Source organism: Anolis carolinensis, chromosome 6 (genome assembly GCF_035594765.1).
Source record: "Anolis carolinensis isolate JA03-04 chromosome 6, rAnoCar3.1.pri, whole genome shotgun sequence".
NCBI lineage: Eukaryota > Metazoa > Chordata > Lepidosauria > Squamata > Dactyloidae > Anolis > Anolis carolinensis.
In genome coordinates, this window is record NC_085846.1 from 86,878,060 (window position 1) to 87,166,417 (window position 288,358).

The 288,358-nt window shown below is 39.3% G+C and overlaps 6 protein-coding genes across 14 annotated transcripts; 3 read left to right on the forward strand and 3 right to left on the reverse strand.

The window, feature by feature from the left end:
* Positions 1 to 23,109: 23,109 nt before the first annotated feature.
* agr3 (anterior gradient 3, protein disulphide isomerase family member) lies at positions 23,110 to 103,218 on the forward strand. 4 transcript variants are annotated; one of them, XM_062983676.1, is made up of 8 exons: positions 23,110 to 23,596; positions 92,549 to 92,671; positions 94,181 to 94,244; positions 95,800 to 95,852; positions 99,197 to 99,273; positions 99,384 to 99,447; positions 101,246 to 101,329; positions 102,016 to 103,218. In XM_062983676.1, exons 1-8 carry the CDS (start codon positions 23,575 to 23,577, stop codon positions 102,063 to 102,065), a joined length of 537 nt encoding a protein of 178 aa, XP_062839746.1. In that variant the 5' UTR covers positions 23,110 to 23,574; the 3' UTR covers positions 102,066 to 103,218. The 4 variants fall into 4 exon arrangements, with proteins under 4 accessions (XP_062839746.1, XP_062839747.1, XP_003222064.1 ...); XM_062983677.1 differs by lacking the exon at positions 23,110 to 23,596 and adding an exon at positions 85,003 to 85,076; XM_003222016.4 differs by lacking the exon at positions 23,110 to 23,596 and adding an exon at positions 89,357 to 90,067.
* A 7,173-nt stretch (positions 103,219 to 110,391) lies between these two features.
* agr2 (anterior gradient 2, protein disulphide isomerase family member) lies at positions 110,392 to 130,936 on the forward strand. Of its 3 annotated transcripts, none has more exons than XM_008112616.2 (8): positions 110,392 to 110,479; positions 119,940 to 120,074; positions 121,113 to 121,176; positions 121,391 to 121,443; positions 122,449 to 122,522; positions 124,675 to 124,738; positions 128,304 to 128,387; positions 130,638 to 130,936. In XM_008112616.2, the coding sequence occupies exons 2-8, from the start codon at positions 119,945 to 119,947 to the stop codon at positions 130,685 to 130,687; spliced, it is 519 nt and encodes a 172-aa protein (XP_008110823.1). In that variant the 5' UTR covers positions 110,392 to 110,479; positions 119,940 to 119,944; the 3' UTR covers positions 130,688 to 130,936. The 3 variants fall into 3 exon arrangements, with proteins under 3 accessions (XP_008110823.1, XP_003222063.1, NP_001280045.1); XM_003222015.4 differs by lacking the exon at positions 110,392 to 110,479 and adding an exon at positions 117,535 to 117,654; NM_001293116.1 differs by lacking the exon at positions 110,392 to 110,479 and having other exon boundaries at positions 119,945 to 120,074; positions 130,638 to 130,687.
* Positions 130,937 to 134,588: 3,652 nt separating this feature from the next.
* tspan13 (tetraspanin 13) lies at positions 134,589 to 155,449 on the reverse strand. Its single transcript, XM_003222137.4, has 6 exons — positions 155,185 to 155,449; positions 144,160 to 144,327; positions 139,910 to 139,990; positions 138,334 to 138,447; positions 137,507 to 137,617; positions 134,589 to 135,785 (listed from the first exon to the last, which is right to left on the reverse strand). Exons 1-6 carry the CDS (start codon positions 155,245 to 155,247, stop codon positions 135,711 to 135,713), a joined length of 612 nt encoding a protein of 203 aa, XP_003222185.1. The 5' UTR covers positions 155,248 to 155,449; the 3' UTR covers positions 134,589 to 135,710.
* Positions 155,450 to 177,734: 22,285 nt separating this feature from the next.
* Positions 177,735 to 226,174, reverse strand: bzw2 (basic leucine zipper and W2 domains 2). Of its 2 annotated transcripts, XM_062958065.1 has the most exons (12): positions 226,024 to 226,174; positions 204,466 to 204,530; positions 202,437 to 202,613; positions 201,526 to 201,629; positions 200,969 to 201,034; positions 196,089 to 196,224; positions 193,040 to 193,149; positions 191,000 to 191,170; positions 188,726 to 188,872; positions 187,050 to 187,188; positions 180,350 to 180,472; positions 177,735 to 178,724 (listed from the first exon to the last, which is right to left on the reverse strand). In XM_062958065.1, exons 1-12 carry the CDS (start codon positions 226,140 to 226,142, stop codon positions 178,687 to 178,689), a joined length of 1,395 nt encoding a protein of 464 aa, XP_062814135.1. In that variant the 5' UTR covers positions 226,143 to 226,174; the 3' UTR covers positions 177,735 to 178,686. The 2 variants fall into 2 exon arrangements, with proteins under 2 accessions (XP_062814135.1, XP_062814136.1); XM_062958066.1 differs by lacking the exons at positions 196,089 to 196,224; positions 201,526 to 201,629; positions 202,437 to 202,613; positions 204,466 to 204,530; positions 226,024 to 226,174 and having other exon boundaries at positions 200,969 to 201,022.
* Positions 226,175 to 226,368: 194 nt separating this feature from the next.
* ankmy2 (ankyrin repeat and MYND domain containing 2) lies at positions 226,369 to 250,728 on the forward strand. Its single transcript, XM_003222012.4, has 10 exons — positions 226,369 to 226,576; positions 232,514 to 232,578; positions 240,984 to 241,122; positions 244,162 to 244,260; positions 244,778 to 244,938; positions 246,255 to 246,469; positions 246,995 to 247,130; positions 248,261 to 248,389; positions 248,939 to 249,080; positions 250,035 to 250,728. Exons 1-10 carry the CDS (start codon positions 226,510 to 226,512, stop codon positions 250,256 to 250,258), a joined length of 1,377 nt encoding a protein of 458 aa, XP_003222060.1. The 5' UTR covers positions 226,369 to 226,509; the 3' UTR covers positions 250,259 to 250,728.
* A 3,795-nt stretch (positions 250,729 to 254,523) lies between these two features.
* Positions 254,524 to 274,299, reverse strand: lrrc72 (leucine rich repeat containing 72). Of its 3 annotated transcripts, none has more exons than XM_062958068.1 (9): positions 274,068 to 274,299; positions 271,860 to 271,933; positions 270,078 to 270,147; positions 267,800 to 267,881; positions 265,490 to 265,588; positions 260,062 to 260,151; positions 257,814 to 257,972; positions 256,404 to 256,431; positions 254,524 to 254,778 (listed from the first exon to the last, which is right to left on the reverse strand). In XM_062958068.1, the coding sequence occupies exons 1-9, from the start codon at positions 274,110 to 274,112 to the stop codon at positions 254,613 to 254,615; spliced, it is 813 nt and encodes a 270-aa protein (XP_062814138.1). In that variant the 5' UTR covers positions 274,113 to 274,299; the 3' UTR covers positions 254,524 to 254,612. The 3 variants fall into 3 exon arrangements, with proteins under 3 accessions (XP_062814138.1, XP_062814137.1, XP_062814139.1); XM_062958067.1 differs by having other exon boundaries at positions 265,475 to 265,588; XM_062958069.1 differs by lacking the exon at positions 265,490 to 265,588.
* Between the last annotated feature and the right edge of the window lie 14,059 nt (positions 274,300 to 288,358).

The window sequence follows — 288,358 nt, forward strand, 5'->3', positions numbered from 1 at the left end:
TATTTATTTAGCACTAGTTATTATTCATTTTCACTCACTTGGAAGTTCCCGATTTTAGTTATCTGTCTCCTAGTGATTCTGCATAGACTTACAACAGCTTGTACATGTAGCTCATGTTGAAGACAGTTGAGAAGTTATGGCTATTCTAGACTATGACTTGTAGCATCCTAGGGACTGGATGAAAAGAGTGTGCCTTGGCACTGAAAGACCTGCACTGCACCTAGTTCATTTCCAAGAATAACTCAAAGGACTTAATCACAAGAGGCTGCTAAACTGCAATTACAGCAGGGTAATGGTGTATTTGACTTGTACTTATTAGACAACATTATGTCTCTCCTATTCATTTCAATTGTTAGTGGAATGCTTCTTGTCATCACTGAGAAAAAAACTCATCAATGATGACCAATAGCACTGCTGTTCCAAAACTGTTTCTGGTTTGAAGCACCCATTTTGCTGCAATTGTAATGAACAAGCAGTCACGTGTCATCAGTGAGCATGACTCTTTCCATTTCCCCCTCATTATTCCCAAGTATGGTGAAATTGCTTTTACTCATTTTTTTCTTTTCTATATATTTTACTTTTAAAAACTGTATCATTTCCCCATAATTATGCAATTATGGTAAAAATAAAATGGACGCAGAGAAGTGTGATAGTAATTGTTTAAATGCTTCAACAATATGATTGCTGTGAAACAACAGGCTGATGTGTTACCTTTTAATGTTGTGCATGGGCTAAGGCCAGACATTAACCAGAACAAAATCTTCATGCAAGTGTGCTCTTGTATGGTGATCTGATTTGGAGGGTTTCTAGAGAAACATTCCTTCTATAGCCACATAATGAGAAGACAGGAAAACTTTCAGGTTGTTTCTAACTTATAACAGGGTTTCCTTAGAACAATTTGCGCAGTGGTTGCCATTCTCTTAATTTTCTTAATCTGAGACTGAGAGAAAGAGTGGCTTGCTCAAGGTTATCTAGAAGTTTCCCATGGTCAGGTGGGGATCTGAACCCTGGTCTCTGATGTTCTAATCCATAACAGGAAGTTTTTAAAGCTCAATTTTTTAGCTAACCTTAATGGTGAGTAAGCACTTGAAGGATGGGCGACACATGTTTTTGCATTTATGGGATACTTGAATCTGGAATACATTAAATGTTATTTACTTTGCTTTTATCAGAAATGCTGATGATAGATACATACATACTGAATTCATAAAACTGACAACAAATTGCACAATTTCCTCTTGTGTTGAGTATGTGAACTCACCATTACTCACACTTATCAGGAGTTGTCGAGTTTCCTTGTGTGGGGGTAAGGGGAGACTGAGTATAGTTTATCTTTAATATTCCTCTTTTCTGGATTTTGTTTTTAAGTTCACTGAGTAACATATTTCAATTGTAGTGACTCAGTCCATAAGCCAAGGACTCTATTTGCTTTTTCTAAAACATTTAGAGGAACAAAAACCAATTACTTCAGACCACACACAGCCTCCAAAACTCTCTGTTGCATACCTGGCATCGAATACAACTCCAGTCTTAGCTGAACCCATTGGCACTGCATTTGAAGTTTGTTTTCAAAAGTAATTAAAACAGTCATGCTGAGAAACCATAGTATGCATGCTCTTTATCTTCTGTAAAAAAAATTATACCCAAAGACATCTGCATACAACTTCATGTGTGTGTATTTAATTCTGATACACAATCCTGCTCCGATTGCTTTGTGTAAACTACTAGTGGACAGCCCTCACAGTGAGGAAGTTCTTCCTGATGTCCAGGTGGAATCTTCTTTCCTGTAGTTTGAAGCCATTGTTCCGTGTCCTAGTCTGCAGAGCAGCAGAAAACAAGCTTGCTCCCTCCTCCCTATGACTTCCCTTCACGTATTTGTACATGGCTTTCATGTCTCCTCTCAGCCTTCTCTTCTGCAGGCTAAACATGCCCAGCTCTTTAAGCTGCTCCTCATAGGGCTTGTTCTCCAGACCCTTAATCATTTTAGTCGCCCTCCTCTGGACACTTTCCAGCTTGTCAACATCTCCCTTCAACTGTGGTGCCCAGAATTGGACACAGTATTCCAGGTGTGGTCTGACCAAGGCAGAATAGAGGGGGAGCATGACTTCCCTGGATCTAGACGCTATTCCCCTATTGATGCAGGCCAGAATCCCGTTGGCTTTTTAAGCTGCTGCATCACATTGTTGGCTCATGTTTAACTTGTTGTCCACGAGGACTCCAAGGTCTTTTTCGCACACACTGCTGTCAAGCCAGGCGTCCCCCATTCTGTATCTTTGCATTCCATTTTTTCTGCCAAAGTGAAGTATCTTGCATTTGTCCCTGTTGAACTTCATTTTGTTAGTTTCGGCCCATCTCTCTAGTCTGTCAAGATCGTTTTGAATTCTGCTCCTGTCTTCTGGAGTGTTAGCTATCCCCCCCCAGTTTGGTGTCGTCTGCAAACTTGATGATCGTGCCTTCTAACCCTTCATCTAAGTTGTTAATAAAGATGTTGAACAGAACCGGGCCCAGGACGGAGCCCTGCGGCACTCCACTTGTCACTTCTTTCCATGATGAAGACGACGCATTGGTGAGCACCCTTTGGGTTCGTTCGCTTAGCCAATTACAGATCCACCTAACCGTAGTTTTGTCTAGCCCACATTTTACTAGTTTGTTTGCCAGAAGGTCGTGGGGGACTTTGTCGAAGGCCTTACTGAAATCCAGGTACGCTATATCCACAGCATTCCCTGTATCGACCCAACTCGTAACTCTATCTAACTCTACCTGTGGGATTATAGGTAAGAAACAAATGATACGAATAATGGATGTATATGTGTGTATGGGCTTATGTCCCAATTTGGCAGGGACAATTCCAAATAATAGTTTGTATTCCCATTGTTTCAGAGATTTTGAAAATATCCCAGTTTCTCCCCCCCTTCCCCTTGGCTAACTTCAGTTGCTGCAAGTTTAAAAGGCAAATATAATCTGCAATTAAGTAAATCAATGTATGTGCATGTGTGGTTGGGAGAGGACAAGAGAGGAAAAATGTTGTGGTCCCTTGTAGAACTAGATAAAAGCAAACTACTGTAGATTCTCCTAACTGGTGTGTTTTCTCCTGCATTCATGCCATCTTAACCACACTCTGATGTTGCATTTATTAAATTCTGGATAATATGTTGTAGCATTAGGTGATGGGGCACTATCAACAATAATATGAAATAGCTAAAGCAGGGGTGGGAATCGTTCCCTCCAGAATGGTGGAGGTTGTGAGCCAGCCACAACCAGAAAGCTGCATGATTCCCACCTCTATCTTAATGGATGGGAGAGAGTTATAGCTTGAGGCATGCCAAGCTTTCTCCACATTTTTGAGAAGAGTTGTGGTGTCGAAGTAAGAGTGATGGATCCAGGTTCTGTTTCCCACTGAGCCATGAAACTCTTTTTATTTTGATCTCCTTATCAAGGTTGGTAGGAGACTAAAGTAGGAAAAGATACAGTTATATGTGTTTCCTTAACTTAATTTGACAAAATGTGGAATATAAATGTAATGAATAAATAGGAATAAAAAAGTCAGTAAAATAGGAATAAAAAACGTCAGTCCCCTGACGTTAAGTCCAGTCATGTCTGACTCTGGGGGTTAGTGCTCATCTCCATTTCTAAGCCGAAGAGCCGGCGTTGTCCGTAGACACCTCCAAGGTCATGTGGCCGGCATGACTGCATGGAGCGCCGTTACCTTCCCGCCGGAGTGGTACCTATTGATCTACTCACATTAGCATGCTTTCGAACTGCTAGGTTGGCATAAGCTGGAGCTAACAGTGGGCGCTCACTCTGCTCCTGGGATTTGAACCTGCGGCCTTTTGGTCTGCAAGTTCAGCAGCTCAGTGCTTTAACACACTTCGCCACCGAGGCTCAGTAAATGAACTTTAAAAAAAACAAGTATAAACCTCATCCAGATGGGCCTCATGAGTCATGAAGCAAAGTTGTAATATTGGTTGCTTTAGTTCTTGAGATTTTTTAAAATGTGTACTGTCTTTCTTGTTCAACACTATTTTTTGGCAATTTGTGGTAGCAACTGTAATATTTTATTTTTACCCTCCACTTTTGTTTAAAATAATCTGAGGCACAAAAAAAAAAGCTTCAAAGGAGCAGAAGTACATCAAGAGTTATGATTCATGCTTTGTTTTGTTTGACACTTTCCCAATTGTGCGTATGTTGACATCAGTTGTGGTATTTGTGTGCCACTTGAACTTTTTTTCTCTTCCCCACCTTTTTCTCCTTTCATTTTTTAGTTACAGTAACCACAGTGCTTCAGCTATAGGTCTAATAAAACACATTACATTACAATACTATAAATGTAAGTAAAAACCCATAAAATTAAAATATTCAGAAAATTTGCCCTCCAGACCACACTTCAATCTCAGGAAACCTCAGCAAACCATGTCCTTCATATGATTCATCCATATACCTTTAGCACAGATCCAGGAAACTGCTACATCCAGTGACAGACAGCCCACACATTATACGGGCCCCAAAAACATAAATGGATGGAGGCAATAACAACAAGCAAAAATTCAGCAAAACCCAATGATTTACAGTAAGTCTTATGGATGTATGATTTCTACTGATAACTGATTTTTATGTCCTCTGACTAAAATGGCAGGGACAGAAAATCATTCATGCTGATGTATCTACATATATATTGTCCCCATTTAATAATCCGAGGTACAATCATCTGCTATTTTGGGCATTTACAGGGATCTTGAAACAAAAACAGAAAGCCCGCTGTATATTGTGACAGTTCATTTTTTTTTTTAATATTAGGACTTCATCTCACAGTCCAAAAGCTAACTTGGTTGACCTGGTTAGCTTTTAGAAGGAAATGGACTCTGGTGCCTTTTGGGTATTTAGATATTAGTTTATTTAAAAATGTTTGTTCAGAATGTGATAGGAAATGAAAGGCATAAAAAGAACCTGTGAGAACATAGTCCTTCCCTACTCAGCCCCAGTATTAAGTTCTCCCAAATATTCTCCCCTTTGTTTTCTTGGAAACAGGGATAAAAAACAAAGTTTGCAGTGGTCAGGCTTGTACATAATATTAAAAAGGATTTCTTCATAAAGATTTAAAAAATAAAATAAGAAAACAGTGTTTTGCCCTTCAGTTGTGTCTTTAAGGAAACAAATTGAATTTCCTGATTGCAAATGGCAAACTCTGCTATTACATATTTTGTGATTTCAAAAAGCATCTGTCATCACACAAAGACAAATACATTTCTCAAAGAAACATCTGGTGCTTTTTAAAGCAAGCCCCAGGCCAGGTCGGCGCAATGAATGAAATATGTACTATAGATAGAGTGCTATTTAGTGCTGCCTCTCATTTAATCATCTGTACATGGAATGTTTGTACTGAGCTAACTACCTCTAAATATTGGCTCTCAAAATGTTCTTGATTCCACCACTCTTTAGAAAGAGATGACACTTTGGAGATGACAACAAAGAGCAGTAAGCAAGCATCACTTCATTTCCCAAGTCTCTGAAGGATGCAAAAAAACTCACTTTCACTATAGTGCCACAATAGGAATGGGAAGTCCAGCCAAGCATTTAAATTCTGGCTAATTCAATATTCTCAGTATCAAGTCCAAAACACAAGGCCATTAGGTCGCTCTAGCATGAGATGGAACTGTTCCATTCTTGCAGCTGCCCTCCTCCCCTGTTATAAAAATAATTCAATTTGACAGCATATGTGTCTCATTTACCATCCTCTCATCAGTGTAAGAGCTTTATATCTCTCTTTCTCTGTGTGCCTTCATGTCGACAGAGGACTTATGGCAATTCCATGAACTTTTATAGAGTTTTCTTAGGCAAGGAATACTTAGAGGTGGTTTTTCTAGTTTCTTCTTCTGGAATGTAGACTACAGCACATGGTGGCCTCCCATCTAAGAACATATTAAAACTGACCCTGCTTAACCCCCAAGATCAGAGAGAGCCTGGTGCTTTATGTTCACTGATTTTCAAAGGCCATTCTTTTATTTGCTCTTTTTTTCTTGTCTTTGTGATTTTAATGATTATATGTTTTTGTTGTCATCCCCCCCCGCCCAAAAAAAAAGTGGAACCCCAATTGGGACTTGGATGGATGAACTAAGGAGGTCCCTTGGCCACCACTCTGAAATTCCCCGAAAATCAGGCAGGGCCATTTTCCAAAGTCACCCACTAAATATGCAGAAACACTACCCAGCTCCTTGACTTGCACCTTTGTCATGAATAATTTTTCAATATCTTTAAAGCATTTACACTTACTCTTTAAACATTTACACTTCTACACAAGGAACAACATTAGGCATACAGACATACAGATTCTATGTAACTACCTTGAATTCCACAACCAGCTACAGTTATATTAGCTAGCAAACAAACAAAGTAGAATTACATTTTTACTCAGCATTCACACACATGTATTCATCCTCATGTATCCAAATATTACCATATCCTTTTCTCCCTCCTTGGAGGCCAGACCCTGCTTCCCTTACAGATCTGTCATAGTATAGTTCCAAAACTTCTAAAATGGCAAAATGCAAAAACTCCAAAATCCCTAAGGACATGGCTCCAAATCCTCATTCCTTCCTCTTCCCATGAGAAAAGTGTACAGAATCCTGATTTCCCATAGCAGATCTGACACTTCTAAAGGTACGTTATCTCTGTCCTTCCCAATGGAGCACAGCATAGCGGGTGAACAACTTGTTTGTCTGTCACACTTTTTGAATTGCCATAAGGTCATTTATATAGCAATATTTTGCTGATGTCCCAAAAAGCTGTAAATGAATGATAGATGTCTTCCACCCTGGAATAGATGTTGGTCTTCAGGTAACGAATCATTGTATAGTGGTTTGACTTGAAAGAACATTGCCTTTGACTAATGTAAACAGAGATCATTTCCTTTAGAGTTAATTCAGTTTCTGGTCAGCAAATGTTGACAGATGTAAACAGATGTAAACATTTCTCTTATCACTGTCACAGTTCTTATCACAGTTCACCAGGCAGGTCAATTGTTTCTGTTCTCATAAGCAACTTTTAATTACAGTCCGGCAAGCAGGTAGTTAGTCATTGCAGGCCTCAATCTTCAAAATGGTGTCTCTAAAATTTATTAACTCTCATTCATTCATCTTTCATTTAGTTCATTCATACCCACACCTATCAAATCCACATGTATCAAATCGGCACATCATATTTTTGTGACACATTCACAATAAATAGTGAGCAGCCATTAACCGGTTTCCCTCTCACAAATGGTCATGCTTGGCAGAAACCATAAGCCTATCAACCCACCTTCTCACCCTTTTATTCTAATCTCTGAACCTGTCAGGACACCTGACCATCCATTGATCCAAATCTGGGAACACTGTGAAACCTATATCTCCAGGGATAAAACAATTAAGCATCCACTGTCCCAAGATCCAACTGTATTTCATTCTCAAACCCTCCCAGTTTCAGAGTGGGTGAACACACCAGATAGCAAACACTTTCAAGTTTAACCAAGAACAGTGTATTCTACACCATGCACAAGAGACAAACTATAAATGAATGCCTTTTTGAACCAATGAGATTACAGATCGTAATTTGCACATGGCAACTCCTTGCAATGACTATAAATGTCTATAAAATATCTATGCTTGTTACTGAGAGGGATGTTAGATTTGGGATTTCACTCTTTCTCCTGGCATCCACCTAGGGCATTGCTGAATAAATGATTTCTGTTTCTGCCTTCATCCTTGCATATTTTCATTAGATCAATCAGATCTCAGGCACGCTAGAAGGACCTGAGATTTCGGACATTTTGAATGAATCAGAGGCTAAATTGGCTGAAACATGCTTTTGCACGAGGAGTGACACATTGGACTTTAAAAAGTAACTTACAGGCATTGAGATGGATAACTGGATTAGACCTGTGGCATGATTTTAGGGACACTGGATTTCAGACTTATTTTTATTTAACACTGGCTGATGCTGGAAGTATTATAAAAGAAGAAAAATGCAAAACAGGGAGGTAAACCAAGACACGCTAACCAAGGAGCCTGATGTGGTCAAAACAGGAAGTCTCTGAAATTGTTCAGGCTAATGGTGATGCTGCTAGTAAAGATAAGAAGCCAGTAAGAAAGGCAATGTTTTCAAGAAAGCAATACGATCAAAGTCATGCAAGCTATCACTAAGAGCAGGAATGGGCTTAAAACATGTGCAACTGGCCTCAATTCATGCTGCAGTGCACTTTGGGAGTGTGGATTTAGTAGCCATGACAGTTTGTAGCTAGCTTTCAACCAGATTATATGGTCAGTTTAAGTGTGTCCTCCATGACGCAGAGCTTGGGAAAAGAACTACTGAACCTGACAGACTGAAACACAAACATTAGAATGCTGACCAGAATGAGACTCACAAATGCTAGCTAATACTAAATCTGTGCATGTATAGATTTATTGAGAGCCAGTGTGGTGTAGTGGTTTGACTATGACTCTGGAAACCCGGGTTTGAATCCTCGCTTGGCCATGAAATCCACTGGATGAACTTGGAGAAGTCTTAGTCTTGCAGTCTCAGAAGAAGGCAAATGTAAATCCCCTCTGAATAAATTTTGCTAAGAAAACCTCATGATAAGTTCAGTTTAGATTGTGATAAATCAGAAATAACTTGAAGGCACACATCAATAAATAAACAAAATAAGAAAAAAATCATTTTTTTCAAAAATATTAAAAATTGTTGTGACACAAATCAGACTATCATCCAGTTATGAATATCTGAACCAACCTGAAGGGCACATTTAAAAGCTTTGATACATTATGGAGTTTGTCCAACCAATGCAAGCAAATTCTTGGTTCTGATTCTTAGGACTTCATCAGACACAGTCATCTCCCCGTTTCAACACACTTCTCATCCATTTTGAGGATGAAGCGCCACAGAGCCCATCACATACTGTTTCTTGACTTCCGAGTGTCATCCATACTGTTTTGTCCTTGAAATGTGGCTGAAGTGTGTAAAAATGGGAAGAGGAAATGGGGAGAAATTGTGTTCTGAGCCCCTGGAACACTTGAAAATGAGAGAATCTGTCAGATTCACCAGTATATTTCATTTCAGTGATGTGGAGCAATGGACGTTCCTATGAGCAGTCTTCCGGTAAACATTAATTCTCTAATTCTTGTCCCAAGTCATTCTGTTTGAGCCTGGTTCCTTTTTTTAAATTTCACGGGCAGAAATTGCACAATGGAAAGATATCACTACTGTGATTGTTTTCTATCATCCATCTACAGTATGCTGTGCTTTCACAATACTGCTGTTTGAAACTTGTTATTTTAAAAAACCTATTGCTATTAAACTGGTGACTCTAGAGATTAGAAATTCCTTCTTTGAAGTACTGCGAGGTTTCAGCATTTTGAGATTCTGAAGATTTTCCCCCTTTAAAGAAAACGGAGTATGGAGTCTGCGGGGACAGAACTTGCCTGTGTGATACAAGGGAAAGGCTGGGGAAGCCTTGAAATGTAACTATCCGTTTCATGATGGAATGCTACGATTTCAGATTATTCTCTCTGCTTTCCACAGCTCATGTGATGAGGTCCTAGGTGAGCTTTTTTTCAGTACAGGTCAGGGGTAAACAATTTTTGTGGGTTTGGGGCTAATTTCCATGCCTTGGGCCTTGGAAGGTCAGTGGCAGATTGAAAAAAAAACTTTTAAAATAAACAGGAAATGCTTGCTTTGAAGCTTTTTAAAAAAGAAATTCAGCTGGTTTGCCACATTCCAGCAACAAGGCTGAAAAGGGCCATTTAAAGTCAGTATTTCATGCTGGTTTTAAAGAGGAATTCCCAGTTTCCTACCCAAATTTGGAAGCACTTTTTGTCACTAAACTGTAGAGGTGTGATTTGTGGGGCTGAACCTCCCAACCCAATATCCTTTGTGGCTGCGTCTGGGATGTGCTGAGTAAGAAACACTTCTCTTTGCAGAAAAGGTCAAACTTAAGAACTTTTTTATTCTGAAGGGTGAACAGTTTCTTTGCAAAAGTCAAGTGTCTGTGAACAGGAGGAACACATCTAATATCCTGAGTAACACAGTGGACTGAAAGTAAGGTCCTTGGTTGCTTCTCTCAGTGTCTGGAGAATGTCCATGGTAGAAAACATTAAATGTACAGATTGGCATTGTGAAAGATAACAAGGCAATGTAGTACAAAGCCACCATGTGGATATCTGATAGAACAGTTATGCATCTACAAACTAGATGGTAAAATGTTTTTAAATGTCTTGTTTATTGTATTTGAATGGGAAGATTAGAATTTTTTAAAAATCATATTCTTGCAAGAAAATCTCTCTGAAGTAAAGCAGTCTGTGAAATTCATTTTACTAGTTTGAATTCTGGTTTCCTTCTCCATATGCAATGGATGCCTGGTAAAATAGTTTTGGCAGGAGTTATACAGTTATGGCAATAATGTCACCATCATGATGATAACGAATATTAAACAATTACCTAGATTTACTGATTCATGTGCTTAAGTAAGTGGTGATCTAAGTTACCAGCCACTGTTATTAAGTGGTGAATAATGAAGTATGAAAGAGCATTGAGGGTCACCTGCTTGCATGCTTTGCCATTCAAAGATTATAGGCTCCTTCAAACAATTCCAGTGAGCAAACATTGCAAAATGAAGGGGAAAAAAGAATCTTCTATCATTTTGAGGAACTATATACAGGCAGTCCCTGAGTTACAAACATCTGGCTTACAAGCAATTCATAGTTAAGAACGGGGGTGAGACAACAGGAGGTGAGATAAATCTATCCCTCAGATAGGAAATTCACTCCTAAAAGAGTTATCATGGGAAAAATGTGTCTCCACTGAAGTTTTATCACCAATCCTTGTTTCCACAACAAGCCAAATTTTTCCAAAATTCAAGTCTCACAGGGACAGGAAGTGAGGTAAAATCTTCTGAACAGGGGAAAAACAAACACCACAGGTGTGTTAACCCTTACCTCTGCTATCCAAAGATTATTTGTATACTGGTTTTGACCTATAAAGCCCTATATGGCTCTGGTCCAGGTTATCTGAAGGATAACACCTGCATTAGAACATGCCCATTCTGGATCTCAGATTACGGGAGTTACAATCTCCAAAGTTTTCTGAGCTTGCTACATACTTCTCTCACCAGACATCAGTAGCTTTCTCATGGAGACATACAGTTTTAGACCTTTCTGAGTTTTTTTCCACAGCCCATCCGATAGCAATCCCTAGATTTTTCCTTGGAGACTGAAAGGCTGAAGACATACAAAGTGTCAGTTCAAACTCAGCTTTATTTATGCTTCTTGTCAATTACATGAATGGAAATAATCTGTCACATCAACAATGATTTTTTTTTGAGATGTGTCATGTGTTTACAGTTAAATATGTTGAACATCACATAAAAGCTGACAAAATCATGGCTTAAGGGGAGAGTTCTGTCAAACTGCCTTCAATTCAGAGGCACGTCATCAAACTGATTGTTTCTGTTTCATTCCAGTTTGTGGGATCTTGAGATTTCACATTAAGTTATTTCTTGAGAACAATTTTGAAGAAAATAATGTATTACAGGGGACAAATAATCTATTTCTGGAGTGTTATATAAGATTTGAATATGTAAGTGTGGTGTTCACATCCATAATCTTTTCTCATATGGCACAGAAAGAAAAATGTCGCACACAAATCATTGTTAGCCCACGGTGTCATTGATATTTGTGAACATCCTTCTGCTCCTCCATGATGACATGATGGCAACAGTCTTGGACAGCAACGGCTCCCAAAGTGACCCATTTAAGGTGTCAAGCAGGGATGTATTACCTTATTTTCCATCTTCATCGCTATGATACTTCACCTTGTTGATGGGAAGTTTCCCACCAGAGTGGAAATCATCTATCGGACAGATGGCAAGCTATTTAACCTCAGCAGACTGAAAGCCAAAACCAAGGTCACCACAACATCTGTTATAGAACTCCAATATACCGATGACAACGTAGTCTGTGCGCATTCAGAAGAAGACCTACAAGCCACTCTAAACACCTTAGCAGAAGCATACGAGAAGCTCGGCCTCTCACTGAACATCGAGAAAACCAAAGTGTTCTTCCAATAGGCACCAGCAAACCCCTCTGCAATGCCGGGAATACAGCTTAATGGTGTAACATTAGAAAACATTGACCATTTCTGCTACCTTGGCAGCCACCTCTCCAAAAAAGTCAACATCGACACTGAAATACACCTCTTGTGCTCTGCGAGTGCAGCATTTTTCCAAATGAAGCAGAGAGTGTTTGATGATCGGGACATCCGTAGAGATACCAAGATGCTTGTTTATAAAGCCATTGTCCTCCCAACCCTGCTATACACCTGCGAAACGTGGACGGTCTACAGACATCACACTCTACTCCTGGAGCGTTTCCATCAGCGTTGCCTCAGAAAAATCCTGCAAATCGCTTGGGAAGACAGGCGGACAAATGCCAGCATGCTGGAAGAAGCAAAAACCACCAGCATTGAAGCGATGCTCCTATGCCATCAACTCTGCTAGACTGGCCACGTTGTCCGAATGCCCGATCACTGTCTCCCAAAGCAGTTACTCTACTCCCAACTCAGGAATGGAAAACGTAATGTTGGTGGGCAGGAAAAGAGATTTATAGATGGGCTTAAAGCCAACCTTAAAAACTGTGACATAGACACTGAGAACTGGGAGGCCCTGGCTCTTGAGCACTCTAATTGGAGGTCAGCTGTGACCAGCAGTGCTGTGGAGTTCAAAGAGGCACGAATAGAGGGCTTAAGGGAGAAACGTGCCAAGAGGAAGGAGCGTCAAGCCAACCCTGACCGGGACCACCTTCCACCTGGAAACTGATGTCCTCATTGCGGGAGAACATGTGGATCAAGAATAGGTCTCTTCAGCCACCTACGGACCCACCCCTGAGACCCCACAAATGGAGGACAATCATCCTCGGCCTACGAGGGATCGCCTAAGTAAGTCATTGATATGTACAGGTGAAAACCCTTTTTAATGTATCCAGCAAACAGTTGCCATTCACTGATGATTTCCTTTACTAATATAGGTTGGACATCCCTTATCTGGAATTCCAGAAATATTCCAAAATCCACAAGTCTCTGCACAGGTGATAGAACCTTTCCTTTCTGAAAGTTCTGAACACATAAACTTTGCAAAATTATTACTGTATAATATTACAATCAGGCTATGTGTGTAAGATGTATATGAAACATACGGTAAATGAATTTTGTGTTTAGAATTGGGCCCCATCTCCAGAACATCCCATTATGTACATATATGCAAACACAGATGTTCTAAACCCCCCCCCCCCATAAAACCCAAAATCCCAAACTTTGGGATTCAAAGTGCTGGTTTTGACCTACAAAGCCCTAAATTGTTCTGGCCCATCTTACCTGTCCGAACGTATCTCCCCCTATGAGCCTTCTAGAACTCTTAGATCATCAGGGGAGGCCCTGCTCTCGGTCCCACCAGCCTTGCAGGTAAGGCTGGTGGGAACGAGGGACAGGGCCTTCTCAGTGGTGGCTCCTCAGCTGTGGAACACCCTCCCCAGCAACATACGGCAGATACCAACTCTCCTAGACTTCAGGAAAGCCTTAAAGACATGGTTATGCACGCAAGCTTTTAATGAATGAGAACATGGACTTTACATGACCTGTACGAAGACTTGAGGATTCTGGATGAATGGATTTTAATCTTGGACATTCTTAAAATTTTATGTAATGTGATTTTATTTTGTAATGGTATCTGTTTTATATGAACTGTTGTTTTGTAGATAGTTTTATATGAATTGTTTTACATTGTTTTTAAGCATTGAATTTTTGCCTATTTACTGTAAGCTGCTTTGAGTCTCCTCGGAGAGAAAGGCGGGGTAAAACTGATGTAAATAAATAAATAAATAAATAATTTTCATGTGGCAGGAGAGTAATATTGTTAATTTAATATTGACTATTAGCTATTGATTTTGAGTATGTTTTAATGTATTATATGTTTTATGATTTTATGTTTGTATGGTTTAAATGTATTTATGTGATTGTATTGTATTGTGTATTGCTGGGCTTGGTCCCCAGTGAGCCACACCGAGTCCCTCCTGGAAGATTGGGCGGGATATAAAAACAACATTATTATTATTATTATTATTATTATTATTATTATTATTATTATTATTATTATTACTATTATTGACACAAAGGCAGAGTATGGCACAGCAAATGAGATGTATATACTGGATTTCACATCATCATCTTCATCATCATCAACATTATTATTATTTACAATCAAAGCTTAGAAATTGGCATTTGTTAATTCCAGAGAATAACATTCAAAACAATTAAGCTCAGCATGCTTCTTAAACATGTTCTGGTATCTCTTTAGATCAAAATGCTACTAAGGTGACAATAAAATGTTATTCTCACCAAAGTAGCATTGTTTCATCTTCATTCGTTATGTTTAGATTGTAACTTTGTTACACCCCAGTTATTAAAAAACACATTACGGGCTACATTGAGAGTTTCTGTTTTATTTCTTCCAAGCTCTGGGTTACAATAGAGGACAGTCATTTGTCTATTAGGCCATATCTTTCATGCTGCTATCTGAATCTTTCATCACTGGCATCCTTCTAGCATCCTGCTCTTGCGGCCTTTCCCAGAACAAATATGTACTTTAATGAACCTACTAAGATAATGTCTAAAAAACCGTAAGTCTCAAATATATATAAAACATTTTTGCTAGAGACCTGACGGCCCAGAAAAAATTCTGCCCCCCCCCCCAAAAAAAATAACCTAGAAAAAAATTATTTTCCCTGGTTTTTTCAGAAGTTTTAAAAAGTTTCCCCTTGTTTTTTTGTTTTTCTAATTGCACCTGAACCTTCCTATACTATCATATACTACATAACATAGCTAGCCATGCTGGTTAGAGAGTTCTAGGAATGGAAATTAAAAAAAATCATCCCCTGGCGGTCACCCATGGGTGCTAACCATTTCCTCTTGGTCTCTTTCACTGTCTCTATTATTGTTTCCAGCCATGCTGGATGTGGAAATATGGGAATTATAGCCCCAAACCCTCATGTTTCCAAACTCTGGCTAGAATAGACCCTGCTGTTGCTTATCCTTTTAGAAGTAATCCCTGTGAAATTGACACATTTGAAAAAAATGTTTTTTCATATTAAGTCCCCTGTGGTTTTTTCACAAACTGGCCAACTTAGTAGCAGTTGACTCAAAGGATTATCACTGCTGCAAACCATTTTCCATGGTGATTTATAATATTTTAATTATGTTTAATACAAGGATTTCTGACACAGCTGGAGCAGGATTGCAAGCACACTAGAACCCAGTATGCACTGGCAGCGAATTTGTAACTTTCAGCCAGAAAGATTTTTATCAGTTCAGTCCTTTTCTTATTAAATTGGATAATATTATAATACCTTCTGTATGCATGTACCTTTCTAATCATAGTTGATTCACACTGAAAGCATCTAGAAATCAATGAAGCATGTAATACTGTGAATATTTGAGGAAGATTTTTTCATTGCCTCCTAAAAATGTAAAGAATATTAAGGATAAAAGAAAATAACGTTTTAGACTTTGCAGAAGACTGCTGGCAATGCTCATACATTATAATCTGTTCTGATATGACAGAGCTATTTAAGATTCTTAGATAGTATATTTTAAGTGCTACTAGACCAAGGGAAAATGCTCTTGAAAACAGTGACAAAAATACTTTTAGAAATGGAAATGTTCATTCATGACATCTCTGTGTTGAAAACAAGATGTCCCAGAAATATTTTCTCAAGATGGTTGATGGAAAGCATTTACATTCAGCCCTCCACATTCATTGGGGTTGGGGCACAGGAACCCCCCCCCCCCCGGAAAGTGTATAATTACAAATAAAGAAATTAATATTTTTAACTCTTGAATTTTTTAGGTATTTCAGCACAACTCTGAAACTGAACACAGAATCACATTGGAGGACCTATTGCATCCTTCTCTCTAGAAACCTCTAGGGTTTTCAACATGACTGTAGGAGGATGACCATACATGGGAGGACCTAGTGATCCCTAGAGAGAACATTTGAAACCAAACCTGTGAATAATTAAATCCACAAATGTCAAAAGAACAAATGTGGAAGAGTTGAGCGATTTCAGCTACCACTGCAATTGTGGGTTTAGGGCAGTGGTTCTCAAGATGTTTTGCCCTTCAACTCCCAGAAATCCTAACAGCTGGTAAACTGGCTGAGATTTCTGGGAATTGTAGGCCAAAACACCTGGGGACCCACAGGTTTGGGGCCTGACAAGCCAACCTTCAAAGATCAAATAAGTCACAGACAGGGTGAAAGCAAAAAGAATGGGGGCATTTATTCACCTTGGCCTAAGTGGATGACAGCAGAGTCTGCACTCTAAAGACTTAACATAACTCAGTGCAAACATATAGATATATTTATAGCTCTCTGACAGCAGTTTGAAACAAAGGTCTTTGCCTTCCTGGATGCTGCCTGGTCCAGACTGGTACTGGCTAGGATACACATGCTGATTGGCTGAGACGTGCTGTCCATCATCATTGCTGGCAGGAACTTTAATATACTGTCCTTGCACAATTTGAAGTCTTGTGACTGTTTTCTTGCTCTGCCCATGGTGAGTGAGGGAGGAATGGAATGTGGAGAGGGTCTGAGTTAATGGGGTTGAATAGCTTTGTCCCTGTCCCTGTCCCTGGGTGAGACAATGAGTTTCAGCTGGCCAAACAGTGAGTGGTAAGGGTGTTGGCATGGCCTGGGTGGGCTCCCAGGGAGGGGTCTGATTGGGTTCTTGGGATTAGAATGAGATCCCAGGGACAAGGTTCGGTGGTGTTTTGGAAATTCCCCATGGCTCTTCCCTGGGTCCATTATGAAACTCCAGGAGTATTGGTGAGGGGGTTACGTCCCTTCCTGGATGACATGATGGGATTTGTCTTAAGGTGTGTATATGTGCTTGGTGCATCTGTCGAGTTCACATTGGAAGTCACCTGCAACTGGATTTCTGGGAGAAAGGTCATTTGTAGGCTCTGTGACTGGGCGCCTTCAGGGTATCAGTTTTGGGGTTCTGGTATTTCAATAACATAAAAACGACTATGTAGAAGAACTGTACAGCATTTAGAGACATACTTATAGAGTTGGGAGAGACTACAAGGGTCATCCAGTCCAAGTCCCAACAATCAAATAAATGACAGATTAGATTTGACATGCTCCATTGTGTAGAATGGGGGGATTTCTACATTAGTGAAAGACTTAGGGCTCATCTACAAGTGCCAAAAAAACCCCTATGACCACCATGAATGGACTGCTGACAGTTTTCTCAATGCACAACTTTTGGTGAGTTCATGTGTTCCGGGAGCATCAGGATTAAGGTAAGGATGGATTTTTATGCAGGTTTGAATTCAGCCTTAATATTCCTCTGTGTCCAGTTCTACTGATCTTTCTCTCGGTGCCTAAATACAGTATTCTTCAAAGTAGACAAAAAGCACAGCAGACATGCTGCTTCATTAGAAAAATTCCATACAGGGATAGTAAAAGAAGCATCAAAAGACTTTAGCCTTTAATCTTTGATCTGTTGGGGTCTAAGCCAAAGACTATAAATGCAGAAAGCTGCTGAACTGCTTAATTGCTAGTTTACAGGGTTATCTCTCATTTATCTTTTCTTTCCACATTACTGCAGCTCTGGGCATTCAAAATTACATATCCTATAACTGAAAAATTCACATCTTTAGAACATATAAAACCTTTAGGCAAATGTTAGATATGCCAGGATGAATGCTACGCACAATATATCCCAATTGTATCGTTTATTTCACAACCCCTCATGGATTATACTCTGATGAAACATGCCCCATGCACAACTGACAGTTCAAGATTAGTTCACATGTTAGGCCTTTTTTTAAAAAATTACTGTATGGAAGTTCCTTCTCTGGGGAGGGTGAGGATGTAAAAGAATTGTTGGCAACATGTAGCTTACTGTTTCACGTCTTTCTCATTCCCATGTGCCCTACATGCCCCCCCCCCCCCCAAATTCACTTATTTGTAAACTGTACTCTCCAGGTAAGGAGGCAGTAAAAACATAACATAAATCAAAAAGCATTCAAACAAAAAGATCAAAGCAGTCTTCAAATGAAAAAGTAACACTGCTTTAATATTACAGGCCCTCTAGAACTTTTCACCTACTGTATACACTTCTGTTGGAGCCCCCGGTGGCGCAGTGGATTAAACCCTTGTGCCAGCAGGACTGATGACTTGAAGGTTGGGTTGCTGACCTGAAGATTGCCGGTTCGAATCCAACACAGGAAGAATGCAGATGAGCTCCCTCTATCAGCTCCAGCTCCATGCAGGGAGATGAAAGAAGCCTCCCAGAAGGATGGTAAAATCATCAAAACATCCAGGTGTCCCCTGGGTAATGTCCTAGCAGACAGCCAATTCTCTCACACCAGAAGTGACTTGCAGTTCCTCAAGTCACTTCTGACATGAAAAAAACTTGTGTATAAATCAATCTAAATTGAGGGCAGTTTGTGGGGCGAAAAATAGGGATTTTGATATGCCTTGTGGATAAGTTGAGGGCCATTCCACATAAAGGGGAAAGCATCAGCTACCCCTGGTCAGCATTATTTTTCCACTCAGGCATTTAAAAGGATCAGAAGGGTTAGTGTTTCTTTTAGGTTCACCTGGGATGAACTAAGCCCTTACCTTCCATCACTTTACTCAGAGAAAGGGATGCCTACTTTTTTGATGAGTCAAGGTACAGTACTATTTACTATGACTGTGGATAAGTTGATCCAGTTTTTTGGGATCAGTTTTTTTGACTGAAATAATTATTTATTTCTCGATAAATAATTATTATGAATGAGCAACATTCTCCTAACTATAATCATAAATAAAAGAAAAAATGGAAGCAAGAGTTCTAGCTGAAACTGGCACATATTCTCTGAAATAAACATGTGTATTACCAGAAAGTACACATTACTCCATAAAATAGGCGCCCTATGTGTCAACAACTACCATATGGAATATTGTCTTTTCTGGAAGATTAAATCTCAATTCTGCCATATTTTAGACATTCATTGAAAATGTTTCTTTTTATATTTTCTCATTCCCATCTATGTGTTGTATGGAAATATCTCATCTGCTGTGTGATTTTTCTTGTATTTGATTGTGTCTTTCTATTATATGGCATTGAATATTTGCCTTTGTACTTGGAAGCTGCCCTGAGTCCCTTCGGGGAGAGAGAACAGGTTAGAAATATATGTATTATTATTATTATTATTATTATTGACACAACAACATAGTATGACACATCAAACAAGACAGATATGCTGGATTTCGTATCACAAAATCACAAGTCGAACACTTCCCAAGCGTTTAGGACTGTGTGATTTATTTTCGGATGATGTGAGCAAATCCCAGTAAGGTGGCCTTTTGCAGTTGACAGATCATAATTTTGTCAATGTTTATTGTTTCCAAATGCCGGCTGAGAACTTTTGGCACCGGCATCATCATCATCATCATCATCAGAAAGTGTTGTAGGAAATGTACAAATAACAATAAGAAGCAGTACATCAACGGCATTATTATTTATATATAGCACTTTCCATATTTCACAATGCAGAAAAAAATATTATGAGAAATATTAGATATTTCGCTAAATGATCGTTCAGTGCTTGTAAAACCTCTGTAAAATATCCCATTCCGATTGATATAGGTCAGATGTATCACGGTCACATGTTGCCACATGATATTTACTTTACAGTCCTCTGAAAAGAGCTAAAGAAGCCATGACCAAATGCATACAAAACGTGTGACAATAGATAATCCTAGCGAAATGTTAAGACAAAGTTGGTGATGTATATATGATAACTAGTAGGAAACACAGAAACAGGAGAGGACTTGTTCAAGATGATACAAAGAGGGATAATTAAATGTTAAGAGATGCAGAGAACAATTTAGGTGAATTTCAGAGAAAATATTTAGACTACAAAATGTTCTTTCAGGGCATGTTGTTGCAATCTCATCCTTTTTATCACTTAAAAACTGGAATTAGAACACATGCTGCAGGAAACAATCCCGGATGACCTGGAAAAGGGAATTCTAATACCACTTCCCTGAGAACACACTATCCTTTGTTTCTGTTGTGAAATATGCATTGAATTTAAAATATTTTTTCATCACCTCTAAATAGTTTTTAAAAGTTTAAAACACACATAGCACCACAAAGTTATTATACTGGAGCCAGAAAAGACATATATAGGTTTTAGAAAGTACTGAAATAACTCAGTTTGAACAGACAGAGTTTTTTCTTGAAAAATCTCTCTGGACCACTTTTCTTTCTTTATACTGCCTGATGTGAGAACTGATTTTTTTTTTTAAAAAATCTATATAGAGCCTGTGTGGTATAGTAGTTTGAGCATTTGGCTATGACTCTGGAGTCTAGGGTTTTAACCTTTGCTCGGCCATGGAAACACATTGGGTCACACTTTCTCAGCCTTGGGGGGACGCAATGGCTAACTCCCCTCTTAATAAATCTTGCCAAGAAGACCCTATGATAGACATTATTAGGGCCAATATAAGTTGGAAATGATCTGAGAGCATCCAAGAAATTAGACTTAATAATAGTAGTGTCAGTATAGTAGTAGGATACCTGAATCCTATTGTTAGTTTCACCTAGAGTAGATCCATTCAGTCAAATAGACTTTAGCTATGTATTGACTACGTATTCAACAATTGGTTCGACAGGGCCACTCTTGTTAGGACAAACTGAAAGACACAGGCCTACTATGTTCTGTAACACAGTTTTGGTACATTTTGAAGTAATACAATGCAATATAATAGAATTCTAAGGTATCTGACTCAGAGAACAGATCCTATGGGTTGGAGAATAGGGGCAAAATGGTATAGGACTGGTTTGCAGATGCCACATGGTTTGCACTGTACCACTGAAGCTAGGCTATAGTCCTGAGCGGTGGTGGAAGACACAGTTTTCTCATAAGAATAATTCATATCTAAGTTCAAATTGGCTTTTGTCCATGGCATGGTGGAGGAATCATCTTGTCCTTTACCTAAAGCAGCAGAATGCCTTCCATTGACCTGGTTGAGATGCCCATCAAGAAATTTAGAAAAGCTACTTTTTCAGTCTGTAGTTCTCAAATATCCCCAGCTCAGCATATTCAAAGGCTATGCTGGCTCAGACATGTTGTCTGAAAAACTGACTTTTCCAAGCTCTTCACATAGTCCATACATAGGTAAGCACAAAAATTAGAAATATGTTGACATCAGTGAAAAGAGAACTAACAATAGCAGGGTCAGATGCTGGGTATGCTGCTAGGAAGCATGGAAAATATCTTGGGTGATTTCAAGTTTGTTGCATGAATTATCCTAAATTCAGCATGATACAACAACGTTCACCTTTTCTCTGAAAGTTACACATTTGTGAAACTTGCAGTATGTTTCAAACTCATGAAATCTTGCATACTGCTTTTTGAAAAAATGCCAAAAGTTATACTTTAAAAAAAGAACAAACAAATTGTTAGTTTCTTTTCTCCCTCCCGTATTATACAATTGTCACAGGTTTTCTTTCTAGCACACAAACACTTCATGGAACATAACCTGAGTCTGCTGGGGCCACTGACAGCATTGTTAATGCCACCTTTCTCATGTTTGAACTACTACGCTTAAATCCTGGTCCCAATTTGCTCAGGTATCCTATCCATGGCTTAAGAAATAATAACCCCCAATGCTTTTGTTTATCTGCTCTCTGTCATGCCTCTGCCTCCATAACCCCACTGACTCACACCATGTGTCTTCAGTAAACTCTTCTGGCAAGATGTGGGCAAGGAGGGATCTATTTGCCCTGGACTTTTGTATAGTAACTTCACCATCCACCCACTCACCTCCTGCTTTCCACCTTGCCAGCTGTTTAATACACAGGGTTTAGAGTTCTCTGTCCTTGGTAGATGATCCAAAACAGAACCCAAGTATATAACTATGTTTGCTAGACAATTCTCCAACTCCTTTTAGAGTATATGTGTTTATGTGGAATCAAGGGGAACATGGCCTAAAGGTGCAATGTGTTTGTATTTCCCTTCTGATTGCTTGTCAACCCTATGAATTTCATAGGGTTTTCTTAGGCAAGGAATATTCAGATTGCTTCTATGCTGTCACTATAATCCAGTTTGGGATTGGTTCAAAAGGAACCAGTTTTGTTGCAGGGTGATTAGCTTGACAGGCTTGGAATCAGTTTGAGGCCAGGTGGGTGATTACTTGAAAACAGAATCTGGCCTCAAAGTGTTTTGTAGGTCCATCCCCATTTTTAGGAGAGAAGGATATGGGGTGAAAAAAAGAGTGAAAGCCACAGTTAATCAATTACCTTTCCAAGGGGTCAATTAATCTTCTGCTGCCCATCCCTTGTTCGAGCTTCTTTTCTGCGCTTCAGCAAGGGTGGATTATCTACAATGTGGTCCGCATTTTAACTGGGATACTGGCATCTGCTAGAGTGCATTTTTAATAGACTATAGACTTTCCTGGCACTTTTTAAAAGGTGCTGTATCACCCTAGATCAGGCATGGGCAAACTAAGGCTTGGGGCCGGATGTAGCCCCTTGGGTGCTTACCTCAGGCCCTCCTCATTTTCCCTGTCCTCTTGGCAGAAGGACAAAGCCCACCATGTCCGTAAGGCAAAAAGAAGGGGGAGGAAGGCACATAGCAGCTGAGAGCCCTCTGTAGCACTCTCAGCCACCATGTGTCTCATCCTCCTCCCGGTATAATAACGGTGCATTCAGCCCCATCCTTATGCCGGGAGGATGACTCAAGGAAGGCACACAGCAGCTGAAAGCCCCCCAGAGCACTCCCATCCGCCGCCTATCTTGCCCTCCTTCCAGCATAATGCCAAGAGGACAGTCTGAGGATTAGGAGAGGAGGATTGGTGCAGTCACTGTGTGCCCTGCCTTCTTCCTGGCATAAGGATGGAGTGAGCAGCCCTACCCTGCCTCCTCCTGACCCCACCCTCTCCTGGGCCCTCGTAACCCAGTGTGTACCCGACCCCCTCCCTCCTGGCCTGGTCCTTCCGACTGGGCCCGCAATGCAGCCCCAAGGCAAAAAAAGTTTGTTCATGCCTGCCTAGATGCATGGTGCAGCCTTCATTGGTGGTGTGTATTTTGTGGCCAATGCAGCCTCAAGTTGGCTTCAAACTGCATTATAAGGTTAGTGCAGAAGTGCCCTCTGTTGGGTTATCTAGCAATCATGCATGCATTTTCAATGTGGGGTGGTTTATGTAGTTAGTTTTGTTTGTTGCTTAGTAACCTGAAGCCCAAGCTACATTCCAAAGTTGATGGCACCATTTAAGGGCTATGCATGTGAAATGAAAAAGGGGTGTATCCTTTCTGGAGACACACGGGAAGTGATGTACACCTTTAGAATTTGGGGCATAAAAAGGGGGAGACTCTCTTCCTGTTCTCTCTCTGCTCTTCCTGTTTTCTTGATCCAGCCATGCCATGCTGATGTTACTTCTTTGTTAAGAGATATGTAGTATCCTGAACTGTATTCTTTTGGAACTAAGATGTTTTTACCTGTATGACCATCATCATACAAGACTGTGAGTAAACGTATTTTTTACTATTTTACTTTTGATGTCTCTGATGCTTATGCGCATGACTCTTTAAAGGGAAAGGGAGGCTGGCTATTTTTGCTTTTTCTCAGCTCTGCTCACATAAACCCCTAGTCTTCTGCGTTTTTGCTACTCTGCACCAATATCTAACCATATTGGTATCATAATCCTAGCAGGTTATGAATATATTCCTAATACCCTCAGAGATAGCTTTACTGACACTTTCATCTGAAATACAGCCTACATGATCTGGTATTAGTTGGCGATGACCCTTTCAAGTACTGGCCAGAGTTGACCCTGCCTTCTGGGAGTGTAGTGGGCATTTTGCTACATGGGTAGGGGACTCTGGGAGGACCCAGGAGACCATTTTTTACAAAAACATTAAGAAATATTTCTTGTTTTTAAGAAAGTCCTTAAAATGTCAGAGGCAAGAGGGTAGGTGGGATGTGATTAAAATGTCCTCATGCCCCTAGAAGGCATTCAGGGAAAACAATTTTGAGACAAAAAGGAGGATTTAGTGCTTAAAAGCTGTAGATTTCATGTAATGTGTGCCCAAAGAGCTGACCTGGTTACAGGAGCAAAAGACTACAAGTGAAGAAAAAAAAAGAAACAAAAAAGAGTCTTTTTGGCAAAGCCATCCTATTGCAACACCATTTCCAAACAGTGACTTCAGAAAACTATTTTTCTCCTTTTCAAAATGGCATGAACAGGCATCAACTCCTACACATTTTCTTTTCAAAGAACATCTTAGCATTCATCATTGTTTTTGTTTTTGTTTTAAAAAAGATCTTGGCTTTCACAAATGCAGGGGAAAAAAAGGTCAGTTTACATTACCATTTCCCCCAAATAAAAGACAATAATGTTCAGTCTGGTCTTTGTAACTTGAACACATTAAACACATCTCTTTTTTATTTCTTAACAAAGTGAGCAAGAAGGGAAAATACTTCAAAATGTTAATTTTGCAGATGTGTTTGTTTAGGTTATTGACTACTTGGTCTCTCCATAAAGAGCTTGCTAACATAGAAACATCTTGGTAGTGTCAAGTGAAATAGGTGAATCTCGGCTCAGGCATAAGTTAACACAAACATGAAATTCTGAACCAATAGGGGACATGTAAATAGCAATTCAAAAGTATTATGTTGTGTGCTTTTCATTTGTTATCAAGTCTATCATAGTCTATCATAGGGTTTTTTCTTGGCACGATATGTTTAGTAGAGGTTTGCCATTGTCTCCTTCTGCAGTGTGTAACAACTGAGAGTATGTAACTTGTCCAAGGTTCTCCCGGTGGGTTTCAAAACTGACTGGGAATTTGAACCCTGGCTTTAAAAATAGAACTTGAGTTTGTCCTAGGGTGTATCTGCACGAGGCCTGTGCAATCAATGAAAAAAATGTTTCAATACTCATTACTATTTGGGGGGGGGGGGAGAATTGCTTCTAAAGTGTTTCTAAAATAACTATAACTGTAACTGTAACAATGTAACATTTTTTGTTTACTTTTTGTTAAATAATTGTGCCAATGGGGAAACTTCAGAGGTTCCTTTCTCCGTCATTGTTAGAGCAATTGGCATGAAACTTGCTACAACTATAGAATACATTTACCACTGATACCACCCCCCAGGTTTCAGAACATTTCACTCAAAGTTTTTACAAACAACATTTTTTTAATGTACAAGAGCTATCTGACTGATTTTATATAGAATGACACAAGATACTCAGGGCATCATTCCTCCCAAATTTCAGAAAGATTCCACATCTACTCAATTTTGGGGAATTTTTAAAATTTTGACAAAAACTATTTAAAGAAAGCCACAACAGCTATCCTATCTTTATGACACACAACACATGTGATAGAACTTCAACTTAGGGCTTTCCCCCCCAGTACAACACAGATTTACTTACTCGGTCTTCTTTGCAGATTCAATATTTTATTGGAACTCTGCTGCTGCAACAGATAGACATTGGGGATATGAGCAGAATTCTGGGAAATGTAATTTGGGGCAGGGCCTTTTGAATTCTCTACCACAAGGGTCCTTGCATTCCCAAACTACAATTTCCAAAATTCTCCTTCTCTCTCCCAGCTAGCTTGCCCTTCCAATGGTGACAGGCAACCTTCATTTAAAAAGGAATGGCCTCTTTGGCTTTGCACCAACAGACTTTGGGTTCACAAGGTTTATTGAACTGTAACAAAAGTCATAGGTGAGTGTTTTGATTCCTAAGTTTTTTATGTGGCCACCCCTCGTGTTTTTAAATACAAGAATCTTATGAAATAGATATGACAAACGAATCACAAATGAAGGTTTGCACAGCCCTAATCTGCACTGTAGCATTAATGGAATTTGACACAACTTTAATAATAATAATAATAATAATAATCATCATCATCATCATCATCATCATCATCATCATCATCTTTATTTATAGGCTGCCCTATCTCCCCAGCGGGACTAAGGGTGGCTTCCAGACAAAAAGGCAAACATTCAATGCCTTGGTGATAAACAAACACATAAGTCAAAAACAGTGCAAAGTAACAGCATGAGAAACTAATAAATTGCTAAACAAAAAAACCCCTAATAATTAAATAAGCGTAATTATTTACACAAACACATAAGCTCCATAAAAACCAACAACAACTTTAGCTTACATGATGTAATGGTATCGAATCCTGGATTTGTAGTTTGATAAGTCACCAGCACTCTTTGGTAGAGAAGGCCTTGTAACACTACAACTTAATTTACCTCTGATTTATGGCAGCCCTAAGGTCAGGATTTTCTTAACAAAAAATGTTCATAGTTTTACCATTGCCTGGGTTTGAGGAAATATGACTTTTCCACAGCCTCTCAGTGAATTTCCGTGGTTGAGTGGAGTTTTGAACCATGATCTCCAGAGTTTACTATTATTACGGTCTCAGATCAGGAATGTAAAACTTTAAAACATTAAAAACAAGTTTGTTTGTTTTTTTTTAAAAAAAAAATAGCATTAACATTAAGACCAGAAATGTACAACATTAAAAGCAGAAAGTCCATAGTATTGAGTCAATCTACACGGCTTCATATATGACACTTATAAAATCTGTGGGTATTGATAATAAAATAAGTTACAATTTTAGCCACTAAAATCATCCAGAAACTGCATCCTTATTTTTATAGCTTCCACATAAAACTTAGCCACTCTGTAAGTGATCGATGGATCCCTATCCTCTTCTCATCCTGTGGGTCCCCAGATAGATTGGCCTTCAACTCCCAGAAATCCTAACAGCTGGTAAACTGGCTGGGGTTTCTGGGTGTTGTAGGCCAAAACAACTGGGGACCTACACATTGAGAACTACTGCACTATAAGACATTTTAGATAATAGTCTTCATTTCTGCCAGGAATCTGTACAATGAGAGAAATAAAAAAATGGATTGAATATCCTTATAGATGTGACATTGTAAAAGGACATGCCTGGCAGTTTTCACTATCTCATACCACATGAGCATACACACTCATGGTAAGGGATACTTATAAACATACCCTGCAGTAATGCTGATGCCAACACATTGAATATGGCCAGGATGAAGGATCTCCTAAATTAGGGGATGTCTATCTTTAATAAGTAACTCGATGGAGTGTACAACATTGTATTGTTTTTAATTTGGGGGTATCTGCCCATACATTGAAGCATGATTCACCTTCAAAACAAGGCTTCTCTCATTCCTCAGGCTCATTTTTCAGTTAGATTGCATTCATTGAGTCTTTTGGCACTGGAAGATCTAAGAAGAAGAAAAATACTCTTGGTGATGTGGGATGAAGCAAAAATGTTAAGTATTTTTATCAGGAACTTTATTGGTGGCTCCAACTAGAATAAACCCATTGATTCAATAGGGTTTACATAAGTGCTTAATTCAGCATTCAACAGTTGATTCAATGAGTCTGTTGGAGTTGAGACTATTCCGGGTTTGCTCAAGACTCATCTTTTCTAATGAAAGCTACCACCCTTTTGATGACAATAATTTTGATATATTATTTTTTCTCTCATTCAAACCTTAATCATGGCTGGTTGTCTCCTCCCCCCTTTTGGGAATGAATGATAACTCAGATGTTTCACCAGTGATGAATGAAGAATGAGTAGCAGAGTGGCTCCATTAAACTTCTTGCCTTTGGCCAGATTAGAATAACTTGCTCCAAGGGATGGCTAATGCAATTTTCCCTGCTGAAATACAAAACAAGTGACTATTCTTCGTTGTAACTGGACCCTTGAAGCAAGCATGCAAAAGTAAGTTTCATGGAGCCTTCTAAATTGTTTTTCTGGTGAACATGAGTGCTTTTTGCTTTCCTTCTTGCTGATTAAATCTGAAGTTGAATCGCACGTAGACAAACACTATCAGGATTGCCACCATAGATCTATTGCAATCTAACCACAAAGGAAGTGAAATAGGATCCAAGTGAGGACACAAGTAAGCCTAAAAATACTTCTCAGTTCCTCCCGAGGCAAAAGAGAACTTGTCCATTGCTGCCTGTTCTCGTTATTTTCTTGCTTTCTTTTGAACCAAACATGTGGCACATTCAAATGCTTAGATAATGAGGATAATGATGGTTCCATTTAGTTTAGCTAGGAGCCAAACTCCAGCAAGAATATAGAAATGAGAAAAACTTTCTACATTCTGAAATGCTTAATATATTCTCAGATTTTAGTTTTAGTTTTGCAGCCTTGAAGTTACAGCATTTGTCACCTTAGAATTAAAACTTTTGTCTGGACTTTATCCCATAGTGCCCCCCTCCCCATTTCTAAACATTTCGAATCACTTCCCATGATGCAAGGGAACTTCCTTTTTTTAAAAAAAAAATGTTTTTTGTTTGGGACAAACAAGTAGAGTATCACATACTCCCTTTTCCTCATGAGGATAACATGGGTGATTTATAAGGTACCCTGTTTCCCCTAAAATAAGACATCCCCAGAAAATAAGACCTAGTAGAGGTTTTGCTGAATTGCTAAATATAAGGCCTCCCCCGAAAGTAAGACCTAGCAAAGTTTTGGTTTGGAAGCATGCCCGCCGAACACAACACCAGAGCATACAGGATCAGTAAATGTGCCTACCATAGCGTGTTGTACATGGAAATAATGGTAGTGACAAGAAATTATTGATAGGATTCACAGTTTGTCTGGTTATGCTAGTTTGTGATGACAACTACTGTACAGTATATAATAAATGTTCATTTTTTGTTCAACAATAAATGTGAATTCTTCTTCATGGAAAAATAAGACATCCCCTGAAAATAAGACCTGGAGCATCTTTGGGAGCAAAAATTAATATAAGACACTGTCTTATTTTTGGGGAAACACGGTACATATATTTTAACAATTTAACAACAAAGATATAAAAAAATTCATATGCAATCGCCCTCGCTCCCTACTTGTATCCATCCTTTCCTACTATTTTCCCCTCCCCCCTCCTTCTCCTGTTCAGCTAACATATATTTAATTGCCTTGCCCCTTCCAACTTCAGGGTAACTGTTTCTTATTCAACTCTATTTTTGCTTGAATAATTATTTTATTTCCCTGTTTATTTTTCAGTGGATTTTTTTTATCTTGTCACAGTCCCACCACATATGGATAAATGTTCCATTTTCAGCACATTTATGCCAACAGTTTTTAGATATTCTTTTTTATGGTATGGAATATTTGTTGGGGGGTTATATACCATTTTGTCAGTATTTTCCATTGTATTTCTTTAATCTTTAAATGTTTACATTTTGTGATTGAATGTATTCACAGTTCTAAGTCCTTCTGATTATAGTTTATTTGTTCTTTCAATTCTTCTAACAGGGTGAGTTTAAAATTATATTGGTTGTCTATTAGTTTGCTATATGAATCCCATAATTCCTTTCCCTTTCTCAGTTTCTCATTGTAATATTTGATCTAAATCCATCTCAGGAACTTCCTTCTTTTTCCACTTTGTGATCTTTTGCAACATTCCATTCCATAACAACCAATTGATTGATCCTCATTTGTCTCTTAACTTCTCCCAGTCTTTTATTGTTCCCTCCAAATGTATAACCTTTGTTATACCATTTTTATTTAAATTTATTATCACTTTCCCATATATCTGATAATTTTATTATCTAATATTCTTATTGAAAGTCAGTCTATTTCGTTCAATGGAAGTTTGTTTTGCCATTTTTTCCAAGCAATCCCCAAGTTACAAACACGATAGGTTCTGTAGATTTGTTCATAAGTTGAATCTGTATGTTAGTCATAATAAGTACATTTTAAAGTGTAATTCCAGCTACTTATTTCCCCCCCCCCTCTCTCTCTATACACACACACACACACATATATACACAGACACATATATACATATACACACACATGCACATACATGCTTTGGATAGCATAGGGAAGGGTTAATACCCCCCATGGTGTTTGTTTAGTTGTCTGTGCCCCTGTTCAGAAGATTTCACCTCACTTTCTGTCCCTGTGATAATTGGATTTTGAAAAATGTGGCTTGTTGTGGAAACAAGAATTGGTGTTAAAGCTTCTGCTGAAATGCCTTTTCCCCATGATAACTCTTTCAGGAATGAATTTCCCTTCATGGGGGTAGATTTCTCTTACTTCCTATTGTCTCACTTCTGGTCTTAACTATGAATTGTTTGTGAGTCAGATTTTTGTAACTCGGGGGCTGCCTATACTCACATAAGTCAATCTCGTGTATAGATCAAGGGCCGGTTTTGGGGCCAAAATTATGGATTTCGATATGACGTGTGGATAAATTTAGAGTCAGTCCACAGGAGAGGGAAAAATACCAATGCTGCCCTGACAGCTGCCTCCATTTCCTTGACCAGGCAATCTAAAAGGCCAGAATCAATGCCACACCAGAGAGAGTAGATGGGTTCAGTGATTTTCTTAGATTCTTCCAGGATGGACTAAGATCTTGCCTTTTGCTCCTCCACTCAGAGAAGGGGGTGCTTTTTTTTTTTTTTGATAAGAGTTAAGGTACTCACATGGATCCATGGGTAAGTTGACCAAGATTTGGAATTGATTTTTTTCACTAAAATTTCTAGACTTATGCATGAGTATGTAGGATAAGTTCTAGAAAGACAAAGGTCAATCTGAGAAACAAGTAATGTGCTCCATATTTGTGAAGTTCTTAATGATAATTTGATCCGTTTTACCACAGAATCTGGCCACTTATAATAGAACTATGCTTCCAGAGTCAGATCATTACCATTAGAGCATATGATCTAAGCATTTATATTCTGTCACGTAACTCAAGAGGTTGCTGGAAACATATTTATAGTAATGACATACCAGAATGTGACCAGAAATGCAATGTTTCCAGCAAGCCTCTGGCATGCAGCTGCTTACTGGCAGTAATGCAGCTGTGGTTAGATTTGTTCTTGGCCCAACTGACCATGTGGACATCCATCCACAACTCTCCAGGGATGCTCTTAGGCTAAATCAGAGCAGCTCCAGTGTGTCTTAAACCAGATTAATCTGATAGGTAGGACCTACCAGAGCTTAGGTAGCAAATAGACAAATAAATCCAATGAAACAATATTACAGATGACTATAGGGGCACTTGAAAGAAGAATGAATAGGAAGGAGTATAGTGAAGTACCCCTTTTCTATGCATAGATTATACCAAGCCTCATGACGGAATTCCTTCATTTTCTGTGGCATCTACTTCCACCCAGATAAGGACGACTACATTAGATTGATCTCGAGCCAAATCTGGCAATTTTTGACATGTGAAAATATGATTACCTCTCTTGCTCAATTCTAATTTTATTTCCCCACTTAAGTTTGGGAAAGGATAAAGCAAAACAGGAGTGCAGTATCTGCAGATTACTCACACTAATCACTCTAGGATAATAGGTCAAGATGTCTGACTAGAGAGAAGCTAATGGAGAATAGGATGTCATATGTTTACAAACATTTCCGTCAACATGCCGAAATGGCAAGCTTATTCATCCCCAGCCAGAGCTCCCAGAGGTCAATTTGAGGAGAAAAAGAAATAGCGATGATAGTAATCATACTGACGCCTGATTGTCTGATACATTTTGACATATTCTGGAAACTAGCTGCAGTGAATTTTGGCAGGGAGTTCAAGCTTGTTAATGAAATTATTTTTAAGCATTATTTTTTAGCTACAGTTTTAGCATATACTTTTTCTTACACATTACAATGTCAATTTCAACGTGCCCTTTAAAAAGAAAAGTATATGCCAAAATTGGTACATACAATAGACAGACAGACAGAGGTATGTACATATAGATATCTACGTATATTTGGGTGTATTTTGAACAAGCAGCACTTGCTGAAGTTTTCTCTATACAATTAAGGATATAGGAGCCTTGTTCCTTATTTCATATGGTAATTCTAATTACAGTTGCTTTAGAATGTTACAGAGGACCAATTAGTCCTTCAAAGGCTACAAACTGTGACTCATGTGCCAATAAATGGCTGACCTACTGTGATGTCACAGTGGGTTTATGTAGGTGAAAGAGGCATATCCCCCATGGCTCATTGCTCATTGTGGATCATTGCTCTCAGAGGTTAATGAACCTGGGGTTCAAATCTTGTTGGTTAAATTAAATCACACAGGTCTCATCTTTTGAATGACAGCTTTGAGGTATGAGTCATTGGAAGGGTTTTGGAAAATTTTGACATTCCAGAAAGAGACATCTTGCTGTTTGTAATACAAATGGATCTGGATAACAGTGTTTGAGTCCTGTCATCCAAAGATTACTGCAAAATAAAATACAATAAAATAAAAACAGCAAGAAGAAGAAAGCAAAAGACAAGACCAGAAGACAAGGCAAAGAGTAAGATGATGAATTCAGCAGACCTATATTTAGAAAACTCAAGATAGCTCCTAAAACTAGTTTGATGAGAACTGTCTCTGATACATGCCTTTCGCTGTCTTCTGCTGACATTAAGTTTTGAAGCCGCCTCTGATGTCAGCTTTGAATTATTTGTTTCATGATTGTTGAGTGCTGACTCAAAAGTTAAATGACGGGAGAGGGGACTTTGTGTGTATCTGTGTGTCTCTGCGTGTATTTTTTTTAAAAAAAGAAATCATTCATCTCTCTCCCTCACCAGAAACGTTTCGGAAACAATGGCACTATTATAAATATTTCATGACAGTGTGTACCACATGGTTTGCTGTTATGTTGCTGAACGCTCATAGCAATTCCTTACACTATGTTCAATTCCCTCATTCCCTGTGGCAAGAAATAGGTTATCTTTATTTATTTATTTAAAAAAATGCAAGCTTACAAGGGTGAAGTGTAAGCATTGTGAAAAAGGGAAACAAAAGACTCGCAGAAATGTTACATATGCTAATTCATATACATAAACATGGATTCAGAAGCAATGATTGTAATTTAAATGGAAATACAAAATAACAGTAAGGACAATTTTGGCCATGTGTTTTTATGTGCACTGACTGCAGTCCTGTTCTGTTGTGGTTCAGATATTGTTGGTAGGCCACTTCAAAGCCCTGCTCCCTCTTCCCCGCCCCCCCTCTCTCTGTATATGTGTGTGTTGGTTATTTTTATTTAAATCCCCACCACCAAAACAACACTTGACCTAGGCCCAACTACATTGCTATATAAAATCCAAATTATCTGCTTTGAACTGAATTATATAGAAGTATAGGTCCAGCACTAGATAGTGCTTCCATGGGTTCAACCCAACAGCCCTTCAGAAAACTGTTTTCTGCATAGTAGTATACCTGGCCATTGAAGAGCTTACAATTATTCATGTGTTAATCCATGTATTATCCTATTGCAAATGTTAGAAGAAATAGGAGACAACATCTCAAGATGTTCCGAACTATTGTTGCTGTAGTAATAGGGAGAAGTTGGTGGTCGTAGTAGTAGTATAGCCTGCATGAAATCCAATGAATGGTGTGCAAGATCCTACTCCTGAAAAATTCTGAAATTCAAGTCTAATGGATTTTCCAGTTACTCTGGATTAATTAGACACCTGGAAAGATCTAAACCTTAATGTAAGGTCCAGATGTTTCCATGTGTGGGCCCTGTGGGGGTTGACTCAAAGAACTGCTTCTGTGATCCTGGGGATCAACCCCCACTGCAATCCCAGTTCTTTGGGTACTCCCTCCCTCCCAGCCCCCCCCCCCCATTTAGCCCCTAAACTTACGTGAAGGGGCTCGCTGAATACTCAGACCACACTATAGAAAGCTCCTGGTGCAAAATGACACACCAGGAGATTGGGAGGGGGAGGGAAAGTAAGTTTAGGGGCTTAATGGGGGTCTGGGCATTGACCCCATGCCTTCCTGAGCCAACCTCTGATGGACCCAGGAGGGCATGAAGCTACTTTCCCAAGGAAAGCCCGGAATTTGAGGGAGGTGTGGGATCTCAATCCTGGGAGGAACTGACATATAATATCCTAGTTCCTCCCTGGATTAAGGCATGTGTGGAAGGGTCCTAAAGACCTCTCAAAAAAGGCTATAAGGCCAACATGCTTTTTTAAAAAAAAAATACTATAACAACTATACTTTGAACATCTTGAGATGTGTCTTCAGTTTCTTTTGGGAATTCCATTGGAAGCCTACCAGTTAAAATGAACGAATCAGTTGTTAGTTGCCTCCAGGGAACCCAAGACTTTCCTCCTCTCAACTTCATAGTCACAATAGGTCCACTGTAAAACATTGACTGGTTCAAAGTCAGCCAGTGAATCTAATCAAACAAACAATTATTTTATTACTTTTTAATCACAGAACCAAAGAAAAACACAAGTATTCTAACAATAGCATAATGTACAAGCTGCATTGAAATAGGTTACAAAACACAGAAAAATTGAAATATCTAAAATCCCTGCCATTGAAAATTGATGCATATGAGCTACAAGAGTGAACTGGTTTAACTTCTCAGTACTAAGCATTATTTATTCTGTTTTGCTCAGCGGTTTATATGCATTCCCATTCATGTTAGGCATGATACAGTTAACTTTCTAAAGGTGACAGCTCTGGAGTGAACCCCATCTATTCTTTTTTTATGGATCAGAAAAGCAGTGAAGGAATATGCTAAGCCTCCATTTTAAGATGCATGCAGGCACCGCTTTTGAACATTTACACATGTCTCTGTTTTATTGCAAAGATACACATTAAGCAATGCAACATGTGGAATCTTGCTGAACATATGTTTGCTGTACAATAGACTTGTGTAATCCTTCTTAAGCGATGTCTGAACTTTATATTTGCCAGCAAAGATTATGATGCCAAAAATAAAGAATGGGTAGGAAGACAGTTAAAATGGGCGCTTTTGTGTTTAGAATGCAACACATTCAAAGACTGCAAAATAAATTATATAACAATACCAGAACGATAAAAAAATGATTACAAGACCAGGGCATGAAAAAAACCCACTGATGCAAGCTTTTGGAAAAGGATGGCTTAAAATTACAAAAACAAAGCTCAATAACATGTAGAACATGGCTTTTCAGCCTACTTATCTACTCCTTTTCTTCCTTCTCCAAAAAAGGAATGCTATTAAATTGAGAATGAATGTCTCTTGATTCCTGACAGAATAAGCAGTGAGAACAAGAGTGCCAAAGACAACAGTAAAGTGGGTGTTATCTTAACTAGTGAGAAAATAGTCATAAATATGGAAAAAAGAAAATTACACTAGTTAAATTTTGCTCCCCGAGTTTTTCAAGATATAGAAGTTTGTTCTTTTACAATTTCTTAGTCCACTAGGTGTTTTTTTTAACCCTCCATTTGTGCTGTGTATTAAACTTCAATAAGGATTTGTGTCTAGCATAATCGACCTTCCATGTTACTACTACAGAAAAGGAAAAGGCTGGTATACCCCAAGCAGTGTTTCCCAAACTTTGGTCTTCCAGGTGTTTTGGACTTCAACTCCCAGAATCCTTGAACATTGGCCAAGGCAGCTAGGATTCTGGGAGCTGAAGTCCAAAACTTCTAGAGGACAGGAGTTTGGGAATCACTTTAGGACCTAAAGGCATCAGATCCCATCTGATTTTGGAAGCTAAGCCACATGACTTTTTGAAGAATGGTAGAGGAACCACCTCTTTCAAAGCTCTTAAAAACAATATAGAAAATTGAGAGTAAATATCCCTCTTCTGCTCCAGTGTTTTCTTATTAATGTTCTTCCCTCTGATAGTAATGTTGTCTATTATTGACTGCCACTAACCCATGCTGAGCTCTTAGGAATCCGCCAAAGGACATTTGCTTACACTGTTTCCTTAACTGTGTTTTGTGCTCTATATGCTACCTCTGTAGCCCCGTCGACACTGTCAGATAACATCCAGATCATCTACTTTGAATTGAGTCTACACTGTCATATAATCCAGCTCAAAGCAGACTATCTTGATTTTTTCTGAATGTGTACATGGGGCCTAGGTTTCATATCAGTATGGTTCTGAATTGCCAGTTTCTAGGGGAAAAAATCATGGGATAAGTAATGTGTTGACCACTATGTGAGACTAGATGGACCTTTGGTATGACCCTAAAGGTTTCACCCAGTGTTTTTACGATATTCAACCCAAGAAGTACATATCTACAAAAGTGACAAAATGTATTCTGCTTGGATGTATATCCTATTTAAATCCATGCGATTGAATTACATCAATGTGATAGGTTTCAATTTAACATTCTTTTGGCTGATATTTACAAAGAGACATCTGCCATTGGTTTTCATGCAGCTTACTCCCAAATAGATGCCCTCTGAATGACATCTTCATAGGCCATGCAACAAGTCATTTTGATACTGAAAGTAGGAAAGCAACTCTGTTGAGCAGAATTCTCTGTGTAGGGTGACACAAAGTTTAAGGATTTTAATCAGTTTCTATACATACACACATACATACACAGACAGAAAGTCAGCCTGGGATCACTGAAGATAATAAGAGCTGCATGACTATGACTTGGACTAAACTGTGACCAGCTTTATTTTATAATGGGATGTATTAAAGGGGAGAAATGGAAGAAAATAAGCACTTGAAATAGGACATTTGTCTGCTGACCAATGTCCCAGGAAACCCATCAAGCAACAAACTTGCTGAAGCTAAGCAGATCACAGATAGATAACCTTCGTGGAAACCCATGGAACTCTAGTTTTGCTGTTTTATGGACAAAAAGATGGATGTTACAAATACAAATGTTATCACTAGGCTTCTGCATCATCATCATCATCATCATCACTACTACTATTATTTCTTCTTTGGGAATTTTGTATCCAAAGTGCAAACTAAAATCTGCTTCGTCTTAAATGAACCCAGAGACCATATGTCTATGTTTGTTGTTTGTTTGAGAGCTAGAATCCTCTGCGTTCCCATGACTGCATTATTCTCATAAATGACACTCTGTCTTCTCATAAAAGTTCGTGTCAGACTACATTCATGCCAAACAAAGTGAAACTAGACTCACAACAGTAGCTATACTGTTCTCTTCAGATTTTTTGTCATGGCTCTGAATCTGATTCTGGTAACTTTCACATTAGAGACCAGGGAAACTATGGGCATCAAGGAAAGTGTGAATACATGTAATTGTTTGGGGAGAGGCCAACTTACTGCTAGTGTCTGTATTTTCTCAGTAATTGTAGAAGAGGTATCCACTCCAGTGTGCTTTAGCACAGCTGTTTCCCCATTCTTTCCAACTGTACAGTACGACTCCTGTAACCATGGGGAGTTCTGAACTTACTGTGGACGACAGTGGACTCTGTTGAATCACACCTGCTGGAAGTTACCAAAATCTCTCTGCAGGACTAAAAAATTCCTAGAGAGGACATATTTTGTCAGATTTGGATCAACATTCCACTCACTGCTCTTACTGCAGTACCAGTCCTAAGGGTACAAGGTACACTGTATTGATTTGGCAGGAACAGTTCCAATTAATTCTCTGTCATGTCATGTTTTCAGCTGCTATTAAGACTTCTGGTTTCTCTCGTCCCTTTCCTCCTTTGTCCTCAGCTTAAATAAATTGCTGAAAACTGAGTTCATGATGCAAAAGTAGTTGGTACTCTATTAAGTCAGATAGAGGAGAGAATATAATCTAGCTGTTCTCTATAAGCTCAGGCAAAAGCAAACTGCTGCAAGACTTTCCTGTGAAACATGGCTCTTCCGTTGCTCTTTTGGAGAGTAACTGTCATATACTTCTTTTGTTACTCCCCCCAACATCTATCCTCTAGATTGTTCCACTATCTTATGTCTCTGTTCCCTGTGGTTTTTATTCTTATCCCTTTCCCACCACGAGTTTTAACTTAGTGTTATTGCGGCCCACCCATGTTATATTGCTTTTCTGATCTCGTGTTGTACTGTACATTATTATTTATTGTATTTTAATTGTGTTATGATATGTTGTTTTTATATTTTGTTACATTGTATTACATTGTATTGTTCTGGGCATGGCCCCATGTAAGCCGCCCCGAGTCCCCGTTGGGGAGATGGTGGCGGGATATAAATAAAGTTTTATTTATTATTATTATTATTATTATTGACACAACGACGTTGTATGACACAGCAAACAAGATAGATATGCTGGGTTTCGTTTCACAAAATCACAAGTCGAACACTTCCCAAGTGTCTAGGACTGTGTGATGTATTTTCGGATGATGCGTGCAGATCCCAGCAGGGTGGCTTTTTGCAGTTGGCAGATCGTAATTTTGTCAATGCCTATTGTTTCCAAATGCCGGCTGAGATCTTTCAGCACGGCACCCAGTGTGCCCATCACCACTGGGACCACCTGCACTGGTTTCTGCCAGAGTCTTTGCAGTTCAATCTTGAGGTCCTGATGGCGGCTGAGTTTTTCCTGTTGTTTTTCGTCAATGCGACTGTCGCCTGGGATGGCAACATCAATGATCCAAACCTTGTTCTTTTCCACAACTGTGATGTCTGGTGTGTTGTGTTCCAGAACTTTGTCAGTCTGGATTCGGAAGTCCCACAGTATCTTTGCGTGCTCATTTTCCAATACTTTTGCAGGTTTGTGATCCCACCAGTTCTTTGCTGCTGGCAGGTGGTACTTGAGGCATAAGTTCCAATGAATCATTTGGGCCACATAGTTGTGCCTCTGTTTGTAAGGGTTATTATTATTATTATTATTATTATTATTATTATTATTATTATTATTATGCTCTTTCTCATGAAGAACTTTTCACTTCTTGATCACCCTGTGATGTTACTTAACCACACATGTCCCAGTTTTCATATGTGAAATGTTGGAGGATATGATTTCCTGACCTGCAACCTCGTTTTATAGTGTCAGAACTTCCCTCCATGGCCAATCAAAGGTTGAAGTGTTCCAAGTTACATCTGGATACAGTTGCCCAGTTGGGAACAACTCTCATCCTCTTGGACGTTCAGTGATCATTGGATGGTGCCTGAGACCTTATCACACAGGGCAATTGAAGTGTCCTAGGATGCTTCTGTCCTGGTTCACCTATGGAGCCCCATGTAACTCATCAAGCAATGTAGGGTGACTTTTGGTGGGGTTCCATGGACAAACTAGGATGGTGGCATGGTGGGATGCTGCAGCCTCCAACATGGAAGCCGGCCCGTGTTCCATAAGCAACAACGGGGCTTTGGCATAGTGGCGACGCTTCCCCACATGGGATGGGGAAATGTCAGCTGGGCACCGAGATTGCACTGCTGCCGCCCGCTGCCACTATGATTAGCCACAGAGGGTGGCGAATCACAGCATTGGACCTCATTCATGTGATGAGTCCCTAGATTCTCTCCTCCCAGCCACGAATAGGCTGTGTGAGTGAGTTTGGCACCATACTATTACTCGGCACAGTAGAAGCCCAGCACAAGTATGTTGGAAGAGATTTCCATTTACCAGATACTACAACCAGAGTGTTCCTGGATCCTCTTAGGTAGCTGTCATGGCAGAAATATTGATTCAAGGCATCTCCATGGATGGGTAGCAAGATGTGAATGTGTGTGTGTATGTGTGTGTGTTTATGTGCTTTCAAGTTTCCCATTCATTTATGGAGACCCTGTGAATTTTATAGTTTTTTTTTTAAAAGACAAGCCTTTACTCAGAGATGGTATTGCAAATTCCTTCATCTAAAATATAACACAGCACCTGGTATTCATTAGTGGTCTCTCATCCTAGTACTAACCAGGAATGACCCTGCGTAGCTTTCAAAATCAGATGGGATCTGATGCCTTTAGGATATTTTATTTCTCTTGAAATGGAAACAGAGGCTGTTGCAATAGTTGGGGCCATGGCAGAAAGATAAAGAGTTGAATTTATTTATCACTTACACACACACAGGCTGCTGGCCTAAGCACCATTGATATCTACATATTAAAAAGCATGCACATGTGTATCTAACTGGCCCTCTGATGTCTTGCAAATTTGGAAACGAATATCTCTTGCTGTTTTTCTCCCATGGAACATTACTTTGTTTACTATCTGAAAGATGTAGTTAAATTGTACCCATGTGATATTTTTTTTTCCTTTTTATAAAAAGCCCATTTCTGTCCTAATTGTCCCTTGTTGTTTATATTGGCTTCTATTTCAATAGTTTCTCTGGTTTCTGTAAGTTTTTTTCTCCTTGATGAGAATTATGCAGTTCCTGTTACTTCTTTCTTAAGAAAAGGCCACATCACTTTGATATTTCGTTCAGAAAAGTCATGGGATGCTTACTTTGGGATTTCCTGTACTTAGTGCTATAAGGCGTCTCCACCATAAAGTGGTTTTATAGAAATAGGCTCATTTTGCAAGTATCAAAGATGACATCTCAACCAATGCAGGAAAACAAGTAGAAAAGTACCTTACAGAGACTTTTGCATATGAGGAACTTAGACAGAGATGAAACAAACAGAGTTACATAGCTATATAAACTTTTGATGATAGCAATTTGGCATCCTTTTATCTTGTTTCATTGTTCAAGCGTGAGTGTTGTTGCCTGGATAGTCAAAAATAACACTACACACTCACACATACATACACAAGGAACTCGATGCTGCATGAATGTGAGACAACTCAGAACAGCCCAGTGAAGACTATGGATTGAATCTTCTTAGGGAGCTTTTATTTATTATTTATTTACTACATTTATATCCCGCTCTTCTCACCCTGAAGGGGACTCAGAGCGGCTTACAAATCAAATGTACATACAATATATTATTAGCATAGCACAATATAAGCATTAAATTGCTATATTGTACTTTTCTGCCATAGGCAAGGGTTGCACCAATACCTATGAGACCCTTGTATAAGAAGGTATCCAGGCCCTTCCTTGCACAATATTTTTTTTCTCAGCTGTACAACTACAGCCAGATGGTGCTTAGGCCTAGCTTTGCCCTTCAACCTGAACTCATCAATGTGTTTGCTAAGATAGGTCTTGGCTACCACAATTTAAAAACTCTAAAATCAGGACAGTAAATAAAGAGCAACACTAAAAAGGGGGGAATTTCAGACAGGAAACAATCAGGGCCAGTTAACACCTCCAAACAAAGGATTCCCTCAGGCAGGAAGCAGCCAAGTTTTGAAGCTGCAAGGCCATTCAATGCTAATCAAGATGGCCAATTGCAACATTCACACTTGCCTCAAGCAGACAAGAGTCTTTTCTCCCACCCTGGACATGCCACAGATATATAAACCCTACTTGCCTAGTTTCCAACAGACCTCACAACCTCTGAGGGTGCGTGATATAGATGTGAGTGGACCATCAGGAGGGAATGCTTCCGGAACATGGTCATAGAGCTCAGAGAACTCACATCAGCCAATAACTGAAACCACTATTTTCTAGGACTCCCAGTGTAAGTACTGCATAGTTGATCTCACATACAAATCGAGAGTGGATTATTGAAAAATGTCAGTAGTGGTGACCCTATTACTGACATTTTCCCACACAGACATTCAAAAAGGCCTTTCAATAGATTTCTCAAAGAAGAGGATATTTGAGGGAGTGCCAAGTAGGTATTTTCACCATCTCTGACCCTTTTTTTGTGAGCATGTATATGTTTTAATTTGTCCTCCCATTTCTTCCAACAGGGATAAAACAGGTCTGGGTTGGTGTTGATCAGGAGGGCCATCCTGAGATTTCTTGGAGAAATGAATAGATCTTCGACACACTAGGAGGACTCTGACATCAATTTCTAAAATGTGTCACCTTGAGACTTATTATTGGTGGAATCCATAGCTGGCAAAGGGTTTATAGTCAGAGAGCTTTTGGTGGGTGTATATGGAGCTGTTGGGTTCCCAAGTCAAGCACACAGGCATCTGATTTTCAGTGAGTCTGGAGATTCTTTTAATCTTAAAATATGTCAATGACAGATTCAGTCAATAATGGATTCATCCCTTCAGATATCTGGACTTAGAGTAGTGTAACAGTGGGGTAGTGAATTCCCTTCAGATTTTACTCTGAATACAAAAACCCAAACCCTGTTGCACAAAGTAGGTTCATCATCTTTAGTTGCTACTTTGGTTTTGACTAAACCCACCTCAGATTCACTATCATCATCCTTCACTATACAAGACAGTAAAAGAAATTCAGCCTAAGACATTAAAGTTTGGTTCTTTAACTCCTCTGTACCTCTTCTTTATGGAATTCTTGGCAGTATTGAGAGCTGAATGCTCCAATCATCCATTCTCCACTTTCACTTGCAAATTAGGTCACAGCACTCCTTATGCTACCTACTTTGCTGCAATGGAAGTTTACAGAAAGAAAAAAAAACTCTGCTATGTTGTTCTGGCTGAAGTCTGTGAGAATATGCACCTTTCTCTTTCATAATAAAATCAGTTAATGCTTGCTCTCCTTAGTAAAAGCCATATGATGAAATACTGCAGAATATAACACCAACTGGTTTGCATCTTAAGGACTTCATCATACACAATAAAATCAGCATTGCTACACATTTAAGAAATTGCTACCTACGGAGCCCATCACATGATGCAAGTTCGTACCATGGGTTCCAGGTATTTCGCTATTTCTAAAGTATGTTTTTTCTTACACTTCCTAAGTCAATTGGCAATCGACTTTAAAAAATTCCTCATGTTGAGATGTGTAAAAATGTGAAAATTAATGAGTGATTTGAATTTACCATTGTCTGCTTGTAAAGATAACAATGATGTCGTTCTGGTGGAAGTAGCCGAGATGGGCAGTATAGAATCCTTTCTTCCACAATAATCTTTAGAACCGAGGAGGAAAGAACAGTAATTTATATCTTTTTTTTAAACAATGTAAATTCAACAGAGTTACCTTTTGAATTGAGACATATTTTTCTTATAAATTGTAATATAGAATAATATATGAGGGCTATCCAGAAAGTAGATTACATTTTGGAATTAAAAATGAGCAGAGTATAGGAGAAAACATTTACCATATGCAGTTGAAAGCCAGACCCAAATACCACTTCTCAACATAGTCCCAGTTTAAATCTAGGCACTTCTCATAGCGATAAAAGAGTTTGGAAAGTCCTTCCCTACCAAACTTTGCCGCTTGGCTTGCATCCTCAACCAGGCAGGCGTCCCTTCCCACAGCTGCGCATGTGCATGTGCTCAACTTTCCCCCATGCTCATCCTGGATCGCTCTTGTGTTTTGCAAATGCTTGCAAGAAAGGTTATGGCGACCATTTTTTTTGGACAGGAAAGGTGTGCTTCTTGCAATACCTTAGAAGAGCAATCCAGGACGAGCATGGGGGAAAGCTGAGTGCATGCACATGCGCAGCTGTGGGAAGGGATGCCTGCCTGGTTGAGGATGCAAGCCAAACAGCAAAGTTTGGTAGGGAAGGACTTTCCAAACTCTTTTATCACTATGAGAAGTGCCTAGATTTCAATGGGGACTATGTTGAGAAGTGGTATTTGGGTCTGGCTTTCAACTGCATATGGTAAATGTTTTCTCCTATACTTTGTTCATTTTTAATTACAAAACATAATCTACTTTCTGGATAGCCCTCATAGTATAGAAGAAATCCCATTTAATGATCTTGCGTTAAAAAGTACTTCTGCAGGAACAAACCAATTGATTTCTTAAAGTAAAAGAAAATGGGGGTGGAGACAGTGGGAGGAGAATGTATCCCGTGTGATGGGACAGCAAACAGATAATTTGAAAAGAAAGCTGAACGAAGGAAAACATGTGATGGGGTAGGAAAATCATTAGTTTAATTTCCAAATGGAGCATTTCAAAGCTAAGGGAGAAACAACTATTCCCAATGCTTTACTTATTGCGTGGGATGAAGTCCTCAGTTTAGAATAAATTCCATTGTGGCCTGTAACATGAAACTGAAACTATACAACACGGCATCAGGATTCAGATGGTAAAACCACTTATTGTGGTCAGAATGGCAAGATTCAGGGTTTCTCTACTTTTAATAGTTTTGTGGAAGAGGAAATTAAAGGAGGCAGAGGCTGTGCTCAAACTCCTTCTTCCACAAAATTTTTAAAGGGGGAGAAACCCTGTCCACTTTTTGATGTGGCCATCATAGCTGGGAGTCATCCAAGACTGCATAATACAGTTTGGAGGACCTTTTGCCCTCTAGACATTTGGGGCAGTAACACTCATATCACAACTCTTTATCACTGACTTTTCACAATGGGGTTATGTAAGTTGGAGACCAAAGTATCTGGAAGGCAGAAGGTTCTTCATCCTTGATACAGGTGGCTGCATCCTGCATGGAACTGGTGGACATCTCCTTGGAATATCAGCTACTGGAGGGGATGTTACTAATATATCAATCCTAACTTTGAGCATACACTGGCCAGAAACCCAGAATTGGGCCAGAAATTGCTGCTGGATGTCCACATGGCAGGTTAGCAGAAGTCAGGGAATGGATAGCTGGACTAGTTCAATTAGAACCAGTCCAGCTGTCCACACTAACCCCAAAGTGCTGCTACAAATTAGTGAGTGGGAGGATGTATGTTATTCCAGAGATTTTATTTCCATGTGGAATTGACAGTTCATGTAGAATGATATTTTCTGAGATTTTCAGTGCAAAACTAAGGGACAAATACTTGTGATATCACAGAATTGGGCCCTCGTGATATCATAAAATCAGGGTAGGGAAGGTTTGGGAGGCAAGATGTGTTAACTGCATGCCTGTCAACAGTTCACAGATGAAAACCAAACACAGCAACCTCAGAGCGTAGTGAAGATGGCAAATATAATTAATTAGGAAGAACAGATTACTTTGGAGAAAGTACAGCAGTTTGTTTCTGCCTCATCCTTCCTCACCCCTGCTGGGCCAACTGAGTGCAAAAATTGTTTGCATTTTGAACTCAGTTTGCACTAATTGAAGTAAACATTGTATAAAAGAGGAAAAGTGGAAGACGAAGGGAGAAAACAGGACATTTTAAAAGCAGCTAAAAAAGGTAAAGGTTTCCCCTGACGTTAAGTCCAGTCGTGACCAACTCTGGGGGTTGGTGCTCATCTCCATTTCTAAGCCAAAGAGCCGCCGTTGTCCATAGACACCTCCAAGGTCATGTGGCTGGCATGACTGCATGGAGCGCCATTACCTTCCCGCCGGAGCGGTACCTATTGATCTACTCACATTTGCATGTTTTCGAACTGCTAGGTTGGCAGGAGCTGGGGCTAACAGCGGGCGCTCATTCTGCTCCTGGAATTTGAACCTTTCGGTCCGCAAGTTCAGCAGCTCAGCGCTTTAACACACTGTGCCACTAGGGGCCTCTAAAGCAGCTACAAACACGAAATAACAATGGATTAATGAGAATGCCCTGCTGAGACAGGACAGTTGGAAGATATGCAGTTACTTCTGGGTCAGCTAACTGTGGAAATAAACACGAAGGTTATTTTGGTAAATGTAATAGATTTTGAAGAAAATCTACCTAATCAAGCAATACAGCTTTCTAGGGTCAGGAAAAATTAAGGTTTTCTTTAGTGCAGAGCTTTCCAAACATTTCATGTTGGAGACACACTTTTTAGACATACATCATTTTGTGACCCAGTAATTCAGTTTTACTAGCAAACTGGAGGTTAAACCAATCCCTTATAAGAGATTCAGACACATACGTAAATTGTAATAACAAAATGTATGGGGAAACATAGTAACTGTGACTTAGTCAGTGCCGTGAGACCTGGAAAATTTGCTATATATATATATATATATATATATATATATATATGCGTGAGTGTGTGTGAGAGAGAGATGGACTTTGGCTTTATAATGTCTCTTCTATGGTTTGCAAGGGGACAAAAACAAGCTCATCAAAAAACATATTTTGGAAGCAATATCCCCATCAGTGAGTCAATTTTCCCTGGATGCTTATGTTTCTAAAAAACCCCACAGACATTTGACCTTTCATTGAAAACCTGATAGTTTGAAAAATGTGTCTGTGTGTGGGAGGCAGGAGTTTGCCAGTCTGCACCACACAATGACATTTATTAAACCAAAGTGAAGGAGACATGAGTGGCAATGCACCTACATCAGGACCCTGCAATTGTCTCCTAAACCCCAGGAGCCAGACCGTGCTGAAATCTCTAATGAAATGCTCTCATTAGTACAGGCCACAGCCTATCATTAAATTGCTTTAATCCTTTCTTACAGCAAAGCAACTCCAACATTTGTGTTTAAGGTCAATTACTATTGTGATTCATCAGACGGTAATTTGCGTTGAGGAAATAAACCACATAGATCTGTTAATATGAGCTGTTCCCATTTCTGATTATGAATAGTGTATGCTGCCCATGAGCCAGTGTGGTGTAGTGGTTTGAGCACTAGTCTTTGACTGAGGATATACTACTTATGTATGTATGTATTTGCATATGTGGGCATAAAAATGAAAGAGGGTTTATTTGGCCGATATGAAGGAATCTAAACAATTTGTGATCATTCAATTGAAGGGACCTCAAATGCCATCTACTCCAGTCCTTTAATGCAGGAGATCCACAATTACACTCCAAGGTAGATAGTTGTACAGCATTAAAAGGATATTGTTCAGAGCAGTGTTTCTCAAACTCTGCTCCTCTAGGTGTTTTGAACTTCAGCTCCTAGAAATCCCAGACAGCTGACCAACTGTTAAGAATTATGGGAGTTGAAGTTCAAAACACCTGAAGGAGCAGAATTTGAGAAACACTGCTTTAGAGCAACAATTTGTTGACCCTATGAATGAGAGAACTATAGGTTATTCTATCTTCATAGCCCTTTCAATAAGGTCCGGATCTGTTGAGGTGTTTCATTAATCTGAAGTAAACTGGGAAAACCAAGTTTCCTTTGGATTAATCTGGGTTTACCTGAGCCATTGTTTGGATGCCTCAGGTTAACCCGTTAACTATCATGGGTTGTGGGCCTGTGTCGAAGGTCCCTGAGTTGATTTTCTATGAAATTTCTTTACTATCCAGCTCTCACAACTATACATATAAATTATAAATATTTCATATGTACAATAGCATGGACACCTTTAATTTTAATATTCAATATCTTTGAACTTCTAGAGCTTAGTTAATTCCATCATAGCTGCCTTTTCAACCTCTAGTCTTCTGATTTTATGACTGTAATTTCCATTCTTATTTATAATTGAGTCAAGATATGCAAAATCTTGAACTATTTCAATGCCTTTGCTGTCTACTTTAAAGTTATATAAATAATCTGTGATCTTTAAGTCTTTCAGTTCAAGGTAGGCACAGATAATAACCAAATTATACACATCATTATGAATTCTTACTGATAGAAGGATGGCTGTATTTTCAGTGTTGAATATTTACTTCCCTTCGCTCTCCTTACTTTGATTAGTTTTTTTATTACATAGTAGGAATGCTTCAGTTTTAACTCACCACGGTGAGTAATTCTGGCATGCTCATCTTGACAAATCCCTATAGCAAAAGGGCAAAATGGATCCCAGAGGAAAAATGTCATGTTGGGAAATCTCTCTCAGACCTATGAATCAGTATGACAGGGTCACGGGAGACAAGGCCACAGCAGAACAGGAAAACCAGAAGAGCTATGGAAACAGCTGTAGGCTGCAATTGTATACACTCTTACCTGGAAGCAAACACTATTGGACTCAACAGGATGTACTGCTGAGCAGACACATATAGGAATGTGTTGTTAGAAATGCAACAAAGAAGGCATCCAGTAAGGGAAGGATGAAGCAAAACTGACACACAAAAATGCACAAAGGGGAGATATGTCGACGTTTTGTGTGAGTGGATCTGTTTTAAATTCATACAACATTGATCATATTTTAGATTTATATAGTCGGACTTCCATATTTGCAAGTTTATGAGTATTTGATTATTCATAGAACTAAAGATTTTCAGGGTGACTCAACATCCTCCAGTAACTGACCATAGAATTATGCTGGAATACCCAAAGATTCCTAGGATATCATCATATACTACTAGAATAGGTTTGGGAATGATGTAGACTTAGGTCATTTCCAGACAGAGCCGGAACCCAGGAGGAAGTGTGTTATTTTTAACCATCATGGGTTTCTGTCTCCACCCCCAACTCAAACCCTGGGCTTTCCCTTAAGGGGTGGCTAGATGCCATCCTGGGTCAACCAAAGGTTGGCTCGGGATAGCATCAAGCCCCCCACCCAACCCCCATTTTCCCCAAAAGAACTTACCAGAGGGGTCTGCTGGCAGCACAGCACCCTCTGCGAGTGCATGAAAATGACACTTATGGAGGTGGGAGGAGCATGTTGGGATGCCGCTGCCAATATGGAAACCTCCCCGTATTCCATTAGGAACAATGGAGCTTTGGCAGACTCAAGCCACACAGTGACACTTTCCAACATGGGATGGAGAAACATTAGCACCGGGATTGCCCTGCTGCTGCCCAGATTCTCCATGGAGGTTGGCAACTCTCAACGTTTGACCTCACCGGTGGACCTCATCTCTCAGGTTAAAAAAATAGTGGGGTTTTTATTCTCTTTGCTTCCACTTTCATGTGGGTACTTCACACCTAATCCCAGCTAGAGAGCCTATTGTAGTACCCAATAATGTCTGCTTCTTCATGCATTTGGACACAGCACACAAACAGATATTATTTCCTGATCACCACCTGCATAGAAGTTGGTAGAATGGGCATTGCTAAGAGAGTTGCTGCAAAATAAAGAAGTCTTAACAATTTGCTAAACTTTCATGGCATCCAATGTTGTCCACCTGAGATGACCCTCAGAACCAGCTCTGAAAATCATAGTGAAGCAAACTGAATCTTCCATCATCTCAAAGGAGGAAGGTTGTCATAAAGTAATGTAACTCAATGTCAAAAACAACACTGAGGAAAATTCAATCACAACTGAGGATAATAGATAATAGAGCATATAAAATGACACTTATTCAATATGAATAAAGGAGGCAAAGGAAGAGGCCGATACAATTCACCCCAAGCATCCTGAAAGAATCAGATGGGCAAAATATGTCATGAACAAATGAAATAATAGAAAAACTGGAATGATTGGCACTGGCAAAAGAATGGATTCTAAAAAGGTCTCTCTGTGGGGAGGAATGCGAATCATAGAAGTGTGTTTTTCCAGTTCTTTCAGGATAACTTTACTGCAGATGATTTAAAACAGCATTTAAGAGAAATGGAGCCATGACTCTTAGCATTTAAAAAGGAAGAAATCATGCCACAAAATCTAGTTTCCTTTAGGAAAATTACTAGTTGTGGTTATATTGTGTTGTTTGGGTTTATGGCAAGGTTTTGAAGTCTCCACATCCAAGGTCCTATTCTACTTTATTTCAGATAGAAATAAACATAGTTGGGAATATATCTCCCAGTGACTTTGTGCGATGAACAAAGGGTATATCTACACTATAAAATTAATGCAATTTGACACCACTTTAATTGCCATGGCTCAATACTATGGCATCATAGGAGTTGTAGCTTTTCAAAGTCCAGCTTTCTTCCAAAGAATACTGGTGCCTCAGCAACATACAACTCCCAGGAGTGGCTTGGGACTATAAATATAAATAATTTAAAATTAACATACAGTAGAGTCTCACTAATCCAAGCTAAACGGGCCGGCAGAAGCTTGGATAAGCGAATATCTTGGATTATAAGGACTGATCAAGGAAAAGCCTATTAAACATCAAATTAGGTTATGATTTTACAAATTAAGCACCAAAACTTCATGTTATACAACAAATTTGACAGAAAAAGTAGTTCAATACGCAGTAATGTTATGTTGTAATTACTGTATTTACGAATTTAGCACCAAAATATCACGATATATTGGAAACATTGACTACAAAAATGGCTTGGATTATCCAGAGGCTTGGATAAGCGAGGCTTGGATTAGTGAGACTCTACTATACCATGTTTTGGAACACTGCACCATGTAGTAGATTGCCTATGCCACTCATTTGGGCAAAAAAATTTATATGATTTAAAAGTACTTATTTACTATTGAGCTTATTAATTAATGTTGGTAATTCATTTGTTTAAAATACACTTCTAAAACACTTCTAAAGCAGCTCACAACATACAACAGAAACAACAGCAACCACAGATTTCAATTAACAGTAAAGGCCAATTAAAACTGGTGAGGTAAAGCATATTCCATAATAACATATTAATAAAAACCTATTCCCATAAACACAACAATAAAAAGAACGGTACAAGGATAATTAAGAAACTGCAACAGAACAGGGTGGAGACAGCCAGTAAAATTGAATGGTGGGAAATTCAGTACTGATGGAAGAACATTCCTCTTCACACAGTAAACATAGTCAAACTATCAAACGCACTACCACAAGATTTAATGGTAACCACTAACTTCAGTGGCTAATGAGATTTGGGAGTTTTGTGAAGATTACTATGTGCAAGTCATGGCAACATGGCATAATGTTTGAGTGTTGAACTACACTTCTGGAGACCAGGGTTCAAATCCCAATGTGCTCATGAAACCTCACTGGGTAACCCAGGGCAAAGCATATATTGTCACAGAAAACCCTGTGATAAATTCACCTAAGGTTTACATAAGTTGGAAACTACTTGAAGACCTGCAGTAATAACAAGTCATAGCACCTCTCCTTATACTGTATGTACCTGCTCAAGAACTAAAACCTATGATGGGAGAATCATCCATTCCCACAAGTGGGTGTAATACAAGATGGAATGATATGGGAGAAAAGGTGTCTCAATTGTTATCCCCAGCTGTGAAATGTACTCCTCTTGGAATTCCAACTGATGTCACCATTCATTTCATTCTGGTGCTGTATAATAGTTTGGGCAAGAGGCAAATTTACATTGAACTGTTCATGTACATATTTTAAATGTTGGCAGCTTTTAATGACTTGAGTAGTGTATTTTTCTGTTATTTAATAAATCATTGTTTCAATCTGCAAGGGTTTTAAATTCTATGTGATCCCAAGGTTCAATAATAAAGAGCAGGGGGGGAAAACTATTTTAAATAAATAAATGAATATTAACCAATATAAAAGAGGCTTTATGCATCTGTATAGCCAGTGTGAGGGTTATGAGGGGTGCTGTTGAACTTGTCTCCTCCTTGTGAACTTCCCATGACCAACTGGTTTGCTGTGTGGTCATGGAATGCTCTATTAGATTAATCTTTGGTTCGGCCTAGCTTGGGTTTCACTATGTTAATGTGGTTTACTTGAAGGGCTTACTTCATTTTTTTTTTTTTGTTAAAGAAGAAGTTATTTCTGTAGAAGGAAGAATGAATTATAGAGCTTAGACATAAATACTGAGAAAGCCTTATCTTTATCCAGACAAAATAGACTGTCAGGATTAATGGAACACTTCATTATGAGTTCATAACGGAGAAGGTGATCCCTCAGCCAACTGGGTGCTGATCCATAGAAGACTTTACAATCACACATTTGAACTGAACCAGCAGGCCCGTAGCCAGGATTTTGTTTCAGGAGGGGCTGGGATTTTGGTTTAGGGGGGAGGGGCTGAGTCTGAGCGGGAGAGGGTCTACCCTAGCAAACCTTTTGTATTGTTATCCCAATACCCCCATGCATATGGGATATATTGAGCATGGTGATCAGATCATGATATGAATAAACATAACAGTTTAAATAATAAATGTAAGGCCTTCTCGCGGACCACCCTGAGAATTTCGGGAGGGGGGCTGAAGCCCCTCAAGCCCCCCCTCCCCCCCGGCTACATGCCTGTGAACCAGGAAACAAACTAGAAACCAACTCAGCTATTTCAACAGGGGAGTTACAAGCTATCAACAGACAGGCCAATTAAATGTTCTACCAACATATTCTTGATGTTACTAACTACTGTCAAGTCAGTTTCAATATGAGGTGACCCTGTGAATGGCTGTCATTTTGTTTCACCTTCCTAGCTAAATAACCATAGTTATATAGTTAGCTAAGTAGTCTCATCGTCCTCCACACACCGAACAACAGCCATCACACCAGAGGTCGTTAGCAAGAGGAGGAGTCGAAATGTCAGTCAGATGCTTCTTGGTTGACAGAGGAACAGACTCCTGTTGCTCACAATAGCTACTGCATAGTAAGTGAGACTGGGAGACTTTCATGGTTCCTACATGGAAAAGCCAGCCATGTAACTTGATTCCAGAAAACTATTTTTTCTCCAAGGTATAAGATAGTGGTCTTTAAAAAACTCCAGTTGTATCAGGATGACCCATTAAGTCCCCCTCAAACTTTCCCCCAATCTCATAACCCTCCCAGTTTCTTTCTTTTTATTTCCCAAGCAAATTATTTGACCTCCAATCATTGCTCTTACCTAACCCAACCACCCCCGAATACCATCACTGCCATTCCCATTGCACAAAATATATTCAGAAATGATGCCATGTCCTTTCACAGTGGTGGTACATTACGCTGGGAGTCCAGTTAGTACCTCAGTGGGGTGTAAAATGCCCACCCCCAGTACTGTGGCCCACTCTGAACTATGCAATAACTTTTTGGGATTATTGTACATATCATTACTATTTCACACTGCAACTTTCACTCACCCTTTATAACAAACTACAGCTCTGTTTATGGAAAATTCTTCTCAAAGCATGCTTTTCATGTTGAAACGTATTCATGGTAATCCATTGCAGGAAAACATTTAATATATAAATCTGTGCCACTTGGAACATTAGACCATCACTGGATCGTCCCATATATTACGTAAACTTCTCCGATGTATTTTCTAGCTAATTAACAAAGCAAGGTCTTTGGTGCTGAAATCACATCTTCCTTTAATAAGCATAAACCATTTTAAAAGAACTCTTTTAAAGGAAACCTTACGTTTTAAGTTACTCTGGTGGTTTGATGCCAAAACTGAAAGGCCTTAGGAAATACTGGATTTGGGTGGGAGGGAGGGATGAGTGAGCGCCAAGAATTCTTGGCTTTACTTGGGAACTTAACAACTGAATCATCAGAATTTAGAAGAGCACTATGATGAAGTTATGAAGACTGGATCTAAAATGATAGCGCTATTTATAAAAGAGGTGTGCATGTAAATGTAACTTGAAAGCAAGGCTGGTTTCTGTCATTGAACGTACTTTGATATGTTTAATTTATAATGGCCAATGCATATGTATACACTTCTCATCTGATTCAGTGGAGACCAACAAACACTTTGAAACATGTTTGGCTGCAGTTTAACAAAGTTATATGTGATATTACTGAATTCTTTTTCTCCTTTTAGCACTAAAAAGATTTCCCCAGTTGCCCCAGAACACAAATACCTAGTGTATGTGTTCATCTTGCGGCTCTTTCCTGGAATTGCAGTTTGCATCAAGTTCATGAAGTCACTGTAAATTCTTCCAGTTTTAAGATGGTATGTTAGATTTGTATTGCTGTGAGTATTGCTATTCCTATATCATTTCTTGTTTGAGAAATCTATTTCACACTCACCTGAGATATTAATGGAAGGAAAATACTTCTGTGGAGGTACACATCTACAGGGTGTCCCAAAAGTCATCATAGATAAGGAAAATGGGAAATTGTAGCTAGATGTACTTTTGTTTACAAAACAATCAATGCAAATTTTTGCAAAATATTATCTATATATTATGTATATTAAATCTATAAAAGATAATATACATTTCCTATTGTATGGCAAATTTTGGGACACCCTGTACTATTCACTTTGGATATTGACTTTCCTCATAACTAACAATTATGCTACAACCGTTAGAAAAATGTGTGTAAAATCTCACAAGATTGCATTAGGTGGAAAGATGCAGTCCCAGTCCTTCTTCATTTCTCTATCAAATTTCATCCCTACATTATCAAGTAAAATTGAGGAGGATATTTATATTAAAAGATACTGTTTTATTTTAAAGTTTATGGGCCTAGTGGTTAAAAGCTAGTTGTGAGTGGATCTGCCATCACCATAAAACATACACACTCAAAATTGGAGGAAGACTGGCCAAAACTGTAATGTCATCACAGCTATACAAGCAATAAAATAACCCAGTGTATCTGAAAATCCCAGTCTCCTAATCTAAAGCAGCCATGTAAATAAGCCCGAGGTCCAATCTAATAAATATAATTTATCCCCACCCCAACACAAAATACAATTTATTTAATCCATACATAGATCAGTGAACATTGATCAATGATGTTCAGATAGCATCTCCCTCTTTCTCTGTCACGTGTACATGCTTGTCCACATGTACACATGTAATACACTAGTAACACAAAGTTAATGGACTTTGGGGAGAAAGACTATCAGGTGCCATCTTGTTCTCCTTTGTATGTCTAATGAATGTAGGAGTTTTATGAATGCTCTTTGTTTCCTTGCTCTAACATATGAGCAGGTACATTCCCTATTCCCTCTTCCTTCAGAAACCATATTTTCCTTAAGGAGCATTATAATTCTGGCCTCATTCTAAATCTAAGCCCTTGTGAAATGGAAGTTGTTTGCATTCTTCCTCCCTTTCATTCATTTCCCCTTTGCACAACTTTAATCCGGATGAGGTGAACACTCTATTTTTACCTATGTATTTCTATAAACACTGTGCACATTGATGATAGCAGAACATAAATAGTCCAAGGACAATGTAATAGGAAATCTCTCTTTGTCCCTTTCTCTCATGCAGTCACTGCAATTAAAGAGAGGTGATTCATTACAGTCAAGGACAAATTTACTCATCTCTTTGCTCGTTCTCTGGCTAACCTTCTCCAGATACAGCTGTGGTCTTCTCATTCTTTGCGGACAGAAAAATAAACTTTGTGAGCCTATAGTGAAGAATGGAAATTTTCTGCAGTTCTGCAATGGTTCAGTGGGAAAACAACTACACTAAGTGATGCGCTAAGGCACTGTTATGTTAAGAAAAATGGTAAACTTACACTTAAATATGTTTAAATAATTTCAAATTGTCCTACCCGCACATGACCTTTAATATCTTAAATACATCCCAGTATCATCAATTTGTTCAGTTTGCATTGACAGAAAATATATGCCATGGTTTGAGATCCTGCTTAAGGCTTGGGGAAACAAACTACAGGCTTAATAATAGGAACTAAATTCTAGCATAGGAAAATTACTCAGGGCTGTGATCTAACCTAGCTTCATTCCAGGGAAGAGCTGAGAGGCTGGCAAGGAACAAAGAGATGGAGAAAAATCCATAAGAGTATGAATTTACATGACAGAGGGCTCCAGATAAGTAATCAAAAGGGGAGGGCATTTTAAGTCACTCAAATTACCTAGCAATATTCCTATGTTCTAAGGCATTCTCAATGCTAAATATTGTTGAACTTCTAATCATAGAACCATAGAATCATAGCGTTGGAAGAGACCACGTGGACCATCTAGTCCAATGGTTCTCAATGTATGGATCCCCAGATGTGTTGGCCTTCAACTCTCAGAAATCTTAACAGCTGGTAAACTGGCTAGGATTTCTGGGAGTTGTAGGCCAAAACACCTGGGGACTCACAGGTTGAGAACCACTGATCTAGTCCAACCCCCTGCCATGCAGGAAAAACACAATAAAATACCCATGGGATTGTAAAATTAGAAGTTTAGAAAAAGCAAGCTATTTCTTCCCCATACACATACCACAGTCAGCAATAAAGATCAAACATCTAATCCAAACAGGAAGCTAAGAAACTGGTATACAAGGAAGGTACTGGAACAAAACTGCAGCTGATATGAAAGGCCAACTGTATTTTAAATAGGTATTATAGTTTAAAAAAATAGTAATACAATCGAAGATAGTTACTTGTTAAAACCAGCACTACTAGTTTTTCATTCTCCTTCCAAAAAGGCAATATACTAATCTTTTACATTTTAGTTCTAAGCATGGAAGAAGATGGTTTTGAAACTCTTACTGCAGCAATTGAAATATCTTAGTTGGAAATTTTGGCAATGCCAATTATCAGTTTGCTAATTTTTAAGAATTGCACTAACTTTTCAAAACAGGATCCGGAAAGATAATCCATCTGCACAATGTAAATGTTTTGCAGACTAAACTGCTTTTTACTGACTCCAATACCTATTACAGTTTTACACTGATTTTAAAGCCTATTGTTTAAGATTTTCAGGAGATGAAAAGATAGGAGATGTGACTCAGATTTGAATGGAAAAGAAGCAAGTTTTTATGGAGATCTTTATGCAGTTTGTTGAAATAAACATATGAGACAATAGAAATTCATTGAAAGATTTCAAATGGAGCAGGAATGTTTATGTAACTCTCCCAGAATCTATACCAGGAAAAAGTCCAGTCATTAGCACTTCTCAGAAGAGGTGGGGAAAATGTTTATATTACTCCAAATAAATATGTAATTTGAGTCAGCATTCCTGAGCTCTTGTAACAAGTTATGCTGACAACTTCAGAGATCATAAAGCCGAATAGCAAGTCCTGACAGGAATCCATGAAAAAGCTGATTTTGTAGAAAGGAGCAATAATAATGGTTTTCCATAATGGCACTTTTAAACAAAACATCAAACATGCTGTTTTAACAGAAGGAAAGTAGAAAATTACTTCACCTGTACCAACAGCAAAGACCAGATCACATTTACAGAAACAAATTTCAATTATGAACATAGAACTCCCCTCTACCGAAGTCTAGTGGACCATCTCCACAGCTAACACATCCATGAAATGAAACCAAATTAGGCACCTCTCTGCTTGGTCATCTTCTCTCTACTGATTTGCCAAAGAGTAAGTAGAAGCCCCACCAAGTAAAACATGGACACATGCATTGAAACTAAATGTACCACACATAACATCCATCATTTTGCCAGTTCTTGGGGTCTGTAAAAGTAAACAAATCTGCAATCTCCACGGGATTTGATATAAGTATAGATGCTGCTTTTAGGAATATTGTGAGTGACAGCTGCATTGCACAATGCCAGCATGAACGTGGGGGGAATCTTCACACACTATAAATGTCACATGTCTCTGTAAAAACATTTTGGCATATTGTAAAGGTCTTTTTGTTTGTTTGAAGGAGACTCAGGAGAAGCTAGCTGCATTTGAAAGGACAATGTCAAGTTTTTTAAAATTGTTCACAACAAGATCAACAAATGAAATATAAAATCTTGGGGGGATTTGGTTCTAAGCAGAATCTTAAGAACAATCTCATTCCCAAATGGAAATATTTCAGTTTAGTTTTTAAAAGACTGCTAACAGCAATCTCAGTCCCCAAGAGATAGTTCAATGGTGCAGAAGTTCATATTCATGGACCATGAGCTGTGTCAGGTCACCTGCAAACTTTCTGCATGAACAATGAATACGTGGCTATCTTACATTGTCACTAAGGAATGTGATGAAACGGTGAAGAAAATCTCCCCATTCTTCTGATCCAGAAAGAGAAAATGTAAGCTCTCTAAGCTGTAACACGAAAATGGAAATAAAATCACCAAGACAGAAATGATTTCTTAGTCATTTCCAGAATGAACAAAACTTTTTATTGCTCTACTTCTGATGAAGGCAATATAGATTTTTTTGGAAATTCTCTCTCTGTGTCTCTTCCTTCAAGTCACCTTTCTACTTATGGTGATCCCATGACTTTCATAATGTTTTTGTAGACAAGGAAGTATTAAGGGGTAATTTGCTATAGCCAGTTACTTCTTAGCAGTTCCCTATCCAAGTACCAGCCAGGCTTTACCCCAATTCATTTCCAAGCTCTGATAGTATTTAAGCATTTGCTGTGGACTTAAGACCAGGTTCTAACTATGGTAGAACATTCTTTACATTCTTTATCTGGAAACATCATCCACTGAACTCAGTGGGACTTTACCTCTGAATAGGCATATGTGAGAAGATTGAGCTGTTTCTAAAAATTACTATTTTAGCATTAAAACACTGTGAATTACAATTTGGTTCTTTCTCAGAATTCCTAGGGGTCATTTGGTGGCCATGTGGAACAATTGGGTACTGGTTTGCTTCCTCCCTCCATCCTGCACCATATAGTCGTGCAATGCAGATTTTGACAGGATCAAAATAAACATATTAAAGTAATAAAACCATTAAAAGATTAAATCTAAATTCTAGCCCATATTGCTCATGCACTACATGTATTGATCAATGCAAAGGTTGCTTGGGTGAGAGGCTTGTGGAAATGGTCTCAAAAAGCCTTAAAACCCACAGGAAACCAAACCAAAATAGGGCACATGGCAGCCACAATATTTACAATACAAATGTTACCGTCTCTATTAGCTATCAAGTTTTCCTTAACAAATTAACATTTGAAAGGCCGCATAATTCCCTTTAAAAGGTCTGTTGTGGGGAAAACAACCCCCTACGAACGACTGAATTCCTCACGCTCACTGTGGCCATAATTGTTTGATGTAAGGTACAGATTAGCTTTGTGTTTTCCTAAATGAAATTAATGTTTGGAGAAATCAGTTGAGCCTCATTAACAAGGGGGGAAAAAACCACTGAGCACAAATGACTTCCAATTAATGACTTTGGTGATATTAAGAGTGTGCCAAGGAAACATATACCCTAAATGACTACACAATTGCTTTCAACTTGCCCTTTAGTCTGGCCTCAGATTTGAGAGGGTGAGCAAGCATAATTGCAAAACATTTTCTTATTACCTCAACCAAAATTTCTGTGTAGGCTCAGCAGAACAGACTAAATTCTAATGCTATTTCCTGTCCCTGAAAATACAAGCTGTAAATATACATTAGGAACTATTACAAAAGAAGTCTTTTACATGTCAGCATACCAAATGGGCTGTGTTCCTCTATAGGGCACCACACATTAAAAGGAGTACAGAATATCCATTTAATTGGATTTGTTTTGTCTTCAAAATTTTGAGAACTTTTAGAAATGTGGGTGCCTGATAGAGCATGTACACTAAAGTGTTGAATTAACGCAGTTTGACACCACTTTGACTGCCATGGGTCAATACTATTGAACCATGGGAGCCTCTAGTACAGAGAAGGAGAAATACTTTGTAAAACTACAACACTCATGATTCCATAGCATTGAGCCTTGGCAGATAAAATGGTATCAAACTGCATTAATTCTAGATGAACTCTCCAATGAGGAACAGTTCAGGATTTGAAATCTATTTGTATATTTGCTCCAAGGCAGATTGTATTTACAAAATTTAAAAAAGTATGGGTTGCATCTAAATTAGGTTAGTCATATAAAGAATACAGTGAAATGCATTTCAATATAAACAAATATGATTATGTTGTGTTGGGCCCAATCTAATTGGTTTACAACAGAAATAAAATTAGCTCCAGGGTGAATCTACACAGTGAGCAAGAAAAAACATCTAAACGCACTAATGGCACCAGAACCTATTTGATCTCGGAAGCTAAGCAGGTTCAGCACTGGATACATGTATAGGAGACCACCAATGAATCCCAAGTGCTGCCAGCTACATTTCAGAGGAAGAAATTGGCAAACAACCATTGAGTATCCCTTGCCTAAGGGCCCTTCCACACATGCATTATAACCCAAAGCCCTCCTCTGGCTTTTCCAAAGGAATGGGGAGGGGGGCTTCACACCTTGTCGAAGTCTTCTTCAGATAAGTGCAGTGGTGAATGGAGGGCAGGAAGGGGGAATCTGGTAGTGCCAATGTCCATCCCTGTTGATCTTGGATCAGCAGGGGTGAGTATCTGGACACCCCCACTGCAAAATCCAGGGTTTTAGGCCAGCTGTGTGGCCTCCATCCTAAGAGGAAGTGGGATTTAAAATGCCTATTCCTCTTGGATTTTTTGCCTGTCTAGAAAGGCCCAAAGGAAGCCCTATGAAATTCATGGGGCAACTTGAGCGTGTTCACACATACACACAAACAGTAGAAGTGTCAGGTCTAGAGAGACATGTTCTGATCAATGGCAGGTCATAAGGAGGCACTGAGAAATCACTGTGGAATTCTTTTACTGTAGCTACATCAGCAAGCTTGTTATGAGTAGCCTCCGGCCATAAAACAAGAAGAACAGTAGCATGTATTTTTAAAAACTCATTAAAATGTGGTTGGTGAACTACGCAATGTGGGAAACAATCATTTTCACTACAAATTATGAAAGGTAGAAAGTTTTAAGGACAAGCAACTTGCTGAAGAAAGTTGAAGTATCTCTTATCTCCTATTTCTTTTTCTTTTAAAAAAATTACCCCCCTCTTAAACCTCTGCTGTGCTTTTCTAAGTAAGGACACATTCCAGGACAGCATATTCGTGTGGCTATGGTTTCCTTTGAAAGGAAAAGTCACAAAAGACTGAAGATGTTGGTGTAATACCTGCAGCCCCATCTGCACTTCCATGTAATGCAATTTGAAACTGCACAAGATCTACCCACCCTTGGTACAATGTTGTTTGAAGGACCTTCTCTAGGCTCCCTGTCTATAGGGGTGCAAATCTGGCCACCCAAAGAGAGTGTTTTCACTGAGGACACCTGACTTCTGAAGGTCCTGGCACTAGTTTCTCATACTGGTGTCATAGAAGGCCCTTTAGATTTGTTCAGGTTTTCCAAGAGCAATTTTAAAAACCTTTTTGAGCTTTCCTCTTCTTGCTTATCTGTTTTTTACAACGGTCTGTTCTTCTACGCTGCAGCTTTAAAATGTTACCATTTTTTCTGATTTTAATTGCTTGTTTTAAGACATTAAACAAGCAAAGAAGCAGTGATTTGCTCTCTAGATCTGGGGTGGGAAGCATATAGCCCTTACAATGTTATTATACCCAAACTCCCAGTATTCCTTACCACTGGATTTGTTGGTTAGGAATTCTGGGAGTTGTAACAGCCTGTAGAAAGCTTTCTACTTTTGCCCTTAATTTTCTCGTTTGTGGGAAAGTATTGATGGTTTTACATTTAGAGCTACTAAGGCCCCTTCCACACTGCCCCTATATCCCAGGATCTGCTCCCAGATTATCTGTTTATCCCAGATTATCTGGCAGTGGAGACTCATCTAGTCCAGTTTAAAGCAGATAATCTGGGATCAGATCCTGGAATGTAGGGCAGTGTAAAAGGGGTCCAAATGAATAAATTAGTGCACCTATCCAGGCATGTGCACACACATGGAGTTGATCATGAAAATTAGCTTCAGATATAAGTTATGTGGCATAATCACAAGTCTGTGACAAAATACACAGAAAGGGAGGTTCTCTGCAGTGATTATTGGGAAATCTCACCTGAAGTGCATTAAGTTGGCATACATTTTCTTTTAACTGTCCTCCAACTATCTGTCTATGCACTTGGTAAATTATCCAGATATACATAGTAGTATTCCATATTCTTCAATGCAATAATCTTTTAAGTAACTCTTTTGACATTCTGAGCTTCTTGAATCTTATGTTCAAATTGCTCTGTTGAAATATATGACTCCATCGCATAAAGGAGAGCATCTGGCCACTGGTCTATGCATGCAAAAGGATCCCATCTAGGGCTACCAGAACATCCGCTAATCAACATGGCTGTTTCCTAATGGTTTATTTGTACACAAAACACTGGCCTTAATACCTAATGGCACAAGAAAACCAGAAGCTTATTAGAAGAATTAAGTAGAGTGCAGAGTTTGCTATGTTTGCGTGAGAGAATAGTGACTTCAATGTGATGTCAACAGGAGATGCGTTTTGCTAAATGGCAGATCTGCTTCTATGCTCAGCCTTGGGGGAAAACACACAGAAATCTTTGCAATATCCAGATGCCCCTTCAGTGATTGAAGTGAGGGCAAATTCAGAATTCTCTGACAGGAAGAGACTGATAGCTATCCAAGAACTGGACAAAGAGATCTTTTTGTGCCCCAGCAGAAGATCTCTTTGAAGAATGTCCAGTCGAACAGGCACTGGTTTGTCATCTGGTCAATTTTATGTTTGGAACAATATAAAGTGGGAAAGAGGGAAGAGGCATGTGGGTGGTCACAATGTCTGACTAACAGCGAAGTATATGCACTATCATGAGAAGTCATCAGCCACTCCCACTCAAAAAAATACATTGAAAGAAAGCTCAGGATATTTTCAATTAGAAGTCAGCGATGAAACATTTATCCAAAAGATAATACCAGTGTTTATAAGTAGTTAAAATACATATGTTAACACACCTACAACGATACACTGAATATTATATAAATTATATCTAATAAGATGAACATCTTGTTTCAGATACCATTTTGACTCACTTCTTCAAAGGCATTGACACCATTAATTGTGATTCACACAAGCAAGACAAGTCCTAATGTTAGGTAGATACCTAAGGGCATCAATGTCAACATCCCAGCTGCTCATCTTGAACTTACAAGCTGTTGTCATCTGTGTATGTCACACAACTATGCATCTAACTAGCTTTTTGCCTCAAGTGTAGCAGAGCAGAGTGTCCCATGACCAGAGTGTCCCATGACCAGTATGAAGTAAGAATCACCTGTCATAGCAGATGGCTTCTGTACACTAAATGGGGGAAAGGTGTCATCATGCCCTTTGTCTCAGCAAAATGCTTTGGGTTGACCCTTCACATAGGTAGGTGGCTCTGTATCTATGGATTCTGCAAGAAACAGTGTCCAACTGAGTGAGTTAGGACAATAGGAGATTTATTAGAAGTATCTTAATTTGAGATGGACACAGAACCTATGTTTTTGCTACTTCAGATGAAAGATATTGCTGATTTTTATGAAGTTTGAGGAACACAGGAAGCTGCCTCATACTGAATTAGAAATCTGATCCATCCAATCCAATACTAGCCACTCAAACTGGAGTGATTCTAAGGATTCAAGCTGAATTTCAGAGGCTCCACTAGGGTTTAGTTCCAGGATCCTCTGTCAATATCAAAACCCATGAATGCTCAAAGCCCATTATATTAGATTCCATAGTAAATTGGCAAAATCAAGGTACCTCACAAATCATACCTCACAACCTCTGAGGATGCCTGCCATAGATGTGGGTGAAACGTCAGGAGAGAATGCTTCTGGAACATGGCCACACAGCCCGAAAGACATACAACAACCCCAAAATCAAGGTAGTTTTTGCCTTTGGTAGTTTAAAAATTTTTTTTCAAAATGTTGATGGTTGAATCCGTGGGTGTAGAACCTATGGATATGGAGGATCCACTGTATTTCCTAGTCCTAGCTAGAGATCCCTGGTAAGCCCTAGTAATCTCCTGTCCAGTTAATTAAATTTAAAAAATGCAGCTAGACGTTGTGCAAGTTTTAACTGCATTTGGAAACCTGGATGCTGGACTTTTTGAAAAAATTCCTGCCTATACTTCATGAATGACACTATGAATAACATCATTTCTAGGAGCATTTGCAGCTAGATTTTTCCAAGGCTCAGCAGCTGGTTGTCAAGAGCAGAACCAAGCTGTGACATAGCTGTTTAAAAACTGTATAGCCAAAAAAAAAAAGGGGGGGGGGAACAGTACAGGAAAGTAAATACTCCACATCACTTCTTAATTCTAAGTATTTCTCAATCCCTATCCAAAAGTTTAAACCATAATTCTTCCTACCAAAAATTACTCAAAATTTCTCTTCCCCACCTGGAGTATCATAGTGTTAAAATCCAATGTGAGGACTGAACCTGAGGCAAGCACTGTAATTTTTATGTGCTAATGAATTTATTTTTAACACTATGTAATCCAGATTTTTCTTGTGTCTTGGTATCTCCCAGTTTTGTACCACAATTATAGCTCAGGATTTAATAGACACACAAAATGTCAATAAAAGTAAAATAGGTTTAAAACAGAATGTTTGCATTAAAACATAGTTGTAAAAGTCTCACCTTACATGAAAGTTCTTGCCAGTTCATTTAATGGAGGAGCTGAGCCCCTGGCTCAGTGTCAGGACTTAGGAGCAACTTTTCAAGTGCATTCAGCAGTATCTCAAGGCACTTCCACACATGACAGAAATGCATGCCAAAGCAGGATTTTAAAACCCGCTTCGGCACACATTTTAGTCTTCCTCAAAACCTGGGCTTTCCTACCATCTAGCAACCCCAAAGCCCCCAAAACAAGCCTTAAAATAAATTTTAAAAAACTTACCAGGCCATCATTAAGGTGGTCCTTCAGTCCTCCTGGCACGTAGAAATGATGTGCCAGGAGGACTGAAGGACCACCTTAATGATGGCCTGGTAAGTTTTTTTAAAAAATTTTAAGGCTTGTTTTTGGGGTTTTGGGGGAGGGGTGGGTGCCGTCTTTGTTTTTTGGGCTCATGGAGACTAAAAGACCAAGATGGCTGTGAGGATTGGGCCCGGGTTAGGGTTAGGGTTAGGGTTAGGGTCATCACATGATCCCCAGGTCCAATACACACAGGGCCCACACCTGCAGATTTTACCAGGCATCATATTAATTCTGAACAAAGCAGAGAAATTAATTCATTTTTACTGGAGGCGTCATTTGGATGCCTCCAGTAAAACTGAAATAGGTCTCGGGTTAAAGGCCTGTCTGGATGGGCCCTCACCTGACATTCTTGGCCTAAGATCTCAAAAAGCAAGAAAGAACATAAGCAAAAGACTTTTTCTCAAATAGCCTGGCACAAGACCATTAAGGAATTTAAGTTGGCAGTTTGAATTTAGTCCAGAAACAAAATGGGAACCAGTGGATCTCATATATGTGTTATGCTTTCTCTCCAGGAACACTAAGCCCACTTAGTGTCATATAATTTAGATTGTCAAAGCAGATAATCCACATTATCTGCTTTGAAATGAGTTATATGAGTCCACACTGCCATATAATCCAGTTCAAAGCAAATAACCTGGATTTTATATGGCAGTGTAGAAGGGGCCCTATAATCATCCCCATTGTTCTCACCATACATTAATTTTGCACAGAATCTATGAGATACAGGTTACAAACATTATCAGCTCAGTACACAAAATACTCCTTTAGCAAAGACTTCATATAAACATATATACTCTACGCACACTCAATGTGTGAAGGTTAGGAAGTGGTCAGTGAGTGGACAAAATCTCCATTGCATTTCACCTATGCAGCATATATGGTCAGGAGACTATATGATGAAGCTTACTAAAAGCTGCATATTAGGCTTGATCGATCCACGAAAAATTTGATTCTAAACTCGTTTCAAAACTAGAGGGGGGCAGCTTTTCGTTTCTGATGGTATTTCCGAATTTGGCCCCCAAAAAATTTCAAAATTAACGAAAATTCGTTATTTTCTAAATTAATACGTTAATGGCGGACGCGCATGCGCAATTCCCAAAAACAGCACAGAGGGAGAGGACTTTACAGGACTCTCCCACCCTCATTTTTTGAGTGATCTTCTTCAAACTTGGTACAGTGGTAGAACACATTTAACACTGATAGCTCACCAAAATTTGGAACGTTTCCCTTATCCTCTGATTTTTGGAGAATTTTCATAGCTTTTATAATAAACCATTTTTTAATAATTGCAGAAATCTGTTCCTGGTTTGAAAGTCTTATTTCCTGTTAAATTGGGTTGTCTTTACTGTGAAAGTCATTGTTCTACTTCAGAAACTTTGTTTTTCTGGCTGAAACTTTGTTAAATTGTGTGTGTGTGATATATATTGTGTATGTATATATATATATATATATATATATATATATATATATATATATAGTCCCTGCTTGTGTGTGTGTGTGTGTGTGTGTGTGTGTGTGTGTAGGTAAAGGTAAAGGTATCCCTTGACGTTAAGTTCAGTCATGTCTGACTCTGGGGGTTGGTGCTCATCTCCATTTCTAAGCCCAAGAGCCAGTGTTGTCCATAGACACCTCCAAAGTCATGTGGCCGGCATGACTACATGGAGTGCCATTACCTTCCCAGAAACACCCAGAAAATGGGAATTCCAGACAGGAAACAATCAGGGCCAGCTAATACCTCCCAACAAAGGATTCCCCCAGGTAGGAAGCAGCCAGGCTTTGAAGCTGCAAGGCTATTCAATGCTAATCAAGGTGACCAATTGCAACATTCACACTTGCCTCCCACAGACAAGAGTTCTTTCTCCCACCCTGGACCTTCCACAGATATATAAACCCCACTTGCCTAGCTTCGCACAGACGTCAAAACCTCTATGTCTGCCACAGATGTGGGTGAAACGTCAGGAGAGAATGCTTCTGGCACATGGCCATAGAGCCCGGAATACATACCACAACAGTGTGATCCCGGCCATGAAAGCTTTCGACAACACAACCACAGTATCCATTCAAGTTCATGTAGCGTGGTATGGACTGGAGACCTGTATTGGGGGGAGGGAGGGTGCGAATCTGGGCCCCTGGGAGCAGCCGAGGACGGGCCTGGCCCACACCCCCTCGCATCCCGGGCCTCTTCCTCCTCACCGCCGGGCCCCTCTCGGTCTCTCCAGGCCTGAGCTGAGGCGAGGCGGCGGCGGCGGCCATTTCCCCCCTCCGTCTTCCTCCTCCTCCTCGGCCTCCTTCCCCCTCGCCCCCTCCCATTGGCTGAGCCTCCCATTGGCTGAGGGGCAAAAGGAAAGGAGTTTGGGTGATTTGCAAAAGCTTTTTTTTCCTAACGAAAAAAACGAAGAAATAAGAAAAAACGGCCTCTCGCGATTCGAAACCGCGATATCCAGACGTGTGGACAACCAAGGTTCTATATTGCTTCAAAACAAACGAAAATAACGAATTAATAACGGGTAACGGGAAAATCGAATTATTTGAGCAAGCCTACTGCATATATATAAAAAAACAATTTCATCAGAAACACATTTGAAAAATAACAAACTTTCAAAAAAAATATTTGCAGACCTCCCTCCCACTTCCGATCATCTAATTATCTTGGAAATTTTTATAAACTTGTGTCTCCAACACAGACAAATAAAATGCTTATATGAGCCACCACTTTTTATTGTCTATCCCATTATGCTGTTTGCGATTCTTTGGGACATCATCTCTTTCATTAGGGGTGTGTACATGTGTGTGGGTTTGCACTGAAAACCACTGACAATTACAGAGTCATAGATAATGGACTGTATTGTTTAAAGCTGCTTTTTAAAGAATTATTATATGGATCACATGATAACAAAGGACTCATTTAGATTACATACTAATTGGTAAGTTTATGGGAACCTTATTTTCCATGCATAAGCCTTTTAAAAAACATCTTTCTTTGTTTTATATAATCTTACACTTTCGCAATCAAAAAGAAAAAGCCAACTTCAAAACTCACATCTGGTGCCCTCTACTGACCAAATCAACATTTGTTCATAACAGAAAGCATTGTTATCTTATTTTTAGTTTGAATTTATTTTAGTTATCACATGTTATATAATTCCTGGTTTGTATTTTAGTCACTGACAAAATAGAAATGTACTAAACTGTCAGAACCCTGCTACTAGAGCCTGGATGTGGCTCTGAGTTTCAGGGTCACTGACATTGATAAGACACCTGCGTCCCAGGACTCGGAGGAGAAACGGCTGATGGACTTGGCGGGGAATTTGCGCGGGGTTTTACTGAGCGGGAAGAGACTGTTCAAATGAGGGGGAGGGTATATAAAGGAGGGTTGGCCGGAGCCTCCCATTCTTGGCTTTTCTGATGTTCATGTTTCCTACAGTAAAAGTTCCTGGTGATACCACAGAGAGTCTCGTGTGTTCATTCAGGAGCGGCTGTGGTGAGCTGACACTAAGCCAAGAATACGGACACCATCCCGCTGTAGCGGTGAGGTGTAACATGCAAGTGGAGGATGAAGAGCTCTTGGGCGCCGGAGGAGGAAGGTCGGAAAGGGCCACTCCCGAGACGGACGCTGAGTTCCACCAGCTGGCGGCCCTGGCGTCATCCACCGCTTATGCCCAGCCGAATGGGGTAACCCAGAGGCGCGGAGTGGTGCGGGGAGATAGCACCGGAGGAGAGGAAGGTTCACCTTCCCCAGGCCCGCAAAAGATGGTGTTTCTGGAGGAGAGGATGTCGGCGATGGAGACCACCCTGGCAGTGATGTCGAGGGCGATGGAGCGCCTGGCGGTTTTGGCGGAGCCGGAGCGAGGAAGGGAACTCCGGGCTAGCTCAATGTGGGACGTGAGCATGGGAAGCAGCCAGGGCTTTGCAGACCTCCCAGCACCGAAGGGAAGGGAAATGCGAAAGGAGCCCGGTGCCCGGCCCAAGATCCAAACGAGCCTGACGCGGGTGGAGGAGAGTGACGACGAAGGGGAAAAGCCTCCGAGAATCCCGGCTACGCTCCCAACTGAGACCCTGGTGCCCCTGGCGAATGCCGGGCGTGGCACAGGACAAAGGGAAGCAGCAGCGGGGCCCACTGGCCCGCAAGGGGGCTTGCGACGGGCGGAGAATTGGGGATTGCCACCACAGGGACCCCTACCGAGACGAGAGGAACTAAGGATCGAGTTTGGGGGAGAGTCCTCTGAACTGGATTTTTTCCTGACCACGGTGAGGGGCTATATGGAGGACAATGCCCACACTTTTAGAACGGAATCCAGCCGGGTACGGGCCATTGGTGCAGTGTTGAAGAGGGGAGCGGCCAGCTGGTACGTTCAACTACACGCGCGGCGCGACCCATGTCTGGGGTCACTCCGACGCTTTATGGGGGCCCTGGAGACCCGTTTCCGAGATCCACTGGAGCAGATCCGGGCGAGGGAGGAGTTGAAGACCGTCTCCCAGGGGCAGAGGTCGGTATCTGAGTATGCGGAGGAGTTCCAATGCCTCGCTGAAAAGGTGCCGGAATGGTCTGCAGTGACAAAGATAGAACTCTTCAAAGAGGGGCTCAGGCGGGAGATCCTCTCCTGGGCGGTGCATCGTGATGAGCCTGACACACTGCGCGGATGGATTCAGCTGGCGGGGCGCATCGAGACATCGCTGGCCCAGGCGAGGAGGCACCGAGGAGGGCTACAGCAGCGGCCGCAGATGAAAGAGGGGAGCCGGAAGGAGGGATCAACCCCAGCCGGGAGGAGAACGGAGCCGACAGGGAACGTGAGCACCAGCAGGAGGGGCTGCTTCGTGTGCGGCCGTTTGGGCCACAGGGCTGCCGAGTGCTGGCAGAGAAAAGGGGAAGGCGGAGGCCCGCCCAAACCAAGAGCCGTGGCAGGGAAACGCGCCGAGGAAGAACCACCGATGAGGCACCACTCGGGGGGGTTGGTAAGTCAGGACAAAGCCATGATAGTGGTCCCCATTCAGCTGGAAAGTGGCAGCAAACAAGCAACCTGCAAAGCATTTGTGGATTGTGGATGTTCCAGGAACATCATCTCCCCTGAATTAGCCGAGGGATTGGGATGCGAAAGAACGAACCTAGAATCCCCAATAGCTTTTTCGCAGTTGGACGGATCCACAGCATCGGGATCATTAGCTAAGTACAGTGCCGAAGATGTAAAGTGTAAGATAGGGAGTTGGGAAGGAAAGGTGTCATTTGTGATATCACAAATAGCCAGCTATAATGTTATACTAGGCATGCCATGGCTGGGGCAGGCCAACCCGCAAATCAACTGGGAGGATAAGAGCATGATCTTCAGGATGAAGTTGGAAGGAGGGAGCCAGGAAGTGGAAAGGGAGCCGGGGAAAAGGGGGGAGGAAGACTCTATCAGGATAGCAGAACTGGCAGATAAATTACCCCCAGAGTATCGGGATTTTGTGGACGTATTTGATGAGAAGGAAGCAGACAGTTTCCCACCGAAGCGGAGAGTTGAAGTGAAGATAGAGCTAGTCCCAGGAGCAGAGCTTCCTAAGGCAAAAATATACCCAATGTCGGCTAGGGAAAAGGAGGAACTGAGAAAATACATTGATAAAAACCTAGCGAGGGGTTTCATAGAGCCTTCAAATTCCCCTCTAGGGGCGCCTGTGTTGTTCAGGCGCAAAAAGGACCAAACGCTGAGGCTCTGCATTGACTACAGGGGCCTGAATGCAATCAGTTCTGGAAATAAATACCCCCTACCTTTAGTGAAGGACTTGATCGCCCAGTTATCGGAGGGACAGATATTCACTAAATTGGACTTAATTGAAGCGTACCATAAATTGCAGATTAAACCAGAGGACAGGTGGAAGACGGCCTTCTCCTGTGCATTCGGATTATTCAATTATCGTGTGCTCCCTTTCGGTTTGTGCGGCGGAGGCGCCGCGTTCATGCAATTAATCAACGAAGTGTTGCATCCATTGTTGTACAAGGGAGTCTTTGTTTTTTTAGATGACATATTGTTAGTATCTCGGACTAAGGAGCAACACATAGAACTAGTCAGGGAAGTCCTGCAAAAGTTGAGAGAAGCAAAACTGTATGCGAAGCTTGCCAAGTGCGAGTTCAATAAAGACCAGATAGACTTTCTGGGGTATAGGATTTCCTCCCAGGGAGTGGCGATGGACCCTGCGAAGGTAGAAGACGTGAGGGGGTGGGAAGCCCCCAAAACACGGAAGCAGCTGCAATCCTTCCTAGGGTTCGCAAACTTCTATAGAACATTTATCAAGGACTTTGCGCGCCTCACTTTGCCATTAACGGATTTGTTAAAGACTAAAGGTAGGGGAGAAACAGCCAAAGTGAAGGCCCCAGGGGCCAAACTGGCCTGGACAATGGAATGCCAGGAAGCTTTCGAAGCCCTTAAAAAGCGTTTTACTGAGGAGCCTGTCCTACAGCACCCTGATATGTCTAAAGCCTTTGTATTACATTGCGATGCGTCAGACCGGGCATATGGGGCAGTTCTGCTACAGAAAGACGAGGGGGGGAACCTGAAGCCATGTGGCTATCTGTCAAAAAAGTTTAGCGATACAGAAAAAAACTGGCCGATTTGGGAGAGAGAAGCCTTAGCGATTCTAAAAGCACTAGAGTGCTGGAGACACTTTCTGGAAGGAAGTGGAACACCGTTTGAGGTGTGGACTGACCATAGAAATTTACAGTATCTAAGATCCCCTCGTAAACTATCAGCGAAGCAAATTAGATGGGCCCAATATTTCAGCCGTTTTGATTTCAGACTCAGATTCTTCCAGGGGAAACATAATATACTCGCTGACGCTCTCTCTCGGATGCCTCAGCACGGGGGAGGAATTCAGGAATCTGAAGGGAGTATTTTTCTTGATAAGCAATGGGGCCTGGCAGTACTAACTCGAGCACAAGCGGCCAAAGAAAACAAACGTACTGCCATTTCCACGGGGGGAGGAGAAATATGGGAGGAAGAGTTGAAGCGAGCGTATGGAATGGACAAATGGTTACAAACAAACAAAGAAAAGGGAGAATTGTGTGGGGATTTGGTGTTTGTAAATAAGAAATTGTATATTCCTGAATGTTTAAGACGAGAAATGTTAAGGAAGTACCATGATAACAAGGGTGCGGGTCATCTAGGCCCCACCAGGACTATTAAACTGTTGGCCAAACAATGCTGGTGGCCCGGAATGAGGAAAGACGCCAGGGGATACGTCACGCAGTGTGAATTATGTGCAGAGGGAAAAACACCACCGGGGAAGCCCCAGGGGCTATTGCAGAAGGTGGTGGAGCCCATGAGGCCATGGGAATGCGTAGCCATGGATTTTGTAGGCGAACTACCCCCCAGCAGAGGCCACAGATACATTTGGACAATATTGGACCTATTCTCAAAACAGGCACACTTTGTGGCTCTGCCAAAACTCCCTTCAGCTGAAAAACTTGCTGATTTGTATGTGAAGCATGTATATCGCCTACATGGGTGTCCCGACAAGATAATTAGTGACCGGGGAGTCCAATTTACTGCAAAATTTTGGGGAAAATTCTTACAGCTGTTAGGAGCAGAAAGGAACCTGAGCTCGGCCTTTCATCCCGCGACCAACGGGGGGGTCGAACGTACCCAACAGACACTGTGCCAATTCTTAAGGATGTACACCAATTATAGACAGGATGATTGGGCGGACCTTCTTCCGTTTGCTGAGATGGCTTTTAACGGGGCCGTACATTCGGCCACAGGTCGTGCCCCATTCGAAATAGTATACGGACAGGAGGTGGCACCTTTCCCCAGGCTACCCGAGTGGAAGGAAGGGGAGGGCCAGACCGACGAGGAATGGCCGGCCAAAATCAAGCAAGGGTGGCAAACCGTGGTAGAGGCATTGCGGGAAACGCAAAAGAAGTACAAGCTCTTTGCGGATCGTAGGCGCCGAGAGGGGGACAAATTGGGCGAAGGAGATCTGGTTTGGCTGAGCACAAAAAACCTGAAATTGGGGTTCCCATCCAAGAAATTGGCTCCACGCTATATAGGGCCATTCAGGGTAGCAAAAAGAATAAACGAAGTGACCTATGAGCTGAGGCTACCAAAGGACCTAGGAAAGGTACACCCGGTATTCCATTGCAGCCTGTTAAAAAAGTATAAAGGAACTCTGGACAGCGGAGAACAATAGTTGTGTTTAATCTTTTCCTTCCAGGACGAAGGGGAGGAGGACGCCATGTCAGAACCCTGCTACTAGAGCCTGTATGTGGCTCTGAGTTTCAGGGTCACTGACATTGATAAGACACCTGCGTCCCAGGACTCGGAGGAGAAACGGCTGATGGACTTGGCGGGGAATTTGCGCGGGGTTTTACTGAGCGGGAAGAGACTGTTCAAATGAGGGGGAGGGTATATAAAGGAGGGTTGGCCGGAGCCTCCCATTCTTGGCTTTTCTGATGTTCATGTTTCCTACAGTAAAAGTTCCTGGTGATACCACAGAGAGTCTCGTGTGTTCATTCAGGAGCGGCTGTGGTGAGCTGACACTAAACTGGGATTATTGAACTGTCTTTTCAAGAGGTGCCTAAACTCAAGCAAAAGTTGTTGATTTCTGGTTAAATTAATGCTCGTCCAGATATCAACGTGTTCTGAAACTGGTTTAAATGCCTTTGGTCTCTTCTACACTGTCATATAATCCAGACTATCAAATCAGATAATCCACATTAAACCCTTGCACCCGCTGAATGGCTGACCTGAAGACCGGAAAGTTGGTGGTTCAAATCTGCAAGACTGGGTGAGCTCCTGTCTGTCAGCCCTAGCTTCCCATATGGGGACATGAGAGAATAATAATAATAATAATAATAATAATAATAATAATAATAAACTTTATTTATACCCCGCCACCATCTCCCCAATGGGGACTCGGGGCAGCTTACATGGGGCCATGCCCAAGACAATACAATAAACCATAACATAATACAATTAAATAATACATTACATAAAATAAACAGTACAACATAAGATCAAAACAGCAATATAACACGAGCGGGCCGCATGAATACTACATTTAAAAACTAGATTAAAAATTAAAACTCTGGGTGAGAAAGGGATCAGAATAAAACCTCGAGGGACGGGACATCAGATAGTGAACCAGTCTAGAGGATAAATATCGGGGGGGAGTAGCATAGAACATTTACTCTCCGAAAACACACCGGAAGAGCCATGTTTTTAAATCTTTCCTGAAGGCTAAAAGAGTGGGGGCTTGCCTGATTTCAATGGGCAGCGAGTTCCACAAGCGAGGGGCCACCGCAGAAAAGGCCCTCTCCCTTGTTCCTACAAGGCGAGCCTGAGATATAGGTAGTGGCGACAGGAGGGCCTCCCCTGATGATCGGAGAGGTCGGGCAGGTTTATGGTAGGAGATACGGTCACGAAGGTAGGCGAAGGAAGGTAGAAGCCTCCCACAGGATGGTAACACATCTGGGCATCCCCTGGGCAACATCTCTGTAGATGACCGATTCTCTCACACCAGTGACTTGCAGTATATTCTCAATTTGCTTCTGACATGATTTTTAAAAAGTTCCATGTATCTCTCTATATGGTATCCTTGCAATTACGTCTGACGTATCCTCGTGTTTACATGGTGCATGAAGATTGAAGAATGCACCCCAAAAAGGGAGAAAATTAATTTCTCAGCAGATTAAAGTGTTTCCTAACATGCAGAATACACAATGGGAAAAATAGAGTGGCAACGAGATTGTTTGCCTTCTGTGCCCCATCATATGTTGATTGAGAAACCCTTCCTGGCCAGCTTGGAAATGTGTATTCTAGAAATCACTAATATTTTCTCTCCTCAAATATTTCAAATCTCTGTTGAAATTCATGTGAAGCCAGGTTTGAATACAGTTGATCACTCTATTGCAATGGAGTAAGGAACTATAGGGAAATTCTAGAAATATAGTTTTAATTATTTTTTTAATTTTAATTAATTAATTAAATTAAATTCTATTTCACCTTTCTCTCAATATAGGGACTCAAGGGAGCTCACATTTTAAAATTATTCTTTCTATCCCAAATGTTCAGAAGCAAAAAATATGCATACCAGGCCTACTCTTCTAGCCTGGCCTTCTTTCTAAAGTTAGCACTCCAAATTTAATTTTCAAGCCATTTTAAGCCTTTTTATGATGATGCACATAAAAAGGCTTAAAATGGCTTGCTAATTAAATTTGGAGAGTGCTAACTTTTTATGATGATGCACGGGGCCCCTGGTGGCACAGTGTGTTAAAGCGCTGAGCTGCTGAACTTGCGGACCAAAAGGTCCCAGGTTCAAATCCCAGGAGCAGTTCGAAAATATGCAAATGTGAGTAGATCAATAGGTACCGCTCTGGTGAGAAGGTAACAGCGCTCCATGCAGTCATGCTGGCCACATGACCTTGGAGGTGTCTATGGGCAACGCTGGCTCTTCGGCTTAGAAATGGAGATGAGCACCAACCCCCAGAGTCGGTCACGACTGGACTTAACGTCAGGGGAAGCCTTTACCTTTACTATGATGATGCACATTTGTCTAAGTCTTCTTTTTTCAGTTATATGGATTGACCATGAGTACAAGACAGTTTAGGCCAGCACACAATCGAGTTAACATGACAAACTTTGAATGAATTTGAGTTTCATTGAAGTTAAATTGCCTCAAAAATATATGAACTCGGGTGTAACTGTTGGATTGATTGGAGCTCTGCCCATCACATATATTCATTGTAGCTTCCTTCTATGGAAAGAAAATTCACCATACATAACAAAATCACTACCGTAAGATCAAATCCATGTGCTCTGACAGCTGCTAACCACATAATGTGACGAACTTATTTTATTCAAAGAGCAGTACCAAATGAATGAGCCCAACATTGTGATTGCAGATCCAGTTGTCACTTTACTATTCTTCCATTTGGGAGTAGGCTATAATATTTACAGGAAAGAAAGCACATCCATGAAAATTTCAAGACAAAACAAAGGAATCTTAGAGACTAACTGAGAGAATGAAGCTGATAGCAGAAGTTGTCGCAAGACTGACTCTACTTCCTCAGATGCATGGAATAAAGTCATATAAGGAAATAGATTCAATTTATGAAAGCATATGCTATCAGTTTCATTCTCTCAATAAGTCTCTAAAACAGATCTTCCCAAACTGTGTGATGTGATACGTCATGTGTCAGCTGCAGTGTGTAGGTGTGTCACGTGAATGTAATGAGAAATAACAACGTAATGGAAATCTATGTTATTCTCTTACAAATCATATATTTTAGAAATATAAATGAAAGTTTTTCATGTGGTGCCTCCATACATTTCATTAGTACAGTTTAGGTATGTATCAGTATCTCTTATCAAGGTTTGTTTAACCTCCTGCTTTTGAGTAAAACGTAATTATTATATCACAAAAGGATGCACGTCTATGTTATCAACAGGAAATGTTTGGAAAGTTCTGCTTAAGGTGCTACACAATCCCTTTTAATACCGATATTTCTGATTAATATGTCTCTGTCTTTGACTTGAACAATGGAGGAATCTTTGTTGTGTTATTCTGCTATTGCCGAGAAAACCCACAAGTAGCTCCTGCTCATGCCATCTTCTCGTACATAATCAGATAATCTCAGGGCCATCTTCTCTGCTTTTTGGGTGTGAACAAGGAATCTCAGTGTGAGAATGATGCTACCTCGAAAAGTGTGTGTGTGTATGTATATTCTTCTTTTAAAATACATCTTGGAAATACTCTGGGTAATGTTTTTGATGCTTAATGAGATCAATGGGGCCACACCCTTTAACCCCAAGAAAGCTAGTGTTGGTGTATTGGTGGGTGTGATTATGAATCTATGTTATTTTGATCCATGTAGAGCTTTTATATCTGAAGTAACTGTCCTTAATGTCCTCCTATATACATGTTGGAAACCAAAATGTAAATTTTCTCCTGTGCAGTTTCACATCCCTGAGAAAGAATTATGATAAACTAAAGGATTGCAGAAAGCCAGAGTGGTTGCAATTCAATGTTCTTATTGGACATATGAAAAAATTATATGATTTGTGTTAGTCATTAATGGACACCTGCTGCCCAAGGCAGATCCAGAGGTGCTGAATATGTCATTTGTGACTAATTACCAAAGATCCCACCCATTTTTATAGAACCAGCTGTGATTATGTACTCATAGTCTCCAATAGAAATGGCAGCATATTTTAATTTTGGTAGATTCTCCCACTACTAAAAATATTTCCCAGGAGGGAACAGTTACTGGATTTAAAATATATGTATTTTATTCCAGCCCTGATCTGGAACATGTTGAAAAACCACGAAGTTGTTTTACTTTAGAGACATAATTCTTCAATATATATACTTATACACACACACACACACACACACACATATCTGATTTTTTTTAAAAAATCACTGGTGTTTCTGCCTTTGTCTTTGCATTTTGGGCTTTATTTTGCACATCTCTCATAGCCAAATGCTGCTATAGTTCTTCCTGCTGTCCATCAGGAATAGAATGGTCATAGGTAAAGCCTGAAGTAGCCAAATAATGAGTTTGGTGAAGAATTAAGAGGAGAGCTATACATACTGCAGTAAACAGTGAATTTGTTGAGGGGTGAAGAGCAGAGATGCACTGTAGTCCACTTGGGAAATTCTGGTATGCTTTTTCATACAACATCTTACAAACAATCTAACACTTCATAGATGAAAACCACTGAACCAGGTTACATGTGCCATGGGAAAGGCAAGGTTTCCCTGCTCTTGCAGCATCTCTTTCCCTTGTTGAGTTAAATGAATACAAATTACTATTACACATTGAACGTGGTTTATAGAAACTCAAGTAAGCTGCAGACGAAGGGAAGAAAAAAGAAACTGGAACATATAAGCTTCATATAGGAATATATCTTGGAATGCCAAGGGTTTGACATTGGGCTTTTGGCATGCAAAGCATGTGCATTGTCATTGAGCTATGGTTACAATCTTATTTCAGAATTTAGTTTGATGGCTTCATGCCCCTGAGAACATATGACATGTCAGAGCTCTGGCACTTCAGAGCACGTTTCCATTATCACATCTGGACTGAGCCATGTCTAAACTGCCACATCTTACCTCTGGTTTTTACTTTCTGAAATGAAACAATATATTCTCAGTAACTTTTTCAGAAAGCTATCTTTTTCAATGCAGCATCTTATCCAGCTGCTTAAGTTACATTACATCAAAGGAATCAAATTTCATGATTGTTGAATATTTGATTTGGTCTCTATATCTCAGAGTTCTCAATGCCTTTGAAAACCAATATTATTAACTTATTTCAGACATATCTTATCAAGCATTGACCAAGAAGACAGAAATTGGCAGGGTTAACGGTTGCTGCGAAATAGACTAATAATACTATTTCAAAGGAGGTGAAGAAAAGAAATGATAACTGAGATTCATTTTCATCATCATCATCATCATCATCATCATTTAACTACTTATTAATCGCCCTCCATCCACGATGCTCTAGGCGATTTACAAGATAAAATTGTAAAGGATAAAAATACATACATAAAAATATTAATAAAATTAACATAGATTAAAAGCTCTAGTAAAGAGCCAGGTCTTGAGTGCTAGGGTAAAATGCCCTAACTCACACATTTTGATCCTTTTACATGAGCATCTAAGTAAAAGCCATACTGATCTGAAGGGAGAAACAGCAGACTTAAGCTACCCTATACAATCCTTATGTTGAGTACCAATGTAATGCAGCATATGTGACCCAATGGTTTATGAGCATGGCTGACAACCCACTGTTAGATTTATAAAAGCTTCCCTGTCTGTTTCTCCCAGATTGTTACCTAAGTTTATTAGAATGCTATATAAATCAGACAAAGGTTGTTTCTATAGCATAAAATGCATCAAGAAGAATTCATTTTTGTTATTAATCAATTTGTGTGCACATTGTTTTCATGTAACGCAATATCCTCAGTAAAATCCGCTTCATCTGCAAGGATAATTTTGCAAAAGTATCAAAGGTCTTTTTTTAATGACATAATTAAATATTATGGATATGAGTACATTATCAAGTGCCAAGAGATATAGAAAATGAATGAGGCAGCTGTCTGCCAGACTCAAGCATCCTGTTTTTTAAGAAGCAATTTGCAGTAATAAAAAAGGGAAAGGGGGAAATGAAAATAGCGGATCCAGACAGGCATATATTTCCTAACAGAATTCTAAAATATATTTTCCATGAGACCTCAGTTGCTCATTAAAAGATGCAAGTACATGAAAACATCAGGAATACATGCACACAGGGAAACACATAGACAGAATCCTTAATCAAAGCTGTTCAGCAGAAGTTGACATTGTGGAACAGTGGGCCCCGTACTAATGGATAAAACATGTTTTATCAATGCTGAATCATCAAGAGAAAAATCACACTTGAAGCAATGCTTGTTTAAAACATTTCTAAAGATGTAAGAAAATATGTATGAAGACACCAGGAGCATAAGCATGAAGTCAAAAATAAATATTTCAAAGTGGACTTTAAAAAAAGAAATCACTGTATAGCTTTGATGAAGTCTGTAATTTTCAATCTTGATTCTTAAAATGACTGCAAAGATCTGAGCATTTGGTATTATGGAGATATTTAGAGAATGGACTAAAGTCAGCAAGTTGATCTCCTCCATTAGCTGAAATCCCATACATGTCCTCGATTTGGAAGATTTAGAAGGAAGCAAAAGTCATCCAATTTGTCAAGAGACATGTCTTTTTGGAGAGGGAACTGATTTATGAAATACAATGTATTGCGATGATTTCTTCTTTCAGCAGCTGGGTAAAAGGTAGCAAAAGAATGGGCTCACTTACTTTGTGTTTGACAGAAAACCAATGGCAATGAGTGGTTTCTTAGTGGAATGATGAATGTGAATTTTAGTCTGAACTTCAAAAGAAATATTTATGGTGCTAAATTAATCCTAAAAATAGGCTCTGCACCTTAGAATAATCATAGAAAAAATCCCTGAGGATAGAGATGGTATATTATCTGGTGATGTGTTTGGATACAACCATAGAAACACAAGCTTGATAAATAAAGTAATGATAGAAGAAGGTTTTGTTCAACAGAGCAATAACTACATCTGTCAAAATTAACTTTCAAATCTTCATAGAAGAAATGCAAGGGAATGTTAATAAGCCTGACAGATGGATCTGCTCCCTGTTGGGCCATGTTCAAACTTATTAATGCTTACATGACCCACTGAAAGCCATGATACTTAACTGAGTCCTGCCCAACCTCTGTCCTATTGAAACAGTAGATCTATTTCAAATATACCTAATTCTGTGTCCAGCCCACTTTAAATAATTTCCCCCCCCAAAGCAATAAAAGACAGCAATGTCTTTAGCCAAAATTCATAAAAAGTTCATTTTGAAAAGTTTATTTTATACAAAGATCATCCAAAATCATTCATAAGAGCTGGTGGAAATGGCTGGCATAGCAGATGAAAGTTATTACTTTTAGGCTCGGAAATTATATCATTTTCAATGGTAGCTTAACAGGTGTGTCCCAGATACTGTAATAGACATGGTAGTTTCATAATAATTTGCTTTCAGTAATGAAGATGGATGCAAAAATCATCATCATATCTGTAGCACTGACAAGGTCTTTTAGCACATATGAGAAACATGTCCCGCTTTTCTGTAATGATTTCAGGGAAGACCAGCTTCTTTCTGATTATTATGTATCCCTTGGCTACCTAACTATCCTGTTAGAACTTATTAAACAACTTCTGCCAAATCTCAATTCTCTTCTTAACAATTTGGTATTTAAGAATCGGTGATGGACGGGTCACAATCATCTCTCTTCCTCTCTTGGCTTCCCAAAACAGATAGACAATCTGACTTCCCCAACAGAAACATCTGTGATATATTTCCTGTAATCGTGTGGTTGAAACTAGTTGCCTTATTAATGTGCAGATAATCTATGGAACAAAAAGATGGCAATTAACCAGAAGAATCTTTTTCTATGTTGTGTTGCCAAGATAAAGAAAGACAGATTAAGACAAAAGGGGTCATTTGACAGCAATGGAACAACCGACAAGTTCTGCCCAATAGACGGGACTGATTATTCAGACTAATTAATTTTGGAAACTAGGAAGCAAAAATAGTCTGCTTATTTAAAGACTAGTTGGCCTGGATTCTGGACAAACTGCACATGTGTATCTATGATAGGGGTGTTGTTGTTATTATTTTTATTATTTACTTTATATCCTGCCTTTCTCACTGTGGAACTCAAGGCAGCTAACAACTACTGTAGAAGTATAGAACAATACTATGAAACTTGATGACTGATGTGGCCACATCCCATGCAATAATACATATAAGTAGGGTGAATCCAAGCCACTGTCTTGATAAGTCCAAATGGTTTTGTTGATCAGCATATAAGTAACCATTTCTTATCCTTCCATGACTTGCAAAATCTTCTGCCTGAAACACCAGCCTTACTCTGCTTAATGGTATAATTGACCCTGGAAATAACATGGCACAACTGTTGTTTCCTTAAATGTTATGAAAGTGATTTTGACTTCATTTTTCTTATTATTTTAGTTTTTAATGCTACACTGACATAAGGAAAAAGAACTTGTAACAAAACAGGAAACGTTTATCTCAAGACCAAGGTATGAAGAGGCACTCCCAGGACATATGACATTTCTATCAACACTTTGTCCTTCCTGTTGAGGTTTCTTTAGAGGTCAAAATACTATAACAGCATTTGCTCACTTTTTAGCTGTCAACTATTATTTGAAATATCTTCTTCTTTGTACATAAAAGCACAGTATTCTGTGAGATGGTTACTGGATAACCCTTCCAAGGCAGAGAAGTTAAAAAAAAAAGATCATCACATTATGATTATCTTTTGAAAAATGCATTTTAGTGTTTTGTCATTATATTGTTCCTGTCACAACTAAATATATGTGAAGTTATGTTCTTTGTAAACCTAAAATGCAAACGTTTCTTGAAAATAGGTACAGTAGAGTCTCACTTATCCAACATTCGCTTATCCAACGTTCTGGATTATCCAACGCATTTTTGTAGTCAATGTTTTCATTACATCGTGATATTTTGGTGCTAAATTTGTAAATACAGTAATTACTACATAGAATTACTGCGTATTGAACTACTTTTTCTGTCAAATTTGTTGTATAACATGATGTTTTGGTGCTTAATTTGTAAAATCATAACCTAATTTGATGTTTAATAGGTTTTTCCTTAATCCCTCCTTATTATCCAATATATTCGCTTATCCAACATTCTGCCGGCCCGTTTATGTTGGATAAGTGAGACTCTACTGTACTTAAAAAAAACTTGCCTACCCAGAATAGCACAGCAAGCTCAAAGAGATTGATTATGTTAAAGGTGAACAGGCCTAAACTATCTTTATAAGAAGGCAGGCTTCTCCAACACACCTCTGTCTTCCTCTCATGTCTATCTTTTTTCTGTGTTGATAACCACAGTCTTTTAAATGCAAGGATATGGAAATATCAGTACAGAAAAACACATCTTTCAAAAACCTCTGCAGTAAAATGTTTTCCAACAGATGCCTGGCTGACTGATTTATTTCACAGATGCCACAAAATACTCCAGTCCGCTTTTGGAAAGCATTCTTATTTCTAAAAACTTTTCTGTGATATTTTCAATGCAGGAAAATTAAGCCACTTTTCATTTCTTCTGGCAGTTGGAGACCATTGTGAGCCTCAGTGGATTCCCAGCAAAAGCTAATTTCCTGGCTCTTGATCTAAAAATCTGGTTTGGGTTTCTCTCCCTCACCTGCACATTATTTGTGTACATAAATAACACTCAACCACTTCAGCTATCTACATTCCCACATTTTAATCAATCTCAGATTTTACAAGTGTTTACTCATGTTATTTAAGCCATTTTAATGCCACTCTTTCAGCTACATGAGCTGAGAAAATCTGGTGAGAAAACTCCAGATTCACAAACAATGAATGGAAAACACTGCTGCTGCAAAGATAACATACAAAGATAAAATCCTGCTGCGAAAATGTAAAATGTATTATTAATTGAAATACATTGCTTATGCCATTAATAGTTCTACATTTCGCACTAATTTCCTCATAGTTTTGCATATAGTTTGTATTCTAGTAAAGCATTCTCCCCAAATACTGAGATATGTAAGTGTCATGCTTATGTGTTGTCGAAGGCTTTCATGGCCGGGATCACAGGGTTGTTGTATGTCTTTCGGGCTGTGTGGCCATGTTCCAGAAGCATTCTCTCCTGACGTTTCGCCCACATCTATGGCAGGCATCCTCAGAGGTTGTGAGGTATGGAGAAAACTAAGCAAAGAGGTTAATATATATCTGTGGAAAGTCTAGGGTGAGAGAGGTCAGTGTGAATGTTGTGTAGTTAATCACTTTAATTAGCATTGAAAAGCTTATCTGCTGTCTTCTTCCTGCCTCTGGGGCATCCTTTGTTTAGAGTCGTTAACTGCCCTTGGTTGATTCATGTCTGGAAATCCTCTGTTTTCAGAGTATTGCTTTTTATTTACTGTTCTGATTTTTGAGTTTTTTAATACTGGTAGCCAGATTTTGTTCATTTTCATGGTTTCTTCCTTTCTGTTGAAGTTGTCCACATGCTTGTGGATTTCAATGGCTTCTCTGTGTAGTCTGACATGATAGTTGTTAGAATGGTCCAGCATTTTTGTGTTCTCAAATAGTATTCTGTGTCCAGGCTGGTTCATCAAATGCTCTGCTATGGCTGATTTCTCTGGTTGAATTAGTCTGCAGTGCCTTTCATGTTCTTTGACTCTTGTTTGGGCGCTGCGTTTGGTGGTCCCTATGTAGACTTGTCCACAGCTGCATGGTATCCGGTAGACTCCTGCAGAAGAGAGAGGATCCCTCTTGTCCTTCGCTGACCGTAGCATTTGTTGGATTTTCTTCGTGGGTCTGTAGATAGTTTGTAGGTTGTGCTTCTTCATCAGCTTCCCTATGCAGTCAGTAGTTCCCTTGATGTATGGTAAGAACACCTTTCCTCTGGGTGGATCTTTGTCTTGACTCTCATGGCTTGTTCTTGGCCTTGCAGCTCTTCTGATGTCTGTGGTGGAGTATCCATTGGCCTGTAGAGCCCAGTTTAGGTGGTTGAGTTCACCTTGGAGGAGGTGAGGTTCGCAGATTCTTTGTGCACGGTCTGTCAGGGCTTTGATTGTGCTCCTTTTTTGACTTGGGTGATGGTTGGAGTTTTTATGAAGGTATCTATCTGTGTGTGTAGGTTTTCTGTAAACTGTGTGGCCCAATTGTTGATTGGGTTTGCGGATGACCAGAACATCTAGAAATGGCAGTTTTCCTTCCTTTTCTTTTTCCATGGTGAATTGGATGTTTGGGTGGATGCTGTTAAGATGGTCCAGGAACTTGCTGAGTTCTTCCTCTCCATGGCTCCAAATTGTGAAGGTGTCATCTACGTATCTGAACCAAACAGTTGGCTTTTTTGGTGCTGTTTCTAGGGCCTGTTTTTCAAAGTATTCCATATAGAAATTTGCTACTACTGGGCTGAGAGGGCTCCCCATGGCCACTCCATCCTTCTGTTCATAGAATCCAGTGTCCCACTGAAAGTAGCTAGTGGTGAGGCAATGGTGAAACAGGGCTGTGATGTCTTCTGGGAAGTTTTGTTTGATTAGTGTGAGGGTGTCAGCTACTGGGACTTTGGTAAAAAGGGACACCACATCAAAGCTGATCAGGATGTCCTTGGTGCTTAGATTGAGGTTGCTGATCTTTTCTATAAAGTGTGTAGAGTCCTTGATATAATGTGCAGTGAGCCCAATGTGGGTTTGTAGCTGTGTAGCCAGAAATTTTGCCAGGTTGTAAGTCGGCGATCCAATGGCACTTACAATGGGTCTGAGTAGGATGGAGTCCTTGTGGATTTTGGGGAGTCCGTAAAGCCTGGGTGGGAGGGCTTCTGATTTGCACAGCTGTTGGCGTATGTCAAAGTTAATGGAGGAGTTCTTAATTAGAGTGTTCGTTTTTCTGGTGATTTTGTTAGTGGGGTCTTGTTTCAGTTTCTTGTAAATTGTGGGATCTAGAAGTTGTCTGATTTTTTCTTTGTATTGTTTTGTTTCCATGATTACTGTGGCATTCCCCTTGTCAGCTGGAAGAATGATGATTTCAGGATCTGAGTTGAGATCTTTGATGGCCTGTCTTTCTTTTCTCGTTATGTTGCTGGGGGGGAGTTTTGCATTTCTCAGGATCCTTGCTGTTTCCATTCTTACCTCCTCTGCTTCTTCCTCAGGGAGCTGGTAAATTGCTGATTCAACATTGGCAATGATGTTTTCTACTGGGATCCTGGTGGTGGTGACTGCAAAATTTCCTCCTTTTTCTAGAATGGATACTTGGTCTTCAGTGAGTTGTCTGTCTGTCAGGTTGATGATGGTCCGCGATTTATCCAGTTCTGGCTGGATAATGCTTCTGGAACATGGCCACACAGCCCGAAAGACATACAACAACCCTGTCATGCTTATGTCATGATGCATTTTGAAGTATAGGAACTCATTTTGGCAGCCCATAGAGTCACACAAGAGTGTGTGTGTTTGTGTAAATGTGTTCACATAGAGTCTATAATGTATGGACTACATGAATCACATAGCTCTCCAAATGTTATTGGACACACACACAATTTTTCTATTATTTTTACTCAAAGATGATAACAACTAGAATCCTGGTACAGTAGAGTCTCACTTATCCAAGCCTCGCTTATCCAAGCCTCTGGATTATCCAAGCCATTTTTGTAGTCAATGTTTTCAATATATCGTGATATTTTGGTGCTAAATTCGTAAATACAGTAATTACAACATAACATTACTGTGCATTGAACTACTTTTTCTGTCAAATTTGTTGTATAACATGATGTTTTGGTGCTTAATTTGTAAAATCATAACCTAATTAGATGTTTAATAGGCTTTTCCTTAATCCCTCCTTATTATCCAAGATATTTGCTTATCCAAGCTTCTGCTGGCCCGTTTAGATTGGATAAGTGAGACTCTACTGTAGTTAGTCTTCACCAAAATAGGCCCTTTAAATCAGTTAGAATCATAGGATCATAGAGTTGGAAGAGATCACAAGGGCCACTCAGTCCAACCCAGTTCTGCCATGAGAGTGAGGGAACAATAGTTGACTTCTCAGTTTCTTATCCATTTTTATGGTGAGTGAGATTTTTAAGTGTTTTTTTTTAAAAAAAATTGCATTTCTAGCATTAGCTTTTGACATATGATAACCGGTTTCCCAGGCAAAAGGAAAGCAGAGAACAAAGGCTTCTATGTTATAGAGGTAATATAAAGCAAGATTGCTTCCTTCCATGTCAGTATACCACAATTAAATCAAATAACTGAAGTGAGAGGAGTATTTTGTGGACTTTAGGTCCTGTAGACATTCCCAACTAGAGTTAAATCACTTGAATTAGTGGCTTGAATTCAATTATCTGTTTCATGGGTTTACTCTGGATTGCCAATAGGATTCAGGTTGAACACTTTCTGTTTAGCCATTATGTTTTGAAATGTGATAAGAAAGCAGATGGTGGACAAATTCTGAATTTATCTTCGATAAGCTCAGTTGATTAATATATTGGTTTTCACCATATACAGATATAGTTTCTGTATTTGTAGCTGTCTGCCTTCACAGTGACCCTAATGTGAACATATCATGGGATTTTCTCGGCAAAATTTGTTCAGAGAAGGCTTGCCTTTGCCTTTCTCTTGGGGTGTTACTTGTCTGGGGTCACCCAGTAGGTTTCCATAGTCAAGCAGGGATTCCTGTGTCATCAGTTGGGAGCCCCTCCCACCAAGGAATAACTGCCACTCTGGGGCCAGAGTGAATAACCCGGGGGGGGGGGGGGCAGGAAGACATCATTCCACCATGTCTCCTGTGTCATTATAACAATATAATATTGTATAATGTTGATATTGTGCTGTGCTAGTGCTGTGATATATTGTATGTACATTTGGTATTGATGGTGATATTTTAGTGTGTTACAGTGTGATAGTGATAGTAACACACTATTATAATTGTGTATTGTGCGTTCATGTGGTATTGCTAGTGGTGTTGCGGCGTGGTGGTGTACTGCAGTGTGGTGGTGTATGATGCTTATGTTGTACTGTACCAGTAATGTAATGTATTGTATGTACTACCTATAACTTGTAAGCCGCCCTGAGTCCCCTTCGGGGTGAGAAGGGTGGGCTATAAATGTTGCTAATAAATAATTAATAATAATAATAATAATAATAATAAATCCTAGTCACCAGAATTGTGATCCAACACTCAAACCACTATGCTGTCTCTCTCTTATAGGATACGGAGTATAAAACTACATTTCACTTTTTCTATGCAACATTTCCACAAAGATTTGATTATCAACTTTGTCTGATCCAGCAATTGCTATGTTGAACAATATCATTTTCTATGATTATTTATTAAGTGTGCATCCATGGCTGAGTGGTGATTCAGATCCTGGTCTCCAAAGTCCAACAATCAAACTATTTTATCACATGGGCTCTTATTTACAACAGCCAAATAGTAATAGATTTTCCTTCCCAACCCTAGCAGAACTCTTACAGTAATACAGTTAGAAATATCCTGGTACAGGAAATACAGAGTTTTGAATAAAAACACAGGGCATGCATTAACAAACACATTTTAAAAGAAGCATTTTCTTACTGTTTTAAGGCTGGCCTGAGAAATCTCTAAAAAAATTAAAGTTACACAAAATGAAAGATCTCTCCATTTTAGTTTTACTCTTTGAAATGATTCCACCAGTACTTTTGTTTGCAAAATCATTCTTGAGATATTATTTTTGAGTACAGGCAGCCTTTACAGAACAGAGCTGGCATTTTGTAAGATTTTTCAAAATGCCTATATGTTTTTGAAACCAGGAGATGGCGCTCCTATCATAAATAATGAATCCATTTGTCTCATTCTATGAGTTAAGGGATAAATGCCTTTTAAATTGTGGTATTACTTTCTGTCACTGTCCTAGTTCTATTCTATAAGTATTGTCGTGCTGTTCCTGTTGCCATCAAGTTTCCAAACATTTGCTTACATTTTTGTGTTCATCTGGTGGAAAAGGTACATTTGTCCAATTATGCATTTTAGTATTCATTTCCCTCATTGGTTACAAGTATGGTTGTCCACATTGTTTCATTTTTGAAATAATCCCATGGTTCTGTGCATATTCTCTCCCCCATAATCAATATTTTTATTGACTTTATTTATCTATTTATTCCACTTTTCTCTTGACAGAGAACAAATTTAAGATAAAATTAAGATGCAAACCTGGCACAAAGAAATCATCATGTTAAAACATTTTCAAAAAATATTTTAAAATTTAAAAAAATCCAATGAGAAGATCTTTTTGCAAAACTATTTACTTATCAAATACCAGTTTAAACAAAAAAGTGTTTACATGTCAGGAGAGAGAGCAAAGGGGTAGATTAGCTCCACATGGAAAATAATTCCATGCTGTGGAAGCATCCGCCAAGAACGTCATCTCATGTTCTCATTAGACAGTAGTAGGATCAAAAGAAAGACATCTTCCGAGAATTTCAAGACTTGGCCAGGTTTATATAGAAAAATGCATTCTTTCAAATAGTCTGGACCTAAGCCTTATAGAGTTTTATATTATTATTATTTCATTTATTTATACCAACACTTTAAATTGCGCTTGGAAACACAATGCACAATGTATACATCTTCCAAATATATGGATTTTGAAGGCAAGTCATGCTCCAGTTGTCTCTAAGTCTTGGTGAGTGTATGTGTAAATGTGTATCCAACAAATTTCTTTTCAACACGTAGCTGGGATATCATCCAGATTCCCATTCTGCAAGAGACTCCTCATGCCAAGAGTTGAACAATGGTAGAATATAATAATAATAAATTGGGATTTCAATTTCAAAGTGGGAGTTCAACAAGTCCACATTGCTTCATTTTTGAAATAATCCCATGGTCAAGAAATTATGGAGCAATGGGATATCCATAGTTCTCAAGGTAGAAATCCAAAATACATACATTGTGAGGCACACAGGGGAACAGCCCCCACTGGCCACAAACTCTTCACCTGGAGTTGATAAGCAGAGGGTGTTAGGCAAAAATTATTTGAAATATCCCACATGGAATTAAAAAAAAAGATGAATCAGAACATAAGAAACCAATTATCAGAGTTCTGCTTGAGCTGTCTTAAATTCTTAAGGGACTCTGAGGCAATCAGATCAAGTGAATGATTTAAAAAGCGGCCAGATTGTACTTTCTCTTATTCATCACTCTCTCAACACAGTATTCAGGCCCCAAAGTGGCAACAAGTAAACCAGGCTAGAACAATTACCTTACAGAGCTCTTTGCTAGAGTTGCTGGGTTCAGTCTGGAACAGGGCTCTTACTTTAATATTTAGGTGATCTTTGCTCAGAAAGACTTATTATAAAGTCCCTGTCAGAAAGAACTATGTCATCTCCCCTCACTCACAACCCATCTACCTTTTAGCTGATGGTGGAAATTTCTGGAGCAGAAAGCAATGGCATCAACTTGAAGGACCCCCCGAAGGATTTCTGTAGTGTCAAAGCTGATGCCTATTGGCAATGGCAATACTGAGAAGATGCGAGGGGTACAAACTGCACTGGGTGACACCACCATCAGAAGGCCTGACAGCAACATGAATATCTATAGAATTTTCATGAAGAGTTTCTGCATGTTTCTAATTTTTATTTTAAAATATCTTTGTAATTAGATACAAGATTTTTTTTCAGTTTTGATCTTCTGTATCATATACCTATGGGGCTAAAACTCTACACTAATTTATTTTTTTAACCTTCCGATGCACATACAAAGCTGTCATGGTTACCCAATTATAATGATGCTTCAAATCACACGGTTTTATCTGCATGCACTATTTCCCTTTCTGTTGAGTTTTTGTATTTGTGAATTGTGTCAAATTTGTTGGTATTTAAGCTAAAATGTGGTGTAATGGATGGAAGGAGGTCCATGTGGAAGGCACCATGAGTTTATTTATTTATTTATTTACAGCATTTATATTCCGCCCTTCTCACCCCGAAGGGAACTCAGGGCGGATCACATTATACACACATAGGGCAAACATTCAATGCCTTTTAAACATAGAACAAAGACAAACAAACATAGGCTCCGAGCGGGCCTCGAACTCATGACCTCCTGGTCAGAGTGATTCATTGCAGTTAATTACTGCTGGCTTGCTCTCCCGCCTGTGCCACAGCCCGGGCCTATCACACTAGATGACACTGACTCCTGTAAGAATGCTCTTTTCTCACCCCAATGCTACATTAAGTATTTTACATTCAGTAGCAGCTGGAATGAGCCTCAAGAGATTTTTGTGGGAAGAGAGTCTAGAATTCCCTTCCATTTCATGCTTAGAGTGCCTTGGAAACTGTTCAATTGTCTAATCCCCTCTTTCTTCCCAAACAAAAGGGGTCAAAGATGATGCAGGTGTGCCATCAAAGGTAACAACCAAATACTGAATCCAAGACTTTTTTGGAAAAAAAAAAAAACATCAACAGAATGGTATTAGAAACCACATTTGAACAAATGATGTCTACCCTTATCTTTATTAAGCTTGATTATTTTTTTCTGGAAGGTTTTCCTTTCAACTTGTAGGTTAAATTTTTTAAATCTTGATTTCTTAATTACATTCTTTTGCACAAAGTCACCCTTGTATCTCCCTGCTGGTTTCATCCCTAATCTCAGAGTACCACTGAACTCGCCATTCATTGGAAACAATGCCACCTACAGTTCCAACTTTCATGGCTGGTTTCTGGTTTCGCTGAACTTGAGCCAGACCTTAACCATTTTGGAGGGAAAGCTACCGACACACACAAAACATTACTTTTTCTTCAGTTCCAATAGAATGACACCTGATACAAGCAAAGATGGGAGAAGAAATCTGAGCATTCAGTATGCCAGAATGAGAACTCGCAGGAGTGATGTGTTCGGGGAGCAGTGAGAGGGAGGGAGGAATACCACCAAGCATTGCAATTCCTTTTCCAAGTGAATACATTCTTCTATGCCTCGACTAAATGCCTAGGTAGGTCAGGTGTTCACAGGTCTATAAATCACACCCACTTTAAATCATTTATTTCCTTGGCCAGGAACATTCACCAGCACAACTGATCAGCTCCGGTGAGCAAAATCCAAAGTCTTCACTTGCTTTTTAATTGCAATTTATCTTACTTGCAATAAGTAAATGAAAATTGAATAGAGTGGTTTATCAGTATTCTGTCAAATATTCGCTAAAGGTGTATCTTATATTTAACAATAGTAATGAATATAGATCTCATCACAGCCATAACAACAAAATTACATTTATTTGGGGACAGGTCAAAGCAGCGGTGACTTCTATAACACTATAGAAAGAGAAATTTAGTTTGATTGGAGTATTAGGGCATAGGTTAGTAATAACTTTCTTGTATGTTTTTGAAGCATGATTGAATTCAATATCTTGTGAAAAGTTTTATGAGGCTGAACAGCTTTTTTCCTAGCAAGCCAATGATGTATGCTCAATCGTGTTTTATTTGTTTCTTTAAAAAAATTTAACAGCTGGACTAGGTATGTCTTATTATAAGCAATGATGTGTAATAGATTCCATATAGCTATTCTGTTAGATTCTGCAACTTTAACATCCATTGTTTTAAGGTAATGATTTAGGACTGGTCATAGACTTAAGAATTTCTTCAAGCAAAGCGTCTGAGATCAATTAGTCATAGTTGACTACCACCGATTTTAGTTGGTAGTTAACCATAACTAATAGTTATTTGCTACCAACCTTTGATGTAGAGAATTTGGAGATAACAGTTTTTGTTCATACAAAAAGTTTCATGTCTCAGAAGAAATAGGACAGCTATGTTGTTGTGCGCCTTTGAGTCATTTCTGAGTTGGTGAACTTAAGGTGACACTATCATAGGTTTTTCTAGGCAATATTTGTTCAGAAAGGGTTTGCCCTTGCCTTCTTCTGAGGCTAAAAGAGTGTGACTTGTTTCCATAGCCAAGCAAAGTTTTGAACTGATTTCCAGAGTCATAAACCAACACTGGAGCTGCTACAACATGCTTATTATCGCTGAACAATCATGACACAGTTTGCAAATGTATACCCATTTACTTGGGAGAAAGTACAATTGAATCCAGTGGATCTTGCCTCTAGATAATTATAGGGTTGCAATCCTTCATAACAATTCCTTGGAATTACCGGTTTAGTGGAAGTGTGAAGGGTCTCAAGAATATTGCTGTAACCTCTATGTGTGCAGGCAAAGACTTTTACAATGCCAGCATTTCCAGATCAAATTAGGGAACTCAAACTGTATAGCCATTAAGATTGAGATCTAGGATAATCTTTTAGAAATGCATTTCACAGTAGTCACCAGTAAAAGCAGAATAAGGAGCCATATTCATAAAGTGGTCAACTAGCAATGTCCAGTTGCCTTCCACTCCTGCCAAAATGAAGAGATAGATCAACTGCTAAAATTTGTGATGGTTTATTTAATTGCAGGTAACTATGCTGTTTAAAAGGAAGTGGATTACTTCAATTAAATTATACATATATATATATATATATATATATATATATATATATATATATATATATATGAGAATTTTTCTCAGAAAAACCAGCTAAGGATACTTCCAGGTAGATGATTCTAGTATTATCAAACAGAAAGTGTCAATAAATCTTTCAAAATGTCTCTCCTTAAAGAATTATCTGTAGTAATAAAGTTAGTTGAAGAAAACAGAGGGCAAAGACTTGCCTGATTTGCAAATGGGCAATGACACATCGTGCAGAAGTGAAGAAAAATCCCATGAATGTGGCCAGATAACTTTTTAGGTTGACCATCTCTTATCCAGAATTCCAAAATCCAAAATCCTCCAAAAGTGACACCTTTGCTTTCTGATGGTTCAGTTTACACAAATTTCATTTTGTGCATAAATTTACTGCAAATATTGTATAACATTATCTTCAAACTATGTGCATATGGTGTATGTGAAACACAATTGAATTCCATGGTTAGACTTGGGTCACAAAATATAAAAACATCTGAAACAGAATGTACTTCTAGTTCCAAGCATTTTGGATAAGGAATACTCAACTTGTACAATGAAAATACTATCTGAAAGCACCCTCTAGTATATTACTTTTTATTTATTTAAATTTCTAAACATCTTGACCCAGAATACATCTTGAATTGTTAGTTAAGACAATATAGTAAATACATCAAATACCATGAGAAGCTTAGTGACATTTCTGATGTCTGTTCAATAACTTCAGATTGAGGCATTTCCCAAGGTTACTATTTTTGCTTTCTATTAAACTTTTCCATTGGAAATCCTTTTTTCCCACAACAGAATGAGATCTTACAACATCAAAGGCCTATATAATTATTCCTTGTCTGTAATTATTTTCACTAGGATTATTTTAGTTCTAATTCCTTCCCCATTTTTCTCAACTGTAGCATTCCCTATGCATTTTGTGAATATAATGGCTCTATTGTGTTAGTTATAACTGAAATTAATATCTCTCTCAATATATAAATCAACAGATTTCTGATCACATATGCAAAAGAAACAAACTTAAAGGATTTCTCTGTTTTCTATTATGGGGTAATTTTGAAGACAAGAAAGAAAGAAAGAAAATGCATTCAGCGCTGGGGTTGTCCTTCATGGTAATTGCGGTTTCCTCCAATTTTGCAATGGCGATCAAGAAGGAAAAAAGACTTCCCCAGACACTCTCAAGAGGTATAGTGGTTTCATTGTGTTCTCTGAATTCCTACACATGTAGTCACTACTCAAGGAATTTTACATATATTCAAAAGACATACAGGAGATACAAGAAGGAAATCTAATAAGGCATTGGTTGAAAAGATATTAGATCTTTTGTTTGCTGCTTCTTTTATTATGTTTTAACAAGTCTTGATATTTTGGTAGTTTAATTGCATTTTAAAACTTTTTTGTGCTGTATATTCTTTTGCTATGTTTGTTTTTACCATTGTTTTATAAATTTGCTGATCTGAGTCCAGGACTAGGGAAAACATGGGATATAAATAAATATAGACTAGTATCCCGTTAGTTATTTACAGCATCCTAAACTGATTTAGAACAAATTACAACATCATTTTCTTAGGAAGCAAAGCCATCAACATGCCCATTGTGCCATGTCTCTTAGGCACAATGATCATTATGACACTACATAACAGGACATTATGTAACATGGCCTGATATCATCACAATTCAGCAAAAGAGTTGCATATCATGCCGGGGATGATAGGCTCATAGGCTCAGATGTGGAATCTCAGCCAATATAAATCAATCAATGAATAGCTAAAATCTTCTATCTCAGTATACATTATGTAACTTACATATACTTAGTTGTGTTGTAGGGGCACTAAGAAACTCTGATAGTGAATTGTAAAGATATGGGTACTCCAAAGTTGCTCATCAGGACCAATGCACAGCAAGATTGATGGACATTACTCTCAACGTCCTACTGTTAAAGAGTCCCATTGTTCATCCATTGTGTATCTGTCTCAATGTGCATCTGTCACTTTACTGGCTCCCGCACATCATAACATAACAGTAGCCCTTTACTGAATACAAACATTATGCAACTACCAAGTTCTAATTCCCACAGATGAAAATCCAATTATGAGGACATAAGTCTCTGAAATATTTTAGCTGGATTGTTGAATTGGGAAGGTGGATTGAATTAAACTAACAATGCTATGTGAGATAGATAGATAGATAGATAGATAGATAGATAGATAGATAGATAGATAAGATAGATAGATAGATTTGAATATCATCTTGAATATAATGACCACCAACATTTGATTATACTGGGATGCTATTTTGAACTGTGAGAAAACATGAATTTTAAAATATTTTAGCAAGTATTACATGCACCTACTTCTATGTGTGGGCTTGCACATGTGCATGCTATAGAAATAAATGTGATGTAATATAAAGTGATCCTTTCTGTAGTCCCAGCTAGACCTGTTGAACTGATTGTTGACCAGTGAGGAAACACATAGTAAATCCAACTAATTCAACAAGTCTAAACTAGTTGTAACTAACAGTATGATTTAGGCCCACAACAGACTGAATAACACAAAATAACTACTGAACAGACTGCATATCAGACCGAAAGAAGCATCACTTTACAGATTTCAGTGTGGAGTGAATATATACTAAAATATGTATGGCTTGTTCAGTAGATAATAATCCAACCATAATCTATTCTTGTTCTAGGATGGGGAGATGAAATAACCTGGGTACAAACTTATGAAGAAGGACTGTATCAAGCAAAGCAAAGGTATTATTGTCACTAAAAGTGGTCTACGAGATGTTCCGTTCTAAGAAAATGCTTTGCTCTTACAAAATGTTTGTTGTGACAGAATATACCTACCCAGCTATATCCTTGTGCAGGTCATACTGAAACATGAAAAGATAGTGGGTCTTGAATTCTTAATAGTAGTTGTAGTTGTCCTCCTCCTTCTGCTATACCTCACTTTGATTTATGGCTATCCTATGAATGAGAGATCTTGAAGAGACATAAACTGTCCTGCTCAAATGGTCCAGATTCAGGGGCATGGATTCCTCGATGGAGCCTACCTACCTGTAATGCCACCTTCCTCTTTTCCTCTTTGCTTTAGCAAGCATTAATGTATTTCAGTCAGTCCTGTTATCTCATATCACATCCATAGCACATTAGCCTCATTTTAGTAATTTACTCTAGTCATTTAGTCAAGCTTGATTTGTTCCAGCACTCATTAATTGATGTCTTATTGAAATAATTGTGGTGCAAACTGATTAGGATCAATGTAATGCCACACAACCATAGCTTACCAGGTGAACCAGGTAAGGGGTCAAAAGCAGTAAGGTATATGTATACTCTATCTGTTTTGGTTAGTTACCATTTAGTGTAAACATGGACAAGTGTGTGTTTGAGTTTTCAGATATGGATATTGTCTGAGACATTTTTTCTTGAAAAATTTGAGATAATATTCATAACATTGCTGCAGCATGGTGGGTTTTGTGTAGCTATCTGGATGATTTATTTCAGATTGCACCTCCCAGTTATCCAAGCCAGCAGAGTCAATGATTTGGGGACATCTGCAGGGAAGCAATTTGCTCATCTCGATTATTAGGGAGCTATAGTAGGGAGCTGACATAAATTTGGACCTCATTCAGGAACTTTGAAGACATTGCTGTAGTTCCTCTCCCCAGCAGTTGCCACCGTAGGCTTATTGGATAGTGTGAGCAGAAATGTGAAAATCAATCCAACTTTTTTTCATTTTTCTACTTATAAACCCACCTGCATTCTTGTCCTATTCCAGTCCCAGGGGTATTGTTGGGCTGAAATTTTCTTCCATCCCTCCAATTCTAGTTATAGCAGTAACTTAAATTTTCAATCCAATGTTTAGACATACAATTTCAGCATCCAAAGAAAAAGGGACAGGCAAAGTTCCTAAATAGGGTGAATGATTTTCAATATCTCACTTTCTGAAATGCTAGAAATTTGGGGAACTGGCAGGCTTTGGATCAGAGGCAATGTTCTTTTGTGTATCTTTTGTGCGGATGAGGGCATTGCCCCTTCAAATGAAAATTATGTCCCTCTCAAATGAAATTTGCCTTCAATCCTCAAATTCCTAACATCACAGAGAGCAAAATATTGAAAACTATCCACGTCTAGAGGCCTTTCATTTGCTGTGTGTGTATTCCCTTGGGAATTCTGCCAGACCCTTTTCTAAATCCTCCTTTATTCACCGCTAACATGTTCCCTCAATTGTTTCGCTTCATGGCAATTATCTCACATTACAAAGAAAAGTTTTTGCATTGAATCTAATCTATTTTTCTCTTTGAAAAAGTAATAAGCCGCTGATGGTTATTCACCATTTGGAGGATTGTCAATATTGTCAAGGTAAAGCATACTAGTTCATTTCAAATTACTTTCTTTACAATGTATATTAGACATAAACAATTCTTTGAAGCCTCTGTTTTTTATGTTGAGATTTCAGTCCATAAATAGTCATTGCTTTTTACTATTGGAAAAGAAGTGATTAGGAGTAAATGACCACAACTAGAATCACTGCCAGATTTGCTGGTTTCACTTAGACTTTTATAGATCCCAGCCGCAGAACTCTTTTTAAGAATAAAATGATGTTTTATTAAAAGATGGAGTAGCAGAGCTGATCCTACCATTAGAAAAAGGAAAGCACCTGCCTTAAATATGGATGGGATGGGAAGAGAATAAAGTTTCTTATTTACTTTCCTACTAGAAATGTTAGCTGGGAATTCCAAAAGTACCTTTCCCAATTTCCTAAGCATGCTCCAAGTTCCCAAGCAGGTTCCTAAACTGATGTATAAGGAATCGTTTGCATTTTCCAACCACACAATAGTTGCAAAATCTTTAAGGAATACTTAAGTTGCAAAATATGTAAGGAAGAAAGACCTTATTATGTATTTCTACAAAATGGAACATGATACAAGGCAGATTTCTATCAGGTGATACAGCATGAATTTATTATCAAGCCACAGACTGAATACTTGTCATCATTCATATTGTTCTGTTCCTATAGCTTTGTAACCAGATGCAGAGATGAATGTGGTTGCCTAGCATCCATCGCTGAAGAATTTTCTTGGAATAATGCCCTTTTTGTTTGCTTGGCCTCAATATTCTACCAGAAGCCTAGGGGAAGAGGCCTTTCAGTTAAAACTTAAGACGTTTATCTAACTAGACACCAATAATCATATCAGGTAGAAAAGAGCATGTGAATAGGCTTTTGAGTCTAGATCTCAATAATAAACTGAGCATCCAACGATATGTTGAGTATTGCTGGTCCCATTGGGTGAATGTATCCATGTAGCAAATTGGTCTGTTCCCTGAATTCTAATATGTGAATTCCAGTAGGAACTGATTATGCAGCAAACCAAGACAAAGTCAAAATTGGCAATCATGGGCATCCAATGGAAATACTGGCATAGAAGATTTGCTCCTGCATGTACTTCTCACTTTGAAATCAGGATTCGTTTGTGGTTATTTATTAGGCTACATTGAGATTTAAAGCAGATCTACACCATGCAAGTTAGCCTGATGTAAGTCTGCCCTCAAAGAAGCCCATAATTCAACAATTAGTGCTGAATCCTGGATCATTATCTAAATGGCCAAGACTGCATCTGCCCAGCTGGGCTGTCACCTACATTGCCACTGCTGGTACTCCTAGCCAGCCATAGACCTGATTGAGCTTTCCATAAGTAGCCATTATGGATACTTTCTTTCAAGCTGCATGGGAACCCCATTCTGATATCAGCAGAGGCACCTGTAATGGCTAGGATCTCGGACAAAGCTTGGTAGCCGACTAGGAGTGGTAGTGGAAACATGAACATGATTCATTCACTTTTGCTGCACTGTTCAGGCTGAATTGGACCTGATCAAGCTTTCCAGACTGTCCTGAAGCTCTGGGATACTCCAGAGTTTCCAACAAACTCTAGAGAAGTGGTTCCCAAGCTTTGGGCCTCCATGTGTGTGGTGAAGTGTGAACTTTAATTTACAGTTATGCTTAATTATAGGTAGATGTTTTATTCTTATCCTTTTTCTTATCCTTTTCTCACCCCGAGTTTTAACTGAGTTTAGTGCGGCCTGCCCTGTTATATTGCTCTTTGGATTTTGTGTTGTACTGTATACGATTCTTTATTGTATTGTTGTAATTGTATTATGATATGTTGTTTTTATATTGTGTTATATTGTATTTTTCCCGGGCATGGCCCCATGTAAGCCGCCCCGAGTCCCCATTGGGGAGATGGTGGCGGGGTATAAATAAAGTTTTATTATTATTATTATTATTAGATGTTTTAAAAGGGTAAGTATTTGAGATAGCATTACTTGGGGGATGGTAGCCAGCTCAGCTCACTCTGAGGTGGGTTGCCATAGAAACAAGGGAGGAGCCAATTGCCACTTGGCAAGAGGAGGCATATTTTTAAAAAGTAGTCAGTCTGTGGTCAGGGAACCACAAGGAAGGTTGGTTCTGCGGTATTGAGAATCAGGAAAGTTTAGGCCTCTAGCCTGTGTAGTTTAAATAATAATAATAATAATAATAATAATAATAATAATAATAATAATAATCTTTATTTATACCCCGCCACCATCTCCCCAATGGGGACTCGGGGCAGCTAACATGGGGCCATGCCCAGAGCAATACAACATAATAAGATATAAAAACAACATATCATAGCACCATTCAAAATACAATAAATAATAATAAACAGAACATCAAGAAATCAAAAAAACAATAAAGCAAGGGCAGGCCGCGTGAACACAGAGATAAAACCCGGAGTGAGAGGGACAGAGGAGTACTCCACTATGGGCAGGGACATTTGGAAGGGGTAAATAGGTCAAGTTGACCAACAAAGGGAAGAAAACCCTAGTAGGAGTCTGTACTGTAACAAAGCTAAGAGAAAGACAGAGAAAGCTAGCTCATAGAGAAACATCAGTTTAGAGGAAAAAAGTTTAAAACCTGTTTAGTAGAAGGAACAGTCTCCTTGAGAGTTGTTTCATGGAATGTTATCAATGTAACCATTAAAGAAATGTACCTCTAAGAGTGAAGAAACATTGAAACCATTAAGCTTCTGTACATCAATAAACTTATTACAGTTTTCTTACATCCAAGCCTCTGTTACATATATTTTTAAATCAAGCTATGCTACACATCAAAGGAAAAGTCAACTTCTCACTGCAACCTGGTGGCGTTGTTACAATGTGCTTTGGACTTAAACTCCCAGAAATCCCAGCCAACCTTCCAGCAGTTAGGAACTATGGGAGCTGAAGTCCAAAACACCTGGAGCCCAAAGGTTGGGAATAATTGCTCTAGAGAATCATCTGATTTTGGTTAAAGCAGGGCAAAGTTGGTGTATAAATGAAAACATGGGATATTCATTACAGTCATGAAGACACCCAGTGGTCCAGTCAGCCTGAGTGGGACTGAGGTTTAGGCCCAGTGTAGATAAGCCCTTAATTGTATTTAGAGAAGACATATTGGATTTCATTGCTTTCGATGAGCTTGTATGACCTACAACAATCCTTTGAATGAATTATATGTGTAGGTCTTTACAGAAGATATTATGTTTTACCGTCTTAGAGTTGTAGAGAAAACCCCAGAACTAAGTCAAAATGACTAGATCTGTCACATATTGCATTGATGAAAAAGCATAATATTTTGGCCTGCTCTTTTTGCATTTGAAATTATGGTCTTCTTTCATTTTCTGCAGCACTGAAGAAGGTTTTTGCAGAAAACCAAGAAATACAAGAGATGTGTCAGAATAATTTTGTCATGCTCAACCTCATGGTACAGAGAGATAATACATATATTACATCTACTATTCAATGTGGGTGGGGTTATTGACAGATATCCAGTTCAGTAGTATTTATTAAAATGGTTTTAATTCTCTTTGCCAGCATGAAACCACAGACAAGAACTTGTCACCTGATGGACAGTATGTGCCTCGAATTATGTTTGTAGGTATGTATCAAATACAACTATCTATCTGACAGAGAACTTACCTGAGTGTAGATTCTTTGAATGTAACTAGCCAACCAAATGGGCAATCAAATGTTCAAATGTTGGGGACAAAAACTTTGAAGGTGTAAGTGTGGGGGCGTCAGAAGGATGCGGTCCTCCAAGATCTGAGGGACAGCAAGACAATAGTATGGCGAATAATGAAGTCCTAACTACTAAACATTAGTAAATGGTGCTGGAAGCAGGAGTTGATTCATCAGTTCTGTAGTACAGGGGTTATCAAACTCTGCTCCGCAGAGCCCTTGGGGTTCCACGGGTAATAGTGAGACGCTGCTTCCCACCTCCTCCTTTTTCCTCCTCCTGAGAAATGCAGGGAAATTAAAGTTTGGCGCATCCTCCAAGGGCACAGACCCTTTCTCCCCCGCCTCCTTGCTGCCCATACTCTTTTCCTTGCCACCTAGATCCTACCTCCCCACCCGCTACTTCTTTGCTTCCAAAATCCAATTTCCCTCCCACTGCTCAGGAAGTGCTTTGATTATGCTTTTCCTGCATGGCAAAAGGGAATTGAACTAGATGGCCCATGGAGTTTCTGCTATTATTATTATTATTATTATTATTATTATTATTATTATTACTACTACTACAAAGGCTGGGTGGCACTGGGGTTGCTTCTATTATTACTACTACTACTACAGAGGCTGGATTGCCATCTGCCGGGGGGGGGGGGGGGGGACATGGTGCTTTTCCTGCATGGCAGAAGGGGGTTGACTGGATAGCCCCTGGGGTCTTCCACTGAAATATTGTTATGTTTGTGTTGGTTAAAATTGTTCTTCATTTTAAATATTGTATTGTATTGTATTTATTTTGCACTACAAACAAGATATATGTAGTGTGCATTGGAATTTGTTCACCCCCCCCCCCCCAAATTAGTTCACACAAACATTCTCCATCCATCTGCCACAATACTTGGTTGAAACAAAAGGCAAGAATTTAGCAACTGCCAGCCCATGAATCTGCAACAAAAGCTAGGATCACTTCACTCGTCACTGATCATTGTTATGGAGAAAGTTATGCCCAGTAAAACAGAATTAATGCAATCATTTAAAATTCAATTATATTTCTCAGGGTTCCAGCTGATGCATAAAATACATCAAGCAGAAACTGTTGGACTGCCTACTAATAGCAATGTTATCATGAAACTGATAAATATGCAGTATTTCTCTACAATTTTTTCTGCTTGATTTTCTATCAGAGACACTGTACTAAACCAAATAGTAACCATAACTAGAATGTCATGTTCCTTCAGTTCACTTATGGCTGCCCTATTTCAAGGTTTGGCACAATTTATCCAGAGGTGGTCTGCCTTTGCCTTTCTCTGAGGCCGTGAGAATGTGATTTGCCCAAGGTCACCAATGGGTTTCCATGGCCAACCAGGGATTCAAACCTTGGTCTCTAGAGTTAACATCCACTATATCATTCTGACACAAAATAGACCCACCAAAATCAGTAGCCATAGTTTAGTTATAACCTTCAAATCCTTTTCATTTCAATAAGTCTGCTTTAGGTAACACTAACTGGTAACTTCTTGTTTTTAGACATTTATAGCTCCTCTCACATGCAAAACATGCAAGTGTGGGTTGGATGAATAGCAAACAGGATCAACTCCTTATACTGAATAACACTAAAATTATTTTAATTAATTTAATTAAAATATCATCAAAATTCTAATTTTCTAATCTACTTGAAATCAGAATAAGATGCTATTAGGTCAGAAATGATGACATTTTGTTTGTCTTCCCAGATCCTTCTCTCACTGTGAGGGCAGACATCACAGGAAGATACTCTAACCGACTCTATACTTATGAGCCGCAAGACCTGCCAGTGTGTATGTTTTTTTCATAATTAATTTTATATTTGTGTTCTCCATATTAGAGGCTCTCATGTCAGGTCTCCACACAGGGCTGGCCCTACCATTAGGCAAAGAGAGGCAACAGATTCTTTTTTGTTAACATGAAAAGGTAGGAAATTATTGGTTTTTATTTTATAACGTATTCTTACAATTCTAAGTCTCACTCAGCTACCATGATTCTGGATTTTTCAATGTGTAAAATGGTGCATACCATCAATTCTATCAGTTCTTCCAGTAGCAATCCATGTGGTTAGGAAGAATGAGATTTGTGCGATTTGAAAGAGAATATTCTTCTTAATACCTATTCCAGCCCCCATGACTCCATAGCATTGAACCAAGGCAGTTAAAGTATATTAATTCTACAGCATAGATACACCCTGTTTCTTTTCCATTGTGGAAAGCTTTGGTGTTCCAACACAATTGTTTTTAAAGAAGGAATTCTAAGAAGGCAGACACTGTTGTAATGGGAATATTACAAAGAGTGCACGTTTTGCTGCTAGTCAGCAAATACTTTTTTTGGTTTCAGGGTTTTGAAAATTGAGGTGTGCATTAGATTCGACGATGCATTAGACTCAAGTATATATGAGTATATTTCATGTCATGATTTTCTAGAATTATGATGCTAACTCATCTAAATTCACTTTACTGTGTTCTGTTTGCAGTAATAGAGAATATGAAGAAAGCATTACGTCTCATTCAGACTGAACTTTGAGTGGAAGCTATGACATTGTCACCACCACTCTCCAACAATGTGAACCAAGGAGAGCCACCTGCTAGGGATATACAACCAACACAGTTCTCTTCTTTACCTGCTGTTATCTCATGTAAAGATTATCTGACATTTTGATGGCAATTACAGCGGTTACAAGAAAGAAGGTCCAGCCCATCTCTGCACTACAGAGCCCATCATTTCATACTAGATGAAGGACACCATAGTGATCCACAGTCTTTAAATACCTGGTAGATACCTTGGGCACATAGGAACCCCATGAAACTGGGAAAATGCTTGGTTTTTTATTTAATAGAACACCTCTTTGGGAAGCATTGCATCCACCAGACATTGACTATAGAATCACAATGGAGAAGCTAAACTACACTATACTGGTCAATGACCAGTTCAATGTAGGACCTAGAGATTCCTTGAGAGGCATTTTATCTAGAAATCCCTAGGTCCACCAGGATGTCTTTTCCAGAAATTGACCATATAGTTCAGGCCTGCACAACCTTTGGTCTTCCAGATGTTTTCGGCTCCAACACCCAGAAGCCCTAGCCAGGTTGTCCAATGGTCAGGAATTCTGGGAGCTGAATCCAAAACATCTGGAGAGTCACCAGTTGTGCAGGCCTGATATACCTAGATATTTCTATAGACATTTCTATATGCAAAAGTAAAATCCACAAATGTGTAGGGCTGACCATACATGGAATTGCACCACATGGATACCATTTGAGTTCATTCAAATTTGTGTATGTTAAACTAGAACATCAAGGTTGGTCAGTAATTTTATGGGTAGATTTATAGATATAGATGTATTTTATAGATTTATCAGTTTTTATAAATAGTTTTTGTTAACAAGTTTACAGAGCTGACTAAAGTAGAGTTTCTGCGTGAGAGTGGCTTAAAACAGAAACCCTCATTTTGTTAGAATGCAGAAACAAACGGTTTCTTAAAGCACAATTTTAAGCATGTTTATTCAGAAGTAAAACTCATTAAGTTCAAGGGGTGGTGGTAAATCCATAGAATTAGCTTTAAAATGTCAGCCTTTGTTGCTTCAGAAGTGATTGACTGGATTATCCACATATCATCTGGATTATGTTTTGCATTGTTTGTGTCATTGCTAAAATAATAAAACTGCAGTCAAATCCTTCAGTTGTCTGTGGAGTTTCTTTAATAATGTATCTATTACATTTTCAAGTGTTATCCGAATCATATTTTTAAAGGTGTTTTTCTCACTAATTTCAAATGGCATTCAAAGCTTTGTATCTTGAGCTTTAACAAGGTTTCTTTCTGAAGTAAACCTTTGAAATTTGCATCAGGTATGGGTTAGATCTAGTTTCAGTCAGGGCTTTTCCACACTGCAGAAAATGCTAATGGAACTGGATTTTAACTATCCAATTCCCCATGCATTTGGCACTCATGAAGGGGCCAAAATTTCACTTTTTTATGAAGGGAGTGGCCACATGCCCATCCATGCCAATTCGCAGTCAGTGGGGGGGGGGGGGGGACGGGACCAGATCCCTAACCTACCTCACCCCTTCCCTTCCTTTATAGCATTAAAAATAGACTTCTTACCAAGCTTGAAGTGCTCCCTATGCTGCTTGGCGCCTGTAAATGATGCACAGAGCTTTTGAGGTGGAATTCCCCGTCCCCTCTCAAAAGCTCTATTGCATCATTTAGAAGTGCCAAGCTGCAATGGGAATACTCGAGGCTCAGTAAGGAGCCGACTTTTAATGTTTTAAAGGAAGGAAAGGGCATGAAAGGAGAGGATGACACTAACCTCCGACCCCTGTGGGTTCCTTGATCCAAACCTTACTGGAAGGGATCTTTGGAGAGGTATTTTTAACGTGGAATAAGCCTTGATTTCCAGGTTTATTCTGGGTTAAACTGCACTATCCCAGGGCGTCATTTGGACACCTCAGAATAATGCACTCCCTTCACCGCATTATAGTGCAATGTTGATGGGACATCAGTTTTTGTATCGTTTCAGAAGTGATTTGCAAGGTGTTTCTGGTGTGAAAGAATTGGCCGTCTACAGAGACGTTGCCCGGGGGATGCCTGGATGTTTAACTGGGAGGCTTCTCTAATGTCTCTGCAAGCTAGAGCTGATGGACGGAAGCTCATTCCATCTCATAGATTCAAACCAGCAACCTTCAGATCAGCAACCCAACCTTCAGGTCAGCAGTTCCCAAAGGTTTAACCCATTGTGCTGCTGTGACATTAGTTAACATTCATGAGTCATATTGACCCCCTCCACAATTCACATTTTAATCATACAGAGTAGTGTTTTATTCAGAACTAAAACTCTAATGTATGCATCTATACTGTAGAATTAATGCAGTTTGATGCCACTTTAACTGCCATGAATCAATGCTATGGAATCCTGAGATCTGTTGTTTGAGGAGGCACCAGCATTCCTGAACAGAGAAGGCTAAAGCTCCTGTGATTCCACAGCATTGAACTATTGCAGTAAAAGTGGTGTCGATCTGCATCAAGTTACTGACTTTTAAACCTGTATTTTCCACATTTTATGAAGTTGCCATGTATAGTTCTATTTCATAAGCAAAAAATGTCCTGGTAAATCTATTGGTTTTTATTATTACAGTATATTTCTTTAGATTCAAGAAGCCAAGTATCAAGACAGAAAAAAATGTCCTATCCCTCTCTCCACATTTATGATTATTCGTAAGGCATGACACATTTTTATTGTCCCTAAATTGGTCGCATTGGGGTGGGAGGACAAAAGTAACAAAAACCAACAGGTGTAATTCAATAAGCTAAACCACTGAGCTGCTGACTGAAAAGTCAGTGGTTCGAATCCAGGGAGTGGGGTGAGCTCTTGCTGTTAGCCCCAGCTTTTGCTAACCTAGCAGTTCAAAAACATGCAAATGTGAGTAGATCAATAGGTACTGCTTTAGCGGGAAGGTAACAGCGCTCTATGCAGTCATGCCGGCTACATGACTTTGGAGGTGTCTATGGCTCTTCAGCTTAGAAATGGAGATGAGCACCAGCCCCCAGAGTTGGACACGACTAGACTTAATGCCAGGGAAAACTTTTACCTTTACCCTACCTTCAAACAGTTTTAATGAGTAATAGCAACAGACCAGAAACATATAACTGAGTGACAGGAATGAATTACTTCTAAAAATGTGGTATGTGATTGTTTAAACATACAAATCCAAAAGTTTTTATATGGAAAACTTTATAAATTCCTTAAACAAATAATTATAACTGATTTGGTCTCTATCTTAGATATTTAAATACAGAATGATTCTTTTCATGCAAATAGAGGTGTTTGATGGAATCATGAATTATGATGTTATATCTTGCTCTTTCATTTTACAATTTAACGTAGAAGAATAGTATTTGTCTTATATAGAATCAAGAAAGTGCAATTTCCTATCAGTACCACAGAGGGGCACTGTACTTATACTAAGTATTTTACAGGTAGAGATTAATGCATTTAGAAAGGGCTTCATGACTTTATTTTTAACAACCAGAATTCTTCTGCTTGTTTGAAGTTTTTTCAGTAACATCTAACTTCATTTACTCCTCTAATTGTCTAACATTCCTTATTAGCAAGGATGCCTTAGAGTCCTTCAGAGGTCCTGGAGAACAATGTCATTGCTATGTGTTCAGCTGCAGTAGTGGTTCTCAACTTTTGGTTTCCCATGTGGTTTTTGATCTGGTTCCAGAATTTCTGACAGTTGGCCAAAGTGATTGAGGCTTCTGGGAGATGAAGTCCCAAATGCCTAAAGGACTAGAGGTTGGAAACCACTGAGCTACAGGCACATAGCTGGACACTTCCCTAAACTCTCCACTGCCCAGTAAATGGTCTTGGGTAGGGGCAATTGTAAAAAGTAAAAAGTGGATTATCAAAGTGGAGTTCACTAACTAAGCAATTCTAACCCCCTACTTTTGAATTTTTTAATGTTTGAAAATATTGGGCCTAACATATCATAAGACATACTTTGTGGTCTTCCTGTATTCACAAAGATAGTTTAGTTGTCCAATGTCACCCGATGGGTTTCTATGTCCAAGCAAGAATTTGAATGTTGTCAAAGAGTCATAGTCCAACATTTAAACCACTACACTATGTTCACCCCAGTTAACACCAAGCTGCTATCCTGAAAATACCTGAAAGGGTGTGAGTTGATTTGGACTCATTTTAAGTCAATATACATAGCATGCATTCAGAAGACTTTACTCAAATACTGGTATAAGAGGCAGCATTAAGAATGGGTGTTTTTCTGTAATTGGGTTTAACCTGAAAAGAAGCAAGCCCACTGCAATAAAAATACAGATGAAAAATGTATATATTATCTGTTTTATAGAAGAAAACACAGAGATTATACCAATAGTTCTGATTTGTTATCCCTCTCCAGTGGACATTTCCTTGGGGTTAAGCTAATAGAAAGGCCATGTTCTCTCATACAAATCTGGCCAATTTAAAGATTTTTGGCATTTCACTTAGTTCTGACAAGATACATTGTTTTGTAATGCAAATGATGTTTTTCTTGGCAGCCAGCTTCCTCAGGTTGTAAAACGCACTACAAGAAAATGTTACAATGGACCAATATACAGTATGACCTCTGTTTCCATGGAAGATATGTTACTGAACTGACCATGGAAATAGAAAGCCATGGATAACAGCAAACCTTATTTAAATGAATGACTTCAGCTGGAGGTTACCATACAATAATCCGGAAGATCTAGAAAATTCCTCAGAAGTAGTCTCTCTAGAGAGGCATTTGTTAGGTTCTCAATGGCCACTTTATGGTAACTTCGAGTGAAAGCATACAATGAAGTCACTTGGAGGCTCTGCCTATGAGAGAGACCAGACTGAGAAAGAGTGGCTGGTCCAAAGTTGCACTTGGAGAACATCTGCGCAGACCATTTAATGCAGCTCCTTGACAACTTCAAACTGTGGTGGATAGAAAACGCACATCCAAAAAGCATACTGTATCCTGAATTGCATTCTGTAAACTTGTAAAATGGATTAAGCAGTTGGGGGATGTTAACCCCTTATGAGCTTCATCAAGCCATAAATGTAAATCAAATCACACAGTGAGATTGGCTATTCAGAATTGTGCTTTACAGACATCCACCTGCACTGGAGCACTTGGTAAAAGTTGGAAGTGGGACTGGGAGGAGAGCAGGAGCTGCCGAAAAACATCCTAAGGGCATGGTTGGACTGAAGGAGGCTAAATTACCACCAGGGATGGGTAAATGATTACATCCAGTGCAAACTACTTGCGTTTACCCAAATCTAGTGCACCATCGAACCTAATGGCAGCTCAGTTTTCAAGGCCCTGAAACCAAAATAGAAAGAAATAAAAGGATTTACAGTAGAGTCTTGCTTATCCAACATAAATAGGCCGGCAGAACGTTGGATAAGCGAATATGTTGAATAATAAGGAGAGATTAAGGAAAAGCCTATTAAACATCAAATTACATTATGATTTTACAAATTAAGCACTAAAACCTGATGTTATACAACAAATTTGACAGAAAAGTAGTTCAATACCCAGTAATGCTATGTAATAATTATTGTATTTACGAATTTAGCACCAAGATATCACTATGTATTGAAAACATTGACTACGAAAATGCGTTGGATAATCCAGAACGTTGGATAAGCAAGTGTTGGATAAGTGAGACTCTACTGTACTTGCGAATATAATGTACAGCAGCAAAAAGCGCCCTTTGTAATTTGTTCCAAAAGGTGTTGTTGCTGTGCACTTAGAATTCCTTTTTTAAAATAAAAAGTATTAAATCACCAAATCTTCTACCAATGCAGAGTAATACCGGAGAATCAGGTAGCCCTTCCCTCAAGGAGGCTTAAAAGAAAAGGAAGACAAAGGGGGAAAAAAAGGGTGCAAATCTCATTGGGAAATGGGGAGGGGGGATAGAAAGAACCTGCATAGCATTTGAGGCTAGGTGCTATGATTCATATAATCACCTCCCTGGCCTCAAACCTGTTCCAGACATGTCAATCTAAGAATTCGCACAGCAAAACCAGTTTCACCCAAACCAGCTTCAAACTGATCTATATGGTCAGTGTAGAAGAGCCATAAGTTCTATTGGCCAGTGGGGTCTAGAATGGGAAAGTTTCAAGTCCCTATCTATCCTATATATATAACCTGATGTATTTGTTGGATTAATGTGAAGTTGAATACAGACTGGCTCTGACTTTTGGCCCAATGCTACTGGCCCTGTTGTAATGGCAGGGCCGGCCGGAGATAATTTTTAATGGGAAGCGGGGGTGCTGAAAAGCGCCCCCGCCACCGGCCCCGCCTCCCGCGCCCTGGCCCCGCCTCCCACGCTGCGTGGGAGGCGGGGCCATGGCGATTAGTGAGGGGGCGGGGCCACAGTTGGCCCCGCCCCCGCCCAGCGTGCCCTGGCCCCGCCTCCCACGCTGCGTGGGAGGCGGGGCCAGGGCACGCTGGGCGGGGGGGCGGGGCCAGAGTTGGCCCCGCCTCCCACGCTACTCCCACTCGCCCGTCTGGCCTTCCTAGCAGGCCAGAAAGCAGCGGAGGTCCCTCCAGGCCGCAATCGCGGCCTGGAGGGACCTCCGCTGCTTTCTGGCCTTCTAGGAAGGCCAGACGGGCGAGCGGGAGTAGCGTGGGAGGCGGAGCCAGCTCTGACGCCGCTCCCCCCCCCCGCCCAGCGTGCCTTGGCCCTGCCTCCCACGCAGCGTGGGAGGCGGGGCCAAGGCACGCTGGGCGGGGGGGGAGCGGCGTCAGAGCTGGCTCCGCCTCCGCTACTCCCGCTCGCCCGTCTGGCCTTTCCTACCAGGCCAGAAAGCAGCGGAGGTCCCTCCAGGCCGCAATCGCGGCCTGGAGGGACCTCCGCTGCTTTCTGGCCTTCTAGGAAGGCCAGACGGGCGAGCGGGAGTAGCGTGGGAGGCGGAGCCAGCTCTGACGCCGCTCCCCCCCCCGCCCAGCGTGCCTTGGCCCTGCCTCCCACGCAGCGTGGGAGGCGGGGCCAAGGCACGCTGGGCGGGGGGGGGGAGCGGCGTCAGAGCTGGCCCCGCCTCCCACGCTACTCCCGCTCGCCCGTCTGGCCTTTTCAAGCAGGCCAGACGGGCCAGGGCGCACTGGGCGGGAGGCGGGGCACCGTCAGGGCGGTGCCCCGCCTCCCGCCCAGCCTGACGGCGCCCCCCCGGGCCTGCGCCCGAGGCGGCGGCGTCAGCTGCCGCATGAGTGGGGCCGGCCCTGTGTAATGGCACACAGTGTTTTAGTGTTTTAATTGGGTATGATATTGGTTTTTAAGTGTGTTTTATGATTGTTGGTTTTTACTATATTTTGTATTATATGCGGCATTAATCTTGCCATTCTGTAAGACCGCTCTGGGTCCCCCTGTGGGAGAAGAACAGTATATAAATTAATTAAATAAATACTCATGTATAAGTCTAGAACGTTGTCAAAACATCAAAACCTATCCACAGATCAGTGTAAGACTTGTACCTTGACCCTTATCAAAAAGAAACCATCCCTTTCTCTGAATACAATGGCAACAGGTAAGAGATCAGTCTGAACCTAAAAGAAGCACCAACCCTCTCTACTCTTTTTACCATGGTGCCATTTCTGCCTTTTTGAACACCTGAGATGGCATCCTCTTTCCTTTCTCTGCAGAATGACCCTCAGTTTATCCACACATCATACCAAAATCCATAATTTTGACCTCAGAACCTACCTTTGACTTATACATGGGATCAACTTATACGTCACAATACTCTGACCTTTAAAGTTTAAAGCATAATGAATGACCAAATTCCTATGCTGTACTAAATGTTAGCTCTGACTTGTTTTAAACTGGAAAGGGTAAGAGAGGGGGAGCTTTCTATACCATTCCCAAGCCAGTTTGCCCGCACCAAATTCCTCCCTGCAGTTATCGGCAAGTAATCTGAACAGGAAGCAAACTAACTCCGGCTTCACAGCAAGGCAGATCTAGAAAGAGGAAAACTGACGGAACAAGTCCTTGCCCTAGATCCGTCTCTTACCAGGAGGGCGGTGGCTCCCCTCAGCAGATGGCAGGTGCATAAATGGGGTTGAACATTTCCCGCTGAACAAATATTTGCAGTATGAGCTGTAACAAAAGAGGGGAAATGTTTGCCATGGAGACCAAAGACTTTGGAACACCTCAGCATTTAAGTGATAGAAACTCCACAGAACTGGATGAATGAGCTCTGATCCGGAGTTATGTTTCATTGTTTCAAGAGTTACACCTCTTTGTAGGTCTCTTAAGAGGAAATTTCCAAATGCTGATGTGTCTTTAAGTGAGAGACCAGTCAAATCAAGACACATGGTTTTCCATTCCATGAGTGTAGTTGCTTTCAGACAAATTCTGAATCCTGTGTCCAGTCAAAATCCTAGTAGCCAAGCCCTGGCCGAGTTACTTTGAACATGGTAAGTTTCACTTGTGGTTCCAGGCACCCACCACCAAAGCTGCTAGATACCATAATAGTTAACACTTGATAAAAGTAACTTTCAATATTTATTCTAGGTAATTACAACCTACAAAAAGGTCCTTGGAAAAGTGTTTAAAGACATATCCTCTTACTATGACATGGAATGATGTCCAGGACCCAATGGGTCCATTAGCAGTTACTGATTCTCATGTCAGGGGTTCAATCAGGGGCACAGACAGAAAAAAAATGGGCGGGAGGGTTGAAACTATTATTAGCAAGTCATGAAGAGTAGTTCCATAATGCAAAATAATTTAGAAATCAGGCTCCAGCAATAAACTTCAGTGGACACTCATACGGATTTGGCTAAACCTCCCCTTGGCTACAGCCCTGGGTGCAATGGTAATTTGCTGCAGCTCTGACATAGAAGTCATTGACCACCAGCAGCAGTGCTATTCCTTTCATCAGCTGAATGAATTTTCTTTCCACCTTTAAGTTCCTGTGCAACCCAAAAACTTCTTCTGAATGAACAGCAAACTATCACAAGAAGGTTTAGAAGGCAGAAGAAAAGAGAACCACAGAAGGTTCTGTAACTGTAGCCATCACCTACCAGCACAATGTTTTATTTAGTCCTAGTTTTAGGTTATTTATTCAATACCATTGTTAATTAACTTACTAATTTATTTCCAGCAAGGTTTCAGTTTATCTGTTGTGTGCATTTTCTTTGTTCTGGGAGAGTTTTGTCCTAAATTCTAGTTTATAGCTCCCTTATCTATACTTTTTTTTAACTATCTAGTTAAAGGGTTTTAAACACTGTTTTGCTTCTTAAACCTCATTGATCACAGGACACAAAGACAGTGAGCCTGAATGCACAAAAAGTTAATTCAAAGGCAGGAAATCTCCAAGAAACATCTTATTCAAGGGATGGGAATGACTCACCCAGAAAGGAAGGGCGCATGTATAATTGGTCGCACAACGTGCTCTATTGAAGCATGAAAACACAAAGGCATTAACAAGATCATTAGGAAACAAGGAATTTGCACACATGGTAATTACAACCTACAAAAAGGTCCTTGGAAAAGTGTTTAGAGACATATCCTCTTACTATGACATGGAATGATGCCATCATGCAATATCAGCAGTTGAGTTAAATCAGGGTTGGGAATCCTTGACTCTTCCAAAAGTTATTTGACTGCAGTTCTTGGCATTCTTCACCATTAGTTATAATGAGTAGGTTAGGATGAGAGAAGATGGCTGGTCCAAAAACTACATAATGTCAATTGTAAACATTGTGATTGTCTGATCTGGACACAATATTTCAGGAGGGGACACAACGGATTGTAAGAGCAGCCCTAGGATGATGGTTGTCATCTTTAGAAGTTGCTTGTTCCTGACTGCTACTGATATATAACAAAAGAGTAGAAACAATATAGCTGAAAAGACTAGAGGATCACAATAGCCCCCAGTGGTGCAGTGGATTAAAGCCTTGTGCCAGCAGGACTGCTGACTTGAAGGTTGGGTTGCTGACCTGAAGGTTGCCAGTTCGAATCAACCTTGTGAGAGCGTGGATCAGCTCCCTCTATCAGCTCCATGCAGGCACATGAAAGAAACCTCCCACAAGGATGGTAAAAACATCAAAACATCCGGGCATCCCCTGGGCAACGTCCTTGCAGACAGCCAATTCTCTCACACCAGAAGTGATTTGCATTTTCTCAAGTCACTCCTGACATGAAAAAAAAACCAATAGTCACTCAGAATTATCCCAAAAGGAAGTATTTCTTTAACGAGGTCCTTTCTGTTTCAGAGACTGTCTCCTAAAAGCAACATGAGACAAAAATATTGACAGCTGACTGTTGTCAATAGTGATGAGAGTTCTGAGAGTTGTAGACCTGAAACTATTTTTTCTAAGCTGTGGGCATGTCTAACATTAAATTTTGTTTAAAAAAAAGGTTTTTGGGAACATAAGTTAGCAGTATATTTGAATCCTTGCCATTTGTATGCTGCCGTCCCTCATTTCTAAAGCTGGTTTGTTGAAGGTTTTCAAATGGTAAATCCCTGAATTCTGAACTAAGGTGTTATCAATTCATGAAATGTTTGCTAGTAGAGCTAACAAGATTAGCAGTTGTGTTATCGGACTCGGTTTGTTCACTTTCTAGAAGTATACACAAAGATTGAAAAGATAGAACAGTCATTTCAGCAAACTTGAAACTCTTGACCAAGTTACGGAAAGAGGGTTTTTTTTTTTTTTGACCAATCAGTTTTGTAAGTAAGCAACAAGCAGGAACTGATGTTCCTGGAAACTTGTGCCAGAGTCTTGTTCACATGCATACTCTACTGCACAGACAATGCTCTGAGAGGTGTATGATTTAAGTTAATGATTGATTTGGTCTTGCTAATGGGGTGAATAAAATCAAAATAACTATTGTAGATTAGAACAACCTGTAAAATGATGTCATATTACGAGCTGCCTCCCTTAAAAAAACTGGCAGTTTGTACATTCGCACTGCTTTCGTCTCGTGTCTTCTGATTTGAACCTTTCTAATGGAGAACACATGAACCTGCTTTACACCAAATCAGACCATTCATTCATCTAGCTCAGTGGTTCTCAACCTGTGGGTCCCAGGTATTTTGACTTACAACTCCTAGAAATCCCAGCCAGTATACCAGCTGTTAGGATTTCTGGGAGTTGAAGGCCAAATACCTTTGGATGAGAATACTAAACATCTTTCTATACATTTCAATCCCACATTTCTATAGGATGATACCATGGGACTCAAAGTGGAGTCAAAGACCTGTAATTGTGTAGTGTGAAAGGGGCCAAGGGCTTTCAAGCCATATTTGGAAATGCTAGGGATTGAACCTGATATCTACTGCATGCAATCCATGTGCAATACAGTTTCTGCTGTAGGTGAATCCACAGTTCACATTTCTCACCCTAAATAAAGGAACCTATAACAATCCAAAAATTCTAAAATGTGCATTCTTTACATGCTAGTATACAAAAGAATGGTAGAAGACATTTGAATGTTATCTGATTGCAACCACAAATATCAGAGAAAAGCAATCTCTGGAATGATGACTAGGTCTTAATGCCCAACAACGCACAATCACTGTTTATTTTCAGGGCTGGGACACATAGTAGTAACTAAAGGCACATAGCCAGTGCATCGTCACACCTAAGAGCCACCGGATTTGCTATAGGAATTATGTACACATCATCTAATGGTGTTTCCAGCACATGTTAAACAATCTGACAAATTATTTTTATGTTTCTAGAACTGTCTAACTGCTATCTAGAATTTTTACTGCTTTCCTATGCACAAGCTGGCATTTGCAATGGAAGAGGAAAAGACGGGCTCCTTAGGTGACATTTACTTGTTAAGACAGGGAGTGAGAAAAGAAGTTGCATGGAACCAATGCAAATTATAGAAAATACGTTTATGGACAATGGCTTCAAGATTCCTCCTCTCAATATGGGAGTTGTAGTCTAAAGAAGTAGCTTATTCAAGTTTGAAACTACTGTATATCTTTGTTTCATCCACATAATACCACAGCAAATCCATTCCTAAGGGGAATGCATTAAGGAGAGGAGCAAACTTTTTCATGATGCATTATCTGATGGGAATGAAAATATGTAGGTCTGACATTTCCAAGCCTTTAAAAGACAAGAACAAATTATAGTACCCAACCTCTTTTTGTAACATCCTATTCACTTTCATTGCATAGGATCTTGGGTCTTCAGTTATGCAACACTACCTCCCAGCATCCCATCCAACTTTTTACAGGTGAAAAACAGACACTGTGGCCAAGTAACAACAGAGTATGATCAAGATGGCATTTTAAGAATCTATTTAAGAACCTCTTCAAACCTACAGCCCAGCAAACAAACACTAGACTGTATTGATGGGATATCAGCTGATAAGTGATAGCCCAGGAAAGGAACCCTGAGGTGGTGACCCGGTATGAAATCCTCCACTTGTTATTTTTTGAAAGGGGAATGTAGAAAGCTGAATGGATTATCAAACAAAATCCAAAGTACATGTTGTAGTAGGACTTTTATTAGGCCAATGAAAATGTTAAAAATTAACCATGCTAGTTTTCAGAGCCCACTGACTTCTGCATCAGGCAAAGATGGTTAACAGCATGCAGGGGAAGCAAAGTGATAGTATTATAAGTCTGCATTTTGCCTGATGTGATAAAAAGAAAAGATCTGAACAGATGAAAAGGCTATAGCCAAGACATAACTGGGCACAAAGGCTTTAAAGTTTTCTGTCTGTATTTATAGTCAAACAATTATAGTTCTCAGGCCAAACGTGTATTGGGGACAAATGAGCGCACAAACATCTGCATTTTTTTTTCCTTTTTTAGCTCAGTAAGTGGGAGCCTCTGGTAGCACCATGGGTTAAACCCTTGTGTCGGCAGGACTGCTGACTTGAAGGTGGGGTGCTGACCTGAAGGTTGCCAGTTCGAATCCAACCCAGGGAGAGCGCAGATGAGCTCCCTCTAGCAGCTCCAGCTCCAGCTCCGTGCGGAGACATGAGAGAAGCCTCCCACAAGGATGGTAAAACATCAAAAACATCTGGGCATCTCCTGGGCAGACGGACAATTCCCTCACACCAGAGGTGACTTGCAGTTTCTCAAGTCACTTCTGGCACGAAAAAAAGCACAATAAGTGCTGATGTTGATCTTAATTACTAGATGGCATTGTAATTTCAAATTAAGATAATCCAAGAGAACCTTCTTGACATTATTGTTTTGATTCCAGTTTAAACAAGAGCAAATCAAAGTCACCTGACTTACAAAAAATGTTCTCCTGAATGTATAGTGTTTAGTTTCATGTTTATATTTCTTTTAATTATTGGCAAAGAGAGGAATACATCATTATTTGTTTGTGGCTTAGACACAGATAGCTCCCCCCCTCCTCTAAATCAAAGTAAGAGGCATTTGTTTATTAAAATTATTTTAAATAAGTATTGATGTTAGCTCACTATTCTCTATCTAAGGTTACATCTACACTGCAAAATTAATTTATTTGGCACCACTTTCACAGTCATGGCTCAATGCTCAGGAATCCTGAGATTTATAGTTTGGTGAGACCCCAGCACTTTTTGGCAGAGAAAACTAAGGATCTTGTAAAACTATAACTTTAATGATTACTTAGCACTGAGCCATGGCTGTAAGGACTTCATCACACAAAGGAGCCTCCGGTGGCCTAGGGGATAAAAGCCTTGCGACTTGAAGGTTGGGTTGCTGACCTGAAGTCTGCCAGGTTCGAATCCCACCCGGGGAGAGAGCAGTTGAGCTCCCTCTATCAGCTCCAGCTCCATGCGGGGACATGGGAGAAGCTCCCATAAGGATGGTAAAAACATCAAAACCTCCGGGCGTCCCCTGGGCAACGTCCTTGCAGACGGCCAATTCTCTCACTCCAGAAGCAACTCAGGTTGCTCCTGACACGAAATAAAATAAAATAAAATAAATCACACAATGGACTGTAGCTTATCGACGGGAGCCTCACGCTACACATCACACAACGTAGACTCACTTTGTCAAGGCTCTGTCGATGAATTGAGGTGCAAGCATCCTACAACACTGTGCCCAAAACACAGAAGGGTTCCCATGTTCCATTGGAAACCATGTGGCCAGTGTGTGTGTGTGTGGGGGGGGGGGGGTTGACGTTTCTGTATGTGTGACGATGAAGCATTGCTGTAGATGAGATAGAGCACCGGGATTGCCCCGCTGCCATGCTGATTTGACACAAAGGCTGGTATATTGCCCCCATGGGACCTCATCAATGTGATGAGGTCCTCAAAGGGATGTCAAAATGCATTAACATTTCACTATAGATACACCTTAGTGTTCTTGGAAACCCACTCGGTATGTCACGCTCAGTTTTAGAAGGCGGCAACTGCGAGCTTCCTCTAAACAAATCTTGTCAAGAAAACCCAGTGATATGGTTGGCAGAGGTTGAAGTATAATTAGAGGCACATGAACAACAACAAGAGTCATACCAAGCTAGACATGTTTGTGAGATGCAATGTTGCACTGGAAAGGCATAAAAGGAGAATTTGTTGAAAGAAGACCTAATTGGGGCCCCTTCCAACTTTTTGATTCTGATTAGCTACCAATCAAATTAATTGGGGCTGGGTGGGAAATCAATTGGGCTGCAAAGAATGGCATCCCAATTAATAAGATCAAAGGGGACTACGAGGAATATAGATTGTATGGCTCTGTACCCAGTTTGGCATGTAATGAGGTTGTTATGCAGCTGCTTGATCCTTTCAGAAGCTCTATCATGACACAGTAAATGTGGGTGTACTCGTCACAATATGAAACAGTCAAAATGTGACAACCTCTTCATAGGCCGTGCAATGCATCTTCCCAACAGGTCAAGCATGTTGACCTTTCATCAAACCATGTGATATGGCATTGCTGAAAGGACAGAGCATCCCTAGCATAAACCTTCACTTTACAATCTGGTGCAGCATCTCTTAGTGACGTTGCTAGGAAACTGCCACTATTTCAAGCACAGCACTGACTTTACAGTGAAGGCATGTAAAAACAGTTTCGAAGATGTATATTTTCACACAGTTTCAAAAACATGAGTGCTGTTTAAGGCCATTTTGACAACCTGGTTCATTTAATTTGGAACTTGCTTCGGTCTTCATTGCCATTTTCGATACATTGGTGTATTGTAATGCACCAAACAATTATCACATTCACTCCCTGAAGATATGTCTGAATAGTCAATTCCATTTTCTCAAAGGAATCACAGATCTGTGCCTTAGGTGAAAGAATCTATCCAATCACACAAAGACAAATCAGCTCTCGGACAAATCAGAAGTCTTGATTTATGCTTACCTGGACTTGGCTTCTTGCCAACATTTTAAAATATAATTTCTTAAACCCTCTTAGATGCACAAAAGCTTACTTTTCTGAACTACTGGGATGATGCTATTCTTGGTCCAAGGAATTGCCTGTAAACTTCTTGTTTTTTAATTTATATATATAAATAAAAATGAAAAGGTTACTCTCTACAGCAGAAGTATTGAAATGCCATACTTCTGGGTGGGGATAAGGTGTGCCCAGGTACATAAATAGGCACGCCACACTTTCCTTGTTCACACTGAAACTTAGAGCACTTCAGCTGTCCCTCAAAGAAGAAGGCAGGCAGAAAAGGTAAGGCTATCAGCAAATGCTTGCCAAAGGACTGGGTTTTAAATCCTCTAACTTGCGAGTCAGGTTTCTTTTTAACCACCTGCAAACAAAAGAGCCGAAAAGATTTAAGCATTTAAAAAGCAGCAGAATTGTAACTGAAAAGAACATAAACTAGGAAATGCTAATTTTCCCCTGCACATGTGTGTTCTGCTAACTATACTTATGATGAGAAAATGCATTTAGCTTTACAAACAAGTGCAATGCATTTCAAAAGATAGAATGTTTGTTGATTTTTACTTTCCATTTTCTATCCACAGGCTTTGTTTTTTTCTTCCTTTTTGATTTCCTGCTTGGCAACTGGAAGGTTTCTTTCGTTTTTGTGAAGTTGCATTTTTTAATGTTCATTGATATAGCTTCCATACACCTTTCTAAGAAGGCTCCAGGAACACATTGCTCTCTTTCTCTCTCCATGTCTCTCTCTTTCTGTGTATCTGTATATACACTTTCTGGGATTCCTGTCTGTATATTCTTTTTATCACCTCCCACACTTGCTAATGCTGCAAGTGGCTATTATAATAGATTGTGTTGTGAAAAGACTTTTGCTGAGCAATATTAAAAAGTCCTATCACTTAAAATAGCCGCAGTCACACACACACAACCCTTGCAACTTGCATTAACAACTCCTCCCAAAATTCCCATGTTGAATTTCTCCTTATCTCATGAAAAAGCAAAATCTTGGTCATGTTTACACAGTTGTGTCCTATGGCATTTATTCTGAAATGAATATTGATAGTATAACTGTCTAAACACAAACTTAATCTCAAATTTATCTAGAAATTTGACCCTTTGGTTAGCAGTCAAAACTTATTTCTGATTTAGTTTGGTCCAGATTTAGCCATATTTGAGGAGAACCCAGTGATCTACATTCAACACAAGGCAAATGTAATTCTATTCATGCATTCCTTTCCTCCACACCATAACCCCTGCACAGCACCCCACCCTTCAAATCTGTTCTAGAAAGTCCCATAGCTGAATCACATTTTGTGGGAGGGTGTAAGGACCATTCAGAGGAACCTCAGGAAGATTGACAATTTGATATATCACCCATGCCCGTTCCACTGGAAGAGGGAAACTGTTGGATACAATCCACTGAAACCAACATAGCAATTCCATTCATTTTCCATTGATCTATTCTAAATATGACTAGGTTTGTGCTTAAAATGGGCTTAAAATTGGAGTTTTGACACTAATATTGTCACCATTTGTTATTGTAGGACACGTATTGTTGAAGGGTACCTTCAAGACAACCCTAAGGCAAACAATAACAGGATTATCTTGGCAAAATTTCTTCAGAGGGGTTTTATCATTGGCTTCTTCTGAGGGTGCTGCAAGTGATAAAGATCTGTTCTCCTATTGATCCGAATGCAGCAGGTTGACCTTTCTTCCTCCCTTCTATCAGTGAGCTCCAGTGTATCATTCAAAAGCAGAACCCCTGTCATAATTTCTCCTAATAAAGGGGATTACTGACAGGAGGTATGGATTCATCAGTCTGATGCCTCCTGATTGACATGAGAACAGACCTTCATTGCTCACAATGGCTGCTGCCTAGCAGAGTAATCCCTACATATTCCTACACCTCTGTCTTGATCATGTGTACATACTGGGATTGTGAATACAAATCAGTTACAGATGCGCAACTCAAGGTTTTGAGTTTGTTTTTTTTTTAACCTTTGTTATTAAGGCAGAATGTATTTAGTTGAAAAGATGCTCAGATGCCCAATTTAAAGATCTTTTACCATTCTAGATTTTGTTGCCATCAGATTTTAATATGATGGTGTATTGTTCAGAATTATATTTTCATGTGTTAAGCGATTACTCACATCTGGAAGCTCCACTATCTGGCTTCTCTCTTGCATTAGATAAATAATACCACACTATAGAAATATATCATAGCTTTTGAAATAGTTCAGAAAAAAATGCAAAAGCTCTCAAAATGTGAGCATACTCTAGCAGAATAGTCCTATGTGTGTTTACTTTTCCACTATTACCTTAGGATTAAGACTCCATTAATAGCTGTAGGATTTCATTATAAGTAGCCACAAATAAAATTATGTTATATATGGCTGACATACATTTGTTACCTTTTATCAATTGCACCCAAGATGGAAACAAAGCAATTCTGTGCTAGTGTTTGTGATTTATTCAACTAGAGCTAAAACTTTATTCTATTTTGCTGTTGTTCCTTTCCTAGCACTTTTTGGTTTTTGTCTGAATAAACATATTGCTTTTTTTCTTCCTCTTAACAGAAGCCATGGAGAAAACCTTAATATCGGTGTTGCTTTTGCTGGTTGCTCTCTCATGTACCTTGGCTAAAATTGAGAAGAAGGACACAAAAGAAGTAAAAGAAACCCGCCCCAAATTACCCCAGACCCTCTCCAGAGGTAAAGATGAATTAGACCTTTGTAGGCAGATACTCTTTCTTACATTTACATCCTGTATGAAGGATGGAAGTTGGCATATTGTTGGTGGAAGTAGGTTTGCTTGTGCAGTGTGTTCAGTCACAGGCAAGTCTTATTTATGTTCAGCTCAGTTTCCCACGCAGTAGGTCTACTCTAGAAAGCACTAACCATTGGACTGAGGCCAGTAACTAATACTAAAGTAGTATCTTTTCTCAATACGAAAGAGCAAGCACTCCACACTTGTATTTCCTATCTTAGGATGCTATGCTAGAGTTTCCTTCTCTTGGCCCATGAGTTCTCTTGCAACTCTATGATTCTATGACTATATATAATATTTCTTGTCTTTACGTCGTTTCCAACTTCTGGTGACTTGTCATGAGATTTTGTTGGCAAGATTTATTCAGAGGAGATTTGCCATTGCTTTTCTCTGGGGCTGAAGAGAGGATGCTTAGCTCAAGGCATCCAGTGGGTTTCAATAAGTGGGGACTGAAAATCCCAGTCTCAGGCCTCATCTACGCTGCCATATAATGCAATTTCAGAATGTCGTTTAACTGCACTGAACTGCATTATATGGCAGTGTAGAGTCATACAATCCAGTTTAATGCAGCTAAACTGCATCGTGAAACAACACTATATGGCATTGTACATGGGACCCCAAACTATGCTGGCTATCACATTTCAAAAATGTCTTTAAGGTACTGCAAGATTCCTTTGCATCCTGTTCAGGATGAACATAGTTATGAAATTAAGATTCATTAAGCACAACATATTTAAATTACATTTTTTTACAGTATTTATATTCCGCCCTTCTCACCCCGAAGGGGACTCAGGGTGGATCACATTACACATATAAGGCAAACATTCAATGCCTTAACATAGAACAAAGACAGAGACAAACACAGGCTCCAAGCTGGCCTCGAACTCATGACCTCTTGGTCAGAGTGATTAGTCTCAGCTGGCTGCAGCTGGCTGCTCACCAGCTTGCGCCACAGCCCGGGCCTGATTTCTCCTTTCTTTTAGGTTGGGGTGATCAGCTTATCTGGACTCAGACTTATGAAGAAGCTCTCTATAAAGCCAGGACCAAGTAAGTTCCTCATATCTGCAAGTGGACTACAACATTTAATTTTTTTTCTATTATCTCCCTGCTTTAACTTAAATCTATTAAATTAATCCATTTAATCTTTTTTCACTGTCTCATCTAAGTTTATATTTTAACCCTTCAGTTACACCCATTGTGACACTTGATTTTCATACAGTTTACTGTGCAATTTTGAAATGGAGTCTTTTTTTCTTTGCAGCAACAAGCCTATAATGGTCATCCATCACTTAGAAGACTGCCCTCATAGCCAAGGTATATTTCAATATGCAATGACTTTACCCTCCATTCTAATAAATTGCAATATCCAACAATCTTTTCAGCCTCTAAATAAAGAAAAAACCCAGAAGTCATAGATGAATAGAATCTACCACTATTTCCCATTGCATTGAGACTAAATGAAAAATTCATGGTTAAAAACAGAGGCTAAATAAGTCTGTAGGGGAGGAGAAATTTCTCCAATTATCTATTTTATTTCTGACTTACGGTGATCCTTGGGTGACCCCATCACAGGGTTTTCTTGGCAAGTTTTGTTCAGAGGGAGTTCATCTTAGCCGTACTTGAACTCAGAGAAAATATTAATTCTCCTAGGTCACAGTGGGTTTTCATGGCTGAGTAAAGGCTCAAATCTTAGTCTTCAAAATTGTAGTCCACTGCTCAAACCATTACACTATGATGACTCTAATTTTGTTCTACTAGTTTATCTCTTATTTCAGAAATATGAGCCACCACACAATCATCAACTCTGGGAATTGAATAGAATGTAATTTGGAATATATGATTAACTAATATATTAAAGTTGTGAAGAGATAATTTGGGAGTAAGATTGTTTGACCCTTCAGGTGTTTTGAACCACAAATCCCACAATTGGTCACGATAGCTAAGGCTCCTAGGAGTTGAAATCCAAATCAAGGGGCCCAAATCTTGGGTTAGATTATCATGTTTCAGTTTCAATGGTTTTCCCACATGCTTGACATACTTTCTTCAAATACAGGACGCCCAAAGCATCCGGGAAATTACAGGGCAGGCCATAAATACCAAAGAATGTGATTATGATAAAACTGGAAAGCCTCTTGTTTTCAGGACTATAACTTGGAGGAATACAACACTTTCACTGTTACAGCTTATCTCTTCCACTTGATAATGATTTAGGCATTAAACATTGAGTAGTCATCAATTCTGTCTGATCTTTTCTGGTAATATGTATATTATGTTCTTTCTCTGTTTCATCTTCTTTCCCCCATTTTTATTCTATTCTAGCACTGAAAAAGGTATTTGCTGAAGACAAAGAACTGCAGAAATTGGCGGAAAAGTTTGTTCTCCTCAATCTTGTTGTAAGTTCTCAAATGTCACTTGATCAAATCTTTCATTATATAACATTATGAAGCAGTTATTCATTTGGCTGCATTTCATACTGTAGCTCTGCTCAATGCTATCTAGAAAATGTTTATACAGGGTATGGTTCAAAAATAAGGATGATTCCAATTATAAGGTTTGTGTGAAGAAAGCAAATGTATACATGGTTATTTTGTAAGAACTTGTTAAGTTCTTACTTACCCGTAAGATAGGAAACTAATACACAAAGCAACTTCTCAGTGTATTGATCTCTTGCAAGTATATATATTTGTCTTACATTAAAATTATATTTGAGTGGATTCTAATTTATATAAACACATCTCTAAAAAGAATAAAGAACAGATTATTAAACAAACAGCATGTAAGCCCTTAGAAAGGAATGCCATGATCACTAAATTCCACACAGATTTCTCAAAAATAAGTCATGCCAAACTAATCTTATCTCTCTCTTTTTTCTTTTTGAGTTAAATGCTTGGTAGATGAAGGGAATGCTGTGAATGTATCTTATCTTGATTTTACTTCATGACATTCTTACAAACAAGCTAGTAAAATGTGGACTAGACAATGCTGCTTTTAGGTGGATTTGGAATTGGTTGACAAACTGAACCAAAAGGAGAGAAGTGTCACAGGGTTCTGTTCTGAGTGCAGTGCCGTTCTACATCTTCATCAATGCCTTGGATGACAGAATAGAAGACATGGTTATGCTTATCAAATTTTCAGAAGAGACTAATTTAGGAGAGACAGCTAATACTCCAGAAAACAGGATCAGAATTCAATTTTTTTTTCATGTCAGGAGCGGCTTGAGAAATTGCAAGTCGCTTCTGATATGAGAGAATTGGCCGTCTGCAAGGATGTTGCCCAGGGGACACCCAGATATTTTTGATGTTTTACTATCTTTGTGGGAGGCTTCTCTCATGTCCCCGCATGGGGAGCTGGAGCTGATAGAGGGACATCTGTGCTCTCTCTGGATTCGAACTGGCAACCTTCAGGTCAGCAACCCAACCTTCAAGTCAGCAGTCCTGCCAGTACAAGAGTTTAACCCATTGTGCCACCGGGGGCCATGATCCTATGAGATTAAAGAGATGGGCCAAAACTACAAAATGAATTTCAGCAAGGAGAAATGGAAGATACTACATTTAGGCAGAAACAATGTAAAGCAAATATATATCATGAGCAAAGTCATATATATACATGACTTGACAACAGTACATGTGAAAAGGATCTAGGGTAGACCACAAGCTGAATATGAGTCAAGAGTGTAATGCAGCCATTTTAAAAGCCACTGCAACTCTAGGATTCATCAGTAGAATAATAGTGTCTAGATCAGTGGTTCTCAGCCTGGGGTCCCCAGATGTTTTTGGCCTACAACTCCCAGAAATCCCAGCCAGTTTGTTATGATTTCTGGGAGCTGAAGGCCAAAAACATCTTGGGACCCCAGATTGAGAACCACTGGTCTAGATCAATGGAAGTAACAGTAACACTCTATTCTGTCAGATCTTACCTGGAATACTGTCTTTAGTTCTGTGCAACTGAATTCAACAAGGACAAGATGGAATGTATCCAGAAGAGAGTGATCAAAGTGCCCTGGAAATCATATTCCATGAAGAGCTTCTTAGGAAGATAGATAGGTTTAGCCTGGAGAAGAGAATGTTAAGAGATGACTTACCATGTTTCAATATATGAATGGTTGACATATTGGAGATGGAACATGCATGTTTTCTGCTGCTCCAGAAACTAGGACATAGAGCAATAGATTCAAACCATAAGAAAAGGGATTCCAATTAAACATTAGGAAGATGGCAAGAGTTGCCCAACGGTGGAATAGATTCCATCAGCGTGTTCTTCTCTCTTTGAAGGTTTTCAAATAGATGGTTTTTGGAAGTGTTTTAATTATGTATTCCTGAATGACAGTTGGTTGAACTGGATGGCCCTTGTGGTCTCTTCCAGCTCTATGATTCTCTACTCTCCGAAGCTTTATTAAGATTGAATATGGCTGTGTGTATAAAATTCATAGTCCAGTTTCACTTATTTTTTTATCATGTTAAAGTAACGGAGATTGTATAATAGCTATTTTTCCTTGTTGTAAGTACACTATTCAGATTTCCATTTCTTTTTCTTCTTTAATCCTAGTATGAAACCACAGACAAACATCTTTCACCAGACGGTCAGTACGTCCCCAGAGTTCTGTTTGTAGGTAAGTAGTTTGTGAGTCAAAAACCTAATTGAAAAACTGGTTTCTAACTCTAATGGATTGTGTCAAATAATGTAAATTAGACTTACTATGCCACAGGCTTTGTTTCAGTACAGACTGAAATGGGATTGTGGTGTATAAATTATTAATATGTCAACAATTAATTTTAGAGTATCATTTACTATAAGGTGATAATGCCCACACAATACAATTAAGATGACAATCATTACAGGGCTGTTCTTTCTTACCTGCAAAAGCTGATAAGCCAATGTCTTGCAAAACATGTTAAAAAGGCATTCGTAAAAATACATAGCATGGCTGTTGTAGGAGATATGATGTATATCATTTCCTTATGTCTTAAGAAAATTTGTGACATTAACAACAGTAACATTAATGAATGTTTTGGACTGCTGGCTCTGCTAACTGGGAAATTCTTGTGAGTCCCATATACACACATGCTGCTAAAATAAGTCTCAACTCTTTCCAAACTATGAATAACTAATTTCATTTAAGGGTTTTTGAAATATGTTCCTACTCAAATACCTATTTGCTAAATTACAATGCACGTGTTGTTTACCTGCATGTTGACTTGTTGCTACACAACAATTTATTCAGTGGAGATAACAACAGAATTCAGATCTTTATAATCCAAGTACATCAAGGTATTATGAGGACAGTCTCTAAGAAATGAATCTCTAAAAGCATGACATGGGCTTCCCTAACTCTAACTAATAGGGCTCTTTACTCCTACACAAAAAGAGCTTCTCCCCATTGGCAAGTTATAGTATTTCAAGGACAGCAGGAATGGTTGGGCAAATACATTTTGCTGTCTGAGGCTGAATAGTAATATTCCTCTCAAATTAAAGTGTCTAATATCTGAAGCCAGACAATGTTTATACAAGAGGGAGTACGGGTACATCTACATTGTAGAACTATTGCAGTTTAACACCACTTTAACTGCTGTGGCTCAATGCTGTGAAATCCTGAGAGTTGTAGTTTGATGAGATCCCAGCACTCTTTCATAAAGTTAAAGGATAAAGGTTTTGTTAACCTACAACTCCCATGATTTCATAGCATCGAGCCATGGCAGTTAATGTGATGCCAAGCTGCATTACTTCTACAGTGTAGATATACTTTAAATTTCTCAAGCATGTATCCCTTTACTAGTTGTAAAAAAAATGAAACAACAGGTTAATGAACAATTACTTGTCTTTCAAGCCACCCCAAGGAAGCTGCCTGCCTACTTTCCCTAATACTAGGACTGGCTCTGACAGCAGGAGGGGAAATGGAGAAAGCAGAAGTACACTCCTCTGAATAAAAAGCTTAGATTGAATTCATCCTCTCCTTTCTTGCTTAACCTTTGCTACCCAACTGACAAAACCCAACTGTCACCGAAGCTTTGCCTTTTCTTCCTCTGCACTTGAATTCCCTTTAGAAGGAAGGGCCTCTCTCTTGACTGGCCGCACTTCTGGCCGAGCTGCCAAACCTGCCAGACTGCTTTGTAACAGAGCCCTATTCAGACATTCCCACTGTAAACATATGAAGAAAGGGATGTAGTCTAACCCTCTCTTGCTTCCATTCCTCCAAGTCAAATAAAAAAGCAAGAATCTGAAGCTTTCCATGCGATTCTGATCTCTGATTTTTTAGGTTTCTGCATCACGCAGGATGCAGTTTCAGTGTAGAACGAATGCAAGTCTGACACCACTTTAAATGTCATACTTCAATGTTATGAAATCCTACAGGCTGGTTTGGTGAAATACCAGCACTCTTTTGGCTGAAATGACTAAAGTCCTTGTAAAACTATAATTCCCATTATTTCATAGCATTGAGCCAGAGTAGTTAAAATGGTGTCAAACTGCATTCCTTCTACAGTTTAGATTAGGGATCCTCAAACCTTTTAAGTGGAGGGCCGGTTCACGGTTCAGACTGTCGGGGGGGGGGGGGCGGACTATGATGTAATATTCCAAAATTAGGATAATGTTGTTGTGTGCCTTCAAGTTGTTTCAGACTCAGGTCAACCCTAAGTCTAAAAACAGGGACCTTGGAGGGTTGCATCCGGCCCACAGGCTTTAGTTTGGGGACCCTTGGTTTAGATGCACCTGTAAACAAGTCTAAGACAGTGGTTCTCAACCTCTGGGTCCCCAGATGTTTTGGCCTTCAACTCCCAGAAATCCTAACAGCTGGTAAACTGACTGTGATTTCTGGGAGTTGTAGTCCAAAACACTTGGAGACCCACAGGTTGAGAACCACTGCTCTAAGAAGTTGAGAGAATCATGAGGTCTTTTAGCTGCTGGTTTTGAATAGCAAATTCCATCACCTTGAGCTTGTAGAGACAATTGCAAGGAAGATTGGGAGCTGCAGTCCAACAATACAGACTGAGCATCCCTTATCCAGAATTCTGAAAATTTGTTGAGAGTCTAGCTCCAATCATTTCAAGCCATGATAGATGTTGTAGTTCAGAGACATCATTCTTAATGGCCACAATTTCCTCATGTTTGCTTTAGCTGTTCTGCTTTCAAGACTGAAAATGAAGATTTTTTTAAAAAAAATGTAGTAATTCCTCTTCCAATACAAGGTCAACCTGTCTACCCCTTTCCTCTAGTTTGCAATTTTGAAAAGCCAAGTTGTAGCAAACATCTGAACAATGGAATGTGGTTTGCTAGCAAAACCTGAATCTCCTGTACCATTTGCAGTATCAGTTATGAGGTCAAAGACAACTTGTGTTTTATGACTGTCATGCTTGGTCTGGTGTTACAAGACCAGTCTAGACTTACCACACAATATCCTCCGCCCCTAAGTCAATACCATTTTTGTAAAGTTTTGTATTATTAAAGAAGGTTCTTGATAAAGAAAACGAAAAAGGAGTGATTGCTCAGAATGAAAAAGACCCAAAGCTATCAGTTCTTGTCTGCAATTGTGTACATATTTATTTGCAAAATAGTATGTCCCATCAATGCTAGAACATTTTTTTAAAAGTTGTGGGGAAATGCCTATGTTGTCTGAGAAGTAAATAGATCTTTTGTACAACTTCCAAGGGATTCATTAATGCTTACTCAGTCACTTTAAAAAGGTACCTAAAACCAACCCTTGTATTGCTAATTTCCTTTAGAGCAGTGGTTCTCAACCTGTGGATTCCCAGATGTTTTGACCTTCAACTCCCAAAAATTCTAACAGCTGGTAAACTGACTGGGATTTCTGGGAGTTGTGGTCCAAAACATCTGTGGACCCACAGGTTGAGAACCACTGTTTTAGAGATTGCATGAAACTCTCAAGAATTACTGTAACATTAACAGCGCCAAGAAAGAATTTTAAAGGTTGTATCTAGTGGTAGTTTTAGTCTAGCAGTGTTTCAGGTCATAGAAGGCGATTGAGCAGATCTACCTACTATAATCTTTTGTACTATATCCAAAATCTCATCTTGTGTAGACTGGAGTATTTTCTTCTAGTCCAAACTCCACATGGTATACAACCGTTTGAGTCTAAGCTATTGAACAGCACCTGAACAACAGAAGTGTTCATTTTTTTTCATTGCCAATGAAAAGTGAGCATTTTCCTTATCTCTCTATAGATCCTTCACTGACAGTAAGAGCAGACATTACCGGCAGATATTCCAACCGCCTCTATGCTTATGAGCCTTCAGATGTCGCATTATGTAAGTATTTCCTAATTCCTACCAAAGCTTGTAGTATAACTTTGGAACAATATAAGACCCACCATTCTAAAGGAGGCAGTTCCCCCATTTGTACAATAACACCGGGAAGACTCCACTCAAATTTTGTAGGAAAATAATGAGTTGATTTAAATGCATTTCCCTTTCCTTGTTATCTATTAGGGATTCAATTAGATAATCCCTAATAGATAACCTTTAATAAGGTAGTCATGTATATTACTTAAACTCTGAATCATACAACTAACGTTTCTCTTCTATCCCACTCAGCCATAGTTCACGTTTTAAGATTCCTATGTCTAGGCAAAAGCTATTCACCAACCTTGATTTCCTATTTTAAATAAAAGGAAGCATCTATGCAAGCTCAGTTTTGAATTTAAACTCACTTTTGTCATAGCAACCATGATGGCAGAAATAGTTTGCCTCTGCCATTCTGATTATCCTTGAGTGTAATCATAATTTCTTGAAACAAGTATAATATATTTAAAGTGAAAATAACAACATGAGTATACATGCTTGGGCTGAATGCCTGACTAGAGAATGGGTGAGATCCTGAATTGAGAGACATACATATTTCATGAGATTATGCCTCCCAGAGCTACTTCCCCAAAGTCCACCTTGTATGTTTCTTCCCATTACCATCTGTGATGTAAAACAGCAGGGACATCAGCAAGGAGACATCCAGTTATTTTCCTGTAACTCAGTGGTTCTCAGCCTGTGGGTCCCCAGGTCTTTTTGCCTACAACTCCCAGAAATCCCAGCCAGTTTACCAGTTGTTAGGATTTCTGGAAGTTGAAGGCCAAAACATCTGGGGACCCAAGGTTGAAAACCACTGCTGTAACTAGATGTGCTGCAAAAATGTCTCCTGCATGTGCTTCCTCAGGAACCCCCCCCCCCCCCAAATAAGATCCCTATGAGTAACTGAAAATAGACAATTTGTGACCCAAGCAAACAGTTTTTGAATATAAAGGAATACAAACATTTACTATGAACATTTCCTAAGGATTGAGACTTAGCGTTCCTGGTCCTTTCACACTTCAGAATTATAGCACCATGATTCCATTTTATCAGCTACATTTCCAGCCAACTGACTTTTAGGATTTGTAGTTTATGGGTGTTATGCTTAGGATACTCAGCCAGAAAAGTGTGGGACATCAACGTATTGCCAATTTCAGAATTCCACTAAATGTAGTTGTGGTAGCTAAAGTACTATGATTGTACCCGAACAATCTCCACTTCCATACCCATCCATGTTCCAACAATTTTGTGTGAACCAACATAGTTGATACCATGCAATTTGTGCTTGTGCCATAGCCAAGGCATTCTTACAGTAAAACAAATTGACTGGTGGGGTCTAACTCACAACAATAGCTGACAGCATGGAACAATCCCAGGAAGTAATTGCCTAGAAGAGTTAACATGACAAGTATTCTTAAGGCAGTCGAAATTAATGTAATCCTATCTGAGTTATGGACCTGGCTTCCTTCCATGGTCAGCAGGCTGTTAAAAGCAAGCATTGTTCTCAGAGCAAGGAACAGTTACAATCTGGAATTCAACTCCCAGAATCTGCAGCAAGTGTAGCCAGGAATTCCAAGAGTTGTAGTTACAAATGTAATTTTTCTCAGGCTGATTCCTTCAATAGCATTAAGTGCTATGTAATTAATGTGAGATTCTAGTTTATTTATTTTAATTTAGAGTAAGGGTAGATTTTTGCAGTCTAATGATCTATTGCAGCCTGGCTTCCCAATGCAGTGCACTGTGATGGTCAGAAAGATTGGGACTTTGACTATTTCCTTCAAAGCCTTATCTTCACTCATTTGTGGCACATGGGATAGGAAGGTTTCAACACTTAATTCTGCATTATGCTACATTAGGATCATGCTAGGTGTCCAATTCTACACCAGAAGGAGTCTTAGACACAAGTGAAAGCAATGAAAAAATACTTTACTTCAGCCAAAATAAAGGTAATGCAATTTAGAAAACAGAAAGTACAATCTCAATTATAATTTTGAAGCAAACACAAAACAAGAGTCTTCATAGCAGATATCAAATAAAGTCTTTGATATACAGGCTTACAAGTTGCACACAACAGGAGGTTTCAGAGATTCCACACTAGATGCTGGTATCCTTAGATTATTTGCTTCAAATGACATGGGAGGTCTCTAAGAGTTGTGTGCAATATTAAAACCAAAGTTTATTTCTCGCTCTAAAATTGACTTGCATTTTTATTTCTAGTGAAATCAAATATGAACAAAGCTTTGACCTTGTTAAAGACTGAATTGTGAAGAAAGAAAACAACAGACACTTCCATTTCTAGCTCGGCCTTGAAAACTGTTCTCACCAAAGAGAATATGTAGGTTAACCTAGAATATGCATATACTATGTGTAAGCTCCCACAGGAAAACTGTGTTATAAATATTCATTTGAAACTGTGTGGCATTAAGTATTGATTGCTTTTGTAAAATGAGAAAAACACTGTATGCTCTTTTCTACAAATCAGGATAAAAACAATAAATCTACATTATGTTGTTTACAAAAATGCAGTCTACTTTATGTTATAATCTTGGAGAGAACCATCCGTACATTTCACCAATGGACAAAAGCAATGCAGAGGAAGAACCTGATAGAGATTCTGTTCCAAGGTAACAAACAAGCATGAATGGAAGAAGGAAAACATTAATGATATTAAAACTCCATTGTACCTATGTGAAAGCATGTCAGGTTCACTTCTTTAATATCTCCGGGTAGAGCTAGGGACTCCTGACATCCTAGAGATAAGCAATTTTTAAAACTGAAAGAAGAATCCTAAATAAACCGGAGAACAGAAAGAATCCCAGAATAGTGGGCCTTCCACATTCACTGGTGGTAGGAGTGCCAGATCTCTGCAAAAGTGGAAAAAACACAAATAAAAAAAACTTTTTAAAATTGGTGAGAACATCTCTCTAGGAATCTTTATATCTCCTGTTGGAAGTTGACCATAAAGTTGATCTGGAGGACCGAGAGATCACATATTAATGAAGTTTGTGAATAATCAAATCTGCAAAGGCAAACCTGCAGATGTGGAGGACCAACTATATTGACCATAGAGGTGGGGATTTGGAAGTTACAATAATAATAAAATTAAATTAACTTTTCCAAGCTCTAGAGACAACTCTATAGAAGCACTGCTCAGCAGATAGATTCTTCAAATTAAGATTCCCTTTGCTTAACAATTTGTTAGACAACTTTTTTTCAGACAGTGAAAGGTTCAGATCCACAAAACTGTTTTGGCACTTCTCTCTCATGTCTATACTAAGGTAAAATTGATGTTTACAAACATCTTGTAGCCACTTGATGGACCACTACAGGAAGGTTTTGATTCACCTAGGCTCTCTTAACATACTTCACTGCAAACAACTGAGAAAGAAAAACTAGCTCATTCAATTACTAATGACAAGGTTAAAGTTTTCATTGCTGCCCTCATTTTGGCTAAACATATCAAAGTAATGGCTTTCTCAGGGCCCAGAAACCACTTCTGCAATGAGGAAGAAAAGCTAGAATTTAAATAACTGTTTTCCATGAGTCAGGGAAGTCTCCGTTACGTCACATGCAGTTTTCATTTACATAAAATCTGTTAAATAGTTAATGCTTGGTCTGCCTAGCTTTACGTTACACATTCTACATCAGAACATGTAAATGAATAACTTGTAACCCAAGTATAGTCATCTATTAAATATAAGTAGATCAGGTGATTAAGTATTAATGCTGTACATGAGCTTCAGCAGGATCATGGATGCAAGAAAAGCTACCTACCATTGCATAGCTGAAATACATGGTGCAGTGGCCTTTATAGCATGGACTACAACTCCCAGAATTCCCTTACTGAGGAATTATGGGAGTTGACATCAAAAATGGTTTTTCTACTTTTATCGGCCACTACATGGACAGCAACTTAGCATCCTTCAACTTCCTCTAAACTTAAAACCATTGTCTATTAATAATTTCCAGGGAAGCGGGAAGAACTTTGACTTCTATGCTCTAGTAACAAATTGCAGCACCCCCAAATTGGCTGTAAAAACACTTAGAAGTGACCAGAAATCACTTCTACATTTACTTCTGGTTTAGGAGTAGGAAAACAGATACAGGACATGCATCTGCTCACTATAAGAGTCCAATCCCATGTATGTAGTCTGTTTCAAAAATAATTATTTTTTTCTATTGAACATACATGCAGTTACAGTCGATTGCCTTCAAAATAAGCTCCTTGTGAACAAATACAGCTATTCCAGTGTAGCTGCTACTCTTTATAGAAGCGGAGAAGTCTTCAGTTGAGATGTTGTTCAAAGCCTATGTTGAAGCTGCCTTGGACATTTTCAATTGTCCCAAAATAATGTCCTTTGAGGTGGGTTTTGAGTTCTGGAAAGGAAACTGCATTGAGCCAAGTCAGGCGGTGGGCATGGAACTGTTTAGAACAGCCTTCACATAATCCATGAGGCCATGAAAAGACACAAAAGCTACTACGCACTTTGTGAACATACAGATGCATTAAATCAGTGAGACCTGTTCCCAAACACTGCAAGAATTAAAGTGAAGAGAAAGGCGGCATAGGTCAAAGAAGAAAACAATGAGAAAAGCAAAGTCCAAGGTAAGAAAATGAGATGGTTAAACAGTCTCATTACTTTATTGGTGTAATTTCCTCAGCTAAACATTAGTTGCTTTTTAAACTACAAGGCAGGACAAAGATGAGCATGTGTCAGTATGTGCCTTCAAGACAACTGTCCACTCATGGTGACTCCATAAATTACTCAGGGTATTTTTAAGGCAAGAAATACTTAGAGGCTGGTTTTGACAGTTACTTCTTCTGAAATGTAGCCTACAGCAACTGGTATTTATTCACTATTTCTGATGCCCTCTTGGGGTTTTTAGGCTCCTAAGGAAGTACATACTTACCATATTTCCTTACCCAAAGAAATAGCCTGGGATGGTTATGATTAGAGTAATGAGGGGAAAAGGGGACACCGGCCTAGCCAGCCAAATCAGCCCTGGTGATCAATGAAGTGAATAAGGATACAGCTACATCATCCTCACATCCAGGTAGCAGTTTGGTTGTGGAAGGCAAGTAACCCATGAAATATTGCTGTGAACCCTGGGCTTGGGTTTACCCATACCTGGTTTACACAATAGGGCACTCAGAGTCTCACTGCATAACTGGAAGGCACATCTTTGGGTCTCCCAAAAGAGAAAAGGAGACCATAAATCAATTAAATGAATACATCATATGGGTTTGCCAAGTGCATAGTGGGAAGCAGTGGTGATCCCATATCATTACACCAATAGTTTTCTTTGCTGTCAGAACTCTATGGAATTTTGTTCTCCAATAGTAAAAATATCTAATAGGAAAAATGTCTATCTGTGAAGCCCTAAAAGTGTGGCACACTTCTAAACCACCCTGAGTACTCATGGGGTGATAGGGTAGGATATAAATTTATTATTATTATTATTATTATTATTATTATTATTATTATTATTATTATTATTATTATTGAGCCCCCGGTGGGGTAGTGGGTTAAAGCCTTGTGACTTGAAGGCTGGGTTGCTGACCTGAAGGCTGCCAGGTTCAAATCCCACCCGGGGAGAGCGCGGATGAGCTCCCTCTATCAGCTCCAGCTCCATGCGGGGACATGAGAGAAGCCTCCCACAAGGATGGTAAAAACATCAAAACATCCGGGCGTCCCCTGGGCAACGTCCTTGCAGACGGCCAATTCCCTCACTCCAGAAGCGACTTGCAGTTTCTCGAGTCGCTCCTGACACGAAAATAATAATAATAATAATAATAATAATAATTATTATTATTATTATTATTATTATAAACCAGGAGTGGAGTTCAAGCGGTTCTCCAGATGTAAGTTAACACAAGATTTGCATTGGAAACACAACACCTTTTAGGAGACTTCCCATTATCCTTGCAATAAATTTGCATTCTTTTTATACATCCTATTTTTATTCAATGCTTATTGTTCTCATGCTTTTTATAAGCTGCCAATCCTCTAAAGAATAACTTTATTCTTCCTTTATTCAAGACCTTAACTACTATATTCTGATTATTAAACAATCCATACAGATCTTTTTAAGAGAGCCACAAAATTTTATGATGCGGTTTATTTCTCACTTTCTCTTTGTCACACAAATTCGCCTGAATTTTAAACATCATTCATCAAAATTTTTATTCTTTTAAATAAACAAGTGAAGCACCACAAAGATCTAATTTACAATCTTCTAGTTCACATTTATGATCAAACATTTTACATATCAATAAATGAACGCAATTAATTAAATCTAGACCAGTATCAGTAGCATCATTGTTAACTTACTACATTCCTCAAATTTAATATATTGTGAAAATAAAACAAGATTTCTGATATTCTTGTTGTGATAAGGTAACAAAACATGTAGCTTCCAGTTCATCATTCAAGAAAAGTTAATTAGGCATACAGTGAAAATTCATATCCCTGAAGATCAGCACTGACTACTATTCTTCACAAAGAGATATATTCTACACTCTAAAGTCAATGGGAAATCTACCGCGAATTTTAAATACTCTGAAATACACCCAACCACTACAATATATTCACATGTGTACTAGCCTGCAGCACATCAGAAAGCTCAAATACAATCTCTTCATGCACTAAAATGCTAACAGGACCATGGCAAAGAATCACTTTGCTTGCATTGCAATTCTGAAACAGATGGACATAACAAATAAAGACAGAGCTTTCACATAGTTAAGATTAGAGAAACTTGTAGCTGGCAGGGAGAGCTCAAGAGAAACAAAACAGAAAACAAGTTTCCACCTCTAAGATGAGTTCTTATTTTTTTCACCATAATACCAAATAAGGAAGCAGCAGTACAATACTTTACAGAAGATTTCAATGGAAATATACAGCTTTAGGCATTTCAACCAATAATGCTATTCATTCCAGAGGACGGAAGCAGAATAAAGTTCTGACAGATGAAATATAAAGATGCTTTTTCCTCTCTGTAAATCAATAGCAACTAAATGACAGAAGACTATCATTATGTCAAATTGCAATAGTTCAAAACTATCTATCTACATTCCTAGGTATGAAAATCTTGCTTAGTTGCACAATGGAGAAAAACAGTTGATCCAAGGGGAATACAATAACAAAGACAAGTCGAAGAGGCAATTCTAAGAGAGTCATCTTATCTCAAGTGCTTAACTCTCAGACGTGGAAAGCAGCCAATCGGTGGATAATTCATCTTTAAAAACAGAGGAAGAGAACTACTCAGTCCCTTGTGAAAAGTTCCAGGTCAAAGAAACGCACTAGGATTTGCACGAGGATCCTTCTGATTCCTGTATCTGTAGGTGAGCCAAACCCCTAAGATCTGATGGAAGGAAGAGGAGAGGGAGAAAAACAGAGAAGAAATTAACTATATGTTCCACATCTTCATATACCTGAATGTCCATCATCTACCAAAATCTTTGTAACACAGAAACACTCCTAGTTAATCACCATGTGTTCACATAAATTGGAGAGCTACATACCCTGTTTCCCCGAAAATAAGACATCCCTGGAAAATAAGACCTAGTAGAGGTTTTGCTGAATTGCTAAATATAAGGCCTCCCCCAAAAGTAAGACCTAGTAAAGTTTTTGTTCGGAAGCATGCCCACCAAACAGAACACCAGAGCATGCAGGATCGGTACATGTACATTCCATAGATTGTTGTGCATGGAAATAATGGTAGTAACAAGAAGTTCTTGACAGGTTTCAGTTTGGTTATGCTGGTTTGTGATGACAACTACTGTACAGTATATAACAAATGTTCATTTTTTTTGTTCAACAATAAATGTGAATTCTTCGTGGAAAAATAAGACATCCCCTGAAAATAAGACCTAGTGCATCTTTGGGAGCAAAAATTAATATAAGACACTGTTTTATTTTCGGGGAAACACGGTATGTAAAGATAGTGACATGATTTCAATATGCTTTTATCCTATTTATCTCCCAAATATTTTAAATAAAAGTGAAATTTGACAACCATTTTGTCATTTAAATAGGCAATATTTTTTATAAATTCAAAAAGATACTTGAGAGGTAGAAATAAGGGCCCCTCCAAACGATGGGTTGACAATCCCAGCAGGCTGAACCAGAGAGTCAATGGAAGAGAATGCTTGGATTTGCAGTCCAACAACATTTGACCCACAATTCTCTATTATTTGATAAAGCAATCAATTAACTAATATTCTGCCAACAGAAAGGACAAAGAGAATTTTACTAGTGAAGAAGCTGTTTTTCAACAAAAGAGACTACAGTTTTTCCTATGGATACATATCCAAACAGGTTTAAAAGTTTCCTGTTTTTCTGTTTTCCCTACACTTCCACGGTTTTCCATCCAAACATTTTCTTGAAATATCCCAGGTTTCCCTCACTTCCCTCTTCCTTGTATCCTTCCTCCTCTCCCTCCCACAACTAGATTGGGGCAATGTTTCAAATATTGCATTTCACCAATTTCTAATTATAACAAGATTTATAATCAAAGTGTTAATGTGCTTTAGCGATATTACACTACTTAAACAATGGCATTATTTTCCTTTATTGGTAAAATTTCTCTTTCCCTGGCTTGAGCTCTGTTGAATCTGCAGTCCTGACAACAGTTGTAATGCTTGTTAGCAGTGGTCATCCTGGCAAGCTCAGGGATAATTATTGTGGAAAGGTGGTTGCTGTTCAATCGTTTAGTCATTTCCGACTCTTCGTGACCGCATACAGTTCATTTTTGGAAATATTGCTTTAATTTAAACTGGCTTGGAAAGTGAAAATTAAAAATCCTAAAGAGTAGTTCAGAATGAGGAAAATGACACAGATATCACAAAAAAACCACAAAAAAAAAACAAATAATGATAGAACAGGATCAAAATCAGGGAGGTTCTGTTTCTTTCCAATCAGTCCAGATATGCCTATTAATGCTTATCCATGTGTTCCCCAAAAACTCTCAACTGGATGTCCATCTTTCAGGAATGTTTTGCTTGTGTATTTCTATGTGCAGGGTGATAAGTCTTTCTGGTCTCTTCCAGCTCTATGATTTTCATAATCAAATGTTATGCTTACCTCTGTGAAGCTAAAGAAGAGTCCAATGCCGCCAACAAATCTTAGAACCATCCCAGAATATTCTTTCATTATTGGTGCACACGGCTGGCAGGAGTGTGTTGGAAAACATTCCTAGAATAAAGGAAAATTTAAAACACGTTAGGGTGTTTTCTATACCTAAATATCTAGACAGCCAGTCTATCTGATGAAATCTTTTCAGAGAGAAATGAAATATAGGTAGCTAGGAATGCATCCCTAATCAATTACATTGTAACTTTACCAATCCCAGAAACATGGAATAATAGTCATGTAATAGTTGTACTTCATTAATTATGTCCTATGACTGTTGAGAGGCTCTGGTGGCACAGCGGGTTAAAAAGCTGAGCTGTCGATTTGTTGACCAAAAGGTTGCCAGTTGGAATCCAGGGAGTGGGGTGAGCTCCCACTGTTAGCCCCAGCATCTGCCAACCTAGCAATTTGAAAACATGCAAGTGTAAGTAGATCAATAGGTACTGCTCTGGCAAGAAGGTAACAGCACTCCATGCAGTAATGCCAGACACATGACCTTGGAGGTTTCTACGGACAACACTGGCTCTTTGGCTTAGAAATTGAGGTGAGCACCAACCACTAGACTTGGTACCAGGGGAAAACCTTTACCTTACTATGGCTGTGGAACTTTAAAGCAAATTTTAGTGATCATGTTAGAAAGGCAAATGCACCTGTAAAAGTACAAGGGGCTGGCTATTTCTTTTAAAAAGAGACAACCATATCTGATCTATACATGTAAGCTGTTTGCTTCTTCTACAACAAACTTAATAATGAAAGGCACAATCAAATTGTGTACTTACAGCAGAACACTCAGTCTCTTCACTGACATTTCTGAATCCACAACAGTTTAAATTCCTCTCAATATCCTGTTTTGCGTTGTTTGTGTTGTTCCACCCAACTTCTAGAAGCTTGCTCTAGAAAACACAGAAATATTACTTAGTAGCTTGTAGGTGACCTTCCTTTGAAGTCACATTTCTAAGATACACTATAGTTACATAACAGTGTGCTTGTATACTGTCACACACTGCTTACAAATGACCATTTGATATGAGAAAGAAGTTTGGTTCAGGATGTGGAAAGTGTATTTCAGGGCACTCCAAGAACCACAAAATTGATCTTGGTGCTGCATGCAGCTCTGGGTATCATTCTTGCATTACAGAAGTCTGGACTGGAGAGGGATATTAAGGTTATATTATGATTTCTAAATGATAAGAATTCCAGTTTCTATGACACCTGGGCAGTGTAGCCAGGAACAATGATCCAAATCACCTAGATCAGTGATTCTCAACCTATGGGTCCCCAAGGTGTTTTGGCCTACAACTCCCAGAAATCCCAGTCAGTTTACCTGCTGTTAGGATTTCTGGGAGCTGAAGGCCAAAACATCTGGGGACCCACAGGTTGAGAACCACTGACCTAGACAGCATCAAGATGGCAATGTATGTGACTCTCCTAATAAAAGATGGAAGGATCTAATTGTGTATGATCTTGCAGAAAGTTATAAGGCCTAAGTTACAGTATATGTTTCAGTACTGGAAACTCTCAGGTTGGAATCATAAGGGGCAAACTACTCATAAATTGGACTTTGCTACATACAGTTTTACTTCTCTATTGCTTGTACAGAAAAATATGCAAGAGGTACCGCCCCTGTACAAGTGAAAGACCAGCAACAAATGGAGGTGATGGCAATGAATGACAACTGACAGTTTTCATCATGTAAGGAAGAACAACCATACAACAAACGCTGACCACAAATTCTGTATTCAGATGTATCTGTATGCATGATATACTGAAATAAGATTATTTTGGCATTTTTGCATCTAGTACTTATTTACACAGAAAGCTATAAGGAACCTAGTTGCTTTTCCTATTTTAGATGCTTTTGTAGAACTGCTGATTATATTATTTATTAATCAGGAATCATTTCCACAGAAGTGCCAAGAGCACTGGAAAAAACTTTATTGTATCTGACTCTGGCTTGACTATTTTAACGCCCAGTAAATATCAAATGACATTCTGGTTTAATAATTGATTCTCTATTTTGTAATGAACTTCAAATGGTACAATAGCATCACTGAAATGAACTGCTATCGTGCTTTAAAACTAAACTGTTCATTGTAATTGTACTTCAACTTTTATTCTTTTTAAAATATTTTGTCATGCCAGATTTGCAACACAATGGATAAAGGGCAAACATATGTTTTAGAAATTTCATCAACACCTTTTCAGAGAAATTCCTTTTCTGGTATTGCCACACTTGGGTGGCATGCCACTCCTGGTACATTTATAATAATAAGCATGAAAATAATAGGTTAAGATAATGACGATAAATCAGACTGAATATGACGTCAAATAAATAATTCACAAAACATTTCTTACCTGCTGTTCCTTGTTCAATGTCAGACAAGCACAGGAGACTGAAAATTGTATAATGAACACCAGCAAGAGAATTATCATATACTGAAGACACTTGGTTAAGGTCACTATGACTGCATTGTCACAAAAGATATGCACACCAAGTTATATAAATATATCCCTCCATATTTTACTAGAGGTCTATTCTATAATACTGAGTTTGCAATCCTAAATACACAATTATCTAGGAATATAGCCCATTGAAATTGGCAGGATTTTATTAACATGTATGATTGAAGTTAAATGGTTTAGAAGCCCCTTTTGAGTCAAGTGCAGCTATATATGTATTTTTGTGTATAACTTTACATCATTTGGCCTATGGCAGAACCTTCACTATATCTAAGCATTACTTAGATTTGAGGATGGAAAGGAACAAACAGTTCCATATATAACCCCCAATGATACATGATATGCATATTTTAAGTACCCAAGATTTTGGATTAATATTTAACACAGTGAAATCAGATCTATGCACACAATACGTGGCTCTTTTGTAAGAACATATTTTATTGAAGTGGCCGAATCTTAACATTGTTTTAGAATACCGAAAATCTGTGTGTGTTTGTGTGTACACACACAAACACATCCACTCAAAAAGCAGTCTGAATACAAATCTTCAGAGTATACTGAAACTTCAAGGCAAGACAGTTGTAAATGAGTATTGCTAAGGCTGTAAGAACACTAGTGAACACAAGATCAAACTTCTGACATTTCTATGGGCCTTCCATTGTGGTTTCCCAGTTCCATGTATTAAAGGCTTTGCTTTAGTTCTGTACATGGAGCAATGTTTGCATACAGGTTCTACTACAAATGCCTTTCCTGTTGTGTACAAGTAACACACTGTCATCTTCCCACACAAATAAAACATCCTAGCAGAAAAATATAAACCTGAATATATTTAAACCTCATTTTAATATCAATAGACTAATCAACAATCATCAATCCCTAGATACCCAAGTTGGGTTTAAAAAAAAAAGGAAATAAAACATAGTGTATGAAACACATCACTGCAATATAGAAGTTTAGAGGACACTCTGTTCTATTTCCCTACTGGTGTTTTCTTTCTCTGCCTCTTGAGTTTCCTCATCTTACCTTTACTGTAAAAGTTCTAGGCCTTGCTTGAAATGGTAGCACACAGTGGATCACACTGACATATAAGCAAGAGAATTGTCTTTTGTCTCTTGCCAAGAAAAACAGTTTACGGCAGGAACTGAACAAAAGGCAAATACTTCACAAGGGGGACAAATGTCATAGGATCTGATGCTCACCACAATCTTATTAATGTTAATTTAGAATTAAACCCTGTGTAGTTCGATATTTCATTGAAAGGGTGTGGAAAACTATAGCACAAATATTTGCATTGGGTTTTAACTTTGTTTCACAGCTACAGCGTATCTTTCTGACTATATCCTCTAATGCTATATTCAGTTTCTTGGGGGGCGGAAGCAGCATACCCACTAAAATAAAAAATCTACAAACAGCTAAAGTTATAGTTCACTTCCATGACAGAGAAAAGTGACCAAGCAAGTAGTAGACCTCACAACCTCTGAGGATGCCTGCCATAGATGTGGGCGAAACGTCAGGAGAGAATACTTCTGGAACATGGCCACACAGCCCAAAAGACATACAACAACCCAAGTAGTAAAAATCATTTGAGTTCTTGCCAAATTTCACAAAAGAAGAAGAAGAAAGGATAGCAGTTGAATACATTGCACATTTCTAAAAATCTACACTCCATAAATATAATTTGGCTAATATGGAGCTTTAATGAAAGATGCAGTTCATACCATGTTTTCCTGCAAATTGTTCCAGGTATTTTTTTTTATATCTGCAGACATTAAAAGACAAGTCCACATTCAAGATTTTCTATCCAGTGTGAGCAAAAGAATGCTTTAACAATAAATCTTGCTATCGTATCAGCATCTTGATCACAACCAATTTGCAACTATAGTAGTGCAAATATTGGTTGAATATACAGTAAAGCAGGAGGTGCTAAGCGTTCATATAACAAGGGCGTTACTTGCTTAACTTGCTAACTGCTGCTATAACTTGCTAAGACTATAAAGCAGTTCACTTGTCACACATTATCTGTATCCAGGATGTGCTCTTTATTTAAACATCTTTCAGTGACTTAACACAAAATGTTCAGCGGCTTAACACAAGAAGATGCTTCAATTAACATTAACACTGATTCTATTTCTCTTGTTCAAAAAAGTTCAAGGGATCCCTTTAATTGTAAGCAGTAATTAATTATGTTAAATAGACTGACAAACACAGCTTTAACGTTTCACACTATGTAATATGGCCACAGTTTTATCACCCTTTCGAAAACAAACAAAACAAAGCATTACAATACCAAATCTACTTTCAGGGTCAAAACCACCACACTGTTGCCACTAGGTCACACAGCAATCATCTATGAACTCACTAAACTAGTAAACGCTCTGCTTTAGCACTAAGACTGATTAGCACTATTTTTGTTTCTGGATTATAAATGTCATTTCTTAATTGGTTCTATCATAAAGCATGAAAATGGTTTATTATTATGTGGGACATCCTGCAGCACATTTTGCTATAGTTTTTCAATGAATATCTCACAGAGCAGTGGTTCCCAACCTGTGGGCCACGGCCCAGCAGTGAGTGCGAGAATGAAAATCTGGACTGCAAACCTCCTTCCTTTTTTTAAACTTTATTTTATCATTTTTATTTCCACTCCTTTCCGCAGAGCTGACCATTGCATTGGATAGACCACATCAGCTCTAGATTATTAAATATGGTTTTCCATGGGCAAGCAAATAGAGACTACTGGATGGCATGTGCTGTATCAGAAACTAGAGCTGATGTGGTCTATCTAATGCAATTTTCTGAATCAGCACCCAAATAACCAAACTGAATATTAGTTGTCCAAAAACTGATTCATAACCCTTTTGGTACTAATGTGGGAGAATGGTCCCTGGTCAAAGCCACTGTCGTAGAGTCTCAAACAATTCAACATAGTTTGTGGCAGCCACAAAAACAAAGTTTCTGTATAACAACTATTTTCAAAATAAGTACTGTAGAATTAGGCAGGGAATAACACTTCCAAATCAGGAACAGAAAATGTTTCAAATTTTGTTACATAGACAATGCAAGCAACTACTACATCTGAATTTGATTTGAGTACTGAGTTGCTGAAGAACACTAAGTAGTAACATAACACTTCACCACTGGATTATTTTCTAATTATACTACACTACTTGCCACTGTATTTACTCTTGTTACAACCAGCTGAGTATCCTTTATCTATAATTCCAAAATGCTCCAAAATCCAAAACTGTCAACGTGGGTGGATGAGACAGTGACACAAACTGTGACAAATTTAATTGGAAACGCTACAAAGAATATTTTGAAATTACACAGAACATGCCTGTATTCACAGTCAAATGTCTTACTTAAATATATGTTCATTCCATTGATACACAAATACAAAAAGTATCCAGGCAAACATACTCTTCCAGAAGAAACTAATATTACTAACAAAATGTTTCAGCCCATAAATCTTCACTGAATCTTAAAAGTAAAATGTGTATTCTTTGGTTAATGAGATTTCCTCTACCTTGAACAGTGACTGGTCTAGGTTTGCTTATAGATTGTTTTTCTTATACAGGTAGTCCCTCAGTTATAAGTATCCAACTTATATATGGTATGACTCCTAGCTACCAATGGGTCTCTCCCCTCCCTTCCTGTCATGAGCCAAAGTGTGTCTATATCTCTTCCCTATTTTTTCCTTTGTGTCCATATGCTAATTTTCTAATGCATGCTCTCACACCCTACAGGCTTGTGCAGATCTCTAAAAGCCCAGATTTTTTGGGGGGAAAAAAATCAATATTACTACTATGTAAGAAAGTTGTAACTAGTTCAAACAGCCTCTAAACTCAGAAGAAATAAACCAGTAATCTGTATCCATAATGTGTAACAATTCCAAAGAAACCAGTCCTGCCACTGCAGTCTTGTGACTGATAACAGAGGGAGAAATGTTTGTTCTACATTAAAAGCTTTTACCAGTGTCATAACTGGGTCACAGATCAATTGAAGTTCCTTGTACTGTGGATGACTTCATCAAAAGGCTTTCCTCCATATCTGGTGAAGGTCAAGAAGGGAATAGGGGAATATTTCAGAATTAAAAATCAAACAAAAATGCGGATGTACTAGAAAGCTGTTGTGTCAAAGGATACAAAGAAGAGCAACACCTGGTGGTGTTTAATGGCCCCAATCAATCCAACCAGAGCTATTAGGAACAGAAATATCCCCACGGCAACAGCTACTCCAACAACCCGGAAACTGGAGATGAGGCCAAAGCCAATGCCCCATGCTGCTATTCCAATCAGCAGCAAGCTGACCAACTGAAAAGGAAACAAAGAGAAACAGATTATGGAATATTTCTTTTAATCCAAAAGCAAACATGTAACATTGCTGCCCTATGCAATCCAGATCATGCTAGTTGGTACATTATGGAAATTACTGTTCAAAATACCATTTCTCAACTCTGCCTCTAAATTGTAACTATTATTATCTGATCAGGAATTTTAAAAAGCAACAGGAAGAACTGAGCATAACTCAGAAGACAACTTGCAAAAAGTTTGAGAAGTTCCACATCACAGTGTGTGTTTTCTTCACCATTTTCTTTCTTGCTGCCATTAGGGAATACAGATCAAGGTCCGCTATAGGAAATGTCATTTATTAGGACTACTTGTCCAGTACTATTGACAGGAAGATAACATTTACTCTTGATGTGAAGACAGCTCTTCTGTTTGAACTGAACTAAGTGTAAATAGTTATATTTCCTGTCTGACATCCCAAGACATGCAGGGCTGGTTCAAGTAGATGTATGGAAAGTCATGTTCTTTATGCAACAAGCGGCTGCCCTTCCTGTTCCTGTAAAAGCAAAGGAAGATGCCAAAGCACTGGATGATATAATCAGATTAAGTCACTTTCATCTATACTAGAACACAGAGAAGGGGAAAACAATGTTTATAAGAAGTATAACAAACTGAATGACTTGCAGAAAGCTCTCTAATTTGAAACAAGACCTGAGAAATAGTATGGGTTATACCAGGTATGGGCAAACTTCATAATTATGGGAGTTGAAGTCCAAAACACCTGGCGGGATAAAGTTTGCCTATGCCTGGGTTATACTAAAAGTTATCTACTTCCACTATCAGTATAATCCAGTTTTTGTTCAAGCACATGACTAAACGTTGCTTAATATTCATATTCAAAATGAGCAGTTTTAACACCTTGACTTTCACAGAAAATAAAATGATAGAATATCTCTTTGTATATTTTTCATTAATAATCAGAGCACCTGTGAGACAGAACTAAACTATTCATGTGAAATTTGAAAGCATCTGACAAAACCCACACCTTCTGCAAGATGCAACAAATAAGACTGAAAATAAAAATATTGAAATACCAGTACTTTAGCAAAAGGTTTATACTTCTCCCTCCATTAGCTACTCTGGATCAAAATGCCCTCTAGCCAAGTGTTTCATAATATTCTATATTATCCCTTTGTCCCAAATTCACAGTGCATCCCCACCTGTTATAATGGCTTGATATTTATTTTAACTGAAATAACAAATATAAATAAAACTTTATTTCTATTCCACACTATCTCCCTGAAGACACTCAGGGTGGATTCCAACAAACAATGACATACATTCAATGCTTTCAAAAAACAGATAAATATTGGCATAAAATCCCAACAAGACCCCACATATGAATACAGCGTTAAAAACCTAACATCAAATTAAACCTAATATCAGTGAATTGAGTATAACATAAATAACCTAAACCAATATAGTCAAACAGAATCAGACAAGAACTATATAGCGACATAAAATCTAAATAAACGTTCACAGTAATTTTAAAAGCCAACAGAGTTGTGTGGGTTGGATTATGGGGGCTATGATGGTAAATGGGCTGACGTAGACTAACAGAAGCCAGATACAGCATAGTTCTCAAGCAGGATCTGGAAGTGGTCTCTCATTAATTAAATGGTTTTATTTAATGGGATCCTAAGTTTTGCAGTTTGATGAGATACTTCACTGATAGAGAACTCTGGTCCATTCCTCTGAGATTCAATACTTGTTCTCCAGCAGAAAAAAAAATCAAAATATCGTACAAAACTACAAATCCCTGTGGGATGGGCATCGCTGGTTAGAGGGCAGTTTGATCCTGAGCAGCTGATGGAGAGAAAAAAAATTTAAATCCATATGGGATGGAGCCAGCATCAGTATGCTTGTATCAAATTGCTATTTACTACTCAAAATAGAGACTCTTTAACTCAAAGCAGCTGAAGAAGGTGGAAGGCAAAATATATTTTTTTACATTGCACTATATCCTCCTGAGATTCAAAATATGTTATTTTAATTGTTGCTTGAGTAGTCAAAATTCATATGTATATGTGCACGCACATACAAGCAACCACCTATTTTCCTATGCTGTTAATACATATAGCATTTAAAAGCCTGATGGTGTCTTGAAGATCTCTCTTTCATAGATGAAACCGAGTTGATAGTAATCAACAACAATCATCCAGGAAAAGAAACCATCTGTAGTGGCATCTCAGTTGTGAAATACTTTCTCCACAGAGATACAATGAGCAATTTTTTCCGAAACCTATTTATTTGCCCAGGCATTTTTCGGCAGCATTGGTTGGTCAATCTGTCCTGATATTGCTTAAGGTTAAATTCATTTAGACAAGTGGTTCCCATCGCATCCCTTACATAACCTGTACAGATATCCATGAAGACAAAGGGTGACTTACTAACATGTTCAAGCAAGAAAGAAAATTAGTGAAGAGATTGCCAAACCACTTGTGGTCCTTTCCATGAACAGTTTGCCACAATATGCCCTCATTTCTACAGGATGGTAAACCACTCTGAGTTCTTAATTATCTTGGAGGGTAGGATACACATCCTTTAATGAAATTTAAAACTGATTCTCAAGAATTTAGAATTTACACCAAAGTTGAATATTTTACTTCAATTTGCTTTAGAAGTCTTCTCATAAGAAGCAAAATATAATCAAAATAACTCTTCAGAATCCAGTATCTCTCATATTCTTTGTTTCACCAGCTTTCTTAATATTTCCCCCCAGCTGCTTAATATTTCCCTGTTCTAAGAGTATAAGGACATGAAGTCAAATGGACTGACATAGTACACGTTAAAGGTAAAGGTTTCCCCTTGACATTAAATTTAATCAAAGAGCCAGAGTTGTCCGTAGATGCCTCCTAGGTCATGTGGCTGACATGACTGCATGGAGCACTGTAACCTTTCCGCTGAAGTGGTACCTATTGATCTCTCACATTTGCATGTTTTCAAACTGCTAGGTTGGTAGAAGCTTGGGCTAGCAATGGGAGCTCACTCCATCCCATGAATTTGAACCACTGACCTTTTGGTCAGCAATTTCTGCAGCTTAGTGGTTTAATCTGCTGTGCCACCGCAGCCCCATAGCACACTTTAGGCATGATATATATCCAGCAGACAGTAAATTATTCTGTTCTAAACATGCTTCTTATATTATGTAACCAAAAACCCTAAATGTTTCCACTGCTTAACTATGTACCTCAATCCATACATTATCACCCTTGTTACTGTTGTGTACGTAATATGTACGTATGCATTAAGATGTAATGTATGATACAGTTTTCAATGAATAGTAAACATTTCATTGGAAAGAATACATTACTGAATTAGTCAGCACCTCATGACCTTCATCTTTAACAATCAACTATCCAAGGAAAAAATATTCTGATCTATTACACCACTGGAAAGTGATGTTATAACATTGGTGCTGATAGTTGTCCTAAATTGTCAGTACAGTGGTAAATTTACTATATATTTTAGTCTGAAGTTTTAAAAGTTCAGGAATGTTGAACCTGATTTCTCTAACAAATTCAGGACTTTGGATAGCACGCTTAAAGTGAGGATTGAAGTCTGGAGTACTAATATAGGAGCACCAGCTCCCACTGTACAGCACTGCATAATTTCAATTATTGATGGAAGAGTACCTGGGGAATAGTTTGTGAGATGCTGGCTGTGCTACCAGCTAGCTTTCATGGATGTGATAATGAGGGCATAAGAGTGCTGAAGTTGCAGACTGAAAGCATACATAATCCATCATCCTACTTCCGACAGTGGCATCTGGAAAATCCACAAATAAGACTTATGAAAATCCAATTCCATTGTTTGACTAGAAGTGGAGAAATCTGGGTGCAGTGTCTCACCTAACTATAAAGATTACTGGAGATCTTTGAATGAATCATATTCCTTAGCCTAACCCATTTCATAAGGCTTTTGTGAAGGCAGCAAACGCCTTGGAGAGGTGATGGGGTATAATATGACAAACACATAAATAAATAAAATAGCCCTATTTTATTGCTGCCTAGCAATAGATATTCTGTGTCAAACTATCTCAGAACAGTTTTATTCTCCATGGGTTTGTGCCCTATTAAAGTTACCCAAAGTAGTAGCTGTCACTGTGACTAGTGGCATGAATTTCCATAGGTAAACCTTTCCCTGGATGTGAAGAAATAACAAATACAGTAGAGTCTCACTTATTCAAGCTAAATGGGCTGGCAGAACCTTGGATAATAAGGAGGGATTAAGGAAAAGCCTATTAAACATCAAATTAGGTTACGATTTTACAAATTAAGCACCAAAACATCATGTTATACAACAAATTTGACAGAAAAAGTAGTTCAATACGCAGTAATGTTATGTTGTAATTACTGCATTTATGAATTTAGCACCAAAATATCATGATATATTGAAAACATTGACTACAAAAAAGCCTTGGATAATCCAGAACCTTGGATAAGCGAGTCTTGGATAAGTGAGGCTCTACTGTACTATGAAAGCATCTTATTTAGCAGAAAGGATTCCTAAAATCCTTCATCCTAATTTCATTCAACTGGGTGTTTGTTCCAAAGATTTCGGTGAAGCTTGTTTCTGAAAAATATTGACTAGAAAGATGCTTTTGGTCAAACCACTGGTATGAACACAGGTGCTCTCCACAGATCATGGAATTTTCCCTTGCAATAGGAGTGAAACCAGCAACAATGACTAATATGGTTATGATCACATAGTCATAGGATAACGTAATCCTAACCACCACATGGCTAATGCTACAGATCTTCTAGAAAATGCTAATGTTAGTTCATATGGACAGCACAAAGTTACAAAAAATGTATGAATTAGAAAAAATGTCTGTTGCTGTATGGCAAGATGGGCAAACTGTGGCCCTCCAGATGCTGCTGATATGCATTTCTCATTAGCTAACACAAGTGATGGTGGTGAGTGATGGTAGTTCCAATTCAAGGCTACCCGAAGGATCATACCGTACGTATGCTTAGAGAACAATCTAATATTTTTTATTTAGACATTCTTGTGTTCTTTCAAATTGTTTCCAATTTACAAAGACCCTAAATTGAACCTATTATGGCATTTTCTTGGCAAGATTTGTTAAGAGCAGGTTTGCCTTTGCCGTCTTCTTCTGAGAGAAGGCACTTTGCCCAAGGTCACCCAGTGAGTTTCCATGGTTGAGCAAGCTTTCAAAGGCTGGTCTCCAGAGCCACAGTCCAACACCCAAACCACTACATCATGCTAGCTCTATTTTACCTGTTTAATTAGATGGGTAGCCAAGTTAATTGTTGCAACAAAACAAGTCAGGCAGAAAATTATGTTATCATATTCTACCTGTCAATGGAATTTACTCCCAGGAAGCTACAATTAAGGCTGCAGCCAGTCTTGAAGCATTTTTAAAGACCTAACAAGCATGTAATGACAGAAATTGTTGGGATGAAAATTTACTTCATCAATGGATTCATTCAGTTGACACACAGATATGGGTTGAGAGAGGGAGCATGAATGATGGATTAAACAAAGGAAAGGGTATACTCTTCTCATATTTTGTAACTTAATATTGCTTTACACAGTGATGCCATGGGAATTTTGTCACATCTTTTTTCTGGCTATAAAATGCCTGGGACCTGAATTTTCCTGCTCATCTCAACTAAAGTAGACTCACTGAAACAATGGGATTTACCTAGCTGCTAATTTACCATTCAACTATTTAATCAACAGACCTTCTCTAATTTAAACAAACAAGGATGGGATGTTGTGAGGATTGTGATTCCATTTGCTTGAATTAGCATAGCCAATAGCCAAGAATAATTAGACCTACATTCAACAATAACAACAACACATTCCTCACTTCTGAACTAGAAATGAACAACACCAACATGTTTAACAAGTAAAACTTTTCCCACTGTGCCTCTATATCAGGGCTGTGGATGTGAAGGGGTGGGCGGATTAATTTTTTCTTTACATTACAGCTTTGCAGGGGGTTGTTTTAGCGAGCATAAAACTTTAGCTAGTTTAATTTTGTTTGTAAATAGTCAAATTGTATGAGTGTAATAATCAGTCTAGTTTTTTTGTTAGAACTATATAGATGTGATATATGCCCTTGTTATCCACTGAGGTTTGATTCCAGGGGTCTGTCATGGATACTAAAATCTAGTAATGGTCAAGTCTCATTATATACAGTAACATAATAAAAAGGCATCCCTTTAATAAAATGGCAAAGTCAAGGGTGTTGTTTTTGGGGGGGGGGGGGGGGGAGGGGGTTGGAATATTTTCAAGCGATAGTTGGCTGAGTCTGTAGAATCCATACAAAAGGCTGGTTTAATAGGATGCTATTTCTCTTTCTTTTAGTTTTGTTCATGTATGTTGGTTGTTACAATTTGACATAGCAAATATCTCATGTATATATGCTTTAAATAAAATACAAATAAAGAAGCAACCTATCCCAATCTACATATAAAATAATAAGATCATTTCCATCAATAAGCTTTTTCTTTGTTTGAAGGTGGGAATTCCTTTGCATTTAAGTTAGCTTACTGTTTGACCTAATATCTGTACTGTATATGTGCACAATCGGCTCTTAATATTTGCTGAGGTTTGGTTCCAGGATTCCCTATGAGTACCAAAATTGGGGGATACTCATGCCCATTACAATGCAGTAGGAAAATGGTGCCTTGCTTTGTTTGGTATGTTGGTTAATTGTTACTATTGGTGTGCATCTTAAAACCTAATAAATATGAATTGAAAAGGGGGAAAACAAAATGCATTCATCAATCCAATAACAATTAGCTGGGGTAAACATAGCCAGGCTATAACACTAGGGCAAGGGATAAGTGCATGACCATGGGACAAGAGAATGAAATGGAGTACAAGGTTCCATAAAAATTATATTTATCAACTGGGTTGTAAGGTAAAGGTTTCCTCTGATGTTAAGTCCAGTCATGTCTGACACTGGGGGTTGGTGCTCATCTCAGTTTCTAAGCCGAAGAGCCGGCATTGTCCGTAGACGCCTCCAAGGTCATGTGGCTGGCATGACTGCATGGATCGCTGTTACCTTCCCGCCGGAGCGGTACCTATTGATCTACTCACATTGGCATGTTTTCGAACTGAGGTTGGCAGGAGTTGGAGCTAACAGCAGCCGCTTATGCCGCTCAGTCTGCAAGTTCAGCAGCTCAGCGCTTTAACGCACTTTGCCACCAGGGCTCCCAACAGGGTTGTAGGTGTTCTCAAAAACGTATTTGACTGGAGCCTAGGTGTTTTCAAAAACTTGTTTGAACAGCCAGGTCTTCAGGTCCCTACAGAAAGAGGACAGTGTGGGGGTTTGCCTAATCTCCCTGGGGAGGACGTTCCATAGCTGGGGGAGCCACCATCGAGAAGGGTCTCTCCCTCGTCCCCACAAACCGTACTTGATATGGTGGGACCGAGAGGAGGGCCTCTCCGACCGATCTCATAGCCCGTGCAGCGGGGAATGCAGTCATATAAGTAAGCAGGACCTGAACTGTATAGGGCTTTATAGGTGATAACCTGCACTTTGAATTGGGATCAGAAACATATTGGGCAGCCAATGGAGCTGCTTTAGTAGGGGTGTGGTGTGCTCCCTATAAGCAGCTCCAGTTAGTAATCTGGCTGCCGACTTCTGCATTAATTGTAGTTTCCAAGCCATCTTCAAAGGCAGCCCCACACAGAGTGCATTGCAGTAATCCATTCTAGATGTAACTAAGGCATGGACCACTATGACCAAGTCAGGATATATATATACTGTATATATGTGTGTGTGCGTGTGCATGTGTGTGGGCATGGGCATAGTTTGGATAGCATAGAGAAGAGTTAACACGGCTGTGGTGGTTTTGTTTGTTTGTTGTTTTTTTGCTGTCTGTGGAACTTTCCTTCCAAGGGGTAGACTTCTCTCACTTCCTGTTGTCTCACCCCTGTTCTTAACTATGAGTCACTTCCTGTTCTTAACTATGAGTCATTTCTAAGTCGGATGTTTGTAAGTCAGGAACGGCTTGTAAATATAAACATAAAAGGGGAAACACCCAAAGAGTTAGGACTGAGACACCTTCAAGGATTGACTGGACCAGCCTAACCAAGTATTTCCCTTCTTCCTTCCTCTGTCAATTTAATATGTCTCATTTTACTTTCATATTGATTTTATATTGTTATTTTTTGCTGATCTAATTTTAAATTGCTTGTTAGTCTTATTACTGTTGTTTGCTGCTCTGAGTCCCCGCAGGGAGTTGGGGCAGGATACAAATAAAGTTTACTACTATTATGTGTTGTTGAAGGTTTTTATGGCCAGAAGCACTGGGTTGCTGTGAGTTTTCCGGGCTGTGTGGCCATGTTCCAGAAGCATTCTCTCCTGACATTTTGCCCACATCTATGTCAGGTATCCTCAGAGGTTGTGAGGTCTGAGGAAACTAGGCAAGTGGGGTTATATATCTGTGGAATGTGAACAAAATTGTCCACAAGCATGTGGACAATTTCAACAGGAAGGAAGGAACCATAAAAATAAACAATATCTGGCTACCAGTATTTAAAAAACTCTAAAATCAGGACAGTAAATAAAGAGTAACACTCTGAAAACAGGGGAATTCCAGACAAGAAATTATCAGGGTCAGTTAACACCTCCCAACAAAGGAACATTAGGGACAACTTCCTCACTGTGAGAGTTGTTCAGCAGGGGAACTCTCTGCCCCCGAGTGTGGGGGAGGCTCCTTCTTTGGAAACTGTTAAAGCTGAGGCTGAATTGCCATCTGTCGGGGGTGCTTTGAATGTGATTTTCCTGCTTCTTGGCAGGGGGTTGGACTTGATGGCCCATGAGGTATCTTCCAACTTTATGATTCTATGATTTCCCCAAACAAGAAACAGCCAGGCTTTGAAGCTGCCTGGCTATTCAATGCTAATTAAGATTTCCAGTTGCTACATTCACACTTGCCTCAGGCAGATAAGAGTTCTTTCTCCCACCCTGGCCCTTCCACAGATATATAAACCTCCCTTGCTTAGTTCCTAACAGACCTCACAACCTCTCAGGATTTACTGATTACCTTACTAAAATATTATACTACTAATAATATAATATAATAATTTAAATTATATATTACATATTAAATGTAATATTACTAATAATATTACCATATAATGATACAGTACAATATAGTAATTTAATGCTTATATTGTACTATGCTAATAATATATTGTATGTACATTTGATTTGTAAGCCGCTCTGAGTCCCCTCCAAGGTGAGAAGAGCGGGATATAAATGTAGTAAAAAAATAAATAAATATCTGATTTCAGGGGGAGGGAGTGGGGATGGCAGTGGGGGAATACCCATAACTGCAGATAACAGTCTATAGCTATAACTATAAATATCGATCTATATCTGATTGCCCATCTATACTCTATAGGTGATACAGTAGTCTCTCACTTATCCAACAAAAATGGACCGGCAGAATGTTGGATAAGTGAATATGTTGGATAATAAGGAGGGATTAAGGGAAAGCCTATTAAACATCAAATTAGGTTATGATTTTACTAATTAAGCACCAAAACATGATGTTTAACAACAAATTTGACAGAAAAAGTAGTTCAATATGCAGTAATGCTATGTAATAATCACTGTATTTACAAATTTAGCACCAAAATACCACAAGGTATTGAAAACATTGAATACAAAAATGCATTGGATAATCCAGAACGTTGGATAAGCGAGTATTGGATAAGTGAGACTCTACTGTACTGTATTTACAAATTTAGCACCAAAATATCACGATGTATTGAAAACATTGACTACAAAAATGCGTTGGATAATCCAGAACGTTGGATAAGTGAGTGTTGGATAAGTGAGACTCTACTGTAGTTCTTCTGGCTCTCTATTATATTATTATTTTATTATGACACAGCAAACAAGACAGAGATGCTGTATTTTATATCACAAAATCACAAGTCGAACACTTCCCAAGTGTCTAGGACTGTGTGATGTATTTTCGGATGATGCGTGCAGATCCCAGTAGGGTGGCCTTTTGCAGCTGGCAGATCATAATTTTGTCAATGTCTGTTGTTTCCAAATGCTGGCTGAGATCTTTTGGCACGGCACCCAGTGTAACCATCACCACCGGGACCACCTGCACTGGTTTCTGCCAGTCTTTGATGTGGGCGAAACGTCAGGAGAGAATACTTCTGGAACATGGCCACACAGCCCGAAAGACATACAACAACCCTGTGATCCTGGCCATGAAAGCCTTCGACAACACAGTCTTTGATATTATTTAATATACATTATTATTATTTTTAATTTATTATTATTATTATTATTATTATTATTATTATTATTATTATTTCAATCAACTGTGACTGTTGGATATGGCAATCATCCTAAAACCCAATAAATATAAATGTAAAAGGAGGCAAAAACCCAAAGGCAATAATCTCCTAGTGCAAAAAGACCCCCTCCAGTGGCAGAGCACCTTGACCCAACCAGCCAAAGTAAACATTTCCTTCCTATTGTTCAGGGAAGTTGGTGAACAGACTCTTGGATGTGGAAATCATCTTACAGCCTGGTCAATATAAACTGAAACACCCCAAAGGCAACTCTCTCCTGGGGTGAAGAGACCAGGTTTGAGAAGACCTTCCTTCCCACCAAAGAAAAGCCTGGCCTTTTCTCTCCCCTTTCCGCAGGTGGGGAGCGGGCGCCGCCCAGGCAGCCCAGCGCAAGGCTCTGTAACCTCCGCAGGCCGAAGGAGTGGCTGCCTTGACTCTTGGGCGAGAGGGAGGCAGAGGAGGCAGCCGTAGCAATCCAGGCACAGGGCGCCTTCAGGGCTTTGCACCTCGACTCACCGTGTAGAGCAGGTTGAGGGCGCAGAGCCAGTTCTTGGAGCAGGAGAAGCCGCCGCACACCATCGCGGCGGCAGCTGCTGCGGCGAAGCGGTGCTCTCCAAAGGAGTCTTGGCCTCTCCCTATATATATAGACAAGGGCCGGGGGCGTCTTTTTCCCGCTAGAATGGCTCCCAGATGGGGAGGAGAAAGGAGCAGGTGGCCCGGGAGGAAGAGGCGGCTCTCCCGCAAATGGGAAGACTGGAGTCTCCTGCCGCAGCTGGAGGGACCTCGCTAGAGGGGCGGGGCCGGGAGAAGGGAGCTCTCTCATTGGCCGAGCTCGGGAGACAAAGGTAAAAAATATGCAAATATGTCCGGCCCTGGTCAGCCAGTGAGGGCCGAGATCCGGGAAAGGACAAGGAGGGAGGAGGAGGAGGAGGAGGAGGAGGAGGATGCTCTGCGCTTTCCTGCAGGGCGCATCTCCACTGGAGAGCTGACGCAGTTTACAATAATAATAAATTAAAACTTTATTTATATATCACTCTATGTATTTATTTACTACATTTATATCCCACTCTTCTCACCCCGGAGGGGACTCGGAGCGGCTTACAAATCAAATGTACATACAATATATTATTAGCATAGCACAATATAAGCATTAAATTACTATAGTGTACTACAGTAGAGTCTCACTTATCCAAGCCTCGCTTATCCAAGTTTCTGGATTATCCAAGCCATTTTTGTAGTTAATGTTTTCAATATATCATGATATTTTGGTGCTAAATTTGTAAATACAGTAATTACAACATAACATTACTGTGTATTGAACTGCTTTTTCTGTCAAATTTGTTGTAAAACATGATCTTTTGGTGCTTAATTTGTAAAATCATAACCTAATTTGATGTTTAATAGGCTTTTTCTTAATCCCTAATTATCCAAGATATTCGCTTATCCAAGCTTCTGTCAGCCCGTTTAGCTTGGATAAGTGAGACTGTACTGTAATAATAAATCAAAACTGTATTTATATACCGCTCTATCTCCCCTTGGAGCCTCCGTTGGCGCAGTGTGTTAAAGCACTGAGCTGCTGAACTTGCAGACCTTTCTTGCAGAAGGAAGATCAGGCCACAGTGGTTTATGCCTTAGTTAACTATCAACTTGGCTACTGCAATGCACTCTATTTCAAATGTGCAGTTAATGCAAAATTGGTGAACCATATAACATTAGTCCGGACCCCCTGATGGTGCAGCAGATTAAACCGCTGAGCTGCTGAACTTGCAGACCGAAAGGTCCCAGGTTCAAATCCCGTGAGCAGAGTGAGCGCTCGCTCTTAGCTCCAGCTTCTGCCAACCTAGCAGTTCGAAAACATGCAAATGTGAGTAGATCAATAGGTATCGCTCCGGTGGGAAGGTAACGGCATTCCATGCAGTCATGCTGGCCACATGACCTTGGAGGTGTCTACGGACAACGCCGGCTCTTTGGCTTAGAAATGGAGATGAGCACCACACCCCAGAGTCAGACATGACTGGACTTAACGTCAGGGGAAAACTTTTGCCTATTATAACATCAGATTTACTCCTGGGAACCCTGACTGAATTTTCTTATAAAGTTCATTAGGTAGTTTTTGGACCAGCCATCTTCTCTCATCCTAACCTACTCATTATAACTAATGGTGAAGAACTGGACACGACTGGACTTAACGTTAGGGGAAACCTTTACCTTTACCTTTACTATATCATTATATGGTAATATTATTAGTAATATTATCTATCTCCCCCAAAGGGACTCAGGGCGGTTTCCAACATAGGTAAAACTAACACAAAACATACAACATGACCAAATAAGACATCAACATGATTACTATTAACACAACATAGGTAAAGGTAAAGGTTTTCACCTGAAATTAAGTCCAGTTGTGTCCAACTCTGGGGGGGTTGGTGCTCATCTCCATTTCTAAGCCGAAGAGCTGGCATTGTCCGTAGACACTTCCAAGGTCATGACTGGAGCAGTACCTATTGATCTACTCACATTTGCATGTTTTCGAACTGCTAGGTTGGCAGAAGCTGGGGTTAACAGCAGGTGTTCACTCCACTCCCCGTATTCAAACTTGCGGCCTTTTTGTCCGCAAGTTCAGCAGCTTGGCGCTTTAACACACTGTGCCATCAGGGCTCCTAACATATAGAATTAAAACCAGATTCAAATGCTGACCCATTGGGTGCAATTCAACTGCCAATGGACAAGATTCCAAGAAGGGCCTGGGCAACTATGAGAGGCTGGGCCAGGGCAGGTACAATGAAGTAATATAGGGATGGGGGTGGGTAAAGTGCAAGCGGGTGGCCAGGATACAGTCTGGGTTTCTCAATCTCAAGGCCTGTTGAGCAATATAAGAGGGTTAAACTAGTATAACGATGTATTGCAGGGCCGGGAAAGTGGGTAAAGTGCAAACAGGTCCTAGGGTATGCTTCCTATAACCAGTTCTCATTAGTAATCTACTCGCTAACCTTTGCACTAACCACAGTTTCTGAGCCGTCTTAAAAGGCAGCCCCATGTAGAATGCATTACAGTAGTCCATTCTAGATGTGACTAAGGCATAGACCATGACCAAATCAGGCTACCCACACATTTTTAATGGTAAATGTTAAACTACCATTCTATGTCTAACTTTTGTTTTGTGTGTTTTAACATGCATTTTATGTATCCCCCAGTGGTGCAGTGGGTTAAACCCTTGTGCTGGCAGAACTGCTGACTTGAAGATTGGGTTGCTGACTTGAAGGTTGCCGTTTCAAATCCAACCCGGGGAGAGCACAGATGAGCTCCCTCTATCAGTTCCAGCTCCCACAAGGATGGTAAAAGCATCAAAATATCCGGGCAGACAGCCACTTCTCTCACACCAGAAGCGACTTGCAGTTTCCCAAGTCGTTCCTGACACAAAAGAAATGCATTTTATGGAAATACGTTTTAATATGTGTATTCTATTGAGTGTTTTTAAATGTTTATGTGTTTTGATTGTGTGTTTTAGCAATGTTGCAACCTGCCTTGAGCCATGAGGAGAGGCAGGTAAGAAATAAAATTATTATTATTGACACAACGACATAGTATGTTACAGCAAACAAGATATATATGCTGGATTTCGTGTCACAAAACCACAAGTTGAACACTTCCCAAGTGTTTAGGACTGTGTCATGTATTTTTGGATGATGCGCGCAGATCCCAGTAGGGTGGCCTTTTGCAGTTGGCAGATCGTAATTTTGTCAATGTCTACTATTTCCAAATGCCGGCTGAAATCTCTTGGCACGGCATCCAGTGTGCCGATCACCACCGGGACTACCTGTACTGGTTTCTGCCAGAGTCTTTGAAGTTCAATCTTGAGGTCCTGATAGCGGCTGAGTTTTTCCTGTTGTTTTTCATCAATCCGACTGTCACTTGGGATGGCAACATCAAAACCAAACCTTTTTCTTTCCCACAGCTGTGATGTCTGGTGTGTTGTGTTCCAGAACTTTGTCAGTCTGGATTTGGAAGTCCCACAGTATCTTTGCGTGCTCATTCTCCAATACTTTTGCAGGTTTGTGATCCCACCAGTTCTTTACTGCTGGGAGGTGGTACTTGAGGCATACGTTCCAATGAATCATTTGGGCCACATAGTTGTGCCTCTGTTTGTAGTCTGTCTGTGCAATATTATTATTATTATTATTATTATTATTATTATTATTATTATTATTATCCGTTGATGCAGGGCAGTACATGTGGTAGGAAACTGCATTAATTCTACAGTACAGATGTACCCCAAGAGACTAAACATCTTCATGGAGATTCGGGATCTCTTAATCTTTGAGCCTCCACCTACTTTTTCACTTCAGCTTCCAGAAGTACATGCCAATTAGCCAGTAAAGTAGTATTCTAGGAGCTGACATCTAAAATTATCCGGAAGACCAAAGGTTGGGAACCACTGCAATAGATGGTGGGGTGAATCAGATGGGGCTTTCCCATACTCCTTTGATATCTTCCCATATCAGTGCATGGCTGCTACTTACTCACTTTAGTCAGCTCTTTCTATTTATGGATTCTGTATCAGATTCAATGACCTACAGCTTGCTTTCTTTAATATTCCAAAATGAAAGCTTGATTTCCCTTTTTTCATAAAGGTCTTGAACAGCTACAGATGTTGGTATCCATTGTGGGGCGTGTGTGTTATGGAAACAACACCCTGTAGATAACAAGGGTCCACTGTCTACCCATCTCCAAATATAGTCATCAGAATAATACATAACATTTCATGTATGGCTGCATCTGATAGAGTTGCCGAGGCTCAAGACTCCAACTGAACTCTTGAGGAATTGCAATATTTCTTTGGCCTTCAGACAAGGAGACAAATCTCAGATGACACCGATAGAAGAGAAAACTTGGTTTTTGTACAAGAGGTGGCTTGAAAGCCTGAGCATCCATCCCTACCCATTTTCGGATAATGTCAAAACTCTCAGGCACAACACAAAGGCATGTGTATGGGTCTTGTACGCTGCCGTGTTAGTGAACAAAAAGATTTTAGAAAAAAATTCTGGGTGTATAGACTGCATCTCTCATGCAGTTTGGAGCAAAGTGGAGAATTTAGTACTAACATCATAACTCACAGGCCTTCTTGTTGTACAAGGTTTGGGGAAAAATATTTTCTTAGGACTAAGAGCCGTCTTTGACACAAGTGGAGCTGTGAAGGAAGGCAAAATGAAGAAGCTGCCCCCAAATAAGACTTCTTTTCCCCTTCTCATGATGTTTTCCTTCAATCCAAAAATTTCTAATATTGCAGTAGTTGAAATCCTTCAGCTGAGATTTTATGAATACAGTTTAGATGTCCCACAAATAAAAGAGAGGCAGTTACCAAGGGGATAGGAACAGAACAAAGAGACATGAAAGCCTTTTGGATGTCTCTCTGCAATGCTAAGAAATGTAGTGACTGAAAAAAAATTGTTATTTGGAGGGGCAATGGTCTTATTCTGTATCTGCACACAGAGTTAGGGTGTAAGAAAACCCTAATCTTAGCTAATGATCCCATGACTTGTTTGCTCTAGTTAGAATGGTGGTGAGTGCTGTAATTACTGGATATGTTTTGCTGGCCATTGGGAAATGATCTCTTTTACTCCCCAGCTCTGCTTGCCATATTAGTTAACTAGTTTACCTACATTTCCACTTGATTGTCTGGCTGTTCCTCACACCCATTTCCTTCCTTCCCTCCTAACTTCTGTGTCCTGACCTTGTGGCAAGAACCCTGCCCTGTGACATCAATCTGCTCTCAGGCTTTGGCCCTGAAGTGTCAATGAATGGGACACAGTGGAAATGATAATTCTATTATACTACTGAGTTATCTAAGGACAGCATAAAATTGGTAGTTGTATTATTTATTCTATAATAAATAATACAATTATTTACACTTTCACAGGGATTGGCACAAAGGGCCCATGCAAAAATAGAAAAACTGTGATATTAAAAAAAAAAATCCAAGAGAACATCTCTCTTGGTCTTCTCATATGATTGTGATCAATTCACACTAGACGTTGACCATAGATAGAATATATTAATCAAAACAGTAAATAACCAAATCTGCAGAAATTAAACCCATAAATGTGATTGGCTGACTGTATTTCTAGTTATTCTGGTCATTTATTTTGCTATTTTACAGCAGTCACATACAGAGGCAATATTTTATTGGTTTATCCACTGCAACACTAAAACCTCTTTCTTCCTCATCTAACACCAGCTCAGATAAAGTGACTTGAACAGCTTTTGACTGGAATAGCAGGGGATGTGTTCTCTTGTCTCAAGCAACAAAATGCCTTGAAATAGCTGTTCCTCTTCCTCTTTGTTAACTTGAAGGCTACAGACAACAAGAGAAATATACTTAACCTGCTTAGCAACAGATGAAATGGACTTCGGTCCATCAAATTTTATGTCCCATTAAACTTGCTTGTCTTTAAGATCTACAAGGTTGTTTTTGCTGATTTTGCTGCAACAATGTAATGCATTTCTCTGATAGTTACTAACAGTCTAGAAACTGAAAATATGATATCGCTAAGGCGTAAGGCGGGGGGCAGGGGCTGGTGGCACAGTGTGTTAAAGCGTTGAGCTGCTGAACTTGAGGACCAAAAGGTGCCAGGTTCAAATCCCAGGAGCGGAATGAGCACCCGCTATTAGCCCCAGCTCCTGCCAACTTAGCAGTTCGAAAACATGCAAATGTGAGTAGATCAATAGGTACCGCTCTGGCAGGAAGGTAACAGCACTCCATGCAGTCATGTTGGCCACATGACCTTGGAGGTGTCTACAGACAACGCCGGCTCTTCGGTTTAGAAATGGAGATGAGCACCAACCCCCAGAGTCGGTCACGACTGGACTTAACGTCAGGGGAAAACATTTACCTAAGGAGTAAGGCAGCAGGAAATACGGTCACTGGAGTACAAAATTATATTTTCTTCTGTTTCTTAACATATATTTTTCAATTTAAATGTAATGTGGAGCTCTTAGGGCACTGTTCAGTGACCAGGAAAAGTTAGTGAATAATGAGAACTATGATGATTTCAGTCTCTACAATCAATTCCTGATGTTCCAGTTCCAAAACACATATCTAATATTCTTTCTGGACTCTGGACTCCATTCTGCAAACAGTTGAGATAGCAAAAGCAATCTTGGGTATCTATCTGCATACTCAAAATACGTTCTTTTACTCAAACTTGAAAAGATAAAGGCTCAGAAAAATATGGACTGCGGTTTAAAGAGCAAAGCTGACACAGTCAATGTGTCATGCACAAATCATGTTTTATGTCCAGGCACCAAGAGAAAGAATGCAGGAGATGGAAATGCACACAGAAGTTCATCAGATGGAAAATGAAAATCTCTTTTGAATAAGCTTAAGAATTATTATGGTTTTAAAAGTGGTATACAGATATTGGCAAAGAACCCTTTCTCATCTCAGTTTTTCTCCACCCAGAAATATCTCCTACTTTTCTTCCCCCGGTGCCACCTCCCCCTCCTCTCTACCTCCTTCCCATCTCGGTGTAATCTATTATCACAGGTAGCTGGGTATATGCCAATAGGACAGTTATTGTCAGTTTTGAAGGAGCTATCCAACTGCTGAACCTGTATGGGTATAAGGTTTAGTCTTGGGAGATCCCCTTGAAAGTCTGGACTGAAACCTGGAGAAGAGTAATCACCCCTTGGACACGGAGGCTAACAGGCACTGTTGTTTCCTTTTAATGTTTGAAGTGACCCAACATAACTTGTACTGAACACTGGGATCATTATCTTCCTCCCACTGCTGTTCTTGCTCCCATCCAACATAGCAAGTACAAAAGTCTCCCTGCACTCATGGTCCACAAGCCCCTTTTTCTGAGCTACATGGTGCTTTGTTTTTGTGTGACTCATGTTCATGTGTGGACTCTGTCCCCAATTTCCTTACAAGGGCCTCTTCGTGTATGTTTGCACACTGAGACAATTTATTTATTTTTTAAAAAGCTATTCCTGTGAATTGTCTGTTCACCTCTGACATATGAGTTAAACTCAGGGTGTGGCTTTCTATTGCCCTCTACTTGCTGTTTCCATGGACGTGCCCATGGGAAGTGGTTTCAGCAATGTTTGCTCAATCTGATCAGAAGCACATTTGCATTCGCTGACTACACAATCTTCTGCATGTGTCTTAAGAAACCTACAGTTCTCAGGTTTTAGGGTCTGGACTATCTCTTCCAGTCCTTTGTGTAAGAGTGAAAAATCTCTTAGTGAGAGCACTGCCTTGAAAAATGTCTTTTCTGTGTGTATTTATATATACGAGGGTTATCCACAAAGTAGGTTATGTTTTGGAATTAAAAATGAACAAAGTATAGGAAAAAACATTTACCATATGCAGTTGAAAGCCACACCCAAATACCACATCTCACGTAGTCACCATTCAAATCTAGGAACTTACCATAGCAATGAATGAGCTTTGCAAATCCTTCCCCACAAAATTCTGCCTCTTGCGCCCTCAACCACTTGTTTCCAACAATGGGGATGTGGCTGGCAATGCAGCATTTTGGTGACGCTGCACAGCTGCAGGAAGGGCTGACCGGCTAGTTGAGGGGGCAAGCTGCAGAATTTAGTGGGGAAGGATTTGCAAAGCTCATTCATCGCTATGGTAAGTATCTAGATTTGAATGGTGACTATGTGAGATGTGGTATTTGGGTGTGGCTTTCAACCTCTGAGGATGCCTGCCATAGATGTGGGTGAAACGTCAGGAGAGAATGCTTCTGGAACATGGCCACACAGCCCGAAAGACATACAACAACCCTGTGATCCCGGCCATGAAAGCCTTCGACAACACATAACCTACTTTGTGGATAGCCCTCGTAAATATACCTTATTTGCTTGACATAACATTTTTATGTGAATGATATAACCAATGCAATTGTGAGCTACTATTAAGCAGGATAAATGAGATCATAAGGGTCCACCTGCTGTAAATGACATTGCAAGCAGTGGTGGTGGTGGTGATGGTGATGGGGTTTCATCCCTAGATCGCAGGTATAGGCCCTGAAATGTTAGGACCTTGGATGCTTCTGCTGTGAAGCTCAGTGACTTTTACGCCCAGATATTTGTGGGCATGGGACTATGATCTAGGTTTGAGACTCTGAATGTGGATCACACTTCTTTGGGATTGTTCCAGGGCAATTATATTTGACCGAAAGGTTTCTCCCTTTTAGGTGAGGGGACTTGGACCTTTCAAAAGAGTCCCTGCCACTGCTGCAAAGAAAGTGCTCCCAGGCCTGCTTTAAGAGACATCTTCAGTCTCCTTCCCTACTTTTCAGGGTTCAGCATTGGTCTGACCCTCTGCATTCACAGAGCCTTCCCATCTGAAACACTGTCTTGAAAGTGAAGGCCATAAAATACTCCTGATTTGTTGACATGAGGCATACTTTCCCTATAGTGCGTGTGTCCCTAGTTTAATTGGTAACATGCAGCTCCCAGAATAATTTGGGCAGCATTTGAAATAGGGACCCCATTATTATAAAATTCTGGCACCTCTTGGGAAGAATCCTTAAACTGACAGAATGTTTAACACCTCAGATAGGGGGTAGGGACATACTTCCACTGTGTCTCCTTTCCAGTCCTATTGCCATCAAAGGAGAGATGCTACATTTTTTTTCTGTGCTTGTAGCAGCTACAGGGCCCAAAAGGGAGGCTTCCTAGTTATTTTTCTACAGCCTTAAATGTTGGAGGGGCATTCCTGCCATTTCTTATATGCTTCCATGGCTATTTTACATCTACAGGATTACACTGTAAATCTATGTTTGTGTTTGCTTATCACAGCAAAAATTAAAAAGTACAAGTTTTATGAAACCTTTAACACCGACATATATTTTTTGTTATGAACTTCTCTGGTCTCCAAGTACTTGGTCAGATGCATGAAGTGCTGCTTCACTTGGCACATGACTATGGATTTGGAGAGAAGAAGGGCTTTTCACCACCGTGCATTTATTAATCTGCTTTTCTGTGCTAGGATGACTATTCAGATAATATCAATGTTTGTACGTTTTGCATCTCAGTTCTCCACCCATCCAAGCATGTATAAAAATAAATACCTGCCAATGGAGGCAATGTTCCATATCCACAGTAAATCTACAAATGCATGAGGTTATTCAAACCTCCGCTTTCTATTTGCTCATGATCAGGGGTGGAGTGAAGGATGGTAACTTCCCTGCTATTATATTACATTTGTTCATAAAATCGGCTATGAGAAATTATTTCATAGGAACGTGCACTTTTCATGCCAGCCCAAGAACTATATAATCTGCATTTGAGAGCAGATGTGGTTAGCATGTGCAACCATGCCTCTAATCCACCCGGAATTTCCACTTGTGTGTGTGACAGAATGCATTGATCTGTGTATGTCCAATGCTAATTTCTGGATTAGCCTTTTATCCTGAGCACAATAGCATTTATTGTAGGGATGTATGCAGAGAGTGCCTGAAGGGTTTCCCCCACCCCATCCATAATACATTTTCTGAAATGAGGTCCTTGTAAATTCTTTATCCACAAGGAAGCTCAGGTATCAGAAAACCCTGAGTTTGAAATCAGTTTTAAAAGGAGATAAGTAATCTTAGTATACTATTACTAGCATTTATTTTCTAAGTCTTTCCCAAAGCCCAGTAGTTTAATATAAATGTATGTTTCAGCAGAGCTTGCACAAAAGCAGGTATCAACTTACTGGAGGCATGTTATTTTTGTTCCTGCTTTGAATTTTTCAGCATTGTCATCAATTGTCCAGATCCTCTTTCAGCATGCATTATTAAGAAGTGTGATTCCTCCCACCATTATTTGTGACAGTATTTTTCTCAGCTAAGGAATGGGAAAGCAAACTAGCACCACTGTTCTAATCTAGATAAACCCCATTTTTTTATATAAATGTAAGTTTGTAAGGAGGGATACTTGGGAGGGTGGAGCCCCAGATGGCGTAGTGGACTAAGTGACTTGAAGGTTGGGTTGCTGACCTGAAAGCTGCCAGGTTCGAATCCCACCTGGGGAGAGTGTGGATGAGCTCCCTCTATCAGCTCCAGCTCCATGCGGGGACATGAGAGAAGCCTCCCACAAGGATGGTAAAAACATCAAAACATCCGGGAGTCCCCTGGGCAACGTCCTTGCAGACAGCCAATTCTCTCACTCCAGAAGCAACTCCGGTTGCTCCTGACACGAAAAAAAAAAAAAAAACTTGGGAGGGTTAAAATATGAACCACCATGACCCTAGAATAGATCGATTTGCCATTATTGTTTCCAGTTGCAGATACCTAAAATAACCCTGTCTGCTTCTTTTCATTTGAATTACTGTAATATGACGTACATAGAGCTGCCTTTGAAGAATGTTTGGAAACTTTAGCTGGTACAAATAGTTTCGGGGATACAGGTACCATAAGGTGCTAAATAGTTTTGGTTCAGGATGCCTGAAATATCCTATATTCCCATACAAGGATATAAGAACTCTGAGATCCTCAGAAGAGACCTTTCTCTTAGGGCTTTTTAAAGCATTGTGTTGGGTTTTGGGGGGGGGGACTGTTTTTTTTCTCTTTTCTTCTGAAGTGTTTTTTTAATCGTTTAAGTATTGTGAAATAGTTTAATTCTATGTCAACACTGACAGATAAAGTGGTGCCAACCTTTATTTACTCTACAGTGTAGTCAGCACCTACAAAATGGTGGAGAAGTTCTTCCATACATCATCTGGAAAATAATAATAATAATAATAATAATAATAATAATAATAATAATAATAATAATAATAATAATATCGCAGTGATGTTGACCGGCTATATCTGCCTAGAAGATCAGATGGCAGAGGACTCTTACAAGTCAAACAAGCAGTCAAAGAAGAAGAACATGCCCTGGCAGAATATGTAAAACAAAGTGAAGAACCTGCTTTGATTGAAGTTAAAAATCAGAAACTCCTCAAAGCACAGCAGACAAAAAATCAATACAAGAAAACCGCACTACAAACTAGAGCTGACAGCTGGCACAACAAAACATTGCATGGAAAGTTCCTTGACAAAATTGAAGGAAAAGCTGATAACAAGAAGACCTGGCTCTGGCTCACAAATGGGACCCTGAAGAAGGAGACAGAAGGCCTGACCCTTGCAGCCCAGGAGCAAGCCATCAGAACAAATGCAATTAAGGCCAAGATCGAAAAATCAGCTGATGACCCAAAATGTAGTCTGTGCAAGGAAACTGACGAAACCATTGATCATATCCTCAGCTGCTGTAAGAAAATCACACAGACAGACTACAAACAGAGGCACAACTATGTGGCCCAAATGATTCATTGGAACTTATGCCTCAAGTACCACCTTCCAGCAGCAAAGAACTGGTGGGATCACAAACCTGCAAAAGTACAGTAGAGTCTCACTTATCCAACATAAACGGGCCGGCCGAATGTTGGATAAGCAAATATGTTGGATAATAAGGAGGGATTAAGGAAAAGCCTATTAAACATCAAATTAGGTTATGATTTTACGAATTAAGCACCAAAACATCGTGTTATACAACAAATTTGACAGAAAAAGTAGTTCAATACGCAGTAATGTTATGTTGTAATTACTGTATATACGAATTTAGCACCAAAATTTCACGATGTATTGAAAACATTGACTACAAAAATGCGTTGGATAATACAGAACGTTGGATAAGCGAGTGTTGGATAAGTGAGACTCTACTGTATTGGAAAATGAGCACGCAAAGATACTGTGGGACTTCCAAATCCAGACTGACAAAGTTCTGGAACACAACACACCAGACATCGCAGTTGTGGAAAAGAAAATGGTTTGGATCATTGATGTTGCCATCCCAGGTGATAGTCGCATTGACGAAAAACAACAGGAAAAACTCAGCCGCTATCAGGACCTCAAGATTGAACTTCAAAGACTCTGGCAGAAACCAGTGCAGATGGTCCCGGTGGTGATTGGATGACATGCCAAAAGATCTCAGCTGGCATTTGGAAACAATAGACATTGACAAAATCACGATCTGCCAACTGCAAAAGGCCACCCTACTGGGATCTGCACGCATCATCCGAAAATACATCACACAGTCCTAGACACTTGGGAAGTGTTCGACTTGTGATTTTGTGAGACGAAATCCAGTATATCTATCTTGTTTGCTGTGTCATAATAAAATAATAATAAAATAATAGTAATAATAATAATGTCTTTATTTATAGACCGCCCTTTCTCCCTGAGGGGACTCAGGGTGGTTTACCTACAGAAAAACATGTGAGTTGCTGAGCCTTACATGAACTATCACGTGAAACTCCATATCGTGATTGTAACCATGTAAATCTTCATTTAAAGGGTAAAGTGGTGGTTGGACTATGCCGCCCTTCTGCTGAGTACCAATATTATGCAACAAACTGTGTACCTGTTAGTATGCTTTCTTTGTCCACAAGACTAGTGAATCACATGGTATATTGGAGGTAATAATGATGCATTATCCAATGCAAAATAGTATATTTTACATACTATAAATAAAGTATAAAGCTCTATTTTCATAACTCAGCTTCTATTACTGCAAAATGGATACAGATGCTACATCGTAGTCAGAGTAATAAAAGCATGTGTGTATGAAAGCTTACATGTGTATAAATATAAAACATCAATAGGTTGGAAGACAAAGTGACTGTATGGGGTTGTTGTGTGTTTTTCGGGCTATATGGCCATGTTCCAAAAGCATTCTCTCCTGACGTTTCGCCCACATCTATGGTAGGCATCCACAGAGGTTGTGCGGTATAAAGACTTTGAAAAATAGTAACGATATGTTAGGTGGACAACTGAAGAAAAGAGAAAATCTTTATATTATCAAAGGTGGAAAATAATGTTAACCAGTGTACTAGGTTTAAAAATTCAAAATTCAAACAAAGATAATGTCAATAGAAGTCAGTGGCCTGGTGATTGTGTTCTTAATTATTGAAACTATATCCTACGCATTCCAGGGATTTTTAAGAACTACTACTAAAAAAGAGAACTGTTAATGCATACATTCTGATGATGGTTTCAGTGCACCAGATGCAGTATGTTGCTGACTACAGTGTCTGCATACGCTTGTTGTCTGTGGCTCTCTTGCATCCATGTCACATTGCTCCTGTGAGCAGATTTGCAATGTCTGTGTTCTCCTCTTTGCTTGCTTTGTTTGAGTCTCCTCTTTATCCCTGCACCGTCTCACGCACAGCCATTGTTCCATTCATGCCCCTTTTATTGTTTTTCAATAGCATCACTGGCAAGTGGATAATGTCTGTCTAAGTAGTGTGAACCGACTCTTGCATGGGAAAAAAGAGGAACCTTTCTCTTGAAATTCTATGGTTTCTTTGCATCTCATTGAGTGATTTGCATAGCAAATGATATGGTGAGGTGTTTTTTCCCCTGTACACTTCATTAAAAAAATAAAACAGAAAGGACAACTGCAAGTGGATTGTGGAATCAGGGCACTATAATTAATTTGGACTTTGCTCATTTTAGTTGTGTAGTTGTTTGCACAGTATAGTGCTTGTACTGATCAGTCATAGGATATCCTAAAAACTTGGTAATATGTCCCTCAGTGTTTTGAATCATCCAAAAATCCTAACATCCATACTGTTTTGAGTAGTGGGTGTCTATGAAAAAAGTGCTTTTAAAAAGTGCTAGCTTTTCAATTTCTTGAAAAGACAATTTTGTTGGGTTCTCAGGGGAAAAGCTCAATCTCAAGTGTGTGCCAACATACCTTTTATTGAAATCAGAAGGCATTGGTTATTATAGGGATCAATGTTGTCACAGCAGGGGGCCCATCCAAAATGTAAATGCATAACACTATGGAACAAAATTTGAAAATTTTTCTGTTCCTGGTTTGAAAGTATAATTTCCTGTTTAATTGTGCGGTACTTACTTTTAAAGTAGCTGTTATACTGCAGAAACTTCATTTTTGGGGCTGTCACAAACTATCTTAAATTGGTTGAGACTCTGTGAGATAGTAATCGAAAAACTTTAGTAAAATGTGCTGCAGGATGTCCGTCAAAAACAAAGTTTTTGCAGTTTCATAAACTTTTTCCATATTTTGATGATAGAACCAATCTGAAAATGACATTTATAACCAAGGAACAACAAAAGTGTTACATAGTGTAATAGAGCCCCTGGTGGCATAATGGGTTAAAGCCTTGTTACTTGAAGGTTGGGTTGCTGACCTGAAGGCTACTAGGTTCAAATCCAACCCAGGGAGAGTGTGGATGAGCTCCCTCTATCAGCTGCAGCTCTGCAGCTCCATGCGGGGACATGAGAGAAGACTCCCACAAGGATGGTAAAAACATTAAAACATCCGGGCGTCCCCTGGGCAACATCCTTGCAGACGTCAAATTCTCTCACACCAGAAGTGACTTGCAGTTTCTCAAGTCGCTCCTGACACACAAAAAAACATAGTGTAATCAATGTAGAGTCACTGGGTTGCTGTGAGTTTTTCGGGCTGTATGGCCATGTTCCAGTAGCATTCTCTCCTAATGTTTCACCTGCAACTGTGGCAAGCATCCTCAGAGGTTTGTTCAGAAGTCTGTATGTAGAGTCAGCCCTCCACATTTGTGAGCTGAGCTTTTGTGGTTATTCATGGAGATGATTAATATGCTACCTTTAGTAATCTCTTGGTCCTCCAGGGTGACCCTTAGACAAACATTTTGCAGGATTTACTTGGCAAGATTTACTTAGAAGACATTTGTGATTGCCTTTCTCTAAGGCTGAGTGTGACTTACACAAGATCACTCAGTGGGTTTCATGGCTGAGCAGAGATTCAATCTCTGATTTCCAGAGTTGTAGTTCAGCACTCAGACCACTACAATACACAATGAATTTACCTGCACACCCTGTGGGAAAATAACTATATCAGGGATGTTTCAGGCTTCTTATCTGGCAGTTAGGAAGGCCTGCCATCTAGTGCCTTGAGATTGTATTGCAGATTATAATCATGCTTTAATTATTTACAATTAATTATTATTATTTTAAAAATGAGGTTCACATATCTAGGATCTTCTTAGTATGCACACATCACTCCCAATGTCTAGATTTCAGCATCTAGTAGTTATATTGGAAGTAAACACATATGGACACATATTCTTTATTGTTGTTATAGATTATGAGAGTTTTTAATTTCAATTCAGGGAAGATGTTTTGATTTCATTGTTTTAGGCAATAATGTTTCCAGCAGTGGAGTGTTTCTTTAACTGGAATTGTATATTTCAGGTTGCCATGCAAGTGACAAATCTACAGCACAGCACCAGACACAGCAAACCATACTTTCCGGTCTAGGCCTCTCTGGGTGGTGACAGGTTGACATCCCCCAGTGATATGGCAACAGCTGAGAAAAAGGCAGAAAATGAGACCTGCCTGCTGTTAAATAAAACATCACAAATTGAAAATGAAGGTCTGCTTAATAAGCTTGAAGGAACTGGGGAAGCATTTAACAGCCCAGAAAGTTTCCTGCTGTGCTGCCATATGGTTGGAAAAAGATGTACGTAGCTTGCTATGAGAAATATGGTTGAGAGGAAGAACCCCGTAAGCCTAGAAAAATGTTGCAGTAGTCAGTATGGTTTGTATTTTTCACCCCTCTCTTCCTCTATGAAGTGCCATGCTTCTTACAAACATGATTCTGTCCTCTTTTTTATGTTCACATAATCTAACTAGCCAGGTTACATGAGGAGCGAATGATGGATGCCAACTCACCCGGAGGACTTTGAGCTGGATTAGTGTGTATTAATTCATGGTCTCACGCTCTAACTGCTGAAAGTTCTGTTGAAAGAATAGTCTGGTATAACTGTGTGGAATCCAATGAGTGTGTGAGAGAGTGACAACCAGGGGCACATTTACATTGACAACCTATCATGAAGGACATCTGAAGCAATTCCATGGTAGCTACACATCACATGGAGCTGATCCAGGGTAATCCAGGGAAAAGCTTCTTAACATGGCCTTCAACCTCATTAACCAAAGTCACGAGTTGCTCTAAATTCTATCCCAGAATCTTGAGGAATCTGCAACTTTGAGCCCATGTAAACAGTTGGGCTGGTTCTGAGGCATAGCCAACTACAACTGTTTGCATGGCCATCCCATGTTCCCCAGGCTTAGGTGGCTCAGGGACATGAGATGGCACTTACCATCCCCTCTCATTCTCACTGTGGCAGTGTCCAGTGGATACAACAGTGGTCCTGCTGATTGCTTATTGTCGACTGGAGTGACAAGGGGATTAGAGAAGAGAGTGGGGGAGAGAGAGAAAGGGGTGATTCCTCCTCTCCCCCCCCCCCCATAACTCTGGTGTCCTGACTGACCTCATTCCAGGCAACAATGAACTGGCAGGACTCATGTCACACTCACTGGCTATCATGGCAAGTACAATGGAATGGGATGGTAACAGAGGTCATTTGATGGCACAAAACCAATTTTAGTGCCACTAGATGGTGAGAACTCCCTCCCTCTTCTGGATCATCCCTGGAATAAGGGATCAATGTAGATCATAAGGTTGGGCAAAATTGTCGTATCCGTCGTATGTCGGATCATATTGGTATGTTTCGTCACTTTCAAATGCGGTTCCAACGCGTGTTATCCCGTCAGATGTATCCCACAATTTTGAACCGGTATAGCTAATTTTTGTAATGTCGTTGTATGTTTTTCAGTACTAAAGCCATGCATTTATAAAGCAACCAAACTTGGTTTTGAGGGAGGTGCAGCCTAGCCTGGGCTTGCCTCCCTGTGGCCAATCGCAGTGCACGTTCATGTAAGGGGAGGTGCTTGTATGTCCTCCATGAAAAGCGCCTGCAGAGTGTCTCGTGGCTCATTCACAACCCAGAATTGGAGAGGGAGGTTGGTTGTTTGGTGCACAATTGCTTTCTTGCCTGATGGGCATTGCTGGCTACTGCTGGCCAGGGCTATTGCTGGCTGCAGCGCCATTGTTTGGGGCCAGGGCACGACATTGAAAGAAGATACTGGGAAAAGGGTGGGTGAGAAAAGGGTCAAGGAAGCAGGGGGGGCTTATTTTTCTTTAAACATTTGAAAAATGAAGAAGGAGAAGTAAAGTAACACAACATTTTATTTTTGATACAAAAGGTCGGATTGTCCCCCCCCCCCCCCCAGTGCTGCAGGTTGTGCACAAGTTTCTGGGGCAGATAGAAGTAGTGGGGTCGGAAAGGGAGGAAGAGAAAGCCAGGGTGGGTTAGGGATGGTTACAGTGTCAGGAGAAATGCAGTGGGAAGAGGCTTGTAGCAGGGGCACTGCCTTCATATACTCTAGAGCAGTGGTTCTCAACCTGTGGGTCCCCAGATGTTTTGGCCTACAACTCCCAGAAATCCAAGCCAGTTTACCAGTTGTTAGGATTTCTGGGAGTTGAAGGCCAAAACATTTGGGGACCCACAGGTTGAGAACCACTGCCCTAGAGACTTATTCACCACCATCCTCCTGCTCCCTAATCCTCTTTCCCTTTCCTGTCTAAATGAATGAGTGAAGAAATTCACATATGCCAGGCCCAGCCACCCCATGCTTTTATGTATGTGTTAAATATGATTTGGGCATTTAAGAGATATTCATAGCTTTTCCACTTTGCCGGTGCCTCAACTCTCATGAAAGAGGAGAGCAAACTGTAAGATCCTATTGTGGTATCTATTCTTCCAGCTCCTTTCAGGTTACTAGTGAACTGAACCCCCAGTGGCGCAATGGGTTAAAGCCTTGTGCCGGCAGGACTGCTGACTTGAAGGTTGCATTGCTGACCTGAAGGTTGCTGGTTCGAATCCAACCTGGGGAGAGAGCTGATGAAGTCTCTCTGTCAGCTTCAGCTCTATGCGGGGACATGAGAAAAACCTCCCACAAGGATGATAAAACATCAAACATCCGAGTGTCCCCTGGGCAACGTCCTTGCAGATGGCCAATTCTCTCACACCAGAAGTGAACTGCAGTTTCTCAAGTTGCTCCTGAGACAATTTTTAAAAAAATAATTCATCATGAATGATTCTGCAGTAGTTTACTAGTAACCTCAAAGGAGCTGGAAGAAAAGACACCATAATACACACACACAATGGGCACCAACTTTTGGGCAAAAGCAGTCCAAAAATGCTGTGCATAATTATAACCCCCCCCCCTCCCTTTTGGGCTAATTTCATCTTAGCTTAGTGCCAAGAACCCAATGTCAAACAACAACTTCTTGCTGTGTGCCTTCAAGTTGTTTCCAACTTATGGGGTTATCATGGGGTTTTCTTGGCAAGATTTGTTCAGAGTGGATGGCCTTTTCGATTGTGATGTATTTATTAATTAAGATGGTCAGAAATAAATTTATAATATTTGCTTGTAGCACCTCATAACTCACACTAGAGGGCAGAACCATAAAACGAGATATTCAGAACAGAGAGCTTCATTTGATGGTGCAACTGAGCTAATTTCACAGGTTAGTAGATTCCATATGCAGAATATAGATTTGTCAGATTACTTTATTTCCAGCTGTGATGTATTATCCAAAGTGGTAATGCTCCATTTACTATTTCCTGTGTTTTGCATTCATCCAAAACAGAAGGATGGAAATTGGATACATAAGCACATACTTAAATAACAATATTCAGTGTATTTCATCACTTCTGTGTACAGATGGCATACTGTTTTTTTAATTATAAATAAATACCATACAGAACTGGGCTAAGATTTTTAAAAATTGCATAGTATCATAGTATCTGCCAAGTAGCATGAGCAAAAGAAATAGGACTGGTTGTTATTTCTAACATGTATGTTTTCATAACTATTTAACCAAATCAAAAAAAGAGGAATAATAAATAAAGGTAAAACTTCAATAAAAATATATATTAAAAAAAGATTAAAAAAAGAGGAATAATTGTTGCAGTGATATTACATGACGCGGTAGCAAATATTTGATAGTATCACAGTAATCCTCATTTTTCAATCAAAAATTTCATAGCAGCTCGCAATGGAAGCTTGCCAAACTACCCCACAAACCCTCTCACCAAACAGCTTTTGTGCCATCAAAGTCTCCCAATGATGTGAGTTTCCATGATAAGTTTATTTCAATGGTAGGGGGCCTTTTTATGGACTTGAATAGCCATTATTCAAGATTGCAACTGCCCACTCTGGGGATAAGGCAGCTTGGGTCTGGATTCTCCTTGTCACAGAAGCTAGAAATATCCACTGAAAACCACACATAAAAACATACCAGTCCAATTATAGTTTCAAGAAAGTGACCATCTTCTACATACTTTCTTCTTCAAAAGTTTCTCTTCCACAGATTTATTTCTTAATATATTTTAGCTGTGCAGCAATTTCTGCTACTTTTTAATGTGGACATCTGGTGGGCCTTAAATTCTGTAGAACTTAGCTCCATGGATGGAACACTTTTCCTGTGGCTATATACATTTCCAGTTAAGAACCACGTAGCTAGTGATGGAGAGAACTCTTCACCTGCACCCTAGGAGATGGGTCCCAAGCCTTGTTTATATGTAGATGTTGACTTCTGCCAAATGTTTTTTTCCAGACTAAAAGAATGTTTCAGCATTGCCTCCCTGCAACATATTAAAAACCCTCTGTTCTTCTGAACTAAGAATATACCTGTGGCCACTCTACAATGTGCTTATGTGCATGTATATGTCATTTTCATCAATCTGTGGATTGATGTGGTTTTTTTCTGGAGGGGTGCAAAAGTAAAAAAATTGATCCACACATCTATCACAATTGCTTTCCCTTGTTCTTGAAAATGCAAGACTTGACAAGATGAACAATTGACCTAATATGAAAGCAACGTCCTATGAAAAACCCATCCTTTCACAGCAGATTTATATTGAGTTTTCAAACATGGGTTATGAAAGTTGAGAGATCAAGACAGCAAAGAGTAAGGCTCTGTGGGTATTTTAGGATTCATCCATTTATTATGGACTAAAATTTTGTTCATTGTTTTTAAAGTGCTAGAAAATAATGTTGGTTTTCCTTCGCGCCTATCTTTCCAACTCACACTCAAGAAATGTACAAATATTTGTTATTTACTTCAGTACTTCAATGCTTTAAAAGCAGCCATGGCACTTTTGAAACGTGCCACATAGATACATATTATTTCACCATACACTTAATAGGTTATGCTCCCTCTGTTTTATTAGCAATCATTGTAAATATTCACTTGTCATAGTGGCTGTACAAAAAAGCACTTTGCTTACAGAAAGCAATGTGCTTTAAATTGTAAGTTTGCTGAAATCTGTCAAATCCATAGAATGGTCTTTGTCTTCTTATGCTGAGAACTGAAGGAATGGCATACTATTTCATGTTTCAGAAGACAAGCAGAATTTTTGAACACAAGCCAACTGTCGTCATGGTCAAACTGTCAGATGAGGACCTGGAAAGAACCATCAGCTCATAGTTTCTATGGAATTTGATGCCACATGTTGTAATTGTGACAACCAATTTGAACAAACCTGTAGTTTTGATTTGACAAAACAACCCTATTTAGCTTACAGAGAAAAGGAAATAAGAGAATCTAAGATAGAGATGTGTGAGTTATGCATGATGTGGATGTTATTATGTGTTTCATCTACTGACTAATGGAAGATTCAGAACAAACAAGGATACATCTTCCTTTGTAAAGTTTATATGATAAAATAATGGAATCCTTTACTGCAACATGTGTAGGATGGCCACTTGATGTGGGAGGTTTTATAATTGAGAGTCTTGACAGGCAAGGTTACGAATGGTTGCTAGTCAGTATGGATATTAATATTTCCTCCACTGTCAACGGATGTCTCTGAATACCACTTACTAGGAAACACAGCAGGAGGGCGGTAATGCACTCATGTATTTATTCATGGATTTATCCTGGACTCCCAACAGATTACTGTAGACCATTGTCTGCTTGATATAGGAACTCCAGTGTATAGATGTTTCACCAAGAGATGGCTTTCCCACCTCTGCTTCAAGACATTTAATAAGGAAGAATCCAGCACTCCTCTAAATAATTGTATCCATTGTCAAACTGCATTTACTAACAAATTCTTCCAAGGGTGAGGAAATAAATTCAATTTGACACTTTAAAGCTAGCTCAATGCTATAGAATCGTGGTCTTTAATCTTACCAAAGAACGTTGGTGCCTTACCAAACTGCAGAAGTCCATAGCATTGAGCCATGGAAGGTAAAGTGGTGTGAAGCTACATTAATTATACAATGTAGATGCATTTCTAATGTTTAGCTCTTACTAAGATCTACATTAAGCTGAAATCTGCCTTCTTGCTACTTTTGACTTATTTTTGCCCTGCAGAACGGCAAAGACACATCTTTGCTATTTTGTATGAGAGTGGCTGGCTAAGGTGACCTTCCCAACTCTTGCTCTTCTTCAGAGTGAAGCATGCCAGTTCCTTCAACCTTCCTTCATGCAGCTTACTTTTCTTTCATAGGAACAATAGAATATAAAATTAAGAAATAAATCTAATATAGTCATCAGTTTCTGCTTGAATGTTTTGATTTTTTAAGAAATCATCTTATATTTTTGGAGGTCTATGGTATTCCGAGACAGCTGACTCAGAAAGGTGGAGTGCATGGAAGACCATTGAGAAACTGATGGAAAAGGTGGAAATGTGTAGGAAATGAAAAACAAAGACTAGGCATCCTTTAAAAGAGCCTGATTACAGTAGTTAATAGAAAATATGGCTTTGTTGATTAATCAGTTAAATTGATACATATTTTCATGGTTAGAAACAATAGTCCTAAAGTAAGAAACATATTTCAAGATGGTATCATAGCAGCAAGTGTCTTTAGGCAGGGTAAGCAACCTGTGGCTTCTTAGCTGTTTGATTCCAACTCACATCAATGCCAGCTAGCATGGCCAGTAGTTGGTATGATAAGAATTATAGGTCAGTATTTAAAGAATCACAGTCTTCAAATGATAGCCTATCATTCTTATCATCCCTGCCTTACAAAAAGGCAATGACCCCTTCAATTTGACAGAAAAGGCAAAGCACTACTTTGGGAATGATTCTTGGCCATTTCCTGTATTAAATTGTATTTTGCATTAAAATAGTTTTTCTTTTAAAAAATCAGCCAATTAAACAGGAGGGCTTTTAATCAACAAAGGTTTTTAATTGATTAGACATGTTGCAATTGATTGCTTAGACAAGCTTCAAACTCATAATGGAATGAAATCTAATAATGTGAAACGAACCTCCACCCTCTACTCATTCCAATTTATCTACCATATAGGCTTCCTTGTCATACAGAAGCCTTACTGATATTCTACATTGGGGTCCAAATCAGGCAGCCTTTGAGATATCACTCCCAGCATTCCTCACCTTGGGTTTCAATAACATATAATAACATCTGGATCATACTCAACCATGTTATTTATCCATATGGCAAACTATCGCCTAATTCTGGTAATGCAAATGCATTGCCATTGGTTCTTAAATGGGAGCCCCCAAAGACTCAGAGTTTCAACATCAAGGTCACACGTTCCTGAAGATGTCAAATCCAAGTGTGGAAACTCTCCATGCAAACAAATAGAGAAGTTGCTTGCCATGTCAATAAAATAAAGTGCAGTCTTGAGCTTTCTGGCACCTGCCTGAAGAATTCCAAAACTAGTTTAGCCACTTCTGAAACAAACAATGTGTAGTAGCATGATTTAAGATATAAAAGCCATTTAATTCCAAAAAATGTGGCCATGTCAAATCACATACACAAGCATTGAGCTACACGCACAGATCGAACAACCCTACGGACAGACACCAAAGTACCTGAAAGATACTAATAAAAAGGAGTCCTGAAGTAATTTAGTTCTGTTCTCCTAAATGTCTCCTTGCTGAATGCCCCTGGCCTACATTAGTGTACGATGTGCCAGAAGGAGAGTTTCAAGTACAGCATCTAACATTGCAGGGCTCCACATTTTATTCTTCTAAACAAAAGGAAAGCCTGGCTAAAGTTTTCGGTATGACATTGAAGTAAGAGTCTTTTGTGTGAACGGTACAAAATCCCCCAAGACGCAATTAGCTGTAACTTTAGTTTTGTGCTTCATTCAGCCATCTTGGTTTTCTTCCCCTTCAGATTCTGATTCTAAAATTCAAAAGAAAAAAAAGGCAAAGATTAGGATTTTTCCCTATTATTAAAACAAATACTGTAAAAACATTCAATTTTAACTAGTTCCAAATACAGCTGGAAATCAATAATTTAAATGCATATGTTTTCAGAGTAATAGTAGGTTTTCATGATGCAGGGTCATTCACCCCATTTTAATGGGAGAAGAATATTTATGATAGAACGATAGACATTTCATAATGTTTTGGGAGGTGGTGGTGGTGGGGAGACTGCTCATAACAGACAGAAAGTTGTGAAAATCTTTCCTTTTATTTTTAAAAGAACCTGTTGACTTTAGTGATCTTATTTTTCTAACCTTCATGCAGTCCAGATAAAACATCTCAGTCTCTCCAAATGACATTTTATTCTGGAATTAATAATAAACTAAACCTACAAGAGGGAGGTATTTTATAACCTGTAGAGTTTTATGCCATGTCCCTGAGTTTTAGTGAGATGGAAGGAAGTGAGAGGAAATCTATCCCTAGGAAGGGAATTATGAACTCTCCCTTTCGCAACAATAAAAAACAGGATAAAATTGATCAAACAAATCTATGGAATTTGCATTGGTTACATTTTTTCTCATGGATGGAAAGCTGATAGCTTTCCAAATGTTCTATTCATGCGACTTGGCTTTGGTTTGTTTGAGTATTTTGGGACACCCTTAATTGTCCATCTATTAAAAACTTGTGGACATTTAGGGGCATTTTTGCATGTCATAGGACACTGGAATTCTTATGGGATTAATGCCCCCCTTTCTGCCTGAAAGAAGGTTTAACAAGGAGGTCACTGGGAGTGAGATCACACATCTCATCTTCACAAGGACATTCTCAGTAAGGAATGCTATCAGGTCACTGCTGCATAGTGAAATATTGATTCTATTTGAAGCAACAGCAAAGCTTTCAACAGTCTTGAATCTTGCAAGTTTGCACCACCACTAAGGAGACCAGGTCACTCACACAGCCTGTAGATGGACATTAAAGGTAGCCACCCACCACAATCATTAGGTAAAGGTTTTCTCCTGATATTAAATCTAGTTGGGTCTGACTCTGGGGGTTCATGCTCTTCTTCATTACTAAGCTGAAGAGCCAGCATTGTCCGTAGACACCTCCAAGGTCATGTGGCTAGCATGACTGCATGGAGCGCCATTACCTTCCTGCCAGAGGAGTACCTATTGATCTACTCACATTTGCAAGTTTTTGAACTGCTAGGTTGGCAGAAGCTGGGACTAACCACAGGAGCCCGCCCTGCTTCCTGGATTCAAACCGCCAACCTTTCGATCAGCAAATCCAGCAGCTCAGCAGTTTAACCCGCTGAGCCATCAGGGGGCTCCACAATCATTACATAAACAATAAAATTCACCAAAACACCAAGACCATTTAATTCAATAAACTGGGGACAGAGAACAACTATGCAATGACTACTAAACAAATAGAAGGGTGGCAGAACAATGGAGAATCCATATGTTGGACCCAATCAAGTGAATTCTGGATTGCTTTTAAAACGTTGGCTACAAAGAATTGCTTAGAATCAACTTTGAACATCAGCATACTTCATGAATGGGAAAAATGCTTGCCAAGGAGTGAGAGTTTTGGATTAAGTATTACCTTCCTCAGCATTCTGCAGCCACTCAACAAATTTCTTCATCTGGTCAAGGAAAACGCTTTTGCCTTTAGCAAGATGTGCCTCTTTATACCATTTCAAGATGGCCTCTTCACTTAGGACATCCGCTAAAATGAAAAAGCCAGAAAATAGCAGGTGAGTGTATGGTTTGGACAGCAAATCAACAACTAAAACCACATTTTAAAAAGTAAGTTGGCCACTATAAGCCAGGACTGAAAAGGGGTTAGAGCCCCAAAGAAATCTTTATCAAGGAGTATCCAGTAATTAACAAGGTATTTTCATTTTATTTTTTGTATGTTGCTGAAAAAGCCTGCTGTGGTGAATCCTTGCTTGAATATGAAACACAATGGCTAGCCCTGGGCAAGTCACACTCTGTTCCCCACTAAAAATGTCAGTGACTAACCACACACCCCTTATCCACCAAATAATAGGGTTATCAGAAATCAGAAAGTACTTGAAGACATGCAAGTAACAATGAATTTTATATAGTCACTACTGAAAGTTGTTTGAACTTCAAATTCCAAAACAGTGCCAATGAGGGGGGGGGGGGGGCCTGTTGATCTGTCTACTCAGCCTAGGAATGTAATTCTTCAATATCTATAAGTATTTATTTGAAGTTTTTCTGTATTGCCTCCTAGCAAGGCCTCATAGAATCCAGAGGTGAAACAATCATAACAGTCATTACAAACACTGAATGCCATGTGGAAAAGCACTGTTATTCTAGAAGATTAGGCGAGATGAGGGCAGCATTAACTTCTTTGAGTGGGGAATTCCACAGTTAAGGCACTACTATTTCACAAAATGTTGGGTCATGGAACAGGGTCTCCTCTGAAGATCTCAAATTTCCGCAGGATCATACAGGAGGAGGAAGTATTTTGAATATCTTGCCCTTGAGTCATTTAAGGCTTTGCAGGTCAACCACAGCAACTTGACTGAGATTAGAAGTGAAACTCAAAGCCAGTGCATTTCTTGCAAGACCAATGTTATAGGTAAAGGTAAAGGTTTTCCCCTGACATTAAGTCTAGTCACGCCTGACTCTGGGTGTTGGTGCTCATCTCAATTTCTAAGCTAAAGAGCCGGCATTGTCCATAGATGCCTCCAAGGTCATGACTGCATGGAGCTCCATTACCTTCCCGACATATTTACTCACATTTGCATGTTTTCAAGCTGCTAGGTTGACAGAAGCTGAGGCTAACATCAGGAGCTCACCCCGCTTCCTGGATTCGAACTGCTGACCTCTTGGTCAGCAAGTTCAGCAGCTCAGTGGTTTAACCTGCTGCACAACCATGGGGTCTGGACCAATGTTATATGGTTCATCAATTTTGCATTAATTGCACCTTTCAAATAGAGTGCATTACAGTAGCCAAGTTGATAGTTAACTAAGGCATAAACCACTGTGGCCTGATCTTCCTTCCGCAAGAAAGGCTGCAGCTATAATGCCAGCTGAACCTAGACTGTGGTCCTGGCCATTGCTGCAACCTGACTTTTCCAGAAACAGCATTGGCCCCAAGATTATCCCAAAACTATGAATCTGATTTTTCAGCAGGAGAGACCTAATAAGCCATTTTACACACGTTTCCATGCCTTCGTTGAAATGCAGCCCACTTTTTTAACACATCTGTTGTAGCAGACATTGTAATTAATTGCTAGACAAATGTTGACAGGTATTGTGTTGAAGGCTATATTTAGATCACTTAGCACTTAATTTCCATACAACATGAAGCCCTATGGATGGTGCAGGCATGCAGGGAAACGTATAGGGTGACCAGAACCCTGGTTCAGATACTGCTTGGCAATGGCACTTATTTAACCAAAACCTTTCTAGGAGACAAGACAACTGGAATTTGAATGACCATGAGAGAAGAGGAAAGAGAAGCATGGACATTATGTGCTAAACAAAGAACAAAGGAATCTCAAAACAGGCCACAATGAGCAAAGAAAAAAAGAATGAAATGAGTCTCCTGTATGAATCAGGAGATCAGCTGAACCTTCCTCTTCATTTTGTGAAAAGGTTATTTGTAATTTATTCATGCCTTCAGTACCTCCAAAAAGATAATATTCTCTTGTCAACAGAGGGGGGGAGAGACACACACAGAGAGATGTTCAATTAAGCAATCATGCAGGACAAGACACAATTAATTATACCCTTCAGTTACTTTCTGCACTGCAGAGAACACTGGGGGTAATTTATATTTCGATATTTATGATTAAAGATGATTAAGATGACATTTTAAATTCTATTGCAATTTTCGCTGAACTTTTGTGGGCACGTCTCAATGCAACCCTAACTAATGTCATCCTGTAGGAAACACCCACAGAGTGGGCAAGGAGTTCAGCCACCCACTATCTCAACCTTAAGGGATTTTTACAGACACACAAACCACACTGTTAAGGGAACTATGCAAGATGGGGATACATTTTGTGATTGTTAAGGTTGGAACATAATTGACTTAAAATACGTTTCCCTCAGTATGTTTGGTGGACACAAGCTAAGTACACTAGAGTGACTGGAAGGGGTTTTTTAAAAGGGTTTTGTAGTCAATGCTTTCAATACATTGTTATATTTTTTGGTATTAAATTCATAAATACAGTAATTACTACATAGCATTACTGCGTATTGAACTGCTTTTTCTGTCAAATTTGTTGTTAAACATGAGGTTTTGGTGCTTAATTTGTAAAATTATAAGCTAATTTGATGTTTAATAAGCTTTTCCAAATCCCTCCTTATTATCCAACATATTCGCTTATCCAACGTTCTGCCGGTCCATTTATGTTAGATAACTGAGACTCTACAGTATATAATGGAGCCCCGGTGGCAAAGTGTGTTAAAGCACTGAGCTGCTGAACTTGCAGACCAAAAGGTCCCAGGTTCAAACCCCGAGAGTGGCGTGAGCGACCGCTGTTAGCTCCAGCTTCTGCCAACCTAGCAGTTTGAAAACATGCCAATGTGAGTAGATCAATAGGTATCGCTCCGGCGGGAAGGTAACAGCGCTCCATGCAGTCATGCCGGCCACATGACCTTGGAGGTGTCTATGGACAACGCCGGCCCTTCGGCTTGGAAATTGAGATGAGCACCAACCCCCAGAGTCAGACATGACTGGACTTAACGTCAGGGGAAAACCTTTACCTTTTACTGTATATAATTCAGTTTAAAATAATGAAGCCAAAATACTAACATATGACAAAGCACAGAAAGCAAACCAGATGAACCTGTTTGGGATAATGCCTGGTTAAAGAACAGAAGGACCTGTTTCTTAGCTATACAAGTGCAGGAAGGGATGGGAAGAACAGGGTTGAAAAACTTCTTAAATGTGACTTCTTCAATGTTGTATTTGTCTCAACAAAAAATTAAAAAAAAACAATAGTGGCCTTTATAGAAACACAGAAATGCCTTGCAATCTGTTAAAACTGATGAAGCAGCACAAACTGTCATATGGTTATTGGGAGCATCTCAATGGAAGAAGTAGAGAGTACCTTGTCTCCGGATGATCCGACAGTAATAAGTAGAGAGGAACATAAAATAATGACTGTAAATTGAACTAATCAATGTGACTACACACAGTCACACAGAACAATGTATTCAAAACATTCAGTGAAGTTTCTTAAAGTAACGCACTTAGTGTGTCATCAAAATGCTGGATTGCTTCATGTCCTTCTCTTTGGACCTCATCACATTGACTTCTTGCTCCATCATAGGATGCTTCCAGGACGGAGACTGCTGGAGTCCTTCACACGATGCAGGGCAACTTTCGGCATGGCTCCATCCTGGCAGTGTCCTGGGATGGAGGCCAGAGAACACAGGAGGATTCCCATGTTCTCATTACTTAGAATGGGGCCAGCATGGGGAGAAGCCGAGTGGCAATGCTTTCCCTTGGATGATGTGGAAAATTGCGATGTGGACAATGCAGGGCACAGGGTGATGGTTTCTACCGTAGGCCCATGGATTCACCATCCTGCCCAGTTAATCCCCCACTGTTTCCTGTGTTTGGGACCTCAATGTGATGAGGTCCTTTGTGCACTCAGGCTTTGACGCTTTAATCTTTGTCCTTTTATGAGCAAACAGTGGCCTTTTGATGTTTCTGAACTTCAGATATCACAATTCACATTGGTGATGCTGGTATGTTGTTTAATCCTGGTTTAAATCATAATTTGCATTGAAACAGGAAGCTTCAGTTTAATGTTTAATAACCATAATCTTAAACCATAATTTGACTAAACACCAGCATTTTAAATGAGAAATGGAGTTTCCCATTTTGGATATAAAGTAGAATTGTGATTTAATTAGATTGTGGCTTTTGGTCTTTCAGGTGTTTTGGACTTCAACTATGAGAAGCCCCAGTTAGCTTGCCAACAATCAGAAATTCTAGGAACTGAAGTCAAAGCCATCTAAAGGACCAAAGGTTGGGACCTGCTAACCTGAATCAAGACCATGCCAAAGCAGAGACATAAGTAGGAAAGGAGCAAAATGGTGATTAAGTAAGTTTTTCTTGGCTTGAGTTAGCATACTGGAATTGTTATATCCAAAATGATGCAGTATTTGGCTAATCTAAATATTTTATCTTCTCGCTACCATAGTTCATAAAGCAGGAGAGAGAGTGTGCAGGTATTGGACTGCAAGGCTCAACAGCCCCAGTCAGACAACCAATGCTAAGTAATAATAGAAGTTGTGATTCAACAAAATCTGGAAGATTTTGTGTTGCCTAGCCCAGCATTAAAGGAATTTGAATTCTCATTTTAAAAACTGCACTAGTGGATAAGAACAGTCTTCTTAACTTTGAGGAGCTAGTCCCAAACCCCTCAACTTACTGTGGTCATTATGACACAACACATTATGAAATGTTTCTGCGGAAGTTTTTCTTCCATTCATCTATTTATAGCAACAATGTCATGTAACACTCAGCAAAAGACAGACTTTTATCTCTATGACAACCCAGGCTAAATGAGCTATGAACCCAATCTTTATATAAGATTGGGGAGATTGGAGGGAGGGAACAATTTTGAACAAAATCAGAAATGTGCTTTTATTTGACTTCCGCAAAGACACTTCCCCATTTATATATTTAAAATACTTTTCCATCTTTTTAAGATTCATGGTTACTTTTCAAACGGATGTGATTCGTGTCATGCTCTGCAAACACTGGAGAATCAACCAACTGTGCAATGGCAACTTCTGGCCTTTAAATGCTCAAAAGGCAATTCAAGGAATGCCTCACTGGAGTCATACAAACTATACGAATACTACTGCTGTTGTGCTTCCCTGGTTCAAAACAAAGGCAGGTGGGAAAGTGTGGTCCATAGGCTTCATGTGCCCCCTTCTTTTTTATTTTTGGCAAAAAAAATCCCCTAAAATCGTGTCCAAAGCTGCCCTTCATTTTTGCAAACACACATACTCCTCCCCAATTCCACTCCCTCATCAAATATCTTGTAATTGTTTTGTTTTTCCTTCACAATGGGAATAGGAAATGGCAGCATCATTTCCAGTCACCATTTTGAAGCAGAGACAATTATATTGGTGTATCTGGATGGAGAGGTCTCCCATGAGACAGGTATACGGTGGTGCAAAATTAACCACTGTATACCTTCATGCACTTTCCCAGACACATTATGTTACTTAAATGACTCAAAAATGTAGTAACAGTCCTAAAGCAAGATCAGATATAACCACCTAGCTACCTAGTCCCCTTTCCACAATTGTTATTAATGGAGTAAGAACTTACTTCTATGAGCAGCAGATAACATGAGACAAAATTGAACCACATTCCTCCCTGTTATAAATATGCTTCTGACTAGGTTCTTTTCCTAGTATATGAAATGTTTTGTAGCATGGATCATTTTCAGTACATTTCCATTGACTCTACAAGATACATTTTCTATTATGGATATTTAGCAACTATAAATAGCATTACATTACTGTAAGGTAAAGGTTTCCCCTAATGTTAAGTCCAGTCATGTCTGACTTTGGGGGTTGGTGCTCATCTCCATTTCTAAGCCGAAGAGCCAGCGTTGTCCGTAGACAACTCCAAGGTCATGTGGCCGGCATGACTGCATGGAACAATGTTACCTTCCCGCTGGAGCGGTACCTATTGATCTACTCACATTGGCATGTTTTCGAACTGCTAGGTTGGCAGGAGCTGGAGCTAACAGTGGCCACTCACGCCACTCCCGGGGTTTGAACCTGGGACCTTTCGGTCTGCAACTTCAGCAGCTCAGTGCTTTAACACACTTCATCACCAGGGCTCCTTATAGTACATTACTGTACTATAGCATTATGTTATTGTGCTATGTAATATGCCAGATAATGATTGATGGAAAAATGTTTCTATAATATCTGCCATATATCTTTTGATAACTTGGCATGCTCTCATTTTAAATGGGTCATAGCTATGAGAGGAAGTGAAGGGATGTTTCCCCAAATAAGAATTCTGACCCAGCTAAAGGTTTTTGACCTTTACTCCTCTTCAAATGTTTTGGTTTCAATTCCTAGACGGGAATTAAAAACTAAAAGTCAAAAACCACTAGTGTGCACCACAATAATAGTCCTTAATAAAATATTCCAGTACCGATCAACAGATGTTTGATTTTGTATAGCATTTTACATTTTACCTAAGTTACATTTTATATTAAATAAATAGGGAAAAAAATAAACAAAACAAATAAAAAACCCAATTTGGTATGGACATATACCTTTATAAAAGAGCACCACAATCTTCTGAAAGGCTTTCATAAAGTGGATGTTATCATAGCAGTATTCCTGAACCTTCTGAAGTAGGATCAACTCTGACTGGCCCTGGGTGCTGAAAACAGCCAGCAAAGGTGCATATTGCTAAAACAATTAGAGGATAAATTAGTTATGCACAGATTAAAATGAAAGAGACCATTATCTGAACAATGCATGTAATAAATAAATAAATAAATAAATAAATTGCCTACTCTGTTTTCAAAACATACATTATAAATAAAATTCAAGCCCTTCTTTTGGCTCATTCTGGAATCACTCCCCAAAGTCTATTGTCAATGGTGTTATGGTTGAGCCTTATGGCTCCGATACTGGGAGACGTGGTCGTAAGACTCCTCGGGAGTCAGATACTCTCGAGGAGCGAGAAAGGAAGCGGCTGCGGGATATCTTTGCAGAACCATCTGACGAGGATTCCTTTGAGGGTTTTACTGAGAGAATGGAGGAAGAGATGGTTGGCTCAGAGGAGGATGACATGGAATGGACTCGTGTGAGGGAGGATTTGGGTGCCACTGGCAATGATAGTATGGAAGGCGATTGGGGACCTTCAGGATTAGACCCGTGGACAAGCTGGAGGGATGGGACGGGATCCACAGCTGGGGATGCTGTGGGGCGTAGTCAAAGGTGTTTCAGTTCTGATGAGGAAAGTGATGAGGAAACGCCTGGAATTAGGGTAACAGCTGATAGTGATGAGGAGCTGTAAACTGGCATAAAATGGGGTTTGGAAGCAATGGCTAATTGCGTTGGGCAAGGTAATCTGGACGAACGCTTGGGCTCTGTGTGGGAAATTCCTGAAGACGGGTGTGATTCGTTTGCTGACTACGTAAGTTACCAAGGACACTGGGCATAGACGGCGGGAGGAACTGTGTGGGCTTTTGTTGTGCAACCTGTGCTTAATCTTAATAGCTTGGACCTCCGTCGTCTTCTTGACGGACGCCATCTGTTTATTCTGGACTGACTGACTGACTGACTGACTACGGCCTCGGACTCTCCTTCCTGTGATTATCGTTGGACCTGGTGAACTACAAACGTCTGTACCTGCCTTACGACCTTCGGACCGGATTGGAACTTCGCTGACCGCTTCTGCCCTTGAATGCTGCGTTTGTATCTGGAAATTGCTTGCTGTGTGGAGGAGTAACCTCTTAGTTACTCAAACATAGCTTTTGGCAGCAGAGAAGCATCTGCTGCCAGTTTTTTGTATTCCTTTGAACCTTTTGTTCACCAGCTTTTGTTTGTTTTAGTCCCAGGCTGAAGTAAGCTTTTTTGGTTTAACCCGGATTAAACTCCGGTTTAATCCGGTTTATCTTTTGAACGTTTTCCTTGTGTCTTTTTTACTTTTAAGGCCAATGTTTGCCTAGCCCTTGTCTTTTACGGGCATTTTTGGTTCTGTAACTCCAATAAACTTTGTTATATCTTATCTTGTGGCGTTCTGTCCTTGACAATGGACTAGGGAAATATTGATGCCATAGGAATACTGTAAGATATCATGTTTTTTTTTTAATGGACATGCCTTTTATGCCTTCTTACAGTAGAGAATCGCACAAATGTTCATGCACAAACAGCTGTGTCCATAGAGACCTCTGGAGCCAATCTATTTTCGAGACTATAAAATTACCCACTATCATACCTTCAAATGTTTAAGTGCCTGCTCAGCAACCAACTCTTCTTTCTTGTTCCATTCAACAGCATTCATTATACAGGACCAGAGGAGTCCAATCACTGCTGGTTCTGCAAGATCGTTCCTCTTCATTTCTTCTTTCACGTAAAGCACCATCTGCAGGGAGATAAACAGTATTTTGAAATAAAAGGACACCTTAAAGCCAAATTCTTAAACAACACCTCCTTGTTACCTGTAAACCCTTGCCAACAATTAGATTCCTATAAAATATAATCCAACTGTTGGTTGTTTACAGAGAGAACTGAAAGTCTGGGGGATACAAAAAAGAAGCATGTCACAAAGAGCTTTTAATGGGGCTGAATGACTGGTTTTCCAAAGCACTTCAGACTAAAGGAAATGATATAAGTAAACGTGGGTTCACCATACCTCAATTCTCATACAGCCAGGCCTGTAGCGAGGGGGCGGTTTTAGGAGTTCACCCCCCCCCCCGAAATTTTTCAGGTTATAAAAAAAACCTGGTTTACTCATGAATTTTAACTGGTTAACCAAATCCCCATGCTAAGTCTATGAGACACAAAACATTAAGAGTCCCTCCAGGCACTATTTCAAGCAGATATTGACAGGTTTGTAGTGGGGAGAGGTGTGTGCTTGGGGTTCAACCCCCCCCCCCCCCGAAATTTTCAAAACCCCTCCTGAAATTTTTTTCTGGCTACGGCCCTGCATACAGCAATCAAACACACACTGTTACAACATACAATAGGGAGTAAAAGTTGTTCTCTTAGTAGTCGCCAGGGGGCAAGCATCACACTAAACTTCTTATTGTGTGCCTTTAAGTTGTTTCTGACTTTCCCTAAGTTTACTTAACAAGGTTTATTCAGAAAGAAGGCTCCCTCCCACTAACTTCCTCTGAAGCTGAGAAAAACATAAAGCTGTTCCATTATCTGACAATAACTGACACAGAATGCCTGGATAGTTTTTTTGTGAAACTGGTTGAATGATTTATCTCCTACAAAATGTTTTATTGCAGAATGAACTGTTTGCATACATTAATCTGTCTCTTAGCAGTGGTTCAGTATGAACAACTAGTAATACTACAACTGGCAACTCACTGCCAACAGTTGGATAACTAAAAGCATGTAACCCAAGCTTTCTAACACTTAAAGCTTTTTAATGGCATTTTGAATAAAAATAAAAAGATACTTGGCATGCTAAAATAACTTGAATGATTTTTATTTTAGACTGATTCACCTATTAAGTCCCTATTATGATCTCAGGATCATTTATATGAATGTACCAAGACAAAGGGAAAGAGTAACAAAATTTGAGAATATAATATCAGTTCCCTTTTAGTTGTAATTTATCAAAAAGTCATATCGTTTAAATATGGAAAAAACCAAAATGGACAGATGTTCCCAAAGTTGGAATATGGCATGGATGGATTAGTAGCTGGAGTTTTATGTCATGCATGTGTGTCTGCTCTTTGGCACAGTAACTGTTTCTTAATATTATTAACAATGTTTCATCCTGATTGAGACGGTGCAAAGCAAGAAAGGAAGAAAACATTCACAAACTTACCTCTTTAATTGTATCAGAATTGTGAAAATAGATGACCCATTAAATTTCAGTATATAGTACATTACAATAACATAAGAAGCATGCTAAATGATTTTATGAGTCTGGGTACATGTATCACATTTTGCGTGTCTACATCTTCTTTTGACTAACTGAGAAAAAAGATTTTGGGAAAAACAAGCTCAGCAGTGTATTTATTTTTTAGTCTATGCCTCTGAACAGCAAGATGCCTTAATATTTGCCTCCTTAAGGACACTAATTAGCACTTCACATCCTATATTTATCTGATCTAAAACTTCCTATAGTAGTTCAACAGTAGAGACAACTAAGATTAAACAGAATATGTACAATGGAGAAAACTCATGGAAAGACATACAAAAATATTTCCATAGAATCATAGAATAGTAGAGTTGGAAGAGACCTCATCCAGTCCAACCCCTTGCCAAGAAGTAGGAAATCGCATTCAAAGCACCCCTGACAGATGGCCATCCAGCCTCTGCTTAAAAGCCTCCAAAGAAGGAGCCTCCATCACAGTCCGGGGCAGAAAGTTCCACTGCCGAACAGCTCTCACAGCTTTCCATGAAAAACTTTGTTCTTTAACTATCCAAATCTTAACAGTTACATTTTTCATCTATTCCCATGGTAGCCCCATTCACTTAAACCTTTCAATTTTTCTTCTAATTTCTGTAAGAGAAAAACCAGTTTCTTCACCTCTTTAATGGGACATTCCTGAGAAAGGCGCTCCTGGAGTTCCTTTTGCAGCTCTTTCCTCGTCCCCAGTGACTGCTGAACTCGAAGGAAATCTGAAAGCTCTTTGAGTCCGGCATCAGTGAAGTATTTTGCAAAATGATCCACATTCTGCCGGTTGGGAGGAAACAGTTCCTGGAAGAAAGGAACAAGACATTAAAATTATATATGAAGTCAAATCATTTTGTGATGACTGAAGAGGAGTATATAAAACAGAAACACAGCCAAAAAATAGAAATAATATAAACTTGCAATATAAACTTTGCTACCCAGCTGGGGTAAAGCAGTCACTGTTTTAGGAGTGTGCTTAAGTGGCCACTGGATCTGAATGGAGAACTAGACAAGCATTAGTACGAGCTGCTTATGAGGCACCAGAGGCTGCATGTGGGCCTTTTTAATTTAAATAACTGAGAGTGCTATAAAAGGCAGAAGGATCTCAGTAAATTTAATTTCTGGCTAGGAGCCACCTGGAATGATCTGCAGTGCATCTTAGTCTTGGGGCACAGAGGCAGAAAAGAGGGATACTCACAAATGTAATAGGCACATCTCAGGATGCTGTGATGTATCACCATTAAGATGCCAAAACATTTCTGCCTTCAAATACTTTGAGGCCTTCTTTAAGAGTCTACTCAAAGAAAACAACTTGCAGAAATCTCAGATAAATCATTCTCCAATGTAACTTAGTAGGAATGTTTTCCTTTTTATTTTAGCAACCAAAACTCTTGAAGAAGACTTGAAATACTTACAGGACAAAATGTATCAAGCATTTAATAGCAGAACATCACAACATCTTGAGATGGTTCTCTTGCATATGCAGCTTCTGTTGGATGCTGTAGGAGTTTGCAATTCTAGAAAAAAACAGGAATGGCTAACCACAGAAAATCTAAGAGCCCTATTGCCTCATTTTTCAGTCCACCTCAGATTTCCATGGGCTGTACTCATTCCACAAGGAAAGGAAAATAGCCATGTAGGAAACCCCAGGATGGCCTCATCTACAATGCCATATAATGAACTGCATTGCACTGCATCATACAAGTCTACACTGCCATATAATCCAATTCAATCTGCATTCCAAAACAGCATTATATGGCAGTGTAGATGGGGCTCATACTATCGATTCTCAGGACCATATTTGCTCCCATACCCTTAAAATTCACCATTCTATCTTCTAGGAAACATATAACTTCAAGGGTTAGCTTCTCAGACATATGTGCCAGTGGGTTGCTGTGAGTTTTCCGGGCTGTATGGCCATGTTCCAGAAACATCCTCTCCTAACTTTTCTGGCACAATTATGAGTATGTGACAGTATTCATAATTTCAACCAAAGAGTGAAATTGCTGTTCATTGTGCCAAGCTACAACTTTTCATTTCTACTTCTGCCAAAAAGTTTTTGCAATACTACACTGGGCTGTGGTGCAGGTTGGTTAGCAGCCAGCTGCAACAAATCACTCTGACCAAGAGGTCATGGGTTCGAGGCCAGCCCGGTGCCTGCGTCTGTCTCTGTTCTATGTTATGGCATTGAATGTTTGCCTTATATGTGTAATGTGATCCGCCCCGAGTCCCCTTCGGGGTGAGAAGGGCAGAATATAAATACTGTAAATAAATAAATAAATACCAGGTGTGCTACCTTTGCAAATTTTAGTATTTTAAAACTTGTTTTTGTTTTTAGAAATGTTTTACACTGTTTTACACAGTTTAAAATTTTACTGTGAATTGTTTAAAACTGTTTTGGAAGCGGCCTTGGGTCTCACTCTGGAAAAAAACCAATATAAACACAATGAAGAAAATAAATAAGCAAGCAAGCAAGCCAAATTGCCTTTTCTTTCAAAACAATGTGCATCTGGCCAGTCTAGATTGTCCAATAGATTTTATTTTGATTATATATTGTTTCTGTAGTTCACTTCTTTCATTGTTCTGAATTGTTACTGTAGGTAAACCTGATTATTGGATAATAAATAGCAACAACATATTAAACAACACCAAAGAGAAGAAGGGAATACTTACTAGCAACCTCTTATCTAAGTTAGCTTTTCTTAAAGAGGAGGTAACTGAATTGGCATCTTTTTCTAGCATCCAGGCTTTAAAAAGCTTGACAGCAAAAGAAGCTGCAATACCTAGAACAGAATAAAACCAATGTAAGCAAGAGGACAAATAAACATAATATTAATTTATAGCCAACTGGAAGGCATTTTGTAAGAGCATAGATTTGGAAGCAATAAAATTAAACAAAGTTTGACACTGACGGTAAGTAAAAGTTGTAGATAACGGTGGTTTGTGTGTTATGATGTTAAAGAAACCATATTACAGATGCCTGCTATGAATAAAATTGTAATGTTTAAAGTTTATGTAGCAAAAATATTTATGATAGAGTTGAAAGGCAACACTATTCATGCTGTTTATCATAAAAATGCAAGGGTGTTTTTTTCCTTCAATAAAGACATGTACATGTCAAATTGCTATTTCAATAAACAGACCGGATAGACCTAACATATCTATTCAGAGTGAATTACAAAACTAGGTCTATAAAGTAACTTAATATTTGGGTGGCTAATTGTCTTATAACACATTAATTCTACTGCCCTCAAAATACACATGGAAGTGAGTGAACAAGAAGTACAAGTCTTATTTGGGCAAATGCAGGATTCAAGCAGTTGGGTTACCATGGTTATCCGCTGTTGCTATTGCTAAACTGTACCTTCCTGTGAGAAACCTTCAGTCTGTGCAAGATAACAGGGGCACAAAGAGCAGCAACAAGCTTTGATTTTGATTTTAATCTTGAAGAGGGTTTTCATTTTGTTTAAAGATGCATCTCATATTCAGACAGAAGACCATGACACACACTCCAGATTTATTTCCAAATCGCTGAGTAACGTGATAATGATTTCTTGAAGTTATGTCTAGCTCTGAAAACCTACCCATAGGTGCAGGAATATACATTCAACCTCAAACTTTTGAGAGTGTTGTCAAGATGTTATAAAGGTCTCTTCCTGCCATCAACTGAGCATATTTATAGATAAATAACAGCTTCTTCAGAGCACGCATGAGTAATTCATAGTCTATCGCCAAGACTAACATTGTCAGCAGTGTCAATGGAAACAACTTAGAAATCATGGCTATTTATACTTGTCCTCTTATTTAATCTTACCATTAGGTCACCCTTCAACCAGGTTCTAGTATGCAACTACTATTATCAAAACAAGTGTGGATGAGTTCAGTGTGCCAGCAGGTTATCTGAGTAGCCTACTCAACTTGGTTCTATCTCAAGCAAGCAGATAATTACAAGCTGCCAAAAATGTACTTCTGAGTGGGTGTTTTTGAGTCATATTTCCCCCTCGGAACTCTGGGAAGATAGGGAAGACCAGTGCACTAACAACCAGGAGGATGTAAACTAGGTATTTGCCTCTTATTTGTACTCATGACACATGACCAACCATGAGGTATTCACTTGAGTTCCCCTTCAACTTCCCATTCCATAAGGAAGAGGATAAAGGTGGATACTCTGCATGCTCTCTCAAGTACCCTCTTACATATAACAACACTGTGCTTGGTACCTCGAAGCTGAGAACAATTTATATATTCATTAAAGGGGAACAACCTACTCCACCTTAGTTCTACAATTATTAGACAAAGCTGTGCTGGAGTGAGAGTGCAATGCTTTGCCTCTCACTCCAGCAAGCTTTGCCTATATTGCCTAATAATACATGAAGCTAACCAACCTTACTGTTTCCCTGTTTTAAATTACCTAAATCCTGTTGTACCTCAGTTTAGCTGCCATTTTCAATCTCAAAATATAATGTTCAAACTCGATTCCTCCCACAAAATCCTGATTCAGATCAGCACAATCTTCCCCTGGTGTATTTTGGTATCAAGGAAGCATTCTTCTGCACTAACCAGACAGCCCTCCCCATTTGTTAGTTTAACTTCTACTGATGAGACCACCCTCCTTGTCCCAAGTATTTCCAAAAAATACACACACTTTAATTTGTAACTAGTCCCTCTCAAACCTTGTCAACACAGGTTCATAAAGGAAGATCCACACTATTCAAAATGAATCCTATCAGCACAATGCCTATGAAACACAGACTTGGCCCAGTGGCACCTTCTCCAGAAGGAGCTGTCTTACTAGTTTGGTTCAGAAAGAGAAGGAGAGATGAAGAGGAGAGGAGATAGAGTTACCAAGAATAAGGATTAGGCTTTTCCTTATTGAATAAACCAGTTGGATTTTTAATTATGTATTTAGGGGGTAGGGGCTAAATTTCTTATAATGGAATTTCTTTTATGCATTTGCACGTATTTTGTATGGTATGACAACCCTCTCCCACATCTACAGGAACCAAGTTCCAGGACTTCATGTGGATACACAAAACTATGGGTAACAGTGAACACTATTGAATGGTGTACCACAAAAGTCAAGCTAGAGGTTATAAGAAATGCCTCTAGAAGACACTTATCCAGGTATTTCTGTGTCCTCCAATATTACTCTATAGTTAATTTTCAGTAGAAGCATATTATAGAATTGTCTGGAGGACTTAGAAAATGTCTAGAGAAGACATTTTCTCAGACAAGTGTAAATGAAACCATGGCTCCACAGATATAAGTTGCATGTATATCTATTTAGGCTTTAAAGTTTACATCCAATACATAGCAATACATGTAGAAGTGTCCTACAATGAAATTCTGTATTGGCATCCTACTGGAGATTTGAAACTTTGGGAACATTTTAATATGTGTTTCATATTTAGTATATATTTAGTATAATAATTTGTCATTTTGTTGGGGGGAAAGACTAGACTTAAACTGTGATTATGTTTGCAATATTCAAACCCAGAAAACACCACAATGTGAATCCAGCTGATGACCTAATGGAGTTTGTAAAATGAACAATTTACATGTGCTTTACAGAATCAAGTGTTTTCATCTCAGTCCACTTCCACAAAGGCTAAGGAAGACAAAAGCACTTCTTCGGGGCCCTAACACCCAAATTACTGGGAAGGCAAACTCATCTCCTAATGAGATCTTAAGATATCCTGCAGCCAGGAAAAAAGAAAGTTACCTTCTTTGACAATATTGTCAGTGAAAAGGCTTGTTAAAATGGTAGCAGGAAGTGTCCCGTTGGCTAGCAAGATTCCGGTGAGCATTGCCAACTTTGTCTGCTCCGTTTCAGAAAAGGCTTTAAGGAATAACAGGAGCTGTGAAACAAATGACACATACACTTTTGGAAGCATGTAAAACAACAGCAGTGGTGTGAATGCACCCTAACTTCCTTGAAATGCCAGTGTTTGCACAGGTGCATCGATGTAACAACAACACAGGACAGTTAGATGCCACTGAATTTAATAGAGCCAAATATGGGATATTCGCAGAAGGAAGTCCCATTGTGCAGTGGTGTCTTTGAAGAGCAAGCCTTGGCTTCATTTAATGTAAGTCAAAGGTTTGAATCCATGGCTTTTCAGTTGGCATGAGGCATGGCTAATAGATTCCAATATCAAAGATAAGGGATCATGGGAACTATAGTTCAAAAAAACCTGAGAGGGCCACAGTTGCCACACTTTGCTGCAAATAATTGCTTTTCATTGCAGATGATAAAGAAAATGGTGCATTTAGGGGACATGTTACACCGGGGACAAAGCCTGTCCTCTGACTATCCAGATCATCCTCCATTAACAGACACTGGATATTTTGGAGCAAGAAAGTGCATGATGTGTCTACAAAAACATCCATTCTCAAAGGAGTCTTAAACTTAAACTCATAATATCTGTCTTTATATGACTGCCTTGCCTGTTCAAAGAATCTATCGTGGTAAGCTTTAACTTCATTTAAGGATAATGCAGAAGCTGCCTTTCTCATAATACAGTGGTGACAGAGCTAACTGGTTGAGAAAAAAATACATAGTACTAAACAATAGCAACCTTTTCATGTTGCTCCTTCTCAGTTCTAAATGAGAGCCTTAATTTTGTCTGAATTTCCAGAGAGACTGTCTCAAATAAAATCACAATTACAATGAGCTGCATAGAAGTTTGAGAAGCCATGGCACTGTGCCAATCAGTTTCTTGTAGATCACCCTTGGTAGATGTTGGTTCATCTTCTTACATATTTTCCCTAGTTTACCATCACCATCATTTTTCCTGATGGACTCGAACCCTTTGAAGCATTTGGGGAGAACATGGAAAAGTCTTTCCTAATATCGCAACTCTTTGTTGAAGCCTTTACAAGGTGTATGCTTTCTGTTTTGTGACTGTGAAAAGAGGCTGCCATCAGCAACACATCAAGCAGTATCCAACTGTGGTTTTCCTATGGAGTTGGGCGAGAACCACCAAAACAGAGAGGTAAGAGATTCTCTCTCCAGCTTGTTGTACATTTCCCAAAACTGGATCTGACAGACAGGGATACTTTTCAGAACTAATTTTGAAATAGCATAGAAGTTTATGTAGAACAAAAAGGGACAATAGGCTGTGAATATCAGAACTGGATATAACATCGCATACACTTTTCTTTTCAAAAAATAATTTATCAAACTTTTTAATGGAGTTTTACAAATGCAAGGTGATTACAGGATGCCTTGACATCAAAACACACCAGTTCCAAATTAGGAAATGGATCATTATTTGAGGCTTATTCAAGATGAGCTATATAATTATGAATTATGGCTAAATCATGGAATTGACAAAGACTGCCAAGTTCCAATTCTCAAAATAGAATTACCATGGGCTTAAAAACCAAAAACAACTGTACAGACAAATAAAAATATGAATACATAAACCAAAGATTTTATTTGTGGGTGCCAACATGTAAGATGCAGCACTTGACAACAGGTCATTGTCAGTCCGCTTGCCACAAAGTTTACTAGCACAAACAACATCTGAGTTTCTGGGAGAGAAGGCACACTAGGATGCCTTATTTTACTTTAATTTTACATAAGGATACCTTTTTCCTTTGTTCAAATGGTATTATTTGTTCCTGACTCAGTTGTGAAGCATTGGCTGAAACAGTTTTTTGTTTTGCGGCGGGAGGGAAATCCAATTCTAATTAACCTACTTAGAAAGCACAAAAATTGAACACAGTGTTCAGCTTCAGGTTGTTATTTGCATTGCCAACTTGCACAACTGATTGCTTTTAGGGCAATTCTCCTGCTATCCCCTATTATTGCTTTGGTTACCAGCTCTGCAGGGGAGGCCTTCAAACACAGGAGTACTTCTGGATAATATTGACTTCACACCCACTCAGTTCCAATTTGCTGCTAAGCAATCACCAGTATAACTACAGGTGCTATACAAGCAAGAGTTTGGTGATGACCTTTTAATTCCAGCAGGCTTTTGTGAATTGGTTTTATATTATATTAAAAGAACTTTTTAATATGTCGTCATGCTTTTCTTCTCCCTTTGAAAAACATGTTTTAAATACATGAACATTTTAAAAACATTGAACCTAACTGGTCATGTGTATTACCTCCACTGTGCTCCACCTCAAACCATTCAGAGAATTGGGTAACAAATAAAATATATTACTATTGTATTATATTTTTATATTTTAACTATGCATGCAATATAACTTCTCCTCAGCCTAAACAGCCCAAATATTCACTGGATCCACCACCACTATGTAACCCCCATGAAAGTACAGCAACATTACACAATATATGCCAATGATTGGGTGCCATTGTCCAATACACAACTATAGTACACCTGCACAACCAGAATGTACAATTTTGCTGTAGGTGCAACTCTGGTTTCACTACTGTTAGCATAACACATCCTTAAGGCTATGGGAAATGAATTGCTTCACATGCGTAGCATGGCTTACGCATACATATAATACTAACAGAATGCATGCATGTTTTTATCTACAATATATTTGGTTCTGTAAGCCAGTTTGTGTCCTAGTTTGGAAAAAAGTAGGGGTATAAAAAGTTCTAGGTGGGTGAATGGTTTTACAAAAACTTCATGGCAAATTTTACATCATGATCAAGTTCATACTTTATGCAAGGTGATGTTTAAGAAGCTGAACAACCACAGAATTATGTCCATTGCTCAAATGTTTTCAGGCAGAAGACAGAAGACACAGTCTACTGGTTATGTGTGATCCTAAACTCCTTTTTTGTGACCTATTCCAGGTTCCTTCTGACTCCCAAAAGCTCATATATGCTTACATTTTTCCAGGTGATTCTGCAGAAACATCAGATGATCTTTAACAGATCAAGCCCCGCTGCTTCCCAAACACATTGGAAACCACAACCAGACATTATTTCTAGTTACAACATTCTGCTGAAAATGGTGTGAAGCAGTTGGCCAACGGTAGGCATGAAGGGACAAAAACTGTCCTGCATCCTTGCCCCAGCTACACACTCTACTTCTAAACAGAAATGCTCAAGTGGAAGATTCATTGCTACTTAAGATTATTTCACCACAAGGAGTTCAAAACTCATTGGATGTAGGCCCACAGTTTTATCTTATGGTGCACCTTACCCAGTCTACTTTTACAACCTCTCCATTTTAATCCATGTTTTTATTAGTTCTTGTCATTTGTTTTTATTGGCTAATGTTTAAAATTTTTATAATTGTGCATGTCTTTTGTCTATTGTTGTGTTTTATATTGCTATTGTTTTTATTCGGGCTTGGTCGCATGTAAGCCGCCCTGAGCCCCCTTTGGGGAGATAGAGGCGGGGTATAAAAATAAAGTTATTATTATTATTATCTTTATACACACACATGTTTCAATGATATTTTTTTTCAAAAAGAAGATTCAACTCCAAAGCTTGAGAAACTTACTTTTTTGGGCTAAAAGAATTTCACAACAAGATTCTGAGCACTGCTGAAACTCGAAAGGGACTTCTCTAAGATCTACCTAAATCTTATTTGAGTGGATATTGATGAGCAATTTTAAATTGGGGAATCTGTAGAAACCTCCAAAGAATACAGGAAGCTTTCCTATGCAAAGCCAAATCATTACTATCCCATCTAGTTAAGAATTAATTACTTAGACTAGCATGGATTCTCCATGGCTTCAGAAATAATTATTTACCAGGCTCTGCCTGGAGATACTGGAGCTTTAACTTTGTGCCCTCTGAATAAAAGGCTTGTGCTCCAACACCAAATTATATTTTCCAAATTCAAGGAGCACTGAAAACTGGCATGTAGCCTATTCAGATTATGGTGTCAATCATTTATTGCGCTATGTGTCTTCACGGTCACTAATTTACTACCCCAGAAGTAGAGGCTTTAAAACAGGCTGGATCACCATCTGTTGGGGGTGCTCTGATTGTGCTTTTCCTGCATGTCAAGAGATTGGACTGGTTGGCCAATATGATCTCTTCCCACTCTATGATTCTATCTGTCACTAGCATTAAAACAAATATGGGATAGGTTGGTGACTACCTTTACTTTATGTTGGAAGCTTTCAATAAACTCAGCTTAAGTATTCTTTATAAAAAGCCCTTACATTTACATACACAGAGCACAGTTTGCCTCAACTGTGCTAAATATTACCAACAATCAAGTGTTCCCAGATGAAGTCAGCTGGGTGGGTAGGTGTGAAAAGGAAAATGGATAGCTTGAATGAATATACAGCACTTTCAGTACATGAAGCAGAATGAGTCAGTATTACTCATAACAACAGATTATTGTAATTAATAGTAAAGTCAATGTTCGTAGAGTAGAGAGAGCTGAATAGAATAAAGGGTTCCAAGCACCTAGCAAGAGTGAAAAGGGCAGTTTGCTAGACCAACAGAACATTAAAAGAACATTCTTTTAAAAAACATTCCCTACCCCCACAAAAGTCAAAACTCACATCTTGTTTTATTTAAAAGTCACTATTTTTGATTAACAATTCAGCATTGTGTATCTCAGAATAGTTACTAATTCCATACATCAGTGGATAATATATATATATTGCAAATTTAAAAAAGAAGACCCAGATTATAAATGTTAGCAGCATTACCTTTTTAATTTCATCTTCAAATGCTTTCTCCAAATATTTGTATCTCCTGATGAGTTTATTGAAGACCTAAATATAAGAAAAATTTCCAATATCAACAGAAATAGAAACCAGCCATTCCTACATGCACCTACATGTCAAGAAGTCTAATTTCCTTTAGATACTTGTTTTTCTTGCGAACAGTACAACTGCATATTTTGCACTTACTCCAAGAGCAAAAGCCCTTATCTTAATTTAAACCGATTAAGGGTCTGGAGAATTTGGCACACCAATGTGGCCCCTCAGAGGGTGCAGGGATGAAAACTAGCAACCCAAGCCTTCTGCAGTTGCCCACACCTGTTCTAACACCATTTAAAACATTTTATTGTGTATCCTTTTACATGCACGGATTTAAATTTTATTTCTTTTACTTGTTTAAGCCACCCCGAGTCCTAGCTTTGAGGAAAATGTCGTAACAAATAATAAATTAAATAATTTCAAAAATGTAAAATGATTGGGATATCCTAGCTTAGTGCCAAAATGGTAGTCCATTCATCACTCTAAGTGCTCTCCAACCAAACCTGAGCATAATGTCGGAGGGCATCGTGATCTTCTTGTGCGGAAAACACACAGTGATTGGTCATCTTAGTCTTGTCATTGTCATCTATTCTTGTCCCTCCTGGCGCTGAAAATACATAAGCAAAATGATCTTAGAATTATGAAAAATTTAACTCAGACTGCATTATTTTGTTAGAAATAATGAAACCAGCTTTTATTCTTAGCGTTTATGTTCCCACTGTGTGCATATTTGCCAGAGAGTTATCTGTAGCATAAAGGCTAACCAAGCATGTGACTACAGAAAGACTTGAGTCTCAGAAAGCTTGCTTTCCTATTGATTTATTTGTTTGTTCAAAGTATATCCCACCTTTTTACCAGCATGGGATCCAAGGTAACTCATCATCAAATGAAAACATTACATCAAAACTTGAAAAAAAATATCTGCATCCACTGAAAATAACATTGTGCAAAAGCCTGAGGACAATATTACAGTACAAAAGCCCTCATAGTAAAAAAGTAACAAATATGGTAGAAGATGGAGTGAAAAAATATGCCAAAAACCTTCCAAAATTGAAAATATGTGGACTTTATACATCCTGTTGACCAACTTTCTTTAGAGCACTGAAGTTCACAACAATGTTGTTTGCTTTCAGGCTGAGGGACAAATGTTATGACTTGAGATGCTCCCTGCATTTATTTTTAGCTCCCACCCTAAATATTCTTTCAGCCATTTGCAGTAGCCATGGATACCAAAACAAAGTCTATAAAATGTACCAAGACATATCAGAAACAAGAAGATGTACTCAAGACACAAAGAGAGAGCAGAAGGGAAGGAGCAGGGGTAGAAGTAAAACATGAGCAAACAAAAATATAAGAGGATGTAGTTCCAGAATTAGCTCTTAAAGTCGTGAAGTTTTCCGTGTGACATATTTACCTAGCATGCTGCCAGCTATTAAGATGTCAAAGAGGGTGTCGGCATAGCGGCGATAATCTAGCCTTGAGCCTGTTCCATCCAGAAATTTGGCTACAGCTTCCAAGTCATCACCAGCTTCGTTGAGACCTTGGACGATTGTATCCCGGAAAACCGTGGGTTCGAATTTCTCCTTTTCATCTAGAAGAGAGAACACATGCTAATCAGCTTGTGGCATCTGCATGCTTTATTGAATTTCCCCATCACTTTCGAATATCTGTTCTCTTCAGGCATCAAATGACTTTTGTCAAATTATAATTTTCCCTCTCTGCACATACATTTTGATAAAGTGCTCTCAAGGTTGCTGAATGCTATAAGAGAACACTATATTTCCTTTCTATTTCCTTATCAGATTTTCCTTCTTTCAAATCAATCTTGCTTTAAAATGATTTAATGTCAACTTTTCAAAGGAGGTTCAAAAGGGGGCATTTAATATTAATTTTCCACATATTTAAACTAACATAGCATGAGCATCTTTCGTATGCTGCTCTGTTAATTCCAAAGAGCAAAATACTGGAATAAGGGAGCTAACATATTTAATTAGATCAACTTCATGTAGAATTGGAGGGGCATGTAAACATTCACAATACAAAATTTCTATCTTGACTTTCTTCTGGAAAGAATGTGAGATGTAACCGCATTATACAATGGCACTCATAATGGCTTGGTTCATATGAAACACTAGACCACATTTAGCCAAAGTTATCTGTATAGATTTGTCCACTTGCAGAGGAGCAACAAGAAGACCAGACAATGCACTTCTATGTTTAATTTGTTTGTTCTGTACAAACCTGGAACTGTGGTTAAATTTAACAAAAGCATACTGAAACAAGCCAAGTTTTAATTTGGTTTTTTTTTCACTTTCATATGTTACAAAGCAATGGGTGGTACTTAATCAAAGCCTTCCAAATATCTATAATTTTCAGTATATTCAGCATTTCTATAATCTTAACTCTATTCAGCCCATCAATTCACTTTATCTTATAGGAGCACCCGATGGCACAATGGGTTAAACCCTGTGCCAGCAGGACTGCTGACCAATAGGTCAGATGTTCTAATCTGGGGAGAGTGGGTGAGCCCCCTCTGTCAGCTCCAGCTCCCCCTGTGGAGACATGAAAGAAGCCTCCCACCAGAATGGTAAAACATCAAACATCCAGGTGCCCCCTGGGCAACTTCCTTGTAGACAGCCAAATTCTCTCACACCAGAAGCAACTTGCAGTTTCTCAAGTCATTTCTGACACACAATTTTTTATCTTACTCTCATGCACTAGAATTTTTAAAAACTTGGCATATTTTCTGAGCCCACTGGTAACTTCAGTATAATTAAATATTATAATATATGCTTCTTATAATTTCTGGCAGCAGTGGGATTCCAATGACTCTGGTCCATTCAATAAATATTTGTTTCTGAAGGGGACAAATCTACTGCTAAGCAATGTATGCTAATGGTGCTTCCTGATTAATGATTTGATGAAAAATAACATAGACATTTTTCTTTCAATACAATACACTGGTCATGATAAAAATAAAAGCTCACTAGTGGGAAGAACACCATAGATTTTCTGGGTCTCCTTTTTGTCCCATCCATGTTCTCTTTGTTAAAAAATGTACAAGGCAATTGGTTGAAATGTCGAGCTGTTCGGCTGATGTTGAAGAATATCATATTATAGCCTATTTCTTTATGAATTATGCAACAAGATGTGACCGGATTCCCCATCCTGGTACATTAAAGTGTAACTGTTTTGACAGCCAGAACAGGGCTTGAACCAAAAAAGCAATGTTTAAAATGTTATACTATTCAACCTTTTTGTTTTTCATTATTTATTTAACTTTTGGAAAATTAAGATTTCAGCTGCACTTTATTTTAATCTGTTGGCAGCTGCCATGGGTTCCTTGCTGGGAGAAACACACACATGGGAAGACTTTGATAAACTCACAGCAACAAAATTAAACGAGTAAACTTACAGCAACAAAATTAAATGAGCAAACTTACCCCTCTTCCTAGTTTTGAACCGTTGGCCTGTTAGCACCGGCTTCTGATGCTTATTCATAAAATTTCTGAAATACAAGTTTAAATGCTTTAATGAATAACTTTAAATCAAAGAATTAATGAAAAATGAAAATAAACTAACAAAGATGTTTCATTAGGAACAGTTCCATTTCTGGTTGGGTTCAGGGAGAAGACTCACAAAAGCTATATTAACTTACTAACATTGCTGGTATGTCACAATATTGCCCTGTTAATTGTAATCCATATAGCCTAATCTTCAAAGCTATTCTACGTTCTTAATTCCAAGTCACCTTTGGCCACCTATTTTCACAATCAATTTTCCTTTTATTCTCTCAAATCCTTTCATCTCATACCCTCAGCATCCAAAGATCCTTCCGTTTCCATATGGTTTTCTCTCTATTTGCTGCTTCCAAAAATTCCATCTATCAGATTCCTTGTGCTTCCTCCAGAAAACCCCTTTCTTAATTTTCCAGTGCTATTACGAAACATCCACCAGTTTTATCAGCACATTTCCAAAATTTGTTTTTTATGAACAGGTGGTCTTAGGCAAACCCTAAGCCACCAGCTCCAGCTTTCTTCTTTTTAACTCACAATGGAGATCTAACTGGTAGGATAATAATTATTATTCTAATCTGTAGGATAATTATCTGAAGAGAAGGTAGAAATAACATTTGAACATGATATACACAAATGTCTATCTTCCACCCCTTTCCCTACCATCTGTCTCCTCCATCTTCTGTTTGCAATTTTCCCACTTTAGTGAAGGTCCTAGAAAATGTGTGTTATGCATACATCGACATCACGGACTAAGCCAATACAGACTTGCATAAAACTGCAAATGCTAATGATAACATACAGATGCAAAATTAAAAATGACTTTCTATAATGTAAACCCAATTCCAGAACATCTCAACTGAAGAAGGGAGACTGTTATCGGGAGGAGCTGTGTGTGCTGGTCAAGTCTGAAGTTCAAAAGGTAACTATGGCTGTATGACTTCCAAGATCCTTGGTTGCCCCCATTATAGGTCTTTATCTTTACACCATATTTGACTCGACAAAAACAGGGCCTCTTTCAAAAGAGGAAACAATGTCCTCTTTCAGTCCTTCAAAAACAAAAGGGGGGGGTGATTCCTCATCTGTAAAAAAGGGCATGAGTACACCTTCATGTAAACATGTCCAGGATATTAGTCTCTTGTCATTCTATAACTGCAAGCAAAAGACACACTTTCCATGAATCCATAGCATTGAGTCATGGCAGTAAAATTGTGTCAAACTGCATTAATTTTACAGTGTAAATGCACCCCTACACTCTTTGTGTTCTCTTTCTCTTCAGTAGAGTTCCCAGAAAAAATATGACCCCTAACTTTTACTCTAAGATAATTCAGACCCAGTCATTGACCTCATTTAAACAAGAACAATTTGACAGACATTTAAATGCTTACCTTCCAAAAACCAACACAAAACTACATTTCTCTCAACCTTACCCTTAAGGCTAAGTAAGGCTTTTATTTGCTTATCTTTCTGAAGATGCGGGTAGCAACTAATCTCATCTCATCTTTCATTTGGAATAGCCTGTCCTTTGGGCAGTTAAAGATGAGGGCCCAAGCAGTTATAAAACAATGTAATTGAGATAATTGTTTAATATGATAATTATGATATCTCCTCTAAGATCGTTGAGTCTAAACTCTTAAGTGCTTGACTCTGCAGCAGCATAAATATTTATTTATATGTAAAACCATCTTGTCCTTTTTAAGAAATTGAGACAATTCGATAATAAAGCCTCCTAATCTTTACATGGAATCCAAGTCTTTTCAACAGAAGTCCAGACTTCGGTTCACCATCTTCTATATATATAAAAAAGAGTGATGGAATCGCGGTGCCGGACAAAACAACAAAACTAAAGGCCCCCCAACCTTGAAATTTGACAACACAACCCATTATCTACGCCTCTAGGTTGATACAACAAAACATCACATCAAGAACCTCCACGGGCTCTAAAAAAACCCCGAAAACCCAAAACACACCATGTGCATGTGCGCAAAAATGGATTCCTCGCGCCGAGAGAACCCACACCCCTCCCCTCTACATGTCCTCCTGCACGGTATAGTACACAACATGGGAGACAGGCGTGCTGAACATCAGGGGGACTGGGCCCTCCTGGCAGTGTTTCAGGCAAGCAAGCAAGGACAGAGGCGCGGGCATGCAGGAGAAAGCAAAGAAGAGGCCTGGGCCTCACAGCCAGCGCCACTCCTAGGAGCCCTCCCCGAGCCCTGGCCGCCTGACCTCCCTGTCCTTTAACCAGAAATCCCAACCTGCTTACCACCCGTGAGGAACTGTGGGGGCTGAGGCAGGTCTGCAGTCGCTCAGCCAGCTTCTCCCCTCTCTTCAGCAAGGCCTGCTTGTCCCTTCCTTCTTCCTGCCAGCCTGGTCATCTCTTGCCTCGGTAAACGGGCCGTTTCTTCAGCGCCGTTTCTTGCCCTGTTAATCCTTCCTTCTACCTCCTCCTTGTGTGTGTGTGTGGGGGGGGGGGGTGTTCTGCTCCCTTCTGCTTCTCACCTGAGCAAAGCGAGCAGGGCCTCGGCCAGGCAGGCTCAGACAGCAGAGGCCTGGAGGCAGCAAGGAGGGAGACTCGGGGCCCCTCCCTTTCTTTGGCGGGGGACGGAAGGAAGAAAGGAAGGAAGAAGGGGGCTCTGGAGGCCCCTGAGGCCGGCCGAGGGCTCCTTGCACCCCCTCCCCCCTCCCTCTCCTTTCCCCCCTTCAGAGGATAGCCCTATCTTCCCAGCCTCAGCTGCCTGGGCCTCTATCTCTCTTCCAGGGATTGGAAAGAGGGGCCACCTGGCCGTGGTCTCAGTCAACAAATATAATATCTAAAATTACTATGGTGTAATAATACAGAACAATATAATCTCTAAAATCAGGACACTAAAAAAAGCAACACTCTGAAAATGGTAATTACAGAAAGGAAACAACCAGGGCCAGCTAACACCTCCCAACAAAGGATTCCCCCAGGCAGGAATCAACCACACTTGCAAGCAGCAAGGCTATTCAGTGCTCTTCAACCTGACCAAGCAAAATTTCCCCTAGATAGTAAACCCTCGGTTTTCAAGCCATGAGGCTACTCCATCCCATTCAACCTGCCCAAAGAAGGATGCCCCTATGTACAAAGCAGTCAGTCTTCCAAACAACAAACCTATTCCATTGTATTCCAGCTCACCAAACAAGGCTTCGCATAAGGAGAAAACAGCCAGACTTTGAGGCTGCAAAGCTATTCACTGCTATTCCACCTGGTCAACAAATAATTCCCATCAGCCACAGCAACACATGGCCGGGCACAGCTAGTTCATGTATATTTTCTTTTGTGATTGGCCAAGTAAAGGATATATGAAAACATTATTTAAAAGGAGAGGGGCAGTTGAAAGTAAGAAGAAAAAGGCCTAAGCAAAAAAACAAAACAAAACAAGAAGAGAAACCTAAACTCACCCCTTGCAGAAAAATTAACAAACTGAGTTTCAGTGGAAAACAGGAGTGTCACTCCAGAAGTTATTAGTACCAGAATAGGATCTGGCTTCTATATTTAGCTTTAAAATGCATCACACACACTAATCTGCTTTGGTCAGGCTTTATAAGGTAGTCGCTAGAGAATTGGCCAAGGAATCTAGACTGGAAAAAGTCAGAGCAAAGGACAAAGCAAAAAGGACAAATACTTAAATATACCTTAGGCCAGGTATGTTAGAAGCTGTAACTCTGACACAAGGAAAGAAATATAAAAATGTATACTAAAACATGGCACAATTAGTGTGAAATTTCATACATACCTACTTGCAAATATGTCTCATGGAAAAAAATGAGCAGTACTATTGAGTAGACAATTATATGAGTATAGGGCAGCAATAGAGTAGAAAATACATGTTTGTGTGTATGCATGCATGCACTCTCATGCTTGGCGGGAGTATTGGTATATGCACTTCTCTGCCTTGTCATAGTTCGAATTGTACCAAAAAGCTTGGCTCTTGCCAGTGCTGTCCTTGAGTGTACCTTTTGCTAACATTTGCCAACAGATACAGAATCAGCAGTCTATTACAGGCCAGTCTGGTAGCTTTTAATTGAGGTGCTCATAGGCTACATGTCAGGACTGTGAGTAATTTGGGGAATGATGAAAGGATGGTCCAAGAGTAGTGTTTTCCATGGAAGATTTGAGGAGAAGCTTACTTGGAAAATGGGGATGAGCAGAGCAAACAAACAGCATATTCATCTGTTATTATTCTACATGTCAACATCCAGACACCACATCAAACTACAGCTGGCCTTCCACATTTGAGAGTTTGATTTTGGTTGATTTGATTATTCATGGCTTTGATTAATATGTCTCACTAAGAATCTCTAGTAAGATTCCTCTGGAAGTTGACCACAGAGGACCTAAAGAGATGTTCTCTTGGGAAAAAAAACAAAATAGCAGCTTTTCATTTGTGGTTTTCCCACATTCATGATGCCCCTAACCTCCTCAAAAGTTGAGAGCATACTGTAACTGCTCAAAAAAGCTTTACTGGGGAGGAAACTCACAGAAAGAATGCATTGCAGTGGGTCACCGAAGGGGCTGAGAGACAGAAAACTTGTATTAGGCAAACAAGTAGAGATAATATCCAAAATGAGATGTAACTACATTTGTATGCACATCACCCCATTTAAGAAAAGCACAGAACTAGGAGGTGATGGCAGGATAAAAGAATACATCTGGATAAGACAGATATTTGTTGACAGACATTAATCAAACATTAGAGAAAGGCCCATCCAATCAGTAGAGAAATGAGTTACTACAAAATACTTAGGGAACAAAACAAAACAAAGGGCTAAATTATACTGAGAACAGGCACAACAACCTTTAAGTAGTACTCATGTTGCCTTTAATTCACAATTTTCACTCTCTGACCACTAATCACCAAGGGAACAAGGGTCCTTTAATGGTACAGTTTTAAAATCAGCATACCACTTTCATTGCCATGGCTATACACTATGGAATCCTGGGGTTTATAGTTTGGTGAAACCCTAGAGGTCTCTAGTTGAAAATTCTAAATTGTAATTTCCAGATTTCCATACAATGTTGTCATGGCTACAGAGATGGTTTTCCTGATGTTGTGCACTACAGTTTCCACCAGGGAACTACAGTCCCCCCCCCCCCCAAAAAAAGTTTTCTGGCTACAGTCCTGCTTCCCACAATCCCTTATTGTTAGTTATGCTAGTTTGATCAAATTGTAAACTAAAATAATCTGCAGGGCCACAATTGACCAAACTTGATATATTATAGAAAATCATATCTAGTGCTTAGAATAAAGCTGAAATTATTTAGGCCGTGAACTACATCAAGCCCATGTAAGATCTAAGGTAGTTTTTGCCTCATCATACTGGATCTGAACCAACTTCCTTGAATCCCAGAACTTTTAAAAAATGACTAGAAAACATTGTTTTGGCAATGAAAAAAGCCAAGGAATGTGGTTTTATGACGAAAACTACTTTGAAACATCAAATATATAAGTGACCAAAGCAACACCAAGGTGACTTCTAATTTCAGATAGGAAGACCCCAAAATGGTCCTCTGATCCTCTGCACATGTCAATTTAGTCTAAGCCCCACCTGCATACTGAGAAAAGGTACAGTTGAATCTTATTGTGACTAACTTTAAATGCAAACAAAATTGCAGAATTGATGTCTACGGAAAACTTTATTCAGAGGAAGATCTTTCTAATTCTTCCATTTTATATGCTAATTGTCATTTTTTAAAAGCAAAAATATTTTGAAACAATGCAGATGGGAGAGTTCATGGTAGGTTCCTATCAATTCTGTCTGTCCATCTTTCTGACACAGTTTTCAAAATGTGTCACAAAAAGCGTACTGCGGTTTCCTAATCTTGAGTTCATTAGCACTACAAACACCGCCATTTTATTGTATGTGCAACTCATCCAGGTCAGTGCTATGCTAAAGGGTTTGCTCAGGAAAGATTTAGAATAGAGTGTTGCCGACGGTGAATCAACAAGCTCTTGCTCATTACTGAAGTGTCCTACTCCTCCCCACATAGCAATATGCTTGTTTTTCAAAATCAGTTAGAAAGGTCTGACATATCTCTGATGAATACATTACATGTGAAATGATGCATGTTCAGAGAGTCTAGCAATTTCATTGACATAGTTATCCCTAAAGTACACAGTGAGGAGAAAGTGGATAATTAAAGGCTTGGAGAAAAGATTTTAGAGGTACATCAGCTTCTTCTCCTCTAGGCAATTACTGATGCAATTCCAACTCAATATACTTAGAAGCAAGCTGTTTCGAGTGTGACTGACAGGTTGGTCCTGAGTAATGATACATTGTCAAATCAGGAAGGAATCTAATCTCAAGACATTCTGTTGCCTGATGCAGATGAGCTATTCAGACTTCTCTGCTACCACACCAATATTCTTCACTGGATGACCTTGGGCAATCTCCAGCTACCTAAATCAGGATTTCTCAAACTGTGCTCCTCCAGATGTTTTGGACTTCAGCTCCCACAATTCCTAACAGCTGGTAAGCTGGCTGGGATTTCTGGGAGCCGAGGTCCAAAACACCTGGAGATGTTTGAGAAACACTGGCCTAAGTTATTACAAAGGGTCATTGTGAGGCTATTTCATAAGTGAAGCCAGTTTCAAGGAAATAAAATAGAGAAAAGTTTTGAGACTTACAAAGCAATTGGAAAGCAGCTTTAGAGAGTAAAGTACAGCAACAGATATTTTTTTTCACCTGTTGTTCCTGAAGATATGGCTTCAAAACCACCAAAACCTTCACTCACAAACATTATTATAGTTAATATTACTCCCATTCACCACTGAAACCAGCACCCAACTCCATTCATTGCCTCTCTTTCAGAAAAGAATAGGATATGATTGGAGGCTGTCCTACACTCTGCTCCACAGCCTTCTCTATTTGTGAGCAAATGGAAGGCAGAAAAAGGAGATGACTCTTGGAACCTGAATGCCAATGGCCATCTCCAAATCAGAATGAGACACAGCTCCTGTCACCATCCATGGTCTGTTACCATTGCTCTGCTCCTATGAAACTACACATGGGATGAAAAGTGTACACATATTTTAACAAATATATGATGCAAATAAAATGAAGAAAAAATCATTTGAGGGATAGGAATGAAATGAGACAGATAGTGGAGGTAAAACAGCGGAAGATCATAAGATGTCCACCGAAGGTACAAACCAAGTGAGAGTATACAACTTTCACCCTAACAGTAATACAGAGAAACATATTTCCCTACATATCTGTTCAACAAGCTTTAAAGCAAACTCTTTAAGCAGCATTAACACAGTGAATTATGTTCAATCTTTTAACCAGAAGTTTAATATGGCTGATCCTTATATGATACTTCTACCATCATAATCCAATGAGCCGGTTAATTTAAGCATTTTCACAAAATAATCTAAATGTTAAAATATGCCAGAATAAAGCCAACCAAATAGCTAAATACAATGAATTCACTCATGATGCTTAAACCCTAAGAGTTCCCTCAATGTGTAAAATTTCTCCTTTGGAATAAACTGCAGGATCCCAGTAAAATCTGTATTTTGTTCATACTTGGTAGATAATATATCAGATCTTTGACATTTACAGTTGGTCATATCAGTCATATCATGACATATCAGAACATACAATATTAGAAAAGTGCTCAAATCCAGTTAATGATACTCATAATCATAAGTGTGATACTACATGTAATTAGCTACCAGACCAAAAACTCTGAACATAAATTAGGCGCATCCTAGCATGAATGTCTACTCACACTGCAATACTGCAAATGCATATGTCAAACCCAAATATGCAATGCCATTATGCATTTCCAACTTGTCACACTTTATGTAGAGCTAGATTTTCTGGAACAGTGAAACCATAAGAGGATGATACAAAGCTGGAAACTGTTTTCACATGGGATAGATTTATCATCACTTTCTCCTGAATGCTTCTTCTTGCCCTGAAGGAAAAATCTGCAGTGGTCAGAATGACAGCACAGTTAGAGATCAGAAGCTATTTAATAAAAAGATATCCTTCCTCATTTGCAATTTTGATTTTTGTGGATTTGATTATTCAAAAATTTGATTTAAAATGTTTTTTCTTGAAATCTCTAATTCCTCCATGGTTACCTCCAATCAAACTGTGGAATAAAACATTAAAAATACATCCTGAGGAACAGTTTATTTTCTTCGACAAAGTTTATTAGATATTTTTTCTGCTTTCGTAAGATTTCACAGCCAGTATACCATCGTCTCGACTGAATAAAGCAATTGTGCTTATGGCAAAGTTAACCTTTTCTAAATTATTCATTTTAGATTATGATTCATGCAGGTTTATTGCAAGAGTTATTTTTACTGTATTGTATTTTGGAATCATAAGTATAACGACTACCCTATATATTGGAGTATAAGCTGACCCAAATATAAACCGACCAGGACCCTCACTCGAGTGTAAGTTGAGTGGGACTTTTTCAGCCCTAAGAAAGGGCTGAAAAACTTGGCTTATACTCGAGTATATATGGTACTTTTGCCATATTTCCTTCCTTGTGAGATAAAAATTTTGTAAACTTTAGTTTTTCACATATCTTAGATATTTTAAGTTTTCCTCAAAATATGTATATGTACCATTCATTTGAGTTAAATCTTTCTCCTTGTGTAGGATGGCCTATGACATTTAAAAACCAAGATATCATTAAAACATTAATTATACAAAATTTTAAAGAATCCGATAACAGTACAAATAAAAACAAAATTGAAAGAATATAAAAATAATGGTAATTTAAAAATAAACACACAAGCATGTAGTTGCAACAACAAAGCCTCTTGCTAAAATTAGTTCAGGTCTAGCTCCAAGTCATGTTGTAACTCATTTTTATAAAATTTATATTCATTTTTTAAAAAGCAAAGCAAAGTCCACAATAACTCAGAGCCTCAGATTGTTTCCCAGCTTTCTATTTCTGCACATCCAGTCTGTCTTGAACCCTCCTTGCAGCTTGCTTACATCACCGGCTTCTCATGGATCTCTGCTTCAACAGATCCCCATTAAGATCTGTTTGCTGGCATGGCTTAACAGTAATTGTAATCTACCTTTATCCAACCCGCAGACATCCTAGGTGACCAAGTTCACAGGCTTCTGTCTGAGGCTCCCAAGCTCCAGTCAACTGAAAGCATTCTAATCCATTTACTGTTCAAAGGCTTTGAGGAGCAAGATTTCCCTCTGCAAGACATTCTGCAACTCGGAAGAAAAAAAACCTTAAAAATGCATCAAGGTAAAACTCTGCCCTGTACGAAGCAACACCATTGATATATCTACCTGGAAGAAGTTTTGCTTCGGTGGAACATGGTTTTATGTTTCTAAGCATGTCCAGAAGACATTTGCCAGGTTTTTGGTGTCTGTGTGGGTAAATTTAATTACATAAATAATCGAGTGGGTAAATTTAATTACATAAATGACAGCAGAAGATAAACTGACAAGCTGGCCATGAGGAAAAGGCTCTGTTTACTAATCCTAAAATGGAATATTAAAGTTGTCATGTAGACTTACTGTTCAAGTCTATGGAAGTTTACTTGGAGGTAATACTACAATGTTCAATTGGGTTTATTCCCTTGTAAACATATTCGGTATGCCAACTTAAATTAGGTTAGAAGATACCAGATGGAAAACAGAATTCCAGAAGTATCACAGGCTACGGAGACAAAGCAAAATGTAAGACTTAGAAAAAGATATGAAAGTTTATGCAATGTTAAAAATTTCTGAAGATGTGTTTTATCTCAGACCAATTTAAAAATAAATATATGTGTGATACAGACATCCCATAATGTTCAGAGACCTCCTTCAACTCTCTATTTTAGAAAAACTTCAATTACTAACTCCTTTAACTTGTATCAGTAGTAAAGCTGCTGAATTGAAAGCCAAAATATGTCTTCATTTCCTTCTACTTGCCTGCTTTCAAAAGCTTCTTCTTATGCTACCAATTTTAAATAATTCTCAAATGACTCAGAATTTCCACAATTTTTCTTTAAAAGGGTTATTGTTAAAAAGGATATTATTTTTATCATATAATCATACTGATGCTTATAGAGAAAAACATGGGTGAGAAAGTATAGGATTTCAGATGGTTGTGTTAAAAACAGATTTCATTTTTTGTCTCGTTTTTTGTTCCATTAGTTAAAATAATTGTAACTAATAAAAAAATGAATGAGAGAATGGGACAAGGTCTAATTCAACTTGCAATTAATCTTCTCAGCACATATATCAATTCTTATCAGTGTTTACACTCTGGTTCCCTGGATTCAGGCTGTTTTATGCTGGTAGTTTGCATATGTTTTAGTACTGGGAGGTAGCACTATTACCCTTATGCTGATGGTATCTTCATTTGTATGAATAGAAAATAGCTTTCAATTGCTATTTTCTTTCAGAAATGTTCAGCAGATTCTTGTCTAATGACATTGTTTTTCCCTTCCTTTTTGAACAATCTAGATTACCTAAGAGCTCTTCTATACATGAATTTGCAATCAGCTGCTGCCTTGTTACTGGAAAATGTACCCTTTGAGAATGAGGACTGATCCTATGATATGAAGTAAAGATCAGCACTGGACTATTTTTTAACAACAGTAGCAACATAATAGTGACATTGGAATGGAAAAAATATTTTCTGTTATTCATTATCCAGTCATTACATGGTTTTCCTTGAAGTCAGGAAACCCCACCGGGAAGAATAATGAAGCTGTGAAGCTTTTGCAGATCAACTCTGATATTCAATTTTCTTGAAGTACAGGCAGTCCCCAAGTTATGAACATCCCATTTATGAACAACTCTAAGTTACAGGCGGGCCTGTCTCCTCTCTCCCTGCCATGAAATCTTAGCACTAACCCAAAGTATGTCTGTATCTCTCCACCCCTTTCCTTTTTCTTCCTATCGATCTCTCCACACCCCCTTTTCCTCTTTCTTCCTATCGATTTCTCTATCTCCTTTTCTTTTTCTTCCACTTTAAATCGGGTTGCTGCCTCCTGTAGAATTCTGTGATTTGTAATTTAGTGAGGCCCAGAACCTCTCTGACTGAGCAGTTTAAAGGCTCCTCCCTAAACTACAAACTCCAAAATTCTGCAGGAGGCATTAACTGGATATAAAGTAGGTAGATGCTCTAGTGCAGTTGTTCTCAACCTTTAGGTCCCCAGATGTTCTGGCCTTCAACTCCCAGAAATCTGGGAGTTGTAGGCCAAAACACCTGGGGATCCACATGTTGAGAACCACTGCTGTAGTGGGATGAAGTCTCTTTCGTCCCTCCTGTATTTCTCCACCTCTCTTTTCATTCATGTCTAACACCATTTTTAATTGCCTTGACTCAATACTAATCAATGCTGGGATTGGTAGTTTGGCGAGGAAGCAGCATTATTTGGCAGAGAAAGCTAAAGACCTTGTAGAACTACAGCTCCTAGGATCCCATAACAATGAACAAGGGCAAGTATAGTGATGTCAAATTGTATTCATTCCACAGCATAAGTACACCCCAAAGTAGCTGGGACAAACAGGAGAGGATCCTGGAGGGAAGGGTTATCTATTTCTATGGTTTTCCTTTCATTGCTTGGAACTTGGGTGATTTTTAAATGGGATTCTAATCACACAAGAACTATAATGTACACTTTGTTTGACCAAATGACAATGAAGTGCATGTTTTACTGGACCTGTTCCGACTTACAAATTCAACATAAGAATGAACCTACAGAACCCATTTTGTTTATGACTTGGGTACTGCCTGTACTTATACCAGTAATGTGCCATCTGACAATTGAGTGTTTCAAGCCAAGGGAAATCTAGCAAATCTTTGTTCACTCACCAACCTTGGAGCAGTGATTTCCAAACTCTAGTCCTCTTAGTATTTTGGACATCAACTGCCAGGAGTCTTTGCTGCCTTGGGCAATGATGAGGGATACTGGGAACTCAAGTTCAAAACATAACAGATAAGAGCTTGCCAGCTAGTTCAAGACAAGTCCATACACGTTTGGTTCAGATCCCACAAGATCACTTTGTTCCCTAAGGTCAGCTGAAGAGCCAGTGTTGTCCATAGACACCTCCAGGTCATGTGGCTGGCATGACTGGATGGAGTGCCATTACCTTCCTGCTGGAGCGGTACCTACTGATCTACTCACATTTGCATGTTTTCGAACTGCTAGGTTGGCAGAAGCTGGGGCTAACAGCAGGAGCTCACCCCCTCTCCAGATTCGGACCGCTGACCTTTCAGTCAGCAAGTTTAGCAGCTCAGCGATTTAACCCACTGCACCATGGCAGATGGGAAAGTTGTATATTTAAATGTAAGGATGACAGATTTAAGGTGTAACACCACCATAGATGTGTGTATTTTACACCCTCCATCTGTGAGATACAGCGAACCAGTGTTGAGCTATGTCAGTTAACGTGGTGTCAAACTGCATTCATTCGGTTGTGTAAACGCACCCTTAGTCATACCCAATGAAATCACAACTAACGTAAGTTCCACTGATTTGAGTGGGAGTAATCTAAGTATGACTAAGCCTAGATCCTACCCAATGCAGATATTTATAGATAGATAAAAATAACGTTCGCCATAGGATGATGCTCATATTTGCCAAATAAAATATTTGGCCCATAAATAGAAACCTATACTTCTTAGTGCAGTTTCATCCCTTAATGTTCAGAGCTTTAAAAGAAGAGACGTTGAAACAGTATCTTAGGTACACAAAGTCATTATGCAACAAGCAAATGATGCAACAATTGCAGAAATTGAGTTTATCCACACTAAGGGATACATTCTATTTAGTTTAGCCCTAATCCAGGCAAGGAACTAGATCCAAAAGGTAGGGGTTTAAAGATACTATTGCAAGAGAGTTGTAAACAGTGTCTCAGACGTATTGTCATTTTGTTACTGTTGTGTGTCAAGACATTTCTTGACTTAAAAGCAATCCTATCATAGGGTATCACAGCAATATTTGTTCAGAGCAGGGTTGCCTTTGCCATCCTCTGAAACTGAAAGTGTGTGACTGGCCCAAGCAGGTTTTTATGGCTGGGTGGGAATTCAAAACCCTGGTCTCCCTTTATTTTGTGTACATTGCGGAAATGTAACTGAAGATGTGATCAGTGAAGAATTTGGGAAAGACTGTCAACGACATTAGTCTCTCCATTTGTTCCAAATCAATTATGTGGTCCAATCCATACTTCTTTGATTCAGCACCCACAAACTGCATCAAACTAACATCCTCGGCTATCTCAGGTTGAAGGAAGGCTGGTCGAATCAATAAATTAACAAATCCTATTTCCTCTACCTAGTCACATAACTGAATAGTTGATTTTTCATTTATTAATGAAATAAGGATGATAAAGCATCTTGACACATGGCAGGGAATATATGTAATTAAATATGAAACATAACATGTCACAAATTCAAGATATTTTTTGGCTACTGAAAGATGTTATTATATTAAAGAACACCACCTCCCTTGAAAGAGTTTGATGCATCTACACTGTAGGAGTGAATTTATAGTTCATGGGGCTTGCAATGGCAGTTAAAGTGGTATCAAACTGCATGAATTCTAGAGTGCAGATGCTCCCTCACACTGTTTATTTTATTGTCACTTAAAGATTCTTGAGACAAAACTTGGCATTTTTATCAGGCAAGGGCCCTTTTGTGCACATTTGCTGATTATTGTCCGATTGTAACCCACACCTCAAACACAAAACAGTTTTGTTTGCTAAAGATAAACGAAGTATATGTGAAGTCACACTGAAGGCTACAGCAAGAAGCTATGTAGGCGTGTTTCTAACCTGATTTTTGCATGTGTTTGTATTATTGTCAAATTCATTTGCATAAAAACCATGTTGGGATGGCTTTTAGTCAAATCTAATAAAAGCTCCTAGTGACACAGCGAGTTAAACCGCTGATCTGCTGAACTTGCTGACTGAAAGGTCAGCGGTTCGAATCCAGGGAGCGGGGTAAGCTCCCACAGTTAGCCCCAGCTTCTGCCAACCTAGCAGTTCAAAAACATGCAAATGTGAGTAGATCAATAGGTACTGCTCCAGTGGGAAGGTAACTGTGCTCCATGCAGTCATGCCAGTCACATGAACTTGGAGGTGTCTACGAATAACGCCGGCTCTTCAGCTTAGAAATGGAGATGAGCACCAATCCCCAGAGTCAGACATGACTAGACTTAATGTCAGGAGAAAACCTTTACCTTTACTTAATAAAAGTGCCTTTCTGTTATATGTTGCAATTGCTACTAACCTGCTTAGATCAGGGGTGAGAATTGAGCTCTCTCCCATATTTTTGAACTACAACTCCCTGGATTCCATAGCACTGAACCATGACAGTTAAAGTGGTGACAAACTGCACTATCTCTACAGTGTAGTTGAACCTGAGATACCCTCTATTCCTCTCACACTATAGAAAAACAGACCTTTTAAATTCTTGGAACATACCTACGTATTTAATCTGAAAATTATTTGAACATTGTTTGAAAACATAATATGGTTTTCAGAGAGGCAAAGGTTAGAGTAAGCACTGAAGCACAGCCTTTTGTGATTTGATTTCAGCAAACAATACTCAAGGAAAAAGTACTTGTTAATGATACAGCAGGCTAATTGTTTCAATATCTTTTTCTGTTAAGCTACAGTCTACAGTTAAATGGATTTGATTACACATCTCACAGTTGCATTCAGTTAGGCACATACTTTCCTTGAATTTCTACAAAAAGTGGTTCCTAGATACTGGAAGCAGAGAAATTTCACAGATGCAGAGAAACCACAAAGAGGGATTTTCCATTTTGTCAAGCCAAGCCATCAATCAGGTACAAACAATCCTAATTAACAGCCCTGTGGGTTTTCAAAACCATTTTACACATTTTCACGAACTTTGGCAATGAATTATTAAAATGTCAAGCCACCACAGATTCATACCCACTCCTGTTTTTTTCATACAAAATGCCCTTTATAAATCTTTCACATTGAATTACTGCTTTCAAAACACACACAAAACAGCATATACACAAACATAAAACATTTATGCACTTTTTCACAAACATGACACAAAATAGTGGAGAGAGGAATTTTAAGACCATGGCTCTGATCTCTTTGGAAAGTGTGTATATCTTCAGGTCACTCATCTTTTAAGTTATGATTTCCCAATGAATTCCATAGATTTTCTTGTGTTAAAGATGCATCTGTACTGTAGAACTGATGCAGTTTGATACCACTTTAATTATCATGGCTCAATGCTATGGAATCCTGGAAGATGTAGTTTGGTGAAGCACCAGCACTCTTCAGCAAATAAGGCTTAAAACCTTTCCAACAATTCAATAGGACTTTGCCATGGGAGTTGAAGTGCTGTCATACTGCATTAATTCTACAGTGTAGATACACCCTTAAATGATATTGCTACAAAGTGAATATGTTTAAGATTGAGGATACAGCATGTACTATCAACCTGTCCACTATTCAAGAGCGATGTTAAATTTAAGTCACTTTCAGAGTGTAGCTATGGAAGCAGCCTGGAAATAGAATTCACAGGGCAAGCCCCTTTACAACTCATAAATGGAAACTCCACTAATCCATAACTGAAACAAGAGCAGCAAAGGCTCTCAACTTATTTTATAGGTCAACTGTAATTCATTCAGGCTGCAGCCCATAAAACAGTCAAACTAAGACCGTAAATCCCAAAAGCATTTATTTATTTACTTATTTTTATCCTACCTCCTTCCTGATCCAAGGTGGCTGATGATGAACATAACACAATGCATAACAATGTAAATACTCTAATATATATATTTTTAAAAATTCTATAATTAAAACCTACACATTAAAATATTAACATGCATTAACACTCAGATATACATATATACATACTCACACACTCACACATATTTGGCCAATTGTGGGATTATCTTTTCCCGGGCTACTACAACCAAATTACATCAAGTAATGTTAAAAGTAATATTTGGTACTTTTAAACAACTCGCTCCCCACTTTCTTTTTTCTTGCAGCAAAAAAGGGGAGACAAACTTGGGTTCCCCTAAAGAGCTCAAACTGTAAATTTAATCTGAGCAGAAAGTCAGCAATTTACAAAAGAAAAGACAACTAGTCCGATTCACATTCACAAGGATTTCTTTTTCCTCTTAACACCTGTAACCACTGGGTTAACTAAACCACAAATCTCAGTCGACTTTTAAAGGCAATATGATTTTAACTCATGGCAAAAAAAACCAAAAAACTCCAAACAGATTAAGCACCACATATCCAGAATACTCCAAAAGCCATAACTTCAATGTACATAAACTTACATGCAGAAAATTAAATTATTATGTATAAAATCATCCCCAGAATATGTGTATAAACTGTCAATGAAACTAAAAGAAATTTCAAGTTTAGGCTTGGATTCCACCTCCAACATATCTCACGACATATCTACAGCAATACAAGAATTCCCAAATCCAAAACACTAGGGGTCCCAAGCATTGTAGAAAAGGATACTCAGTCTTTGCAATACTATAGATTCAGTCTCAGTCATTTGGGTTTTGTTTTAGTATGAATATAAACCCTTAGATATGGGTCTACTCAGAGGAAAGGTGCACAGCATTCAAGGGGATTGAGTCCGAAGGCTTGAGAGACTCAAAGCCTCCCAAAATGCGACACAAAATTTCTGATGGAGTGAGGCAGTGACCTCAGTACATGACACTGGCTCAGGTCGCCTCAACTCCAATGGCGCCTCTGTTAGAAAACTGCGTGCAGATCAACACCACCACCTTCCTCCTTGATTTGTTTGACAGCCACAGAGCAAAGCAATTCCCGGCTTGCATCCTCACTGCTGTGGCAAAGCCAAGAGAAGAGAACCAAATCCGGTTCCTCCCAGTTTGCCCTGTTCTCATTGAAAAAAGACAAGAAAGAAATCTCTCCTTGGTCACCTTCACCAGGGGCTTTCTGAAGGTGACAGTAGAGGAAGCAAAAAGGCAACATCTGCAGTTGCATATCAAATCTACACTGTTAAATGAATGCAGCTTGGTCCCACTTTTACTGCCATAGCTCAATGCTGTGGAATTCTGGGGTATGTAGTTTTGTGAGGCACCTGCAGAGAAGGCTAAAGACCCTGAAAAACTACAACTGCTGTGATTCCATAGCACTTAGCCATAGCAGTTAAAGCTGTGTTGGACTGCATTAATTTGACAGTGTAGATGCCAGCAAAATATCTTTTCTCCGTCACCTCCTCTGCTTGTGTATAATCAGAGTGATTTGATACCACTTTCCCCACCATACCTCCATCCTCCAGAAAAAATGTGGTTTCATGAGATACTTAGACATTCCTGCCAAAGAGCTCAAAGGCTATTTCAAGGGAGAACCTTGCCAATCTACAGGTTTCCATAAGAGGGAGCGATGACAGTTAAAGCGTGATCAAACTGCTCAAATGGTGCAATGTGGACCAGGGCGCATCTCCACTGGAGAATGAATGCAGTGTGACATCACGTTAACTGCCTTGGCTCCATGCTATGCAATCATGAGAATTGTAGCCTTCCCTGACAAATAATGCTGGTGCCTCGCCACACTACATCTCCTACGCTTTCACAGCACTGAGCCATGGCAGTTAATAGTGGTGTCAAACTGTATTCATTCTACATCAGTGGTTCCCAACCTTTTTTTTGACCAGGGACCATGGAGCCTCCGATAGCCTAGGGGATAAAAGCCTTGTGACTTGAAGGTTGGTTTGCTGACCTGAAGGCTGCCAGGTTCAAATCCCACCCGGGGAGAGCGCAGATGAGCTCCCTCTATCAGCTCCAGCTCCATGCGGGGATATGAGAGAAGCCTCCCATAAGGATGGTAAAACATCAAAACATCTCGGCGTCCTTGCAGATGGCCAATCCTCTCACTCCAGAAGCAACTCTGGTTGCTCCTGACACGAGGGGGGGGGGGGGGGGACAAACAAACAAACAAACAAAAGAAATCCAGGGACCATTTGATCAGGGAACATTTTCCAACATTAGTACCAAAAGGATTACGAATCCGTTTTTGGTCAACTTTAGATTTGGTTTGGTTATATGGCATGCTGAATGAAGTCTGCAAATTGAATGTATGACAAACGTGATGTTTTTCTATTGTATAATTTATTCTGCATTTTATACTGCCTTTATATATATTCCAATAAAGGCTTATTGGATTAGAATTCAAAAAATGGCACTGGAGAACCTCAGTACCCTACAGGGTTCCATAAGAGGGAGGTTAAAATGGGATCAAACTGCTCTAGCGGGGAGCCCTTCCAAATAAACCCCACAGGGTTGCTGTGAGTTTTCCGGGCTGTATGGCCATGTTCCAGAAGCATTCCCTCCTGACGTTTCGCCCACATCTATGACAGGCATCCTCGGAGGTTGTGAGGTATATCAGAAAACAATATACAATAAAACGACCATTTAGAATAAAAAAAGATACTAAAATACAATTAAAAACATTTAAATCCATACAACAAGGTAATTACGTGATCCATAGCTGTAGTCTGGGGCCATTCCATTGGTCAATTACACGTCTTTCGTATCTAATTATTTGCACCAGATTCCTGAAGGCTTGGTCAAAGAGCCACGTCTTCACTTTTTTGTGGAAGGTCATGAGGGAGGGGGCTGATCTGATCTCCCTGAGGAGGGAATTCCATAGCCGAGGGGCCACCACCGAGAAGGCCCTGTCTCTCATTCCCACCAATCGCGCCTGCGAAGAAGGCAGGACCAAAAGCAGGGCCTCCCCAGGTGATCTTTGACTCCGAGATGGTTTATGTTTTATATGTGTTTTTAAGGCATTGAATAATTGCCATATGTAAGCTGCCTTGAGTCCCCTTTCAGGGTAGAGAAAGATGGGGTATAAATAGAGTAAATAATAATGATGATGATGATGTTCCAGAAGCATTCTCTTCTGATGTTTCTCCCACATCTATGGTAGGCATCCTCAGAGGTTGCGAGGTGTGTTGGAAACTAAGCAAGTGGGGTTTATATAACTGTATAAGGTCCAGGGTGGGAGAAAGAACTCTTATCTGTTGTAGGCAAGTGTGAACGTTGCAATTAATCACCTTGATTATTATAACTTTATTTTTTTACCCTGCCTCTATCTCCCAGAAATGACTCGGGGTGGCTTACATGGGGACCAAGCTTGATCAACATAATTAAAATAACACACTGAGATACATAATAATAATAATAATAATAATAACAACAATAATAAAATAACTTTATTCTTGTATCCTGCCCCATCTCCCTGAAAGGACTCAGGGCGGCTCACATGGGGACAAGCCCGATCAACATAATTAAAATAGCCGCCTTGAGCCCCCCTCCCCCCCCCCCCGTTTGAGAAAGGTGGGGTAAAAGTACCATAAATAAATAATAAACTTAAAATATTTGCAAATTAAAAATTGATACAGATTGACAATTAAAAACATAGTAAAGGTAAAGGTTTTGTGTGTTGATGCTCATCTCCATTTCTAAGCCAAAGAGCCGGCATTGTCATTAGACACCTCCAAGGTCATGAAGCTGGCATGACTGCATGGAGTGCCATTAAAATTAAAAACATTTAAAAAATTAATTAAAAACATACATTCAATTAAAATCACGCCATCCAAAAATCGTAGTCGAGAATCGTTCCATGGTCATCGCACATATTAGACTTCTATTATTGCACGGTGCTCTTATCCGAAAGCTTTATCCCAGAGCCAGGTTTTTACTTTCCTTCTGAAGGCTAGGAGGGAGGGGGCTGATCTTACATCGCTAGGGAGGGAGTTCCACAGCCATACAGTCCGGAAAAGACCCAGTCTTTTAGACTCAAACATGCCCATCTGTATTTTATAAGTGTTTTTATGAATGTCTGATGTAATTTAATAACTTTTTAATTGATCCATAATGTACTGTACAATTTTAAATATGTGTTTTATTGTTAGCCGCCCTGAGTCCCCTATTGGGCGAGAAGGGCGGGATATAAATATTGTAATAAATAAAAAAAAAACTCACAGCAACCCAGTGATTCCTGCCATGAAAGCCTTCGACAACACACTAGGATACAGTATGGACTGCATTGTAGCAGTGAAGATCCAAGAGATCTCACAACCTCTGAGGATGCCAGCCATAGATGGCGCGAAACGTCAGGAGAGAATGCTTCTGGAACACGGCCATAAAACTCGCAGCAAACCAGCGATTCCGGCCATGACAAGACACTATGATACAGTTTGGACTGCATTATATGGCAGTGGAGATCCAAGAGACCTCACATCTGAGGATACCTGCCATAGATGTGGGCGAAATGTCAAGAGAGAATGCTTCTGGAACATGGCCATAAAACTCACAGCAAACCAGCGATTCCGGCCATGACAAGACACTATGATACAGTTTGGACTGCATTATATGGCAGTGGAGATCCAAGAGACCTCACAACCTCTGAGGATGCCTGCCATAGATGTGGGCAAAACGTCAGGAGAGAATGCTACTGGAATACGGCCATAAAACTCAAAACAAACCAGCGATTCCGGCCATGACAAGACACTATGATACAGTTTGGACTGCATTATATGGCAGTGAAAATCCAAGAGACCTCACAACCTCTGAGGATGCCTGCCATAGATGTGGGCGAAAGGTCAGGAGAGAATGCTTCTAGAACATGGCCATAAAACTCACAGCAAACCAGCGATTCCGGCCATGACAAGACACTATGATACAGTTTGGACTGCATTATATGGCAGTGGAGATCCAAGAGACCTCACAACCTCTGAGGATGCCTGCCATAGATGTGGGTGAAAGGTCAGGAGAGAATGCTTCTAGAACATGGCCATAAAACTCACAGCAAACCAGCGATTCCGGCCATGACAAGACACTATGATACAGTTTGGACTGCATTATATGGCAGTGGAGATCCAAGAGACCTCACAACCTCTGAGGATGCCTGCCATAGATGTGGGCAAAACGTCAGGAGAGAATGCTACTGGAATACGGCCATAAAACTCAAAACAAACCAGCGATTCCGCCCATGACAAGACACTATGATACAGTTTGGGCTGCATTATATGGCAGTGAAAATCCAAGAGACCTCACAACCTCTGAGGATGCCTGCCATAGATGTGGGCGAAACGTCGGGAGAGAATGCTTCTGGAACATGGCCATGGCAAAACAGTGATTCCGGCCATGAAGGCTTTGGACAACCAACCCCACAGGCTTAGCACTGACCCCTTGATCCCCGACGGCTTTGGAAAGCCCTCGCTGCCCCTTCGCCAACCTTTGAGAGTCACCTTGGGAGTCACGCATAAAACCACAACAAAAGCCCAAGTTCACCCAATGCTATCTTTCACCCTTGAGCTTGAATGGGAAGACAAGTCAAAGAGAGAAAGGGGGGGGGGTCTCTCCTCTGAGGCCCTTTTAAAGGCACGCGGTTTGAATCCCCTTTGGTGCAGCCTTTTTCCCCCTCTTCCTTTCTTTCTCCATTTCCCTCCTCTAATTCTCTCCAAGAGGCTCCTTCTTGTCTTACCTCTCTCGGGGAAAGGGCTTCTCTCTAAGGAAGAAACGGGGGAAACAGGCGAAGGAGCGACGCTTCCAGCAGCAGACAATGAAGAAGTGAAGGGCAGTAACATTGACACACAAACACATACACAGAGCCTGTTATTAACCTCCTCCTCCCGGACGTACCATTATTTCCAACTTCTGGGGGAGGACAAAGGAAGACAACCATGAGTTTCTCACTTTGGGGACAACTTTTCCTTGCTGTAAAAAAAAAAGAATTGGGGGTCTGGGTTACAAGGGAGGGAAGGGAAATATGTTTTAGCCTCGCCGTCCCCCCCTTTTTTAGGGAGACAGAATGGTTCGGCCCGACCGAGGTTGTTTGAGGCGGAGAGAAAACAGCGGCGGGAGGGGAAGTGTCCGTCTCGGGTGGCCGCGCTCTGAGGGCCGAAGCGAAGAGGAAAGAAGGGCTCCATCTTGGGACCATTCTTAGGGGGAGAAGGGGAGGAAGGCAGCCATGGCTCCCCCGAAGAAAGGGGACTTGAGCGAGGAGGAGAAAGAGCTGCTGGAAGTCATTGGGAAAGGTAAGGCGTACGCAACGTGCCTCTGGCTGCGTCCTCCCTTGGAGGGGGTTCAAGGGACAACCAGAAGAGACGCCTTGTCTTCCTTAGCCAGCCATTAAACAAGCATAGGTCAAATTGGGCCCTCGAGGTGTTTTGGACTTCAACTCCCAGGATGCCTCACGGCCTCAGGCCCCTTCCTTTTACCCCTCAGCCGCTTAAGCGGCTGAGGGGTAAAAGGAAGGGGCCTGAGGCCGTGAGGCATCCTGGGAGTTGAAGTCCAAAACACCTCGAGGGCCCAAGTTGTCCCATGCCTGCATTAAGCCATACTCTCTCTTTTGCACCCAGACAATCGCTGTCCCTGCAGGAAAAGACGACCCAGTGATCCCCAAACTCTGACCCTATTTGGAACTTCGACTCCCAGAAGCCTCAGCTGTTTTGGTCAATGGCAAAGGATTCTGGGAGTCGAAGTCCAGAACACCTGGAGTTTATTTGTTATTATTTATTACAATATTTATATCCCGCCCTTCTCACCCAATAGGGGACTCAGGGCGGCTTACAATAAAATACATATATAAAATTGTACGGCGCCCCAGTGGCAAAGTGCGTTAAAGCACTGAGCTGCAGACCAAAAGGTCCCAGGTTCAAGCCCCGGGAGCGGCGGGAGCGGCCGCTGTTAGCTCCAGCTCCTGCCAACCTAGCAGTTTGAAAACATGCCAATGTGAGTAGATCAATAGGTACCGCTCCGGCGGGAAGGTAACGGTGCTCCATGCAGTCATGCTGGCCACATGACCTTGGAGGTGTCTACGGACAACGCTGGCTCTTCGGCTTAGACATGGAGATGAGCACCAACCCCCAGAGTCAGACATGATTGGACTTAACGTCAGGGGAAACTTTTACCTTTACTTTATAAAATTGTACAATACATTGTGAATAAATTAAAAAGTTATTAAATTACATCAGACATTCATAAAAACACTTATAAAATACAGTTTGAGAGGCACTAGCTGGATCTCCACTGCCATCTATGACCTCATCACACTAGAGTTTGGATCCACTTTAAACGCACTTTAGGGAGGGGCTTTTAAACAGCTCAGCCAGGCAGTTCTTGGGCCTCACCAAACTACAAGCCCCAGAATTCTGCAGGAGGCAGAAACCAGATTTGAAGTGCTCGTGTGATGAGGCCAATAATGTCATAATGTGTTGTCGAAGGCTTTCATGGCCAGAATCACTGGGTTGCTGTGAGTTTTCCGGGCAGTATGGCCATGTTCCAGAAGCATTCTCTCCTGACGTTTCACCCACATCTATGGCAGGCATCCTCACAGGTTGTGAGGTATATTGGGAATTAGGCAAGGGTGGTTTGTATATCTGTGCAATGTTCAGCATGGAAGAACTCTTGTCTGCCTGAGACACATGTGAATATTGCAATTAATCACCTTGGTTAGCATTGAAGAGCCTTGCAGCTTCACAGCCTGGCTGCTTCCTGTCTGGGGAATCCTTTGTTGGTAGGTGTTGGCTGGCCCTGATTGTTTCATGTCTGGAATTCCCGTTTCCAGAATGTTGTCTTTATTTACTGCTCTGATTTTAGCTTTTTAAAAAAAATACTGGTAGCCAGATTTTGTTGATTTTCATGGTTTCCTCCTCTCTGTTGAAATTGTCCAGATGCTTGTAGATTTCAATGGCTTCTCTGTGTAGTCTGATGTGGTGGTTGTTGGCGTGGTCCAGCATTTCTGTGTTCTCAAATAATATGCTGTGTCCAAGTTAGGACACATCTTCACTGTCATGTAATACGATCGAAACTATCAGTGTGAACCAGGCATGGGCAAACATCGGTCCTCCAGGTGTTTTGCATTAAACTCCCACAATTTCTACCATCCTACCAGCTGTTGGAAATTGTGGGAATTGAATCCAAAACACCTGGATGGTCAGAGTTTGTCCATGTCTGGTGTAGAGTCATATAATGTAGTTCAGACTGCCTTATATGGATCTCCAATGACAGTATAATATGCAGCACAAACTGCATTATATGGTAGTGGTGACCCAGCCACTGATGCAGTTTGACCCACTTTCACTGCCATGACTCTCACACTATGGAATCTTGGAAGTTGGAGTTTTACAAAGTCTTGAGCCTTTGCTGTTCAAGCTGCACATCCCAGGATAAATAATAATAGTAATAGTAATAAACAACTTTATTTATATCCTGCCTTATCTCCCCGGAGGGAGTCGGTCGGCTTACAACATAAATACAATGAATAATATATGCAAAACAAAATAAGGCAGATAATAACATGACAAGTCAATATAAAAGAGAACACAAAGTAAACAAATTAAACAATAAGCCATATAAAACATTAGTTAAAACACAATGGTTCCTATAAATTAAATTAAATCCAAAATATCCAAATCAGAGTATATCCTGAAAAACAAAGACCTCGTCCACATTAAGGGGATATTAACTAATCATTGCCCAAGGCCTGTTTAACAGCCAGGTCTTCAAGTCCTTCTTAAAAGTCATGAGGGTGGCTGCTTGTCTAATCTCCATGGTGAGGGAGGATCCCATAGCACTGAGCCATGGCTGTTAAAGTAGGCTCAAAATGCATTCACGTAGAGCCAGCCTTAAGAGTACATCTACATCAGTGGTTCTCAGCCTGTGGGTCCCCAGATGTTTTGGCTTTCAATTCCCAGAAATCCCAGAGCCAGTTTTCCTGCTCTTGGGATTTCTGGGAGTTGAAGGCCAAAACATCTGGGGAGCCACAAGTTGAGAACCACTGATCTACACAGTAGAATTAATACAGTTTGACACAGCTTGGACTATCATTGCTCAATGCAAAGGAATCCTGTGAACTGTAGTTTTACAAGGTTTTGAGCCTTCTCTGCCCAAGAGTGCTGGTCCCTTACCAAACTACAACTCTTGAGATTCCATAGCACTGAGCCATGGTAGTTGAAGTGGCGTTGAGCTGCATTTATTCTACAGCAAGCATCTTCAAACTCCAGCCCTCCAGCTATTTGGGTTTCCATTTCCCAGAAGCCCTAGACAACTTGTTCAATGGTCAGGAATTCTGGGAGTTGGAGGCTGAAACAACTGGATGGCTGTTTGACAGTGTCTTGCCAAGCCTGTTTTTTTGTGACCGTTGATCCCTCTGGACATGTTTCTGTTTTCCAGCCAATGAAAATGAGTTGTGCTAGTTCCTCTCTACAAGTAGCAATACCCCTTTTAAATCAATAGCAAAGGTCCCCTGTACTGTTCCACACCATAAATACTTACTCTTGTATCTATATCTCTTTTTCTGTCTTCAGTAGCAGTTTATTCAGCCCCTGGATTGGTGACAACTGTCCAACCCACTCTCTAATCGTTGGCAGTTTTTCATTCCTCTTATAGGGAAAGGTCCAGTGCAGGTCACACAAGTAGAGCTGGATTGCCAGTGTGAAAACCCAACATTTTGTTTACTGTCATATTGCACAGGCTTTGTCAGTAGCAGGACCTAAACAGCATTCTTCCTTTGCTGCCCTGTTGCTATTCATGGTTCATCTTTTTAAAGGCATACTGGAAACAAGAGGCATTGCAGACGTGTTTTGAATTTAGCACTTGCCTTTCTGCTTCCTGATTTTTGAATAGATTGGTGGTAACAAAGTTTAATCATTCTAGGCAGATTACTACAGAGATCTGGAATAAAGAAAGCAACAAAATAGTAGCCTAAATTGCTACATATGTGTGTATAAAATGTATATATTGTATATGTATTGTAAAATCCATTATGTGTAACATCCCCTGTCTATGCAAAGTGCATATTGTCAAAATTATGAGAGCTACCATGTGGTAGCCTACTCTACTGCATGCTCAAAACAGAATCTACCAAGTTTTAAGGAGTTTCTACTTTACTGGTCATTTTAAAAAGTGCTATCAAGCAATTTGCTGTCAATTTTGGATATGCTGTTAACATTGCCAATTTCTTTGGGGAACGGTAGGTTAAAAATAAATAAAATGAATTAGTTTTTCTGCTGCAGAAGGGTAGTAGTGGTCTTTTAAAGAGATCAGCCACACACTCAGCTTAATTGGCACAGTAAGTCAAAATGTTATTCTAGTTAGGAAACAGCTATTACATCAATATTTTTACAAACACCTTTAGGCTTTGCAAAGCCGAGAAACTAACAATTTTAGCCATTACATATTGGTTGCAATTACCCAATAAAAAGCACAGTTCTCTGGAAGTTACTACTTTATAGGTATTCAACTACAGTTCATTTGAGTGGGTTTACGTTCTTTAATATGTATGTTTTCTACACAAGGAAACTACTGTTCTTGTTCACTTTCACAAGATTCCCCATTTATATTTAGATCATAATAACATGGAACATGGATACCTTAAACAGGTTCTAGCTTTATCCAGTTGTTCATCCCTAGTTGGTGTATTTGACTAGCAGGAACAGCTGTGCTAACTAGGAAGCAAAATATACCATACCATTAGCATGGAATATCCTTTTTTTTTTTTTAACTTCCATGTAGGCCTGGAATGATAAATCAAGAGCATGCCTTTTTTCATGCTTCTGGCTTTGATAAGACGTGCTTACTAAGACATGTATAGCCTTGTGCTATGTTTCTTTTATAGCTGCTCAGTCTGGAAACAGTACAATTTTATAATGAGTATCACTTTATCCAACAGCGTTGAGTCAGTTGCTACAAGTACCAAGGAAATAGGCTGCATTGCAGAATTTCAACACCAGAATGGAGAAAGGGAAACCTATTCTGACATTTATGGAGTAGCCACTGAGACTGGAACACATTCAACTAGGATGTATTCTGTTTGCAAAAACCATCCCACCACACCAGCTCTGTTTAACAATAAGTATGATAGTAAAAATAATGCTGGCTAATTACTTCCATATTACTTCCATGCATTGAGGAGGAATATTAACCAACGAAAAATGTTTTTTAAATAATAGTGTTACACTATGAGTCAGAAACCAGCACTGCAATTTCTGTAATAAACCATGAATCTTAAACTCTTATTTCAAAAGTCATTCAGTAGATTGGTTCATGGGTATTTTATGTTAGTTCATGTTTTTATATTAACTCATTAATGTGCCATTTGAGAGTTGCAGCCCTAGTTTTGTTTTATCCACAATGGAGAGATTAGCATCTAGATGTAGGAACACAATTGTTCTACAGGCGCCCTTCAAATTGACACGGGGAGCTGCCTTATATTGAGTCAAGCCATTAGAGCATTGAGTCCTGTGTTTTGCCTGCTCTAATCTGCAGACTGGAACAAATTTCTTAATCTCTAACAAGAAGTTACCATGACTAGCTTTAATTGTCTTTATTAAAGGTTTCTATTGAAGGCTTAGAAATGACATAGTGGTTAAAGTATTTTTGAGCTTAACTTATCCCATAAAGTTGACATGATTTTTAAAAAGAACCAAATTAAACTTGTGTGAGTAGAGAACCGTGGACATCTTGGGATCCTCAGAAAAATGGGGGAAAAGGGACACACAAAAAGAATATACAGGCAGTTCCCAAGTTCTGAACAAGTTGAATTTGTTTGTAACTCAGAATAGGTACATTTTTAAGTGTAACTCCAGCCATATATGTATATACATATATCATATTGCTTTGGATAGCACAGGGAAGGATTAATGCCCCTGTGAAGTTTGTTTTGCTGCCTGTGCCTGTTCGGAAGATTTCACCTCAGTTTCTGTCCCTGTGATAACTGGATTTTTAAAAAATTGGCTTGCTATAGAAACAAGGACTGGTGATAAAGCTTCAGTGGAGACACCTTTTCCCCATGATAACTCTTTCACAGGTGGATTTCCCTTCCTAGGGGTAGATTTCTTTCACTTCCTGTTGTCTCACCCCATTTGTAACTATGAGTCATTTATAAATCAGATGTTTGTAACTCGGGAATTGTGTGTACACTGGTAAATGTTTATGGTTTCTTAGAATTTGTAATCTTTTTTCATCTTTAGGGCACATTGAAGAAGCTGCAAGACTACTGGGCAACAAGAATGTTCGTGTGAATTGTTTGGATGAGGTAAAAGACTGGACTAAAAACGTTTTTCTAGGTTGGGCAAGTTCATATAAACAGAGCTCATTAAATTCAGTCTTTCAAGTTTTCTATAGCAAAACATTAACAGGGAAGTATGTCTTCAATGTAGTTGCTTTAAGAAGGAGCTCAACTAAACCATGTCTTGAGTACATCTCAAAGTGACTGTATTCAAGGTCCTTGTCACTATCTGTGCTTTCCCTTTTAAAAATGTTTATTGTAGAAATTATGTAACATGCCTGTAGAGGGGTACAATACACATATTTTGTATAGCTAGAATATTCGTACTTTTGCAGTGAAACCAAAGGCTTCATTTACACAGAAAATAAGGCCCATTTGAAGTGTGTATAACATGACTTCAGCTTTCACAGTGAGCTTTGAAAAAATATTTTCTTTAATTCCATCTTCTGAGATCACATTTTTAAAACATTACATTTACCATGGTTTTGAAACTCAGTAAAGAGTCAAACCAATTTATTATATAGCAAGAAATTTGAAAAATGGTTTATATTCTTTAAAAAATATAATTGGTTGCCCCTATTTGAACACTTCCCCATCTATTATGCATGTCTATTAAGTGGGCTACTGTATGGGGATTCTTGAAGCATATTTATAGTTTGGTTTTCCCACCGGAATACTTATATATCATAGCACAGTTTGTGCCTTTCAAATTAACGTCTTGCAGAACTGACTTTGCTGGATTGCAGCCAATAGGTTAAGCATGCTTCTTTTTGTTCTGGCTAATATCCCTGTAAAGCTTTTCTTTTAAAAATGAAAATGTTCAAATCTGTGTGAGAGCTATTCAGTTCCAAAGAGTTCCTGGGGAAATTATTCTATGCTCTCAGAATTATATTGTGGTAAATTATTGAGGTATAAGCCTTCATCGTGATAATCCACCTCATTTGGACAGCCTGAACTGATCTCTATAATGTTTATAACATTTTCATTTTCAAATATTTTGTAAAGTAAATAGCTCTCACCTGCTCAGAACAGACTGCTACTTCCTAATGTCAGTGGGCATTGAATTTTGCCGGGTGCTGTAAGCCGCCTTTAGTCCCTTCGGGTGAGAAAGGCAGGGTAAAAATGTTGTAAATAAATAAATAAATATTGGAGTCCATAGAGTGGTGCCAGGGGGAGTGACAGTCCTTTCTAATCAAAACTTTACAGAATTTCAACACTGTGAGTGCTGGGTTCACTTTACCAATGGTAATACGATTGCATCAAAAAAGCAAGTCTTCCTCACCAGTATAACCTCCAGGTCTTCAGATGATGCTGAAATATGGTACTGAAATATCTGAGAAATGTTTCAGCTTTATAGAATCATAGAACCATAGAATTGGAAGAGAATTCATGGGCCATGCAGTCCAACCCCCTGTCAGCAAGCAGGAAAATCGCATTCAAAGCACCCCCGTCAGATGGCCATCCAGCCTCTGCTTAAAAGCCTCCAAAGAAGGAGCCTTATGATTACATAGGCCTTACAACAGGAAATGTGTGGGTCTCCAAATACTGTTGCATTGCTGCTTCCATCATCCTTCAGCATTGGCCATGTTGGCTAGGGCTAATGAGACTGGCAAACCAACAGTATCTGAAGGGCTGTATGTCCCTCATCCCTGGTCTGTAGTAGTGATTCTCTATTCATTTTAATAACAGTGACTCAACACATTAGCTTGATATTTGTGCTGGCAGCTTAGAAATTTATACTTTGAAATGTTTATGTTCATATGAACTTGGTAATAACTTTGGTTATTGTATTTTGTACTTTTTATCTTGAATGTTCTGTATATTTTAAATCTCTTTGTCATAGGCTTTGGCTAGAACTATAAATGTATTGAACTCTCTCCACTGAATAACTCTATCTCTATGCTTTGGGACATGTTGCCTTTCATTGGCATTGGTGACTGGATGATATATTTGTAAGGCAATGGAAGCCAATACATTGGGAATTGAGCAAATGAATGCATTTAATTCCTGTTGCTCTTTGTGTAATACATACTACATTGAGAGACTTTTGGAATTAAAATATATTTCTATTGATAGACCTCCATATGTGGAGGCCTTTAAACAAAGGCTGGATAGAGATCTTTCAGGGGCTCTTTAGTTGTATATCCCTGCTTGGTGAGAGGTTGGACTTCGTGGTCCTTGTGATTCCTTCTGGTACTAGGATTCTTTAATGCTAAATACAACAGAACGGTTTTAAATTTTAAAATATGGTAGTAATATCTATTGTGGCTGCATACAGACTGTCTGCTAATTGTTTTTGCAGGAGACCTGAGTGGAAACATGAGTTGAACTTCTCCTATCAGTTAAATGAACCTTAAATTGGTCCCACTGATTTCAGTGGGAATTGAATTCAGCTTCTTTACTGTACTCCTCCCCTTAGATCAGGGGTTCCCAAACCAAGGCCAGTAGGATGTGGCCCTCTAAGGTCATTTGCCTGCCCCCCCCCCCCCCCCAATGCTAAACATTAGACTTAGGGTGACCCTCATTCTGAAACAACTTGAAGGCTGAAAACAACAATGCTAATTAAGCTGACTATCTCATCAGCCAAAAGCAGGCTCACACATCCCATTGAAAGGCTGGTAAATTGATGTTAGCTAAAATTGTCCTTCATTTTAAATATTGTATTGTTCTCTCATTTTTTTTGAACTACAAATAAGATATCTTCAGTGAGCATAGGAAATAATTCATGTTCTTTCCCCAAACTATAGTCCACCTGCTCTGCCCCCAACAGTCTGAGGGACTGTGAACTAGCCCTCTGCTTTAAAAGCTTGAGTGAGGACCCCTGGCTTAGATTTCATCTGGCAGGAGTCCCATCATCAGGTAGCAGCAAAGGAATTGATGGAAAGCAGTCTCAGGCCATCTACTCTGCTAAGAAACAAGCTTCATTTTAATTTTTTCTTTTCCCTGAATCATTTCCACTCCAGCTGGTAGTCATAGGAACTCTTAACCTTTAAGAATTGGTACTTGAATTTGCTTCTTTTCTTCTTCTCATTTCATTCCGTTTTAGTGTGTACTTGGCATCCTCTGGATTATAGTCCTGCATAAAGGGTCTCTCCTGTTTTTAGTGATCTTATGTAAGACACTCCAGGAACTTTTTTGCCTGTAAGGCAAAGTAAAAATGCTTTAAATAACTAGATGTGGATCCCTACTGTTATGAATCAAGTATATATTGCATGGTTTCTTCTTGGGGATGCTACATATATTATTTCCTAGAAATGGCATCATACTGTCTTAAACATCAGTGCTGGCTGCTTTTCTGAAATAGTTTCAAAGTAATTGTTTCTATTTTTGTTTTTTTTAAACATGCAATATGTAGGTATGGTCAACATTTCTACAGCTCTTTGACAGGAAATTCTTAGGACCAGCATGCTCCTCTTATCTTTATTATAAATCTGCAAAGCATATGTTAAGATAGGAAAATGCCTTCACTACACAGCTGCCATTCTATACAAGTGGCCCCTACACAAATACATGAATTACCCTTTAATTGACTTTATTTATAGAATGTTCTCCCTTTACTTGGCTCACATGGGTTGTATTTTCAGTGTATGGTAAATATCATATACTCAAGGACAAGGTATGGAGTTAAAGTTACGGATTTTGATATTACCTCTGGATAAGTCAAGTGTCATTCCTGGAGAGAGAAGAAAGCCTCAGTGTAGGATACCAGCCACCCCATCTGTTTAAAATGTCATTTTTTTAAAAACATCATAGTAAAGGTAAAGGTTTCCCCTGACGTTAAGTCCAGTCGTGATCGACTCTGGGGGTTGGCATTCATCTCCATTTCTAAGCCGAAGAGCCGGCGTTGTCCATAGACATCTCCAGGTCATGTGGCCGGCATGACTGCATGGAGCGCCGTTACCTTCCCACCGGAGCGGTACCTATTAATCTACTCACATTTTGCATGTTTTCGAACTGCTAGGGTGGCAGGAGCGGGCGTTTATTCCGCTCCCGGGATTTGAACCTGGCACCTTTCGGTCCGCAAGTTGAGCAGCTCAGCGCTTTAACACACTGTGCCACCAGGGCCCCCAAAAAACATCATAGGTTGTTGCTAAAGAAACTCTGATGAGCCATCTTCTCTAAATGCACAGCTTACTAAAATAACATTTTCAAACATTTCTTGTACAGTATAAGCATATATTGCAGTGACAGCTATAAAGAGGCCTTTTGCGGATGTCTTGATCCTTGAATCTTTTTTCTCAGAATTAATTTTCATTTGACACAACTAGATGTGTCATTGAGTAAAAGTGAGTAGAATGAATGTTTTTTAAATGATAAATAACAACCAAAGGGGACGTGATCTGGAATAATGGGTGGAGATAGCTTTTCTCTCTATAAACAGCAAGTGCTTGACCAGAAACCCCAAACTAGAGGGAATCCACATATGACAATACAACTGCTGTTGAGTGTAGTGGAAGCTCCTTCTTTGGAGGCTTTAAACAATGGCTGGATAGCCATCTGTCGGGTGTGCTTTGAGTGTGCATTTTCTGCATGGCAGGGGTTGGATTAGATTGCCCATGTGGTCTCTTCCAACGCTATGATTCTATGATTTTAAGAATTCCCCAGCCAGTATAGCCAATAGTTATATTAAATGGGGAGGCTGGGAATTGTAGTCCGAAGTGTGACTCTTCCCAGATCTTGTAACAAAATATGGTATATAAATATGGATTGCCAGGTAAAATACGGGATCCTGTCCTTTTAATAGTTATAATAATTAATAATAATAATAACTCTTTATTTATATCCCGCTTTTCTCCCTCACAGGACCCAAAGCCGCAACCCAAAGTTGTGTAAAAGAAGGAATTTCAGCAGATGTTGCTTCTGTGACAGCTGCAGAAATTTTCTATTCTAAAAGGCTATAAAAGACACAGTATCCGTGTCCCTTATTTAACCCATTAATCCTACTTAATTTTATCCCAATGCGGCCACTACGTTAAACATTGACATTTTTTTTGACAGCACTATCAATGGAGCGCAGTCTTTGAGCAGTTTGAACATGGGGGATAATTTTGTTACAGTAGCCCAGTCAGCCCACACAACACATTTGTGAACTTGCATTTTTCAATTGAATGTCAGAGATCCCTTATATAAAGCCATCTCTCAACAGCTTGTTCCTCTGTAATATTACGGGAACCTTGTGCCAAATTGGGCAAAACATTTCATTTTCAGCTGCATATTGCAGGTGGCATTTGTATGCATATGGAACTGTGAAAACAGATAACACTCATACAGCCCAGATGGAGCATATTGGATTTTTTTTACATGTAAAAAGGGAAACAGAATATGCATGTGAATCCAGGAGAGGATTGAGAAAATGCTATTATAGGCAACATTACACCCCAGCTGTTTTAGTCCCCACTCTCTGTTTATTTTATTTATTTATTTATTTATTTATTTTTAAAATGCCTTCCCGAGCTCTTCTACAAAGATGAGGTATAATTTCTTCATGTTTTGGGAGCCCTTGGGCTGCTTTTAGGCCTGAAAGAGGACTTTAACAAAGAAGTAAACTTGAAGTCAGATTCCTGTTTGGTGTGTGCATGGGTGGTTAGTTACTTAACAAAAAATCTGAGAGTTATGGGAACTAAAGTCTAGCAAGGACCTTAGGCAGCCCTCAACTGGCTGTCCCTGCTTTAGAGCCAAAATGGTACTCTATGGGATATCTTCAATGTGACTGCCACCCCCAGCATCATAGTGCTGAAGGTAGGGTTTAAATTAGCATCACATTCCCAATGACTTTATATTCTGGGTATACCAGAAAGCTGGAAAAAATCATATCCCTAGAACACCTTCCTTGCTAAAACTTCAGGCATTAATATCTACTTACTGAAAGCAGTATTGTCCATCTAGACTAGATCATGTTTGGGTGAACATTTTGATACATGTTTGAATGTCCTGGGTTTTTTTTTAAGCTGTACTTTTTGAGCAGAACTGGGGAACATATGACCCTAGTTGACATAATATGGCTGTATGACTAATTACAGTCCAACAACATTGGTGGGACTCTACTATCCAGTTTTGGTTTAGAGAATGATTAGAAATGTGGACTCAGAAAAAGCACATCTCTGAGCACCAGGAACATGTCGCAGCCGATGCCCTCAATGTTTTGGAGTGTAACTCACATAATCTCTCACCATAGCGTATGGTGGGATTTATGGGGATTTTACTAAAATATCTGGAAGACAGCAGGTTACCTACACCTGTTTTTAATGCAATAATCTCACTTTCAGGTCTCAAGGCAAACATTTCAGTTCCATGAAATGGTATTGCAGCAGTTGAGATTTTTGCCAATCTGTCTGCACAAAGATTTCTCACTGCCAGTTGCTAAACTTTTGTCTCAGTTCTATGGAGAAACAGAGGCTAGGACTGCTTTGTGTTGCTTTGTACAGAATTGAGTGTTTGTAACTGTTTCTGATAGGGAGTTATTAGGAACACAGAGTTGAATTTGCCACTCTCCATGGTTGGCAGGGGGTTGGACTGGATGGCCCACGAGATATCTTCTGACTCTACCACACTGCCCTATCAGTGAATTGTCAAGTGAATTAAATTATAAATGCTCTGAGTTCATGGTTGTGGTTAAGACAAAATGGTAGGGAATCTGCAGCAGGGGAGGGTGTGGTGCTTTGTGCAGAACATCCAGATTTTGCAGTCTATATAATTGTGAGCATGTCGATTCCCTTTGATTCTTTGGGTCTGCTGTAGTAGGAACTAACTTAGATTTTGAATATTGTGGCCTTTTTGGTCCTTGGGTTCTAGCTCTCGAATAATTACACTTTACTGGCTTTATTTAGAAAATATTATGATAGCACAAATCAGTATTTTTTCTGTTAAAAAGAACTGTGAGTACATGGGCAATAGTATGTTATTGTTAATGATTGGAACATCAAATATGCTATTATATCGTTGATCTCTTTATACAACATTCAAATACAAATCTTATTTCTGTTACAAGTAAATGTCTGTATTTACATAAATTTAAAGTGGGGGATATCAATCTCCTTTTAGTAAAGGCAATTCCAAGGTCCAATATATTGATGGGATCTGTCTAATAGATCAAAACTCAATCTTAAGTTTCTTGGAGGACCGTTTGTTACCCAAGAAGTTGTAATAGTGTAGAACTGTGAGGTCATTTCAACAGAGCAATTGACCATGTAATGGGTTTCATCTCCTGCTCTTGAGTAGGAGATGGAAATCTTAATTTCTATTGCTACCGTCACTGCTGATTCATTCCATATGACTCTATAACCTTAATGAGAATTTTTGAGAGGATTCATTTGTACTTTTTTCACCTCTGAGTCTACAGAGATTTCTCCTCCACCCCCATCCCATGGGAGATGAGAATCCTATGCAGATGCAATGCTAAGAGGTTGTAGAAAGAGGAGAAGAGAATGTGGAAAAGAGTAGAACTTTCAGGGAAAGCTCTTATTTTAAGCCAGTGATGTTACATTCCCAACATATGGCAAGGGGGGTTATGCTTCATGTTATTGTTATTATTGAAAATGTTAAGTGTTTCAGTGTGGGCTAGTAATATGTCCCTCTCTGCCTTTTGAAAAGACACAATTTGAAATTTTCAATATTGCTGCTCTGCAGATGCTTAGTTTTAATTGCTTAACTCTCTAATCTAGGTAGAATGGCTTTTCTAATTGCAGATACAGCAATTAGATTGAATATGACTAATTGTTCCAACATATTTTCTCTTAAAAAACATTTTTCTACTCCGCCTTTCTCACCTGAGGGGACTCAAGGCGGCTTACAGAAGTTGGGAAAATTCAATGCCCAAAATACAATAACTAAAATCAAACAACACATACAAATCAATAAACAATACTATTAAAACACATTATAAAACTTAAAAACACATATATATTTAAATCTATTCATCCACAACCTTGTACGTAAACCTTAGTTCAGACCATGTCAGATCATAATGCTTATTCATTAAATGCTTGCGCACATAGCCATGTCTTTAGAGCTTTTCTGAAGCCCAGAAGAGTTGGGGACTGCTGAATGTTACTAGTACTGTTGTCCTCAGCCTAAGTATGCATTAGAAAAAAAGGATTGTAATTGTCCATACAGAAAATAAGCTAAAACTTTATTCTCATTACAAGCTTACAAAGTGTCATTAAAGCTGAACACATACAAAGGTTTGCTGTGAGAAATTGTAGTTCAGAGAATATTCTCATGAAGTAGTGTAACGATTGAGCATCCCATGGCAATACTATCATATTATGGATTTACAAAATGCTCCTACTTTTTCATATCAAGGTCACATCATAATTTGTCCCCTTCCCTCCAATCCATGTAAGCAGTTCCATTCTCATTGATACTGAAATATGGCTAAAGCAAAATAAATGGATATATTTTAACACTTTTGCATCTGTTTCTCCTCTAACTAGCATGGCATGACGCCTCTTATGCATGCAGCATACAAGGGGAAAGTTGATATGTGCAAACTGCTGTTGCAACATGGAGCTGATGTAAATTGCAATGAACATGAACATGGATATACTGCCCTGATGTTTGCTGGTCTTTCTGGTAGGTTTACTCTCATTAACTACGAAGAAAGGTATATGCTGGAATTCCAGGATACTGTTAGCTCTACCATTCACTGGAATTAGGGGCACCAAGACCCCCATGAAAGGGGAAAACTGCAAATAAAGAAATTATTTTTTACTTGAAAGGAAACCTCTCTAGAAATTTATAGGTCTTCCAGCATGACTCTATAGTCAACTTCTGCTGAAAGCTGAATAGTATCACATTGAATGATCTAGTGATTCCTAGAAAGGTGTTTTCTCTAGAAATCTCTAGTTCCTCTAGCATGGCTGGAGCAAGTTGACCATAGAGGCACACTGCTTGACCTAGAGCACTGACCTAGAGAATCTAAAAGATAACATTTTTAATCAAATCTGTGAAAAATCAAATCCACAAAAGTCAAAATCTCAAATGTGGAGTGTTGGCTGTATGTGGCAAAAGTTTGTTGAATTGCTGGCAAGGTCTGCCTTTTTCTAAATCGAAGCTGTAAATTTGTATGGGCAAAAATGATGTCACAGTCTTCTATTTATGTTTTGCTGCTTTCCTGTTCTTTATGGTGTGTTCTCCAGTGCTATTTTTAACATTATATTGTTACTGTAAAATACTGTGAATGTGGTGTTTGTTACGGAATTAATTCATCAGGCCGAATTCTGGTTTTGACTAAAACCATATTGTTAGTTTGAACTACCATAGATGTGTTGAATCCATATAATTTACTTAAGTGACAATTTACCAGTCTCCCATTGTTTCAGTGAGTCAGGTTGAGCTGCAATGAGTAATTTGATTTACACTGGTATGTTTAATTTCACCTACAACTAAATAAGGGTTGCTGGAGATATAGCTTAACATTTCCTTCATTCTCTATTTTCCTTTTGTGTTAGGCTTTTAGATTTTGACCTTATGGACAGTCACTGTCACATTTGATACTGATTTCATTGTTACTCTGGAAGCCTTTTTAGATGAACGGGAGGAAGGAAAGGATGTAAATAAATACACTGAAATAAATATTTATTTATTTATTTATTTACAGCATTTATATTCCGCCCTTCTCACCCCGAAGGGGACTCAGGGCGGATCACATTACACATACAGGCAAACATTCAGTGCCTTTTAACATAGGACAAAGACAAACAACATAGCTCCGAGCGGGCCTCGAACTTATGACCTCCTGGTCAGTGATTCATTGCAGTTAATTGCAACTGGTTTGCTCTCCCGTCTGCGCCACAGCCCCGGGCTTATGTCCCTTATGGATGATGTTGGCAATATATAGGATGACATCTGCTGGAATGTTGTGTCTGTGCTGATTTAGTGGTTCTTAGATCCATTAGGAAATTGACAATTATTAAATGTAACATTTGTGGGAAGGCGTTTACATAAAACATATCTGGAGGGCTACTTTATAGCATACAGATTATTAACATGGAGTTGCCCCTAAAGAGACAAATGGGGAGACTGCACCATAAATGAGGTTTTCAAATTGATGTTTAATGGTTTAGCACTTTAATGACTAAGCCTGTGATCAAAGTTAGGTTGGTTAAAAAGATGAAAGTAAAATTAAACCTTTAAATCAATTGGGCTGGCCATAGTCTACTTTCAAGAAATGCATTTTAATAGATAAAAGTCTTTTTTATTTTTAACTACTGTACCTTATATTTGGGGAAAAACCTATAAAGTAATCTTTCCTGATCTGATATTGTGTTAAGGTACATCTCTTATTATCCTTTGCCAACATGGTCTATGTAACAAAGATTACTTTATAGAATAGCTTTAGAACTGACATTAGATTGGTCGGCAGAGACTGACTTAAAAGCTTTAGACTGGTTGTTGCATTATCCATGCCTCTATATAATCAGAAAGCTGTTGTCGTTGTTGTGTGATCTCAGGACTTATACTGAAGGTGAAATTATCATGTAGCTTCATTGGCAAGATTTGTTCAAATCTGACAGTCTCTCATCCCAGTGTGTGAAGCTTTAATTTCACAGTAGGAAAATAAGCAAATAAATCAAGAACAAACTCTGATATGAATTGAGAAGTAACAAGCCATGTTTTAAGCAATGCCATGGATTCCAGTTCTGATTTGAATGTGGGAATGGGTTTAAATACAATAACAATCCAGAATTTAACAAAGAATAACTTGGTATTATTAAGGATGAATGTGGCCAGTTTATTTTGAGCCAATGTCCAGAACAGAAAGCAAACTGGAACTGGAAGAGAGTTAATAATTGCTTAGTAACTGGAATTTTCCTTGCAAAAAACCTTGGGTTAAATTCCTAACGTATCCAGGGAAACATGAGAAAGATACTTGCCTGGAAACCATGGAAAATGTATTTATTTGATTTATAGTATTTATATTTCGCCCTTCTCACCCCGAAGGGGACTCAGGGCGGATCACATTATATACATATAGGGCAAACATTCAATGCCCATATACACATAGAACCGAGACAGAGACAGACACAGAGATAATTTAACCTTCTCCTGAGGGGATGTTCGATTCTGGCCACGGGGGAGCAGCTGCTTCATCATCCACTGTGACGGCACTTCCTCATTCCAATGTCGTAAATTAGTTAAATTTGCTTCCCCACTTTATAAGTGGTACCTTATTTCCTACTTGATAGATGGAACTATCTTTCAGGTTGCTAGGTCAGCAATGAGCAGGGGCTATTTTTTATTTTTTAATTGACGGGTGCTCACCCCGCCACGGGCTGGCCTCGAACTCATGACCTCATGGTCAGAGTGATTTATTGCAGCAGGCTGCTCACCAGCCTGCACCACAGCCCGGCCCCTGTGTTGTTAGAAAAGTGTTGTTAGACCATGTAGTAGCAATTTCAAGTTAGAGGAACAAGTGGCCTCACTCTTTATGTAACTACACTTTTATATGCCTAATGTGCAGTGACAGCAGCCTAAACTGCAATTTTACGAAGTTCTGAAATGTTTAATTACATTAGAAATGGGGAAATCCACCATAAAAATGTACTTGCATAAGGCTTTTTACAGATACAGAAAGATATTAAAATAAATTCTGTTTTCTTCTGTATTTAGGGAACAAAGAAATTGCCTGGATGATGCTAGAGGCTGGAGCAGATACAGATGTTGTGAACTCAGTGGGGAGAACAGCAGCCCAGATGGCTGCCTTTGTGGGTAAATGGAAGAATGGTCTTGAATGATTTCATTGAAGTTATGCGATAATATACTTTGATTTCATTTAATGTATTGGTTCTACCTAAACTTTCCAATCTGAAGTCTTCAGATAAAATACAAACTTTTCCAGTAGGATGAAATATTTTCCTGGTTAGTGTCACCACTTGGATATAGTTTTAAAGTTTGAATTGTAGAGTGAATTAGAACAAACCAACTCAAGCTTGTAAAAGTGGAGGTAATTTTAGAACTAGGTCTGAAATGCATCTTGACAGTGTTCTTTAGACACCAAACAGGATAGTTGTTTAGATCTATTCATCACTGTGATATTTAAACCTTTAAAAACCCTATCTCTGAAGCTCAAGGCGGGGGGAGTATTTCTGCTCTATTCCTCTTCGGAATTTACTACAAATACACGTCCATATCTCCAAATATAATCTGTAGTTGGCCAGCTCTATGCGTTAATGACTCGGGTTTCTTCCTCCCATTTTCATAAAGACACACTGTTCTCTCCTTGTAGGTCAGCATGACTGTGTGACAGTTATCAACAATTTCTTCCCTCGGGAAAGACTAGACTATTATACAAAACCTCAAGGACTAGACAAAGAGCCTAAATTGCCTGTAAAGTTAGCTGGACCTCTGCATAAGATCATTACAACTACCAATTTACATCCTGTGAAGGTAAAGTGCTTCTACTTTGGCTTTACTTTTCTGCGCGTGGCCTGAAAATGCGAAACTTTCTAAATGAGGTCACTCTTCTGGTGACATATTGAACCTGTGAAATATAAGATTGCAAAATTAGGTGAGATCATGTCCTGGGTTAGATAGTGCTATTCCATTGTCTAGGCCTGTTTGCCAGGGCTTTAGCAACTCATTTTCACATGACACAGTAGCATGTAAAAAGGCCTTGTGTAAAACCCTTCAAGATTGGCCTGTGGGAAGAAAGTGTTATCTCCACCATGACCAATAACTTGTTTTTACTTAGGCCTGTTTTTCTGAAGTATGTGGACCTTAAATGTTACCAGATTCTTTTATTGAGCTTTGAAAAGGTGCATTTTTGGACTATAATAATACATTTTATTTATATTCTGCTCTATCCACCCGAGGGGACTCAGAGCGGATCACAACATACATAGGCAAACATTCAATGCCTTTGATTCAGTGGAATAACAATGACATACAAATACACAGAACAAAGGTAAAGGCTTTCCCTTTCATCTCTGGTTTTCTGGAGGTGGTGTTCAACGCTGGCCAAAGTGCTCTTGTTCCATTTCCAAGCCGAGAAGCCTGTTGTCTGAAGACACCTCTTGGTCGTTTTGCCAGCATGGCCGTATGGGTACCTTATTACCTTCCCGCCAAAGCAGTACCTATTGATCTACTCACATTTACATGCTTTCAAACTGCTAGGTTGGCAAGAGCTAGGGCTAACAGTGGGCACTCACCCAGACCCGCAGCTTTGAACTGCCAACCTTTAGGTCAGCAGATTCAAGAGTTCAACAGTTTAACCTGTTGTGCCACCGCAGAATTCACTGGCCAAGCTTGATGGGGGATTCTGGAAGTTGTAATCTAAACATGTTAACTTTTCTGAACTCTACTACCTATCTGGGCTGCTTCTGCTAAACAAAACCTCTTTAAGGCGTGTGCATCAAAATGAGGCTCTTGGAGGTGTTTGTGACCATTTTATCTCTGGGTATAGGTCCTGTGAAGCCCAGAAGTTTAAGAAAATGACTAGTCTTGGTCTCTCAGATTTTTTTGTTGTTTTTCAGTGTTGTTTAAAGTGATTTGTTTGGTACAATCATGTCTTACAATACATATACAGCTATTTTGCCATGGAAAAAGTCAACTTTATTCACATTGCCTATCAAGTTCCTTTAAGTAAAGCAAATATATAGGTAAAGAAAGAGAGCAGCAAATTGGCTTTAGCACCTGCTTTAAATAATCTATAGGGGGGAAACTGTTTGATTGGTCCATTTACTTTTTGTTAATGTTTCCTATAGATAGTGTTGCTAGTGAAAGAAAATCCACTTCTGGCAGAAGTAGAAGCAATGCAGAAATGCTACAAAGTGTTGGATCTGATTTGTGAGAAGTGCATGAAGCAGAGAGATATGAATGAAGTACTGGCCGTGAAAATGCACTACATTAGCTGCATTTTCCAGAAATGCATTTTGTTTCTTAAGGAACGAGAAGATAAACTGGATGGATTAATTAAAAGGTATGGTCTTAACATAAATGAGTTTGAATCTCAGAATAACTTGTAATACTTAAGTCCTTCCCTGTGGCATCATTCAGTAGCTTTCCATTGATGTTTGTTTGGAACATACTTGAGCTCCATCTCGGAATCGGGAGCTCATTTCCCCTGCATTCAGGGAATCTTTAGGGATCTTGGAGGGGGGTGGGTAGGTAGGGTGAGCCCTTAATGTTCAGAATATTTCAAATAGTTATAGTTAAAGATGCCAATATTTTTGTAGTTGTATAAAAGGATTCTCCTGTGCACAACACAGAAAATGTACTTCATTTCTGTAATTTCATGTAAACTATATTTAAATTTAGAAGAACATTTTCCGTGTTGTGAATAGCTTTCTGTAGCTTTCTTTTTGATATTGGAGATACTCTATTGGAACATTAAATCCTTTTTTAGATGATGTATTATATATAATAAAGGAAGGCATGTGGAGTATAAAGGGAAGGAATTTTTCCAGTAGTCTTAGCATGACCTTTCATACTTTAATAATTCCAGCTTACTAAAAGGCAGAGATAAAGATGGCTTTCCAGTATATCAAGAGAAGCTCATCAGAGAATGTATTCGAAAATTTCCTTACTGTGAAGCTACCTTGCTCCAACAGCTAGTGAGAAGTATTGCTCCAGTTGAAATTGTGAGTATCTTTTGTTCAGTGCCATCATTCTTTGTGCTTTGGCCCTATTGTATGTACTCATGAGAAAGTTGAATTTGTTTTTTACCCAAAAAATGGGCTGACGTACCCATGGGTCAGTGCTTGAAACAGATGCTGTATCCACATCCCATTCTAGCTCCTTCGAAAGCAGTAGGTGAAACAAGGTGAAAGAAGTAGGGAATTGCACTACTCTGCTGCCTAGCTGGCTCTGTATGCCAGTTTTCAAAAACATATCTCCCTCATCTTCACCTTCCAGACAATTTCCTGAATATCTTTATTTCTCAAGCTTTTCAGGATGGGAAAGACAAACTAGGAATTGTTGAAACACACTGATGATTTCTTTTGCTCATTACAAACCCTGGCTTAGTGTTACACACAAACACTACCCAGATATGTGTCTTTGTATTCCTTTTATAAATTCTTACTTTAGTATAGATGCAAAAATGAAAATAATATACAGGAAGGTGCATTTGATTGAACCTTTCTTTCTGACATGCCTGCAAGGATGGTGGAGCTATTGGTGCCCGGACAAAGATGTAAGCTATTTGTACAGTCCTTTCAAACAAATGTATACATTTCTGTTTTAATTGCTTCCACAGCAGCCAATATTTGTACCATTTCAAACTGGAAAAAATATTTGGATTTGTATAAATCATTCATCTATAATAAACATTCACAACACCTTTCTTGCATGGCATTCAGATAATTAGGCTTATTATGCTTCCTTTGTTACAGAGGACATGTTTGTATTTCCCTAAATATAGTAAGCATCCTATAACCCTCCTCCAGAAATTGCTTTAACCTTACTGGGCCAATATGTATAAATCATTGTATAAAAATAATAACTAGGGTCCCTCACAATTGGAATAATAACCAAAGTTAATATATGAAAGAAGAAAAATAATCCCCATTTCATTTCCCACATATACAAGGCAAAGAACACAATGTTCTTAAAGTGGTAAAGTGCACATTGAAGGTAAATTTATCTCCTAATTCTGGAGTCTGAATATTGTAAACACACTTCTAATTGACTGGGGTGAGTATCTATATGTTTATGCAGACTTATTTTGCTGCATTCTGACTAAATGTTTTTCTTCACTTTGCACCCCCAGGGAACTGATCCTACAGCTTTTTCTGTCCTAACACAAGCCATAACTGGACAAATGGGATTTGGGGAGGCTGAATTTTGTACAGCATGTGGGGAAAAAGGTGCAGCCAAAAGATGTTCAGTATGCAAAATGGTAAGATTTTACAGGTAAATGCTACTAAAGGTTTTGGATTTTAGTAAGTCACATAGCCATGGCCTTCTTACAGAGTGTTGCCATATTATCCTTTACTTTGAAAAATAAGCTGGAATAGTGAATGCAACAATGAGCATGTAGCTGTTAGTTGTTCGGTTTTGCATTGCATGAGCAAATACAGAACATTGGAATTACACTTACTGATTTAAGCTACTTATTACAAGATTTAGGATTCTAATTTCCCCTAGAAATGAAAAGACGAACCTTGGACCATTCAAATATGAGTATATTGTTTTCTTTTAGACTACATCTTGTTTTCTGTTAGTCTACATTCTCATCTGATTTCAGAAAAAAATAGGGTCCACCCTGGTTAATTCTTAGCTGAGACATCACTGAAAATTTCTAGACAGGGCTAGGAAAAATCCCACCTAAAGTCCTAGAGAACTGCAGCTGGTCAAAGTTGACAATATCAAACTAGATGAACTGACTCTTTATAAACCAGCTTCTTGCGTTCATATCAAAATAAGTACCTGCATTGTCTTTTTTCAGGTGATCTACTGTGATCAGAACTGCCAAAAATTGCACTGGTTTGCACACAAAAAAGTATGCAAGATGCTAAAAGAGACCCATGAGAAGCTGGAGCTGGAAGCTGCCAAAGAAAGGAAGGAGGAAGAAGAAATGCAAAAGAGAGGTGGGGATTCCTTGTTATCCTTACCATAGCATTTCCATCATGTCCCTCACAGTGGAAGTTGAAAGAGAGTACTCAGGACATTGCTAAAAAGTATTCCTGATTTTGTATGTAAGAAAGACGGGAAGTATAATTATGATATTTCAGAAAACAATACTACTGCCACCAAATCTGTTATGGAGAGCTCAGGGTTTTCAACAAGAACTTAACTACTGCTTCCTCAGGAAGTTGAGTTCTACTATGTTGTAAGGAGGCATTGACTACCCCTTTAACCCATTCCACCCATCCTCCTCTGGCTTCTTTTATGAGCCAGAAAGGACAAGGATCTTGTACACAGGTGTTGGTTCTCATCTCTCCAAGAATCCTGTCCACATCCTCAGGCTCCACAATTTGAGAAATGCCCAATAACACTGGATAAACAGGAGCCAAAGTTGTATCCTCTGGAACTGTACCAACTACAGCATCCAAGTCAGAGTGAATCTGAGCAATTTTATCTGCAAAGTGCTGTACAAATACTTCATGGTAAGCTGTCATAGTAAGTTCCATTTTCTACTTGAGGAGTAGTGTGTAAAAAACCTCCAACCTGGAATACTGTGCCCAATTCTGGGCACCGCAATTGAAGGGAGATGTTGACAAACTGGAAAGAGTCCAGAAGAGGGCAACTAAAACAATCGAGGGTCTGGAGAACAAGCCCTATGAGGAGCGGCTTAAAGAACTGGGCATGTTTAGCCTGCAGAAGAGAAGGCTGAGGGGAGACACAATAGCCATGTATAAATATATGAGGGGAAGTCAGCTATGAAGTAGGCTATGAAATATGTTCATTCAAACTCTTTCTGAGTCTTCTGCTAATGTTACTTCTCTGTGTGAGAATTTCATGAGTAACTTCCTAAACAGTTACTGATTGCTATGTTTTATTCTGCAATTTTCATGCTATATCTGTGTGGCTTTCTTCTGCAGAGGCAATTCAAGCCACAGAATCAGCTTTAGCAAGCGAAGAACAGTTGGTTTCTGAATCTGGGGATAATAAAGAAGGAGAACTAAATTGTGGTGAAGACAGAACTGAACAGACGATTCCTAGCAAAGAGACATCTGCAGCCATTCCTCAAGCGGACAGTGTCTTTGAAGCGGATATTAATTTAGAAGATATTGCAATTGCAAAACCACAAGAATCGGAAGAGTGAACAACGCTTCTCTGAGGTGTCCTCTAAACCCTAGTTTCATGACACATACGGACCATGAGTTATTGTTAAAATTCTCACTCCAACATATTTTATGGACCACCATATGTTAGCTTGTTTGTCCACTGCAACTCCATTATACCAACCTAGATTGTGAGAACAAGCACTTAACCAACTGGCTAAAATTGTAATAGCATGCCCATCTGTGATTGCACCTATGTGAAGCAACAAAATTTTCTTGAAGCTAAAAGAAAGTTGAGTGCAAACTAAAATGTCTATATTCAGTCAAAGCAATGTATCTCAGTTAAAATTATCTTCAGCTTAGGATAAAATACAGTTCAGATAACTGCTGTAATTGTGTTACTGTGTCTGCTGCAACAGCCGAAGGTAAAAAAGTGCAGGGTTATTACCTAGGTTTTGAGAATGAATTTTTACTACATGTCTTGTCTCCATTAAAGAGTGCTGCTATTCAATGTTGTCTTAATTTGCTGAAACTATCTCTTTCTAGCTAAATTGGTCTAACAGTTTCATTTATTAAAAAATCACATTGTAGAGATGCGCTAGTCTGTTTCACATTAACAAAAGAGTGAATCTTCTGACATCTTGAAAACCGAATAGATTCATTTTAGGTCATTGGGTTACAATATATTTACGGTAGAGTTTCTTGGATTAAACTGCCACAGCAATGTCTTGCTGTACTTGCAAGACGCATCACTGCGTTTTTGTTGAAAGCATCACTAAAACTCTGATGTTTCAAATATTTACAGAGTGTCTGTATTAAGGTCAAAGAGATTTGTCTCACCAAGAAAACTGGATTTTGAGGATTGGAAATGGGGGAAAGTGTTGTTAAGGGACTGAGCCACTTCTATTTATATCCCGAATGTGTGAAATTTCTATTTTTAGCAGACACTAGTAAAAACAGATCTACTCTAGGGGCAACCGTTGTTACTACCGATTATATAGTTTTATTTCTTCATCCTTACAGAACCTCATGTTTGAGAGTGAAGATTTATTATGGCCTCTCAAATGTACAGGAAATGGGATAAAAGCAATCCAAACAAAAAAGAGTTAAGAGAAATCCTTTCTTTCTTTCTACATTGGACAAATTATTGACAGCTTGTATCATGCAGTAGAGCTAAGCAGCTGGAATTAACAAGTGATTGCTCATTCTGTCACTCATTTTAAACAGCTTAGATCCAAATAATTCTAAAGAGAAGTATTCACTGATATGTGAATATTGCATTAAGTACAAAGACTTAATTAAGTACTCCAGTGGACTGTGTTAAATTATAAAAACTAGCTTGATCATAATAAATGTAGGATCTTGAAATATGCAGGAACCGATTAGGTGAATTCAACTACTGCAAGGGTCTGAGGCATCTTAGCAAGTGGTAGGTTCCAAGTTGCTATAGTTCATCTACAGCAGAGGTTCTCAACCTGTGGGTCCCCAGTTGTTTTGGCCTACAAGTCCCAGAAATCCCAGCCAGTTGACCAGCTGTTAGGTTTCCTGTGTGTGCATCGTGGGAAGGGCTCCATGATGAAAGGGGAGAAAAAGTGGCATAGGATGGGTAAATCAGCCCATCTGAGGTCAATACTGTACTTCTTGCACACATGGACAGTGTTAGAAGAAAATGGGACATATGTCTGCACAATGAGACAAAAACATGTTGCCACAGTGATTGTGGTGGCATCTTACAGAAACTACATTTTAATAATAAGAGGTAATATGGTATAACATTTTATAATCCCAAAGTTCCACAATATTTTGTCATTTAAGAACATCTGTTAAATATTAGTTATAGCAAATATGATGTTCTATCTTTAGCATGATCTGTGAAATAAATGTTTTTAGTATATTTGCTCACATGACACTACAAGTAGTGTCTGGTGTAATTTCATCCTTAGCAAAGTTCCCTGCTGAGTGTTAACTTTGGTAGTGAATTGCACCTTCTTATATTGCCTTTGATTGACAAAGCTGGTTGCAACTTGCAACAGGGATATAGCATTTGTTTCAAACAGCGACTCTCATGAGTTGCTGCCTTGGCCATCAAGGGGACATCAGTGTCAATGATCCACAAGACAATTGATGTAAGAATACAGTGTTCCCTCACTTATAGCTGGGGTTAGGTTCCAGGACCACCCGCAATAAGTGAAAATCCGCAAAGTAGGGACACTATATTTATTTTAATATTTATACATTATTTTAGTAGTTATACACTATTTTAAGTCTTTATCAACCAATTGTGTGCTGATAAATCACCTCCTCCTCCTCCTGTTGTCGCTTGGTCTTCTTTTCTCTCCCTTTGGCTTCTCATCCCTCCCTTCCTTAGGTTGTGATTGTATTTTTTATGATTTATAATACTCTTTTTAGAGTATTGAAAAACTGTGAAATAGTGAATCCACAAAAAGTGAACCGCGATGTAGTAAGGGAACACTGTACTATCAATTGGAATTAACTCCTATGTTGAATGCTGAACTCGCCAAGAGGTGTTAGGGAAAATCCATTAATTCTTATCTGTGGTCTTCCTGCTGCTCTTATGAGGACTTGGTGCAAGTGTCTTCCACTTTCTATAAATCTTACGTAATGTCATCAGATAGAATATTTAAATGCTGGAATATTTAAATACTGGAATATTTTTACTTACATAGTTTCAGGAGTTGTAGATCTAAAGTATTTATTGTCTAGTTTGAATATCAAACATCTTATAAAGAGGCCATGATTGGTTTCTATAGTGTTTGGGTTTCTAAACAAGCACATTTTAAATATGATGAAATCTTAGTTTAGGATTAGGTGATTTGAAGGACAGTCTGCATTCATAAACATCTATCCAAGTCTCATGATTGGTTTCCAAGGTCCTATTTGTGGGACTACCATCAAAATACACCGGAGTGGTGAGTGCCAGAGTTAGTAGTCGCCTTGTATCTTTAACATGCTCTGTCTTGGTTGGCTGCAGAAGTAAACTTAAAGACATGGGTCTGAATCTAATGGCATTAATGCCCTAGGATATATTATCTTGCACGTGGCAGAAATATATATCTAGACTTAAGAATAAGGGCCTGTCTACATTGTATAATTAATGCAGTTTGAAACCATTTTAACTTCCATGATCAAATGCTCTGAAATGGCAGAAGTTTTAGTATTACAATTCCCATGAGTCTTCTTTGCCCAATCAAGCCAAAAATCCCAAGAATCCATACACTGAGCCATAGCAGTTAAGGCGGTATCAAATGGCATTAGTTCTATCGTGTAGACAGGGCCGTAGCCAGAAAAAAAATTCGGGAGGGGTTTTGAAAATTTCAGGGGGGGTTGAACCCCTAGCACATACCCCTCCTCGCTACAAACCTGTCAATATCTGCTTGAGATAGTGCCTGGAGGGACTCTTAATGTTTTGCATCTCATAGACTTAGCATGGGGATTTGGTTAACCAGTTAAAATTCATGAGCAAACGAGATTTTTTTTATAACTTGAAAAATTTCGGGGGGGGGGGGGTGAACCCCTAAAAAAAAAAACCTCGCTACAGGCGTGCGTGTAGATGAACCCTAAGAGAAGGATCCAAGCCTGTTGTCCAATTCAACTGTTAAATCCAATGCAACTATACTAACAGACCTTTATTTTCCCTTCTGGCGCCATATTGTATCCAGGTCCTATTTGTTTCAAACTTCATTCTTTCAATAATGTAAGTTGGGGCATCAGCTGCTACTGTTTTTCATTTTTATAATTGAGTTGCTTTCTTTTAATTGCTCATAATGGTTTTAATCAACTTTACAAAGTTGCAATTTTGCCATCAGCTATTGGTGCACTGAACCTCAAAACTCTAAACTGACTAAATGAGAATGAAATAAGCTATTTCTTGTTTCCCTGTCTGTCCCATCCATATGTGGCATAGCCTATATCAATGGCAGCATTGTTCTTTATGGATTAATTTTGTGACATGTCTTCCTCATTTTCTGAGTCCATCTTAAAACATTCTTTGTTGTATTGTACATCAATACCAAGTTGTGAAATTATGGACCATAGGTTTGAGTACCAAACTATGAAAAATGTATCAGATCTTTAGAAAATGCTTTATAGTTTAAACCAGTGTTTCTCAAACCCTGCTCCTCCAAGGTGTTTTGGACTTCAGCTCCCGGAAATCCCAGCCAGCTTACCAGCTGTTTGAAACTGAGTGCTGAAGTCCAAAACATCTGGAGGAGCACAGTTTGAGAAACACTACTTTAAACTCTTTTTTATCTGTGCTGAAATTGAATTGACACATTTCAGTCTGAAATGTCATTAACTGGGAGTCATGAGAACATTTAATAGGAGTAAAAGTAAGATGGGTTCTTAAAGGGCACTGCTTTCAAAGCAAAGATGCTCTTATCTGAATCTGATTGTCAGTTTCTCAAGTCTTTTTTCTGGATGGCTGCCAAGACGCCTTTCTTCATAGGTAGGCATTTTCCCCCAGTCCACAGTTGAGAACTCCACCAGAGAGCGTTTCATGGCCCTCAGACGGACAGCATCTTCTGGATTTTCAAATGGAATTCTTCAAAAGACATTATTGCCACCCATAATTAGCAAAGGACAAGAATTCTCTCCCATACTACATGTACATTAATATCCTAACAGATTTCTCAATATATAGAACCCAATGCATTACATAATTCTGTACCGTATAGATCGCTGGTTCTAAACCTGTGGGTCCCCATGTGTTTTGGCCTACAACTCCCAGAAATCCCAGCCAATTTACCAGCTGTTAAGATTTCTGTGAGTTGAAGGCCAAAACATCTGGGGATCCAAAGGTTGAAAACTACAGATATAGTTGATTTTGTACCACATGATTATGAAAAATACAAGTAAAAATCAATAGAAGCAAAACAAGATGGTATAAATGCCAAGGAGTACATACTACTATTGATGTGCACCTTTTAAGACTCTCTAATCATGGGGAATTATGAAGTGCTTAAACCTGCCTGTATCATACTGCCATCAAGTACTGATGGCTTTCCAAAATGAAAATGTCACCAAAGAGTGCCAAGAGAAAGGGGAAAATGGGGCAAGATAATTTGCTTTGCTCATCAATAATATTCATACACCAGTCTTCCCCAGTCTGATATCATTATCCAGAGCCCACAAAACTCCCTCCTCAAAAAGACCTACTACAATCAAGATATTGTGAATATTTCTGCATCTGCACATTTTGGACATAGACAGTTACAAGCATTTGACTTACAAACAATTCATAGTTAAGATTGGGGGTGATACAGCAGGGAGTTAGAGAAATCCTTCCCTAGAAAGGGAAATTCACTCCTGAAAGAGTTATTATGGGGAAAGGGTGTCTCCAATGAAGCTTTCTCATCAATCCTTGTTTCCAAAACAAGCAAATTTTTTTCAAAATCCAATTATCACAGGGACAAAATGGAAGTGACATTTTCTGAACAAGCTCAGACAGCAAAACAAACACCACAGAAGTATGCTATCCAAAGCGCGCGCGCGCACGTGTGTGTGTGTGTGTGTGTATATATATATATATATATGGCTGGAGTTGCACTTAAGTCCTGACTTGCATAAAATTCAACTTAAGAACAAACCTACAGAAACTATCTTTTTTGTAACTTGATTGTCTGTAGTTAGCTTGGTGAGGTTTTTTGTGTTGTTTATTTTGGTGTGAATAAAGGTTTTCTCTTCCCAGAACAGGTGTTGAATGAAGAAGCAAAATTGTCAAAGACTGGAACTGTGAATAGACTGGAACTGTGAATATTACTGGAACTGTGAATAGTCACTATAGTTTTCTTTTATACTTTCTGGTTCTATGTGTATTTGTTACTAATTTTTACTTCATTGGCATCCAGCTCGTTGGCTATTTCTTGTAATAAAACCCAAATTTGTCAGCTTGAATACTGCAAGCTGATAAGAATGAATTGAAATGAAGTTCAGATGGGCAAATGTGTTGGTTTGGCTTTTATCTATATCCATATTTCATGAATTTTTGTAATTTTTAACCAAAGCATGAGAACAATTTATGTATTTGCTGAACTGGGGCAGAATGCTTATTGAACAGTAAATCTTGTCAGTTTTTAAGGTGCCAGTGTCACCAGATCCTTTTATACCTATTGGTTTTAATTCTACTGCTGCAATTGAATGTTAAGAAGATGGTGATCTATAACTTACTTAACCAGGTGATTTCCAAATTCGCAACCTAAAAAAAGGTTTACAAAAAGGTATTAATGTTTGTATACCACTTTATTCAAGGGACATATAGAAAATAACTAAAATGATGCTTATACATAATTCATCTTAAATAGCAAAAGTTGAAACTGAACAATTTGATCTATGAGCAGGGCCGGTCGGAGATAAATTTAAATATTAAGCGCCCCCCGCCGGCCCCGCCTCCTGCGCCCTGGCCCCGCCTCCCAACCAGCGTGTCCTGGCCCCACCTCCCGCGCTGCGTGGGAGGCGGGGCCAGGGCACGCTGGGTGGAAGGCGGGGCCAGGGTTGGCCCCGCCTCCCATGCTATTCGCCCTGGCCCCGCCTCCCACGCAGCGTGGGAGGCGCAGCCAGGGTTGGAAAGAGGGAGGCTTCGCCGCCCGGGGAGGGAAGGAGGGATCGCCTCCTCCCCTCCCCAGGCGGCGAAAGAAGCAGGCTTCGCCGCCCAGGGAGGGGAGGAGGGATCGCCTCCTCCCCTCCCCGGGCGGCGAAAGAAGCAGGCTTCGCCGCCCGGGGAGGGAAGGAGGGATCGCCTCCTCCCCTCCCCGGGCGGCGAAAGAAGCAGGCTTCGCCGCCCGGGGAGGGGAGGAGGTGATCCCTCCTCCCCTCCCCGGGCGGCGAAAGAAGCAGGCTTCGCCGCCCGGGGAGGGAAGGAGGCGATCCCTCCTCCCCGGGCGGCGAAAGAAGCAGGCTTCGCCGCCCGGGGAGGGAAGGAGGCGATCCCTCCTCCCCTCCCCGGGCGGCGAAAGAGGGAGCCACAAGGCCAGGGCGCACTGGTCGGGCGGCGGGGCACCGTCAGAGCGGTGCCCCGCCTCCCTCCCAGCCTGACGGCGCCCCCCGGGACCTGCGCCCGAGGCGGCAGCGTCACTGGCCTCTATGGTGGGGCCAGCCCTGTCTATAAGTCATGTTTTTCTAGGTTTTTTTCCCTAGCTATACATTACTAAGGAAAAAGGAGAAGTGAGCAGTGATGTGAAATTTCTAATGAGATCTGTGAGTTTATTCAAAATGTCTGTATGGTCTAATACCAGGATCTTTTTGCAAAAAAACCCCCACATTCACCTAAAAAAGGACTTGGAGATAGGACTATCGGAGATATCTCTAGCATTTTTCATAACCATTATTTTCAAAGTCTTAAATACGTCAATATTCAAGATTAGGGAAAGCAAAAAATATGTAAATTATAGAGTTACCCTACAATTTATAAAATAAAAATTCTACCTAAATGTATAAATTACAGAAAACAATTAAAAAATCCTGAACTAGACCTCTTAAAGTGAGAAATTATAGAGGTTAGGCATTACAAAAAGCATTTTGAGTGTAGGAGTGAGTAAGAATTACTTGGCTGTATTATTTTCTTAAAGTATAGTTACATACCTGGAGGCACATGCAACACTTTGATAGGTGGGAATCTAAATCTTGGTTTAGGCAACAGCGGGACATCAACTCTCTTCCCAAATCCTATAGACTGGAGAACAAGCGTCTTCTTGTGGTTGTAAATATGCAGAGCAGATTCTCTTTCTTTTCCAGTTACTTCTGCAAAATATGTTGTCTTTTAGTTTAGTTTAGCCATCTGCTAATAATGCACTGGAGGAAAGGCTCAACCTAATGCCAATTTAAGGTCACTTGGCTTATCAGCTAAAATAAGGGATGAGCAGAGGTTTACTGGGTCTTAAGCATGGAACAGAATAAATGCTAAACACAAAGTTCCCCATCACATTTGAATCAATTGTGATCACACAAATTCTTAACCAGAGCCTGAATTAATGAATGGGCTTCATAAACTGAGCTTGAATCCTGATCATAGACATAATTTGTGGGCTACAATGGCTCATGTTTCAAGGGAATAGGCCTGTTACTCATCAAAAGACAAGGTTGCACTTCTATATCTATCCATCATTATCACTAGAAACTAGTGTTAACCACAGTGAAAACCAGAGATAATTTCTGTACTTCTAATTCCTATATATAAGAGATTGCTTGCCAACCAAGAAATTAACAACTAACACATACTGAAATTCCCTTTTCTACAAAATCATTAAAGGTGCAAGAACCCTTTCCAGTTTCAGATATGGCAATCCAGATGACCTCAATGGTTCAGAGTACTTTTTTCTCCAGCGTTATCTGTTATATCAGCTACAGCTGCTCTGGGACAGAAATAGACTGGCATGCATGATATTAGTAGACTCAAGGTTGGATGCATTTTGACTACTCCCAGTGGGACTTCTGATATTTTTGCTCAGTAGCAGGATCCCTTGCTGTGTTACAAATTGCCTTTTAAATACTCTTGACTTCTCCTATAATTGATTTGGTTACAGAGAAGGAAAGCAAATTCCCACTGCTACTATGTGGAAAGCTTCATTTCATAGGTTATAAAGTCTAGTCTGAAAAAAATTAGAAGGTTTATCTACTCCCAAAGAAAATAAGCAATAAAAGGTTGTTCTCAAAGACACTCCAAGGACTTTGAGCCCAGTGAAATCTGTTTCACATGTTAAAATATGGAAGACTTTCTGCTTAACTTTTATTGACTTCTTACTTAATTTGTGATGAGTCATTTATGTAACACTCTTCATAAAATCCAACCCAAAGTAGTTCCTGGCTTATGCAGCTGTAATCAAACTGAAGTTACTGTAACTCAGTTTTGTACTGGATTAATCCAATTTACAGCTGTTCCACAAGACTAGGTAAGAACCCTTGAAGAGATGTTGGACTGAGAGTTACAGAGGGCAAATAGCTAAATATAAAAATTGTTGGGCCTTAGAACAGGAGTCAGTGGAAAGGTGTGGAAAATCCAATATAAGGACTGAGCCTGGCTCTGCAATTATCTCAAAGGAGAAACCAGAGTGCTTTCTGATAAGACAAAGTATAGAGACAGCTAGTTTGGGTGTGGCTAAGGACTTGCTTTTCAAATTGGACATTGAGCAATACTAGTTGCTAATTTACAACATAGTCACATCATGAGAACATCTATAGATCTCCAGTGATATCAGTTGGGCACACATGCAATGGTGTCTTCCACATGATTTAAGATGTCGAATTTGCTCTGTATTGTAATCCAAGTTTTAAAGGAGATGTCCAAGGAGCTAACTTCACCCCAAACATAGGTTCAGTAACCCTGAATTGTTCCTTTAACAGACTAAAATCCATAGTGGGACTAGGTGCCTATCGGGGATTTCAGCCCTTGTCAACATCTTCTTTTTTTCCATTCCATTTCGCTGTTTTTATTTTATACCCCCTCCTCTCTCTCTGTCCATGAATATCTATGAACTTAATGACCCTACTTCTGAAGAGATTATGCCATAATAAATGCACATGCTATAATTAATGTGGCTGGCCCTCTGGAAACTGAAAAAACTAGCAATTAGAATTGCATTTAACTATGCTAGAGATGTAAATTCACATCTAAGTAGATTTCATAAAGTAAGTCTACTTTTATAGCAGATAAATGAAATATATATTTTTAGTATTAAAGATTCTGAATTTAAAGAGATAAGACAAAACTAAATTCAAAACAAAATCAAGCAGTAACTTTTCCTGTACATAACAGTTTAAGAAATAGCATAAATGAATTGCCAAAAGAACAGTGCCATTAGAAACATGCCTATGAAGAAAAAAATTCTTCTACCTTTTCTGTCAAGTAGTGTTACTGAGGGAATATGATATATTACATACAGACGGTATCTAGGATCTAGTGACAGAGGGTTATTAAACAGGTCTGTATAAATTGAAACAAAAAGAACAAAGTTAAAAGCAAAATACAATATAAACACAATTTTGCAATTTGTATTCAGAAAGTACCTCTTCATGAACATTGTGAATCATTATGATATGCATGGGGGGTGTTGAATGAATGCCTTTTGGTGACACAATGTGTGATGAGGCTTTGAAGTTCATGTTTATTCTTTATGATTAACTGGAAGAAAAATCTTTGAAACCCTGATCAGGGATGTAATCTGCAACTTCCCCATTATGCATTGCACTTATGTGGTGCTCCCTCACATATTAATGTAAACCAGTGATTCTCAACCTGTCGGCCACAAGAATGAAAATTCAGTCCACAAAAATCCTTCCTCTTTATTTATTTGTTTGTTGGTTTTATTAATTTTTATTTCTGCTCCTTTCCACAGAGCTGACCATTGCATTGGCTTGACCACATCAACTCTAAATTATTAAATATGGTTTTCTGAGGGCGACCAGATGGCAACTACTGGATGGCATATGTTCTGTATCATAAACTAGAGCTGATGTGGTCTATCCAATGAAATCGGCACCCCAAATAACCAAACCGAATCTGACTAAAAACTGATTTGTAACCCTTTTGTTCCTAATGTTGGAGAGTAGTCCCTGGTCAAAGTGAGTCCTGGTTAAAAAAAGGCTGGGAACCACAGATGTAAACCAACTTCAGTCCTAGAATATCTCAAGTATATCTTGCAAATAGAGACTACAGAAATAATCGAACTGCAATTTCTATGTTCCCAGCTGTGAGATTTTGTAACTTGTCAATTCAGTCTGGTTCAATTTGGGCAAATATTCAGATTTGGCAGAGATGGCATCTGAGATTTGCAAAGGTCTGTCAAAATGAACATAGTAAAACTGATGAATTTTGATTAATTCAGGAAACGCTAATTTCTTTGCCATATTATTATTGATAATATTTTTGTAGTAGGGTATAGAGTTCCCAGATCTAAGGATGGAATATGAGTTTTCCAGTTTTCAATGTATGTGTATGTTGGAGGGGGAATATAAATACACATCAGCAAATTATTTTTTTAAAAAAATAAAACAAAAATATAAAATTAGGAATCTACAAAACAATCTATACATGAATTTAATATTTGCTAAAACCTGGAGTATAAAAACCCTAATTCTGCACTAATCTATTTGAATACTCAGAAATTTGAACCCATTGATAGCCTTGTTTCTGGATGGATGAATCTGTCATTATAGGATGAAACTTTATAGATAAAGCATCTCTTATCTGGATTTCCAAAATCCTTAATTGTCCACATGTGCTTCTGAGAATAATACTGTTGCTTTCTGGTGGTTACGCGTACACAAACTTTCTGATAGTTCAATATACAGTGGCTTAATTTAATAATGGCCAGATCTATATTTGAACTATAATGCTGTGCAATGTCAATAAAGTTTTAGAGCAGACAATTTGTGAATTCTTCCCTTGTTGAAAAATACAGATTTTTCTAATAAACTGCATTGAAAGAACCACAAGATGGCAGCAGTAGAAAGAACATCACTTTTATAGCAATCAAGTAGATACTAAATAATACCTCCAGAGACAGCGAATATTGATAAATCATGTACATGGAACAAAACTCTGTATGTAGGGGAAAAAACCCCCAAAAACATTTGTTTTCTAAAAAAACCTAGATATTGTTTTGGATAGGTAGATAGGATAGATACCTGATTTTTCCATTTAAATATGATGGGGCCAAACAACTGAAATCATGGCAAGTTAGTCATGGACTTCAATAGAGACAGCATTTCATAGAATTATAGAGTTGAAAGAGACCACAAGGGCCATTCAGTCCAACCCCCTGTCGTGCAGGAACACACAGTCAAAGCAATACTGTGCAAGCAGGATTTTATGGTGATTTCATGAATTTGCTTCTATTAGCCTTAGTGGTGGCGCAGTGTGTTAAAGCGCTGAGCTGCTGAACTTGTAGACCGAAAGGTCCCAGGTTCAAATCCCAGGAGCGGAATGAGCGCCTGCTGTTAGTCCCAGCTCCTGCCAACCTAGCAGTTCGAAAACATGCAAATGTGAGTAGATCAATAGGTACCGCTCCGGTGGGAAGGTAACGGCGCTCCATGCAGTCATGCCGGCCACATGACCTTGGAGGTGTCTACGGACAACGCCGGCTATTTGGCTTAGTAATGGAGATGAGCACCAACCCTCAGAGTCGGTCACGACTGGACTTAACATCAGGGGAAAACCTCTACCTTTACCTAGCCTTAGTGCTCGATGTCATCTTCAGCTAGCAAGTAAATCGTGATCAAACTCCTATGGGCTGCTATTAACTACCATTTATACTCATGTATAAGTTGACCCCATGAACACATTTTGGGGGCTAAATCATGGATTTTGATATGGCCTATGGGTAAGTCAAGGGTTATTTCACGGAGAGGGGAAAGGACCAATGCTGCCTCAGGGGACCATCGACCCATGATCCCATCAACAGCATTTCCATTGGCATTCAAAAAGGGCAGAAATGGCACTATGGCAGAGAGAGGAAAAGGGGTCAGTGTCTCCTTTAGGTTTTCCTGGGGTGAACTAAGATCTTTGCTTTTGCCACTTGACTCAGAGTAGGGCATGATTCTTTTTTATATAAGAAGTAAAGTATAGTACTTACATTGGCCCTTGGATAAGTTGATCCAGGGTTGATTTTTTAACTAATATTTCTAGACATACATGAGTATGTAGGTTAGTCTGGCATGAATGGCAGGTGTAACAACAGCAACAGTAGAAACAATGTGGGTGAAGTGGAAGTAGGGGGAAGGTTATTTTGCTATTTCTATTCCTGTCCAGACAAGAAGATGACAACTTGTCTGGAGTCTACCTTTGCAGTGCCTGCTTTACAGATGCTCTGAGAAGGCTGTCTTAGAAAGCCTCCCATTCCACACAGGGAAACTCATCCAGCTTATTCCCAGAACATCTTTAGCATCAAAAATCCAGGCACTGAAGAGTTGGGTTGCTCAAGAGCTGACACCCTCCTCTATGGAGGGGGCTGTTTTTTTTAATTGTTTTTTGCTTTCCCCTTTGCTTTCACTGTGCAAACTTGAAAAAAGCTGCATGGGACAAATGGACTATCACATTGACTTAATCAAATGCTGGCTTTCTCCATTTCTGCATACTTTAAAGACATGATAAAGATGGAGTCCCACGGAGGCCATCACATGATGCAAGAGTACTTCCTGGGAGATTCAGTTTCTGAAGTGTGTAGAAACAGAAGGTTTTGGAGTTGTGGAGCAATCAACAATTCAATCAAGGTGGAATGGGAACTGTCAGATTTCTCAGTTTTAAATCATTTTAGTGAAAATGTGGATGTTCATGTGGACAGACTGCTAACACTCCTTCTGTTTCCATTTGTGGTTTAAATATTGTGTGGGTCCCACTGAAAGAAGTGTTTAAAAAGGATGCCTTATGTCTCCTCTAGGGAATGAGGGATCAAATGATCCCAAGTGGTGTTTCAAAAAGGATGCCTGCTTGAAAAAGTGTGCTGGTATCCTTGAAATGGGAGGAGGCATTGCCTGCCCGTGTGATGGGAATTAAGTAGATGTTTAAGCTAGAAGCAGGAGGAGGTAATCTTATGTGATGGGAATGAATAAATTCTCCTTTAAAGATGAAACCCCATGAAACACCACACAAAGAAGATTATTCCTGCTGCTTTCCCCCCAAATGGGATGAGGTCCATAGTGTGTTGCAGAATTCCAGTCATTAGAATCAAGCCAATTGTGCATCCAACACTAGATTAATCTTCCACTGGTTCAGGAGGAAGAGTCCTTGTACACACCAAAACTTGCTCTCAAAGCCAGAAGGCTGTGAAAAGACAATGGAAGAGGAGGAAGTTCTGTTGATACCTCCGTGCCAACCTTGTACTAGATTTAAGTGTATCTTTGGAGACAATCTAAAGCATACTTTATACACAACTGATAGTAATTAGTCTGTTCAATTTTTCTTCATCTTATCTATAATAGAGAAATAGTTCTATACATTTTACAGCTGTCTGCCTTTGCTGCCTTTGGGCCTATGTCAATCTGAAGCAGAAACAGACAGCATTTGCTCTATGTGATGTATTTCTTTTTAGTAGAATCCTGTTGCAACTGATATGTTATGCATTTAGAATGAAAACGTATATATTCCAACTCTTCTGGATGAGGAATTCGAACAAATAACCAACATATGTTAAAACAGTTAAAAGATTCATAATTACAATAAGTAAAAATTAAAATGTTACATTCAGAACTTCATTTCAGGTCTCTCCTCCTCCCCGGCATCTACCAACCGAGACTGATGTCTCACTTTGTCCAACAATATAGCTACCCCCATCACCAAAATGTGCAAGACATAGCTGGAGAAATTGGAAACTGATCAAGCATCATATATGATATTTTAAAACTGAGCGATAAAATCACATTTTTAAAGCATAACCTATAATGAAACATGTTAGTGTAATGTGACTGGCATAGGATCCTTCTGACATTTGCCTTGCTTTCAACTTCAACTTGGCTCAACTTCAGGTTCAAGTCATCTTTACATTTCTTGCCATCAAAAATTCAGCCCGCGATCTGCCAGTTGAATGATATTAAACACCTCCACTAATTACTTGACTGAAGCATTAAATTAGTCCCAACTTCTGAAAAGTTCTGAAAGCCTAATATGATGTATGAGTGCATTCCTTTAGGCAAAAAAAAGTGGGAGAAAAGATTGCTTACACTTTCACTTTCAACAGGTTAACAGTATATAATTCTGTTTCCCTGGAGGCAATTGCATACAGCAAAACTGTGTGGCGCCAGCACTGTCTTGCTTATCTTCATATGAAATTTCAGCGTCTAAGGCATTTTCATCTATACTGTGCTCTGCTGACTATAGCCAGATTTCTTTGTTTGTTTAATTAATACACTAGTTAAAACGTTTACTGGAATGTTTAATTATATAATCTATTTGCTCAGCAGAAGACACTTTAAAAAAATGGTTGAATTATTTGTCTCCATTTCCTTCAATGAAGTGCATTGAAAGGGCATGTGTTTGTGTGCACCTGCCCTCAAGTCGTCTATGAATTTCATAGGAATTTCGTAAGTAAGAGCTTCTCAGGGATGGTTTTGCCACTTCCTTCCTCTGAAATAGAGCCGATTGTACCTGGTATTCATTGGCAGCCATCCATCCATATACCAACCAGGGCTAATCCTGCTTAATTTCTAAAATCAGATAGGATCTGGTGTCTTTAGGGCTGCATTTGGGGCATTTAGCCTGAAAGGGGAACAGTGAATATGTGTAGAAAGAGCAAGAAAAAATACATTATTACTCAAGGTCTGTAAACCTCTCATTCTATGCAGCTCTTTCACAGATGTCTCTAGGTTTCTCAGCTGGTTGTTGTGTAGAAACAGGATCTTCAAGGAACGCATGTGTTTCAGAGCACCTGAAAATCACAACAATGATTATATTGCCTTTCCTGTGCTCTTACAGTTTAGTACTCTTGGATTATGACTGCCATCATCCACAGCTATCAGGACAATATATCTGGGGATCATTGGCTTGATCTGTTGCTTCAATTCACTCTGGAATACTATTAGCAGTCTGGTAAAGCAGCATTTCTGAGGACTGCAAAATATGCTCTTCACCATATATCTGTTGAAGTTGATGTTGAACTTTACTGACTGCAACAATGACAATCTAAAGATCAACCTAGCCACCACCACTTACTCAACAATGAACTGCTTTTGAGAAAGATTGCCAAGAAGTACTTCCATGCAGTTTAGGATTTACTAGGCTGCCAACATCTAGGCTTTGAGAAAACTCCACAAGGCTACAAGCTAAATATGATGCACTTACCGTATATACTCGAGTATAAGCCGACCCAAATATAAGCTGAGGCACCTAATTTTATCACAAAAAACTGAGATAACTTATTGACTCGAGTATAAGCCGAGGGTGGGAAATGCAGCAGTTACGGGTAAATTTCAAAATAAAAATAGATACCAATAAAATTTCATTAATCGAGGCAACAGTAAGTTAAATGTTTTTGAATATTTACCGTATTTCAAAGAAAAGTAATAAACTGGCTCTATAAGTGGAAAAGTTATTTTTCTTTTCTTTTTGTTGTATCAACCTAGAGCCATGGATGATGGGTTGTGTCGTCAAATTTCGAGGTTGGGGGGCCTGTAGTTTTATTGTTTTGTGGGTCGCCGTGATGCCATCACTAATCCAAGCTAAACGGGCCGGCAGAAGCTTGGATAAGCGAATATCTTGGATAACAAGGAGGGATTAAGGAAAAGCCTTTTAAACATCAAATTAGGTTATGATTTTACAAATTAAGCACCAAAACTTCATGTTATACAACAAATTTGACAGAAAAAGTAGTTCAATACGCAGTAATGTTGTGTTGTAATTACTGTATTTACGAATTTAGCACCAAAATATCACGATATATTGGAAACATTGACTACAATAATAATAATAATAATAATAATAATAATAATAATAATAATAACTTTATTTTTATACCCCGCCTCTATCTCCCCGGAGGGGACTCAGGGCGGCTTACATGGGGCCAAGCCCGAATATGGCTTGGATTATCCAGAGGCTTGGATAAGCGAGGCTTGGATTAGTGAGACTCTACTGTATATTCATATCTATCCAGACATCTCTCTTTATATAGATATTTGCAGAGACTTGCAAACATATGAGGGTAAATTCATATATAAAAATAATGTATATGTATGGCTACAGATACACAGGTACATGGATCTATATGTATAAAGGATTTGCAAAGACCTGCAAACATATAAGGGGAAATTCATATATAAAATTAATGTATATAAATAGATACACATATAAAGGTACATAGAGATTGCAAAAGTTTGCAGAGGGTTAATGAGGAGGGAGGCTTTGCAAAAGTAAACACACTGATAAGGTAGGGGAAGAGAGAAATAGATCACATATTGCAAGCAATAGCCTGCAGGATCTGTTGCCTGCCTTGACCCGATTATAAGCCGGGGGAGGCTTTTTCAGCTCATAAATAAGGGCTGAAAAACTCGGCTTATCTTCAAGTATATACGGTACTTTGACCACATAGAAAATCATTGCTGTAAACATCACATACATAAGGTGAGACATTTGTATGCAACCATATTTGAAATCTTCCAAATGAATTGAACCTGTTCAGATTGCTAGACCACATAAAGCACTGCTTCTTAAACTGTGGGTCCTGGCCCCAAATGGGATCACCTTAACACAGTGTTGGGGGCATGAGATATTTGACAACAGTAAAACAGCCTAGTGCAGTGGTTCTCAGTGTGTGGGTCCCCATGTGTTTTGGACTACAATTCTCAGAAATCCCAGCCAGTTTACTAGATGTTAAGATTTCTGGGAGTTGAAGGCCAAAATATCTGGGATCTACAGGTTGAGAACCAGTGGCCTAGTGGCTTTTTTAAACATCACATAAATCTAATAACAACAACATGCAGTGTTTCCAGTGGACTCTGCAGAAAATGCTTCTGCTGTACTTCATGCAAAGGAAAAATCAGCCTGTTTAGCAAGCCTTGCAAATGCCGTATCTGTGAACATTCATAGAAATTCACAGGCATACCAAGACTTTTGTATTCCCAAAAAGATAATGTTAATGCAGTACCTTCTATAGTTCTGATCTCATTATTGTTAAGGTATAGTTCTGCCATGCAAAAGTTGTGCTTCAAGAAAGCCAGATTCTGAATCTAAAAGGTGAAAAGTTGAATATTACTATTACATCATTATATTGTTGAGGGGTTTCTTCTACAGACTTTGCAGAAGTAAATCAGTGAGCAACCGTGGAAGCTTAACGGCCACATTAGCTTCTCCACAAGACTTGAACCCTCCACAAATGACAGTAAAAAGAAGACATAGAAGAGTTTTCACCATGTTTTAGGCTCGCTCGTTCTCTTTGGGAGCCAGAGAGACCCTTTTTAATGGCACAAATTGGACTCGCTATTTCAGATTAAGCCTCATCTGGTCAAAAAATGTGGAAAACTGCCCTCCAGACCCCAAAAGGTACTTGAGAGTAATTTTTTTGACTCCTGGGCACCACAGAACTAGCCCTGGGCCATACTTGGCCCACTCTCTAATTCAAATGGTCTTGAGGAAATTTTTAACTACAAAAAAACCAATTTTTAAATGTGTAGCTCTTTTATATCAAATATTAAATAGTTATAGTATAACACATATTTCACATTTCATTCTGCTGTCTTACTGACCAAATTATCTTTGAAAATCATTTTTAAATCAACATGATTAATGAGATCTGCCCAGTTTTCTTTTCAAGGTAGCATTGCATACAGCTCATTCCAAAATAAGGCAGAAAGGTAAAGCAAACAGCTGTTCTCTGATTCTATAATTTATGAAGTATACATTTCTTCGGTAGCAAAAAGGAAATGGATGGGATGCTGAAACCATAGGTATTTCATTCAGACCTGGCCCTATCATTAGGAACAGTCAGGCAGATAATTTTGTGTTTTACAAAGGGGCATTACATTATTATTTCATTTTTTATGCCAGGAGGGATGGGGGAAGAGAGGCACCTGTGAGATTTTCTGCTTTAGGCTTCAAAGCATTCTTTTGCTTCCCAATTTGTGTTATCTCTCCATATCCAGTTTTTCTCCACCTCTTAGCTTTTGTACACTCCATCTTTTAGTGTGTCTTTTTAGTTCTGAATTCCACTGAATTATTATCATCAGACCTTTTGCCCTTTCTCCCACCTGCTTTATATCTTTGCTGTGTTCAACAACAGTTTGCAGGATTCCCATTAGTGGGATGTAGTCCAAAAAAGCCTACAGTTTTGTTAGTTTTCAAGGCTTTTAAAGAACACTTCATTGTTTCAACTATACATGTTTCCATAAAGATGTAAGCATGGGTCACAAAGAAACTAGTATTTAAAATTCACATGGGGCCAATTTAAAAAAAATATCTATAAAACAAACATGTAGTTTTATGTTCTAATCTACAGAGTATGAAAGAGACATGTCCTAAAATGCTGTGAGATGAAGTTTACTTCTTCAAAACCCAATGCATTTAAATCCCTTAACATTTTAAAGTCTTCTCTGGGATGTTAGTAAATATATATAAAGAATAACACATACATTCAGGTATGTGCTATTCTTTATACTTCATAAATTATAGAATCAATTCAAATAATTGTATACTGTATTATGGCTTATATAATTTTACTTAAAGTAAGTCTGTAAAAATCTGGAATCAAAAAGTCTTTGATTCTGAACATTCGAAGGAAAACATAGGAAGTGTTCAAGACACCCCCCTTTCTCACCTAGTCACATCCAGATGTGAATGTATAAGAATGTGATCAACATAACAGATTGAAATCTAGAATCTTCTATTCATTTGTTTTCATTCTGTAGTACTCTGTATGAAATATATTTTCATTAGACATTTCTGCAAACATATTTATAGGCAATTTTGGACACTAAAACTATTTGAATTGATTTATGGTTGCTAGTGTGAAAACTAGAGAAACCTCTTCTACTTTTAAGAGTTTCAAAAAAGATATCAGCAGGTATTGCCCATCACGAAACATGGTCACAAGCTTCACCTGCTGAAGCTTGTGTCTCTTGGAGCTCCTACTCCTATCTTCATACTTCTGACAGTTCAAGGAGCAAGGATTAGGACAGTGGTGTATAACATCCGCAGGTTCTTTGGATCTTGGTGAACCATCCACTCTGATGTTTTTTGGCCACAAGTTGCCTTTTAAATACATTTAACAGACACAGAATTTGTAGTCCTCCAAAACACGATCCTCAAATTAGACTAATGGGAGCTATATTCCACCAAAATCTGGAGGACACACATCCTACACCCAATCCAAAATTTATTTAAGGTCTTGCTTTTTCTCAGGAACACATGAAAACATTATTTTTTCTTACCTTATTATCGTTTACCCATAAATATGTTAGTATCTTGAACTGGGATAAATCGGGAACTTCTTTTAGTCCTCTGAAACAAAATGCACGTAACTTCAACTTCTGATACATACTTAGATATTATGCTATAATACTTGGCATACAAGCTCTGCCATGGACTCTTTCTAAATACAGGGTGTTTGAAAAAGAACTCCCTATTCAACATTTAAATGAAATGGTGAATAGGGGGTTATTTTACAAACACCCTGTATAAGAAAACCATTGCCTGAAAATAAATGAATTTTACATACTTTTTTGTTTCCTTGGCTCATTTTGGAGAATCTATTTCTGGTGGTCCAGTATGGACCATTACATTTTTGCTTAATCAAGACATTATCAAGACATTTGCCTACAATACAGCTTCTTGATTCTTCACTGAATGAGCAAATCAGGAATCTTTTACACAGGTACTTTTGTACAAAATTGCAAACAAGATGAACAATTCTTATTTGGAAGGCACATGGTTGTCAATTAGATGGGAATTTATCGAGTCAGACTGATAAGATGCTTCCAGATGACATTTTTTTTTATTTTTGCATGTGTTATGACTGAGCTCTGACTAATAGAAATCACAAAATAAATTAGCGATACATCATTGACAGCGGTGGGAAGATTACAGGAGTAAAGTAACTCACTGTCCTAGTTGGTCCTAGGGTAATTGTGGGTGCATCTACACTGTGGAATGAATGCAGTTTGACACCACTTTAACTGCCATGGCTCAATGCTATGAAATCATGGGAGTCTTACTTTGGTGAGGCATCAATACCATTTGGCATAGAAGGCTGAAGATCTTCTAAAACTACAACTCTTGTGATTCCACTGCATTGAACCATGGCAGTCAGAGTGGTGTCAAACTGTATTATTAGAATGGTTTTGATGTACGCTATGTGTGCCTGCTTACAACAGGGAAGGTAAACAGTAGCTGCCTCCAGAATCCTGCTTTACCAGGATTTACATGAAGCATGCTTTTTAAAAACACAGATCTATACATCTGGCCATGAACATGGCATTTATAAGAAAAAAATGAGAGTGATGAGAGAAGAAGTCATCCTTATACAGGCATGCATTTTTGCTTAGTGGGGAATTTTCATTATTCTACACAAAGCAATAATGTATAATTCATTAAATGTTAAAATTTAGGCTACAATTTTAACATGTCTCTATATAAGAATAACAAAAGAGTGAATCTATACTTTATCTCTCTTTAAGAGACAAAATCCAATTTTAGGTTTTCAAAGTAATAAAAAGAAATACTGTATATACTTGAATATAAGCCTAGTTTTTCAGCCCTTTTTTAGGGCTGAAAAAGCTCCCCTCGGCTTATACTCGAGTGAGCTTATACTTGAGTATATAGGTATTCAGAGTTGGACTGTCTTATCTTATTAAAGTCTTGTTATTATCTTAAATTACAGTTTTATATAAATATTCAAAAACATTTAACCTACTGATGCCTCAAATAATGCAATTTTATTAATATCTATTTTATTTTTGAAATTAACCCATAGCTGCTGCGTTTCCCACCCTCTTCTTATACTCGAGTCAATAAGTTTTCCCAGTTTTTGTGGTAAAATTAGGTGTCTCGGCTTATATTCAGGTCGGCTTATACTCGAGTATATATGGTATATGTTTTTTCATACTTTAAAGATGCTAACAAATGAGTTCCCAAGTTCATTCATACAAAAGTGTTAAGTTTTTAATTTGGGGACGGATTAAACAAGCATTAGTCAGTCAAACCCTTTTACTTACTTTTCACCAAGGTACAAATCTGTGACTTCTTTCTCTATCTTAAAGCCACACAGTTTAAACTGTTCTTTTAAAATCTGAAAATAGATTGTCAAGTGTGTCAAATACAAACTATACTCAATTACATTGAACTATAATCAAAGAAAATGTATTCATATATATAAAGGCAGAAGGAAGAAATTAGAGGATCTGTTTCTTTAGCTATATTTAGAAAAATGATACCTAAAGCGATCACATGCTCATTCTAGCCATGTTACTTCATTTAGCTTTTTTATGGAACTGAAAGTGAATGTCTTGCGGCTACACTGGCTCCTGGAAGATAGGAGGGAAGAATGTAGATACAAGAATTATGATCTAGCTCTTAGCCATTAATATTCTTTTTGTTCTCAGGTTGTGCAATTTGAGAAGACAGACAAGCTGCTAGCAGGAGTGAAGTCTAACAATTGTTCTCTTCCTCTTCCTGGGTAAAATAAGACAAACTAAGGGCGAGGGTGACTTGAGTGTTGGAGTATGGGTGTATCTGCACTGTAGAATTAATGTAGTTTGACACTATTTTAACTGTCATTACTCAATGCTATGGGATTAAGGGAGTTCTAATTTGATGAGCACCATCATCCTTTGGCAGAGAAAGCTAAAAACCTACAGTAGTAAAAATTCCAGGGCATTGGACCATGGCAGTTAAAGTGGCATCAAGTTGCATTAATTCTTCAGTGTAGATGCACCTTTAGACTCTGGAGACCAGGGTTTGATTCTCCATTCAGCCACAAAAACCAACTGGGTGATCTTCGGTAATTCGCATACTCTCTCAGCCCCAGAAACCCCCATGATCGGTTTGCCTTAGGGTTGGAAACAACTTGGAGGCAAGAACAAAGGGTGAAAAAATGGACTATAGAGCCTGTTGGGAAGATGTAATTTTTATGTCCTCGTAAAGTTGCTAACAAAATCTAATTTAGACACTACTATCCGATTTACTTATCAACAACTTTTTTTAAAAAAATTATTTCTTCATACAGATAACAAAACGATACACTGCAAACCTTTGCCATCTAAAAGATAACACAAAAACTGATTACAAACTTTATGACTGGGATACAGGTTCCAATTGTGATTCCCTTTACCATATATCTTAATTAATTACCCCTTTTAACCCCGCATTCCACCCACCCTTACAACCCTCTTCCAACCCCCCTCCCACCCCCATCTAGGTTACTTGAATCAATACATTGATTTAATTGTCTGGAAGGCCTGATTTAAAGTTTTGTACCTATCTTTTCCTTCTGTTTTGTTGATTAAACAAGACCATTTACTATGCCAATCTTGTCTTGACTGAGTATTCAAATATTTATTTTTCTGGTGGTCGCATCTCTCTGATTATTTAATTAATGATTTCATCCATGAAAAGAAAAAGAAAAGGAAAAAGAAACTTATCAACAACTTTTGAACAAGTAAGGAATTGTGATGGGATCTAAAGATTAAATGTCTTGGAAGAGACTGCTTATATGGGTCCCTTCCAACATAATGGCTGGCCCGGCTCTAGGACACTAATGCCTTGGTTAATCTGATGGACAGTGGAACATGACATATTTTTTTCCTGGACTGCTCATCTGTTTTGATAGCATCAGTTATAATGTCTATCTGGCCTACCTTTCTGAGATGGGCTTAGAAGGCAATGTTCTTTGTTCTGGGCATTCTCAGAAAAACATTTTGGAAAATTCCTGTACCGGAACCCTGTTGTCTTCAGGGTCCTTGAACTGGTGTCTGGTCAGTTTAGGGATAGGCCCGGGCTGTGGCGAAGGCTGGTGAGCAGCCAGCCAGCTGTAATAAATTACTTTGACCAAGAGATCATGAGTTCGAGGCCAGCTCGGAGCCTATGTTTGTCTTGTCTTTGTTCTATGTTAAGGCATTGAATGTTTGCCTTATATGTGTAATGTGATCCGCCCTGAGTCCCCTTTGGGGTGAGAAGGGCAGAATATAAATACTGTAAATAAATAAATAAATAAATAAATAAATAAATAAATAAATAAAAGATGAGGGCAAACGAGCTAAACTTTACTTCAGATAAGACAAGATACATTACTCCAGAAACCATTAATTACATCTTAAAAGTGACTTCCCAGTCTCATTTTCCTTCCTTCCCACTCTACTAACTTTCAGAAGAAATGAAAAACAGAAAGACAAAATGAAGAAAAACCTTCCCTTGCAGTCTCTCACCCTTCTACTCCTGAGGCTCTCGTCTTCACAAAATGTAGCTGCCATGTTGGTGCCCTTGATCTATCATCATAGTTAAACCCTGCTATTGCAGAGATTCCAATCAAAAAATGGGAGGTGTAACAAAATGATATCTAGCTTTGTGGTTTGGCAGCTAAGCTGAAGGAGCTATCTGTCAAGAGGGAGGCCACTCTTCCTGATGGAATCAGGAAGCACATGTCACTGACAGTTGGGACTTGTCAGTTGCAGAGCAAAAGCTAGCTTGAGAGAGAAGCAGGTGGATTCAGTTTAAGTCTACCATATATACTCGAGTATAAGCCGACCCGAAAATAAGCCAAGGCACCTAATTTTACCACAAAAAAACTGGGAAAACATTGACTCCAGTATAAGCCGAGGGTGGTAAATTTCAGAAATAAAAATAGATACCAATAAAATTACATTAATTGAGGCATCAGTAGGTTAAATGTATTTGAATATTTACATAAAGGTCAAATTTGTCCAACTCTGATCAAATCATTATTCTCATCTTCTTCAATGTAAATGTGCTTATGTAGCCTTTTAATAATAATGGAGTAAAATAGTACATGTAATAATAACAGTAATAAATACAGGGAAATAATACATGTAATAATAAATCGAGTTAAATAATAAATGCAATAATAATAATAAGATCAGACTGAATTAATAAATGTACTAATAATTATAATAAAATAGAATTAAATAAATGTAATAGTAGCAACAATAATAGAGAAAAATAATAAATGTAATAATACCAATAATAATAGAGAAAAATAATAAAAGTACCATATATTCTTGAGTATAAGCTGACCCAAATATAAGCCAACCAAGACCCTCATCCGAGTATAAGCTGAGGGTGATTTTTCAGTCTTAAAATAGGGCTAAAAAACTAGGCTTATACTCGAATATATACAGTAGTTGTATGACTTTCAAATATATCATCAAAGATACATCTAGGGCACATCTACTTTGACTCTTTATACTGAAAGAAAAGAGTGGGGTTGGGGGTGAATCAGCCCTAAATAATGCACAGAGTTGATTCAGGTGAATGTAAGTCAAGGCCACATTGTGGTTTGCTCTAAATCAGTGGTTCTACAACTTCCAGAAATCCCAGCCAGTTTACCAACTGTTAGGATTTCTGGGAACTGAAGGCCAAAAACATCTGGGGACCCCATGTTGAGAACCACTGCTCTAAATTCTCTCTCAGAATCTGAAGCAAACCTTAACTTTGGCCCTGTGTTAGCACTTATTCTGAAATGGACCTGGCCACAACTGTTCACATGGCCATCCTATCTTCCCTGGGCGTGTGCAGCCTAGGTCATGGGATGGCACTCACTCCCCCCCTCTCATTCTCATTACTCCAGGTACTAAATAACTAACACTACCATTTTCGTGCCTAGTGGGCACTACAAAGGCCAGAACGACAAAGAAAGGCAGGCAACAACCTTTGTCCCTGGGTGGCCTGAGCTCAGGAAAAGTAGAATGGTGGTGTAAATAGCCACAGATACTTCCTAGATAGGAAGCAGCACATTTGTTTACACTGATCCAAAATGTGGATGAGATGATGCTCCAGAAATCCCATGTTAAGACAATTCCTCCTTTCCCTTCCTTGTGTTGCTTAATCACTCTGGCTATCAATACGCCAGCCACTGAGCAAATGAACACCACAATTTTGTGCCCATAAAACCCAAAATGACAGGGGTGGTCTGGCAAGGGCAAAGTGGTTACAGTACTGCTGAGCTATGCAGATGCCAACCAGTTTGAGGGCATGCATTGCGGATCATGGCAATGTTGATCTAGAGTACCCCACAGCATTGCTGTTTCTGACAAGTGGAGATGCTCCCAAATTGATTTGTATTTATGGCAACCCCATAACTGGTTTTTTTAACCAGTGCCTGTTGAGCCTATTTAGCACCCATTTAAGGGTATTTATTTAGTGCCTGTTTAGCCTACTTAAAAGGTAAAGGTTTCCCCTGACGTTAAGTCCAGTCATGTCTGACTCTGGGTTTTGGTGCTCATCTCCATTTCTAAGCCAAAGAGCTGGCGTTGTCCATAGACACCTCCAAGGTCATGTGGCCAGCATGACTGCATGGAGCGCCGTTACCTTCCCGCCGGAGCGGTACCTATTGATCTACTCACATTGGCATGTTTTCGAACTGCTAGGCTGGCAGAAGCTGGAGCAACAGCAGGCGCTTACTCCGCTCCCGGGATTTGAACCTGGGACTTTCGGTCTGCAAGTTCAGCAGCTCAGTGCTTTAACACACTTCGCCACCAGGGCTTCTACTTAGTGCCTGTTTAACTCCTGGTTAGCTCCTGGTTAAGGACATGGAGTATTTGAGCTGGAATGTTTTACTACTATTAAATAGCTATTGTGGCCTCTTTGAATGGTATTATTCCATTATAATTATAATTATTATGAAATTGACCTTTTAGTGTCTCTATTACTATATTATTATTGTTGTTTTTGAATGGTCATTGTGTGTTTTCCAGCTCTAAGAGTCTTTATAATAATTATTATTATTGAATGGCCATTATTGTCTCTTTTAACTGAATGAATTTGTAAAAAAGATATATTCAGAGAAGTTTCATCACTATCTTCCTCTAAGACTGAGACAGTGTGATTGCCCAAGGCAGAGCCAGCCCTAGGTATTTTTCAAGTGTAGGCGAACAGAATTTTGGTGCCCCCCCCCCCCCCCAACCAATCACTGAAAAATAAAAGCGTGGGATAAGTGAAAATGTTGGATAATAAGGAAGGATTAAGGAAAAGCCTATTAAACATCAAATTACATTAAGATTTTACAAATTAAGCACCAAAATATCATGTTTTACAAGAAATCAATAGAAAAAGCAGTCTCGACTGCGCCCCCGTATGTTTTGCACCCCAAGCGACTGCTTAATTCGCCTCATTGTTGGACCAGCTCTGGCCCAAGGTTATCCAGTGGATTTCTATGACTCAGCTGATATTCAAGGTGCATCTACACTGTAGAATTAATTCAGTTTCACACCACTTTAACTGCCATGACTCAAGATATGGAATCATGGGATATGCAGTTTCATAAGGCCTTTAGCTTTTTCTGCCAAAGAGTGCTGTTTTCTCACCAAATTATAAATTCCATTATTCCACAGCACTGAGCCAGGGCAGTTAAAGTGGGATCAAGCTGCACTAACTCTAGTGGATTCAGACCCTAGACTCCCAGTCCAAACAAATTAATTAAATGCATGCATCTCTTTGTCTATGCATCTGTAAAAAGAATGATGAATGGGAAAAGTTGAAATAATTTAACAATGTTATTTTTCACAGACATTGTGCGACGACGTCTGATTTATCAATGGAAAGTCGCCAGCTAGAATTCTTTAAAGGAATAGAAGTATATAAACAGTAGTCTGGATTTTTTGTGTTGGTAAAACTGAATTATGTAATCAAAGTGACATGGCTCTGTACAGCAATGAAGGAATAGATATGGTTTTGAATCAAAGGCACATACAAAAGCAAGATATTTTAATAGGGGTTGCCAAAAAAAAGCAAGTTTGACATAAAACGGGCCAACTCGCACTTTAAAACACCATGAGGACAGATCAAATGACAAAAGAGCAGCACAGAAATAAAGTTTCATTTCTTTGTGTCATCAAGAACATTTTCAACTGCAGAATTAATCATTAAACAGAACAGACTTCTAATGCTGATTTAAGCCTTTGGGGGTAGCTAGTTGCCTTAGGCATGAACTTTGAAGTATTTTTTGAGGTCACAAGATGCTTGCTGAAACTTGGTTATGAAGGGAATATGTTCCTGTTTTTAGCTTAAATCAGTTGCAAAGTATTTAGACTTCCGGACCTTGTTCAAAGTATAAAATATCATGCTGCCTTTTTAGTGATTATGTATGCATGTCTTCGGCGCTATTTGTACACATTTTAAGGGCAGAGTCTAACTTATTTTGTCTAGTGATTGTTGTCTCTTTTCTAAACGTGGGTCACATTTATGGTCACTATGAAATGAAATGGCATATCATGCGGTATTAAAAGGTTCTGGAATAAATACTGAACTTGCAGTGTGATTGATTGATTGTAGTCATCCTAGATCAGGAAGGATATGTTGGTCCACCTGAATTGCTATTGTACATTTTAATGATCCTGAGTGCATTATTAGAAACGGTGCCAATATTAAAAGATATTTAGAAATAGGCATGGGTTCAGAATCAGTGCTCCAGGAGCACACCTAAGTTGATAACCTGCATCTTCAGGAGGAGAGTATCCCAATTTTAGCATAAGTTGAATCCTGTCTATTTGGTCTAACTTTTCATTGAGCAGAAACACCCCTGTCTTCTCTGGATCGAGGTTCAATATCTTTGTTCTCATGAAGAACCTCATCAGACATTCTTCAGACTCAGTTTCTATGCACTTAGAAAACTGAGCCCCACTAGAGACCCATGGAGGCCATCACATGGCGTGAGGACACGTCCAGTGGGAATCCATTTCCTAAGGGCATTAAAATGGAGCCAAAGCCCATCTTCAGGAGTCAGGTGTTACCTGACTCCAAAAAGGTTCCAAATGGGAGAAAGCAGGGGGAAGATGAGAGAAAGATGGAGATGGATGGTCCTCCCTCAAGACATGAGGGAACGGGTTAAGATGGTTCCCTCCACTTTCCTCTTGCTTTGTCTGATGAAGTCCTAAGTCACTTACTTGAAGGTAAAGGGTAAAGGTTTCCCCTGACGTTAAGTCCAGTCATGTCTGACTCTGGGAGTTGGTGCTCATCTCCATTTCTAAGCCGAAGAGCCAGCGTTGTCCGTAGACACCTCCAAGGTCATGTGGCTAGCATGACTGCATGGAGCGCTGTTACCTTCCCGCCGGAGCGGTACCTATTGATCTTCTCACATTGGCATGTTTTCGAACTGCTAGGTTGGCAGAAGCTGGAGCAACAGCGGGCGCTTACTCCGCTCCCCGGATTTGAACCTGGGACCTTTTGGTCCGCAAGTTCAGCAGCTCAGCGCTTTTACACACTGAGCCACCAGAGGTTCCAACACTTACTGATATCAGGCAGTTATTTGGAACCAATCCAGCTTCCCTGGAATCAGGGCCATCTTAGCAACTTCATATGCCTATGGGCAAAGCAGTACACAACTACTCACAGGAATAAAAAGAGAAGAGAAGGAAGAGAAGAGAACCTCGCTTCGACCTCTCCAATTGAAAGAGAGGCAGTGCTTCCCTCTTTTCTTGCCTTGTTTTCTGCATAGAACAATGCATTCCATGCTTCCTTTTTGTTTTTTCCTTGGACCCAACCCACACACAGACACAGACACATATCTGGGAGTTAGAAGGAGAAAGGGGAAGGTGTGAAAAAACAGGAATTGAAAACAAAGTTTATATCTTTATTGCAGTCAATAAAAAAATTATCTCATGAATGCAGACATGCCAACTGTCTGCTACAAGTCATAATTTCCCTCCTTCTACTGAGTTAGTGGGAGATATTAATATTGAGATGAGTGAGCAGAAAATTGTGTTAAATTCTGGTCTGTGCATAGATTGGCATCTATTCTCTTGGTGACTGTCCAATGTGCTCATGCGATAAGAGGGCATTGCCTAGAAATATATGGATAATAGGGAGGGAAAGAGAGGGCGGTGCATTGTTTAAATCCAGATAGCACCAGACCCAAAAAGCTCTGCACAGCCTCTCCCAGTGATTTTGTGTTTATGGAAAATATGTGTTCACAAACAGAAAGACCTGGTTTATATAATAACAATGGAACTGATTTGACTTCTCATTGCAGTAAGTGGGATGTCAAGATGCACTCTTTGACTTATGGTGATCCTATCATAGGGTTTTCTGGGCAAGATTTATTGAGAGGAGGTTTGCCATTGCCTGCCTCTTAGAATATAAGAGTTTTGACTTCTACAAGTGTTTTTCTGTGGTTGAGCAAACTACTGTACTAGCGTTTCCCAAGCTCTAATCTTCTATGTATTTTAGACTTCAGCTCCCAGAATCTCTGATCATTAGTAAATGCAGCTGAGGCTTCTAGGAATTGAAGCCCAAAATACCTGGGATACTAGAGTTGGGATATCACTGCACTATGTCATGCTGGCCCCAAATGCATGTTTACTCAAGTGCCACTGAATTTAGTGAAACTTGCTCTCAGATAGTTGAATACAAAACCACACCCTTTGAGACATGTCTTCATCATATGTTCCACCTTCATATTGCTCATATCAATCTCAGTATCCAAAGGCTATATAATAATTTCACTTCCTCTCAACCACCCAAGAGAAAAATAAGGCCACCCAATTTCATAATTCTTGCAAGTTGGCATGAAGCACCTTTCCTCTGTCAACAACTCAGTGTAAATGGCTCTGGCACATTCCTTGTAGCTGAAATGGTATTTTAACTAAACTCTGCTGTGAAGGGAAGAGGGCTTGGCTGATGCATTTTTTTCAGCCTGGCTTTGTGTCAAATGGGGTCAGATAAAAAGCATATGCAGAAGTAAGTACATACTCAATATTTCTGGAGAAATTGAAACATTTCTAAGCCTTCCAAATCTCTAGAAAACCAAAAACATGGAGAAAGTGGCAAAACATTTGAATGCACAATCAAGAATTAGATGTCTCTATTTGTTTCCAATATACAAGAAACAAGACTCAAAGTACAAGTATTAATCATTTAACAGATATTCAGTACAAAATATATTTTGGGCCCAACTTATTCTAGCCACAAGATGGCAATCTTCAAACACCTCTGTCTTGAAATGACTGAAAAGACTGGCGGCATCATCTTAGTTTTAACATCTTGAACTATATTTCAAAGATAGATGGTGCCATCATTTATCGCTTGCAAAATGTTACAGAACATATGCAGTAAATACAATGAACAACCTATGCAGTAGGTGATGGTTAGTTAATAAGGCAAACAACTCTCGCTTTCTGTCCTTCTCTTGCCCCTCTCCTCCTTGTGCATGCTCACCCTTAAAAAATCATCAATGGGTGTAGTTCTTAACATGATCATTGAGGAATTCCAACTTCACTTTTCTACAAAAGTATTGGTCCAGTATTGGGATTCCAGTCTGGAATAACATCTTCATATAGTAGATATTATCTGATTAAGGAGTGAGCATTTTGTGCAACTGGCCCTTAATAAGGAATTGTGGCTAATTGCACCTTTACCTCTTTGAATCATAGAGTTGGATGGGGTTGAATGACGATTCAATTCAATCCCATGACATGCAAGAATTCATAATCAAAGCACGTCTGACAGACAAATAGCTTTTACAAATAGCCATGAAGTTCTTCGTAAAGTTTAGGTGAAATCTCTTTTTCTGTAGTTTGATTAATTGCTCTATGTGCTAGGATCTGGGAAGTTCTACACAGTCACATAATGCAGGTTGAAACCAGTATCCAATATCCCCCTCTCCCTTCTCTCAGATTCTTTTGCCAGTCACATGGCATGGAAAGAGGAAGAGGGATTGACAATCACGAAGTAGGGAGCCCTGTTGCCATTGAAGCAACAGGGAGGGAGGGGGTGAAAGAGGGCAGCTGTCTTACCTCTCCAGACCACCTGAGTCCAGGGAGTGCAGAATGGTTGTGGGGACACCTGTAGCCAGTTCTACATAGGATCCAGGCTTTCTCTTGAGTTATTTCAACTCAAGGTGCAGCCACATCAAGCTTTTCCAGAGTAAAACTGGATCAGCCTGTGTGCATTTTGTGGCCACTCATGGGCTGTTCCAAAATTAGTAAAGGTAAATGTAAAGGTTTTCCCCTGACGTTAAGTCCAGTCATGTCCGACTCTGGGGGTTGGTGCTCATCTCCATTTCTAAGCCAAAGAGCCAGCGTTGTCTGTAGACACCTCCAAGGTCATGACTGCATGGAGCGCCATTACCTTCCCGCTGGAGCGGTACCAAAATTACACCAATCTAAATGGTCAGTGTAGATGGGACCTCTGGACCATCAGATGGGGGGAAAGGACAAAAAAACTGATTACCTTGCATTGTTGGCGAGGAAGCGATCAATGGGGCGAGGCCACGGCCAGCGTCATGTGATGGGGTTTGACAGGTTCCATCCCCAAAGAGGAGGAAAGGACCAAAAGCCCTTTGTGTGATAAGCTGATAGAACTGCATTGGCTTTCTTTAGCTGCCACATCACATTATTGATTCATTTTTAGCTTGTGGTCTACTAAGGCCCCTTCTACATTGCCATAAGAAATCCAGATTATCTGATTTGAACTGGATTATATGGCAATGTAGAATCATATAATTCAGTTCAAATCAGATCATGTGGATTATCTGATTTGATCATCTGGATTATATGGCAGTATAGTAGGGGCCTAAGTCTCCTAGATCCTTTTTGCATATATAGTTGTCTTCAACAGTTGACTGACTGGCTTTATGTTCAATTGACTGTGTTATAATTGCGAGGGAGGGAGGGAGGGAGGGAGGGAGGGAGGGAGGAAGGAAGGAAGGAAGGAAGGAAGGAAGGAAGGAAGGAAGGAAGGAAGGAAGGAAGGAAGGAAGGAAGGAAGGAAGGAAGGAAGGGGGGGAGAGGATATATTTAAATTGCAATGCCTATAAATTCCTTACCACTGGCTATGTTGGCTAGGACTGCAGACTAGGATGCGGAACAATGGCTTCAAACTACACGAAAGGAGATTCCACCTGAACATCAGGAAGAATTTCCTCACTGTGAGGGCTGTTCAGCAGTGCAACTCTCTGCCCCGGACTGTGGTGGAGGCTCATTCTTTGGAGGCTTTTAAGCAGAGGCTGGATGGCCATCTGTCGGGGGTGCTTTGAATGTGATTTCCTGCTTCTTGGCAGGAGGTTGGACTGGATGGCCCATGAGGTCTCTTCCAACTCTACTATTCTATGATTCTATGATTCTATGATTCTAGGACACCTGGGAGTCTAGACTAAAATATCTGGGTAGCCACTAATGCCCACCAATGGACTACTTGGATAAAGCACTGCTACTTCACTAATATTGCCAGGCAAGAAATTGGTCCAAACAATGTTTAATTTCAACATTGTATAAGGAATGGTCTCATCAAGATGGAGGTTTTATTTATCATGGTAAAAGCGAACCGGGGTACAGCTATAATGTATGTAAAAACACAAAGTAAAAAACTTGGCATTATATTAAATGTCCTTTGACCAGTAGCCTCTGATGTTGCTGTGAGAAGGTCCTCCATTGTGCATGTGGCAGGGCTGAGACCACATTGTAATAGATGGTCTGTGGTTTGCTCTTCTCCACACTCACATGTCGTGGACTCACTTTGTGGCCCCATTTCTAAAGATTGGCTCTGCATCTCATGGTGCCAGAACACTGTCTCTTCAGCACCTTCCAAGTCACCCAGTCTTCTGTGTGGAGGTAGAAGTGAGAAGAAATAAAGAACTGAATTACATCAAGTTCCATTTGGTGAAGAACATTCTAACTGTCTGACAGGTATCTGAGAGCAAATGTCTAGCCAAAACAGCACTTCTCTGATGCTTGATTTCTTTCTGGGAGGAGATAGTTCTGTGCCCATCTTAATAGCAGTGGCAGTCAAAACCTAAGTAGTCATTGCTACATGTCAAATAAAGGAGTTTGTTCTTATATTCTAGGAAAGAAAAGACCTACATGTAGAACCCTGCTTCTGATGATACTACATATAATTTTATCAACTTTATCCTATTGCTTTCCAGTCTTCTGTCTCCATACTACCTGAAGGAGATGAGTGTGTCCAGGCACTGATGTTATTTAGCATTGTCTCATTTAAAAGAAATAAAGGAAAATTAATTAGTTTAAGCACAAGGCCAACATGGTTGAAATCAGAATGTACCATTTCTTCTTACAAGATAAAAGGTCAAAATTAGTTTTGAGGAAAGCTCTTGAGTACAAAATTAGAACATACTGAGATGGGAGTGACTTCCATATGAAAGAGCTATAGAGCAAAATTGTGTGGATATTCCACAAAGGTTGAAGATTTTCCTTTAAATGTTTATTACATTTTGCATATGTGACTCAGCTACTTCATCATGTTGTCTGTTTGATATTTTTGGGCATTATGATCATATGAATCTTTTTATATTCTCCAACTTGCCAAATAGTGCTCACAGTAACCTGATATTCCCACACAATACTCTTCAGCAGTCAATTTCCTGTTTGCAAAATATATCTATTTCTAGCTATTCAGCTTGTGTGGTTTGGTTTTGGCAATCTATTGGAGCATTGGATTCAAAGCACTTGTTTGGGATCATCCAAGAAAGTTCTGTCTCATTTAAAACCAGAGCTATTATGGATGCTTCCAGGTGGCATAAAAATTTGCATTAAATGAGTGGGTTTAAAAATCTTGGGACCTGACAACAAGTCCAGATACAGACCTGTCAGTCCCAGGAAATGGTCTCCTGCCGTCCTGACACCTCCCTTTTACAAATCTGCAAGATAGGCGGGGGACATTAGGTGGAAGTTTTTAAAAAATTATATCCAAGATGCTGGATTGTACATGCTCTCATGCAGATTTCTCATTTTCTCTTTTTAATATCATAAAGATCAGAACAAAGGAATGGTTGTAGAGAGTTCTAATTGTAATTGCTTTCCAATTGTGTTTCCATTTAGCCATGTCCGTTGCTTCATTTTTGACAGCCTTGATCAGCTGTTTTGGTCTTTTAAAAGACTGAGCAGTCCACACCAGGTATAGGAAGGAAGTCATGTGTATGATTGCAAGGATATACAGTCATGCAAATAAGCACATTTTTTGGCTGGACTCAGGTTTTAAGCACACCTTTTAAACATGTACTTTTCAACTATTAAGCTGATTCTGGGTGCACTTTTGCAAAACATCATTTAGCCACCCCATCCCTTTTATCCGTGTTTCTTCCGGGTTTTATGGCATATGTAGAAGGGCCCTATGTCTTTAAGAAGGAACTACTAATCTTTCTTTGGGTGTATCTACATTGTAGAATTAATGTAGTGTGATACCACTTTGACTGCCATGGCTCAATGTTATGGAATCCTAGAATTACTCACTGCCTTAGGTTACTTTGAAAAGTTATCCATTTAATAAATATGGATTTGTCTTTCCTGATCTTAATCTTTATCTGCTAACCCTTTCCCCAATAGATTCTCAGAGAGTTGCCCTTTGTGTTTACAGCCCTCTTCTCTGAAACTTTAACTGAAAAAAAAAACCCATGAAAAATGTCTCCCTGCCCTTGGATAGCATTAGAGCATTTTTACCGTATGTTAGGCAATATTTACAATTGCAGAATTTGTTCTTTTTGAAACAACGCCCTGCTGCCTTGACTGCTCTTGGAAATGCTTATGGGATTAATACAGGGAAAAAACCTTAATAATAGTTGTTTATGGGCTTACCACTAGACTGATTTTAATTGCCATGGCTGCATCCTTTAGGATCCTGGCATTCTTTGACAGAGAATTCTAAATATTTCTTCTAAAATAGCATATCCCAGGAATCAATGGAACGTTGCCATGGCAGTTAAAATGGAAAAGCAAGCACTACAGTTATAAAATCCTACAAATATTTGTTGTTGTTTAATATATATGCAGCATACAATGTCAGTAATGAATAGAATATGGAAGTGGGTTATTCATCCTAACTAATGAACTATGGCATTGGCTTCCATACTCACTGTATGAACAGATACTAAGCTGTGACTTATTGACTAAAAGTTGTGTTCCAGATATAATAGAAACGACCACAATTTTAATCAAATTTCTAACTACTAGTAATCTAATTGTTGACTTTGAAATTATCCTGATGTATATTTTAAACACTTGTGCTGCCCCTTTACAAATATGTGTGTGTGTGTGTGTGTGTGATGTAGTTACAACTGCATGAGTTTTTGAATTTTACAAATATTCATGTGCATTAAATGATCTGCCTATTTTCTGAAAGTAACCCACTGGTCATTTGTGAAGAGATTGTCCATGTCTTTCCTGTGGCTAAAATATTGAAAAGATAAGCCATTGCCTTCTTTTTATTTCATTCGATGAGAACTTTCCATTTATAGCAGCATTTGAAAGTGTGGCACTATCTACAGCTTCAATCTGATTCTTTTTAGACAAAATCCACAAAGCAGTGAAGTCTTTATTGGGTTAACTAGTCTTATACAGAACATGGCTGAATTTCAATGTAAGCTACATCATGTGCTGTAAATGGATTAGGAATTTTATTGCCTGTTGTTTACTGGCCATAGTCTCTAATCTCTCACTGGCCATGAAAACAGTTACCTGCATTGAGTTTCCTCCAGACCATCTTATCTGACAACAGAAGTAACAATGGGGAAAAATGTAGGCCTATGAGTATAACATCATCTCTTTTCCTCTCCTGTGTGATTTTTAACTTTTTTTGCCTGATGAAAAAGCCAGTGAAGTTTTGAAAGCTTGCATTTTAGTTGGTCCAGTAAAGGTTTCACTATTTTGTAGGTTATGTGTTTTGTTGTATTTTGCTACATGGTCAACATGGTTATCCTTAAATATATTTGTCTTTAGACAGAGAGATATGTTGTTAATGAATGAGTAATATATTGGTTCTCAGAAGTACTCTACTTTGGGTGCTATTTTGTATGTGTGTTTGTTTCTGAATACCACATTTAATCATATAATAGTCTCATTCCCCCAAAAGGGGGTGCAACTATTATGTGGTGAAAAGTGCTTCTGCCAGCCGAGTGAAGTCCTATAGCTGTAAATGACAAGCACCCTTCATTCGCTCATCCAGGCAAGTGTGGGGTGTATAAATAAAGGGTACAACTTTTATGTGAGAAACATCAAGTATACCAACACTGCGGCCCAAAAGGGGGATGTGGGACTACTATTATGTGATTGTGATGACAACTATTATGAGATGAAATACAGGTATGTACCTTTTGTATAATTTTTTAAAAAGAAGAGGAGACTAGTGCTGTGGTGAGTAGTTCACAATATCGCCTATCACAACACCAGTTTACCATTCTGTGGTCATGCTCCCAAAACATAACATTTGTGTACAATATGGAACTTTATTTATTTCATGTCAAAAGCATTGTACAACGAATACATTTCAAATAATGGAAATAAAAAAAAGAAGAAATCACAAGCAACTAAATAGTTTTGGACCAAAAGCGGGCAACAGCAACCGCATTGTCTAGCTTTAAACAACTCCTCCTCCGTGCATGAGGCAGGGCATTGTGGGCAAGCATACATGTGCTGAGTTGTTTGTTCAGCTCCACAGTCACACAAGGTGGAGGATTCCTCCAGGTAGTGCCACCTTGCCAAGTTGTCTTTTGATCTGCCCACTCCACTTCTGAGTCTGTTCAGGGACTTCCAAGTTGCCCATTCTTGGTTTGCCCCTGGAGGAAGACCCTCTTGGGGGGTCATCCAGTTAGAATTGCCAGGTTTAGCTGCCCAGAGGGACACCCTTGCTGCTGCTGGAGGAACATCAAGAGGAGTGGTGGTTCTCATGAAGCCCTTCCTTGATTTGAGTCTGGTGGGAGGAGGGTGATAGCCATGCAGTGGGTGGCTTTCACAATGTTCGACCTTTTTTCTCTCACCGTTAGCAGCAACTTCCCGTCGCACGTCAGGAGGGGCAATGCCAGCTAACTTGTAGAGTTTATCAACAGGTGTAGGTTTAAGGCATCCTGTGATGATTCTGCATGTTTCATTCAGTGCTATGTCCACCTGCTTTGCATGGGCAGACTTGTGCCAAACAGGACAGGCATACTCTGCAGTTGAGAAAGACAAGGCCAGGGCTGATGTTCTTATTACTTGTGGGTCTGTACCCCATGCGCTGCCAGTCAGTTTCCGCAGGATGTTATTGCGTGCAGCTACTTTGTGCTTGGTGTTCATGCAGTGTTTCCTATATGTTAGTGTTCGGTCTAAGGTGACACCAAGGTATTTAGGATGGAAACAGTGTTCGAGCTCTTGGCCTTCCCAAGTAACTTTCAGGAACTAAATTTGCACATAATCACACAAAAGCCGATTTGTATTTGCAACAGGAAATGCTGGTGGCCAGTGGTTTTGGCAAGCTATTTGTGGTTATGCATGCAAACATAGATACACTTCATCTCATCATTTACATATGTCCAAAAAGATCTGATCACTGGAGAATATTCAAATGTTTGGACCAATAATGTTCAAAAATTCTTTGAAAGCATGAAGAACTAAATTTTTATTTTAGAAAGTGGTAATACAGTAGAGTCTCACTTATCCAACACTCGCTTATCCAACGTTCTGGATTATCCAATGCATTTTTGTAGTCAATGTTTTCAATATATTGTGATATTTTGGTGCTAAATTTGTAAATACAGTAATTACAACATAAAATTACTGCG

Bases quoted from the DNA above. Each gene is read 5' to 3' on its own strand.
- agr3 (XM_062983676.1), top strand. From the start codon at position 23,575: ATGACCATCATCATACAAGACT. The intron at 92,672-94,180 runs GTATAGTGGTTT...TTCTTGTTCTAG, and splicing joins TCCCCAGACACTCTCAAGAG to GATGGGGAGATGAAATAACC. The intron at 99,448-101,245 runs GTATGTATCAAA...TTGTCTTCCCAG, and splicing joins GCCTCGAATTATGTTTGTAG to ATCCTTCTCTCACTGTGAGG.
- agr2 (XM_008112616.2), top strand. From the start codon at position 119,945: ATGGAGAAAACCTTAATATCGGTGTTGCTTTTGCTGGTTGCTCTCTCA. The intron at 121,444-122,448 runs GTATATTTCAAT...ATTCTATTCTAG, and splicing joins AGACTGCCCTCATAGCCAAG to CACTGAAAAAGGTATTTGCT. The intron at 122,523-124,674 runs GTAAGTTCTCAA...CTTTAATCCTAG, and splicing joins TTGTTCTCCTCAATCTTGTT to TATGAAACCACAGACAAACA.
- tspan13 (XM_003222137.4), bottom strand. From the start codon at position 155,247: ATGGTGTGCGGCGGCTTCTCCTGCTCCAAGAACTGGCTCTGCGCCCTC. The intron at 139,991-144,159 runs GTATCCTTTGAC...AAGTGTCTTCAG, and splicing joins ACCAGGTGTTGCTCTTCTTT to TATATGATAATTCTCTTGCT. The intron at 137,618-138,333 runs GTAAGTACACAA...CCTTTATTCTAG, and splicing joins AAGAGACTGAGTGTTCTGCT to GAATGTTTTCCAACACACTC.
- bzw2 (XM_062958065.1), bottom strand. From the start codon at position 226,142: ATGTGTTTGTGTGTCAATGTTACTGCCCTTCACTTCTTCATTGTCTGC. The intron at 196,225-200,968 runs GTAATGCTGCTA...TTTGTTTCACAG, and splicing joins TTGAAGATGAAATTAAAAAG to CTCCTGTTATTCCTTAAAGC. The intron at 191,171-193,039 runs GTAAGTATTCCC...CCTTTCTTCCAG, and splicing joins ACTTAGATAAGAGGTTGCTA to GAACTGTTTCCTCCCAACCG.
- ankmy2 (XM_003222012.4), top strand. From the start codon at position 226,510: ATGGCTCCCCCGAAGAAAGGGGACTTGAGCGAGGAGGAGAAAGAGCTG. The intron at 232,579-240,983 runs GTAAAAGACTGG...TCCTCTAACTAG, and splicing joins GTGTGAATTGTTTGGATGAG to CATGGCATGACGCCTCTTAT. The intron at 247,131-248,260 runs GTGAGTATCTTT...TTGCACCCCCAG, and splicing joins GTATTGCTCCAGTTGAAATT to GGAACTGATCCTACAGCTTT.
- lrrc72 (XM_062958067.1), bottom strand. From the start codon at position 274,112: ATGGCAGCTACATTTTGTGAAGACGAGAGCCTCAGGAGTAGAAGG. The intron at 270,148-271,859 runs GTAAGTAAAAGG...ATTTTGTTTCAG, and splicing joins GATTTGTACCTTGGTGAAAA to AGGACTAAAAGAAGTTCCCG. The intron at 256,432-257,813 runs GTATGTAACTAT...ACCTTTTTTTAG, and splicing joins AGTGTTGCATGTGCCTCCAG to GTTGCGAATTTGGAAATCAC.